The sequence below is a fragment of the Neovison vison genome, chromosome 1 (assembly GCF_020171115.1).
Source record: "Neovison vison isolate M4711 chromosome 1, ASM_NN_V1, whole genome shotgun sequence".
Classification (NCBI taxonomy): domain Eukaryota; kingdom Metazoa; phylum Chordata; class Mammalia; order Carnivora; family Mustelidae; genus Neogale; species Neogale vison.
In genome coordinates, this window is record NC_058091.1 from 116685068 (window position 1) to 116918974 (window position 233907).

The following is a 233907-nucleotide window of genomic DNA, read 5'->3' on the forward strand; positions in this document are numbered from 1 at the left end:
TCACTCAATTGACTTTGGTATTGATTGTATTAATCTCTGTGTAGCTTCTATGAAGCTTTAAAAAAGGTTTGTTTATTTATTTGAGAGAGAGAGCATGAACAGGCTGGTTTTGAATCCCGCATCTATCTTGAGGTTCATGCAAGACATCTTTAAGAAAAGAGAAATTGCTCTCACCAATCCTTTTTACCATGTCTTGACCTTTTTGTTAACCCTATGTATTAGACATTTTCATTATGATCATTTTACAAAATGCTTGTTCAGATTTGCCTACATGTTCACAACTTTTTATTTAGCCTTCAGTTATTTCTTGCATCTCAGAACTTCTTACCGGGATTATTTTCCCTTTTCCTGAATTATACCCTGTATAAATTCCTTCAGAGAGGCTCTTGGTTATGTTTATCTCAAAGTACCTTCAGTTCATATTTTTTTCTTGAAAGAGAATTTTCTAATGTGTAATTTTAGGTGGACAGCTATTTTATCTCAGCATTTTGGGCACCATTCTAGTATTTTAGAGTTTGCTGTTGCTATTGAAAAGTCTGCTCTTAGTTGGTTTGTTTCACTTTGTAGGTGATCTGCCTTTTCTCTTTAGCTCCTTTTAAAGACTTCTCTTTGTCTTTGATGTTCTGAGTTTTACATTACTGTGTTTAGATGTTCTTTAAAAAAAATATATCATGCATGGTACATTCTGCATCCAAGATCTAAGGATTCATTGTCTTTCATCTGGTCTGGAAAATTCTTAGCAATTATTTTTCCAAATATTTCTTCTCTCCAGTCCCTTCATTCTCTTCTGCAGCTTATGAGATTATATTAGAACTTCTCATCCTATTCCCCCATATTCCTTAAACTCTCTCTTTCTTAGTTTTTCCACTTCTTAGATCTCTGTGCTCCATTTTGGGTCTCTTGTTCACTCATAATGTGATTGTATTTTTACTTCTTTAAGCACTTCATACACTTAAAAATATTCTCTGCCAAGTGAAAGATGCTAGACACGGGAACATAGTGCACAAGTCCATATATAGGACATTTTGTAAAAAGCAAAAGTTCAGGTTCAAAATTCAGGACAGTTGTTGCCAAGATCTGGGTGTTGTGGAAGAAAATTGACTTCAAGAGGGCATAGGGGAATGTTGGAGGTAAAGGAAACATTTTATATCTTGACTATGGTAGTGGTTGTATGACTGTACACTTGTCAAAATTCATTGAACTGTATATGTTAAAAGGATGAATTTTACTAAGGTACTTAGTACTAAGATACTTAATTAGACCTCAATAAACCTGATATTTAAATAGTGTATAGTTAACCTCTACTTACATGCCAAATGTAAACAGTGGAAGTGGGGAAGAGGAAGACAAAAATCTATCAAAATACAAAAAATATTTATGCAATAAGGAAAGAAATATGTGTAGAGGTGACAGTTTTTACTCTGTAATGACTTATGAGGATGTAGTTGGTATGTATGACTTTCCCTGTCTATAATTTGTGCCATGTTCCCTTTGCCTTCACACAGGCACTCAGGGAGTTGGGGTTTCTTACCAAACTTTACAAGGGATCTGAGCCCTCAATAATTCTATCCTTATCGCAGTAGGGTAATCTTCAATTAATTTTTACCATTGGCAGGATGCCCGGGTGGTGCAGTCAGTTAAGTCAGACTGTTGATATCAACTCAGGTCATGATCTCAGGGTCATGAGATTGAGCCCTGTGACAGGCTCTGTGCTCATCAGGGAGTTTGGTTGAGATTCTCTCTCTCCCTCCCTCTCCCTTCCCCCCTCCCTCCCTGCTCTCTCTTTCTTTAAAATAAATGAATCTTTAAAAAGATTTTTTTTTTTAAATGTGTTTCCACTGGATGTGGTAGCATAAGACCTGCTCTGGAACAACATATCCGAGTTCTGTTAAGGCCGTCCCATGCCATCTTGAAGCTTTAGTATATTTCGCCACCTGTAGTCAAGACTATTCAGGATCACTCACACCAGTTAACACTATGACCCCATTTTTGTCTACTCTTTTGTGGCATAAAAGCCTAAAATGACCAGCAGTGGAAAGATTCTTTTTTCACCTTAAGGAAGCAGTAATCTCTTATATGCCCAAAGCCCAAGTCAGCAGACCCCCAAGTGACAAAAAAGAAAAGCAATTATTTGTTAAGTCGTTTGACCTAATCATGAAAGGCACTGTCCCCACTTTCACTTCTTGGTTTTCATACGTGTGTATTCTAATTATAGGAAAAGCTGTGCTACAGATATATTGGTTCATGATTCTAAACATATAACACATCCCACAGGCCAGCGTCCCAACCTCAGGAGGTGTTGTCCCCATTTGGAGGCTTAACTGGGTCTTCAACAGGCCACTCAGCTGTTCCGTAAAGGAAGTTGCTCATCTGGGAATGGAGGAAGCATGAGTAACTCACTCATCCAGCTTACTATATCTTCAGAAATGGCTGGAACCTGATCCTATATGTTATGCCTCTTTTAGCTAATGATAAACTGTTGCTTAGAATGGCCAACTTTGCAGCCTGGTGGCTCAGATAGCTCCCAGTGGGCAGCTTCAATATGCACACCAACACTTGAGCTCCCCAAGTGCCCTGGAGCACAGCTAGAGCAATTTCTCAAAATGAAAATAACTACTTGCCTGAGAGCATAGTTTTGCTCCATGACTCTAGGGGCTTTTGCTCAGATTCCTACTGAAGCCTGCCATAGACTCCACATGGCACTTTCATCTGCCACCCATTTACGGAACACCAGTGGACCCACTGGGTCAAAAAGTCTCAGTGAAAGAATTCTCTGCCTCTTTGCTAGGGTTTCTCAGTAGAGACATCAAGCAGGACTTGCATATATTGCCCACCTTCTTCCATCTCAGGGGCTCATCAGAATGCTTTTGACTATAAGAAAAACTCTAATTCAGACTGTCTTAAATGATAAGAAAAGCTACAGTCTTACATAAAGTGGAAATCCAGAGGTAGGGTGAGTTGTGAGTCATTACAGAGTACGATTCAGTGGGGTTCGTTAAGATCAGCACTCAGTCCTGTCATCACGGAGATTCATTCAGTTGCTGTACTTTCCATTCCTCTGTGTGGTGGCCTTGCTCAGGCTGGCTTCCTTCAAATGCACAAAGCGGCTATAGTAAGTTGTGTGTCACATCCAGACATAAAGGCCAGGGGAAGAAGAAATATTCCCTCCCTGTCCCCTCCTGTGTTTGGGGTAGGTATCTTATTTTAGGAAATAAGACACATTTTCCAAAAGTCTCTAGGAGAATTCCCTTCATATCTCATTGTCCAGAATTGATGGCGTGTCAAGTCCTAAACCAATCAGCTCATTTTTCCTTTGATGGTTAAGTGCCACTGCCATCCTGGAAACTCCCAACCCCATTAAAATTAGATATTCCATTTCATTTTCATGTTCCAGCAACATCAGTGGTTTCCAAAGAAGAGACATTAAAGCGCTTTTCAAAAATGGTGCCCTCCCTCACCAATGTCTTACACCTCTGGAGAAGAGAGTATCTTAAGGGTTCTCTGAGAGCCCATAATTGTATGTACATGGTGGTGGCGATAGTATTTACACAGGATAAACTGTTCCAGCATTCCTGTCTTCCTAAGTCTTGATGTTTCTTTTATTTTTTCTTTTAAGATTTTATCTATTTATTTATTTGTCAGAGAGAGAGAGAGAGAGAGCGTGCGCACAAGCAGGCAGAGTGGCAGGCAGAGGCAGACAGAGATGCAGGCTCCCTGCCAAGCAAGGAGCCTGATGCAGGACTTGATCCCAGGGCCCTGGGATCATGACCTGAGCAGAAGGCAGCAGCTTAACCGACTGAGCCACCCAGGCATCCTTTGAGGTTCCTTTTAATGCATTATTTCTAGAAACTTCTAGCGCCTCAGTTTGGTATGACCCATTGTTAAATGAAGGCCAGGGTGGATCAGGGTTTTGGTTAACCAGCTGAGCAAATTACTAGAACTATGCTCAGCTGCCAGCACAATGAATATAAAATCTTGAGTAAGATTTTATCACACCAATAAATTCAATCCCAATCTAAAATTACATTCCTCCTGACGTGGTGGGCAGACACAGAATCCAGTCATGCTATAAATCAGCAAAATCCCTATAATTATTTTTTGTGTGTAAGCCTCTTCTCCAAGATTTGACTTGAATTTTTCTCTCCCAGAGCATGCCCAGACTGACTAGCAATAAAGGATTGTTCTTCTCTTGCAAAGGAAGGGGGAAGATGGGTTTTCAAGCAAGGGAGAGACAGCTCCATCAGATAAGGAATCAGAAAATGTTTTAATGGGTATAAAAGCAGAAACAAATAACGTGGCTAAACCCAGGAAGGTAATTGACAGTCCCTTCCACCCAAGTCCTAGCACAAAGAGCACAGAATAATTCTCTAAAAAGAACTGAACACAAAGTCAAGAGGGACCTAGGGCAGCTAGTGTGATTTTGGCACCCTAAGTGAGGCCCTCATTAGTCTGAAATTTGAGGACTTCATTCAAAACAAGATTTAACACTTTACCCAAAGGAATGCAGGCCTCCAACATACATGGCCCTCATTGAAATGTTCTCTTTTGTATTTTTACAGTATGAACAGAAAAACCAAAGATCACCCAACATTGAAAAAGACCTATGTCATCAAAGTAGGAAACCGAGATTTAAAAAAATGGAAAAAAAAAAAACCCCTGAAAACAGAGACTATTCAAGAAATAGAATAGAAACAGTAATAGCAACAACAACAGGTGATTAGCAGTCCCAAAGATCCAGCTTTTTTACAAAAACAAGTCATAATGCTATGAAAAAAGGATCAAAGAACAGTAAAGAATCTTAAAAGTTAAAAATATGATTGCTGAATTTAGGACTATGAGGATGGTATCATATTTTTAATTGAAGTTTTATTGTGTAATTGTGTAAAGTATAAATTTTTAATTTTGACTTATGTATATGTAAACTTGCAAGTTTTGACTTATGTATATGAAACCATCATCACAATCAAGATAATGAACATATCCATTACCTCCAAAAGTTAGGTCAGACCATTTTATATTTCCTTTCTCTTATTTCCCTATCTCCCCTCCCAGGAAACCTATGATACATAAATGAATTTGATACAGTATGTACTCATTTATGACAGGTTTATTTCATTTAATGCAATTATTTTAAGATTTATCTGTCCTGTGGCATGTGTCAATACTTCATTTCTTTTGATTACTGAATAGTATACCTTTATACAGATATGCTATAGTTTGTTTGCCATTCGCTGTGGATGGACATTGGATTGTTTTAATTTTTTAAACATTACAAATAAAGCTGTTACGAACATTTAGAACAAGTTGCTGTTGTTGTTTAGATGAGAGAGAGTGAGAGTGAGCAAGCAGGGGTAAGGGGTAGGGGCAAAGGGATAGGGAGAGAGAGAATCCGAAGCAGACTTCATGCCCAGCACAGAGCCCCATGTGGGGCTTGATCTCATGATGCTGAGATCATGACCTGAGCCAAAATCAAGAGTCAGATACTTAAGCAACTGACCCATCCAGGCACCCTGAGTACAAGTTTTATGGGCATATATTTCCTTTCTCTTGGAAATTCCTAAGAGTGGCTTGGCCAGATCATAGAGCAGATTTATGTTTAACTTTTTTAAGAAACCGTCAAGTAGTTTGCAAAGTGGTTTTCACATCCTACCACCACTGTATTAGAGTTCCAGTGATTCTCCATCTTTCCCAAGTCGCTTAAAAAAAATAAGGGGCGCCTGGGTGGCTCAGTGGGTTAAAGCCTCTGCCTTCGGCTCAGGTCATGATCCCAGGGTCCTGGGATGGAGCCCTGCATTGGGCTCTCTACTCGGTGGGGAGTCTGCTTCCCTTCCTCTTTCTCTGCCTGCCTCTCTGCCTACTGTGATCTCTGTCTGTAGAATAAATAAACAAATCTTTAAAAAAAAATACAGCTTTATTGAGATGTAACTTATATACCATAAATTTCACCCATTTAAAGTATACAATTCAATGACTTTTTAGAATATTCACATAATTGTGAAACCATTGCCACTATCTAATTTTTAGAATATTTTCAGCACGCTCCTAAAATCCTCATATCCATCAGCAGTCACTCCCCACTCTCCACATGCACCCCCATGTTAGGCAGCTTCTAATCTACTTTCTGTCTCTGGATCTGTCTATTCTGGACATTTCATGGGAATTGAATTATATAAGGTGTTTAATGACTGACTTTTTAACTTAGCATAATGTTCTTAAGGCTTATCCACATTGTAGCATGTATCAATACTTCATTCCTCTTTTTAAAAAATTTAAATTGTGAAATAATTATAGATTCACAGGAATTTGCAGAGATGGTACAGAGAGACAGGTCTCTTGTATTCTCCACCCAGTTACTCCCAATGGCTACCTGTTACCTAACTACAGTACAATATCAAAACCAAGGTATACATTGGTATACAATGTGTGCACAATCTTATTATATGTGTAGATTCATATAACTACCAATACACTCAAGATACAGAACTATTTCATCACCACGAAGATCTTCCTTTTCCCTCCTCCTATCATCCCTAACCAGTGGCAACCACTAATCCATTTCCCATCTCTTTAATTTTGTCTCTTCAAGAATGCTATGTAAATGGAATCACACAATATGTGACCCCTTAAGATCATCATAATAAATTTCCCCTAATGTTAAAAAAAAGAAGTATAACTAGACAGTGAAACCAAAATCTTATAGGTAATATCTATTATAAAATCCAAGGACAAACCCCCAAATAACAGGGATTGGGAGCAAAACGATAGCACCAAATCTGCACAATATCAGCATATGAGTGAGAGGAAGCAGAGGGAATAATGGTGTGTCTGGAGAACTTTAGAAAAGGAGAACCCCAAAATAGTCCAAGGAAGTATTACTGGAAAGTGAAATCGGGGACTCTGAGAACAGCAGCAGAAATCAGTAGTTTTGGGGCGCCTGGGTGGCTCAGTGGGTTAAGCCGCTGTCTTCGGCTCAGGTCATGATCTCAGGGTCCTGGGATCGAGCCCTGCATTGGGCTCTCTGCTCAGCAGGGAGCCTGCTTCCTCCTCTCTCTCTGCCTGCCTCTCTGCCTACTTGTGATCTCTGTCTGTCAAATAAATAAATAAAATTAAAAAAAAAAAAAAAGAAATCAGTAGTTTTGCTCACTCTAGTAGCTTGTCAGTGCAAGGCCATCCCCAAGAAGGTCTGAGGAGACTGGAGAATTGTAGCACTAACCAATCATGAGATTGACCACCCATGACCACCAAACTGAGAAGAAACTGGAGAGTGGAATCACAGTTGAGCAGAACAGGGACAATATAAGAATCAAAGGAAACATAATGACAAAACAAAATTCAGTGGGTTGCAGGGAAGAGGAGAGATAAGAGCCAGGAGATCCCAGAAAGTAAGCTGCCATTTATGTGAACGCTACACAAAAACAGAAAAGACAATTCTGTATGGTTAGAAAAGCCCTTTTGGCTACACCTCCTCTTAAAAGTTCAGTGAAATTAGTTTCATATAAAAATGAGCTACACGCGTGGCGCCTGAGTGGCTCAGTGGGTTAAGCCGCTGCCTTCGGCTCAGGTCATGATCTCAGGGTCCTGGGATCGAGTCCCACATCAGGCTCTCTGCTCAGCAGGGAGCCTGCTTCCCCCTCTCTCTCTGCCTGCCTCTCTGCCTGCTTGTGATCTCTCTCTGTCAAATAAATAAATAAAATTAAATTAAATTTGTAAAAAATGAGCTACACACTGAAAAGAAATTAAAAAAAAAAAAAAGCTACAGAAAGAACAAGGCAAGGATGCCTCTTTTCCATACTTCTATTCAACATAGTGTTGGAAGTTCTAGCCAGAGAAATTAGGCAAGAAAAAGAAATAAAGGCATCCAAATTGAAAAAGAATAAAGTGATCTCTGTTTACAGACAATTGATCTAATATGTAGAAAACCTTAAAGACTGCGCATGCACACACACACCCACATGCACGCAAACACTGTTGGAACTAATAAATTTAGCAAGGTAAGAGGATAAAAGGCAGCACACAAAATCAGTAGTGTCTCTATACATTAACAGTGAACAATCTGAAAAAGAAATTACAAAGACAATTTCATTTACAATAACATCAAAACAATAAAATGCTTAGGAATTAACTTAACCAAGAAGACAAAAGACATTGAAAACCACAAAACATTGTTGAAAGAAATTAAAGAGGACATAAATAAATGGAAATACATCCTATGTTCATGGATTAGAAGACTGAATATTGTTAAAAATGTCAATACTACCCAAAACAATCTATAGATTCAGGCAATTTATATAAAAATCCCAATGATGGTTTCTTCAAAAATAGAAAGACTCTCCTTCAAAATTCATATGGAATCTTGAGGTATCCTATTAGCCAAAACAATCTTGAAAACAAAAGCAAAATAAAACCAGAAGACTCACAATTCTTCTTCTTCTTCTTTTTTAAGATTGTTTTTATTTATTTGTCAGGGAGAGAGAGAAAGAGTGCACAAGCAGGGGCAGGAGCAGGCAGAGCAGGAAGACAGGCAGAGGGAGAAGCAAGCTCCCCACTGAGCAAGGAGCCCAAAACGTGACTCAATCCCAGGACCCCGGGATCATGACCTGAGCTGAAGGCAGATGCTTAACTGACTGAGCCACCGAGGCATCGCAGGACTCATACTTCTTGGTTTTGAAACTTACCACGAAACCACAGTTATCGAAACAGGATGGTACAGGTATAAAGACATATATAGAGAGACTGAAGGAGTAAGAATGGAGAGCCCAGAAATAAACCTTCACATATATAGCCAAATGATTTTTGACAAGGATGCATTCAATGAAGGATAGGGCAGTCTTTTCAACAAATGGCACTGGGATAACTGGATATCCACATGTAAAAGGATGAAGTTGGACCCTTACCATTTACAAAATTACCTCAATAAGGTTCAGACACCTAAATGTAAGACCTAAAGCGATGAAACTCTTAGAAGATAATATAGGATAAGAACTTCACAACCTGGGATTTGGCAATTTTCTCAGGACACTAAAGGTAACAAAAAATATACAAATTGGACTTCATGAAAATTAAAAAAATTTTGTGGATCAAAGACACTGTCAACAGAAAGCTGACAAAGTATTTGCAAATTATATATCTGATAAGATATTAATATCCAGAATATCTAGAAAACTCCTAAAAACAACAACAAAAACAACCCAATTCAAAAATGGGGAAAGGACTTGAATGGATATTTCTCCAAAGAAAATATACAAATAGCCAATATGCACATGAAAAGATGCTCACCATCACTAGCCATTAGGAAAATGCAAATCAAAACAACAGTGAGATACTATTTCACACCCATTACCTTAGCCACTATCGAAAAAACAGAAAGCAGCAAGTGTTGGCAAGGATAGGGAGAAATTGGAACTCTTGGGTACTGTTAGTGGGAATGTAATGGTACAGCTGGTGTGAAAAAATAGTGTGGCAGTTCCTCAAATAATTAAAAATTGAATTACCACATAATGCAGCAAACATTTTTCTTTTTCCACTTCTTATAAACCCCAAATAATTCAGAGCAGGGTCTCAATGAGATATCTGCACCCTCATATTCATAGCAGCATTATTTACAATAGCTAAAATGTGGAAACAACCCACGTGTCCATCAACTAATGAAAGGATAAGCAAAATATTGTATATACCTACTATTTAGCCTCAGAAAGGAAGGAAATTCTGTCACAAACTACCACATGGATAAACTTTGGAACACTATGCTATGTGAAACAAGCCAGTCATAAAAAGACAAACACTGTATGGTTCCACTTATATGAAGTGTTCAGAGTAACCAAAATCACAGAGTCAGAAAGTTGCCAGGGGCTGGGGAGAAGAGAGATGGGAAGTTATTGTTTAATGAGTACAGTCTTACCAGATGTAAAGTGTTAGGGATATAGATGGCAGTAACAGTTGCCCAGTATTATGAATGTATTTAATACCAGTGAACTCTTCACCTAAAAATGATTAAAATGATAAATTTTACGTTACATGTATTTTACTACCATTAACAAAAAAAAAATTAAAAAGAAACCTGAGAAATCTCAAGGAGCAAGATGGTGGAGGAGTGGGAGACCTAATATCGTCGGATCCCAGGAATTCAGCTAGATACTAACCAAACCCTTCTGAACAACTACAAACTCAACAGGAAAACTTTTTAAATTTTCATTGTTATGTCCTATCCCTTCTTTGTATTTAACCTCATTTTTTATATACATATAGGGTTTTTTTTTCTTTAAAATTTTAGGATATAGTTTCTTCTAACACATCAAAATATACCCTAAATCTAGCATGTGGCTTTGTTTTAGCCTCCAGCCTGATCACATTCTTTCCTCTTTTTTTTTCTTTTTCAACCAACTTCTTATCAATTCTTTTTTTAGAATCTTTTTAAATTTTTATCTTTACAGTCATATTCCATCCCTTCATCATCTTTACCCTTATTTATGTGTGTGTGTGTGTGTATATATATATATTTTTTCTTTCTTTAAAATTTTGGGAGACAGTTTCTTCTAACAGACCAAAATACACCCAAAATCAAGTATGTGGCTGTGTTCTATTCACCAGCCATGTACATATAATTTTTTCTCCTTTCTTCTCCCCCCTGGGTTAAGGTCTCTTCCGATTTGGTTAGTGTATATATTTCTGGGGTCACTGCTACCCTTTTAGTATTTTTTTTCTCTCATTCATCTATTCTTTTAAAAAAAATAAGCATTTATTTTTTAATAAATTTTATTTTTAAAAAAACATATAATGTATTATTAGCCCCAGGGGTACAGGTCTGTGAATTGCCAGGTTTACACAGTTCACAGCACTCAGCACAGCACCCCCCCACAATGTCCATAATTTCACCACCCTCTCCCAACCCCCCAACCCCCAGCAACCCTCAGTTTGTTCTGTGAGATTAAGAGTCTCTTGTGGTTTGTCTCCCTCCCAATCCCATCTTGTTTCATTTATTCTTTTTTTAACACCCCAAGCCCCCCACGTTGCATCTGCACTCCCTCATATCAGGGAGATCATATGAAAGTTGTCTTTCTTCGATTGACTTATTTTGCTAAGCATAACACCCTCTAGTTCCATCCACATCGTCACAAATGGCAAGATTTCATTTCTTTTGATGGCTGCATAGTATTCCAGTGTATATATATACCACATCTTTTTTTTTTTTTTTTATACATTCCACTTTTAATGCCCAGAAAGAAAAGAAGTCATGGCCAGAATGCATTGCCACCCATTAGAACACGATTCATGACTTAAAATGGAACACTATAAAGGTTGGTGAAACAATTTCTGGTCCTCAGTATAATGAATTTTGGTTTTCCAACCTTCTAAGGAGTTTGACGTGAACATGGTAAATTGGGATCTTTTTTTTTTTAATTTTTTTTTAATTTTTTATTTTTTTATAAACATATATTTTTATCCCCAGGGGTACAGGTCTGTGAATCGCCAGGTTTACACACTTCACAGCACTCACCAAAGCACATACCCTCCCCAATGTCCATAACCCCACCCCGCTTCTTCCAACCCCCCTCCCCCCAGCAACCCTCAGTTTGTTTTGTGAGATTAAGAGTCACTTATGGTTTGTCTCCCTCCCAATCCCATCTTGTTTCATTTATTCTTTTCCTACCCACTTAAGCCCCCATGTTGCATCACCACTTCGTCATATCAGGGAGATCATATGATAGTTGTCTTTCTCCACTTGACTTATTTCGCTGAGCATGATACGTTCTAGTTCCATCCATGTTGTCGCAAATGGCAAGATTTCATTTCTTTTGATGGCTGCATAGTATTCCATTGTGTATATATACCACATCTTCTTTATGCATTCATCTGTTGCTGGACATCTAGGTTCTTTCCATAGTTTGGCTATTGTGGACATTGCTGCTATAAACATTCAGGTGCACGTGCCCCTTCGGATCACTACGTTTGTATCTTTAGGGTAAATACCCAGTAGTGCAATTGCTGGGTCATAGGGCAGTTCTATTTTCAACATTTTGAGGAACCTCCATGCTGTTTTCCAGAGTGGTTGCACCAGCTTGCATTCCCACCAACAGTGTAGGAGGGTTCCCCTTTCTCCGCATCCTCACCAGCATCTGTCATTTCCTGACCTGTTGATTTTAGCCATTCTGACTGGTGTGAGGTGATATCTCATTGTGGTTTTGATTTGTATTTCCCTGATGCCGAGTGATATGGAGCACTTTTTCATGTGTCTGTTGGCCATCTGGATATCTTCTTTGCAGAAATGTCTGTTCATGTCCTCTGCCCATTTCTTGATTGGATTATTTGTTCTTTGGGTGTTGAGTTTGCTAAGTTCTTTATAGATTTTGGATACTAGTCCTTTATCTGATATGTCGTTTGCAAATATCTTCTCCCATTCTGTCAGTTGTCTTTTGATTTTGTTAACTGTTTCCTTTGCTGTGCAAAAGTTTTTGATCTTGATGAAATCCCAATAGTTCATTTTTGCCCTTGCTTCCCTTGCCTTTGGCGATGTTCCTAGGAAGATGTTGCTGCGGTTGAGGTCGAAGAGGTTGCTGCCTGTGTTCTCCTCAAGGATTTTGATGGATTCCTTTCTCACATTGAGGTCCTTCATCCATTTTTGAGTCTATTTTCGTGTGTGGTGTAAGGAAATGGTCCAATTTCATTTTTCTGCATGTGGCTGTCCAATTTTCCCAACACCATTTATTGAAGAGGCTGTCTTTTTCCATTGGACATTCTTTCCTGCTTTGTCAAAGATTAGTTGACCATAGAGTTGAGGGTCTATTTCTGGGCTCTCTATTCTGTTCCACTGATCTATGTGTCTGTTTTTGTGCCAATACCATGCTGTCTTGATGATGACAGCTTTGTAATAGAGCTTGAAGTCCGGAATTGTGATGCCACCAACTTTGGCTTTCTTTTTCAAGATTCCTTTGGCTATTCGAGGTCTTTTCTGGTTCCATATAAAGTTTAGGATTATTTGTTCCATTTCTTTGAAAAAGATGGATGGTATTTTGATAGGAATTGCATTAAATGTGTAGATTGCTTTAGGCAGCATAGACATTTTCACAATATTTATTCTTCCAATCCAGGAGCATGGAACATTTTTCCATTTCTTTGTGTCTTCCTCAATTTCTTTCATGAGTACTTTATAGTTTTCTGAGTATAGAGTCTTAGCCTCTTTGGTTAGGTTTATTCCTAGGTATCTTATGGTTTGGGGTGCAATTGTAAATGGGATTGACTCCTTAATTTCTCTTTCTTCTGTCTTGTTGTTGGTGTAGAGAAATGCAACTGATTTCTGTGCATTGATTTTATATCCTGACACTTTACTGAATTCCTGTACAAGTTCTAGCAGTTTTGGAGTGGAGTCTTTTGGGTTTTCCACATATAGTATCATATCATCTGGGAAGAGTGATAGTTTGACTTCTTCTTTGCCAATTTGGATGCTTTTAATTTCCTTTTGTTGTCTGATTGCTGAGGCTAGGACTTCTAGTACTATGTTGAATAGCAGTGGTGATAATGGACATCCCTGCCGTGTTCCTGACCTTAGCGGAAAAGCTTTCAGTTTTTCTCCATTGAGAATGATATTTGCGGTGGGTTTTTCATAGATGGCTTTGATGATATTGAGGTATGTGCCCTCTATCCCTACACTTTGAAGGGTTTTGATCAGGAAGGGATGCTGTACTTTGTCAAATGCTTTTTCAGCATCTATTGAGAATATCATCTGGTTCTTGTTCTTTCTTTTATTGATGTGTTGTATCACATTGACTGATTTGGGGATGTTGAACCAACCTTGCAGCCCTGGAATAAATCCCACTTGGTCGTGGTGTACTGTTGAATCCTATTGGCTAGTATTTTGGTGAGAATTTTTGCATCTGTGTTCATCAAGGATATTGGTCTATAGCTCTCTTTTTTGATGGGATTCTTGTCTGGTTTTGGGATCAAAGTGATGTTGGCCTCATAAAATGAGTTTGGAAGTTTTCCTTCCATTTCTATTTTTTGGAACAGTTTCAGGAGAATAGGAATTAGTTCTTCTTTAAATGTTTGGTAGAATTCCCCCGGGAAGCCTCTGGCCCTGGGCTTTTGTTTGTTTGGAGATTTTTAATGACTGTTTCAATCTCCTCATTGGTTATGGGTCTGTTCAGGCTTTCTATTTCTTCCTGGTTCAGTTGTGGTAGTTTATATGTTTCTAGGAATGCATCCATTTCTTCCAGATTGTCAAATTTGTTGGCATAGAGTTGCTCATAGTATGTTCTTATAATAGTTTGTATTTCTTTGGTGTTAGTTGTGATCTCTCCTCTTTCATTCATGATTTTATTTATTTGGGTCCTTTCTCTTTTCTTTTTGATAAGTCTGGCCAGGGGTTTATCAATTTTATTAATTCTTTCAAAGAACCAGCTCCTAGTTTCGTTGACTTGTTCTATTGTTTTTTTTGGTTTCTATTTCATTGATTTCTGCTCTGATCTTTATGATTTCTCTTCTCCTGCTGGGCTTAGGGCTTCTTTCTTGTTCTTTCTCCAGCTCCTTTAGGTGTAGGCTTAGGTTGTGTACCTGAGACCTTTCTTGTTTCTTGAGAAAGGCTTGTATCACTATATATTTTCCTCTCAGGACTGCCTTTGTTGTGTCCCACAGATTTTGAACCGTTGTGTTTTCATTATCATTTGTTTCCATTATTTTTTTCAATTCTTCTTTAATTTCCCGGTTGACCCATTCATTCTTTAGAAGGATGCTGTTTAGTCTCCATGTATTTGGGTTCTTTCCAAACTTCCTCTTGTGGTTGAGTTCTAGCTTCAGAGCATTGTGCTCTGAAAATATGCAGGGAATGATCCCAATCTTTTGATACCGGTTGAGTCCTGATTTAGGACCCAGGATGTGATCTATTCTGGAGAATGTTCCATGTGCACTAGAGAAGAATGTATATTCTGTTGCTTTGGGATGAAATGTTCTGAATATATCTGTGATGTCCATCTGGTCCAGTGTGTCGTTTAAGGCCTTTATTTCCTTGTTGATCTTTTGCTTGGATGATCTGTCCATTTCAGTGAGGGGAGTGTTAAAGTCCCCTACTATTATTGTATTATTGTTGATGTGTTTCTTTGATTTTGTTATTAATTGGTTTATATAGTTGGCTGCTCCCACGTTGGGGGCATAGATATTTAAAATTGTTAGATCTTCTTGTTGGACAGACCCTTTGAGTATGATATAGTGTCCTTCCTCATCTCTTATTATAGTCTTTGGCTTAAAATCTAATTGATCTGATATAAGGATTGCCACTCCTGCTTTCTTCTGATGTCCATTAGCATGGTAAATTCTTTTCCACCCCCTCACTTTAAATCTGGAGGTGTCTTTGGGCTTAAAATGAGTTTCTTGGAGGCAACATACAGATGGGTTTTGTTTTTTTATCCATTCGGATACCCTGTGTCTTTTGATTGGGGCATTTAGCCCATTAACATTCAGGGTAACTATTGAGAGATATGAATTTAGTGCCATTGTATTGCCTGTAAGGTGACTGTTACTGTATATTGTTTCTGTTCCCTTCTGATCTACCACTTGTAGGCTCTCTCTTTGCTTAGAGGACCCCTTTCAATATTTCCTGTAGAGCTGGTTTGGTGTTTGCAAATTCTTTCAGGTTTTGTTTGTCCTGGACGCTTTTAATCACTCCTTCTATTTTCAATGATAGCCTAGATGGATATAGTATTCTTGGCTGCATGTTTTTCTCGTTTAGTGCTCTGAAAATATCATGCCAGCTCTTTCTGGCCTGCCAGGTCTCTGTGGATAAGTCAGCTGCCAATCTAATATTTTTACCATTGTATGTTACAGACTTCTTTTCCCGGGCTGCTTTCAGGATTTTCTCTTTGTCACTAAGACTTTTAAATTTTACTATTAGGTGATGTGGTGTGGGCCTATTCTTATTGATTTTGAGGGGCGTTCTCTGAACCTCCTGAATTTTGATGCTCTTTCCCTTTGCCATATTGGGGAAATTCTCCCCAATAATTCTCTCCAGTATACCTTCTGCTCCCCTCTCTCTTTCTTCTTCTTCTGGAATCCCAATTATTCTAATGTTGTTTCGTCTTATGGTGTCACTTATCTCTCGAATTCTCCCCTCGTGGTCCAATAGCTGTTTGTCCTTCTTTTGCTCAGCTTCTTTATTCTCTGTCATTTGGTCTTCTATATCGCTAATTCTTTCTTCTGCCTCATTTATCCTAGCAGTGAGAGCCTCCATTTTTTATTGCACCTCATTAATAGCTTTTTTGATTTCAACTTGGTTAGATTTTAGTTCTTTTATTTCTCCAGAAAGGGCTTTTATATCTCCCGAGAGGGTTTCTCTAATATCTTCCATGCCTTTTTCAAGCCCGGCTAGAACCTTGAGAATTGTCATTCTAAAATCTAGATCTGACATATTTCCAATGTCTGTATTGATTAGGTCCCTAGCCTTCAGTACTGCCTCTTGTTCTTTTTTTTGTGGTGAATTTTTCCGCCTTGTCATTTTGTCCAGATAAGAGTATATGAAGGAGCAAGTAAAATACTAAAAGGGTGGCAACAACCCCAAGAAAATATGCTTTAACCAAATCAGAAGAGATCCCAAATCTTGAGGGGGGAGAAAGGGGATAAAAAGAGGTTCAAAAAAAAAAAAAAAAGAAAGAAAGAAAAAGAAAAGAAATTAAAAAAAGAAAATGAATAAAGAAAATTATGAAAAAGAAAATATATATATATATTAGATAAACTAGTTTAAAAAAGTTAAAAATGAAAAGGGTAAAAGTTAAAAAAAATTTTTTTAATTTAAAAAAAAATTTAAAAATTAAAAAATTTAGCAAAAGAAGAGAAAAAAAAATGAAAAAGAAAAAAATTACTTTAACTGCAAGACTAAAAAATCACAGGGAGAAAGCCATGAGTTCCGTGCTTTGCTTTCTCCTCCTCTGGAATTCTGCTGCTCTCCTTGGTATTGAAACCGCACTCCTTGGTAGGTGAACTTGGTCTTGGCTGCATTTCTTGTTGATCTTCTGGGGGAGGGGCCTGGTGTAGTGATTCTCAAGTGTCTTTGCCCCAGGCGGAATTGCACCGCCCTTACCAGGGGCCGGGCTGAGTAATCAGGAGTTTTTGTTCCCTGAGCGCTTTCTGTAGAGTTCCAGAGGACAGGAATACAAATGGCGGCCTCCTGGTCTACGGCCTGGAGGATCCGAGAGCCCGGGGCCCCACTCCTCGGTGCGCCCTCAGAGAACAGCACCCAGTAACTCCCGTCTGCCTGACCTCCAGCCGAGCTCCGAGCTCACCGAGCTTGCGACTGGTTCAAGGTAACCCCGAACTGCGAGCTTACCGTCGGCTCTGTCTCTGCAGTTGGCTTTCTCACTCCAATACCTGCAAGCTCTGCCACACTCAGACACCCCCAATCCTCCTGTGACCCTGCAGGACCTGAGGCCACGCCGACCCCGCATGGGCTTCGCCCCGGTTTAGCCTCTGGAGCGATGTCCCTCAGCGGAACAGACTTTTAAAAGTCCTGATTTTGTGCTCCGTTGCTCTGCTGTTTGCTGGGAGCTGGCCCGTCCCCCTGCGGTCTATCTTCCTGTGGCTTTGGATTCACTTCTCCACTGGTCCTACCTTTCAGAAAGTGGTCAATTTTCTGTTTCTAGAATTGTTGCTCTTCTTTTCTTTGATCTCCTGTTGGATTGGTAGGTGTTTGGAATGGTTTGATAAGCTATATAGCTGATCTCCTGCTACCTGATGTCATCTCAGCCTGCTACTTCTCTGCCATCTTGACTCTATCCCCACCTAATTCATCTATTCTTATCTGGATAAAATGACAAGGTGGAAAAACTCACCTCAAGAAAAAAAGAATAAGAAGCAGTATTGATAACTAGGGACCTAATCAATATCGACATTAGTAAGATGTCAGAACTAGAGTTCAGAATAACAATTATCAAGACGCTAGCTGAGCTAAAAAAAAAAAAAAAAAAAAAGAATGGAATATACTAGAGAATCCCTTTCTGGAGAAATAAAATCCCTTTCTGGGGAAATAAAAGCTAAACTAAAATCTAACCAAGTTGAGATCAAAAAAGCTATTAATGTCTTCCAGTCCCGTCCATGTTGCTACAAAAGTTGGATATTCATCCTTTCTGATGGAGGCATAATACTCCATAGTGTATATGGACCACATCTTCCTTATCCATTCATCCGTTGAAGGGCATCTTGGTTCTTTCCATAGTTTGGCGACTGTGGCCATTGCTGCTATAAACATTGGGGTACAGATGGCCCTTCTTTTCACGACATCTGTATCTTTGGGGTAAATACCCAGGAGTGCAATTGCAGGGTCGTAGGGAAGCTCTATTTTTAATTTCTTGAGGAATCTCCACACTGTTCTCCAAAGAGGCTGCACCAACTTGCATTCCCACCAACAGTGTAAGAGGGTTCCCCTTTCTCCACATCCTCTCCAACACATGTTGTTTCCTGTTTTGTTAATTTTGGCCAATTTGTGGAGCATAACCAATAGCATGGAGGACAAGGGGCGTTAGAGAGGAGTAGGGAATTTGGGTAAATTGAAAGGGGAGGTGAACCATGAGAGACTATGGACTCTGAAAAACAGTCTGAGGGGTTTGAAGTGGCGGGGGGGTGGGAGGTTGGGGTACCAGGTGGTGGGTATTATAGAGGGCACAGCTTGCATGGAGCACTGGGTGTGGTGAAAAAATAATGAATACTGTTTTTCTGAAAATAAATAAATTGGGGGGAAAAAAAGCTATTAATGAGGTTCAATAAAAAATGGAGGCTCTTACTGTTAGGATAAATGAGACAGAAGAGAGAATTAGTGATATAAAAGAGCAAGTGATGGAGAATAAAGAAGCTGAGAAAAAGAGAGGTAAACAACTACTGGACCACAAGGGGAGAATTCGAGAGGTAAGTAATACCATAAGACAAAACAGTATTAGAATAATTGGGATCCCAGAAGAAGAAAGGAGGGGGCAGAAGGTATATTGGAACAAATTATAGCAGACAATTTCCCTAATCTGGTGAAGGAAACAAGCATCAAAATCCAGGAGGCACAGAGAAGCCCCCTCAAAATCAATAAAAATAGGTCCACACCCCGTCATCTAATAGTAAACCTTACAACCCTCAGTGACAGAGAAAATCCTGAAAGCAGCTTGGGAAAAGAGGTCTTTTGTCCCAACTGTAGAAATATTAGATTTCTATAATTGTAGAACAATTATAGAAATTGTAGACTTGTAGAAATATTAGATTGACAACAGACCTATCCACAGATACCTGGCAGGCCAGAAAAGACCAACACAATATATTCAGAGACTATAACAAGAAAAATATGCAACCAAGAATACTATATTCAGCTAAGCTGTCATTGAACATAGAAGGAGAGATTAAGAAAAAAAAAAGAGAGAGAGAAAGAAAGAAAGAAAGCGAAAGCAAGAAAGAAAAGAAATGAAACTTCCAGGACAAACAAAAACTAAAAGAATTTGCAAACACCAAACCAGCCCTACAGAAAATATTGAAAGAAGTCCTCTAAGCGAAGAGAGAGCCTAAAAGTAACAGACCAGAAAAGAACAGAAACAATATACAGTAACAGTCACCTTACAGGCAATACAATGGCACTAAATTCATATATTTCAATACTTACCCTGAATATAAATGTGCTAAATGCCCCAATCTGGTACCCAATGACACAGGGTATCAGAATGGATTAAAAAAAAAAAGAAGAAGACCCATGAATATGCTGTCTGCAAGAAACTCATTTAAGACCCAAAGGCACCTCCAGATTTAAAGTGAGGGGCGTGGAAGACAATTTACCATGCTAATGGGCATCAAAAGAAAGCTGGGGTGGCAATCCTTAGATCAATTAGATTTTAAGCCAAAGACTATAATAAGAGGTGAGGAAGGACACTATATCATACTTAAAGGGTCGCTCCAACAAAATCTAACAATTTTAAATATCTATGCCCCTAACAAGGGAGCAGCAAACTATATAAACCAATTAATAATTGGTTAATAAATTATAATTTAATAATAATATAACCAATTAATAACCAATTAATAAATTCAAAGAAGCACATTGACAATAACAATGATAGTAGGGAACTTTAATACTCCCTTTACTGAAATGGACAGATCATCTAAGCAGAAGATCAACAAGGAAATAAAGGCTTTAAATGACACACTGGGCCAGATGGACATCACAGATATATTCAGAACATTCCATCCCAAAACAACAGAATAAATTTTCTTCTCTAGTGCATATGGAACATTCTCCAGAATAGATCACATCCTGGGTCACAAATCAGGTCTCAACCAGTACCAAAAGATTGGGATTATTCTCTGCATATTTTCAGACCACAATGCTTTGAAACTAGAACTCAAACATAAGAGGAAAATTGGAAAGAACTCAAATACATGGAGACTAAACAGCATCCTACTAAAGAATGAATGGGTCAACCAGGAAATTAAAGGAGAATTTAAAAACTTCATGGAAACAAATGAAAATGAAAACACAACTATTCAAAATCTTTGGGACACAGCAAAGGCAGTCCTGAGAGGAAAGTATATGGCAATACAAGACTTTCTCAAGAAATGTCTCAAGTATACAATCTAACCCTGCACCTAAAGGAGCTGGAGAAAGAACAGTAAAGAAAGCCTAAACCCAGCAGGAGAAGAGAAATAATAAAGATCAGAGCAGAAATCAATGAAAATAGAAACCAAAAGAACAATAGAACAAATCAACAAAACTAGGAGAAGGTTCTTTGAAAGAATGAATAAGATTGATAAACTCCTGGCCAGGCTTAACAAAAAGAAAAGAGAGTGAAAGAGGAGAGATCACAACCAACACCAAAGAAATACAAACTATTATAAGAACATAATATGAACAACTAATTTGCCAGCAAATTTGACAATCTGGAAGAAGTGGATGCATTCCTAGAGACATATAAACTGCCAAAACTGAAACAGGAAGAAATTTATCATTGTTTGTAAATAGTATAATTAGTCAACTGGAAAACCAAAGGGTAACAATTCAAAAACTAAGTAATAGGAGACTTTAGTGAGGTGACTGGATACTCAAGAATCAGTAGATTAATGAAAGAAGACTTTTATTTACAATTGTAATAAAAAAGAGAACATTTCTTTTTAAAAAAGATTTTATTTCTTTATTTGAGAGAAAGAGACAGAAAGAGAGAGAGCATGAGTGGGAAGGAGAGGGAGAATCAGGGAGTCTGACATGGGGCTCAATCCCAGGACCCTGAGATCATGGCAGGAACTGAAGGCAAATGCATAACTGACTGAACCACCCAGGCACCCCTAAAAAGATAAAATTTCTAAAAATAAGTTTAACTAGAAATGTGCAGTTTACTGGGTGACACAAAAGATTGGAACAAATGGAAAGGATGCCTATCATGTCTTTTGCATTTGATTTTTTTCAAAAATAATAATACACGATATTTTGGTGAGGATTCAAAGTTAAAGGCACTGGGCAAAGCATACTGAGGTGTGATTTGATATCCACTTTCCTACCTTTGGATTAGCAGTGTGTGTCAGTCAGTGAACTATACATTTTGTGGAACAAAGGGGAGAGTAAGAATATATAATAGTAATGGGGAGGGTTACATTGGGAAATCTTCACAATAAAATGGTAGGTAAAGGGACGCCTGGGTGGCTCAGTGGGTTAAAGCCTCTGCCTTCAGCTTAGGTCATGATCCCGGGGTCCTGGGATCGAGCCCCGTGCCAGGCGCTGTGCTCCATGGGGAGCCTGCTTCCTTCTCTCTCTGCCAGTCTCTCTGCCTACTTGTGATCTCTGTCTGTCAAATAAATAAATAAAATCTTTTAAAAAATAAATAAAATAAAATAAAATGGTAGGTAAGGAGTGCATCCCTCCCCGCCAAAGAATCCCCTACTACAACTAATAAATCAATCTGAAAAACTCTGTCGATTCAAGAGATGACCTTTTATTGATATTGTAATTGCTTAATAACATTTGACATTTAAAACCACTCATTGTACTCTCCAACACTTGTTAAGAGTTGAGACACCACGAGATCTGAGGGTTTCAGCCTCAGCTTTCAGTCACACTCAGAGGGCCCAATATGCTCATGCAGGTGGAAGATTACTAGCTTTAGGACAAGATACAGGGCAGAGAAGATGGCACCATGCACAGCCATGCCTTCGCAGACACTTGCGACAGCAGAGGGAGATCCCAGTGGCTCTAGGTGCTGCATGGCCTGTGTTTGAGTCATGAGGAATGGCACAAATTGTAGACATATGGGTCATATTAGATCAGGGAAGCCCTGGTGTCTAGGCTCCTTCAGCCAATACAGCCTTCTGGTCACCTGGGACCTGGAGGGAGTGTCTGCAGTTCCCATTCCTTAGGGCAGTGCTGCGGCTGTCTTCAATTACCAGTGAAATACGAACCAACAACCAGAGATTGTTTGTCCCTGGGGTGTCCTTAGATGAGCAGTCAGTACATAGCAAGTCCAGCAAAACTGTCATTTCTCTCTACTGGGTAATCACTTTGCTTGCAAATGTGAAAAGTTCCACTCAAGGTCAAACTCGCCCCTCGGCTGGAGGAAAACATTCACAGTCCAGTGGCGCACCCTTTCCTTCCAGAAAATTCTCAACAGATTCTGAGTTCTTTCCCCTTTGGACTCTCAGGTGTCGTGAGTGGCACAATATATACCGCCAATGCTTCTTAAGACTTGAACAAATGGTTGAGGGAAATGCCAGTCCATAACAGAGATGAGACATATTGACCAGACACCTGAGCAACCAATCATGAAGTGAAATGAAAACAAGGAACAAAATGAAACAAAAATTAAGGTGTGATTATGTGGCTGATGGCCAGTTGTGAGACCTGGTTTCTCCCATCCTGCCCACATGGGGCTGTGAGTGGTTTGCATTTAACTTTTACTCACGTTGATAATTCCCTTAGTTAATACTGAAGATTTGGGTTCCTTGTTATCCTCATTACTCTTTTCAGGACTAACATCAAACATATTTAGACCCTTTTTCTCTTAGAAGGTTTAGAATAGGCACCTTCTCCACCTGGAGTAACCTCCTTCTAAGCAGTAACCATCTCACTACCTACCCAGGTGTTCTCCTGAGGTACGTTTTTGTCCTATGTGTTTTTCTTATTAGCATACCTCCTCCGAATTTGATGTTTATAGCCTAGGCCTACAGCATGAACTCTGATTTGGATTTAATTGTTTTCCAAAATGATTATATTGACATCCTAATCCCTGATACCTGTGACTGTGACCTTAGGTGGAAAAAGATCTTCGTAGATGTAATTAGTAAGATGAGGTTATACTGGAATGCATGGGTCACATTAGATCTGGGAAGCCCTGATGTCTAGGGTCCCTCAGCCTGTGTAGCCTTCTGGTCACCTGGTAGGCCCTAAATCTGATGACTGATTTCCTTACAAGGAGGGGTTTTGGAGACACACCGAGGGAAGATGGTCATGTGAGGACCATCACTGGCAGACACCAGTGATGTGGCTATAAACCAAGGAATGACATGGATGGCCAGCAACCTGGGAAGGTTCCTAGAAGGCCGGGAAGGATTGTTCTTCCCCCAGAGTCTTCAGAGGGAGCATGACCCTGCTAACATCTTGATTTCAAACTTCTGGCCTCCAGAACTGTGAGAAAGCAAATTTCAATTGTTTAAACTCACCCAGTTTGTGGAAATTTGTCACAACAGCCTTGGGAAACTAACACAAACCCTTTGTCTCAGTTTATTTAAATGAAACATATAAGGCAGACATCCTGGGAATGGCTGCATGGGTTATGTAGGTAAGAAACATGCTTAATCAGAACTGGCAGTCATTTATAAAATCACTTGCCTGATAAGCCCCTCAAACACATGTCTTCTTTATACTGTTTCTGAATAAAATAAAGGTATGATTTTTAGAAACCTGAGGGACTCAAATAATTCAGTCACAAAAGTAAAAGGCAAATAAGAAGAAATGAGGGCTACCTGGGTGGTTTAGTCAGTTAAGCATCTGCCTTTAGTTCAGGTCATGATCCCAGGGTCCTGGATTCAAGCCCCATGTCGGGCTCCTGGTTTAGGAGAGAGCCTGCTTCTCCCTCTCCTTCTGCCTCCCCCGCCCCAAACACACACCTCATGCTTGCTCTCAATCTCTCTCTAGGGCTTTCTCTCAAATAAATAAATACAATCTTAAAAAATAAATAAAATATTTTTAAAAATAACAAGAAACAATTTTATTTTTCTTTTCTAAGAGATATTGCCAATGTAAATTCTATACCTGAAAGATTTTCTTATAGTTTTCTTGCTAAAGCTGCAATGAAAATCAATAAAGAAGGCTGTTAATTAACAAGTGAGCACTGCATATAAATTTAGATCAAACAGGCTAGAATAACAAAGTTTGGGAAGTGTTTGCTCTTTTATCTCCTAAGGTTGGTTCTGGAAACGAGCAAATGCTACCTTCTTATCATTTGCTTGCCTTTTTTTTTTTTTTTTTTTTTTTTTTTACCTTGATGGCAAAGTTTTGAGGACTAAAGAGCGAAGTGTTTGCTGTCCAAAAGTGGAAGGACACAGATTTGAGACCAGAGACACTGGAAAACTGAAAAAATAGTGAGCCTTTATTGACTTGGGAAAGAAAACAGGTACCTGAAAATGAGGGATTCATCAATGGGACTGCTAAAACAGGACCAACTAGAAAGAAGTTCTCACTGACTTCTGAGTCAAAGACAGAAGAGGATTATACTGTGAAGAATGAAAACGCAGACATTTCAGATCAGGTAAGTATATAATATGAGAGAAAATCTAAGTGGTTTGACGATGAGGTGAGTTTGTTTTTTGTTTTTGTTTTTAAGATTTTATTTATTTATTTATTTATTTATTTGAGAGAGAGAAAGAGAGTGAACAAGATGGAGAGGGAGAGAGAATATGAAGCAGACTCCACACTGAGCACAGAGTCCAATGCAGGGCTCGATCCCACAACCATGAGATCACGACCAGAGCTGAAACCAAGAGTCAGATGCTCAACCCACTGAGCCCTAGCAATGAGTTTTTAATAGAGCAATACAACACTGTAAGCATGATCCATGAAAGAAAGAATAAGTAAGTTGGGCTTCATAAAAATTAAAAACTTGTGCTCTGCAAGAGATACTATTAGGAGAATGAAAGAGCAAATCACAGAATAGGAGAAAATGTTTGCAAAACATATATCGGATAAAGGACATGCCTCTATAATATACAAAGAGCTCTTAAAACTCATAGAATAAGAAAACAACCCAATTTTTTAAATGGACAAAAATCTGGGGGCGCCTGGGTGGCTCAGGAGTTAAGCATCTGCCTTCAGCTCAGGTCATGATCCCAGGGTCCTGAGATCAAGCCCCACATTGGGCTCCCTGCTCAGCGGGAAGCCTGCTTCTCCCTCTCCCACTCCCCAACCCCACTTGTGTTCCCTCTCTTGCTGTCTCTCTCTCAGATAAATAAATAAAATCTAAATAAATAGACAAAAACCTGAACAGACACCTCACCAAAAAACAATATCCAATGGAAATAAGCATATGAAAACACAATCAACATAATGAGTCATTAGAGAATTGCAAGTTAAAACAATGAGATACCACTACACAACTATTGGATTGGGAAAAATCCAAAATACTGACAACTTCAAGTGCTGGTGAGGATGTGGAGCAACAGGACCTCCCATTCATTGCTGGTGGGAATGCAAAACAATGCAACCACTTTGGGAAACAGTTTAGTGGCTTCTTTTGAGCTTACCCTACAATCCAACAATTGTGCTTCTAAGTATTTACAGATCTGAGTTAAAAACTTATGCCCACACAAAAACTCACACAGATTTACAGCAGTTTGATTCATAATTGCCCCAAGCAGGAAGTAACTGAGTTGTCCCTCAGTAGGTAAACAGATAAATACACTGTGTTGCATCCAGACAAAGGATTGTATTCAGTGTCAAAAAGAAATGAACTATCCAGCCACAAGAAGACATGGAGGAAGTTTAAATACATATTGCTACATGAAAAAACTAGTGGAGAAAAGGCTACCTACTATGTGAGTCCAAGTATACAATATTCTGGAAAAGGCAAGACCATAGAAAGAGGAAAAAGATCAGTGGTTGCCAGGGGTACAGCAGGGGGGAGGAGGGATGAGTAGATGGAGCACAGAGGGCAGTGTGACTCTTCTGTGTGATACTGCAATGGGAGATACGTGGCATTAGGCATTTATCAAAATACGTGAAACTGAACAATGCAAAGAGTGAACCCTAATATAAACTATGGACTTTGGTTAATAAGAGTATATTCAATATTGGCTCATTGAAGGTAGCAAATGTACTACAAGATGTTAATAATAGGGGAGGGGCGCCTGAATGGCTTACTCAGTTGAGCAACCAACTCTTGATTTCGGTGTCAGTAGTGATCTCAGGGTTGTGAGATCGAGCCTCATGTAGAACTCTGTGATCAGCGGGGAGTCTGCTGGTGACTCTCTCTCTCCATCTCCCTCTGCCCCTCCCCCCACTCACACATTCTAAATCAATAAATAAATGAATAAATGAAATCTTTAAAACATATTAATAGGGGAACATTTGTAGGGAGGGAGAGAGTATATGGAAGCCACTGTACATTCAGCTCAACCATTCTGTATACCTAAAACTGCTCTAAAATACAAAGTCTATTTTAGAGAATCATTAGCAGCCATTTCATGTCCTTTGACACAATGCAATTGAATTAGAAAGTTATGACAAAAGGACACATTTTAAATCTCAGAGGCTGAGAATGCAAAAACTTAGTATAATTAATCTACTGGTCCAAAAAGAGATCATAATGAAGATTTGAAAAAAATGTCTAATACTAAATAATAATTAAGATATTACATATTGGGCACCTGGGTGTCTCAGTTGGTTAAGCATCTGACTTCAGCTCAGGTCATGATCCCAGGGTTGTGGGATGGAACCCCACAACCAGCTCTCTGCTCAGTGGAGAGCCTACCTCTCCCCTTTCCCCCTTCTCTCACTTTCTTCTCCTCCCTTCTCCTCCCCTCCCCTCCACTCATATTCTCTCTCTGGCTCTCTCTATCAAATAAATAAATCTTTTTTTTAAAAAACTAGAATTTAAAAAAAAGATATCACATATCAAATCTTCTGGGAGGCAGCTGAGAAGTAAATTCATGGCCTTAAATGTATATTTTAGGAAAGGAAAAGAAATTGAAAATTAATGAGCTGACCATCCAATTTAAGAAGTTAGAAAAAGGAACAGTAAAATAAACCTAAAAGAAAAATGAAAGCCAAGAACAGAAATGAATTAAAAAAAAATACAAAATAACTATACAGTAGATCAACAAAACCAAAAGTTGATTTTACAAAAAAAAAAAAAAGACTAATAAAGTAAAAGAGCTCTAGTAAAATCGAGAGAGACAGACAGAGAATGCCCACAGCACTATTAAGAAAGAAAAGAGAGACATAACACAAATCCTAAAATCCTTAGAGACTACTATGACAATCTTTATACTGATACATTAAAACCTTAGATTATATATAACATATATAACTTGTAAAATACATAGTATAATTTCCTATAGAATTGCAATTTACCAAAACTAATTGACAAACACTATCCGTTTGTTGTCTCTTCAAACAACCATATTTACACACACAAACACACACACAGAACTCCAATTTAATTAAGTAGCAGGTGAAGATTCCTTGATCACAAGAAAGATAGTCCCAAGGCTGGCTGCTGACCCAAATGAAAAGACAAATTCTCCCAGCTTGTCCCTGTTTGGATCCAGCACCTAGAGGTGCTGTAGTCAACTTGGGAACATGAAGTGACAAGCCAGCCACTGAAGATAAGGGAGTGAGGACGCTGAAGGAGCCTGTGTCCTTGAGTAACTACTCCAGCCTTGAAATATACCTCCTCTTCACTATGGGTCTGTGAGGCAGGAGGATGAGAAGACTTGTTACTTAGGCCACTATGACATTTTTGGTCACTTCCTGCCAAAAGTATCCTAATACTCTGATACAACAGGAAACAGAAAATTTGAATAGACCTACAACCAAGAAAATCAAATCAGTTATTAAATAGCTATACACACACACCCAGTAGTCACAGATGGGTTAATAAATCATTTCTTTCAAGCATTTAAAGAATATAACATTTTATTCTAATACAAATATAGAAACTCTTCCAGAGAAGAGAGAGAGAAAGCATGCCCGAGAGAGAGAACTCCCAAAGTCATTTTATAGATTAAAATAAACTTACTATTAATCCAATAAAGCTAGTGGAAGAGAGGATAATGGCACACCAGACTCACCGATAAGTGTAGTACCTGTGCGGGTGTGTGTGTGTGTGTGTGTGTGTGTGTTATGACCAAGAAAGGTTTACCAAGGGAACCTAACCTTGGAAAATCTGTTAATACGGATAGCATATTAACAAACTTGAAGGGAAAAAAAAAACGCATGAAAGCTTTCACCAAAAAAGCAAAAATCAATACAGTTTAACACTCTTATATAATTTTTTTCAAAAACTGGTAAATTAGGAAAAGCTAACTCCCTTAACCTGATAAAGTCTATGTACCAAAAATCGGTAAACCTTCATACTTAATCACAACATTAAGTGTTTTTGAAGCGCTTCCTTGAAAACAAAGCAAAGTTACACACTATCTCCACTTCCGCTTGGCGTAGTATTAGGCTGTTGGAACTGAAGTGCAGGGAGAGGAAACCAGGGGAAGTAACAGTCCTAGGAGAAGTGAGAGAAGAGCAGTCTGAGTTTTGCTTTGTCTTCACAATTGCCAGGACTTTTGCCAATCACAAGATGACTGGAGGCCATTGCTCAGTTGGTATAATTTTTTTTTTTTAATTCAAGTTCATTCCTTCTTTCATCTTCAATACTCTTTTAAGTCTATCTGGTAAATTTTTCACTTTAGATATTATGCTTTTTAATTCTAGAATTGCCATTTGATTCCTTTCTAGTTTCTCATTCTCTGTTGAATTTGCCCATCTGTTCATTCACTACAGTTGTGTTTTTTTAACCCACTTCGAAGTCTTCACCTACTAATTAAATAATCTGAGTTATTCCAGAACTGATTTCTATGAACTGCCCTTCTTCTGGCTATGGATCACATTTGCCTGCCTGTTTGCAAGTTTAGTGGATTTTTTAAAAAAAATTTTAATACTGGGCTTTGTAGATGAGATATTGTAGAAAATAGAGATTCTGGTATCTTCCTCTAAAGAGTGTTTATTTTTAGTAGACACTTAACTTGGCAGGCATAAAATTCCAAATGCTGTGTTCTGAGATGGACAGCACCGAAACTTCTGCCTTGTTCTATCAGCCTCCAGTTGTTTTTTTCCCTAATTGTTTCCTGCTGGGTTTCTTGGCAGGATCCCTGCACAGGTCCAAGTCAGAAATCAGCCAAGGGTTTAGTAAAAATTTATATAAACCTTGAAAAAGCCTCTCTCAGGGGCACCTGGCTAGCTCAGTCTGTACAGCATGTGATTCTTGATCTTGGGGTCATGAGTTCAAGCCCAACGTTGAACCTCCAGCTTCCTTAAGTAAATAAATAAGCAAATAAATAAATACCAAGTTTCTGTGAACCCTCCCTTTCTTGGATTTCTCTTCTTTCCCATTCTCTAACTTGTCAAACCAGTAAGACCAGCAGATTTATACTTGAATACTGGCCATCACATGCTACATATTCTGCATAGTGCCTTCAGGCAAAATTTTTATAATCACAAATCTTACCCACTGCCCCTCCCTTCTGCCAATGGTTGACTCTCCTCCACTTGCTGCCTGTTTTTGTTCTCTCTAGTTTCTTCAAATTGTGTGTGTGTGTGTGTGTGTGCGTGTGTGTGCGTGTGTGTGTGTGTTAAGATTTTATTTATTTATTTGACAGAGAGAGAGAGAGCACCCATGAGTAGGGGTGGGGGGGGGCAAAGGGAGAAGGAGAAGCAGACTCCCCACTGAGCAGGGTGCCAGCTATGGGGCTCAACCCCAAAACCCTGGGACCACTACCTGAGCCAAAGGCAGCCACTTAACTGACTGAGCCACCCAGGTGCCCCAAATTGTGTGTTTGTAAAAATTTTGTCCAGAGTTCATAATTTTTAAATATAATACAGGCTACTCAATCACTACTAGAGAAAAGAAAACCTCCAATTTTTGTTTTAAAACACTCAAGTGAAGATGTTGATTTGTCTGAAATTCAAAGGAAAGACCAAAGCCAGCAATAGCCCTATGATATTCATTGACATAGTGATGCTGGTTAAAGCCATGAGAAGAGACCAACTAACAGGTGAACATAAACAGGAAAGGATCTAAGAAGGGGCGCCTGGGTGGCTCAGTCAGTTATGCATCTGCCGTCAGCTCAGTTCATGATCCCAGGGCCCCCGCGCTCTCTGTTCAGCGAGGAGCCGGCTTCTCCCTTTCCCTCAGCCTGCTGCTCCCCCGGCTTGTGCTCTCTCTCTCTCTCTCTCTCTCTGTCAAATAAGTAAATAATAATAATAAAAATTTTTAAGAAAGAAAGAAAGATCCAAGAATAGAAAGAGAGAGGTTTTTATTAAGTTAATGTAATCCTCTTGAAATGAACAGTAATTACAGATACCACTTACTGAACCCGCTGTGGGGGCATTCCACCCATCTCACTGAATTTATCCAGCAGGATTGCAAGATGGACACCTGAGGCCCACAGCAAGTGGCTTGCCCATGGTCACAAGGAAAGTGAATGAAAAGAGGAACTTTAGGAAGAGATGGGAAGAGAGGAACTAGTGAAGGAGACTACTGAGACGGAACACAGTTTACAGGTAGAGGAAACCTTAGGGAGATTTTTCAACTCTCAGATACTCAGTTTCCATGTCTGTAAAATGGGAATAATAATTACCTTGTCATTAGTGTCAAGATTAGAAATAATGTATTTATGGTACCGAAAACAGTGCACCTAGAAAACTTGCGGTAGAAGGAGTGCTATGATGCCTATGAATGTTATTGATTGTATTGAGCCCAATTTTGTCACACAAATAGAATGCAGGTTCCCCCCCAAAATCCTTATGAGGCGTTGGTGGACATAGGGCTGGAAAAGACGAAGAGGTGCCTTGAGGGAAAAGATGGATGAGAGAGGAAAGGCCTTCAGGATGTCCATCCAAGGTGGATTTTGTGGGTGACCGGTATCCAAATGGAAGAAGTGAAAAATGTTTCTCACACCCCCATGCAATTGTTTCTGCAACTGAGGAGAGGGAAGTCCTGGCTGTGGGCAGTATCCCCAGATCCTTTCAAAGATCTGGGCTCCATCCCCATGAAAGGAAGAAAACCTACAAATCAAGTCAAAGATAAAGCTTTTATTATTTATGATTAATTATTTTTATTTTATTACTTTATTTATTATGTGAAGTATAAAAATAAACCAATGAGACCATGCTAATGTAGATAAATGGCTGAAGACGTCTCACATACAGAACTCCAAATCATTTTGTTAGATACCGTCTCCTCAAGGAAGTGGAGCATAACTTCCCCTCCTTAACTGTGGGCTGTATTTAGTGACTTGCTTCCAAAAAGAATAGGAAAAGGGGGTAAATGTCATGTTACAGTGGAGAAATCTGGCAAACACAACCACAGCTAGGCAATCAAGTTTGACTTCAACAGTGATAAATCATGCTGGTGGTATATATGTTGATTTCATGTAGTAAGAACAGCATTTTAGCCCTGTGGCCTTCATCCCCAAGACACATTATCCCATTAGAAGAACATCAGGCAAACCCCAACTGAGAGACATTTACAAACCCCCAATATTCTTCCAAGTCACTGAAAACAAGAAAAGTTTGAGAAACTGCTGCAGCCAAGAGGAGCCTCAGGAGATGCATGGACATCCTGGCTTGGGCTCCAGAACAGCAAAGAACATTAGGTAAAAACTAAGGAAACCTGAATAAAGTACAGACTTCAGTTAAGAATAATATACCAGTATTAGGGGTGCCTGGCTGGCTCAACTGGAACAGCATGCGACACTTGATCATGGGGTTGTAAGTTCGAGCCCCATGTTGGGTGTAGAGCTTACTTAAAAAGTAAAAATTCTTCAAAAGAAAAAAAAGGATAAGATATCAATATTGGTTGATGAGATGTAACAAAGGTACCATACTAATGTAAGATAATAGGAAAAGTGGGTTCCAGGTATATGGGGATTCTCTATATTCTCTGTGCAGCTTTTTTGAAAATCTGAAACTATTCTGTCATTAAAAGTTTATTTTTTAATTATGTATATACATATTTGTATAGGTAAAATACATGTATAGACAGATACAACACAGACAGACACAGACACAGACATAGACACACACACACACATTTATATATATATATATAAATATATATATATATATATATTTTTTTTTTTTTTCCCCTCCCCAGCTACAGCTTGATACTGGACACAGAGAATGTTTTTTGGAATCCTTTTATTCCTGAATCTGAAGGAGATGGCTGAAGTCTTAGTTTCACTGTCAAAAAGCACAGGAAACAGTGGGGAACAAGCATGGACAAAGGCACATGGATTACCTGGACAAGCAGAGGAGGGTCCAATTAGTGGGAACAAAGGAAAGGTGTCAGAGAGAGGCAGAGAGATCCATAATTCATGCCACCTACTTTAATTTTTTTTAATTTTTAATTTTTTATTTATTTTTAGCATAACAGTATTATTTTTGCACCACACCCAGTGCTCCATTTAATATGTGCCCTCTCTTATACCCACCACCTGGTACCCCAACCTCCCACCCCCCCACCACTTCAAACCCCTCAGATTGTTTTTCAGAGTCCACAGTCTCTCATGGTTCACCTCCCCTTCCAATTTCCCCAACTCCCTTCTCCTCTCTAACTCCCCATGTCCTCCATGCTATTTGTTATGCTCCACAAATAAGTGAAACCATATGATAATTGACTCTCTCTGCTTATTTCACTCAGCATAATCTCCTCCAGCCCCGTCCATGTTGCTACAAAAGTTGGGTATTCTGATGGAGGCATAATACTCCATAGTGTATATGGACCACATCTTCCTTATCCATTCGTCCGTTGAAGGGCATCTTGGTTCTTTCCACAGTTTGGCGACCCTGGCCATTGCTGCTATAAACACTGGGGTACAGATGGCCCTTCTTTGCACTACATCTGTATCTTTGGGGTAAATACCCAGTAGTGAGATTTTATTTATTTAATTGGCAGAGAGAGAGACAAAGCAAGAGAAGGAACACAAGCAGGGGGAATAAGAGAGAGAGAGGCTTTCCGCTGAGAAGGGAGCCCGATGCGGGACTCGATCCCAGGACCCTAGTATCATGACCTGAGCTGAAGGCAGCCGCTTAACCAACTGGACCACCCAGGTGTCCCCATCCCATGTACTTTTTAAAAACTCATGCCTAGCCTGAACATATTAGAAGAAGTAGTGGAATAGTGGGCAGCACTCACTTTAAAAATGCTGGAAGGAAGGGAGGGAGAGGAGAAAAGTCGAGAAAAAGGAGAGAGGGAGAAAGAGCGAGAGAGAGAAAGAATTTCCTTTTTAAAAATAACTCTCACTTAAAAAAAAAATAACTCTCACTTAAAACAACTTTCTGGAATGTTAGCAGTATTTCACAACGCAGACCTCTCAGTTTGGCAGCTTGATTGATTTCCTGATTTCCAGGAAAACTGAGCTGTCATCTGGTTCCTACTGGGCTGTGTAGCCTCATGAATATGCAGTTCTTACCAAATGTGAAATGGTTGCTGAAGAAGAGAAATTTAATGCTTTCTGACGTATTGCTCCAAGCCCTCCACTGTCTTCAAAGATGAAGAAAATCAGTGGGAAAACTTTCCTCCTTTCCACAGAAAGAAGAGAGTGAAGGATTCCTCAAGATCCATTTCTTGGGGAATGTTTACATGCACTGAAGGTTCTGGATCCTTCCATTGGGTGAGGAGTCAAATGGGCACAGTGCAGCTCCATGGTTTTGTGAGATACCTACGCAACCTACCTACCGACATACCTACTGCGGCTTGTGGTTCCTTGTATCCCCAAGAGTACTGCCATCATCATCACACAATTTTGAGGACCTCCTGGTACAACCATGACCATAGTGGAAAAGACTAACATTTATGGTGCTCCCTGTATGCACTTACCCAACTTGGCCAGGCTATGTGCTCAGTTGTTTGTTTAAACACTAGTCTAGATGATGCTATGAAGAATTTATATTTTTTTAAATTAAATTTTTATTTATTTGTTTTTTAAGTAGTCTCTCTACCCAGTGTGGAGCTCCAACTCACAGCCCCGAGATCAAGAGTCCCATGCTCTCTCCTGACTGAGCCATCCAGGTGCCCCTGCTTTGAAGACTTTTATTTTTTTTTTAAGATTTTATTTATTTATTTGAGAGAGACAGAAAAAGAGAGGGAGAACATAGAGGGAGAGGGAGAAGGAGAAGAAGATTCCCAGCTGAGCAGGGAGTCTGATGTGGGGCTCAATCCCAGGACCCTGAGATCATACCTGAGCTGAAGGCAGAGGCTTAACCAACCGAGCCACCCAGGCACCTCAAAGAATTTTTAGATGTGAATAACATTTACAATCAGTCATCTTTAAGTAAAGCAGATTAGCCTCCCTGGTGTGGGTGAGCCTCATCTAATCAGTTGACGGTCTTCAGAGCAAAGACTGAAGTTTCCCAGAGAAAAAGGAATTCTGCCTCAAGACTGATCTTGCCAGCCTGCCCTACAGATTTCAAACTTGCCAACCACCTCCCCATCAAGTGAGCCATTTCCTGAAATGCTGTTCTCTTTCTTTTAACCCTGGGGCTTTTTGTATGCAAAGCTCCTCTTTTCACCTCCACAGCCAGGAACCACTAGGACCCAGACCCTTGAGTACCTACTGAGGGAGGATTTAATGTGAAGGAGAGTATGTGAGCCCAGAAAAGTGCTGCTTAGGAGAAAGGGAAGATGCCAGGAAGGTGGGGTCAGCAAGGAAGAAGGAGGATGTGGTAGAAAAAAATACTAAAAATAATAGTTAATGTTCAGTGATGGGTCAGCACTGTTACAAATGCTTTCCTTATATTAACTTCATTTAACAGGTGAGGAAACTGAGGCCCAAGGTCACATGGCTGGTTCGTGGCAGAGCAGCAGGCAGTGTGCCTCCAGAGCCCAAGGCTTAACTCGTGTGGCATGCAGGGAAAGGGCAGCATTAGAAACAGGTCCTGCTCTTCTTCTGAGGACAAAAAGGAGAGGCTGGATGAAGCTGGAGCTTCTATTCTATTGGGCTGGAGGAAATTTCAATTGCAGCCTTCAATGGGCTCTTCCTTAGAACTACACAAAACTTCTGGGATCTTATGGATCCCACAACACAAAGAAAATGCCTCTGATAACCTGTACCTAAAACCACAGAGATGCTGCATTGGTTAAAAACGTGTGACTTACACATAGGAGAATCTTTGAGTGATGGTGCCTTCAGCTATTTTACATAAGAAGAATCCTGGAGGCGGGCAGTCCCTGGAGGGGTTTCACAGCTTTCTGATGTCTCCAAGAAATCGAGATCTTGTTATCCCTATATTTTATCATCCTCAGTGAATGGACTTTTTATCCTTGGACTTGTTTCCTCATTGTCACAGAATGGCTGCCAGAGCTCCAGAGCTCACAAAACTATCTTTAGGGCAGAGAGCAGGAACAGACTACATGGATCTCCTTCCCAGGATTTCCCTAGGTCCTCTTAGTCAGAACTGGGTCCTAAACCAGTAAGTAGCAAAGAGAACATCAGCTCACTTGGCATAGAACAATCATGGGTCGCCATCTGGGGCTGGAGGAGAGGCCCACTTTCCTGTGCAAGTTGCAACCTGAACAAAATATGGGTTCTTTAAGGAAGAAAGGTGTGCAGCTGAAGGGTAGAAAACCAACTGTGTCTGTCACAGAAGCCCTCTGTCCTAGTCCACCAGGCTCTTTCACGTCTGTGGTTCTCATGCCACATGACATACTTGGAACACAGGAATTTCCAGCAAGATTAGGAGCCCTGTGTCTGGGGTCAAGGCTCCCTGAGCGCATTCAGCAGCCTTCTCTTGATTTTAGCCAGGGTGTTGACAGGGAGCTGGTCACAGTCTCAAAAGACTATGGGGACTAACAGGCCTTTGCCTCTTTCTGTCCAGGAGAAGCCATACCACTTCTCAGATGTACTTCCCTCCCAACATTTTCTTTTCCCAGAATCATAGCAAAATATTCCCAAAGATGAGACCTTTGGGGAAAAAAAGATAAAAACAATTTTTTTTTTTTTCTGGTAGCTTCTTCTCTTGGCCAGTTAACACAAACCTTTCTCTAGGCCTGGCTCTCTTTATGCCTGCGGTGGCTGGGGGGACAGAACCGGCCCTGCGGATCTCAAAACATCCTCATGCCATGGCTGGAGCTGGTAGGAGATGTGGTGGTAAGTAGGAGGCCTGGGCCCAATCTCTACTCTGGGTCTCAATGTCTTCGTCAATAAAATGGTTTAGAGGAAATGCTGGGGAATGGGAATGGGAGAAGTACAAGCAGTTCACAAACAAAATAGGCCTCAGCCAAACCCTTAGCAAATGCCCCAGTCAGACCCATTCCTACCTGGCCAGTGACGGGGGGAGACACAGGAAATGGGGGGCTAATATGTGTTGTAGGCTTCCAGGTGCAGATATGATGTGTTTCCAACCTGCCTCTGTGATTATACAAGACGGAAGACAGGGTGCGAGGGAGGGTTGTGGATGGTGGCAGGGTGGAGGGGGTCAGTTAAGAAATAACAGAGGTGGGGCGCCTGGGTGGCTCAGTGGGTTAAGCCTCTGCCTTCGGCTCAGGTCATGATCTCAGGGTCCTGGGATCGAGCCCCGCATCGGGCTCTCTGCTCGGCAGGGAGCCTGCTTCCCCCACCCCCTCTGTCTGCCTTTCTGCCTACTTGTGATCTCTCTCTGTGTCAAATAAGTAAAGTCTTTAAAAAAAAAAAAAAAAGAAAGAAAAGAAATAACAGAGGGCTGGGCACCTGGGTGGCTCAGTGGGTTAAAGCCTTTAGCTCAGGTCATGATCCCAGGGTCCTGGGATCGAGCCCCGCATCGGGCTCTCTGCTCATGGGGGAGCCTGCTTCCTCCTCTCTCTCTGCCTGCCTCTCTGCCTGCTTGAGATCTCTGTCTGTCTAATAAATAAATAAAAGCTTTAAAAAAAATGAAAGAAAGAAAGAAAAAGAAATAACAGAGGGTACCCACAGTCACATTTTAGTATCAAGACAAGGTCTTTTAACTGAGGTGCACCAATCACAGACCACATGTGGTAATTCAGAGTCCATGAACTTGGCTTGAAAGGTATTATCACTTTCCTTCCACTGACGTCCACGCCCTCGGTTCTGAAGACTATAGCAATGTTGGTAGGAAGCACAGAGCTTTCCATCTCCCTATATAGTTGCTGTAGTTCTCTTGAAACACCACATACGCTCATTTCTATTTCAAATTTGTAGTTTATCAGGGTCCCAGCCGGATCTTGTTATTTAATGCGTCCATAAAGAAACCCATGAATTACAACATCACACACTTAAATGTTTTCACAACTGTATTTCAACATAACCAACTTTCCTTTGTAATCCTGTGTATTTCGTTTTAGGCATACGAAAATATTGTTTTGAGGCAGGATCCGGGGCACAGAAAATGGTCATGAGTCTCCCCCACCCTCCTACCCCTTGCCCAGAGTGACCTCATGGACCCTGGCCCAGAGCAAGGGCAGAGGTTCAGTTCCTATGGGAGGAGCCAGATCACTGTCCCTTCTCCAGGAAATCTCCGGCTAGGGGAGGCAGGGGTGAGGCCTCCCCGGGGACGTCTCCTGAGAGCTTCAATCTGATGGAATGGTGTTGGGCCTCTGCTGCCCACTGTGGAAAAGGAGAAAATCATTAGCTTCCTACCTTAAGTCACAGGAGGATTCAGGGGGGATGAGGACAGAGCCCCAAGCATTCCAGCATTGGTTCTTAGGTAATTGTTTCCACTGAATTTAAGGACACAAAAGCCAAGAGTGGGGAGAAGAGGTGGGAAGATCCTTCCGTCCTCAGAAGCAAGTCTCCCACACCCTGGTGGAGAACAAAAGCCACTTCTTTGGGCCCTGGACGAAAGCTGAGACATTCCCCCTTGCAAACAAGCCTCCGGAAGATGCACCCCGGACTCTTCCCTGCCAGGATGGTTCCTCCATCTCTGCCCCCCCATGAGCTGCCACAGCTAACACGCCAGGCAAGCCCTGCCGTGGGGGACACAGCGGCCAGGCCCCAGCTGAGGCCCCCATGGTCTTAGGAGAAGAGCAGCCTTATTGTATAAGGACTCGAAGGACAGAGATTCTCTTACTCAACTGTCCCCTGTCCCTGAATTTAGCTTCCTGATCTCTGTCAGGACCTTCTAAGCTTCCCTATCTGCCACAGGGAGGATCCCACCCTTGTCCCCCATCGGGAGCGGGGGACCCAAGACTTGTCAGAGGTCCTGCAGGCCAACTCTGATAGTAACTGAGCCCAGATCCCCCAGTAAGCCTAGAGTTGGACTCACTTCCTGTGACTCTGGCCATATGCCAATAGGGGGAGGCCCAAACGCAGGAACTCCTTCCCACTGCTCAGCAACTCGCCTCCTTACAGGGAACCCTCCCAGGTTTGAGATCATTGTAAGGAAGTAACGTAAAATGTTAATTCGGGATGGGGGTTGGACTGGAGGGACATGGGGGATGGACTGAGGGATGATGAGGGAAAGACCTGGGAGTCTGAAACCCTAGAAATTTTCAGGGGAGCCCCTCGAAGAGACAGGCCAGGACTACTCACTTCTGCTTCCTGCTATGTTCTTCGCTACCCGTGATAGCATGCGTGCGGTCTGGTCAGGGCAGAGAAATGATCGACAGGACCCCGGGATGCCATACATTTATTCATGCATGCATTCATTCATTCATTCATAGATATTTGTTCCAGGCTTGCAGTGTGCAGTGGGGTTGGGAGGCAGAACCACACACAAAGTAAATGCTGTCCACAGGAGCTTGGGGCAGAGGGGGGGAAATACCCATTCTCGAGGGAGGATTGTGGAGAACTACTTCCTGGATGGCAGCCTGCGGCGAAGCCTTGAAGGATAGGGAGGATTTTCCTGGGAGGAGGGGAATGAAGGGCCTCCCAGGCAGATGCTCTGAAGGAAGCTCCAGGCCCACCTGGAGAGTACTGGGACCTGTGCAGTGGGCTGCCCTGGGCTGCACTGAGCAAAGAGGGTTTGGTGTGTGATGGCTCTCAGGAGCACATGGGGTCCTAGAGTTAGGTACATTTGGGAAGTTCTGGATTAAACAATGTTGAGCAGACCTCTTTGCTGCGGGACTTGTCGGAACCTTTAACCTATTCACGTGCAGGGTGAGCCTCATGGTGTGTTCCAGGACTGGCGTTCTGGCTATCTTCGCTGGGATAAGGAACATGGGAGGCAGTGGGATTGTATGATGTTAGAGAGGAGGCAAGGAGCTTTGAATGCCAGGGCGACAAGAATGGAATTTGTTCTTGGGACCAGTGTGGTGTCTAAGGAGGCTAAAGGATTTAACTGAGGGATCCTGGCTTGGGTCTTGGGGCAGTTTAGTAACCTTGGGGCAGTTTAGTAACCTCGGGAGGACAGGGCTATGGCAGGACATGGCCAGCCCCTCCCTCCTTGACAGCAGGGTCACTCTGTGAGAGACGAAGCAGATTCTCAGACAGGCAGTGAAGGAGCTCAGAGAGGCAGGCCAGAAGGTACAGAAGGCTGGGCCACTGTTGAATCCAAGCATGGGTTATGATCACAGTGGTCAAGGCTGCTGGCTTCAAATCCTGCCTACAACCACTTTCCAGCTGCGGGTGTGACCCCATCCTCCTGGAGCCTCAAGCTCTTTTTTTTTTTTAAATAGACATTATTATTATTTAGAGCAATTTTAGGTTTGCAGAACACCGTGTCAAAGCACAGAAAGTTCCATATACTCCCTCCCAACACAGCTCGTACCCCGTGCCTCACAGTTCCCCCATTATTCACAACATGCATCAGTGTGGGACATTTGTTACAAGAGCTGAACCAATATGGATATGTTGTTACTAAGAGCAGCAGTTTACTTGGGAGTTCTCTCTGTGGTGGAGGGGTCCACTGGTTGTCACTAACACGTGTATCACTTGTCCACCATGACAGTATCATACAGAACAGTCTCATGGGACGGCCATGGGACGGACAACAACTAAATGTCTTCCTAAATATGGTCTGATAGACATCAGAATCCCTGGGCTTGGGGGAGGGGGTCTTCATTCAGATGTTCTCCAGCCTCGGTCCCATACCCTGCCAAGTCAGAATCTCTGGTGTAGCGCCCTGGAAGCTGAATTTTAACCAGGCCCCTGGCACCCAGGGCCAGAACTACAGGTACCTGGGAGTTGGTTCTACCAAAGCTTTTCATATGCAAACAGAAAAATCCTGGCCATTGTCAGGTTAAAGCTCAGGAGAGATGCCCCATTCCTGAGGAGGCGGGAGTAGAACTGTTTTTCCATAAAGTCTGGAAAAAGCCCGTTTCTGCCTTCTGCAGCTCCCAGCCCACAAGCCCGCTATTGTTTCGTATCTTGATTGCTTATCACTCACCCAAAATAACCTGCGTGCCACGGCTCACCAGCTGCAGCGCTCTCTGCAACTCCCTGAATTTAGCAGCCAGACACGTTTGGCTCTGCGACAGAGCCCAGGACCCAGGAAAGGGGCCCCTCCCTCGTGGCCATCTGTAGGGGGTTAAATGGTGTCCTCCCAAAATCTGTTTCGGCCGGGAACCTCAGGATGTCGCCTCATTTGAAAGCAGGGTCTTTGCGGATATAATAAGTAAGATGAGGTCCTGCTGGAGGAAGGCGAGCCCTCGGTTAAATCTCTGGTGTTCCTACAAGGACAGACGGGACAGACAGAGCTCCATGGAGGGCAAGGGGCCCTGTGAGAACAGAGGCAAAGACCGGAGGGATGCGGCGACAAGGCCAGGCACACCACAGAGGCCAGCAGCCACCAGAAGCTGAAAAGAAACAAGGAAGGATTCTGCTCTAGAACCTTAAGAGGGAACATGGCCCTGCCGACACCTTGATTTCAGACTTCCAGCCTTCAGAACTGGGGGAAAATATGATTCTGTTGTTCAAGTCTAGTTCGTGGTGATTTGTCCCAGCAGCCTCAGCAAACCAATCCACCATAACCACACAGCCCCCTGCCCCTGCTTGGCCTGCCCCCCCCCAGTCCCAAGGAAGGACCCCACACGCGGGCGAGTCTCCAGATGGACGATTTAATGCGGCTGGTTGTGATCAGAGCTATTTTCTCCCAACCAACATCTCTGAATTCTGCAGCCACTGAATTCTGTAAGGTCTGTTTCTTACAGCAGGACCAGGCCCCTCTCTCCTCCACCCCAGAAGAGGATAATCCCAGAAGGGCTGGACATGTCCTAGGGACCAGCAGGCATCAGTCCTAGTGGCAGGATCCCTGGCAGGTGGTGCCACGGGTAGTCCCTGGCTCAGCCAGGGGTCCAGCTAGACAGGTCACTGCAGCTTCATGCCGCTGCGGCGCCGTGAGTCCCTCCGGGCAATGGGACTGAAGTTCACGATCTCCTTGTAGATGTGCTCTGCGAAACACACAGGCTGGCTCAAGGCGTGTTCGGGAGGCCAAGGGTGAGAGAAAGCCCCTCTCCCCCGATGAAATGCGGAGCAGAGGTCAGCTCAGAGAGCAAGCAGTGCGCACAGGAGACAGTATCTGCTCAGAGAGGGGGTGGCAGCAGGGATCCAGGAGGGCAGCGGGCCAGCTGAGGCCAGGTCTGGAGACAGAGGCGGGCAAAGAAGAGACAGACCAGAACCCCCAAGGCCCCCTGCTCTTACGCTTCCATTCATCCACCGTGAGTTTCTCATGTTCTAAGGAATCATCAAATGGCTGCGGGGCCTCTGTCTCCTCCTCAGGGTCTCGGAAGGGCTCAAAGAAGGGGTGGGCAAGGGCCTGCGAGGCCGTCAGGCGCTTGTCCACATCCAGCTCCAGAATCTTCTCCAGCAGGTCTATGGCTGCGGCGACAGAGCAGGAAGCTCACGCCCCAGGCCTGGGAGAGCCCAGCGACTGGGCCAGGCTGCAGCTGCCCCCCATCACAGCCAGGCCCCAGCACTCACCCTGGGGGCTGGCACGCGGGAAGAGCTGAGAGAAATCCTTCTTGGGGCTCTGTGGCAGGGCCTGGATGTAGGATTTGGCCTGGAAGACAGAGGAGCAGAGAGTAATCTCCCAAGGTCAGCCTCTCAGGGGTTAGGCCTTGGGGTAAAGGGTGGGGACTCCAGAGAAGCCCAGAGCTGGGCCGAAGGCTCAGGGCAAAGTCCAAAGTGGGAGGAAGGCAAGAGCACCTGCCAGGGCAAAAGGAGGGGGCCAGTGAGGCCTCCTTGCCGATGGCCTAGAGCCCCCATGACCCCCAGTTGGCCAAGTGCAGAAGCCTAGGCCAACTTAGACCATCTGCCACTCACTGCTTTGTCGTTCAGCTTCTGCACAAACTCTGCCCCCGGCACCCCGGTCACTTTTAGGATCTGGGACAGCTGGTCCAGGTCTTGACAGCAGGTTAAGGCTCGGCCTCACTCTCTGCTGGTGGATCTCAGGCTGTCCTTCCCACTGCCCTTCCATCACTCCCCACCCCCACCCCCAGGCACCCAGGGTGCTTTCAGGAGAAGGTGCAGGGCTCCGGGAGGCTTCCCATCCTCCAGAGTGGGTTAAGGGTCCTTCCCCACAGATGCTCCTGGAGGCGCCGCCTTCCAGGCTCCCATCCCAGCCAGTCAGCCGCCATCACATCGGTCTCTTGGTCACAGTCCCTGACCCTCACACTGAGTTCGGTGCTGCAGACCCACATGTTCTCAACACCCGCACGGCGCACAGGGCCACTCAGAGCACGCAGTGCCAACACGTGAAGTCTTTCCTACACGGTGGTGCAACAGCAGGTGGCTGCTTTCCAGAAATTCCCTCATCTGCATTTTAAAACTGTTCTATGGTCAGTCCATGGAGTGGCCAACCGTTGATCTCAGCCCAGGTCTTGAGTTTAGGGTTGTGGGTTCAAGCCCCATGTTGGGCTCTAAAAACCAAAGAAACAAACAAAACCATTCTACAGGGAGCATGTATCACTTTCGCATTAACCAAAGTAAAAAAAAAAAAAGAGAGAGAGAGAGAGAGATTTAATCAAGTGTCTGTTGAAGGAGTGAATCCCTGGGTGGAGTTTAGCTTTTCCAGCAAAGGATACAATCTTTCCCCTTGAATAGAGTTTTTCCCGTCAGCATCTCTGCCATGATACAGCCCACAGACCAGATGTCCACTGCAGACAGAGGAGAGGACGCGTAACCCGAACCAGCTGAGCCGGGGGTCAGTCCACCCAGAGTAGCCAGAACGGTGCTGGAGGGGCCACCAGAGAAGCCCCCCGGCCCCTCCCTGGGCAGTGGGCCACTGACCAGTCTGATTGTAGTGCATCCAGCTGAGGATCACCTCAGGGGCCCGGTACCAGCGGGTCACCACGTAGCCTGTCATCTCGGCGTCCGCATGCCGGGCCAGCCCGAAATCCAAGATCTATGGCTCAGGGGACACAGGGAGAAAGAGTTGCCGCACACAGGAGGCTCCCACCCCAACGCCAGGCTGCCCCTGCACCCACCAGCTCACCTTCAGCTCGCAATCCTCGTTCACGGCCAGGTTGCCCGGCTTCAGGTCCTAGACGGGAGGAGAGAGCGAGCGCTGGGCTGAGAGGCAGAGATGGGAGCTGGTCTCCCTTCCTCTCTCTGGGTGTCCGTCTCCTCAAGGGTAAAGTAGGGGGCTGGCCTAGGTGTCCTCTCGGGCCCAGCCAGCTCTAAGATACTCTTGATTCCCAGAGCCTAAGACCCCCAGCTCAAGGCTCGCTTTGTCTGCAGCATCCAGAAAGTTCCCCAGAACACAGCATTCTTCTGAGCAGGCCTTCCTGGGCCAAGGCCGGGTCTGCAAAATCCACATTTCAGGCTCTAGAGGACTTTCGCCTCCCCACTCCTTTCCTCCTTCCCAGCTGTGGAGAATCTCTCCGGGGTGAAGAGCCCTCTGAGGACCACCGCAGAGAAAGCACTCACCCTGTGCACGACCCCAGCTGAGTGGATATACTGTGAGAGAGAGAGAGAGAGAGAGAAGGATAAAGCCAGCGCCTGGCTTCCATCCCGGGCGCTTCAGGCTAGCTCCAAACCTCCCCGGCCCTGTCCCACTGTGCTCATCCAGCCCTGACAGCCCGGCATTCCCCAAACCTCAGGTCTCAACACCAACACCCCCCTCCCTCCCCGGCCCCTTCCCCTCCCTTTCAGCCCCCTCCTTCTCCCCACTCACACACACACCTTGAGACCCTTGAGCATTTGATACACCAGGTACTGGATCTTGTCCTCACTGAACTCCATCCCCATGATCTTCTGCAGGTCCGTCTGCATGAAGGGCATCACCAGGTAGCTGCAAAGCATGAGAGCTTCTTGCCAACCCTGGCCCCACCGCAGCCAGCCAGACCCCTCACACGGGCTTCCTGGCTTCTGGCTCTCAGCCCGGCACGGTGGACCCCCACTGGCAGAGTTCAGGATCAGCATTTTAGCGGGAGCATGCTCAGGAAAACCGAATGGAGCTGTGCTCCCTCTCTTCAAAGGCACCCTCTCCTTGCCCTCCTCTGCTGCACCCCCTGACCCCAGGAAGCCACAGCCGTGACTTAGGAGCACCTGCCAGCATTTCCTTCTGCTTCTGTCCAAATATTTTCTCCCGCAGAGGGTTATGCCCGGCTAGGAGAGCTCCATAAACCACCAGGAACATCCGCCCTTCCAAGAAGGAAGTAATCCTACAGCCTCCAGGAGGGCAGAAGAAGGAAGAAGGAGTAGCTGAGCCACAGCACCCTCTGATGGGATTGCAAAACAGGTCAAGGTCAGCAAAATATGGCTGTTGCTCAAGGTAGTAACGGCAAAGTCCAGAACAAAAGATGATGGGTTTAAAAAGGAATATTTACCACAAGAAAAAAAAAAAAGGATGTGGTGGAGGCCGTCTCTTTGAGCCTATGATTTTTTTTTTTAAAGATTTATTTGAGAGAGAGAGAGACTGAGAGCTTACACATGAGAGAGAGCACAAGCTGGGCAGAGGGGCAGAAGGAGAGGGAGAAGTAGGCTCCCCATTCAGCAGGGAGCCTGATGATTTGGGGTTCGATCCCAGGACCCTGGGATCATGACCTGAGCCGAAGGCACCCCAAGCCTGTGATTTTCTGAAGCTTTCTGCTACCTGACCATCCCCTCTTCCTCACGGGGGCCTGCTCCATGCACGGTCCCCTCCCCACTGCTGTCCTTCACCTCCGCATGGACCCAGGCTCTCTCCCCTTGGCTGACAAACTTGCTGAAGTCTTCCCATGCTTGTTTCACCACCTCTTGACTCGATTCTTCAAAGAGCCACCCCTTCTCCCTCTTTCCCTCCCCAACCAAACTTCTAGAAAGAGTGGTTCAACCTCTCGACTCTCTGCCTTATCTTCCAGTCCCCTGACAACCTGACATCTGTTCCCACCCGTTGGAAACTGCTGGACCACTCTCACCAAGGGCTGCCCAGCAGGCACTCCCACGGATCCCTTTCTTCCTGTCGGACCTCTTGCAAAGTCTGACCCTCCCTCAAGATTTCTCTGTTGATCCCTTCATCAACAGTATTGCATCGAGTTCTAGCTGAGCCCAGAGCTCCCTGAGTTTCCAGATTTATTTGCAACTGCTGATTAAACATCCTAACATTTACAGGCTCCTCAAAAGTTGTGTCCAAAACAGAGCTCATCATCTTTCTCCCAAGATCTGTTCTTCCTTCCCCTTGTATTCCAAGCAGGAGCCTGGCATCCTGACTTACAGCCCCTCTCCGGGTCACTCCCTTTCCCAACAGATATGACCCTTTGACAGCCCTGTCTCCTGATGGTTCTCAGATCCACTCTCAGCCTCCCTCACCTCCATACCTCACCCAGGTCTGGAATGCCCTTCTCCAGGCGTTCTCTGCTTCTAGAGCTGCTCCCTGTTTCCCTGCCCCCTCCTAAAGTGCACCCCCTAATCTGATCTGACTATTCACGCTATGTTCAAATCCTCTGTGGACTTAAGGCTGCCTATGGGATCAAGTCTGGACTCTTCCCTTGACCAAACCAGCCATTGGCCTTCACCAGTCAAACTGAACTTACCCATATTCCCCTAACAGTCCAGTCCCAGGCAACGTGGTCGTTCCTTTGTCCACTCAGTTCCTCCTACCCGGGATGCCTTCTGCACCCTCCACCTCAGGCAAACCTCTACTCATCCTTTGGGGCTGTTTGAGCCTTGCCTCCTCTGTGAAGCCCCAAGGCAGCATGCAGTCCCCTGCACCCGACCATACTTAGAGCACCCACCACACATCTGTGAGTCTTCCTGTAGGAACTATACCCCCACCCTGCCAGGGGCAGGGGAAACTGGTCCACTTTAAATGCCCAATGCTAAGCCCAGCAGCTGGCTTTATAGGGAAAAAAAAAAAAAAAACCTCTTCAGAATCGCTGCATCCTAACAAAGGGACCTTCAGCTGCATCTGAAATAGAGGTTGAGAAAAAAACGAGAAAAAAAAAGTCCATCCTCCCCAAAGGTTCGTACATTTTAGACCAGGCACTGGTCTAAAATTTAGACCAGGCAGTAGCAAAGCAGTGCATTGAACTAAATTTTCTGGTTCTGTGTGACCGTCAAACACCCCATCAGCCAGAAGCGGCCAAGGATTCCTGCTAGGAAGACCCCCAAAATCCAGACCCACACCTGGGCCCTCACGGAATGGTGAAGTAAGTTGGTGCAGACCCTGTGAGGACTGCCAATGAGGTTTTGGTGGTATTAAAGTGCGTGATAAGAGAAGCAGAGGAGCAGACATCTCTTGGCAGGCAAGCACCCCACAGAGCCCCTCCCACCTCTTCCTGCCAGCCCTCCCCCACCAACCCCCACCAAGAAACTCCAGAGGGAATTACACAGGGGTGAGGGGTGGACAGCCCAGCACAGGTAGCCTACTGCGCAGAAGAGCAAATCTGGACTCTCCCCCAGCTGGCTCCTGAGTGGCAAGTAAGGCCTGCAAATGCCCTGGAACCCAGCGCAGTCCGACTCACAAGTCATGGAAATTGCGCAGGGAGGAGGCTGAGGTGAAGACATCCAGGAGCCCGATGACCTGGGGAAAAGGTTGCCAGTGAGGCTGGGCAGCCACCACAGCCCTCTCCCCGTTTCACTTGGGGCCCTAGCCACACACACAACCCCCCCCCCATTTCCTGGTACATCATCTCTGGCAGGAGGCAGGTCCCCCACCTTCTCGGGAACAGTAAAAAGGGCAGAGGCAGAAGAGAAAGCCCCTTAATTGGGAGCGAGCTTGCAGGACACAGTGATTGCCCCCCAAGTCTGGGATTCAGGGCAGGCGTGCAAACTCACTCTCTACTCGAGTAGGCAACCATAAGTGGGGAAGGGAATCAGGGAGGGAACAGGGAAGGGGCCTTCCAGCCAGCAAGCTCCCTGCCCTTGACCTTGGGTCTCCCACCATATCCATCCTTGCCTGCCAAAGGGCTGGTTCAGAGACAGGCGAAATGTCGCCCTGGGGAGGCGTCTGCTGAAGAGGAATGGGGCTTAAGATTTGTGCACAATATTTCGAAATCATTATTTTACCAATCTAGGTATCCCAGAGCAAAGACTGGTTGTTAAGCCCAGCGCTGGGTGGCTAGTCTTCCCAGCTGTTGCTATCAGACGGGATATTCTAATGGTTATGCACTGAGGAATGGGGCCACGCTGCCTGGGTTCAAATTCCCAGCTGGGTCACTGACTAACCATATAACCTATTAGTCTTTATGTGCCTTGGTTTCCCCTTCTGTCCTTGGGAATAATAGTACTCGACTCCTGTGATGTTGTGAGGAGTAACACGTTCGTTTCTGCAAAGCTCTGAGGACAGCACTTGGCACAGAGAAAGTGCCCAAGTACCTAGAATTATTGTTCTTATTATTGGGGCCACCTGCGGAAGCTACATCAGCCAGGATGCTGGGCGTCCTAGCTCCAAGATAGAGAAAAAAATCACAAGTACCTCTGTGCCCACTTCTTCGTAACAGACAGGAAACAGTAAGTTTGCCCCTCCCAAAGTTCATTTTGCTCCACTACCCAAAAAACCATCCTTTGCACCCTTTCTGGGCAGGGTAGGTCCTGGCTCCTCATTTTATGAGGTGAGGAAAAGGGTGGGAGGGGCAAGAGGTGATTCCCCTTCCCCTGGCCCTGTCTTGAGCTCTCTGTACCCTCTTAGGACATCTCTCCCACACATGGGGGGGTGGGAGGGGGAAGCTAGTCAGAAGCCTTATGGGGCCCCTCCCCCGCCCACCCACCTGCTCCAGAGTGGCCCCCAGAGCCCCCGGGCCCAGCCTACGTTCTCATGCTGCATGTGCTTCAGCAGCCGCAGCTCTCGGTAGGCCCGCTTGGCAAAGATCTCGGACTGGAAGGGCCGGCTCAGCTTCTTGATGGCCACCTTCTCCCCTGACCGCTTGTCGATGGCAGAGCTGGAGGGCATGTACAGGTCGGCAGACTGTGGCTTTCTTGCCTCCGCAGCAGCCCCCAGGCCACATCTCGAGTGCTATCTCCCAGGCCACCCTGGGGGAGCCCAGGCCATCCTCACCAAAATCCCTCCTGGCCAGCGGGCTGGGCTGGGAAGAAGGGAACCCACCACCTGGGAGGTAAGGGAGCAGCTTCAAACGCTGGGGGAGGTGGAGTGGGGGGACAAGGGGGGGCAGTTCTTCACGGGGTCAGACCCAAGTTCAGGCCAACAAGAACCAGAGCCTGGCACTGTGTACCTTGGCAAGTCATACTTCCTCCTCTTTGGGCCTCAGGGTACCCGCTTGTAACAACGGGGATTTGCCTGGATGAACTCTGGGGTCCCTTGTAAGGTTCAAGTCCTGGGGAACCAGACCCAGTCCTAACTCAAGCCACAGAGACCCCACAAAGCCGGTGAGGACAGTGAAGTGGCGCCCGCGGTGGCCGCAGGTCAGCCTCTGCCACAGCCTGAGGCTTCTGGCTGCCACTCCGCTGCCCTGTCGCGGCCTCCCAGCTCCAAGCGCTCAGCTCAGAAAAGCCTCCGCCAGAGTCTTCCGAGCCGGCGGGACTCGGGGCTTTGGGGTCTTCGCTCAAGGTAGTGGGGGCGCAGCCCCGAGCGCCCCCCAGGAGACGGGGACCCTCCCCCACCCCCGAGGCGAGCCCGGGAAGAGGTGCACTGGCCGGGCCCGGGTCGTCGGGAGGCTCCATCTGCGCCCCGGTGCCCGCGCGCCCGCTGTAGGTCCCGCCCGACGCCCCGCGCGCCCCCCGGCGCCCCCCAGCGGCGCGCTGTCCCGGGGGTCTCACCACACAGCGCCATACGCCCCGCTGCCTACGTGCGTCGGGGACACGTAGGTCTTGGGCAGCTCCCAGGCAGTCTTGTTGACGTCCTGCTTGTAGAAGCCCTTTTTCCGCGTGAAGCTCATCCCGGGCCCCCAGTCTCGGCGGCCCCAGCACGGCGCCTGCGTTCGCGGCCCGCCGGGCTCCCAGCACCCGGCCCCGCGCCCGCAGGTCCGGCCCGCCCCGCCGCCCGCTCCTCCCCCGCGCGAGGGCGGGGTCCCGGGCCCGCGGCGCGTCCCACCTGCCGGCTCGCCCAGATGCGCCGAGGGCGGCCACGCCCGGACCTGCCCCGACAGCCCGGGCGGTGTGGGGCCCGGGACCGGAGTCCCAGGTGCGCTGCCCCGTAGGAGGGGGTGCTGCGGGCGTCGCCGGCGGCGGGGTAGAGCCCGGGGGCTCCCGCGGGGGTGGGGGCGTGGCGGGGGTAGGGGTGGTGAGGGTGGGAAGACAGGGCCGCCCCGGTCCTTCCGGCCCAGACTCGATGGGAAGATCTGCGTGGAGGATCGTGGTGCGGCTAATGGAGACAATACTGGAAAAATAAAACGAAACCCCACAACGTTTTGCATACGGAAAGTTTCAAAAGTACCGAAGTAGACAAAACGGCCGATGCTGCTCACCACTGAAGGTGCCGGCCCCCCGGGAAGAGGGGCTCTCTGGACCACATTGTGATAGTGAGGTTCTAGGGAATCTGCGTGACCCCAGTCCCTCGGCTTCAACCATTATAGCAACCCATTATAGCAACCCTTAGAAAAAGCCTGGATGCAACACCAGGCATCATTTAATTTCTTCCAATATTTTTTCATCGCTTAAAGATAAGGGACTACTTTTAAAACATAACCACATTTTTATATCTAAAATTACCAGAAGGGATTCTATCACACCAACTATCCAGTCCAGGCTCAGATTACCAGTTTTGCACGTTTTTTTGCTGGCTTCCTGAAGCCGCATGAGGGCAATGACAAGCCAGGGCCTTCTGCCACCTGTGTCTGGCGGCTGGTGCAGCCCAAGGGAGATTCTGTGCTCAAATTAAATCACGGAGGCCTCCCAGAAGGGGGTTGGGACAAAGAATAGCCATAAGGGGTCCATATGCCTGGTTTGACTTATCTGACCCTTCACTGGCTTGGGGAAGGGGTTGTGGAAGGGGCGGGACCACTGGCTTCACTTAATCAAAGGGAGAGAGGGTGTCTTGAAGAAGGAAAGGAACTTGCTTGTGGCCTACACCAAGGGGGGACCTCACTAGGGAGTCTGCAGGCCCCAAACCCTGGGCCTCATTCCCCCCACCCCACCCCACCCCCCAAAGTCTGGAAGACCACCACAGGGTGAGGGCGGCAGGGTGATCCCACAGTAATGCCCAACAGGCGTATCTTTCAGAGAATCTGCCTTATTTGTATCTGGCACACAGTAGGATATCAAAAGCTGTATTGAGAATGAATGGAAGAATCAGCCCATTCGAAGTGAAAAAAACCTTTCCGGAACACTGGTGCGTGCAATGGGCCAGTCATTATTATGAGGGTTTTACATATACAACTCCCTTAGTCCTGGTGAGAGGTCTCTGAGTCAGTGTTATGATTATGCCCAATTTAGGGATGAGGAACCTGAGGTACAGAGAGGTTAAGTAACTTGCTGAAGGTTACACAGTGGCTAAGGGGCAGAGCTGGGTTGAAGAAGTGAGCGGACCCTGGGTTTAGAGGCTATGTTCTCGGCTCCAAGTCTGTGCAGTGTCTCTGAGTTGAAAGGCCTTGCTTCTTAAAGGCAATGGTCTGCATTTCACACTATTCCCCCTCACTCACATCATGAGGACATGTCTACTGATCAAACTGGGTCTCCCTCTGCACATCCTACACGAGGTTATCAGGAATATTCTCCACCCTCTTCCCTGCCCCTCCCCTGCCTCTAGCCTTGAGACACTGCAGGAGGAAGAGGGAAGAGGCTATGAGCCTGGGGCAGGGGGCGGGGGAGGGGTTTCCAGGAGTTTGGGACCTTTGAGGTTGGTCGTGCCAGGGGAGGGCATCCTGATTCTGAAGCTGGGGTGGGGTTCTGGGGGCTGGAGTTCAGGCCGTGGGCGCAGGCAAGACAGAATTGTCCAGGAGACTCAGGGCTTCCTTCTGGGATGAGGATCACAGTCCCCAGGGACAAGGACAGAGTTGAGTGTGGCTGAGGTGAACCCAGAAAGGTGGGTGTACCAGGGAAATGGTCCTGCCCAAGTGGATATAATCCCGCGAGGGCACGAGCTGGCCACTCGGGCTGTGGCTCTGGATGCTTCTTAAGCAATGGTCAGGAAGTGACTCAGGCCTCAGTCCGATGACACTGCCCCCCCACCCCCACCCCCACCCCTGCTCCCTCGGGCCTCAGCTGACCCATGTTTACTCAGTAGCCAGGTGGCCTTGGCCTCGGGAGAGAAATACCTTGGAGGAGCTGAGGCTGCCTGGCTACTCACACATGGGAGAGGAAGCACAGTGGGTCACTGAGGCCCCAGGCTCTTCTTCTCTTTCAGCTCCAGTCTCCTCTGCACTTCTCCCAGATACTGGCTCAACATTGTCATGTTGGTTTCTGCCCTATCAAGGCTGAATCAAGAAGGTTAGGAAACCCACTTTGGAAGGGGACCTGAGCTGCCACCCTGACTCTGCACTCCCAGCTGTGTGGCCCTGGGCAAAGCTGCTGCCCCTCTCTATAGAGGTCTCGTGTCCCCATTGTGAAGTGAGAGTGATAGCATGACAATTATATCTGAAGAGTCCTGGGAGTATATCATCCCGAGCAAGGCTAATCTGGATTAGATGCTGTCGGGAAGTAGAGGTGATTCTATGGTTGGGGATCATAAATCTTACCTAGAAGGAGAGCCAACTGGAAAGAGGCAAGAGCTGTAATTGGTGGAGAAGCAGCCTTTCCTCAGATTAGCTACACAAGGAATGTTTGGTCATTTCTGTGGTCTGGACGGTATTCCTGTTTTGTCTGTTTTCAGGCGTGATTATGGAGCGGTCTTGTTTTTGTCTTGACCCAGCACAATCACAGATTGTCTTGTCTGTGCTCGGAGGAGTCCAGAAGGAGGGAGCTGTGCCAGGCCCGCTGTGAGCACCAGCAAGCCCTGGCTGATGGGACCAGGCAACTCCCTCATGTCAGGGCTGCTCTGTTCTGTCCAGATGGAGAGACTGAGGCCCAGAGGTGTTAAGTAATTGGCCCAAAGTCACACATGACCAAGAAGCTGGTGGATGTGGTCTTCCAGAGGCTGTGCATTCAACTACCAAGTAGACAGCCCAACACCCAGCCAGCCCCTGAGAAGAGGCTGTTGTACTGCTGTCCCCCTAGTGATACCACAGGTGGGGGGCAAGGGCATGGTTTTGGGGGGGATTACGACTCGTTTCTTACAACAGAGATAAAAGCCTCACAGGACAATGAGGCTCTGCCCATGTCCTCCATCCTGGCCACCTGGACTCCATCTTGCCTCAGGAATCCAGCCACGCCTCAAACACCACAGGCCTCTCTGTCCCAAATACAGGGCCAGCCACTCAAATCCTCACCACAACTGGCCAGGAGACCTCTACAAAATGAGAAACTGTGATGGGTCTGGGGTCCCACTGGGACGAAACAGCAAGGGAGCCCCCAAGAACTCGGGCTCCAGCTCCTAAGGGGCTTTCAAAACTCCACAAAACAATCAAAATCAAGAGGAGGTGGGGGGGAGGGAAGAGGAGGTAGGGAAATGCAGAGGGAAAGCCGCACATGTGCCTTGTTGACTTAGCTAGCCCTGGGCGAGTTAGCCTGCCTGAGCCTCAGTTTCCTCGTCTGTAAACCAGGAGTGGCAATAATACCCACCTCATGGGGCATCACGAGGACTGAGAGAGATGGCAGGAGAGGCGTGTAATTCAGTGGCTGGCACATGGGAGATGCTGTCCAGATGTTCTTCCCCTCCCCCCCAGTGTTGTCCAGCTTTGCCTCCCAGGGCCAGACCCCCCCCCACCGCTCTGCCCCAGCACCCCCCGCCCCTTGCTCCCAGTCCTGCCCCAGAAGCTGCTTCCTGGGCGGCTCCCACTCACATCCAACTCTGTTATCAAGCTTTTAAAAATTTTTTGAAGTTTTCATTTAACTTCCACTTAGTTAACATAGATTATAATATTAGTTGCAGGTGTGCAATAGTGTGATTCATCACTTCCACACACCACCTGGTACTCATCACGACACACGGGCCCTCCTGAATCCCCATCACCTCTTTCACCCATCCCCCATCCCCTCCCCTCTGGTCATCATCCGTGTGTCCTCTGTAGTCAAGAGTCTGTTTCGGGGTTTGCCCCCTCTCCCCAGTCTCTCTTTACCCCAGCCCACAGACTCATTCAGTTAATGTGAATGTGACCCACTCGGTGTTTACTGAGGGTTTACTGAGTGCCCTGGACTGACCCAGGTGCCAGGGATGTGACTGAAATGTAACAGATAAAGATGCCCCCCACTGCACCCCCGCGTGGAGCTGACATTCTAACTGTGGAGGCAGATGGAAAACCAGTGAACAAATACGTAGCCTTAGGCTGAGCCACACGAAATTGCTGCTATTTGATCATTTCAGATGATTCGAGCAAATGTCATGTCAGGCAGTGTTAAGCCTTGGGAAGAAAATCCCGCTGAGTAAGACTGTGAAGAAGGACCGGGAGAGCTCTTTTAGACAGGCTGTCAGGAAAGGTCTGTCTGGGGAAGCCCTATGTGGGCAATATCTCACTGCACAGGGCAGTGAGCCAAGCAGATCTCCAGGGCAGGAGCAGGTGTCTGCCTTCCCAACTTTTCCACTGAGTTCTGGGCCTGCCCACCACCCCCAACGCACCCCACCCCCACCTCCCTCCCCACCCCCTCCCACCCCCTCCCATCCCCGTCCCCAACCTCATCCCTCACTCCAACCAGGCTCTGCTCAGTCCCTCAAGGGACCAGCTCACCACACCTGGGGCCACGTCAGTGGTCTCAGGGTCCTGGGTCATCTTCCCCAGCACCTCTTCCCCTTCTAGGGGGCTGGGGCCGGGGCTGGGCAACAGCCTCGGGGCCTGAGTGGAACATCCATCCCAAGACCAGAGAATCTGGCTCCCTCTTCTCACAGGTGCCCCTCGACTATATGAGCTTTTCTCTCTCCGCCCTCCTGGTCTTCTCCCTGCCCTCAGTTTGAGCACCCCCTGGTGGAGGACCGAGTTGGGGACAGCTCTGCGGGAGCAACCCCTCCCAACCCCAACCTCCTTGGGACCCAGAAGGTAAACTTCGCCTACTCACATCAAACACAGTTCTCTTCCTTGCTCCCCCTCCCACTGCACCCCAACACCCACTTCTCTCTGCCCAGCCTTCGTGAGACGGGCCCCTTGACCAAGTCCAAGTCCTGTGAGGATGTGGTCTGCGGTTGGTCTGGTGAGATCTTCCTGTGATGGGGCAAACTCTGCTCCATTAGATCTGCTTTGTCCTCTGTGGCATTCACTGTAATTGTAGTTTTTCTTTAATATTTATTTATTTGACAGCGAGTGAGGGAGCACAAGTAAGGGTAGTGGGAGAGGGAGAAGCAGGCTCCCCACTGAGCAGGAAGCCCAATGCAGGGCTCCATCCCAGCACCCTGCGTTCATGACCTGAGCTGAAGGCAGATGCTTAACAATGGAGCCACCCAGGTGCCCTCATAACTGTGATGAATCGGCACTGTCCTCCATGAAATGTCTGCCTCCACCACTGGATAAATGACTCGGTGAGGGCGAAGGCAGTGTCTTGGTCACCACCAAGTGCCCAGCACTGTGCCTGGCCCACAGGAAGTGCTCAATAAATAGTGAATGAATGAATCAAAGATCTTTGTCTCTTGTTGGTTCGAGAGGCAATGCGTGGAATGAGGTTTAAAGACCCAGAAGGTGGAGTGGAGGAAGCAACAGCTGAGGAGTCATGCTTGAAGCCGGGTCCGTTGTGAGGTGTCTGGGACATGTGGTCCTTGTTGGGTTGGACATGCTCTATCCCGAATGGTGTTTGGCTTCGCACTGTTACTTCACTGCTCTCTGAACCAGAGCCTATGGGTGTCCCCCTCGTGTGGCCCTCCAGCTCCCATGTGTGGTGGTAAAGGACTTTTAATTAAGAACCAAGGGACATAGGGGGCGCCTGTGTGGCTCAGTTGGTTAAGCGACTGTCTTCGGCTCAGGTCATGATCTTGGAGTCCCAGGATTGAATCCTACATTTGGGCTCTCTGCTCAGTGGGGAGTCTGCTTCTCTCTCTCTGACCTCTCCCCACTCATGCTCTCACTTTCTCATTCTCTCTCTCTCAACTAAATAAAAATAAATAAATAAATAAATAAATAAAAGAACCAGGGCACACAACCCAAATTTGGGGACCTCTTCTTCCTTCACCAAGAATTTGCCAAACTTCCTTCACCAAACTTCCATGGTAAAGCAAGGCCCTCCCTGCCTTCCCTGCTCCCACTGACACTGCAGATAAGCCAGACCCTCTACCCTTTGGAATTGCCCTTCCTTCCTGATCTTGAAAGTTCAGCTCCAAACCCACCTCTTCAAGGAAGTGTTCCAGAGTGATCTCCAGACCCACTTACCTCTGTACCCCAGTATCTACCCTCCCGACCCCACAACCCTGGCTGTTCCCCCACCGCACACACACACAGGCTTTGTGACAACTGCAGAGTCATTGGGGAGCAGATGGAGAGTAACGAGGACAGGGAGGAAGAGCTGGGTTTGAATCTCCGGCCGACACTCACAGGCGGTGTGACCTTGAGTAGGTGAACACGTGTCTCTGAGCTTCCTCATCAGTAAGGTGGGAGAATGACGCCCACACAGCCAGGGTGAGCAGCTGGATTTAATGAGACCCTGGAGGCATGGGTGCTCCCTCACATCCTTCAGGATTGCTCACCTGTCATCTCCTCTGAGTGTCCTCCCTGACCCGATCGCCAGCCACGCCCCACCTGCTTCTCCTGGCCTCATTTTCCTTTAAAACCTTATATATCTCTCAGTGCATCTGTTGATCAGCTCTCTGCCTGCCCCCACTAGATCATCTGGTCTGCAGGAAGAGTGGCTTCGACTTTGTTCATTGCTGAATCCCAAGTACCTAGAACAGTGCCCCCCACCCCCTACAGTGACTGGCCAGGAGTGGGGGCTCTCAGCAGAAGCCACTGTTATTACCGTGCCTCTCTGTCCTCTTAGTTTGCAGCTGATAGGTTGGCTAGCTCACCTTCCGTCCTAGGGCCATCCCAGCTCAACGACCTGCCAAAGCTTGGGACAAGGTCAGTGTCCCGCCTGGAGTCCTGCGTGCCCTGCCCTGGGCTGAGGAGGCTGTGCACCCCGGAGGGCATCTCAACAAGCTGCCTTTCCAGGCCAGAGGCCACTGGGGCTGCCCGTTCTGCCCTTCTGATGTAAAGCTCCAAGGCCAGGACACATGAATCATTCCCGGAGCCCTACAACCCTTGTCAGGGCCAAAGGAAGCCAGATGAGACTAGCAGGACTGCCTGCCATGGCAGAAGTTTGGGCTCTGATCCCAACTCTGCTTCACATTTCCTGTGTGACCTGAGGTAAGTCACTCTGCCTCTCTGGGTACTTCGGTTTTCTATTTTGTGTATTTAACAAACACTCATAGAGCATTAATTTGTGGCCAAAATTGTTCTAAGAGCTTTACACACATGTAACTCATTTCATCCTCTTAGGAATCCTATGAGATGAGTTCATAGTACCCTCCATTTTTCATATGACAAACCTGAGGCACAGAGAGGCAAAGTGACTTGCCCAAGGTCACACAGCTCACAAGGGTCAGAGCCACAATTCAGGCCCTGGCAGTCTCAGCTGCAGTTGGTGCTGCTAACCACTATGCTCACCTGCTCTGCACAGCGCCCCTGGGGGCCCAGGCTTTGCCTTTTAGCAATCTGAATTCCTCCTGATGGTGCCCCCATTATTTGGCCACACATTTTTCTTCCTAAACGTTCCATTTAGTTTCCCTAAACGCCTGAGTGGCTCAGTGGGTTGAGCCTCTGCCTTTGGCTCAAGTCATGATCTCAGCGTCTTGGGATCGAGCCCTGCATCACATCAGGCTCTCTGCTCAGCAGGGAGTTTGCTTCTTCCTCTCTCTCTGCCTGCCTCTCTGCCTACTTATGAACTCTGTCAAATAAATAAGTAAAATCTTAAAAAAAAAAAAAAAAAGACTCTTCCTTCCCATGCTTCTCCACATCTAATCACAGGATCCTCCTTATTTCTAGAAGGAAACAGTCAGTGGTGTCTTGGAAAACTGGCATTAGCTGGCTTGGGGGTGGGATCGGGAGTCCCAGTGCGTAGCACTTAGTGATTTCCATGGTATGAATACTTCCGCCAGGCCAAATTCAAGCTATCAACTTGATGTCATTGAACATGGAGTTGAGAAGAGCGACACAAAGTCAGCTGTCAAGAGCCACAGCACGCGGGCTCCGGGGCTGTCGGCCTAGGCAGAGACGTGACAAGAGGGATCTGTGGAATACTGGGTACAAACCAGCAGCAGGGTCTCTGGGCCCTGGGCACAGTGCTTCTCCCTGCCTCATGGGCCTTCCAGGATCTCCACTGGTTCACACTTCCGTGCTCCTGCTGGGCAGCTGGCCAGAAGCTCAGGGCAGATGTGACCACAGTCCAGCTGTGACTGCTCTTCTTGGTTAGGGTAGCCTTTCCACCTTGGTGCTCCCTGCCCCTGTGAGCTCCCTTTTGCCTCCAGGAAAAAAAGTTTAGACTTCTTAGCCGTTGGACAAGGTTTGCCCCCAACCCGGCGCTGCCTTCCTTTCTTGCTAATCAGATCCTCCAAAGTGTCGATGCCCAGATGACCTCCATTCTAACTATCTCACAAACATGCCTTACTCAGCCCTGGCACCACACCTTTGCATGAGCTGTTGCCTTTCTGGAATGCCATTCCTCTGCTTTTCCATGAATGGGGAGGACCCTTATGCCTCCAGGCCTGGCTCAGAAGCCCTTCCTGGGGCCAGCTGTGCCCGGCTGCTCCTGCCCAACTGTCCCCTTCCCCCTCTGACTTGAATTGTTGGTTAACATTCAAACGAAATGAAACTGACTTTCTTGAGGCTATGAATGTCTTATCTCTCTCTGTCCTCTGAATCGACTTAGCAATGTGTCATAAAGCCTTAACCCACGCGAACGAATTCTAGGATGAAGCACCTAGCGAGACATTAAAGACACATGGACACATGTCACTCAAGAAACTCATACCTTAGTGAAGGAGGCAGAGAGAAAGAAGAAATGACAACTGTCACCCGCAGTGGGAATGTAAATTAGTACAAGCTTTTAGGAGAGCCGTTTTAACATGTTATCACAATAGTGAAAATGTGCACCTTGTTTATCCTGAGAATTCCACAGCTATCAATGTAGTCGACATGAAACAGACAAGGGCCCTTACACTCATCACTACTGTTCCTCATCTATATCAATAAAGAGACTTTTCCAGCATCGTGAGAAGAAAGTAAAAGGGAAAAAAAAAAATGCCTGGATGGATTGTTCCAGATTTGCTGAGTGGGTGTGCATTATTCCCATATGTGATTTTTACTTGTGCTATGTATGTATCTGCAAAAATATCAAACCGGATCAGTCTGCAACTTCCTTTTTCACTCAAGATTGCTGTCGGGATCTGCCCATGTTGATTTGAGCTTGCTTGAGACTTCTCAACCTCAGCATCAGCGACACTCGGGGCCTGCTAATTATGGGGGCGGGGGGCTGTCCTGTGTATCATAGCAGCAGCTCTGGCCTCTACCCATTAGATGTTCACCCCTTGCCCCCAGTCGTGACAACCAAAAATGCCTCCAGACATTGCCACTTGTTCCTGGGACGCAGACAGAACCTGGGGGGAGGCAGAGTCTTAGATCATGTGTCCTCACTGCTGGGTAGGATTTTGTTGCAGGGACACGCTTCAGCTATTTCCTATCCACCTATTGACGGACTTTGAGGTTTGCTCCAGTTTTTCTTTTCTTTTCAAGTTTTGTTGTTTTTTGTTTTTTGTTTTTAATTTTAAGCGAGCTCTACACCCAGTGTGGGGCTCAGTCTCAGCCCTGAGATCAAGAGTTGCACATGTCACCCATGGAGCCAACCAAGCGCCCACGTGTCTCTCCATTACGAATAATTCTGAGTGAAAAGTCCCCTGTATTGATTTCCTTGAGCCCAGTGGTAAAGTTTCTCCAGAACAATTACCTACAAGTAAAACGTGATGTCATAAGGTGTTTATGACGTCTTCTAACGAATGGAAGTTTTACGGCCGCTGCATGATCCAATTCATTAGCCTTTTCCTTGAGGGTTTCTGGCTTTTGTGACATGCTTCAAAAGCCCTTCCCCTTTTAAACCTTTGTTTCGCATGGAAGTGATCCTGGCCAAAGGAGGAAGGTAACCGTCTATTTGTCTCAATGCCATTTATTGACACGGACTGAATAATCTGCATCCATTTTTATAGAAGTCCTGTATTTTTACCAATTGAGAAAATCTAAAGCTTAAAGCACCCTGTGGAGAACTATTATTTGTGGGGGGTGGAATAATGGAGGTTAGCTGGCTCCACTGAAAACGTTTTCAATAATCAACACATCTGTGTCATGGAAGAATAAGAGTAGTTAGAGAAAGTAATGTGGTCAGTGCTTTGATGCCAGCAAGCTTGGTGCTTGGTGCTTGGTTACAAACACCTGCGGGGGGGGGTGCCTGGGGCGCTCAGTGGGTGAAGAGTCTGCCTTGAGTTCGTCCTGGGATCAAGTTCCGCTCCCCTGGGGAGTCTGCTTCTCCCTCTCCCTTTGCGCTTCTCCCTGCTCATGCTCTCTCTGTCTCTCTCTCTCAAATAAATAAATAAAGTCTTAAATTTAAAAAAAAGATAAAAGAAAAAAGAAAAACAGAACACCAGCAGTGGGCACCTGAGTGTTGGCCAGGGAGAGGCTCGGTGGGGTGGGTGCGGGTGGGGCTTTTCTAGCTGGGGAGCCGATGTGGCTTTTCAGTGACAGAATAGCCTCTGGATGGGAACACACCACCACAAGCATTTGTCAGCGGCCATGATCAGAGAGTCACGGCCGTGTCATCCCTGAACAATGGAGTCGTGGAGTTGTGAGGGTGAGTTTTGGGGACAAGGGCCGAGATCACCAGCTGTGTCATCCCTGAACAATGGCCGAGGGGAAATGGCTCTTCGGGTAATGGCTGCAGGGGATGACTTGACATCTCCCAACCAGAAGCAGATGACTACACTGGCAGCCCTGCAAGGGAGGCCAGCTGATCAGGTCACGGACACCCAAGGCTAGGACTCCCGTGACAAAATCCCACTGTCTGTCAGCTGGGTGCCAGGGAGGGGGACCAAAGGCATCCCTGGCCCAGAAATGGTCCCCAGCAATGAGCACTCAGAGGTCCTGTCCTAGGGGAGCCAGGGAGATAGTACACTGTTTGCGACCATCCTCCCCGTTAAGAACATCAACTCCAAGAGGGCAGGGATCTTTTATTTTTTTCCCAGTTCCCAGTGTCTGACACACAGAGGTTACCCAACAGGTGCGTGTGGAACACCCGAATGAGGGTGCAAGACATCATAATGACTTCCATTTTCCCCTTCTTTTTCCCTGATATTTTCATTCTCAAGTGGCAGATGGATGGGGAAACAGTAGGAATTACCTGGATCACGGCCATTAGTCACCGTCACTAATCTTTTGATTCTTGTTCCAAGTCATTAAAGTGCTGGGCGTCCAACTCAAACGACATAGCAAGAGGCAGCCAAGAGAATCGGGATCCAATGGTTCTAACGCTTGTCGCTTCTTAAACCGGAAATTTCCACACAGCACCGATACTTCGGGCAGATAATTGGTCCGTATTTGATCTCTTTCTTTAGATGGCCTTTGCTTTTTAAGATCGTTGATTATAAAAACAGGAAACAGAGGACAAGATGGTGTGCGAGTGATTAAAAGAGGAGAGTCATTTACTGACTCAGCCGCCGGGGGTTGGCTGCCCACTGTGTGCCGGGTACCAGGAACACAGTCCTGAACAAGACAGTCTGTGCCCTTGAGGACATACAGTCCTGAACTGACAGGTACTGAGTGATGTACGCTAAGGGTTTACATGCCTCAGCTCAGATAATCTCCAGAACAACACTATAGGTAGATTCAGAAAGATTAAGTAATTTGCTCAAGATTGGACCCCTCCCTGAGAGCTGAAGGGGCTAGGAGTTGGACCCACTCAGACTGTTTCCAGGGCCTTTGTCCTTAACGTTTGTATGTTTCTCCTCTGGAGCAGGTGAGACAAACCCCAGGCAATGACAAAACAGTCAAGACAAAGTGCAGATGGCGTCACCATCGATCAGTGCAGACAAGAAGAGCAGCACACAGAAGGGACCTCTCTCTCATCCGAGCTTGGGGTGGGCAGGGAAGGCTTACAGAGGGAGAGACAGGGGTCCGTAGCCTGGCAAGTGAGAAGAAGGCAGGGGCTTCTGCATAGAGGAATGCCATGCATAAGACCAGAAGAGAGAAGGCTGAAGCCCACAGTGGCCTTCTACATGCAGAGCATGGCCCTAGAGAGCGAGAGGCACTGATAGGGGCAAAGGTAGCTGCTGCTGCTCCCCCTCAGCCCCACTTCCCTCCTGAGGGCTGGGGGTGCATCTCCAGTCCAGGTACGCAAAAAGGTCAGGTGTGGCGCCGTGGACATTGGTGTCCTTTTTGCTCCTCTTTGGTCCAAAACAGCCGGCAAGTCTTTGGGGGAAACTATGCACACGGAACACATTTTTCCCTTGACTTTCTTTCAAAAACCAGGAGAGGCATGTCTACTGTCAATGCTGTAAAACTCTGTGGAGCTAGGAGTCCCTCAATGTCGACTCCAGGATGCTCAGTGGATTCTAGCCTCAGGTGTTCTGTGACTCTGGATAAGAACTTTATGACTTGTAGAGCATATAGTAGGGGTTCAATAAAATAGCTACTTTTTAGTAGGGAAGGAGGGAAAGAGGGGGAAGGAGAAGGAGAATAGGAAAGCAGACCTGTCCTTCAGCGTGGAAGTCTCACTCCACAACCCCCCAAGCCAGGCCTGTCTATGTCAGCAGTTCTCTGAGAGTGAACTTGGGAAGTCTGGGAGTCATGTATGTTCGTCGCCATGACCGGGGCTTCTGATAATTCTCACACAGGAGGCGTTGTGCAGAGTGAGATTCTCAGCAAAAATTGCTTCATATAACAAAATACACCCTGCTGGACATTCATGGAAGTGGAAAACCCTATTTATAGTTATCTGAGCCTAGACTGTAGCTTGATTTTAAAGATTTTTATTTATTTATTAGAGAGAGCACACACAAGCAAGCAGAGTGACAGGCAAAGGCAGAGGGAGAAGTAGGTTCCCCACTGAGCAGGGGGACCGACGTGGGACTTGATCCAAGGACCCTCCGATCATGACCTGAGCCGAAGGCAGAGGTCAACCAACTGAGCCACCCAGGAGCCAAGAGTTGAGAGCTTTATCAGAGCTCTTTGTCAAGGGGATAAGCTATATATATTTTTTAACCTTTTGACACGCAAAATCGGTGGTGTATACAGATTTTCTTCACTGCAAAACTGAATTTAAGGTTACTTCCACACTTAACTTGAGACTTCTAAATAAAGCACATTCTCTGAACTGAACGAATCAAGAAGGTCGGGAGTATAATAGTGTCCCTCTGGCTGTGCATACTCAGACCACAGCCTCTGGCCTCAATAAGGGGAATTTCCCAGAAACTACACTGGAGTTAGGCCCTGGACTATCTCGTCCTGGGAGCCGTCCTTCCACGTGATTTCAGGTCACACGATAGGGAGAACACTCCTACACTGACTCTAATAAAACCACCTCAACACCCAAGGTCAGCTCAAGTGACAAACTAACCAGGGCCTCAAGTATCCCCAACATGCAGGGCACAGAGCGGGTTGTTATTTCATTTAACCTTTACAATCACTTGGAAACTGAAAACTATGATCCCAGTGTCACATGCCTGACGAAAGCTTGAGTCAGGATTGAACCTGGTATTTCCGGCTTCAAAACCCAGTATTCTTTCCATGGCAACCCATCACCTGCCTAAGAAAATCCTGCAGCCATACCCCAGGTTGAAATAAAGGTTCTAGCTGTGGCAATGGCCAACATGCTTCTGAACAAAGAATAACTTTATCCACTCGACACCCCCATCCTTTTTCTTTTTTTTGAGAAATGGGAGAGCCTCAATCCAGTAATCAAGCATACTTTTTTCCTGAACTGACATCTTCCTCTTCTCCAGTCTTCAAAAAGGCCTTTCCTGTATCTTTGAGTAAGAACAGGTTAGTAGGTGTTAACCTTCGATTATTACTTCAAGAAAAGAGTCTTCGTTATTCTGCAAGACTAGAGGTGTCCCAGCTTTATTATTTAAACACACACACACACGCGCACACGCACACGCACACATTTTTAAAAAAGTAAGTTCCAGGGGCGCCTGGGTGGCTCAGTGGGTTAAGCCGCTGCCTTCGGCTCAGGTCATGGTCTCAGAGTCCTGTGATCGAGTCCCGCATCGGGCTCTCTGCTCAGCAGGGAGCCTGCTTCCCTCTCTCTCTCTCTGCCTGCCTCTCCAACTACTTGTGATCTCTGTCTGTCAAATAAATAAATAAAATCTTTTAAAAAAAAATAATAAATAAATAAAAAATAAAAAAGTAAGTTCCAGGCCCAGCATAGCACTTGAAAACTCACAACCCCGAGATAATAATCCACTGCTCTACTGACCAAGCCTGTGGGACACTGCGAGAGTTGTCAGCTTTAGACGAGTGGTTCTCAACCAGGAGTGATTTTGCCTCAGGGGACCATTGGCAATATGTGGAGACGTTTTTGGCTGTGAGAGCTGGGAGAAGGGAGCATGTACACCGCAGTCATCTTGTGAGTAGAAGTCAGGGATGCTGCTTAACCACCTACAACAGACAGGTCAGCCTCCACAAGTACCAGCCCAACTCAAGATGTCAACAGTGCCAAAAGTTGAAAAATCTGGCTTCAGATCCATAAAATACACTCTTCTGTTGGGGAAGAAACTGCCAGGCGCTTCCAGCTGGGGAGGAGACTCGTGCTAGGATGGAGTGGTGGTGTTCTGCTTGTCAGAAGCCCAACAGCTGGGTGCAACTCCTTCCTAGCAAGTGTTCTTTCATCTTAGGAAGCTGGGCTCTGACCCAGGCAAAACTGAAATTGGGGAATGGTTCCCCAGGTCACACACACCACAAAAAAACCCAAAATCCTTTCTCATCAGAAAATTTTTTTTAGAAGTTTTCGGATCCCAAAACAAATTATTCAGAGTTTCATAATAAAACATAACAAATTGCACAAAGTTAGAACCTCCTATAATCCCACTACCCAGAGATGGTTGCTGAGTTTTGTGTGTGTTTCTCTAGGCTCTCCCTAGTTGTATCTTTCTATCCGTAAAAAGAGAGGACAACAGGGACAGCTGGGTGGCTCAGTTATTAATCGTCTGCCTTTGGCTCAGGTCACAACCTCAGGGTCCTGGGATTGAGCCCCTCATGGGGCTCCCTGCTCAGTGGGGAGCCTGCTTCTCCCTCTGCCTGCCGCTCCCCCTGCTTGTGCTCTCTTGCTCTGTCAAATAAATAAATAAAATCTTAAAAAGTAAAACAAAGAAAAAAAGAGAGACTTTTTTCTCTCTGCCACTTTCCTTCTAATGTATCTTATGCATGTATCCATACCTAGATATACAGTGTTTCACTGTAGGATAACCATGAAGTCCTCATTGACAGATACATGGGTTACTTCCAATATTTTGCTATTAATAAAGAACAAGACCTTGGAGTGCCTGGGTGGCAAAGTTGGTTAATCAACCAACTCTTGATTTTGCCTCAGGTCATGATCTCAGGATAGTGGAGTTGACCCCCGTGTCGGGCTCTGCGCTCAGCACTTGAGTCTGCTTGTTCCTCTCCCTCTGTCCCTCCCTCCCCTCTCTCTCTTTAATAAATAAAGTCTTTTTTTTAAAAAAAGACCCTGAATAACCTTTTACTTTTTCATTTGTGCACTTGTGATGCCTCTAAGTCTTGAGAAGTGTAAATGCTAAGTTCAAAGTATACGTATATTAAAACGTATCTGTATCATAAAATAAAAAAGATCTTCATTTGCATGTTTGTTGGCCAAGTCCTTGTAGCTATCAGATTGTACAGAAAAGCGAAAGTTGTCACACACATTCACTAATGAATGGACTACTTATAACATTAGTCCCTCCTTGCTTCATAAGTATCAGAACGTGGAGTGTCCATCTTACCCATTCTAATCTTCTGTTTGTCTCTAACTATAAGCATATGACCAATGACAGGTTAATTGCGATAATTGCAAATCTTGCAAAAAATGGTAGATTTGATAAACTTGACAAATAATGCTAGAAAACTGTTCAGATCTAAAAAAATGTGGCTCTGGCAGACTCAGACCAGACAACAATAAAAAGGGAAAGGTGATAAAGTGATCACCAATAGATACTTATAAAAAAGAACAGTGTGGTTCGGATGGCTGGGCGTCTGCCTTCGGCTCCAGTCGTGACCTCCAGGTCCTGGGATGGAGCCATGTAGGGCTCCTGGCTCAGTGGGGAGTCTGCTTCTCCCTCTCCTTCTGCCTCTCCTCCTGCTCATGCTCTGTCTGTCTCAAATGAATAAATAATATCTTTTTTTTTTTTAAAGAACAATGTGAGTATTAAAGATTGAGGCCCTTAGGAAAACTGAGAAAGACCTCAAATATTTTTGCAAAATTTTCCTTTATGATTATGCCACAAAAATTGGAATGGGAAGGATACTGCAGCCAGAGACACGGTGTCCCTTGAGAAACGCTTCATTTGTTCTTTGTTCATTACAAAAGTGTATCTGAAATTAGGAATATGCTCTTATGCTTTTGTTCAGTTTTCATGACAGTCCCAATCAGACTTCTCTCCTCCAATCCGCAGCACACACCATGCAATTCTGGTCCCCATTTTAAGTGGATTCACTTTAGGTGAGCTTTTTCTGGTGTCAATTCTCCTTAAGCTAATAAGCAGGGCCTCCACCCAGAAGCCCAGGAGGAAGGCTGTCACAGCTCTCATGCATGGTATGTGAAGCAAAATATTTCCTACAACGGTCTGATCCTTACAGGGGCTGATACATCACACATGACAACTAGGTCCCTTTTCTTTACCCTCTCATAAAGCTAATGAGGACAGAATGAAGGAAAGAGTCTGTGCTTAGTTTGCCTTGTGCCATTATTCCCAGCTGCCAGCCTGGGTCCAGAAATTACAGGACAAAACACCCAGCTGCGCACTCTTGATACCCTCACAGGCCGGGCCTCACAATCCACCCCGGGTCACTGGTTAGCATTCCTAGGCTGAGAAAGGAAGCACACCACCATGGGCCCTGAAAACAGCCAGGAGACCTTGCGGCCCTTTAATCCTATGGTACATAGTAGTTTTGAAGAATATTGTCAAGGGCCGTAAGATAAAAGTGTCATAAAACACATTTGGTTCGAAGTCTATAAACAATGTATATATATATATATATATATATATATATATATATACACATACAACCTTCTCTCAGGCAATTTTCAAATAAAAATATACTTTGTTTATAGCAGCAATGGCCACGGTCACCAAACTATGGGAAGAACCAAGATGCCCTTCAACGGACGAATGGATAAGGAAGATGTGGTCCATATACACTATGGAGTATTATGCCTCCATCAGAAAGGATGAATACCCAACTTTTGTAGCAACATGGACGGGACTGGAAGAGATTATGCTGAGTGAAATAAGTCAAGCAGAGAGAGTCAATTATCATATGGTTTCACTTCTTTGTGGAGCATAACAAATAGCATGGAGGACATGGGGAGTTAGAGAGGAGAAGGGGGTTGGGGGAAATTGGAAGGGGAGGTGAACCATGAGAGACTATGGACTCTGAAAAACAATCTGAGGGGTTTGAAGTGGCGGGGCAGGTGGGAAGTTGGGGTACCAGGTGGTGGGTATTATAGAGGGCACGGCTTGCATGGAGCACTGGGTGTGGTGAAAAAATAATGAACACTGTTTTTCTGAAAATAAATAAATTGGAAAAAAAAACTTTAAAAAAATATATATATACTTTCTACAGATAGCCTTAGAATGTCAAAGCTGAGAAGAACCCAAACAACTATCTAAATAAACTGCATCTTACACATGAGGAAATTGAAGTCCTGGGCCAGGGGTCGGCAAACTTCTTCTGTAAAGGGCCAGAGTGAATAGTGTTGATTTTGTAAACCCTGTGGTCTCTGCTGCAACTGCTCAACTTTGTGTCGCACAAAAGCAGCCACAGACAATACATAAACAAACGTATGGTTGTGTTCCGATACAACTTTATTTATAGACACTGAAATTTGAATTTTACATTATTTTTCACACACTACAAAAATACTGTCCTCTTGATTTCAGCCATTTAAAAATGTAAAAACCATTTTTAGCGGGCCATACAAAAACAGACGGTAGACTAGATCTGGCTCTTAGGCCACAGTTTGCTGACCCCTGTCCTAGGCCACTCTGACACCCAAGTGCAGTAACACTCTGCCTGCCATGTTATACCTTCTTTGCTATTTGCTCTACCCATCTACATCAAAGACTCCGATCTGCTTCACCAGAAAGTGTACCATCTGTTAAAGTGTTTTCTAAATTTTAGGAGTAAATATTAAGATCTATCAGAAACATATGCCAGGCCACAATTGAAAGAACATCAATACAATGCCATATTGTGCACTAAATTAAAAACAGTTGACATAAAAATACAATAAATTTGAGAAACTCACTAAATTTGAAAAATAGGCTTTATTTTAACCAGTGGTATTGTATGACATCCTATATGGCATAACTGATTACAGCCAAGTTCATGAATACAAATAAAATAGCAGTGTCCCTCATTCTCTCTTTTGCTTTCTGTTCAGAGAAATCAGGAGATGGGAGCACGATGCTCAGAAACCAAGGACTCAGCTCCAGCTGAGTCCAGGCTCCTGGAACATTCAGCTTCCTAATGCATATACAATCACATGTGCAAAGACCTTTATGAAAAAATATTCAGAGCAGTATTTCTGTAGGAAATCACACTAGCATTTACAACCAAACATGGCTGATAAAATTCATCTTGCTGTGGATTGTGAGGATTTGAACTGTATATAAAGGAGATGAGGCCTTTGCGTTCATTTTCCTTTAAAGAGGGGGAGAATCCCAGGCGAGACGCCATCACAGTCAGCCTGCCTCCTTCCGTCTTGCTCCAGTTGACTCGGAGGTCCTACCCTGTCCCTCTGGAGCACACGTACCACTGCGCTGTGATAGAGAAATGGAGACATCTTGTCCCAAATATGAGATTCTGTCACACAGCCGATAGTGGAAGTGGCTCTACACATTCTTATTTCACAAGAGGTTAAGATACATGGGCCCTTATGTAGCACAAGATGCCTGCAATTCAGGAAATTATGAAAAAACAACTCTTCTCCACCCCTGAGGATATTTCACCTTTATCAAGTTGAAAATATAAAATATTAGAATAATTTGCCCTTTCCCCCCATCAAAAGGAATCACATTTTCAAAGGATTCCTGCAATATACAAAATTCTGAAACAAAATTATTTCTCCCCAAACCAAGACCAAGAAGTCAACGTTAAGCTGCCAAGAAGACCCTCTTCCAAAGAAGGGTGGAAATGAAACCTCATTACTTTTTTTTTTTAATAACCATTTTTAGACAAAGATAGCAAAAGGAGTTTCTGGCCTCATGAGATTTTATTGTTCACTTTGATTTTCAGCATTTCTTAGCACTGGCTATTGGGAGTGAAGAGAACAATTGTTTTTCAAAGTCTGAGATATTCCCGGGAAAAGCCCTGATCTTTTCCATGACGGCTCCCCAAAAAGAGTTTGTCGAAAACCAGATGGCAAGAATGAAAACGCAATCGACCCATCTGTTCGATTTTTTCATAGTTTTCACATCAAAAGCACCTGGAGTATCAATTGTGTTCAACACAAAATAGTACTGGGGCTGGAGAGAGGATGATGTCACCTGCCCTTGGCATCAGCCGAGGTGACGTGGGCTCTGAACTAACCAAGAAGTCTTCACTGGCAAACCTGCCTGGCTCCAGGGCCTCCCGAAGGGAACAGACAAGCAGCTGTGCATGCTCAAATAGCAAGACGTGCAAAACACATCGTCACTCTGCTGGGAATAAAGAGGACACAGGAAGTACACTGACAGCAAGAACCGGCTTCTGCCTGCTGGGGCTAATGCGCAAGAAACCTCTGCGCTGGAGGGGAGCGGGGGGCGGCGAGCAGAGAAATGGCAGCCGCTGGAGGGGAGCGGGGGCAGAGAGAGAGAGAGAGAGAAGCACGCACACGCATGCGCACACACGCACACACGACGCCTCCGAGGGCTCCCTGGTCACTTCTGGTTCGCCAGCGGCAGTGGGACAAGCCGACTGCTTGCCAGGCTCCGCACGTGGTCGGTTGGCCGCGCTGCCTGAACTATCTATACTTTCTTCTCTCCTCTTAAGGCACAAACATATTTACAGTTTCACACATACCTGCTGAGTTCTGAGAATCACACTAAGCAAATCAATCACAGACTAGCGCACAGAAGGCAGCTGGTCCTTCTTGGCCGCGCGCCGTCGCTGAGGGCTGGCTTCCACGGAAGCCCGAAGGTGTGCGTCCCCTCTCTGGGCCACTATGGGCTGTCAGCGAGGCTACCCCCCACCTCCAGACAGGGCCATGGGAGAGGCCAAAATGGCAAAAGCATGACTGGGATCTGGGCCGTTTAGTATCTTTATTTTGCACGTAACAAACCCGAACAAGACAGCAGCCCTTGCCTGCCTGAGCTGACTCTCCCAAGGGGCAAGCAGAGGCCGCCTCGGAGCTTCTGGGACTGCCCCTGAAGCCACTGTGATCATAGTTTGCTCCTATTCTCTTACACTCCCACAAAGACAGAACACACATGCACACGCACAGGAGTACACACACATACATATACACACGCGCGTGCGCGCACACACACACCCCTTCCACCATGGAGGAAATCTTTGCAACAAGAGGCACTTGAATGATATTTGGGAGAGTTCCCATGGAAAGGCCTTCCCCTCACAGTGAAGTGGGATCAACAGAACAGAAACCAGGTTCTCAGGATTCCATCTCTTCTTGGTCAAGGGGTGGCGGCACAAAGCTGATGACTTCATCGTAGGTCAGGCCTAAAACCCAGGAAGGAAAGGTGGGATGTGAGAGTTTAGACTATTCTCTTCGCTGGTAGGTACTCTAACTTCTAGGCTCAAGATCCTTCCTTCCTGTCCGGGCTAGTGCTTTGATGCACTACTTCAAATAACCCCCTCATTGCTTATGTGTGATAGCCTAATGGAACATGTGGTCACAGAAGTTCAAGGATACACCAAAAAAAGAGCTACTTTTACTTATTTGTTACACTCAGCAGGGCCTCCTTTCTTACAGCTCTCTGGAGAAGGTGCTCAAGAATAACAGCTCTTCCACAAGCTATAGCAACAAGTAATTCTGGTTTTGGGGATCCATCTGGAGTTTTGAATGTGCATTTTATGCAAAGAATCTGAAGCTGGACATACAGGAGACATGGGTTCCATGTATGGCTGTGTCCCTAACTAGGTCTAGGGTAACAGACACGAAATAAACTATCAATTGTGAAACTATAATTCTAGAGTTCTAGCGACTGTAAAACTTTGAAAATACCTTATTCCCTACTTATCTCAGACAGATATTGAAATGCAGATTCTGACTTAAAAACCTCAAAGCTCGGGACGCCTGGGTGGCTCAGTTGGTTAAGCAGCTACCTTCGGCTCAGGTCATGATCCCAGCGTCCTGGGATCGAGTCCCACATCGGGCTCCTTGCTCGGCAGGGAGCCTGCTACTCCCTCTGCCTCTGCCTGCCTCTCTGTCTACCTGTGCTCTCTCTCTCTCCATCTATCTCTGACAAATAAATAAATAAAATCTTTAAAAAAAAAAAAAAAAAAACCTCAAAGCTCTATATGGCTGTTAAGGGGCTGGGTGCAAAATCAGACCAGACATGAGCACCTTAAAGGTCCAGACAATGTCCTCATCTACATCAGAGGAACATACCCGCTCTGCATCAGAGACACTAGTTACCAGTTTTAACAAGTTGGTTATAACCAGAAATTCTGTTTTCCCACAGCTTTCAGACAGTGGCTCACCTAAGAAAGATTTTTCAATTTAAGTCCTCACACTAGATGTTAATCCTGCTCTTATAACTTACTTTTCCATTCATCTATAAGGAGGTCCCTGCTTTCAAAGGACTGATCATAAGGGTCAGCTACTGGTTCATCATCAGGATCATGGTACTGAGCAAAGTAGGCGTGTGCAAGGGCTTGAGCTGCCGTAATTCTCTTGTCTGAGTCCAATACAAGCATCTTCTCCAGCAAGTCGACAGCTTTCAGTCCCACGGATTGGAAGGAAAAAAAGAGTTTTTAACAATTAGCAAAAAATTAGGCCTTATTAAGCAAACACGGTTTTGAATCTTCATACTGAAAAAAGAGAATACATGCATTCTCCCCCCATGTGTCTGCTCTAAGAAACGTTACTCCTTTTCTTCTTTATATGTGTGTGTGTGTGTGTATATGTTTTGTATTAAGAATACATTACTAAAGAGGAATTTTTAAAAATACCTGAGACTGTTTGAACAAGCTTTTGTGGAACATCAATGTCAAAGCATTACCATGTAGTCAAACTGTGTCAAAAGGAAAGCCTACAGGCGCCTGGGTGGCTCAGTCAGTTGGGCATCTGCCTTGGGCTTGGGTCATGGTCTGGGTCCTGGGATAGAGCGGGTGTTGGCGGCAGGCTCTCTGCTCAGCGGGGAGTCTGCTTCTCCCTCTCCCTACCCCCCCTTCCCCCTTACTCTCTTTCTCTCAAATAAATGGATAAAAATCTTGGGGAAAAAAAAGGGAAGAAAGAAAGAAAGAAAGCCTATAACCAAAGTAATTGAGAAAAGGTAAGCAGAGTGGCTTTTTAATTTTTTTTACTTTTTTGTCTCCCTGGGCTTTTTATTTACTAACATAAGGCAATGAATATTCATCAAACAGATCTCCCAACAATGAACAAATTGAGGGTTTTACATGGGTGTGTGGGCAAGGCATGGTATTTGGATAAAGGAAATATAAAATCTTCACTATGAAAAACTTCAATATACAGAACAGTACAGTGAACACTCATAGGCCCACTACCCATATCCAACAATTAACATTATTTATTTCCCTATCTATTTATCTATCTAACTCTGGTTTTTTTGCTGGGCCATTTTAAAATAAAATGATAGACATGATGCTTTACCCCTAAGTATTTCAGCATAAAGACATCTTTCTATATAATCACAAAACCATCTTATCTGACAACTAAATAATTCTCAAATATCATCTAAAATCTAGTTTATGTTAAAATTTCTCCAATTATCCCAAAGTTGCCTTTTATCCCTGGCTTCTTCAAGCCAGGATCCAATTAAGGGCCACACACTGCATCTGATTGGGCTTCCTAGGGTGAAAAGTACTGTGTGCAATAACCAATACCTTGGTGAGGAATAAGGTCAGGGTAAGGAAAAGATTCTTCTAAGATCTTGACAGCTAGAAAGACACACACTATATCAAAAGGCAATTCAAGTGCTCACTTCAACAGCACATATACAAAGGACAATTCAAGTTTTAATTCATGTTTTGAGAATAATAGTCAAACATGAAGTCAGTGACTGACAAAATACAGCTGTCGTTGTTTACATCGTTGGTGTGTTCCTGCTCTGTTAATATGCTGGGCACAAGTTCGTGGTCAGTAACACCATGTTCCGTCTGCAAGAAACTCTTTGTATGACGTCACTGTTTGGCAGTGAGCTATTAGGCATGTTTAAATTCTGAGAACGGCAGTGCTGAGCACCAGATGGCCCAAAGCCTCCATTCAACTCATTGGCAGTCTGTATTGCTAAGTGGTATCCAGTTCTTTTGAATGTTTAAATGTCATGAGTCCAGAGAAGGATGGATGTGACCTAAATAAGCTACTGAGACACATACATGCCCCCCCTGTACCCCTACCCTGAAAAAATGAGTTAACAAATCTCTTGGAGTTGGCTAACAGGAAGTCCAACAGTGAGCACTGCCAGGTCTGAAACATGAACTGGTACGATGAAAATACAGTCAGAATAGAATGACAGACAAGAAAGCTACCAGCATGCAGCATAATTTCCCAACACGCTAAAGTATTTACAACTCAAATAGAGCTTGTCACAAATCCTTGAACTAGGTAACAGAGTCCAAATAAATCCTATAGAGCCAGTGGGATCATACCAGGGCAGATGCAGACCTAAACCAACTGCCTAAAATTCTGTATATACCCCAGATGAGTCTGTGGACTCATTTTTGGATGTGAGAGTGACCCAGCTGAGATCTGGCCTATTTACAATCTCCAAGGCTGACACAGACTCACCCAGGACTGCCCACCATCTCAAAGAATGTGAGCATCTCTGCCATTTTAAGAATTACCACAGTACACTGAAATCGTTCTCAACGATCACTGTGAATGAGGTATTTAAAAAGGGAAAAACCACTGAGCTCTCACTACAACTTCTAAAGAGGGCATCGTGACTATCCACTCTCAAAGGAGAAAACTAAACCTTTTTTATTAGTTTTTGGGACCCAGCAGAGGGATGGCCCACTGAGAGAGTGGAGCACATACCAGTATAACACAATCTTCAGGGAAGTGAAAAGGTTGATTAGACCACTGTCATACCATGGCTCCCCTCCCTGTCTCATAGGAAGGCCTGGTCTGATTTTTCCATGTCTGCTGTTAAATGGCATGGTCTACTGCACAATCCTTGAATCTGGGAAGTAGGGTCTTGGCAATGCCACTTCTAGGGGCCAACCAAAGCACATGTTAGACCCCAACTTTAAGGAATAAATCAACTCCCTTTTTAGCCAAGGCTAAAGCAGCCACTACTGTCCCATCCCTCTGCCGAGGATCCCAGAAATGATGGTGGCAGGAAGGAATATGGAGCCATTCCTTAAAGTCTGTGGTGGCAAATTCACTCCACGAAGAACACAGAATGGTTAACTCCCTGGGGGAAGGGCAGAAGAAGAGGAGAAAGGAAAAATGCACGAAGATGGCAGGATCTGTGGGACTGGGAAGCTACAGGCAGCACAGGGCTCACTGCAGGGAACTCCTGGGGGTGGGTCCTCTAAACACCCATCTGTTCTTCGGTTGTTTCTGCCCTTGGCTTGGGACACCACAAAACACCAGCAGTTGTGAAGTCACAGGCTTTCCTCCGTACCTCCTTCTTCCTGTGCCCCTCAATCTTTTCTCCCAACATCCCCACCATTTGCTCTCCTGTCTTCACCATAAAATCTCATTTCCCCTATCAAATTCTAGGACCATATAAATATATAAGCATATCACATGATTAAAAAACCCAACAACACAAACACAGATAACAAATGGCATTACTTACCACCTTCCAGCACTTAATTAATGGTACCCTATTTAATCAAAAGGAAAAACTCTTCTTTAAATCCCCAATTTATGTCATTAACAATTCAATATTCATGCAGTAAGGATATGATCAACTTACCCAAGGGATTGGCACCAATAAATACATTTGCAAAGTTCATTTTCGGCATCTGGGTCAAAGACTGAATGTAGTTTCTTGCCTGCAAAAATAAAACATTTTCAAATGGCTTTGTTCAATCATGTTACTGCTCCCAGAGTCTCGGTCCTGTCAGGGAACAAGCGTTCACTGACAAGGTCTGCTAGCTTCAATGTTTATGACTGTCTTTGATATTCAATTAAAAGATTTCTCTCTTATTGCCATTCTAACTACCTTACGTATGATCAGCACTTTTGTTTATTCTGGCTATCTCTCACGGTTACATTTTAAGTGAATGAGAATGATAAGCAATTAAGTTCCCTTTAAAAAAAAAAAAAATGAGGTCAAGATATCTAAGCAGTTCCCCTTTCTGAGATAGCCTTCCTAGAAAGCTAGGGACTGGGACTCCTAAAGAGAGTCCAGGACCAGCAGGTCTGACGGCACTGACCTCAGTAGGTACTCTCAGTTTGTAAAAAGGGTATCAGTGCTAAACCTTAACAAAGTAATCTTGGTAATAAGAAAGTACACATAAGCCTAGTATATTATCCTAAAAGTCTTGAACACATTTTAAAAATACTAAAGCAACTTAGTTAAGAGCGACAAAAAATAATGGATTTTTAAGTTACATGACCTATGCAGAAATCTTTCCCTTCCCACTTAGGAGGTATGCCTTACACAAGTCTCAACCGACTTATAAGTGACCTCAACTGCAAAATATTAGTATTAGATATTAGTATTTGGCTTGCCTGTATCATACAGTTATCATGATATTCAAATAAGACAAGGCTCATGAAAAAGCTTCAAACTAAAATTTTGATACAAACAACATTTATATTACCAGAATAGTTGTTACAAGTTTGGTCCCTATGGTGGAACAGGCTTGAGTTTGAATCTTGACTTGATCACTTTGGGCAAGTTACTTATTCTCGTTAAGGCTTGAGTTCCTCTTCAATAAAATGAGATTCACAATGCCTACTCACAGGGCTGCAGTGAGGACTGGAGATGACAAACCAGTACTTCCTCAGCACAGTACTTGGTGCAGAGGGAGAACTCAACAAACGTTAGTTGCTTTCCCTGTTGCCTTTTGAAGTTTGCTCTCACTCTCTAAGGGTGTTTCAACTTCACAATTTCTGAACTCTACTCAAAGGAACTTAAGGTGTCAAATACTTTTAAGGACTGATAGCTCTACCAAGGCAAACCCAAAAACTTGACCAAAAACTAGTCTTGAGAATAATCATATAAATACAAATATAACTCATAAATGTGTACTTCAGATATTAGGTATTAAACTGTTGCTAGGACCTTCCCTATTTCAAAACATAAATTGCACTATCAGTCCATTTGAGTAGTTGAGATAGAACTTCTCTGAATCTGTCTTAACCACTTTAAAATCCTGTTTTAATACAGCTCAACAGTAAAAGAGTGTGTGTGTGTGTGCACGTGTGCGCACGCATGTGCGCTCACAAAAGCCTAGAAAAATCTCTGGCTACTAGGACAACTTCACCTTCTTAGTCCTTGTATGTGTAGCAAGAAGGGGAGGCTGCTTTGGTTGAGAATCTCTCCAATTTGAAAAGAAAGTTCTAGGAATTGAATATCCACATGTCTGTAATCCTTTCCTCCTCCAGCACATAGATAAAAGGATCAAGGGAAGATAGAAGTAAGAGAGACCTGTCTCATGCAGAGAACAGTCATCCCTCCAATAAGATAAATAAAGGTATATTTTAAATCTACCTGAATATAGCTGAAGCAGAAACAACACTGCTGGGAAGGGCCTCTGTGACGACAGCCTGACTCCCAAAAAGATTAAGGGCACCATGTTAAGAAGTGCCCCAACCATCTCTGATAATAAGACCAGTATCAGATTAATTAGGAAGAACTGATAAAGATGATGAATAGCCCTATGTAAGTTGTTTGCATTTATTCCATATTATTTGCATATTTTCTTTTGAATATAGTACTTATCAGTGTTGGATCTTTTATAGACTTGTTTTTTATCTTAAAGGAAGAATCCTCTTTGGGACTTCATTATAAAAACTTGATGACTAGGAAAGCAACCTAGCGGTCCTCAGTTCAATACCCTTCCAGCCTACAGTCATCAGATGCTAACATACCCTCACTAGGAAAACACAATAGCCTCTTGAGCACTAAATTCATAAAACCCAAATAGTTTTGTATGCGTAGCTCTTTCGTATCACTTTCTATTTACAAGCCTATAAATTATATTCTCAATCCAGAGGACGGGATGACATTTTCTCCCAAATGTCAGCATCCTGCCACAGCACAGAGGTGCTCATCCCCTTAAGCCCTCAAGGCACGTGCAAGCACTCAGTGATATTAAAAACCGTGTTGCTTATACAGTGGCAACAGAATGAGGATGTGGCCTTCTGAATTGGATATCCCTATCCAGTCTGTTTGTTCTCACCTCATGGCTTGGCATCCTGTTAATGAGATAAGCAGGGGGGGTCCCCGTCAGACGCATAATCTGCTGAAGCTGGTTAATATCTTAGATGCCTAGTCAAGGGCATTGTTAAACATACAGTGCAAAAAAATAACTTTCAACTCAAGTTCTTAAGAAGGCCACAAAAGCCACCCCAAAACGAACAAAAGAAACCCACTCCCCAGCCCCCACCCCCACCCCAGGCCTGAGCCCAAGGCTGCGTGTGAAAGCCTGCTTCTGAATGGCATGAGGGTTATTAGGCATGCAGCCCGTAACTGGCCATGCAGATAAGGAAAATTACTTTCCTTTAGTTTTAGCATCATCTTTAATGTTAAATATTTTAGGCTCCCTGGAAAGAGACTGCCCCTTGATCCAGGATGCCAGCCAGAGAACTGTTTTCAAGTACTGATGGCCAAAACCTGCTTGCTTAGGGCAGGGGGTGGTGGTAAATGGAGCTGATTCAGAAAATTTTGATTCGTCTTCAGACAAAACAAAATTTTCACTATATCCATTCAAGGAAGAGGTTACATTTTCATGGCCCGGGTTCTGGTAACTCTCCCAGGCACCACCCCTCAAATGTAAGACATGGGTGCCTGTGGGAGCTGATAAGCAAAGCCAAGTTTCAAGGACATTAGTAGTGGTACATTTATAAAACATGCCACAAACACACAGTGGTGATGAAGAAAGAGGAGACACGGGGCAAAGTCAGAAGCTAATGGCAAAGACAAAACAGGCTGCTGATGGTAGCATAACACGCCAAAGTGATTTCCTCCACAAGTCTCTAACAGGTGACCAGGCTGATTTCACTTACACAGCTGAGAGGAAGTCTGCAAAACGCTCTGCAGTGATCTGACCAGGAGGAAACTGCTATGTACAGGCACGTAAGGTAACGGTATTCCACACTTCTCTCTTCTTGCTGCCCCACCAACTTGAACGCAATTCCCCCTCCCCCAAAATGTTATATGAACTGTTGGTTTATCATAAGTTCCTATTAAAGGAACACTGATGGGATTTTTAAAAATCAATGCAATTCAATTAAAATCTTTCTATATTCCCTTTCTTCTTAAACTATTAATTCCTTCCTCCGGTTGTAGCAGCAACTTCAAGGAGCACCCTGGTCAGGCAATCACACTTCTTTGAGGCTTCCTTCAGTAATTTTTCATGTTAACTCATTCTCTTGACCTCAAATTCTCTCATGGTCAGAGGACTACAAATATACCTGGCTGGCTGGCCAGCAGGACAGAGCTAGGACCCTGAGCTCCATCCTGCCTTTCCCAGTCCTGATGCCCAAAGACAGAGGGAGCAAATTCAAAAGGTGGCATGAAGCCCTTTTAACATTCCCTCAACAAAGTTTAGATTTACCTCGAAACAAATTACATAAAAAATAGTACTTTAAATGCCAATACAACAAAAGGGGCTCACTAAGTAAACCAGCAATAGCAGAATACCAGTTGGGTTTTAAAATTTTAGAATCCAGCCACCTCTCTCCTCTCTCCTAGGAATAACATTTGGCTGGTGCATTTTTCTATTTTTGTCTCCATTAGTCAAATAGGTTATTATATCCCCTTCCTATTAGGAAGCTAGGAAAAATATATTTCTAGAGAAAAATGGGAGTCAGTGAAAGGGCTTTTGCTTGCTTAATATGATTTTGTTGTTGTTGTTGTTGTTCTCTCATTGATTACTATAGGTTCTGGGTCACTAACGGAAACAGGCCTCTCTTTAGTGGCCACAACCTATTTATCCCCTTTCTCATAGCATATCCCAATTTGTTCTCAATCAGTGCATCCATTATTGCATTTTCTTACAATGTCCTACTGTTTATTGATTGGATTTCTAGATAAATGATGGCATCTGTATGTTAACTAGCTAGAATTTAAATAGAAATTTGAAAAGAAAAAGAATGATGGCATCACTACTTTTCAGGAGTAATGAAAATAGCAATTGGCTTGCTTTTATTCCATTCCTTCACTAATGAATTTTTTTTTTTTAAATCCTTAAACAATTTTACTCACCTGGCTTTGTTATTTACACACCGTGTGTCCCACACACACCATGTGTTTTTAAGATAAACTGCTACTTGGGCAGTATTACTACCACCAAACTAATCTTGTCTACCATTTAAACCCCTTTTATCCACTTGCCATAACCATGTAGGGAAAAAAAAAAACACCAAAAAACAAAAACAAAAAACCTTTCTTATTCCTATATTCATTGTTGGAGTACATTCTATATTCTGACAGCCCATTTTATTATGCCCAACTCTAGAGCTATTTAAATGTATGATGTGCCCTTATCACATAAGAGAACGGTATCTCATTAGGTTGGGCACCTGATGTTGTTTCTTTCTTAAAAATAAATGATGGATTAATAATAGGTAAATACCATATTATCCATGCTTTTCCTCTTAGAACTTCTTGTGACTAATAGCACATATCTACAGGGCCAGTGGTTGGGTGTGGGAGAGGGGACTGAGAAGGAGCTGCTAGTGGCCATTCCCAGACAGGGAGTGAATTTACTGTCTTAGTCGCATTCGTATGATTGGTAAATAAACTGAATCTCCTCTCACCCCCACCGCCTTGCCTCCATGTCTTCTGTATTACCAGTCTTTCTCATCAGCACATGCATTTAAAACAAGAAAGTACCATCTTCTCTAAGGAGCATTCCTTATCTTCTTTGATTCACTCTACCCAGCTTCTGCATTTCATAAAGCAAAAGAAAACACTGCTTTGGGTTGACACAGTGGTAACTCCAACAATGACTTTCAAAATAGTGTGCAATCGCATGAGATTAAAGTTTAGAGATCATGTTATCAGAACATCTGAGATGCTCAGCTGTCTCTGCCAAATGACTCAGTGCATGACTCAGGCAAGTCACAGCTTTTCTGTACTTTTCCTTCTTCATCTTAAATAAATAAATGAAACAAAATAATAGAGCCAGCACAGTCTCTTATATCCCTCCAAGTGCAAATTCATAAATACACTGGACTTTGTGGTCTTTTAATGCATGGTCTTTTAATGTACCAGAAACATACCAGATGACAATATTCTTTATGTTAATAAGGGAGATGTTCTTTATGTTATAAGGGAGATCATGAACCATTCAAACTCACCTGCTCAAGCCTGCCTCAAGCTACCCAGGAGTCCTTCCAACTGGGCAAAGGGACCCCTTCAGTCAGAATGGTGAGAGGAGAATTCAGGAAGGCACAACTGGAGCTCGGCTCCACAGCTCTTTTCCCCTTTTCGTCAACTGCCTGGCAGCAGACAGAGGGGAAAAGGGAGAAAGGCTGAGCTTTCATGATTTCTCTCTTGTCTCTGGCTCCAGAAAATGACCAACAGCAGGAAATTGGAGCCAAAGTAAGCCAGAGTCACATTCCCATGGCTTCTCTCTAGATCCCTGCTTAGAGCAAGGAAGGCATTAGCTCCAAACCTTTTTCTCAGGTTATTCAACGTGTAATGACAAAGGCAGGCTGTGGGAGGAAGGATTTACTACAAGTCTACTCCAATGGATGTGAGGTATCAGGACTGGTCTGGAGATAGGGTGGAAAAATGCCCCTGCTGGGAATAGACAACTTTTACAAGATGTTGTGCACTGTCTATTCTAAAACAGTAAAAAGCAGTAACTTCTGGAAAAGGGCAGTAGCGTGGACACAATGCACACTTCATTCCTGTAGTGAAGCTAGACTAATACGTGGTAAAGTTCATGCTCTGAGAACACACGCTAACCGAAAACTAAAAAGAACTCAAGTATATGTGAAACTTCTGAGAAAGATGATGTCAGGGCTTGATAACAGAGGCATATTTTCCTTTAATCTCTTGGAATGAGTTAGAATCACAAATCATTTACTGGGATACTACTGCCCAATACAAGCTCTCATGATCTAAGTACATACTCCAATAGAGAACAAAACACACTCATGCATGGGGGCAGACGAGTGCACGTGTACATACACACACACACACACACCCCTCATCCAGGAAGTCAGCACAAAAGGGCACACATGCTTACAAACATACCCGGGGCAAAGTACAGATTGATGGAAGGCAAGTGGCAGAGGCTCCCAACAGGGCAGATAATTACAATCAAAGCATCAACTCACAGACTCTGAGGAGATTTTCTTCAAAAGATCAGCCCCTGGGGTTCCAACGAGTCTTAAAATGAGCTTCAACTGATCAATATCTAATGGTGGACTATAAAGGAAAATGTTGGGACAAAATAAAAATAAAAAACAAATGACAACAAACAAAACAAAACAAACAAAATACCCCAATAACAAAAAGTAAAAACCCCAAACCAGGCCAAAATGGTGAATTCGTCTAGATCAAGGCTTCTGCGGGACGGTCATTCCAAGTGGAACACGCTCCTCCTGTACAAAGACTCAGAACGGCGCCACACACATATCCAATATATATTCATTTTGTGGATCTGTCAACGTCACTGGTCAGTAAAGCGAAGTGACTTTAGCTGGGTACTTAGCTGCCGAAGACAGCGGGTGCAAACACAAAAGCTTCACTCAGCCCACACCGACCTCCTCACCTTCCACCAAAGCATTAGTAAGTGGCCAGTTAAGCGAAGAGCACGGGTAAGCAGAGTGCTACAGACAAGAAAAAAGCAGCAGAGCACTGGAGCGAGGGCCATCCAGGGCCACCTGTGTATACTCCCTGACGGCTTAAGCTAAGGAGCTCCTAATATGACAGGAGCCTTGACTATCCCAGAGCCTAACCGCTTGAGCGAGCCCTCTAGAAAAACTCTCTCTCTACACGGCTTCCCGGGGCAGAGAAGTGCGGTGAGCGACGGTCGCCCACCAGAGGGCGCCACTCGCCCGCCGCACGGGCACGTGTTCTGAAAGCGCCATGATGAAGCAGGACTCCAGAGGTTTCCACCTCACTAAGTGCAGTGACAAAACTCACACAACCCCCAGGCTCTGAGCAACAGGCTACAGTGTCCAAACCTTTATTCTGGTGGCCAACTCTTCCATGCACACTCACAGTGTATGTGCATGTATTAACCAGAGGCCAAAAACTTTGCATTTGTTCTTACTGCCTTTAGCCTTGCCTAAAAAGGAAGTTAAAGGGGAGGGGAAAAGTCATATAAAATAGCTTTTCATATTCCCTGTGAAAATGAGAGTAGTTTATCTCCATGTCAATACCGACATTCAGAGGAAAAGGAAGGGAGAAGGGCTGTCTTCTGATGCCCGTCACAAATCCTGTCAGCAATCCTGTCAAGCTTCTTCACCTCTCAGGTCCTTCTCAACTTCAGGTCTCAGCTTAAACTTCACTTCTTCAGACAGGCCTCCCCCAACACTCTAAATACGGAAGCCCCCTCTTCCCGGTATTCTCTACCACAACACAATGCTTTCCAACATCAAAGTGCTTCTCACAATCTAGAGTTACTTTGTTTGCTTTCTGTTACCTCTGTAGCTCCCGAGGGCAGGGGCCACCTATCTATCCCCAGCGCTTTGCTGGCCATCTGCTACATGGTGGGCACTCAAAAGACTTGAGGAGAAGGTGGAGCAGGATGGACGGGAGGATGGAAGAGAAGATTTCTGCTTATGATTACACATATAAAGGTAATATGGTGTAACTTAAAAATAATGGCCTCCGCAAACCATAGTTGCTTAAGTTACAGGAATTACTTATGCAATACCACTGGCACCTTGCCCTGTTCTCTTTTTCCCCCCAGATAAAACTGACTGAAATGGAAGAAAATTCTAGACAGGAGTCAGCAAACCCCAGCCTGCTGCCTGTTTTGAAAATAATCTTTCATTGGAACACAGCCATGCCCATTCATTCACGCGCGGCTTTCACCCTACACAGCAGAACTGTAACTGCAGTTACAACAGGAATCCGGGGTCCCCAAACCCTAAAAGATTTACTATCTGGCTCTTTTAAGAAAAGGTTTGTCCAACCACATCCTAGACACAAGTAACTTGAGCTCTATAGAAAACAAGGATAAATTAGAAACAAGTCCACTCACACAAATTATTTCTAAATTAAGAATAGTGGAGAATTTCGTCATCTGCAAATGGCAAAAATCAGTGTGTTCTGGAGGTTAAAATTTCAATATTTGAAAAAAATTTTTCAATATTTGAAATTTCAATATTTAAAATTTGACTCTTAGTTCAAAGTGCTGACAAGAAAAAAAATCTAAAGCATGCATTAAAGCAAACAGAGTGGGGAGGGCAGATGATTACTGTATGCTCTAAAATAGTCAAATTAACTATACAACAGTTGAATTTAGTACAGGATCCCCTTTGCCCATTTAAAATGATTCAATAAGTGTTAAGTCCCCTCATGCTCTTCAGGAACAAAATGAAGTGGGTAGCTATCCCACATCACAAAGCATATCATATATGAAAACCGACTTCTGACTACTGAAACCAAAAACTACTTCAACTCTCAAACAGGTAGTCTGACAATCAAAAGCAGTCTCTAGAAATAAAGCTGTTGAGATGGGTACCCTCATTCAGGAGACTCCTAGCTACTGAGATGAGAGTCAAGTTTTACTTGGCAGGGATGACCGAAGACTCTGGGCTGAGTTTCTTTATAGCCCCAACTTCACTTCAACATACATGAAGAGTGGGCCACGCCCACTACCCGCAGTGCTCATTACAGCAATGAGCTGGGGGCCCCACATCTCTCTCATGCTTCTGCCAGCAGGAGACAACCACAAGTGTGAAGAACAAAGCTGCAATTCCTCGGCCCCTCAAGGCCCTCCTGGCTTTGGCTTCAAGCTTCTTTTCTGACTCTGCCTCAGACTATTACTCCTTAATGCACTCAATGCTTCAATCCACACCAAATATTCTAGGCACTGCTCAGCTTCCAGCTTCTTAAACACCCAAGTCATAAACAGAAATACTGTCCACTCTTCCCTCCTCCCAAGCCTTTTCTTATTTATTTTTCAAAGTCCTACTCAACAAGGACTCTGCCATGAAGTCTTTCTAGATATCTTAGGTTCGAATTAATCTCTGCTTCTCTCAATAACTTATCTATACCTCTATTCTAGCATTTTTTTCACTCTGTCTTATTCTGTAACCAGAGAGTAGGCATTTGTTCCTACCTAGGAGTTCCTAGAACTCACTTTCCACTGAGTATGATCATTCTGTTTTGGGGGACAGCTGCTATTTTGTCTCTAGAACTTTCCACAGGGTAGTTTGATAAACAGTGGTTGGCCTGAAAAGACCTGCTGTAATGTGCTTTTTAACTCCGCTCCACCCCTCTGCCTTGCCCTCAAAACCTATAAGGACCATACTCTATGGAAAGTCTAACTAGAAAAAAAGATAAGAAAAGTTGTTTCATTTAATATCAGGCCTAACAAAGTTTTGAACACGCCATCTGAAGTGTTTACATCATAAAGAGTATACAAACAGAGGGCCATGAGTGTGTAAGGGCCACGGACAAAGACAGCTGCTTCAGCATGATAGCCAATACTCAGGAGATTAGTAAAGACACAATGCAAAATAGAAATCTACTCAGGAGCTAAAAGCACTTGCATGAAGGAAGTCAAAGCATGCAGACCTCGGAAGAAATCACCATAGGTTCTCCAAGAGCTGGCAAATCCACTGAAATACAGGTCAGTCTTCCAATAGTACCGGCTACTGTAAGGCCACTACCATTGGTCCAGGCAGTTAAGGCCAGAAGGCGCTTCAAGAAGCTGCATCAGCAGAGCAAAGCAAAATTCACATTATGACAATTAGTTATTTCCACAAGTCATCCTTCATAATTGGTTTAACCCCCTTTTTTCCCTAGACAGAAGAAAATTTCACTATTAGGTAAAAACGTGTTTTATTGGTCATCATCGAACTATTAGAATTTAAATCCCAGATCTCCTGGTCCTTTCTGAAACAACCACCAAGGCCTAAGCCTTTTCTTAGGCTCTCTGTCAAAAAAGTAAAAGGGAGAACGAACAGTTAGGGAAATCAACCTAAGGGGACTAGGGTGATCACAGGGAAAATGAGAGAGGACTATTCTCTTCACTTCTAGGTGTTCTAGGCAACTCTGAGAAAGCGTCAACTGGCCGGAGAGTCGAAGATGAGGACGAGGATTAGTGGCAGGACCTCCCTGCAGCGACCACTGTGTGTGAGCTGTGATTTTCAATGAGACAAGACCCATACAAAGCCAGAACATCCGTGTTTGGAGGGTGGGAGATCCTCCTGGTGACGGGATGGACTAGAAGACTCAGCCTACTTTCTTCTCTTCTTGGTTGTCAGAATAGTCACTTTCACTGTCACACACAAATTCCTAAGACACTCTACTCTAGGTACCTTAAGAAAATTCCAACCTTTCCTGGGAAAAAAAAATTTCTGTATTTTCAAATCAGGACAAGAAAAGGCAAATAATCTAGTGAAATATTTCTCTTCTTCAACATTTATTACTACACTTGCTTTTAGTGTCTAAAGTAAAACTACTTTTTTTAAATGAGAGAGAACAGGGGCGCCTGGGTGGCTCAGCTGGATGAGCACTGACTCTTGGCTTCAGCTCAGGTCATGATCTCAGGGTCTTGAGATCAAGCCCTGCGTCAGGCTCTGTGCTTGATGGGGAGTCTGCTTGAGGTTCTCTCTCTCCCTCTGGCCCTCCCCCACTAAAATAAGTAAATAAACAAAGAGAAAACAAGGATGCCTCAGTGGATCCCTTAGCTGGTGGAGCATGCAACTCTTGAACTCAGGATTGTGAGTTTGAGCCCCATACTGGGAGTAGAGCCTACTTAAAAAAAAATAAAAAGTCTTTTTTTTTTTTTTAAAGATTTTATTTATTTATTTGACAGACAGAGATCACAAGTAGGCAGAGAGGCAGGCAGAGAGAGGGAGGAAGGGAAGCAGGTTCCCTGTTGAGCCCAGAGCCCGACGTGGGGCTCAATCCCAGGACCCTGGGATCATGACCTGAGCTGAAGGCAGAGGCTTTAATCCACTGAGCCACCCAGGCACCCCCCCCAAAAATGTCATTTAAAAAAAAATGCGATAATATTTGAAACCAGTGACTACAAGTGAGGGGTCGATGTGATAGGAAGGGGTACACCAGAAGTTTTTTAGCTCTATTAGCATGTTTTATCTCATGATCTGGGAGCTATGAACACTGGTGTTCATTATATTATTCTTTGTCTTTTTATAAGTATTTCAAAATGTTTGCAAAAATCAAAAGAAGAAATGAATAAAGGAGAATTAAGGAGCAAATTTAATACACTAATGAAATTCATATGGTATAGGCAGCAGCTAATGACAAGTGGATTCCCACTGTCCTCTAGTTAATATCTTAAGAGTACCACTTCTATTAAAACAAAAGAAGGAAAAAAACACATTTTACACATTTACACATTTAGGAAATTCATGTGATCACCTAGAAAGGAAAACCACAGCAAGCAAATGCTGTGATCTCTGGAAGAGAAAACAGTATTTGGTGGGTAACAGAACTAGCTGTGAAATTCATTTTCTCTCTTCCTTTAGGCTACAGACTATTAAGTGTTAGTAAAACTATTTTCTAACTGGTCACGCTTCTCAAACTTGTCTGAAATAAGTTAGCAATAGACCTGAACAGAGATTCTGTATCCTCACTCTCTTCTAAATATGAACTTCTGCCAGCGGTGTCCACTTGCTATACCTAGTCAACGAGACTTACAAGGCAGGGCTTCGTTCTTTAAATAAATAATACTGTTTTTGAGCTAGATGGAAGAAGGGTTCTACACAGTCATGAACGAAATAAGTTTCTAACCTAATAACATAAAATGAGCTCTAAGACAAAAATTTGTATTTCTTATACCTTTATGGGAATTCAAGGATTAATAACAACTTACTAGAACAACCTACTAGAGCCAAGGATTATTAACAACCTACTAGAACAAGATTCTACTAAAAGAATCTCTCAAGGAGGACACTAATCACACACACACACAAAAAAAAATTAGAAAAAGGCAGAACAGAAACAAGACTAGTAGAGATCTAAAACTGCACTAATTCAATACCAATCACATGTGATTGATTAAATTTACATGTAATCTAAATAAAATCTAATAAATTTGAAGCTCAGATTTAAAACACTCATAAAACTATAAACACAAAGGAACTTCTCTGAGCTTCTCCGATACCTCCTCAACATGATAAAGAGCATTTATGAAAAATACACAGCTAAAATCATAGACAGTGGAGAAAGACTGAAAGCTTTCCCTTTAAAATAAGAAGAAAACAAGGATGCCAACTTCACCAGTGCTATTCAATACTCTACTGGAAGTTCCAGCCCGAAAAACTGGAAAGGGAGAAGGAAAACCATCTCTATTTGCAGAGGATACAATCCTATGTATAGAAAATACCAAAGAATCTACAAGAAACCTTCTAGAGCTAGTAAACAAATTGAGTAAAGATGCAGTGTCCAAAATCAACAAAAATTAGTTGTGTTGCTATACACCAACAATAAACAGCCTGAAAAGGAAATTAAGAAAACAATTTCACGGGAGCCTCAGTGGTTCAGTTAGTTAAGCACCTGCCTTCGGCTTGGGTCATGATCACAGAGTCCTGGATGGAGCTCTGCATCAGGCTCCCTGCTCAGAGGGAAGTCTGTTTCTCCCTCTCGTCTACCCGCTCCACCCACTTCTGCCTACTTTCTCTTTCTCTCAAATAAATGAAATCTTAAAAAAAAAACCAAACCCACAAAAATTGAAAAAGAAAAAAGAAAGCAATTTCATTTACCATCTTTTATTCTAGAAGAATAAAATAATAAAATATCTATGAATAAATTAACCATGAAGGTGAAAGATTTGTCCAATGAAAATTATAAAACATTACTGAAAGAAATTCAGAACTAATAAATGGGAAGACATCTGGTGTTCATGGATAGGAAGACTTAATATTGTTAAGATGTCAGTAATACCCAAAGTGACCTAAAAATTCAACACACTCTCTATCAAAATTCCAATAGCCTTTTCTGCAGAAATAGAAAAGTCCATCCTCAAATTCATATGGGATTACAAAAGACCCTGAAGAGCCAAAACAAAAACACTTAACAATGAGAACAAAGTTGAAGGATTCACAATTCCTGAATTCAAAACTTACCATATAAAGTTTCAGAAATCACAACAGTGAGGAACTCCTGTAAGGACAGATATATATAGATGAATAGAAGAATAGAATCAGCTTATAACAGAAGTGCCAGGCCCATTCAGTGGAAGGAAAGGAAAGTCTTCAACAAATGGTACTGAGACTACTGGATTTCCACATGCAAAAGAATAAAGCTGGAACTCTAACTTGACAGCATATATAAAAATTAACTTGAAATGGATCAAAGACCTAAATAAAGGGGATAATTCTTAGCAGAAAATATTTTTAGTTTATCTTAGTAGAAAATCATACAATTCTTAGTAGGAAACATAGCAAATATTTACAACCTTGAATTTGGTAATCTATTCTTAGATAGGACATGAGCAACAAAAGGAAAAATAAATTGAAACTTCAAAAAACCCAAAACCTTAGTATATCAAAGGGCATTAACAAGAAAATGAACAGAGAGCCCACAGAGGGGAGAAAATACTTGCAGATCATATATCTAATGAAGGTTTAATATCCAGAATATATAAAGAACTAAAAACTCAACAATAAAAAGACCATCCAATTAAAAGATGGGTAATGGGCTTGAGCAGATATTCCTCCACAGAATATACAAATGGACAATGAACACAGGAAAAGATGCTCAACATTACTGGTCCTTAGGTAAATACAAATTAAATTCACAAAGAGATACCATTTTGTACCTATGAGGATGGCTCTAATTTAAAGAAAGGGAGGAGGAGAAGGAGGGGGAGGGGAGGCAGAAAAAGAGGGAAAAAGTGTTGGTAAAGATGGTGAAGATATGGAGAAATCGCTCATACATCATCTGTGGGCAAAAATGGTGAAACTACTGTGGAAAACAGTTTGGTGGCTCCTCAAAAAACTAAATACAGGAGGATTACCACACAACCCAACAATTCCACTCCTAGGTACGTATTGCAAAGAATTGAAAGCAGAGGCTCAAACAACTGTATGCCAGTGTTCACTGCAGCACTAATCACAATTGCCAAAGGTGGGAAGAACCCAGGTGTCAATGAACAGATGTGTACATAAACAAAATGTGGCATACACATACAATGGAATAGTATTCAGCCATAAAAAGGAATGAAGTTCTGATAACATGCTACAACACGGATGAACCTTGGAAACATCATGGCTAAGGGAAATAATCAAGAAATACAAGAACAAATATTGTGTGATTCCACTTATAAGAAATATCTAGAATAAGCAAATTCAGGAAATAGAAGAGAGGAAACCAGAGGCTGTGGGAAAGAAGAATGGGGGAGTTATTGTTCAATGGGTACCAAGTTTTGGTTTGGGGGGAAGGAACGTTCTGGAAATAAGATAGTGGTGATGGCTGCACAACTTTGTGAATGTAATTAGTGCAAGTGGACTGTATATTTAAAAATGGTTAAGATGGTAAATTTTGTGTTAGCCACATTTTACCACAATAAGAAAAAGTTAAAATGGCAAATTTTATGTTAATACATTTTACTGCAGAGATATGTTTAATCAGTTCTTAAGTTTCACTAGCCACATTTTAAGTGCTCACTAGCCACATGTGGTTGGTGGCTACCAACCACCACAGTGTAGCACAAATATAAAACATTTGCAACACCACAGAAAATTCTATTAGCTAGTGCTCATCTAGAAGCTAAAGCCACTAGTTCTAAATGCAAGCTCATTAATAAATGAGGAAAACGGGGAGAAAACTGCCCTCAAACAAAGAGCATGCTCTAGAGGTTCCCTTGGCATTCAGTTGCACTTAAAAATCATAAATAAACAGTAGCTGCATGCTTTTGTGGGCAAAAGCAGCATGGTGAGGCCAGCACACTCTCCAGGGGCTTTAAGAAGAAAAGTTCTGGAAATCAGGGGAATAGGGTAACAAATAAAATAATGGAAAGAAACTGTGACCTGAGTTATAAATACCAGTTTGGGATCTATCTTCTCTGGGTCTTGACTTCCTCACGTCTATAAAAAACAGGGGGCTCAATTAGAAGTTTTCTAACATCCTTCTAGGCTCCCAAGTAGATAAGTCTCAATTCTTAACTTTCTGATCTCATTGGTATCTTTAAAAAAAAAAAAAAAAAGGGAAGAAAGACTGCCTAACTAAATAATTTTTTATTATCAGCCTAAAGGCTTGAAAGTCAAGGTCAACGGGATTAAACTCTGGTACCTGCTACCCTCCAGAATCAACTGGGACTTAAAAAATATGTCAAAGCCTGGGGGCACCTGGGTGGCTCAGTGGGTTGGGCCTCTGCCTTCAGCTCGGGTCATGATCTCAGGGTCCTGGGATCGAGCCCCACATCGGGCTCTCTGCTTGGCGGGCAGCCTGCTTCCCTCTCTCTCTCTGCCTGCCTCTCTGCCTACTTGTGATCTCTCTCTCTGTCAAATGTATGGATGAAATCTTTAAAAAAAAAAAAAAAATATGTCAAAGCCTGTGCTTTGGCCCACACACCAAATGAAGCTGAGTCTCTGGGGCAGTGCCCAGGCATTTGGAGTTTCTAAAAGCTCTCTAAAGTATTCTGATGAAAAACAGGAGTTGAGAACCACTCTGCTAGTCTATAAGCAATTGGACACTTCAGACGAGGAAAAAAAAAAAATAATAGCACTTTCCTCTTTCCTTGTCAGGCCCAGAGCTACATCCCAACAAATGGTAACTGACAAGACGGGGGTTATATATATTACAGATACAAATCCTTTGAATTTGATTTTTATGATCCAGGAAAATATCTGTTTCAAAAAGAGCCAAGCAGAAAAGAAATGGTGCATTACTAATATAAGAATTTGCATGCATTAGAAAAAAAAGCTCATGGTAAAAAATCTAAATGATAGGTTTTCTTTTCTTCTTTTTTTATTAACATATAATGTATTATTTGCTTCAGGGGTACAGGCCTGTGAATCATCAGTCTTACACAATTCACAGCACTCACCATGAAACATACCCTCCCCAATATCCATCACCCAGCCACTCTATCCCTTCCTCCCGCCCCCCTCCCCCCAGCAACCCTCGGTTTGTTTCCTGAGATTAAAAGTCTCTTATGGTTTATCTCCCTCCCTGGTCCCATCTTGTTTCATTTCTCCCTACCTTCCCCCCCATCGCCCCCCACCCTGCCTCTTAAATTCCTCATATGAGAGAGATCATACAATAATTCTTTCTCTGATTGACTTATTTCACTAAGCATAATACCCTCTAGTTCCATCCACGTCATTGTAAATGACAAGATTTCATTTCTTTTGATGGCTGCATAGTATTCCATTGTGTATATATACACCACATCTCCTTTATCCATTCATCTGTTGATGGACATCTAGGCTCTTTCCATAGTGTGGCTATTGTGGACATTGCTGCTATAAACATTGGGGTGCACGTGCCCCTTCAGATCACTACATTTGTATCTTTAGGGTAAACTCCTAGTAGTGCAGTTGCTGGGTCGTTGGGTAATACTAGGTTTTCCATCTAAAGCTCACAGAAGGAAAAGAAGTATGCATAACAAGAGAAGACTTCTTAGAAAGTTACCCTTCCTTTATTTTATTTTTTCAAGAGTGTGCGTGCGAATGCAAGAGCGGGAAGGTGGGGGACGGTGGGCAGGGGGAGAGGGAGAGAGAATCTCTAATAAGCTCCACGCCAACATAGAGCCTGATGTGGGCCTCGATCTCACAGACCTGGGATCATAACCTGAGCTGAAATCAAGACTCAGATGCTTAACCGACTGAGCCACCCAGGTCAGGTGTGCATGAAAGTCAGCATTTCTAAAAGAGCCAAGGCATCAGGGGGCAGGCAGCTGTCTGTAGATTAAACCACAGGGCACAACTGCTTTGAAACCTTTCTATCAGTAGCCTGCCAAGGGGATCCATCCTTCACTACCTGTCATGAAATATAAATAAAACAAACAAACAAAAATTAACCTTTAATGATTCATAGGTAGACAACAGAGTGGGAAGGTAAAGGGAAAAACTATTTCCCAAAAGTCACTAATGAAGATGATGGCTAACATTTCCTGGCAGGCTCTAAGAACCTTCCAGACACTATCTCACTGGATTCTCACAGCCACCTTGCAAGGTATATACATTTAACATTTTATGGTTAAGGAAACCAGGAGACAGAGGTTAGAAAATGTGCTCACAGTCATGCAGCTAGGGGCAAAAGAGGCAGGATATACACCCAGGAAGTCTCATTCCTGAGTATGTGCTCTCAACTAGTACACCCTGCTGTCTCTCTTGCTTTCCACCACTCTGGTTATCTATGTAGGCAGAAGAGTCTGCAGCCGACTGAAGACAGACAGAGACAGAGATAATAAAGGAGACGAGGGGAGAGGGCAATAGAGCAATGCATCACAGTAGTAAGCTTGGAAAGACAGGCTAACGGATGAGACTCTGAGATACGTACCTGAGGAAAGGAGGAATTACAAAATTTCCCTAATTCTCTTAGCCTGGACTGTAACATATATACCACAATTCTAAGACCAAGACACAAGGTGAATGAAGCAAAGGACAAAGGAAAAACACTATGTATTTAAAAAACTAAGACTCTGGGAATGAGAAGCAGTAAGTATAGGGAGACAGAGCTCTGTATCAAAGCAGAAATATTCAGAGGGATATAAACAGCTTTGCCTGAGGGGGCAGAAGTTTTTCAGTTCCTTAGGAAAGTACATTTCCTCTAGCAGAAGATAGTTAGAACTCATGGATAGGTAACATGAACATCACAGTCACCACAGAGGTATACCGTAAGCAAGTAAACTGATGTCCTGGTTTATAAACTCAGTGAGTTTGCTAAGGTCTCTACTCTTTCAGGTCTCTAAGCATGAGAGATCACATTCACAGCTTAACTGCAGCATCTTTAAAGCTCTACCTAACCCATTCCTGGGCTACTCAGATGAATTTTACAAAAATCTTCAAGCCTCATTCTAGACACATCAATCAACATTCTTTCTCACCTGAATGCTTTCCCCAATAAAAGTAATAAGAGTTCCAACAAACCACACTTTGCTGGTATTATTTCTAAACCATGAAATGGACACGCAGCATGTAGGAAAGGACCTAAAATAAAAGGGCCATGAAAAACTATAAACTAGATAATAGTCTGGAAGTAAATTAAGGTTAGGCTACACTCTAGACTAAAAACAAAATTGTGCTGGGAAAAAAAAAAAAAGGGCACACGGATAAGGTTGGACAACCTTATCACTTCTTGTTTTTATTATTTGTTGTTAAACAACAAACATAAAGAGAGTCAGCAGGTACATCATCATAGGGACCAAATAATAATCTTTTTAACATGTAAGCCAAACATAAAAGCTAAAGATATCCCTGATTTCTAAATGGGTACCTTGTGCTCATTAAGTGTTGTACAAGCAGACTAAACCAGTCATTGAGATCTGGAGCTTCTCAGGAATACGCTCAGGTTGCAGAACTGCTTTTAAATTAATACAATAAGCGACTCACTGCAAAAAGATGACATGTGAGAAATGTAAAGAGTTCCCCAGCTTATGAGGAATTTTTCCAACGCGCACAAGTAAATTGAAGCCTCTTTCTTGACAAGGCGAAATACTCAGCCAGAGGGCAGATCTCATAACACATATCTGAACTATTTAAACAAGTAACTGAGAGCCTTCCCTAGAGATAGGTAAAAGCAATATACTCCCATGGACACTGGAATACAGATAAGAAACAAGAATCCAAAACTTTTAAAAGGATACGGTCTGTACCAGGAAACAATGTTCTTCCAGTCAACAGCTCGGCCATTATGCATCCCACTGACCAAATATCAACTGGCAAAAGTAAAGAGAAAAGGGTATACGACGTCACTATTATCATACTTGACCACAAAGAGAACTGTAACTAGAGGCAAAATGCTGAAATTAGTATATAATACATTCAAGGTTCAACAGTCATACTCTTCTTTACAGCAGTAAGCTTATTAACCCCACTAAAGAGCTACATAGGTGGGACGTCAAAACATACTTAAGGCAAGAGAAACTGTTCACAAAGGGGGCAGAGATTCTTACTGGCAGAAATGGCAGATTCTCCAAAATAGTGTTGAGAGGTTAAAATTATGACCCCACTGTCTTCAGGTAGAAGTAGTCACAGAATATGTTGGAAATCTAAATAAATAAAAACCCAGCTGCTAAATCACAAAGTTTAAAAGCTGTGCATAAAAACCCCACTTTCTCTATCTAAGCAACTGAAATATTTTCTGTTGACTTTAAAAGGACCACTGAGGGGGGAGCAAAAGATGTTTTCTCCCACTCCCATCATCTCCACTTCAGAGAATCCCAGATACACCCAACCAACATGGTGCTAAATAAGGTCCTAAGTAACTAACAAAAGCCAATACCTGTCTGGTTGTAATGCATCCAGTTCAGCATGATCTCAGGAGCCCTGTACCACCTGGTGGCCACATAGCCTGTCATTTCATCATCTGTATGTCGGGCCAGTCCAAAATCCAAGATCTAAGGGAGAGAAGAAAAATCAGACACTGGAACAGTCAAGCTCCTAAGACTCACAAAGCAGGAGGGGAGAACGCTCTAGTGTCTTGGAAAAGGAAGAACAAGATAGCACTTTCATAAACACACTTCCTAGTCCATGCTTAAAACACATGATAAATACAGCAAGAACTTTAAAAAATAAAAAAGCTAAGCAAAAAATGCTACTCCTAGGGATTTACCCAAGAGCAATGGAAGCATATATCCAACCCAAAGGCTTGAGCATGAATATTCATAGCAGCTGTGCACAGCCCCAAACTAGAATTGAAGCAGATGTCTAACAGGTGTACGGATAAGCAAATTGTGGCAAATTTATAAAATGAATACTACTCAGCAATAAAAAGGAATGAACTACTGATACAACACAGAGAGACTTAAAAAATATTATACTAAGCCTAAGTTAGACACACACATACAAATTCTGTATGATTCCACTTATATGAAATTCCAGAAAAAATGTATCTATTCTATAGTGTCAGCAAGCAGATCAGTGGTTGTCTGAAGCCAGGGTTAGGGGTAGTGGAGGCCTGGGCGGGGGAGGGTGCTGGCTAGGAAGGAGCACAAGGCAACTATCTGAAGTGACAAACTGTTCTTTATTTTAATTGTGTTGGTGGTTAAATGGATATCAAAATTTTGTCAAACATACACTTAAAATGATGCATTTTATTATACTTAATTACGTTTAAAAAGTAAAGATAAGAAAAAAAAAATTCCAGAGCTGCTTGCTCTCTACAGACTACCTATCTCCTATCTGAATTATTTTGATGAGTGGCTTTTGCCCTTTTTCTCTCAGGAAACTGATCTAGTAATTATCTCTCCAGGACTGCTTACTTGATATTCAGACTCTAATTTTCCTTTATTATAACTAACATATTAAATATCCAGCAACTTTATTTTAGAATGAAAACAAGACATCGGATGCCATCTTCAATATCCTATAAACTAAAACTTACTAAGTCTGTGGTTCAAACTTCAAAATCTGATATTCCTAAGGAATGAATTTTCGGATAAAAAGTCATGGTTTTATAAACCCATCTGTTCCATTAGTCTGCCTGGTTCGTCAAACATATAATTATATGCTGAAACAAACAATTACCAGTGTCTCTTCATCTCACCTTCAGCTCACAGTCTTCGTTCACAGCTAGATTACTAGGTTTTAGGTCCTAGGAAGCAAGTACAGAGAGGACATGATCAACTTTATGATATATGGTAGGTTTTTTTCCTACAGGTAATGATGAAGATCCAAACATAAATGTAAGACTACCCAGCTATCAATGATCTCCATCTATAATCACTGGCTAATCCTAATTAGCCTTAAGTAACTAAAAACAATACATTTTCTTTCTTTAATCGGTTTAAACCTAGAGCAAAGTTACAATCAATCAATACTTCCATGGCCAAATTAAGTTTGGATTAGGATCTTGGCTGAATGCCAGTCGTCTCCACTTCAGTATCCCCTCCTCCCCAAATAATTTAATCAAAATCACAATACATTACCCTGTGAATTATGTCCGCTGAATGTATATACTGTGAAAGAGGAAAAAGTCGGTTAATCAAAAAATTATCTCCAACCCCTTACAGTCATATGACATAGTTGAGGTATATTTTCATGAACCAGTAAGAACTGCTAGTATTAAATAATGGGATTAGAAATGTTAAAATAATCCAGGGATTGGGAAATACAAAAGAAACAAGATTGACCATACGTTGGTAACTGTGGTCATTGAGTAAATACAGGGATTCATTACACTAGGATTGTACTTGTGATTTTGTGAGTGTTTGAAATTTTCCATAGGAAAGTTTCTTTTTCTTCCTTTTCTTAAGCCTTGGAATGAAGAAGGGAAGACTATACCTTGAGACCTCGGAGAATCTGGTAGATGAGGAACTGAACATGGTCATCTGTAAGCTTCTGACATTTCACAATGTTGTTCAGATCTGCACCCATGAGATGGGTCACCAGATATCTAGAAATTAATGGAGAGTTACACAATAATCCAGAACCCCTATGAAAGCTCTTATTGTCATAAGACTTCTAAAAGTTTTTAAGAAAAGGCCACTCCTATATGGCAACCTACTGAATAGAAGATATTTGGAAATGACATATCTGATATAGGATTAGTATCTAAAATATATAAACTGAGGGGCCACCTGGGTGGCTCAGTCATTAAGCGTCTGCTTTTAGCTCAGGTTATGACCCCAGGTCTTGGGATCGATGCCTGAATCGGGCTCCCTGCTCATCGGGGAGCCTGCTTCTTGTGTTCCATCTCTCACTGTGTCTCTCTCTGTCAAATAAATAAATAAAATCTTTTAAAAAATAAAATAAAATACATAAACTGATACAACTCAATACCCAAAAAATAAATAATCCAATTAAGAAATGGGCAGAAGATATGAACAAGACATTTCTCCAAAGAAGACATACAGTGGCCAACAGACACATGAAAAGATGCTTAACATTACTCATCATCAGAAAAATGCAAAATCAAAACTATAATTTTTGTATTGTCAGAATGGCTATAGTTAAAAACACAAGTGGGCGCCTGGGTATCTCAATCAGTTGAACATCTGCCTTGGGCTCAGGTCGTGATCCTGGAGTCCTGGGATTGAGACCTGCAATGGCTCCTTGCTCAGCAGGGAGTCTGCATGTTCTCTCTCTCAAATAAATAAATAAATAAATATCTTTTAAAAAATAAAATAAAAACACAAGAAACAACCAATGTTGGCAAGGATGTGGAGAAAAAGGAACCCTCTTGCACCGCTGGCAGGAATGCAAAATGGGCAGCAGCTGCGGAAAATGGTATGGAGGTTCCTCAAAAAATTAGAAATAGAACTGCTCTACAACCCAGTAATCACACTATCGGGTATTTATCACCAAAGTACAACACTTATTCAAAGGGATACATACATGCACCCTTATATTTACTGCAGCACTATTTACAATAGCCAAACTATGAAAGCAGCCCAAGTGTCCACTGATAGGTGAATGAAGATGTTATATATATATGTAAAAAATATATAATATATATATAATGAAATATTACTCAGCCATAAAAAAGAATAAAATCTTGCCATTTGAACAACATGGAGAGAGCTAGAGAGTCTAATGCTAAGTGAAATAAGTCAAAGACAAATACCATATGATCTCACTCATATGTAGAACATAAGAAAGAAAACAAATGAACAAAGAGGGGAAAATAAAGAAAGACAGATGAACCAAGAAACAGACTTAACAACAGAGAACAAACTGAACTACACAAATCAGACAAGAGGTGAGTGGAGTGATGGGTGAAACAGGTGACGGGGATTAAAGAGTACAGTTATCATGATGAATAAAATAAGATAGCCACCTACTAAGTACCACAGTGAGAGCTAAAATCATAACTACTCATGGTGGGGGGCTCATTTTTAACACCCCTATTCTAACTTTACCACTTACCATCTGTTTTCCTAAAAACTTCTATACTCCCTCCTACTTGATGTTAGTTGAAGAGAAAAGAAAAAAGCAAAGATGAAAATTAGAATGATGTATGTTATTATCAGTATCAGGTTTTTTTTTAAGTATTATTACTTGAGACCTATACAGTGCTACTAAATGCACTGCCATGATAAAGTACCTTGGATTTTGAAATCTATCATTATATTATCACCTCTTTATAAACCAAGTTGTAGATTCTAAAGTAGTATCTTTAAATTTTCAAATTATAATTCTCCTTTTTCAGGATTCACTGGCAAAAGGATACTGTTCACTGACAATATTCCTGCATTTACTTTAAAGGACGGAGGAACATTATCTATAAGCAAGATGGGGCATTCCAGAACCTCTCTTCACAGGGGTGGTGCTCCTTATTAATCCTACGTGGTCAGATTAGGGAACAATTATATTCAAGTCCAACAGGTTCACCACAGATATTCTAGATGCAATACCTTACCCACTCATTACTGTATTACACAGGTATGGGAACATAAAAACCAGATCAGTACTAAAATGGCTGAAATTTTTAAAAAGCAGGTTAGGTTTCATCTGTTGTGTAAGAATCACTACTCATTCCTGAGGCTGAATCATAATGTATACCAGTCGAGCTATGAAAAAATGCTGATTTCATTTCATTTCTATTTTGATTTTTTATAAATTTGGAGGGAAAGAAACCAGGCTAGTCAATTTAAATCTACTATTAATGTGTTCTGTAAATAAAAATGTGTATGACCTCTACACACACACACACACACACACACACACTCTGTAGTATTACTTTCTCTCCTCAGAGAGGAACTGAATTTTTTTTTTCTGTTTCATAATTTCCCTGTTGGGATGATAGGGTCAGTTCCCAATTTCACAAAGATCAACAGAACTTAGCCTAGATGTGAAATTAAGATTTTAGCATTTCATATTTTTAAAGTTTGTACAATTATACTACCTTGAGGAAAGGGCAGACTCTAAACTTAACTTAAAGAAAAAACTAGACTTTCTGAAATGTTTCATAAAGGCAATTCTCTTGCAAGAAATGTTCCACGCTGAACAAACCGTAACTAGATGTGGTCAGTGCTTATTCTGTGCAGAGCTCTTTTCCTGATGCCTGTGTCTCATGGTCTCTTCCTAACAACTCTGTAAGGTTAAGTCCCATTAGCTTTCCCATTTCATTGACGAGGAAAGAGAGACTGAACAAGGATATGTAACCTGCTCAAGGTTAAGAGTGGTAATGTCAAGGATTGAATTGAAAACATTCTGCTCTCAGGACCATGCATGATCTTAATCACAGCACATACTGCCTCCAAATTCTTCCAGGCGACTTCAAGTTTAAATCAAGAGAATGATCTTTTCTAAAAAAGTTTTGTAAGTATCACAATAATCTGGGAAGTGGTATCTCCAGATAATTTCCATAGTAATTCTCAGTACTTACTATCAAAGTTAACCTTTTTTTTTTTTTAAGATTTTATTTATTTATTTGACAGAGAGAGATCACAAGCAGGCAGAGAGGCAGGCAGGGAAACGGGCTCCCTGCTGAGCAGAGCGCCCAATGTGGGGCTCGATCCCAGGACCCTGAGATCATGACCTGAGCTGAAGGCAGAGGCTTAACCCACTGAGCCACCCAGGTGCCCCTCAAAGTTAATCTTTAACGAAAGAAGAAAGGAAGAAAGCTGGCAAAAACCTAGCAATATTCCATTGATCACAGTCACTGAAGTTTTTAACCCCAACTGATTCATAAATCTGACAAATATGAGAATGTTGCCAATAACTGGCTAATATTTTACTATCAGGACTTCTCCCAGAAGATCTAGTGTATGGTCACCATATCCATAATATCAATTATGACAAATTGCAAGGCTCAAGCTGAGGAAGAGAGAATACAATTTCTATTTTATAAGTGTACTTTACAAATGATCACATTTTAGGACTTCACATAGTAAAGGATTATTTTCTCAACTTCAAAAAATAATTTTAGAGAGAAAAGGAAAATATTCTAGATGACTCCACTTACAATCTATCTTAATTTGTCTAGAAATAAAACCTAAAAATATTAGTATGTTTGTGCAAAGATGTGAAGCAGTATTACCAATGTAACCACAGTAATTTCTAGTATAACCACTGTGTTTAAATGGTTACCAGCAGGAGTGCCTGGATGGCTCAGTACGTTGAGCGGATGCCTTCAGCTCAGGTCATGACCCCAGGGTCCTGGGATCAAGCTGTGTCGACCTGTGTCAGGCTTCCTGCTCAGAGGGGAGCCTTTTCTCTTTCCCCCCACCCACCCTCCAACTCATGGTCTCTTGCTATCTCTCCCTCTCTCTCTCAAATAAATAAATAAATAAAATCTTTAAAAAAAAAAAACTTGTTACCAGTGACTTAAATCCTACACAGCCAGAAGACCACTGAATGCACAGCCCGAGAAAAAAGAGCATGCTTTTAATTACAATATTCCATCACTGGTCCCATCAGAGATCACATCCATTCTATCACTAAAATTTCCAGACAGAGGGTGAAACTGTCAAAACATTATTTAAGTATATAAGATTAGTCAGTCTAAACAGCAATAACTATCAAGCATTGCTGCCAGGCTACCATTAAGTAAACTAAAAAGCATGATTCATGGCAGAAGTGTCTTGCAGGAACTAACCTAAACACTATATGTTGTTTCCATGAATCCCAAAGACCAATCCATAACCACCAACTGTCAAATTCTAACTCATTATATATAGGAAGGTTTCCAAAAACAAATCTTCCAACAGTGGACAAAAGCAAGCATCACACAAAGTTACTGAATGTTTATGGAAGTGGTATGAAATTTTAGATAGTGTACAAGGGAGTGAGAGGAAAATGTAGATTAGCACATTTTAAATAAGTCAATTCCAAAAGGAGCATTCACTGATAACCTCATAATTTCTACAGCATTTGTCTCTGGAAAGCAAATTTAACTACAGTTTAGTGAAGGCGGAACTACTATTGTCAGTGTTTAGAACACCTCAAATAAATGAATGGAGGTTTGATTTAAGAACAGCTGGAATGCAGGGCACCTGGGTGGCTCAGTGGGTTAAGCCGCTGCCTTCGGCTCAGATCATGATCTCAGGGTCCTGGGATCGAGTCCCGCATCGGGCTCTCTGCTCAGCAGGGAGCCTGCTTCCTCCTCTCTCTCTCTGCCTACTTGTAATCGCTCTCTGTCAAATAAATGAATAAAATCTTAAAAAAAATTAAAAAAGAACAGCTGGAATGCTATCTAGTTCTCCCACCTTTTTTGCCCCCTCGTTTATTTTTAAGCTAGAAAGGAAAATCAAATGTAGAACAATTATGACGGACTTTTTAAAGGAATAGGTACCACAGATTTGGGGCCCAAGTCTAGTAAGGGTTCTAAAATACTGAGTTTCTTCAACCCTAGTTGGACAAAGAAATATATTGAAAGTTTTCTTCCAGAAAAGAAACATTTGACATTAAACACACACACACACACACACACAACACATTTATTTTGGGGTAAGATAGAGATTTTCCCCAAATAACAGGATGAGTTACAGCTACCCTATTTCAATAATTTATAATTCAGCCAGCCACAAAGAATGAGGACTACATAACCACTTTTCTCTTTAAATGGGAACCTGGGGCACAAGTGGTATGGAATGGAAAAAATATGATAAATTTTAAAAATTCAAATGACAAGTTCCTTTTGGCTGGAGAGTGAGATGAGGAATACCACACAAACTCAGGTTGTGTAATCTGTAAAGACAGTGATAAAGTGACTACTTCACAGATGAAGACAGACAGTGTGCTCTTGGACTTACAAGGGACCCCCGTGTGTAAGAGGGAAAGGGAAACAACATATTTTACAATAATATGCAATTGCATTTACAACTAAAGAAAGGCTTTCAAAATGAATACTCGAGCAGTTTTCCATGGTAACTTTACTGAGTCTACGTTTCAGCTCTGTGTACTCAACACCCTTTGTCTACAGCGCAAATGCACACAGCAACTGCCAGCCATGCCCACGCATTCCTGATGTCCCAGATGAGGGCTTTTAATCAGTCTTTGCCTCTGAGCTCCAGCAGCCCCCAGCCTGACTGTGGTTAACCATATCCAAGAGGCTCTGGAAGAGGTCTGCTGGGCAGCAGGACTGCTGCTGCTACTCAGAGGCCTCTTGTTGGGCTGGAGACCAGGAGCCAAAATAATGTCTAGAAGCAAAAATCCACTGGTGCATCAGCCAAGCAGGACACTCAGCCCATCAGCGTCGTCCTTCTCCCACTGAACTGTTCTGAGGGCTTCTCCTGCAGCTGCAGGTCACTAACGCAGACGGATACTGTAGGACAATATGACCGGCTTATGATGGCAAAGAATGTCAGGATGAAAATATCTGGCATTATGGAGTCCTTAGCCAAGGAGGCCTCTGGATTCTGGGCCAATGTGAGCTGTGAGCACAGAGGCTGTAGCCAGTGGAGAGAAATGGCTCCCACTTTTCCCTTCCCTAGTTCTCCCATCTTTAAAAATGAATTAAGTAGGGGCGCCTGGGTGACACAGTCAGTTAAGCCTTGGACTCTTGGTTTTGGCTTAGGTTGTGAGATGGGAGTCCCAGGTCAGGCTTCACACTCCGAAGAGAAGGGGGTCTGCTTGAGATTCTCTCTCTCTCTCTCTCCTCCTTCCCTCTGCCCCTCCCCTCTCTCTCACATAAATAAATAAATATTTAAATAAAAATGAATTAAGTAGGACTTTATTAGTCTAAAGGCTGAAAATATAGTTACGTGGCCTGATACAAATCTCATCTTTCACTTTTCTTGTGAAGATGGTCTCCTTTACTTTTTAAATTTTTTTAGATTTTATTTCTTTATTTGGGAGAGAGACAGTGAGAGAGAGCATGAGAGGGGAGAATTCTGATCAGAGGGAGAAGCAGACTCCCCGTGGAGCTGGAAGCCCGATGCGGGACTCAATCCCGGTACTCCGGGATCATGACCTGACCCAAAGGCAGTTGCTTAACCAACTGAGCCACCCAGGCACCTGAAGATGGTCTCCTTTAAATTTAATCAAACTTGGTGCGCCTGGGTGGCTCAGTGGGTTAAGCCTCTGCCTTTGGCTCAGGTCATGACCCTAGGGTCCTGGGATCGAGCCCCGCATCAGACGCTCTGCTCCGCAAGCAGCCTGCTTCCTCCTCTGTCTCTCTGCCTACTTGTGATCTCTTTGTGTGTCAAATAAATAAATAATCTTTAAAAAAAATTAATCAAACTTAAGAAGCACAAATCACCATTTCTTAAAGTCATTCGTAAGTAAAATCTACTCTACGAGCAAAAAGGCAGAACTCCATAATAAATGGTTTTTAGTACTTTAAACAGCACCCCATTCTGGAACTTCTTTTATTAAGCACTTATTGGACAACAAGAAGTCAAGAGTCCTCCCCTACCACCCTTCTTTTTAAAGCATTATATAACCAGGGAAAAAACCTATATAGAAAAAAAAAAAAGTCTCTTCTGTATCTGTAAACTGGCATGTTTACTACTGTCAGCCTTATTTGATAAAGCAATTACCAAAAGGCAAAAAACATTTTCATATTTAAACAAAGTATTTAAAATAATCACAGGGATTGACAATTTGTAACCATAAGCCTCCTAAAGACCTCAGATGATCCTTGGGACTTGCTACAGTCTATCTGCAAAACAGCAGCAGAGTAATTCTTTAAAAATAAAAATCAGATCATGTCACTTCTCTCCTCAAAAGGCTTCCCTTTTCATTTAGAATAAAGATAAAAATCCCAGGGCCCTGGGTGGCTCAGTGGGTTAAGAAACCTCTGCCTTTGGCCCAAGTCATGGTCTCAGGGTCCTGGGATCAAGCCTCGCATCGGGCTCTCTGTCCAGCAAGGAGCCTGCTTCCCCCTCTCCCTCTGCCTGCCTCTCTGCCTACTTGTGATCTCTCTATATATATTAAATAAGTACATAACAAATTTTTTTAAAAAGATAAAAATCCCTTCAATGGCCAATAAAGCCTTACATAATCCAGTACCCTGTCCCCAATTATCTCTCTGACCTCATGATCTACTCTTCTTTGCTATTCTCATTCAGCTCCACTACTGGCCTCTGTACTCCAGGCACACAGGCCCCTTGCTGAAATTCCAATTCAGCATGGAGTTTTTCACCTCAGGACTTTTGCATTGGCTGTTCCTTCTGCTTGGAGTGCTCTTCCCCCAAATATCCATGGGTCTAATTCTTCTACTCCTTCAAATGTTTGCTCCAAAATTCACCTTCTCAATGAGGTCTATCCTTGGCCGCCATTTAAAACTGCATCTCAATCCCTACCCTCACGCTCCTATCCCCTTTCCCTACTCTACCTTTTCTTTTTGTCTACAGCATTACTGTCTGCTGATACACTATCTAATTTTTGTACGCTCATTGTTAATTGTTATCTATCTGTAAAATGTTCAAAGAAGACAAAATTTTTTTTGTTCCCTGTACTAGAATGGTGTCTGGTAGATAGCAAGCACTCAGTTACTACTGAATAGAACAAATGACCCAGGACAACACGTACAGAATTACTAGTCAGACCAAGACATATAGAATTACTAGTGAGACCAAGCAAGACACATCTTACTGAAATACGTATGCCAAAGATCTTAGCTGGTCAGCAGACCAGAAGCTTCTAATATAAGGAGTAAAAGCACCATTTAGCAGCCAAGTAGATAGCTTAACCAGCTTATTTCACAACAAACTATTCTCTTCACTGGAAGCAAAGATTACTGAGAGGTGCCCTCTACATTACCCACATCAACCAAACTAGACCCCTGAGATTCCATATGGTAGAATACTGAGTCTAGTTATATCCCGTATATCCTATGACAGGATAAAAACAAAAACAAAAACAAAAAAAAAGCTAGTCAAAAGAGAATGCACTGAGCAGATTACAAGAAAACCAGATCACCAACCAGTTACAAACAAGACAGCATAAGGTTATTTCTTCAGTCTCTCCACCGGCAAATATTAACTGTCGAGCACTGAGGATCCAATGATGAAAAGGATGAGAGGAAGGCAAATATAAATATAAAATCATAATAGAGCATGATTAGAACTATAAAAGGGAACATCAAGGGGCTAGAGAACACACAGGAGAAGGCCCCAACCCAGTCTTAGGAAGGAGTTAATGAGGAAAAGATTTACTGAAGGACTGAAACTCTAAATTAGACCCTGAATCTTCTCCACCTTTTGAAATCAGTTCATCTGAGAAAAAGGGGCATCTTATTGACATGTCAGACAAAAACTCAATGGTACTTTCTTAAAGGATATGTAATTTAGTCAGTTTTCAAATGTAAGTCACTGAAGGCATCTACAAGGAACTTCCACCTCCTCATCTTTCTCCCAGACTGATTCTCTTACATTACCTATCTTGGACACTCAGCCTGTTTTCAAAGAATGAAAGCTTGTCTGTAGGCCCAAACAATGAGGTTTGGTATTTCTTTCACAGTGATTGAGGAAAGTATTATTTCCAAGTAACGCTTATTTGCTAAATTGGGAAAACAATTCTTCTCTGCCACAAAAGTCAATCAATCAGAATTTACTTACACAGCTTTTCCAAATACAAAAGAAAAACCAATGGTTATTTATCTAACATTCTCCATTCAATGCAAATCTCTTTTTCTGTACACTTTACATGGTTTCTTCATTTCTTTGACTGACTGGAAAAAATTGCAACCTCTATGCCCCATCCACATTTATCTGTTTCTTCAGATACAGTTCTTACCTTCTTCCTCCACTAAGTTTCTCTCACATTGTGATATCATTTAATACCACATTACAAACTTGACTTGGTCATTTAGCTGTTTTAGGCAAACATTTATGTTTCACCTTATTAATAACAGGAAACACATGCAACTGGAAGGACTTTAGTTTTGACATCTTACACAGAACTGATCACAGTCTTTACCCAGTAAGAAGGATTTGCAGACCTTCAAATAATAATCATAGCCATGGATCAAGACAAACGTGATCAGAAATAGACTTAGAGCCGAAAGACTTGAGATGTGTGCAGTTCTGTAGGTTATTACAGAGTTCTGTTCATCTCTCTCAAGTGCAGTTTCCTCATCTGGAATCTCTAAGTACTGAAGATTCAACAAGGAAGGAAACAAACTCCCTACTCTATTAGAGCATGTAAACCAGAGAGAGGAAAGACACAGTAACAAACATAGGATGGTAAAATCTGCTAAGAACCAAGTGACATAAGAATAGACACTGACAGTGGAGCAAGACGCAGCTATGGTGGTGAGGGGGAAAGGGCTCCTGGCGAAAAGACCTTTGAGGAGGGTCCTGAAAGAAACAAGGGAGCCAGTTGTGTAGAGATGCGGGTAGAGTGTCCAGGCCCACGTTAGAAACCAGGGCAAAGGTCCTACTGAGAATGTGGATGTCCATACTCAAAGGAGAACAAAGCGGCCAGAGGGGCTGGAATGTAGAGAGTGAATGGAAAGACTACAGATGGGGTCAGAGACTGCACAGGAACAAATCATGTAGGATCTTCTGGAACTGCCCACACTGTCTTTTGTTTGATTATTTATAATTTTCTTCTCCCAGGCGCCTGGGTGACTCAGTCGGTTAGGTGTCTGGCTTCAGCTCAGATCATGATCCCAGGGGCCTGGGATGAAGTCCCGCATGGGGCTCCCTGCTCAGAGGGAAGCCTGCTTCTCCCTCTACCTGCTGCTCCCCCTGCTTGTACTGTCTCTCTCTCTGACTCTCTCAAATAAATAAGTAAAAAATCTTTAAAATAAATAAATATTAAAAATGAAATAAAAAAATAAAATTTTCTTCTCTCCCATTAGGCATCTCAACTCTATCATCAGGGATCATGTTTATTTTATTTACTGTTACATTCCCCAGAGACTAGTCCTGTGCCTAGTATATGTTGGGTATTCAAATACTGGATGAAATCAGGTTAAATATAAATCTAGAAACTCCCTTTACCTCTTCGGTATGCCCAACAGCTTTTACACTGACATAAAAGGCTACCCTTATTGGTTAAACATTCGTTTTTATCAAACGTAACTCTAAACTAGGTGATAATCTGCTCAGTGGTTTTCACTCAAACCATGGCTGCTGACCGACCCTGTTGTAAGGTCTTCTGCTAGATCATAGAAGAGTCTATATCCCCACTACCATTTCCTTCTTTAAGAACTAAGGAGAGGTAAGGAACTCAGGTATGAGAAACCTGCAATGTAAAGTTGTAAAAAAAAGGGAGAAAGTGGTAAACAGTAGGGACAAACTGCCTTCCACCTACCATGACAATTCAGTTTTCCTGAAATTTGAGGAAATAGCTCCCCCTAAGTCCAAAAACTCTCCAATGCCTCCTAAGCTTGGTTAGAGAACCTCTATAACCAAGAAGAGATGATATGGTTGCATGAAGATGCAGCTAGCTTACTCAAGGGGTTAGGTTCTGAGACTGGCTATTTAAAATTCTCGGACTTCTATTGGGAGCTAAATACTTGCAGCATGCATATGCACATATATGCCACCTCATGCTAAATGCTGCCATTAAGAAGCCAACAGAAATGCCCAAATGATTTCCAATCATTTAAAAGGTCTAGCTATATCTCTACAAAATTTTGCCATCTGTGCAACCACCTCATACGGCAGTCAAGTACTCGATATACTCATCTTTCAGTTTCACACTTTCCAAACACTGTTAGATTCAGTACCTGCCCATTATTCCTAATGAATAAAACTCACCACCTACCGTTCCCTTCTCAAAAGTACAGTCTTACAAGTGAAGTATGCAAAATGCCTATTAACCAAGAAGTTAAAAATTCAGTAAAAATTAGAATTATATGATAAATGAAAAGTGCTAAGTGAAACATAAAGGCACAAATACACATGACACATAATTCAGTTACTGTAAACATGAAAAGTAACTAGATATGTTATTAATTAGCATGAAAAGTTCATGTTCAAAACTAGTGCCTGCTCTAAAACTGTAGAACCACCACTCCAGCCTTTGGTGTGTTTGATTTGGCCAGAACAGTGGTTTTTTTGTTTGTCTGCTTGTTTTGTTTTAATGTCAGTTTGAGTGCTTTTAGGAAGTACAAGTACTCTATTTTACCAAAGATCCTACCACTTCCATTTATGTTATTTGTCTGACTCATTTATGTTATTTGTCTGACCCTAAAGGTATTTAAATCTGCAAACCTTGCAATTATAGGTAAAGACGTTTGGCCTCTTAAGCGAATTCTGAAATGATTTTAATTTTTCTGAAATTACCACTGTCCTGGACAAGCACGAATTTTTTTCAGTGATACACACATCATAGAAAAATAAACAATGAAATATTTTCCTAAGGTAACCTTGGGTTTCCATTCTATTTCCAGAGATTCTCTAGTATTAGAACACTTCAGGGGTGCCTGGGTGGCTTGGTGGGTTGAGCATCACACTCCTCATTTTGGCTCAAGTTATGATTTTGGGACAGTAGGCTCGAGCCCCCATCAGGCTCCAGGCTCTGCACTCAGTGCAGAATCTGTTTGAGATTCTCTCTCCCTCTGTCCCTTCCCCTGCTCATGTGCTCTGTATCTCTCTCTCTAAAAGAAAGAAATAAAGTCTTAAGAAAACAGAACAAAACACTTCAGAAGTCCACCACCCCAATTTTCATTATTTGCCTCTAGGTTTAATTAGAAAACCACTAGGGCCCAGAAAAGCACAGTGACTTGTCCAGGTCATACAACCAAGTAACTCGGTTACAAAATGTTCTCGAGTTTACTCCCTTCTCCTAGTAAGATTTTGATTTCATCAAGGGGAAAGATTAGTGTTTCCCATTATTTGGAGACTTCTTCTAACACTCCACTCAGCAAGCATTCAATAAGTAGTACTGAGATTTGCTCCCAAGAGATGAACTCAGTTCTTGTTTATAAATAATCAGATCTCAACTTACACAATGTTTTATGTTAATTATAGCTCAATAAAGCTGGAAATAAATAAACAAATGGCCAGAACCCAGTGACAGTCAAGTAGAGAGAACAGATTCCTACTCAACAGTATTTGTTGAATGAATGAAGAAATTTATCCTTCAAACGGATAAAGGAGCCAAAGGCATAACAATGGATAAAACTTCACCTTTCAAATAGACACCAGCCTTAAATAAGATCTTTTCACATGGAAAAAAAAAAAAAAAACAGGTTCATAATGCAGTTCCATAATGCCTTCTTAAGCCAAAATACAGCATTTTCCCAGGTCAGTAAATCACCAAACCATGTGTTAAATAATAAACCCATCTTCGTGATGCCTAAAATTTTAGGGTATAGCTCAGACTTGATTCAAATGCTTTCCAGAGTAATTCACAAACACATTATTTCAGCATTTCTCCCACAGGTAGGCAGAATATCAAAACCCACCACTCTTAGGGCAGTGAAAATACACTGTATAATATTAAATGTTAATGTATCACTATGTGCTTGTCCAAATCCATAGATTTATAGCACCACAAGTGAAGCCTAAGGTAAACTATGGACTTTGGGTGAGCATGATGTGTCACTGTAAGTTCCTCCTTGGTAAGAAAAAAAGAAAAAGGGTACCATTCTGGTGAGTGATGTTGACAATGGGAGAAGTTATGCACGTGTGGGGTAGGGGCATAATTGGGAAATCTCTGTACCTCCCTCTAAATTTTGTTATAAAGTTAAAGATGCTCTAGGGGCGCCTGGGTGGCTCAGATGGTTAAGCGTCTGCCTTCGGCTCAGGTCATGATCCCAGAGTCCTGGGATCGAGCCCCGCATTGGGCTCCCTGCTCCTCGGGAAGCCTGCTTCTCCCTCTCACACTCCCCCTGCTTGTGTTCCTGCTCTAGATATCTCTCTCTCTCTCTCTCTGTCAAATAAATAAATAAAATATTAAAAAAAAAAAAAGTTAAAGATGCTCTAAAAATACTGTCTTTAAAAAAATAAAAATGAATTTTAAAGGAAAAGAAAAAACCCCACAACATTCTGCAATATTCTTTTCCAAGTATAGCTTACAGCACGGCTCAACAATTTGAAACACACGTGCCCTTGCCTGGGTAGCATCCAATATTCTTTGGAAGCCTCCACATTCCAGTGCCAAGCAGGGCTGCAGGTTTTTAGTTATGGCCTATTTTTCCCCTTTGTTTTTCCCTATGTTTCCCTTTGTTTCTTTTTTTCTTTTTTTAAGAGTTTATTTATTTATTTGAGAGAATAAGAGCGAGCATGAGCAGAGGTGAGGGGCAAAAGGAGAAGCCCTCCCAGCTGAGCATGGAGCCTGAACACGGGGCTCAATTCCAGCACGCTGGGGATCACAACCTGAGCCCAAGGCAGACACTTAACCAACTGAGCCAGCCAGGTGCCCGCCCTTTGCTTGTTTCTTAAACTTCCATTAGCAGGATAAAGGTAAATGTGGGTGGAAATTCTCGCACCTGGACCACATTCTTCACTTTCATCTTCTATTCTTAGTCATATCATCTTCCAACTAAGCTCACATGGTGGGGAAAAATTTGCTACTTTTCCTGCTTCTTTTACATTTCATGTTCTACATTTTTCATTTTTTTCTTTGACCCCTTCATTAGACAGAACACATAAGCTCAAACATAGCCCCCTGCTTATTCTTTGGGAAAGGAGCAAACAGTGCTTGCACTCAGCCTAGGATAAATAAAAGTGGAGAAACTGAACACAGGATAAGGGTGGGGAGAAAGTGGTTAAGCTCAGCACTGGGGAGTCGAGGTTAAGAAAGAAGCAGCCATGATCTGCAGTTCTGTGTTGATTTTCACAACAGTCATCTCCTTCCAGGTAAGAATGCCAAAAATTACAAGAGGACAAAATGTATAACTCTGAATTTAAGGTGTTCCTTTTCTCTATGGTGGAGTATATCTGTGAAGTGGGAATGTAAGGGAGATGGGCTAATTCAGCTACTGGGGAAGCTCCTACATATACAGGAACACCTGCCAGAATTGATCTCGTACTCACGCATGTGCAATCTGGACATGTGAGGGCATTAATGCCCTCCTGGAGCAAACCCTTGCCAACAGGCCAGGAGCCAGGAGATAAATGCTCCCTATCTGAAGTGTATTCAAATTGCTCCCTAGAAGATCCTGGTAGTTTTCAGCCCAGTTGCCCACAATGGTGACCTACTAAACAAATATTCTCCCAGCAGCCTTCTCTCCTGTTTCATTTTCCCAAACCTCCACTACCGATTCCTGATAACCTCAGGCTAGCACTGGGAGAACAAGCACTGGGCAGCAGCTTTCTCAATACATGAGGCCTACTGCCTGTCTTAGGACAGAAATTTAATACTTCAACCAAGCAGGCAGGTCTAGTACCATTTATTTCCACATGCAAGTGGGACAAAAGGGAGAGAAGAATTTATATGGAACCTGGGCCTGGTTATATTGCTTGATGTGAATGCAATGAAGTAAAGTATAAAGGTGTCCCTTGAAAACTGGGACAGGCCATTTGAGAACAAAAATCATAATCAAAACTCCCTATGCTCCTTTCCATGGAAGTCCTGCAAGGACTCACCACTAGATCATCACAATTTGCCTGGAATGATGAAAATGCTAATAGACAGCTGAGCCTTGAGCAATGCAGCAGTTGGGGGCTGACCCTCCCACAAGGACTTAGACCATACATGATACACATTTCTATATCCATCCCCTTCCCCTAGGGGAGTTGGATGGTAGGAATAAAGAATCTTTTGAAGTCTGTATATCGCTAAATGGTGCAGGAAGAGAAGTGGTCTGCTAATCGTTATCATCCAGCTGAGGAAGGCAAAGGCAGAAGATTCACTCACACATCATTGAATTCCTCCAGAGACCTTGCAGGTGTAAAAACATCCAACAGACCGATCACCTATAAGAAAATAGAAAAATCAAGCAGTAAATAAATATAGAACCATAATATCCATTAGGTCTTAACCATTTTAATAGGAACTGATTTCAAATCCCACTACCTTAGTTCAATGACATCACATCATCATACACTTAACTACAACTTATTTTTTTAACCAAATTATGCTTTTGATCTTTTCTTATTAGCATGACTCCAAAAACACCGTTTCTTTAGAATTTGCTCACATATAGCCATTAGTTTATCAGGAAACAAAAAGTTTTAGGGCTCTTGAATTATACACACACTGATAGTCTAATGATGAACAAGCAGGAAAAAAGTCACACTTCAACTGCTATTACCACAGTATCATTTTTCTTTTTTTTTTTTTTTAAGATTTTTTAAATTTACTTGACAGACAGAGATTACAAGCAGGTGGAGAGGAAGGCAGAGAGAGAAGAGGAAGCAGGCTTCCCACTGAGCAGAGAACCCAATGCAAGGCTCAATCCCAGGACCCTGAGATCATGACCTGAACCGAAGGCAGAGGCTTTAACCCACTGAGCCACCCAGGTGCCCCTCATTTTTTTTTTAAACATATTATTATTCCATGAAAATTTTCCATATGTAGTCTTCAAGACTGACATTTTTTGAGTCCCAAAATATTCTCTTAGTATATTCTTGGTATTATTCTTATAATATTCTTAATACTCAGACACTTTTCTTAGTCATCATCAAGTATTTAGATCAGACTATTTAAAAATGAAAAAAAGAAAAGGCCATCTTTACACAAGGATGAAGCAAAAACTACTTAATACTCAGTAATCCATGGTTTTTGAGCAGTTTTTCTGGTCATGGACTCACACATACTAATCTGTATAATCTACCACCATTCCCAAACCATCCCCAGTTACTTCAAACCAGAATTAAGAATATCTGGAAACAAAACAAACAAAAGCTAAATGGCCTTCAAGAACAGACCCACAACTGGGCCACATTAGCATGCTGCTCTAACCTAGCAAGTTAAACGAACAGTCCTGAAAGTAAAATATACCTATGCTGCAAACATTACCATAAAAAAAAACCTCTTAATTAGTATGTTACTCCACTCATCTAACTACCAGACTTTTAAAAGCAATTACAATTATACAGCCTGCACCCAAAAGGGAAACGAGCCCCAAAAAAGGCCTTGGAAGTCAAGGAGAATAGTTTTTCAAGACTTTACATCTTATTCCAAAGGAAAGGTACAGTTATCTGTACAATCATTACCCAGACAACTGTATACAAGAAAATCAAAATTACTTATAATTGCTCTACCTATTATAACTATCATTAACATTTTGAGGTATTTCCTTTGATGTTTCTGATGTATGTAAATTAAAGTTGAGGTTATACTCTGCAAAGGTTTATATACTGCCTTGTCCTTTACTATATGATGATTATATCTTCAAATATTTTTCATGCTCTACCATTTGTATATATCATAATTTAACCAATTTCCTATCTTTGGACATTTAAGGACCACTGCAAGTGTGTATGCACACATATGTGCATATGTGTATGTATATGTGTGTGTAATATATATTTTTGCATATCTTGTATTTCCTTCCAGAAAATAAGTTTCAAGAAATAGAATTATAGCATCAAAGGACACCAATATATTTAAGGATCAGCATACAGTCTCACCAACAGTGTATCCCTGACCTTATGACGGCTCTGAATGGTGCTTTAAATTAAGTCAAATCATTTTCTCTTACCTTCCCCATCTAAACCATAATTGTTTTCCCTGAGTTTGATAGACTGCTGGCTTAAGACCCCATCATCACTAGCCATCAGGGAGATTCAAATTAAAACCACATTGAGATACCACCTTACACCAGTTAGAATGGCCAAAATTAGCAAGACAGGATACAGCATGTGTTGGAGAGGATGTGGAGAAAGGGGAACTCTCTTACACTGTTGGTGGGAATGCAAGCTGGTGCAGCCACTTGGAGAACAGTGTGGAGATGCCTCAAGAAATTAAAAATAGAGGGACGCCTGGGTGGCGCAGTTGGTTGGACGACTGCCTCCGGCTCAGGGCGTGATCCTGGAGTCCCGGGATCGAGTCCCACATCAGGCTCCCAGCTCCATGGGAAGTCTGCTTCGCTCTCTGACCTTCTCCTCGCTCATGCTCTCTCTCACTGTCTATCTCTCTCAAATAAATAAATAAAATCTTTAAAAAAAAAAAAAAAAAAAAAAAAAGAAATTAAAAATAGAGTTTCCCTATTACTTTTTGCAGACCCTGCAACTGCACTACTGGGTATTTACCCCAAAGATACAGATGTAGTGAAAAGAAGGGCCATCTGTACCCCAATGTTTATAGCAGCAATGGCCATGGTCGCCAAACTGTGGAAAGAACCAAGATGTCCTTCAATGGGCAAATGGATAAGGAAGATGTGGTCCATATACACTATGGAGTATTATGCCCCCATCAGAAAGGATGAATACCCAACTTTTGTAGCAACCATGGATGGGACTGGAAGAGATTATGCTGAGTGAAATAAATCAAGCAGAGAGAGTCAATTATCATATGGTTTCACTTATTTGTGGAGCATAACAAATAGCATGGAGGACATGGGGAGATGGAGAGGAGAAGGGAGTTGCGGGAAACTGGAAGGAGGTGAACCATGAGAGACTATGGCCTCTGAAAAACAACCAGAGGGTTTTGAAGGGGGGGGTGGTGGGATGTTGGGGGAGCCATGTGGTGGGTATTAAGGAGGGCACATATTGCATGGAGCACTGGGTGTGGTGCAAAAATAATGAATACTGTTACACTGAAAAGAAATTAAAAAAAAAAAAAAAAAAGACCTCTGATCTTCTGATTACTCTCCCAACCTCACTTGTACTTTAGGTAACTAAGATCAGAAGCCAATTTTATTCAACTGTTCCAATATTTTCTAAACATTGATTCCTGTTATGTGAGATTCCTCATCTCCCCAGTGCAATAGGAAAAGTTTAAAACAATTCACATTGTTTTACATTATTTCAGTGGTGATTGTGAAAATCCTCAGATTAAAGTAAATCACCAGAGATCAATTTACACAGGATTTTTCATGCAAGAGGTACCTCAAAGACAAAATAAAGTAAAACTTAAAAATAAGTCCAAATCATTTTCAAATAATAGCTCCAACTTTAATTTGAAAACATAAGCATTTTGGAATCCAACAGCTTTAAGTCAGAACTCCACAGTCAGTTTGTGATTTCCTGGATCCATGAATTTATGTCTTCTTCAATCCAATAATCCCGGCTCTTGGAATGGTGCCTGGCACACAGTACTTCAATTAGTATTTGTTAAATAAATGAAAAACGGGTATCTTCTCCTCATATAGAGGGGGGTGCTCATTTTTACTGCATTGTGGGGAAGATGAAGTCAACAATGTAACTGAAGGGGCCTAGTCCAAAGGCCTGACCCTCTGTTGATTACCAAAGTAAGTGGTGATCACAGTCCTTAAGTTTAATAAAGAATTACAAAATACAATCACAGAAACAATTTGAAGCAGCTACTTCCAGTACAAAATTTGAGACACAAAACTAAGCTAAATTATTCAAATGACTAAGAAGCATGACTGTCAGAAGCACAATAGACTAATCTGGAAAACATAATAGAGCAAGCACGTTAGTAAACAGCCTATCAAATTTAATTTCCTAAAAAGGACCTATTTTATGAGATTAAAACTACCCATATTACATCAAAGTATTTTTAATTTTTTGTGGGCTTTTACTAATATCTCTTCTCCATTAATAAGTTTCCCAGCAGTAGAATAGGTCTGGGAACTTTTAGGAATATTCCATAAACTATTCATTTCTATTTTCTAAATGGAAATTTCCTTTTAAATCAAGTTAATTTTAGCCTATTTCTTTATTCCTTTTGCCATTATATGTTTTCAGACACCCAAAAGTAACCCAGGAATCAATTATTCAGAAAAGACATTTATAATAGAAATAATCAGCAAATGTCTCTGATGACTGTCCTACAATGGTCCAAAAGCTGACAGACAAGTTAACACACATTTTTATTAACTTGGCACATACTCAAGAAAAAAACCCATCTTAATTCAGTCACCAAAGACAATATCTAATGTATTTAACACAAGTGCACCAAGACAATGACTTGGCCTATCATGGCAGTGTTACATCTAAGGATCCCAAATAAAATTTATTAAAGGATTCCTTGGATATTTTTAAATCTCAAAACGCACAGATTTCCAGGCCCTTAACACCAGGCAGTCTTTGTAGTACCTATTCAGAAACCAAAAAAATGCAACTGGCAGGATGGTTCCCTTTCATTTTTCCTTAGAGCAGGTGTTAATGAGATCAAGGTCACAAGTCCAGTCAGGAATGCACCAGCTAACTCTGTTCAGAGAGTAACTCTTACAGGCACAGAGGACATAGCCCTAGCTCCCACTACTCATCTGATAAGCATGTATCTGTCATTCGTTATCACTAATAAAAGAAATAAGATGAACCACTGATTCTGAGTCAGGCATTTCTGTGTAAAAGATCACCTGTGCACTTGACATCTAGAAATTATATTTGTTACCAATACTTAGTATTGTCCAGAGTCTTAAGCTGCTGCTGTTTCCGGAGGCCTAGTGGCTCGTTAAAAATTGTACAGGGGCCCAAAAGAGTCATTCATTCATTCACTCATTCATTCATTTAAAAGATTTTATTTTTAAGCAATCTCTACCCCCAACGTTGGGGCTCAAACTTACAACCCTGAGATCAAGAGTCCCATGATCTACTGACTGGGCCAACCAGGTATGACCCAAAAGGGTTTTTTGTTTGTTTGTTTGTTTTGTTTTGTTTTGTTTTACAATTTTATTTATTTATTTGAGAGAAAGAGAGAGAGAGCACATGTGCACAAGTCGGGGGAGGGACAGGGAGAAGCAGGCTCCCCGCTCAGTAGGGAGCCTGATGTGGGGCTTGATCCCAGGACCCTGGAATCATGACCTCAGCTGAAGACAAATGGTTAACAGACTGGAACCTCCTAGGCAACCCCAAAAGAGTCATTTTTTAAAAAGAAAGAGGAAGAGAAAGAGGAAGATGAAGGAGAGGAACTCCTCTTAAAATCCTCAATTATTTAAGAGGAACTCCTCTTAAAATCCTCAAATTTATTTGGAAGTTTTGGCTCTTCCCTGCGTAAAACTACTTTTACAACTTGAGCTTCTAACAAGTGTTTGTGGAATAGGCTGACATTCAGGAATTTTCCTATATTGAGTCAAAGTCTGTTAGCCCCTAACAGAATAGAGAACTATAAAACATTCAGCCATATGCCTTTTTTGTTCAAAACCAAATCACCAATATTTAAGTACAGATGACCCTCTCCATTGATACTGCTAAAATCTAAACATGTTAACATGAAATGCCCAACTGCTATTAAGTAAACTGCTTATGAAACAACTTACATAAATTAAAATCCTGTGTTCCTATAATATCAACCCTCCCTCTCCTTTTTAAGATTTATCCATTCATTTTAGAGAGAGAGAGAAAGAATGCAACAGGGAAGACCAGAGAAAGAGACAGTCCTAAGCAGACTCCCGCTGAGCACCAACCCCAACACAGGGCTGGGGCCCATGACCCCAAGATAACAACCTGAGCGGAAACTCAAAGTCAGACACTCAACGGACTATGCACCCCCAGGCATCCCATCAGGATTCTTGTAGCACTTCCTAAATTAGAACAATCGTATCCCATCACTGTGGCCTCTTCATTTCTAGAAATGTAACCAGCCTAATACTGTCTAAGACACATTTTGAAGTCTCTCATTACAGACAATTAGCATAATAAACTAAATAAGCTAGAAAAACTAAGGCATGGATTCAGATAACCCAAAATAATCTTTGCCCTAAACACTGGCTTAAATGGTCTACGAAGAGAAGCAAAACAATGAAGTGTAGTGCTGGTAATCTAAACCAGATGTTCATAAATGAGCACTGGCAACATCAGTGGGATCCCAAGGCCTCCTCAAGTGCTTTGGGGTTCCATAAATGTTTCGTTTGTGTTCTATTTTCAAAGTTTTCTTTATTTAAAAAGATATGATAATGTCTTTGTCACATTTATTAATGTGTAATGAAAAACAGCATACACACTCAACTGTGTTAAAAACTAAATGTAAATTAGTTAGGCTGCCAGGCTACCTTGATTATATGCAGACCTTGGAATAAAGCATCTCCTGGTAGCTTTTTCCATATATCTCAACTTCTTGTAAACATGTCACTGATTAGGAAGGCTGCAGCACTGCATGAACTTTTAAAAACACAGCTTTGCACATGGATGCTCACAAAATCTATACCTAGGAATAGAAGCTGGATAAATTCTGGGGAAAACAGAATTTTCTCAATAGTATGCAATTAAAATAAACCATGAAAATAAATAAGCTATAGCTGTGACTGTAAGAGCATTGGTAATCCAACTCCAAATTCAAGTCTCAATGCTCCCAATTTAGAAAAAATTTGTATCCTGTGAAACAAGTATATATTAATAAAGTATCACAGATCTGTAATTTTAAAAAAATTTTTGAAGTTCAATTATTAAAACAAAAAAGGTCTGAACAGCCAAATAATAAATTTATACATTTTGAATTTTTTTCTACACAGTAACGATCAATACGGTCAAATCTCTATGGCCATTGTTTCCACAATGCTACAAATTTTACAGTTTCTTTCATATGGCAATCACATACATTTAACTTGATTTTAAAATTTAGGAAAATAAGTATCCTCAATAATTATTTTCCATTTTCAGCTAATAGTCCAGTCGCAACCTTTTATTTACTGTATTAGGATTTTGAAGCACTCCTTTGCAGGACAGCATTGCTCTCAAATTTCCAAATTGACAGGAAAGAAAAAGTTATGTTTAACTTAAACGGTGTGTTTGTCACATTTATTAAAATACCTGAATCTGGAAAAGCTGTCTTGAAAAAGATTAAAAAGGAAAATTATAATATTAAATTACCCGTAAATTAATAGTCACCTTTGATAAGATATTCAGTGAACGTAAGGCATGCTGCCTCAAACTTCCCATGAAATAACCCATAATACAAAATAGCCTCAGCCTCCCATATTCAGACACTACAGCCTTAAGTAAACCCGGTAAAGAATGCAAAATTTGTTTGTAATATTTTCTCTTAAATATCTTTTTATTTAAAAAAAAAGTCAGTTAATGCTTTCCCTCTGAAACTGTCCAAGTAACACTTGAACTCTAGGAAGATGTACCCATTGTCTCCCAAGGCTTTGGGGAGCTACCAGGTCTAACACAGCGACCACACACACTCTGGTACCAGGAGGATGGTCCAAAGTCTGATGTATTCTCATGTATGCCCATCTGTAGTAATTAAAACACAATTTTTTCCAGTCCATTCAAGAACAGCATTTACGGGACGCCTGGGTGGCTCAGTTGGTTGGATGACTGCCTTCGGCTCAGGGCGTGATCCTGGAGTCCCGGGATCGAGTCCCACATCAGGCTCCCAGCTCCATGGGGGGTCTGCTTCACTCTCTGACCTTCTCCCCTCTCATGCTCTCTCTCACTGTCTCTCTCTCTCTCAAATAAATAAATAAAATCTTAAAAAAAAAAAAAAAGATCTACATATTCTAAAAAAAAAAAACAGCATTTACTCCTTGCATGAGTAACTTACATTTTCATGTTTCATATGTTTAAGTAACCGCAGTTCTCTGTAGGTTCTTTTGGCATGAATAATGGACTGAAATGGTCTGGAGAGCTTCTTCACTGCCACACGTAACCCGGTTTTTGTGTCAAAAGCAGCACTAAGAAAAAAAAAAAAAAACACATAAAGATTTCATTATTGAATGTGTTTCCAAATACTTCAAAATTAGTACTTATAAGGAAGGCTATTTCATTTCCAAATTAAGTGGGTCTATAACAAAATACAAAGTATAAACATAAAAACTAAAACGAGCTATAATCCCACTATCCAAAGTAACCTTCTTTTATTTTTGGTGCTTCCTTCTCATTTTTTTTTTTTTTCTATACATCTAAATCAGGGATCAGAAAATTTTTTCCTGAAGGGCCAGAGAAAAAATAGTTCAGACTTTGTATCTTTTTATTTTTAAATCTCAAAACGCACAGATTTAGGATCTTTGTCACAACTACTCAACTCTGTGGTTATAGCCAGACAATAAATTTGAAAATGGATGTAGCTGTGTCCCAATTAGCACAAAAACAAGCAGCCTCTTGATCTACAGGAGCCAAAAGACTGATCTACAAAGAGCTGGATTCTGTCCTCTGTGCCTTAGGCCTCACTGGCACCTTGCCACCAAATGCTGCCTGATCAGAGTGGAGGGCTTGGAATGATTTCAGGACAATGAGTTGGCAGAAAAATTTCTTGAGCACCTACAAAGTATCTGCCACTCTTTAGAAGCTGAGATATAAGAAGGACAAGTCAACAAATCCCTGCCCTCAAGGGATGGGGGAGAGGGGATCAGCAGAATAATCCAGTAATTTCAAATAGTGATGAAGGCTATGACTAAATAAAACAGAATAATGGGACAAATGACAGAAAGCCAGTGGAGTTTTGCTAGTTTAACTACGATGTCTGAGCAAGTAGGTTCAAGCTGAGATAATTGAATGATGAGAAAGTAGCAACCATGTAAAGGCATATGGAAAAAGAGCTACAGAGAAGAAAAAAGTTGTATTATTTTTTATTTACTTATTTTTTTTAAGATTTTATTTATTTATTTGACAGAGAGAGACACACAGTGAGAGAGGGAACACAAGCAGGGGGCGTGGGAGAGGGAGAAGCAGGCTTCCTTCTGAGCAGGGAGCCTGATGCAGGGCTTGATCCCAGGACCCCGGGATCAAGACCTGAGCGGAAGACAGATGCTTAATGACTGAGCCACCCAGGTGCCCGGAAAAAAGTAGTATTATTAACACTTATTGAGTCTTTATTGCATACCAGTAACTGTTCCAGGCCCTTAACGTTAATTTTTGTTAAAACTAAAATTAAAATAAATTTTAATCCCTAACACTGCTATGAAGTAACTGCTATTACCATTCTGTCACTCAGAAATGAGGAAACTGAAGCACAGAGGTGCTAAATTACTTGCCCATGATCACAAAGTTAGAAAGTGGCAGGAGGGAATCTGAATCCACAGCTCATGCTACTAACCACTTGCCATGTTGCCTCTCAGAAGAGCAAGTGCAAACAAAGGAAAGAAGACACAGAGGTAGACAAAATATGGCATGCTGGAGGGCATAAAGATGGCCTGTGTAGGTGGAGCAAGGGGAGAGGAGAAAAGATTGAGGTCAGAGGTATCGGCAGAGACTAGGTCATGTAGGACAACTATAGCAAGAAACTTGATGTGTATTTTAATTATTTTTAGAGACGGGGCTAATCCGATCATGCCTCATCCTCCTGTTTCTCTCAGTCTCTAATAGGAATCCAAGACCTCCGGATCATCTATTGGGACCAAACTTTTTCCCATGTGACTCTGTACTTGTTCCAGAAGCTCCCCCCACTTCCCTCCCAAATCCCTAGACTAAGTCCTTGCCCTTCAATTCCCAATTTGTTACCAACTCCTATAAATCTTCAACCCCCTTTTTGAGCTCCCCTCCATCTCTTTATTTTTTTTTCCCTCCATCTCTTTAATTGAAACTAGGCTCTACCTTGAAGACACTACTCTTACAGCCCTGCCCTTGGAGGGGATTCTCTCATATCCCATGTACCTCACGGCTAGCAGGTGGGGCAGATGTCCTCCTCACCAACCATTCCTACTTCCAGACTCTGATTCTCCATTTGCTTTACAAAAGCCCCCGCTTGCAGCAATTGCTACCTCTCTGTTGCTGTAATCCATTGACCCGGAATTTTCCATTATTCACTGAAAAGTTAGTTCCTATCTCAAAGTCTCTCTCCACTCCCAACTTCTGTCATCATTCTTGGCAACTTCAACATCCAGGTGGAGGACACATCCAACATCCTGGCCTCTCAGTTTCCTGGCCTCTCCAGGAAACTCCACCTCATCCAGCCTCCTCCATGGTCACGCCCTGGACCTCTATCACCACCAAAAGCTGCCCTGCCTACACTGTTTTGAATGCCAGCACTCATTTTCCATCACAAACCTTCTATGCCTTTTAGTTTACTTCTTGTTTACTTATATCCTGACTACAGTGATTTGTGGACCTAATCATCGTTGGCTGATTCTATCCTTCAAGCCCTCTCCCATCTTCATTTCCCTTCTTGCCTGGCTTAGACTACATGCTCCCTTTTGCGCTGTCTTTCTCTCTGTCTTCTACACTAACCTGGATAAAGTCTAACTTTGGGTGATCTTAACTATTTAATTCTCCTTGTCTGAATCCAAGAACCAGTTGTGGTTGAAAAATAATAATAATAATAATAATGTACAATCATCAGACTGGTTTCATTCTTAATTTCTGACCTTAAGATCAAATAAGGCTCTCAAAACTGCCACTTTTTTCTAGAAAGTGCACTTTCTTACTCAAAGTCATCATTTTACACTGTCTCTCTCCTCAAACCTCCAATTCACCCTCTTCCTTCAAAAGTTGCCCTGGCCTTCATCAAAAAACAGAAACCAGCAAAAGGAAGCTCCATCTGCCTACAGGTAAATCTATAAACCCATCTATACTTGAACCTATCTTCTCTTCTTCCTCTCTTGCTATAACAAAGTACACATGCCCTTTCTTATGAAAATCCAAAACCTCAATACATGCTCTGGAGGCACCTCCGTCATCTCCTCAAGGACCTCACACCTTCATTCCCTTCCTCTCTCTCCCTTCTGAGTTTCTCCCTATCTTCTGGGTCATTCTCATCACATAAATATGAGTTATTGCCTATCCTCAAAAAACAAAAAATTTTCCTTGAATGCTCTCATAGTTAGAATTCCCCATTGGTTCTCAACAGTGCGGTTCCTAGACCAGCAGCATTTGTATCACCTGGGATTTATAAGAAATGCAAATTCTCAGGTCCATCTCCCAGACCCACTGAATTGGACAACGAAGTGGGTCCAGTAATCTGTATTTTATCAAGCCCACCATATAACTCTAACAAACGGTGACGTCTAAGAACCACTAATCTATGCTGCTGCTCTTCCACGGACCAGCAGCATCAGTATTACGGGGGAGCTCTTTAGAAATGCAGAATCTCCAGAGACCTGTGCCCCTGGGGCTAATAATATAAGTTTATAAAAAAAATAAAACTAAAATAAACTATATGATAAAAGGAAAAAAAAGAAATGCAGAATCTCAGGCCTTAAAGTAGAATCTACATTTTGACAAGACCTCCAAGTAATTCATATGTATCTTAAGGTTTGACTCATTTCCTCAGCTCCCATTCTTTCCTCAATCCATTACACTGAATCTACTCTTTTCAGGTCATTAATGACCTGTTACCAAATTCAATGGCCATGTTCCTGGATCACCAGTTGATCCAGGATCCAGTTGATCCATTTCCCCTTTCCCGAAACACTCTCCATTCTGGAGTCCATATCAGTACATTCTTTTTTTTTTTTTAAAATTAACATATAATTTATTTATTTCAGGGGTACAGGTCTATGATTCATCAGTCTTACCAGTACTCACCATAGCACATACCCTCCCCCATGTCCATAACCCAGCCACCCTATCCCTCACCCCTACCCCAGCAGCCCTCAGTTTATTTCCCGAGATTAAGACTCTCTTATGGTTTATCTCCTTCCCCAGTCCTATCATTTCATTTTGCCCTCCCTTCCCCCTACAAATCCCCACCCTGCTTCTCAAATTCCTCATATCAGAGAGATCAAATGATAATTGTCTTTCCCTGATTGACTTAATTTGCTTAGCATAATACCCTCTAGTTCCATCCACATCATTGCAAATTACAAGATTTCGGGGTTTTGATGGCTGCATAGTATTCGTGTGTGTGTGTGTGTGTGTGTGTGTGTATCACATCTTCCTTATCCATTCATCTGTTGATGGGACATCTAGGCTCTTTCCATAGTTTGGCTATTGTGGACATTGCTGCTATAAACATTCGGTGCACGTGCCCCTTTGGATCACTACATTTGTATATTTAGGGTAAATACCCAATAGTGCGATTGCTGGGCCGTAGGGTAGCTGTATTCTCAACTTTTTGAAGAACTTCCATACTGTATTCCAGAATGGCTTCACCAGCTTGCGTTCTCACCAACCGTGTAGGAGGGTTCCCCTTTCTCTGCATCCTCACCAACACCTGTCATTTCCTGACTTGTTAATTTCTACTGTTTTTCTGTGACCTCTATGGTAGCTCCCTCTCTGACTCCACTGCCTGTGGTCCCTCTACTTGGAACTCTCTGTTAGTTCCTCAGGGCATGACACTGGACCCTATTCTCTCTCCCACATTCTAGACGATCTCATCTATACCCAAGACTTTAAATTAAATGCCGTCTTATAAACTTGCAAATCTGTGTCTCTCACTGAAATCTCCCTTTTTGAGTCTGACTGCTTACCTAACATCTCTGCATGAAAACCACATAAGCACCTTTAAACTTAACAAATTCAAAACACCTGGAACTATTCTCCTCCCTGTTTTCTATGTCTCAATAAATGGCCTTCCATCCAATTGCTCGAGCTAAACATTTGATTATCCTTGATTTCCTCCAGCCTCCTGGGCCCCATCCAAATCTATCAGCAAGTGTTGTCATTTCCTTCTCCAAAATACATCTCTAATTCAACTTCTCTTCATTTCACTGCTACCATACTAGTCCAAATCATCCTCATCACCTGCCTTCTTATACTAGTCTCCCTGTTTTGTTCCCTTCCTACACACTCTCCATAAGCATCCAATTCGATCTTTTAAAAATATAAATTAGAGGACAACACCCACTTCTTCAAATCCTTCAAGGAATTTCCTTGGCATATACAATAAAATGCAAATTTCCTATCATAAGCCTACAAGGTTCAGGTGATCTGACCACCAATGACCACTCCATCCTGCTCCTGTGCTATTCCTTCCTTCCCCTCAGCCACTATGTTTTGAACATGCTGGCTCCTTTCAGTTTCTTAAATTCTTCAATGGGCTGTTTCTGGCTCCTGAGCTGCTCTTCTCTCCCATGTCCACTCCACCCCACAGCAGAATACTTATCCTTCAAGCTCTGGCTTAAATTGCCATCCCCCTTTGAGATCATCAACAGGTCTCAGTCATTCTGTCACAACACACTCCTCATTTCCTTTCTTACCCTACATAGAGGGGGAGTTCACCTCTCTCCCCCTCCTTTTTCTACAAACCCATAAAATAATTCCTTCTTCCCTCTTGGAAGTACCAGGTAAATATATACTTTTCTCTACACCCCTCAATGGCTCAAGTGAGACAGAAAATGGCCATTGCCATGTGACCCATGCTCCTCAACTCTTCACCTCAGTTTGCCTGCCTACCTGCATGTTCCCTCTCCTCCACTGGTAAACCCTTTGGGACATCCTGGAGCAACAATTGTTATCAGGTTTCTAGCTGAACTGCCCAAGACCGAATGTGCAAGTTCAATTCAGTGGGGAAGAAATAAGCAGCCCATCTGAACCGCCTGTCCAAGCCATTCTCCATGCCAGCTTTACAGTAATAAAGTACATATTTTTATCTCTGACTCCTGTATCTATTTAGAGAAAGGCAGGCTAAGATTAATCAGTACCCTACCCCAGTGGTCACAATTTATTACTAGATCTTTATTTACCACCCAGCAGAGTGGTTAAATAAAGGCTGGGGCTTTGGTATTACACTATCTGGTTTTAATTTCAGTTCTGCCACTGAGTCGTGCATAATCTTGAGAAACTTAATTAAATTCTCTCAGCCTCACATATAAAATGAGGGTAAGGTATATATTAATAAGGAAATGGTTGTTAAGATTAAATGGGGTAACTTTTGCAGTCGTTTTAGCAAAAGGGCCTAGCTCATAGTCAAGCTTAAATACTGGATGTTAATAATGTCTGCCTTTCCCACTCATCATAAGCACCTTGAGGGCAGTTAGTGTCTTCTGCTTTATTCACCATTGTATCACATAGGACTCAGCATCATGATGCCTGGCACATATATATTCTCAAAAAAAGGCTTTACAAAGGTTTAAGAGCATTCTGTGATGCAGTTATCTGAAACATGTAAGAAAAAACTTCGACTTTATTAGGTGGCCCTCAATTTTTATAAATTCAATAGCATCCAGGGGTGTCCATCTGGCTCAGTCAGTGGAGCATGCAACTTTTGATCTTGGGGTTATAAGTTCGAGCCCAGACTGGGTGCAGAGATTATTTAAAAATAAAATAAAATAAATAAATCCAATAGCATCCAACAAGGAATTCATGTTAATGTTAGAAACCTATAATCACTGAGTGCTTACTATTATAAGGCACCATTTTTAGATCTTTACATGAATGAGCATCTGTATCACAACTTTATAAAAAGACATTATTATGATTTCCATTTTACAGATGAGAAGACAGAGGCACAAAGAGTAATGGTGCCTACAGTATAGAAAGAACATCGCAGAGCTGAGATTCAGATTCAAGTGGTGTGTTTTCAAGCATCAACTCTTTTTAATTTTTTTTTAATAAACATGTATTATTAGCCCCAGGGGTACAGCTCTGTGAATCGCCAGGTTTACACACTTCACAGCACTCAACACAGCACCCCCCGCCAATGTCCATAACCCCACCACCCTCTCCCGACCCCCCTCCGCCTAGCAACCCTGTTTGTTCTGCGAGATTAAGAGTCTCTTATGGTTTGTCTCCCTCCCGATCCCATCTCGTTTCATTTATTCTTTTCCTACCCCCCAAACCCCCCACGTTGCACCTGCACTTCCTCATATCAGGGAGATCATATGATAGTTGTTTTTCTCTGATTGACTTATTTCACTAAGCATAACACCCTCTAGTTCCATCCACATCGTTGCAAATGGCAAGATTTCATCTCTTTTGATGACTACATAGTATTCCATTGTATATATACACCACATCTTCTTTATCCATTCATCTGTTGATGGACATCTAGGTTCTTTCCATAGTTTGGCTGTTGTGGACATTGCTGCTATAAACATTCGGGTGCACGCGCCCCTTCAGATCACTACATTTGTATCTTTAGGGTATATGTGCTGCCGAAGCGAGCACTGTATCTTTAGGGTAAATACCCAGTAGTGCAATTGCTGGCTCATAGGGTAGCTCTATTTTCAACTTTTTGAGGAACCTCCATGCTGTTTTCCAGAGTGGTTGCACTAACTTGCATTCCCAACAACTGTGTAGGAGGGTTCCCTTTCTCCGCATCCTTGCCAGCATCTGTCATTTCCTGACTTGTTAATTTTAGCCATTCTGACTGGTGTGAAGTGGTATCTCATTGTGGTTTTGATTTGTATTTCCCTGATGCTGAGTGATATGGAGCGTTTTTTCACGTGTCTGTTGGCCATTTGGATGTCGTCTTTGCAGAAATGTCTGTCCATGTCCTCTGCCCATTTCTTGATTGGATTATTTGTTCTTTGGGTGTTGAGTTTGCTAAGTTCTTTATAGATTTTGGACACTAGCCCTTTATCTGATATGTTGTTTGCAAATATCTTCTCCCATTCTGTCAGTTGTCTTTTGGTTTTGTTAACTGTTTCCTTCGATGTTCAAGCATCAACTCTTAATGGATACTACTGAATGGATCCTCAATGGATCTCTGACTAGAACTCTTAATGGATAATCAAGCTCAATTTTGCAAAAAGTCTGGTCCATTTTAAACATATTCTAATTGTATAAACCCTGCTTTTCTAAAATTTTCCTGCCATAATTAATTGCATTTCATATGGGAAAAGCACAGGATAGTATTAATGAAAAGTATTTCATAAGAAATAACCTTTGCAAAAAAAAAAAAAAAAAAGAAGAAGAAGAAGAAGAAAGAAAGAAAGAAAAGAAATAACCTTTGCTCTCTTTGTATTACTTAATTTAGGGGAAGTATTTCAATCCCTAAAACTCTACTACTACCTATGAATCTAGAATACTGGAGGAGGCAAAGATGTGGAATTTTACAGATAATGAAGTATCACTTCCTGATTATTTGCTGAAATATCTCCTTCATGAAAGTTTTGTGAGTACAAAAGAAACATTAAAACATTGTACCTGATGTCACAGAACCTACCATCTAACTGGAATGATGAAAACAAACATGAGAGCAAACAATGCCCAATAAAATAGTGCAACTATAAACACTTGACTACTTTTTTAAATCTTAGATTCAAAAATATATAAATTGGGTTTTTAAGTTTACATATAAAAATATAAAATTTGGATTCACAATATATGTGTTTATTGCAGCTTGTTCAAAAGAAGGAAACCAGAAGTGACTTTAATGTCCAATAGGGGAGAATCTAGATTATGGTATTTTCTCCCATATATATTGCAGCCATTAGCAAGAATCTCCATATAGTACTAACATGTACATGTTCTATTATTAATGGGAAAGAGAACAAGTTTCAGAAGTAAAGAATGATCCTATCTGTGGGGGGAAAAATGTATACTCATACATGTATATATAAATATATACAGAGAAGAAATGTTTAATATATTCAGAATTTTAACTTTTTTGCTTACTTTATATTTCCTGATTTTTTTTAAAATGAGCTTGTATCTTTTAATATTAGGTATTAGTAAAATTAGAACCTAAGTCATCTGTATTGTTGTTACCATAAAAGAAAAAATAGTTACTCTCTAACTTTAATAAAAACACTATTAACATATTTCCTTTAGGGGCGCCTGGGTGACTCAGTTGTTGGGTGCCTGCCTTCAGCTCGGACATGGTCCTAGGATCCTGGGATCGAGCCCATACTGCTCTGCGGGAAGCCTGCTTCTCCCTCTCCAACTCTCCCTGCTTGCGTTCCCTCTCTGGTTGTCTCTCTCTGTGTCAAATAAATAAAATATTAAAAAAAATTGTATTTCCTTCAAATGATACTTACATAGCTATACTCTTGGTACATAAATTTGGGCTCTATCCCAAAGACATAAGCATTTTCCATTTTACTTAACATTTATAGTAATTTCATTAAATATCTGCACCACAATCTACTCAACTATTCTCTTTATTGATGGGCATTATAGCCATTCCATTCACTCATACATACAAATATGATAAATACTATTACAATGGATATCTTAATTCATACTGCTTCTACAATAATTGCATGATTTCCTTAAAACAGATGATTTTTAATTCAAAGGATATACATTCTCACTTTTTTAAATATTTTGCTTACAAAAGAGAGTAAGCAGGAATTTTTCAGAGAAACTGCTTTCTGCTTATCAATGATTCCTATAACAAAGTTGCTGAGGCAAAGAATATAATATCCATCCTCAACCCCACCTCTTTAAGAATTTACTGCTCTGATCTAGCCTCTTTTAATATCACAATTAAAGCAGTATTTAAAAAGAGAAATTTCACCCCAAATCAAACACTGATTACCAAAAGCAAAAATTACTGATAATTTTTTAAATTACCTGATAAAACCAATTAAATCAAAGGAGAAGAAATTCAAATTTACTGAATATCTGTGTCATACATCATTTGGGAAATATTTAACTTAATCCTTCTAACTTTTTATGATAGTTATATTGGCTTTCCAAAATAAGAAACTAATGGTCAAAGACATGAACAACTCATCCAAGGGCATATAACTCCTAGACAGTGGGATTCAAACCCAGATTGCTCTAATATCAATGTGTACTCTTTTTCCAGAATGCCAAGTTGCCCAGGATAAGGGCAATTCGCTTTGCCTTTATTATAATGATTCACTTACTAGTATTACCAGTTGGGCCTCTTAATCACATTTTTTAAAATTATAGCTACAAATAAAATCTTGTTTTTCATGAACAACATCATAAAATGGGATTATCTTTACAATGATCAGGTTTCCCAACTAAAATTAAGGATACATCGTTTAATAAGGTTTTCCTCCAATTACAAATTCACATGAAGTCTCCCACATTATAAAGTTAACTCACATTTTATAAAATCGCTGATATGGTAAAGAAAAAATTAAAGGAAAAAATATAAAATTAATTAAAAGCAGTAATTATAAATGTAGGATGTCATACTCACTCATCTACTGCTGTGAATCCAGTGCCTAGGACACAATATTCAATAAAACTGAATGTTTTGTTACCCATTCAAATTTGCCTCCTCTCTCCCCACGAAAAACTGGATTAGATTCTTTTCTTAAAATATTTTATTTATTTATTTGACAGAGGGAGAGAGAGCATAAGCAGGAGGAGCGGCAGAGGGGTGGGAAAAGCAGGCTGTCCATTGAGCAGGGAGCCCAAAGCAGAGCTAGATCCCAGGACCCTGGGATCATGACCTGTGCTGAAGGCAGACTCTTATCCAACTGAGCCACCCAGGTGCTTCTGGCTTATTAGATTCTTAACATATCCTAATATATTCTGTTTAACTTCCAAATTTATTTATCCCACTTAATTCCACAATAGATTTAAGGCAGTATGGAACTATACATACGTAACTTGAAATAACAGTGATTATGGGAAAATAAGAAATTCTGTATAGATGAAGTTAACATACTAATGATTATTATGAGGTCTTTTCTAAAGACCCTTTAGAGTGGGTTTTTTAAGTGGGCTCTGAGCCCACTAAAGCCATCACGCAAGAAAACACAACCAGTTAAGACATGAGTCACAGGGAACATATAATAAAAACAAACTAGGTACTCAGGAGAACTGAAGAGAGGCATAATTATTCCTGTAATAAAACCAGAGAAGAGTTCCTCCTGTGTATGTTTATGAAGGAGACACTGTATAATGTGGTAAAAATGTCCTAATCAACATTCTTAGACCAATATAATAGTGGGTTTCAGATGGTTCTTTTCTTAGAGTATCTTTATCAGTGGAGACTGTTTCATAAAGCCAAAATACCGTTCATTATTAGCAAAGGTGGGGAAGAGAGTACATAATAGCATGCATGCTGCTGTTCTCCAGCGGACTTAACCTAAGAGAAAATCTTAAGTGTGTTGAGAGAAAAAGGTAAGCTCCATGCTCCTCAGATAATCCTCTAAAGATGATTTCCATCAACTGAGTTTTTGATAGGTACAGAGACTCAGAGCCTCTGTGTTTCTCCTCCATGACTGGCACCTGGCTTGCAGATTTTCTATGCAGCAAGGCAGAGGCAGATCAATATGCTCCAACAGGGGCGCCTGGGTGGCTCAGTGGGTTAAGCCGCTGCCTTCGGCTCGGGTCATGATCTCGGGGTCCTGGGATCGAGTCCCGCTCTCTGCTCGGCGGGGAGCCTGCTTCCCTCTCTCTCTCTCTGCCTGCCTCTCCATCTACTTGTGATTTCTCTCTGTCAAATAAATAAATAAAATCTTAAAATATATATATATATATATGCTCCAACAGGTGAGTTGCTAGATAGAGTAAGAGAGACAACCTCTTAAGAAAAGCGAAGTGCTGCCTACCCAGGACAAATGCTCACATTAACAGAGCATGGGAGGACAAATGACCGTGCCAGGTTTTTCCTCAAAAAACAATTTTGGTTTTCCCCAACAGAATGAAGAATGAGCCATCACCTGACAAATCTCTAGGTAATTTATGAGGATCAGAAGCGGTTTTACAATTTTTTTCAATGGTCATAGATGACTTCTCTAATCCCTGCATGTTAATGAGAAAAAAAAAATGAACCCTCAATAATGTTTAAAATGACAAACCACAATTTTGTTTATTTTTGGAAGTTATGGGAAAAATTTAAATATATTAAAATTTTTGAAATTATGGGAAAAATTAAATGTATTAAAATTTGTAGTTACACTGAACTAACAAACTCCCATTAATGCATCAAATTAAATGCATCAAATTAAAGTATCTAAGGTGAAGGAAATAATGCAAAAACATGACATCTCTTCTCCACATTGTACAATTTGAGGCTTTCTTCCAATAGAACCAGGCTAACTGCTAATAGCCTGCAAAACAGCCTTCTAAATAAGTAATTTACACTACTAACTTGGAACTTCCTCTTTACCTATAACATCTGGTACAAATTTCAATAAATATCATACTAGAAAGATTTTTCGGCACACATCTCCCTCTACTATGGAAACTTTTTTTCTTCCACCTAAATTCAGACAAATGTGCAAGTATCACCATAGTTTTCTTTATTTTTACAGTCTATCCCTCCATTTTGAAAATAATGTCCAAAATAAGGCAAATTTATGCAAAAACCAGAACTCGAGTTTTGATTTAGGAACCTCAAAAAATATCCTTCAGAGCAGCAAGGGACTTAAAACGGATTCTAAAAACTCACCACATTTGAAACATTGTTAGCTTTCTTTTAATATTTTCACTAACTCTCAAATACCTTGTTTTAATATTTATATAACACCTTTTTAAAGGATCACAAAATGATTTGACTATTTGCAACTATATATAGTATTTTTAAGTGGAATTTAGTTTCCACTTATGGGACAAACATCAAATGTCATTAATACAACTGTGTTACAAGTGTGTACAATGTAACCAATCCCCAACTTTTCAGGTTTTAAATATTATTCTCAAAGAGGCTCAAAACACAAATGACATATTAAACACTCTAACAATAGATTAATACACTGAATGGAAAAGAGTTATTTAATTGACCATATACTTTGCCTTACACTTGATAGTTCAAGAACTTTTATGCAAATTGAGTATTTTCATGAAAATCTCATTCAGACAGGAAAAGTGTATTTGTGACAGAATTTATTTGGGACACTAGCTATGTGGCTGGAATTCAAAAGCATAGAAACACATATACTGGGCACCTGCCATTCTTGATCAGTCTAATTCCTGCTGCAAAACTTCTAAACTACTTGAGCAAAAATGTTTTTCACAATTGCTTTAATTTTTACTAGCCTGATGAAAACTAAAATGCAACCAATGCAGAAATTCACTTAGACATGCAATCTAAAAATTCAAACTGATTTGTGATTAAAATGTGAAATGCAATTAATCTTCATTTGCTGTAATGCCATTTGAAAACAGAATGATTTTGAAACATATTTCTTCACTGAAGCTTTAAAAGCCACAGTGGTGTCGGTTAACAATATTTCTTTGATTGCAAATGCAGTCAATACATCTGTATCAAGAGCAATAGTTATCTCATATTGATTACAAAAATATTACATATGGATTATCTTATTACATGTGAAATTACTTTCCCAAGCCTCATTAGAATATTATCACCATGGATTTACCTTCACTACTTTTGTGTTTGAAAATTTCAGTAACTGGGGTGCCTGGGTGGTTCAGTGGGTTAAGCCTCTGCCTTCAGCCCAGGTCATGATGCCAGGGCCCTGGGATCAAGCCCCACATCGAGCCTGCTTCTCCCTCTCTATCTGCCTGCCTCTCTGCCTGCTTCTGCCTACTTGTGATTTCTTCTCTGTCAAATAAATTAAAAATCTTAAAAAAAAAAAAAAGAAGAAAGAAAAGAAAATTTCAGTAACAAATGTTTTTGAAATTATCATTAACTAGTTTTTAACTCCTTTCAAGCAAATATGAAATAAACGAATCCTATATTATATTTTAACTATTTACGATTACCATCAGTCAACTTTGCTTGCTGCTCCAATTAAAAGGCTTTTACAATAATTGTGTTCCTAGGCTTCATATCCAGAAAAAAAGCCCCCTACAAACATATCCTATAAACATGACTACAGATGCATATAACGGGTATTACTATGTCTTCACAATCTTTGGTTTGCATAGTCTGTGACTCCCCGTCTTATACGACATACACATATATTTTACAGTAACACTTAGTGTATTACTAAATAATAAATTACCCCCAAGTTTGGTGGCTTCAACAAGATTTATTATCTCACAGTTTCTGTGAGTCAGGAATTGGGGAGCCAGAGAGTTGAGTGGTTCTGGCTCAGAGTCTCTCAGGAGGACGCAGTCCAGATACTGGCCTTCACTACAGTCATTGGAAAGCCCAACTGAGGCTGGAAGATACGCTTCTAGGATGGCTGCCTCACACAGCTTTGGCAGGCCCCAGTTCTTCATAATGTGGGCTTCTCTGTAAGGCTGCTTCTGAGTCTTCTCAACAGAGCTGTCCCTAAGGCAGTGGTTCTCAACAGAGGGCAGTTTCCCCCCAAGGGGTACCTGACAATGTCTGAGTCATTTTTGGCTGCTACACCTGGAGTGTGTGGAGTGGGCACTGGCATCTAGTGGGTAAAGGCCAGGGTTACTGCTAAAAATCCTTCACAACAAATAATTATCTGGTCCAAAATGTCAATAGTGCTGAGGTTGAAAAACTGCTCTAGAGCAAATGATTTCAGAGAAACATTCAGAGAAAGAGCAAGATAGGGGCCATATATCTTTTATGACCTACCCTCAGAATCTCATTCCATGTTTACGACCACATTCCATATATTAGAGAAGCAAGTACCACCTTCACTGAAGGTGAGGATTATTAGCTCCACCTCTTTAAAGGAGATGTATCTAATAATTTATGGTCATATTTTTAAAACTTTGCAACATGCTTTTGTTGTTATTGTTTTAAACAAAATACTAAAAATTTCAAGACATTTCACTTACTTTTGGGAATGCTATTTAAGAAGGTTTTTACTGCTCTGGAAAAATCACTGGAATTCCATTTAACAAAGCTACTTTTGCTTCCTAGTGAATGGTCTCTGCAGTACTTTGATGACCTAATCTCAAAAAATTCTATTAAGCATAAACATATGCAGTCTGATACAGAGAAAAATAAACTAGTAGTCAAAAGACTTGAGTTCCAGTTTTGGTTCTGGCACTTCCTAGCAGTGTTCGGGGGCAAAGCTTCCATAAGCCTGTTTCCAAATAAATAAAATGGGTGTGTCACCAGCTCTGCTTATCTCACAATGCTGTTTTGAGGCTTAAGTAAGATAATTATGTGACAGTACTTGATGAACTGTAAAAGACAGGTAGTTTTAAGTGTTCTAGATTGAAATAACATGCTATTATAAAATAGTTTCATGACAGCTTCCAGCATGGGGTTTACCACACAGTAGATTCTCAATATATATATTTAGATCTATTACTCTCAAATTTGAAGTTGAGTAAACCTCTGAAATGACAGTAAAATAGGAAAAGTAAAATATAATTGAGGGACCAAATCCTTGATCATTTGTTTTTATCCTATGGATAATGAACATGTAGTTTCTACAAGTTAAAATGTACAATTAAATTATTCAGCAATTATTGGGCAGGATCTAAGACTACAATCAGCAACATAATGTAGCCAATACTTTATAAATAGTGAATTTTTAAAAATCCCTTTATTATTTGTTTCCAAATCCAAACTCTGAGGAAAAGCAGAAGCTATAGGTAATCTGCATATCCTCTAGCCCAGGGCCTGGAACATAATTCAAAATTAATAAGTATACACCAAAGCAGATAGTTCTTGATCTCAAGGAACAGTGACGTCTCACTGGAGACTCAGAATAAACAGACACTCACATAAACAAATTACTGAAGACTTTAAAAAGCAATACATTTGCTTCCTCTAATCCATTCTATATACTCCAGTCGGATCAGTTTAAAACACTTTTCCTCAATACTTTAAAAACTCAAGAAATTTTAACAGCTTTCCATGGCCTAGGAAAATGCAGTGCCTTAGCCCTACTCCATGGGTACTTCTTCATTTCTGGGTGTAGGATCCAAGCATCTGTATTTTAAAACTTCACACTGATTCTGAAGAACAACCAAGTAAGAACCACAACTGGGTTCAAGCTACCTGAGATATTCAGGCCAGTTGATCTCATAACTAATTCTCTTAGTTGTGTTTTCTCCTGCTCTCTAAAATATGTTCCCTTTCCTCTTCAAATATTATCCACCTTTCAAAATAACCTTCAAATCCCTTTTCTTCCATGAAACCATTCTAACTACTATAGCCCACAATGTCCCACAACTCTACATACATCAATACCTTTTTATATATACAGTTCACTTCGATTTTATGTCTATTTTTTTGTTTATTTGTTTTAATAGGCTCCATGGCAGGGCTTGAATTCATGACCCTGAGATCAAGATCTGAGCTGAGATTGAGAGCCGGCTGCTTAATCAAATGAGCCACCCAGGTGCCCCTTTTGTCTATTTCTTTTAACACTGATAGGCATTTAACACTGATGGATGACCAACAGATTTTCTTCACTACGTTAAATCTAAAGCACAGGCAAATACATATACACACACCATTTCAAATTTTCAAAATCATGTTGCCTTAACAGAGTTACAGAAAGTTACAGAAATCTTCAGGTAATTGGCTTGTTCCCTCATTGTAATTTTCATGACCACTGTCATTCATCAGTGTTAATGAAAGCTTTCTTCAAATATCACAACTTCACAACTCTAAGCCTGAATCATACAAGTTTAGAACATCAATCTATTCCCAGGGTAATTAGTGCTACATCTGAGATCATCCTCAAACAATGTTAAGAAAAATAACCAAGGAAAAGCATGAAACATTACATCTCAATAGACCTTAAAACCAAAGGGTTAGATATTCCTAAGATAAGGTTTAGAAATACAAATTTGGACACACAATGCATGAACAAAGCCCCTGCTGAGACTGTATCATATGATGAACTGTGCCTGGGTGGCACAGTTGGTTAAGCGTCTGACTCTTCGTTTTGGCTCAGGTAATGATCTCAGGGTCCAGGGATCAAGCCCTGAATTAGGCTCTGTGTCAGCATGGAGTCTGCTTGAGACACTCCCTCTTTCTCTCTGCCCCTCCCGCTCATGCTGTATCTGTCTGTCTGTCCCTCTCTCTTTTTAGGGTTTAATAAAACCTTTAAAAAAAAGAAGAAGAAAAAGAATACGCACAGAAAGTATTGTTTTTTTCTATCTTTCTGCTAGTGGAAGGTTCAAGTTATCCTATCGAGGTTTTCCTCAGAGCCAATCGACCCAAATACATAGAGTTATAAAAGTAGTTCTCGACAAGGGTGATTTTGTCCCCAGGGGACATATGGCAATGTCTAGAGACATTTTTGGTTGTCACAGCTGAAGGTTGCTCTTTTTTTTTTAAAGATTGGAGGTTGCTCTTGACATCTAGCAAGTAGGGTACAAGCATACTGCTAAATATCCTATAATCCACAAGATAGTCAGCCACCCCAAACAATTATCCCACCAAAATGTCAGTAAGTTGAGTAACCCTAGGTTATATTATATTTGGAACTTGATAAATGTTCATAATACTGTTTTCTTAATTTGCCATTTTCCCCTTTTGCTCCCTTTAGCATTGATACCATTTAACTTACTGAGATTGCTAATTTCAAAGCAGATCATTCAAAGCATAAGGCACATAACATCTAGTACACATAACATTTTGTTCCTAAACTAGGAACAAAAAAATGAAGCAAGATAAACTTAAAATGTCAAATGAGAAAATTATTAGAAGTTTATCAATATAAGATGCCAACATCAATATTTCACTTCAGTTTAATACTAAAATCATTAAGAAGCTGAAGAAGATAACTAAGATTTTCCCAGCATTTGGTTGCCTGGAGAAGAAAACATAAATAGAAACTTATTATGCAAAAGTCTAAGTTCGAGAAGGCTCAAGCTAGATAAAACCCTATATGGATTTGACAGAAGGGGGTGGAGAAATACCTTTTGGGGATATTAAGAATAATGCAATTATTTCTATAAGTAAAGTTACATCTACTACAAGGATGATGAAATACAAGAAAGAATTCAATATGCAATTGCGTAAATCAGACTCTTCAAGCTGAGTGTCACAGGACAGACTAAGAGCACAATTAAGGGCACTTAATTTGTAGGTGAAGAAGACTATCTCAGCAGAGACACCACCCCAAGTGGAATTATAGGGCTGGGTTAAGGCTCTAAAGGACCCTTACCCTGTCAGTCCCCTGTTTCCCCTAACACATAGCCTCCGTGAACCCTGGGCAGATCAAAAGAAGAAGTTCTGACCTGTTGTGGGCACATGCTGATGTCATCACTTTCTAGATCTGAATCATCAGATGGGAGGGCTTCTCTGACACAGATTTCCAACATATATCCTTGCACAGGGTTTCCCTAGATATAAAGTAACCAGTGTCACTAGTCAAGGGAGACAAAAGAATCTAAAAGAAAATTTCAAAGGAAGCCAATAGAAACATAAAGGTGGATGTGAAATGGCAACTTAAGTGAAAGAATGCAGAAAAGAAAGCTACAAAGAGATTACTTACAAAGTAATCTCTGAGGAAACAAAGTAACATGTCCCTAGACTGATACTTTTGAAAGCAGTCACCCTTTCTGCCTTTTCATTTTTATAAACATAACATCTAGTGCAGTGCTTAATACAGGCAATACTGAATTAATGAATTTAAGAAAACAAAGGGGACAACTGGTATGCTTTTTGCCTTTTTTTTTTTTTTTGGACATAGTTGTATTGTGTGATGCCTCCACGTGGGACCATAAGCTTGGAAAAGCAAACTTGTGGGTAGATTGACAGTAAGACACACATACATACCTCCTTCATGTCACAGGCATAGTGATAATACCACCAAGGCCTAGAGCTTTTGAGGAAAACAAGGAAATCTATAACAACATCATTCAAAGTAACAGGAGCCAACGTGTTCAGGGTCTAAAGTTACTCAGACAGCAGCTAGACAAAATAAACATTTGTTCTATTACCTTTTTGTTATGTTACCATGGGAATCTGTGTTTAGGAACACTTATTTTCCCCAACTAGATGATAGAGCAGTAAAAGGGGGAGAGCTTTCATGAAAGAGGAGAGAAACCTGTGTATCTATAAAGGCAGGTAAGACAATAAACCCTATAAGATTTTATAGGGTCACGTATGTGTAGAATTATTTAATCATAACTTATTCAAGTTAACAGAGAAGCCCTTGGGGCCTCACAGCCAAAACATTAGTAACAGGTAACAATAATCAGACCTCTACTAAAATGACTATAATGGGGTAAGGTGGAGGAATGTAAAGCAGATATAGGGTCAAATAAAACACAAAATAAATGAGATCTTAAATGCTGAAGGAAGGTAAAAATGTCTTTCAAAATATGACCCAATTGTAAGAAAAAACCTAGAAGCCCAAAGAAGTTAGAAAACATTCAACCTGCCAGCAGGCTAATCTTCTTTTGTCAGCAGAAGTCTAGAGCTAATCTCTTCGCTCCCTTCCTTTTGGCAACAGAAACCTGAAAAAGTGAAGTAAGCCCATGTTATTTAAAGAGCTGAACTGGAATACCCTGAATTTCTAAGGCCCAACAGAAGTACCAGCTCTAGTATTCTGAGCCTTCTGGAATGAGAGCTGTGCACATGGGTTGGGGCTGTGCACCAATTCATCAGACTCCCCCATTCTACCCTAAACTATAATTAGCACCTCCAATGGGTAGGGAATAGAACTGAAAAAATAAGAGACCCCAGAGAAGAGTTATCTGTTAAAACATAAATTAGATCATGTGTCTCTCCTCTGGTCATAACCCTCCATGGCCTCCCCTATCGCCCAGAATAAAAGGAACAGTTCTTAGGAAAGCAAGGCCCTTCATGATTCCTGCACATTTGCAGCCCCTCCACCCTCTTCTACTACTATTTGGCCCCTGGATCATTCATTGCTGGCCAGACTGGTCTCCTAGCTATCCTAGAAAAAGAGGCCTTTGCCTTGAGGCCTTTGCACCTCCTGATCCCTTAGCCTGGAATGTTCTTCCCTCCCGACCCAAGTCCAAACCGTGCTCTACATCACCTCCTGCAGGTCTTTGTTCAGCTGTCACTTCATCACTGCGGCCTACCCTGACTAAAAGGGCCCACTTAAAAGGACAACACAGCCATCCCGGTATTCCCTCTCCTTTCCTTTCTTCATTTTCCCCATAGCAACAATCGCCTGACATACTATAAATTTTATTTATTACCTATTTCCACTTTCATCCCCCTTAGAATATAGGTTCTTATGGGCAGAAATTTTCATCTGTTCTTACTCATCTCCAAGACCTGAAGAATGATTCATACATAGTAGGTGCTCCAAGTATCCATACAACACACAGTCCTGTCCTAAAGGACATTAGCATGAATCCCTCTTTCTCTCCATTTGCTTTAACAATTCTTACAATACTCCAAAGTTCAGATAGTGGTACTGAAATAACAATTTGTTCAAAACCAAAACTTAGGGGTCATCCTAGGCTGCTCTTTTCTGTATTCTTTCTCCCCTGACCTTCAGCCTAGGAGTCATGTCAAAAATCCAAGACCTATTTGTCAAAACTGCAGAATTTACAGACCACCATTTTCCTCTTTGCTATAATAAACTCTTAACAGGCTGAAATGCTGGAAACTGGTTCGTTTTATAAATTTTTAACACACAAGCACTTAATTTATGGAAACCCTGTGCACACCCTGTTTGCAAAGACAAACTTCTAATACTGAAAGCTTTATTTACATAAAAATTAAAAAAAAAAAACCAACCTCAAGTTTAAAGAGATTTTTTTGTTTGTTTTTGTTTTTGGGTTTTTTGTCCTGAAGAAATACATGCATGACTTCCAAGTACATGGTGACCGTGATACAAAAATCCCTAGGTTCCCTAAGCCAGGAAACCCACTTTACAATGAGGTTTTTACTGAGCATTATAGTAAGGATATCTCTTGTACAGGAACTAATCAATAACAAATTTCACAGTAAAGAGCAAAAATCTAATGTATTTTCAAAGGCCTGGAGAGGCAATTTTTTTCTATTAATATTCTCTACTTACATAACACAAACATGTACAGATAGTACCAACTTTACAACACTTCTTTACACTGAAGAATTTCAAACCAACATAATTAATAAATTCAGAAATTAAATATTTGCACTGCCTAATAATTACTGGGGGAAAAATGTGATCTGGGCAATGAGTTCATTTTTTGGTCTAACAATTCTGAGGAAGAGGTATACTTTAACAAGTTAAGTCACTACCCCTCAGATTAGCTAGGCAATGACGCTGGTGGGATTGGTTCTGTACAGTCATAGCTCTATTGCAAGTGACCCAGCTACCTCTTTCTTCACAAAAAGAGGGATAAATGCAAACAGCACAAAAGAAGGTACTATCACACAAACTCAACAGCCTGTATATAGAGAAAAGACAACTTCTAAAGTGTTGAAACCCCAGAACCAAATCCAAAGTACCACTGACAAGTAAGCCATTCCTTCTAGAAATGAGTACAGTTCTTCTTCTACATAACTGGGTTAATAACAGAGAATCAGTAAAGATTGAATGATGATGCTTTCAATGAAAATACTTTATAGTGTAAAATCCCATAAAAATGCCAATTTATACTAAAATGAGAATGATCTAGTCCGGTGAATTCTTCCACCTTTGAATTCAAAGCTTCAGGGGTTCAACACCATCTGCACAATTGCCCAAGCAAGTTCATGATAGAGTCAACAGACAAATCATCCCTAAAGCTGAGTTAGAGGGAAATTTAAAAAGAGTAGTCTTCAGTATCAAGAAATTAAACTGGCAGAACTGAAAAGCCAGAGGTTCGGAATACCCTTATTTTAAAATGGGAGCCAGTAGAAAAGTATCAGTAAGAAAATGGGATTCGATAAATAAAATACGACTTCATAACAAATCTGAGGGTTTTTTTTTTTAAGATTTTATTTATTTATTTGACAGAGAGAGTGAGCACAGGCAGATAGAGTGACAGGCAGAGGCAGAGGGAGAAGCAGGCTCCCCGCCGAGCAAGGAGTCCAACACGGGACTCGATCCCAGGAAGCTGGGATCATGACCTGAGCCACCCAGGCGTCCCCTGAGGGTTTTTTTTTTTAAGATTTTATTTATTTACTTGACAGAGAGAGAGAACACAAGTACACAGAGAGGCAGGCAGAGAGAGAGGGGGAAGCAGGCTCCCTGCTGAGCAGAGAGTCTGATGTGGGGCTCCATCTCAGGACCCTGAGATCATGACCTGAGCAGAAGGCAGAGGCTTTAACCCACTAAGCCACCCAGGTGCCCCAAATCTGAGTTCTTTTTAAAGAATCTTTTATATCGGGGGTGCCTGAGTGGCTCAGGCTTTAAGTGTCTGCCTTCGGCTCAGGTCATGATTTCAGGGTCCTGGGATTGAGCCCTACATAGGGCTCTCTGCTTGGCAGGAAGCCTGCTTCTCCCTCTCCCACTTCCCCTTCTTGTGTTCCTGCACTCACTATCTCTCTGTCAAATAAATAAATAAAATCTTTTTAAAAATCTTTATATATCAATAATATAAATATTTGTTATTAGATTTAAATATTTATTTGTTAGTACTGGTGACATGCAGCCAATCACCTTACTTTTGGTTACAAAGAAAAGCAAATGGGAAGAAATATCAGTACGGGCCTACTATCACCACTAGAAAAATAAAGGGCAAGCCCCTCTTATTGATCAGGAGTCAAGAAAGTCATCTTTACATAGTCAACAGTGATGTTTTTTCATTTATCTGTGCCCTGGCTCATCCCAAAAGAAAAAAAAAAAAAAGATTTAAAACTGTAAATGGCTATTAGCACTAAAACTTAGCTTTATTTATATTACATTTACGTATATACAGTCTTATTACACAAAGCATTTAGGAAGCTGGATTTGATTTCTTAGTAAATTTTGCCATCCTCTTACTAAAAATCGTGTATATGCTTTATATACTGATGATAAATATAAACTACACAGCAAAATGCCCAGAACATAGTAAGCAATCCATAAAATATAGTTATTATTCGCATTAGGCTATAAGCTTGAGGAGGGAATGGACTCTCTCACTCTGTCTTGCTCAGCGCTCTAGCTCAGGAAACCTAGCCCGTTATCTAGTCCATAGCCGTACTCAATACTGTAGAATAAACAAATGACTATGACTTAAGAGTAATTCTCAACTCTCACCTCTTTTATGGAGACCAGGGCCCCACCTCCTCTAATCAACAGCAAGGGTCTGGAAAAACCATACCCAGAGGAAAGGCATTTAAGTTCCTGTTTGTATTTCCTCAAATTCACCACAAAGAGTACCCCCCCTTCTGTCCCAAAACCAAAAAATCAATGCTTTGCAACAAAGTATTCTTAAACAATACTTTTGCTTCATTTCCCCTCACAGATGATGCACAAAGTTCCTTAAAACTGCAAGACTTATTTAGTTCCCTTTACCCCCTTAAAAAGGAAAAGCATATTTATAAAACCTTATCAATTTCTAGTCTGATTCCTCCATCTTGGATTCATAGTTGGTTATCATACAGGATGCTATTTGCTTTTCTACCGTATACTTAGAACAAATTAAAATAATGAAAATAGGCTTAATATTTAAAAACTTAAGTTATACATCAAAGCATATCACACTTTGGAACAATCAAATTAGGAAACTGACACCTATTTCAGTGAGGTTGCATTCCTTAAAATGCTTTCAGAGATTCTTTTTTGGAACAGACTTCAGATCCAGTTCTACAAGTCACACAAGAAATTCGGTCATTACTTTATAGTTACAACTCCTATTTGACCTAAAACAGTATGACCAATCTGAATGCCTAATCTTTTTCACCAGACTTGAGTACAAGTTCTCTAAACTATTTGAATTCAGTTTGATTGCATTATTTCCTAAAATCAAATCTGTTCTCAAAGGATGATGGTAGTGAAAAATAACAGAGGCTCCAGAATGGATACTATAAGAAATTTAAAAGCGGGGGGGGGGGGGGAACGACACAAAAAAACAGTTTTCTGCAATACCCAAAAAACTAATTGAAAGAACAACCTCAAATGAATGAGATACCACTTAATTGTAAATCTGAATTCCAGTATTTCCAACCCAAAGTCAGTTACATTTGTTTACAGTCAACTGTCACATAATAACAGACGTATTTTCCTCCATCATTATACCATAGGTTACAATGTAAATCCCTTAACAGAATTACTACTAAAAAAAAGACACATAAGAAACTGAACAGTGGTTGTCTCTGAGGAAAGGAATGGCATGGTTGGAGAACAAGAAGGAAAGGATACCTTTCATTAAATATCCTTTTATGCCTTTTGAATTTTATACAATGTGAACACATGACCTATTTTTAAAAATCTGTTTGGCAAAATTACTTCCAAGTATCAGATACTGCTGGCTTCTGTAAGCCAGAAAAGTACAGTACTAAAGAAATGTAAAGGTCATTTTAATGACACTTCACTGAAAATCTGAATCTTCAATTCCAGTGTAGAGTTATTCATACCAACAGCAGGAAAACCTTACAAGCATTTCAAGTTCACTAAACTCCCCAGAGTTGAGTTATTCTGCTGTATCATTTCATTAAAGTTTAAACATCATTGGAAACAAAAACCTGGTACTACCAAAATTAATGTCAACTGGAGAATGAAAAATAAAGGTAAAAAAGTAAGCTATCAAAAAAGCAATGATCTAAATAAATCTTTGAAAATTTGCAAATCAATCACACACACATATATACACATCTATAGTAAAATGTCGCAAATTCCCTTAAAATCTAAAATGCCGTATTATTAAAAAAATGGAGATGTCAAGCAAGGAGCCATCAGCAACATTAACTCACACAGCTTGAACTAGAAGATGCAACATGATCTGTTTCCTGACACAATTGCATAATCTCAATTACCCAGAAGATTCTACCAAACAGGAAATTCATGATGTGACTTCAAGAAACACAGGAATTATAAAGATTAACACATCCAAAAGTCTGGAATTTGTTCCAAAACAAAAAAATAATTTTATAAAGCCCTTTTCAAATGATGCATGCACATGAATACATGAATTAGTCTCAAATCAGCAGCTCTCAAGTTACAGTAAATCTAAAATCGAGTGTGTAATACCTAAATTAGTGAAATATTTCAGATCCAGAAATTTTATGGTATCAATTTAATTTAAAACACCCAGTATGATTTAAAGATGAGACGTGTCTCTTCCTTCCTTTGCTATAGACTACTCCTTCCTTTGCTATAGATCTTTACAAAAAACATCGTGTACCTCAGGCTACAAATGCAGATAAGTTCCCTGCAAACTCTCTCACGGACTTTAAAAAAAAAAAAAATATTCACAAGATGTACTGCAATTTAAAAATATTTACAATACATCCCAGCATTGTTAGTAACTTCTTGCTCTTGAGCGCGTCCAACGGATCTGAATCTCGCTTGCTCCAAAGGGGAAAATTGTTTTGCCAAACAATACTTAAATGAGCAGTGGTATGTGACTAATCAGTGAGGCCGCCAGCTTCTCAAGCTGCAGTGTTCTTGCAGGCACTACCACCCACCCCCACTCTGCAAAAAGGAAATACGCTTTCAACCGAATCGGAAACACACCACTCAAGCTGGCACTGTGCTGGCCGAGATAAAGTCGGTATTTTAGGTTCTACGGGTCGCTGCTAATCCAAGTGCGAATTCAAAACGAATGCTTCTCAAAAGGAGATTTCGAAAGAGGTTTGCAAAAAAAAAAAAAAAAAAACCCGGACAGAACGCCCTTCGTCGTCGTCAGTTTTGTTCGGACAACCGCATCTCCCGGTCGAGTTTTGCCCTTCTGCTTCTCCCTGCAGCTTCCCGGGCTTGTCTGCTTTGAGGGCGGGCTTTGGCGCCCAAAGTAGACGCACCTCCCGAGAGGATCTTCCTGCTGGATGCTGGCAGGGAGACCCCCGAAGAGGCGCCCCCGCCCCCGTGCCTGCCCCCGAAGCAGCAATCCCCACAAGAAGGGCTTGCGCAAGGTGCGAGCCGGGGCCGAGCTCCAGCACCACAACCCACCATGGACCTGCATCCTGCACACAGCTGACCGCCTACCTGGGGGTGCAGAGTGAGGGGTGCAAGGGGTACAGGGAGTGCAGGACAGGGGTCCAAGAGGCAGCGGTGCTCTCCCCCAAGGAAAATTCCTGCCGCTTGGTGCATCGCTGAGCTATGGGGGCAGGCCTGGCTCTGGGGTATTAAGGGCGACTCAGCCCACCGCAGACCCAAGCCCGGTGACACTCACCACACGGAGCCATAGGCACCAGAGCCCACCGGGGAGAGATTCTGGTAACGCTCGGGCACCTCCCAGATTGTCTTGTTCAGCTCCTGCCGGTAGAACGTGGGCCTCTCCTGAGACATCTTCCAGCGGCGGCCGCGGGGCTAGGAGGTGGCCCTGAGGGGCCCCGCCTGCGCCCGCTCCCGCTCCCAGGCCCTCGTCGCCCGCCCGGCCGGGCGGGGACCTGGAGCTGGCAGTCGGCGCAGGTGCGGCAGACGCGACCCCGCCGACTCCCGCGCGCGCGGCCCCTGTCAGCCGCAGCTGCTGGACGCGCCTCAGCGACCGGAGCGAGCCCGGCTAAGGGCAAGGGCACGCTCCGGAGCCCAAGGCTGCGCCCACCACGCTCTCCCTGCACCCTCTCCCAGACCAGGCCGACTCCCGGCTGCACCGCGGGACTACCGCTCCAGCTGCAGCGCCCGCTGAGGTTCCAGTGGTCGCCGTTCCAAAGCCAGCGAACAGGAGCCTCTTGCCGTACTCTCGCGAGATCAGCTCCCGGGACTCTCCACGAGCCGAGATTTTACCCAATATGGAACCTGCCCACGGGAGGGGGTTGACGACGGGAGAGGATGGGAGGAGCACTTCTCGCGAGAAAAGAGCAACAGCTGGACACCGGAGGCAAGAACTCTCCCGGACTTAAGGGCGCGAAGGCGGACCCGGGAAGGAAGGGATAAGCTGGCAATGTATGCCGCGTGCGCCCCACCGTGGTCGGCGGAGTAAGTGCCTGACTCTGTTGTGGAAAGCGACAGTGACTAATAGGGTGTCGGGAAAAGAGCCAAAAGATCTTTGAACTGCCTGTAGTCACCAGCAGCCGAGCATCTGCTAAGCAGAACACCCAATTTCCAAGAAATATTTACATTAAAAAAAGGAGATTCTGGCCAGAAAGCCGTTGTATTCCATCTGCTCAAGGACATACGGCTTAATCTTCGGAATTGTGACGAACTCTATCCCAAAAGCAAATATTAGTTCTGCATTAAGGCTGAGGTTTTCCATCCAAACTCTCCTAGCGGTTCTTAAACTTTTATGTGCAGAAGAATCACTTTAGATGTTTAAAAATGCAAGTCTCAGGACCCACAGGGAGTCTAAGTGGATAGGTCCGTGACAGGCTCCAAGAATGCGCATTTTTACAAAATGCCCCAGGTAGTTCTGATTAAGGAAAGTCTCCGGTATCTCCCTTTGAAAGGGGTTTTGAAACATTACTCAGAGGGTTTGAAACTGATTTCTGCTCTGAAGCTTCCAGTGAAGACGATTTTAAGCATTTGATTCATGCCTTTCAGATTAAGAAGCAGCCGGGTGGCTCAGTGGGTTAAAGCCTCTGCCTTTGGCTCAGGTCATGATCCCAGAGTCCTGGGATCGAGCCCTACATCGGGCTCCCTGCTCGACAGGGAGCCTGCTCCCCCCACCTTCTCTCTGCCTGCCTCTCTGCCTACTTGTGATCTCTATCTGTCAAATAAAATCTTAAAAAAAAAAAAAAAAAAAAAGGAGAGCAAGGCAGAGAGTGGTCTTTTGGCAGTGTCACATCAGGCAAGTCGATTGACCTTTCTTAGACCTTCGTTCTAGTTCTGGGAAAAATAATTCCTGCAAAAATAATTCCTGCCTTACATTCCCACTTAATAGGGTCATTTATAAAGCTGAACAAAATAAGTGTGATTGGGCAAGATATTATAACCCCATACCTACCCCCACTTTTAAGCTTGTCACAATCTCTCTTAGAAATAACTGGGTTAAGGGCGCCTGGGTGGCTCAGTTGGTTGGACGACTTGCCTTCAGCTCAGGTCATGATCCTGGAGTACCGGGATCGAGTCCGGCATTGGGCTCCCAGCTCCATGGGGAGTCTGCTTCTCCCTCTGACCTTCTCCTCGCTCATGCTCTCACTTTCTCTCTCTCAAATATATTTTAAAAATCTTAGAAAAAAAAAGAAAGAAAGAACTGGGTTCAAGCCAGGACACTTTTCAGCACTTACCATGATTATTCTCTTTGGTGTTACGCATCCCTTGGAGTGCTCTGATTTTGCCTATCTTGTCCCAGCATCTTGCACAGTGCCTGGAACACAACTGGTACACCATAAATATTTATTGGACTAATTATGAATAATGACCATGATCTCAGTTTAGGAGGTAGTGCAGGATCCTCAGTTCTCCTTGAGGAAAAACAAAAACCAGAATCATGGATGATTCATGGAAAGCTTTTCTTTGGGGGATTCAGTGTGGCTTAGCCTGGATTCTCTTGCCTATGAAGACACCCGGCTTGAAAATGTTCCAAAATGCGGGTTAGAGAGCTTTCCAAGAAGTAATGAAGGTTGAAGGAGGAAGTAAGAGCAAGAAATATAACTGTGATATAGCAGGTAGGAGTGGGGGATCAAGGTAATGAGTGCATTGATAGAAGGGAGGAAACTCGGCAGCAGGAATCCTAAGGAATTCATAAAATTCTCCAAAAAATTGGGATAGTGAGGTGAGTGACTGAAAGGGCAAAGATGAAGTAAGCAGTACATTCAGTCACTCATTCAACAATTATGTACTGAATACCTACTGGGTGCCAGGCACTTCTAATTCAAGTCGATTCAAAAACAGAGGCAGTTGCTGCTTACATGAGATTTACAATTTATTGACCTATTATTATATGCACATTGTTTATGCACTAATACAGCAGTTAGAAATAAAAATCCCTGCCTTATGGGGGTGACAATCTACAAAAAGTAAGGACTAAGTAAAGTGAACACGTTAGACACTAATACAGTAATCGAGCAGGTGTAAAACCGCTCTGGGCCAAGCAGGACTACAGGGCATAGTTAGAGACAGTGACAGGAGCTGAATCAACTTCAGAAGGTTAAAGGGCGGGGCTCTAGAGGGGAGCGCAGCAAGAGACCTGGGCAGAAGAGCGTCCTTCAGTGGGAGGAGTCAAGCTTGTGGGCAGAGAGCTAAGGTTGGAAACCCGAATGACCTTCTAGCCTCCAGTTTCCTCCTTCGTCTTCTGACCTGACGACGTCGTAGGGTGACTTAAGTGAATGACTGTAAGTGAAGTGCAGGGCACAAGGCCTGGTATCTAGAAGCCCCCCAGACAAGAGCAGTCAAACCCCAAAGCAAGTGGAGGCCTGGATGGCACAGGTGAAGGGGCTTCCCCAGCCCAGGTACCCCCTCCCAACCCTCTTCTCCCGGCTCCCTACTGCAACTGCCCATTCTCCGGTACCACGCCCGCCAGAACGCCCGCGAGCTCGGCCGCAACGGCTCGGGAACGGCCGGCGTCCGCGTCTACAGCGCCGCCAGCCGGGTCCGAGCAGCGTCCGACCCCAGCGCCAGCACTCGCGCCACGCTCCGGGAACCAGGTGGATCCGCGGCCCGGAGCTACAAGGGGCCGAGGGCCGCAGGTTTGAGCAGGATGCGGGCGTCCGGGTGCGGGGCACCAGGTCCTCGTTACCCTTCTAAGTCCCCGGGCGGGGGCTGCGTCCGTCACTAGCCGGGTCAGGCCCCGTCGCGGGCGTTCAGTCAATATTTGCGAAATGAATGAATGACGGTGGTCCTCGAGAGCTTATCTCTCGGAGGCATCATTTCTACTTGTGAAAGGCAAGGACTAGAGGCAATGCGGATGATTTGCAACCGAATCCTTGCAGACTCTTGCGTCTGTCTGCAGCCGGAGGCCTCTCCCTACCACCTCACCGTCTGTGCCCAGGAGCGCCTTCTGCTTTCAGACCTCACTGCTCTGTTCATTTATTCCTTCGGACTGAGCCCCCACTCCCATCTGCTATGGCCCCTTTCCTTTAACTCTTGTTAATGAATCAGTGTCCCCGTTTGAAGCCTTATCCAACATCCGCACCCCGACCATGAGTTTCTCTCCAACACACCCCACTGGTAATAGTCTCATCAAGTCGCATTTAAGGTAGTTGTTCATGTGTCCGGTGGTCAGTTCCTTGAGGGCTGTCGGCTTATGATTGATCCCCAGCCACCGGACAGTGTGCCTGGAGGATATTAAAAACGATGCACCTCACTCGTGCCTTTGCTGTATTCCAAATACATTCCCTATAAAAATGAGGTAGTAATGGGCAAAGGGCTGTTGTGTTTGATGGAACTACAAATGCTTATTTGAAATTTCGGAAGTGAATTTTACCTTAGCATGATTATAGAGGGTATAGGAAAGATGACGCTATGGGGCAAAAGATACTTGCAACTAAAGTAAGGTTCAGGATTTCATATCTATCAGGCCAATAGTCAGAAAATTGGGTTGCATTTAAATTTTTTTATGCTTGGCTTTTTAAAATACTTTCAACACATCATGTAAATGAATCAATGTTAGACAGGAGTAGTATGGGGGATGCAGGGACTAGGTCAAAAGTCCCTGTTTTTAACAGTGCTCCCAAAGTTAGCACAGAAAGACTGACCAAGGAAAGATAATTGACTGCTTTTACAATGGTCCCTCACACTTGACTGTGTATCCGAATCACCTGGAGCTTTTTCTTAAACCAGCTGCTGGCCCATCCTCAGAGTTCTGATAATTTAATTAAGTCTTGCTAGGTAGGGCCTGAGAATTTGCAATTCTAACATGTCCCCAGATGATGCCGATGCTATTAGTGTGGGCCCTCAGCGTGGACTACATAGATTAAAATAATTTGTTAATTACTAGGGAAGCATGATGCCCGGAATGACATTTGTAGAATAAGAAAATGAAATCTTAAAAACTCTGGACCTGTGGTCATCCCACCTAAATATTTTGTTTGATGTCAGGAAGCATCAGGGAATTGTTTTTCTCTTCCTTTTCCTTTTCCTTTTGTAAGAGAGAGTGCACAAGCAAGGGGTAGGTAGGGGCAGAGAGAGAATCTCTCCATGCCCAGCACACGGCAAACCAAGAGTTGGGAGACTTAACTGATTGTGTCAGCCAGGATCCCCCTGAAATTGTTTCTTAAGTGGACACTTTAACCTTCAAGATTATGGGTAGAGCTCAGCATGTTGTTGATCACACTGTGGACAGAGGCCCATCACACTGATGCCTTCAGGAGTCAGTAACAGAGATTCTTCCCCCACCTTGCACTGTGTCTCAGCCGACAGGTACATTATTCCATCAGTGTGGTTTGGTAACTTTTTTCTGAAGTGTGCAACCTGCTCCACATCAAACTACATCTGCTTCTTGTAAATAGGAGCTTCTTGTCATCATACTTTGTCACAAGTGTCCTGCTAGGACATGTAAATGAAGCACTAGGGTTTCTAGGAAATCCACAAAGATATAATGAAGCTGGACAAACTCCAGAGATGACACACTCCAGACAACAACGCAAAAACCAATAAGGAAATCGTGCATTTTACCTCACTACCTTTCACCAGTCATGTGACAAACCCTGAAAGAAAGCTTTCCTGCAGCCCCTGCTAGCTATCCCTCACTGTGGTCCCTCCCCCGAGTTATGACTTGATTCCTTTTGCCCTAAACTACAGTAATACTCATCATCTCCACTTGGACTTCTTGCCTCAGTCTCTCCTGTCCAATAGAACTTTCTGTGATGATGCAAACATTTCATACTTGCACTGTTCAGTAGGGTAGCCTCTGCCACATATGGTTGTTGAGCACTTACAGCTAATGCAACTGAGGGACTGATTTTTTCATTTTGGTTTATTTTAATTACATTTAAATAGCCACAGGTAGCCAGTGGCTAGCATATTGAACAGTATACCTCTAGGCCATACCACTGACAGCACTCATCCTCCCAAAAAACCTCCTTGTGCCTATGACTAGTCCTGCTCAAGCACTTTTTTCTTTCCATCATGGTAAGTATAGCCTTTGATCCCCATCCCCTCTTTCAGCCATTCCCCCCACCCCTCCTCTAGTAACCATCCTCTTATTCTCTATAGTTAAGAGTTTCCTTAATTGTCTGTCTGTCTGTCTGTCTCCCTTCCTTTGCTCATTTGTTTTGTAAAATTCCGCCTAAGAGAGAGATCATATGGTGTTTGTCTTTCTCTGACTTACTTCCCTTACCATCATACTCTCTAGCTCCATCTATATTGTTGCAAATGGCAAGATTTCATTCTTTTTATGGCTGAATAATATTCCATTGTATAATATATACCACATCTTCTTTACCCATTCATCTAGCAGTGGGCACTTGGGCTGCTTCCACAGTTTGGCTATTGTAAATAATGCTGCAGTAAACATAGGGGTACATGTATCCCTTTGGATTAGTGTTGTATTTTGGGGATAAATACCCGATAGTGCAATTACTAGATTGTAGAATAGTTCTATTTTTCATTTTCTGAGAAACATCCATATTGTTTCCACAGCAGCTATACCAGTTTGCATGCCCACCAACAGTGCAAGAAGGTTCCTTTTTATCCACATTCTTCCCAATACTTGTTTCTTGTGTTTTTAACTGTAGCCACTCTGACAGGTGTAAGGTGACAGGTGTAAGGTTTGGTTTGCATTTCCCTGATGATGGGTGATGTGGAGCATCTTTTCGTGTGTCTGTTGGTCATCTAGATGTTTTCTTTAGAGAGATGTCTGTTAGAGTTTTCTGCTTATTTTTAATTGGATTAGTTATCAATAATAACTAATAATAATAATAAGTAACTAATAATTAATATTAGTTATTATTAGTTCTTAGCTTTAATTGGGTATTGAGTTGTATCTGTTCTTTATAGATTTTGGACACTAACCCTTTATTAGATATGTCATTGGCAAATGCCTTCTCCCATTCTGTAAGTTGTCTTTTAGTTTTGTTGATTGTTTCCTTCACTGTCCAGAAATTTTTTATTTTTATTTTTTAAAGATTTTATTAATTTATTTGACAGACAGAGATCACAAGTAGGCAGAGAGACAGGCAGAGAGAGAAGGGAAGCAGCTCCCTGCTGAGCAGAGAGCCCGATGTGGGGCTCGATTCCAGGACCCCGGGATCATGACCTGAGCCGAAGGCAGAGGCTTTAACCCAGTGAGCCACCCAGTCGCCCCCAGAAATTTTTTATTTTGATGGAGTTCAAATAATTTATTTTTTCTTGTATTTGCATTGCCTTAGGAGACATATCTAGAAAAAATGTTGCTATGGCCAATGTCAGAGAAATTACTGCCTGTGCTCTCTTCAAGGATTTTTATGGTTTTAAGTTTCACACTTAGGTCTTTATTGCATTTTGAGTTTATTTTTATGTATGGTGTAAGAAAGGGATCCAATTTCATTCTTTTGCATGTTGCTGTCCAGTTTTCCCAACACCATTTGTTGAAAAGACTGTCTTTTCCACACTGTGTATTCATTCCTCCTTTGTCAAAGATTGATTGACCATATAATTGTGGGTTTATTTCTGGGCTTTCTATTCTATTCCATTTATCTATGTGTCTACTTTTATGCCAGTACCATATTGTTTTAATTACTGTTGCTTTGTAATATAACTTGAAGTTTGGAATTGTGATACCCCCAGTTTTGTTTTTCATTTTTAAGATTGCTGTGGCTATGTGGGGTCTTTTGTGGTTCCATAGAAATTTAAGAATTGTTTGTCCTAATTCTGTGCAAAATGCTGTTTTAAACACTTTAAACAGCTAAAAAGTCCAAGTTCAGCCCAGATATTCAAGACCCTCCAGGAATAGACCTCAACTGACTTTTTGGGGCTTGACACTGACTTCATGCAGATATATATATAGATAGATATCTATCTATATATATATATTTTAAGATTTGTTTCATATATTTTGGAGAGACCGTGTCTGTGAGCAGGGGAAGGGGCAGAGGGGGAGGGGCAGAGGGCATAGAAGAGAAACTCAAGCAGACTTTCTGCTGAGCGCAGAACCAAAGACAGGGCTCCATCTCACAACTCTGAGGTCATAACCTAAGCTGAAATCAAGAGTCAGACACTCAACCCACTGAGCCACCCAGGATCTCCTTTACTCAGATTATTAAATTACTTGCTTTATATTATCTTTGTAATTTTATCTTGTTCTCTTCCTTCAATACCTTATTCTCTTCTCTACCCACAGTTTAGACAGAACAGAGTTCATCTCTCCCCAAAGAGGCCTTTCTCATCCCCCTAGGTTGGAATTGTTAATCCCACTCTGTAGGAGATCACCTGGTATTAGGATGTGGCATGATTTTAGAATCAGAAAGACAGGGTTCAGGTTCTGGCTCAGGCATTTAAGCCTTTTGTGACTCTGAGAAACCACTAACCTCATCAGTAAAATGGGTATCATCATCATGAGGAAAAGAGGACCTCTCTTGAGATGATGTGTGAGAAGAACCTGGCATATGGCAGAGCAGCAATAAATGTAAATATCTCCTGTCTTTCCCACCTCTCAACTCTTGAACACTATATTTTGGAATTTTTAGTCTGCTGAACTATAGTCTTTGTCCTTTTTAATCCCCGTAACACCTAGCATTCAACAAATGTTAATGGAACACTAAATTAATTGAACACAGATGAAATAGCACGTGAATTCTGAAGCAGAAACAAATGAAGGCCAAGAGTACATATGGTAGAAATTTATAAAATTCTGAAAATAAAAGCAGATAGACTAATCAAAACTTAGTCTGGTAGATGGGAGCTGCCTCTTGAAATATAAATGATGTAGATTTGAAGACAACAGAATGATACCCTACTTTCTGTAAGTGAACTAGTGGGATGCAATACCTCCAAAGAGCATGACAACAGAAAATATAAATACTTTCACTTGGAAAGAGAGTTAGAGAAATTCTTGGGGGATAAAGTATAATTTGTGATAGGATAGCATGAGGGTATTTCGTGGCTTCTATAACAAGGCTCTTGGTACAGAGGTCACACACTGATGGTCCACAGGCTAAATCTGGCCTGCAGATAGATTTGTTAGATATGCTCTGTGTTTAAAAAAAAAAAAAAGCATAAAGTAATTGACAACATTTCAAAGTTAGAAGACTTCAGATAAAAATCTGCACTTGCCACTCATCTTGAGAAAGATCAGACCTGGCCTGGCTGGGCCCCACTTGCCCCATGCAAGGAGCTGTTGCTGCCTTCATCAGTCTCCCACTGTTCCCTCTGTGCCTCAATGTCTATATGTTGCCTGCTTTATGCCAAACCTGCCTTGGTACCACTTTCAGAAAGAAAATGCTAGATTTGAAACGCTGGATCCAACCCAGGATGGCAGTTTTTATAATCTCAGTATAATTGGCAGGTTAATTAGGTTCTCTCAGTTGCCAGGAACAGCTCTCTTCCAGCAATGGAAGCTTATTTTAAGATTACACAGGAAAAGTAAGGATGACTGGATGAATAGTCCTATGGATGGGGGAAGAAAAGGAAAAATATTACCTGTTTTAATATACAGTTCTGTTTTTTCTGTGGAAAACACATATTACTAATTCTCTTGAGTGATACATTGTAAAATACCTCTTCCGTCCTCTTCTATATTCCCCAATCACATGCCCACTTTATTGAATTTGTGATCTTTAGTTAATAGGTGTTATACAACACACAAGTGCTTTGAGGTAGAAATACAATCTATGTCTACAGCCCAGTTAGTTAATTTCTCAAAATGTAAAAAGTAATTGACTTGGTTTTATCACCCATAAAATGAGCATAATAGCAGTATTAGGATTGTCATGGAATTTATGTGAAATAACTCATGAAAAAAATCAAGTGCAATGCTTGGTATATAGCAAGGGTTCTATAAATATTGCTGCTGCTGATGATGATACATGATCATTCTGAAGGAAAACAAAGCTACTGGTACATTAAACTTGTTTTCAGCCTCACTTATAAAAGAATTACTTGGGTAATGTTGTGTGTTTACCCAGGTATCTTATATATCTATTGATAGATACATAGATATATATGCTTTTCCACATTTATGTGGAAGCAATTTAGTTTATGCTTTTTTTTATTTTTCAAAAACATGATGAGGGACACCTGGGTGGCTCATTCAGTTAACCATCTGACTCTCGATTTCTGTTCAGGTCATGAAATCAGGGTCATGAGATCAAGCCCAGCATCAGGCTCATGATCAGTGAGGAGTCAGCTTGAGATTCCTTCTCCTCCTCCCTCTGTCCCTCCCCCTGCCCACACTCTCTCGCATGATCTCTCTCTAAAATAAATAAATAAATAAATAAATAAATAAATACAATCTTTAAAAAATAGACAAGAATGATTATACTTTCTCCCAGAAATAGACCTGTAGCTATCCTCAGTAACTGCTACTTCTCATTTTCTTAAAAGAGCAGAAAAGGGGGCACCTGGGTGGCTCAGTGGGTTAAGCCGCTGCCTTTGGCTCGGGTCGTGGTCCCAGGGTCCTGGGATCGAGCCTCACATTGGGCTGTCTGCTCTGCAGGGAGCCTGCTTCCTCTTCTCTCTCTCTCTGCCTGCCTCTCTGTCTACCTGTAATCTCTGTCAAATAAATAAAATCTTAAAAAAAAAAAAGAGCAGAATGATACAGATTTTTTTTAAAGATTTTATTTATTTGATAGAGAGAGATCACAAGTAGATGGAGAGGCAGGCAGAGAGAGAGAGATGGAAGCAGGCTCCCTGCTGAGCAGAGAGCCCGATTCGGGACTCGATCCCAGGACCCTGAGATCATGACCTGAGCCGAAGGCAGCGGCTTAACTCACTGAGCCACCCAGGCGCCCCAGTGATACAGATTTTTAAAACTTAATGTGACCCAGGGCACCTGGGTGGCTCAGTCAGTTAAGCATCTGCCTTTGACTCAGGTCATGATCCCGGGGTCCTGGAATCAAACTCCATATCTGGGTTCCTTGCTCAGCGGGGAGACTGCTTCTCCTTTTCCCTCTCCCTCTGCCACTCCTGCTGCTTGTGTTCTCTCTCTCTAGCTCTCTCTCTCGAATAAAAAAAAAAAATCTTTAAAATTCAATGGTCTTAGAGACCACGTGTTCCAACCATGTTATTTTATGCATGAAACCAAAGGGAAACTGACCCTCAGTTTCTGAGACACTTGCTCCTAATCACATAGCTAGTTAGAAAAACAGCCTGGGCTGGAACCCGAATCTCTTGATAGCCTATGCAATGTTTTTTCTGCTACATCATGGTGCCACTAGCTGGTACTTTCCGGCAATATTCTGGCACCTGGGGATATAGCTGTGAACAAAGTCCTACCTCTTGGGCTTATATTTTAGTAAGGGAAACAGACAATGGACAAATATTGAATCAGGTCCTGACAAGCGCTATGAAGAAAAGGAAGGGATAAAGGGAAGAAGATACTATATTGACCACTTCACCTTCAGTGTTTGTGGTAAAAATTGATGGTTCTACTGACTTTTACCTCATAATCATTTCCTCCACAACATAGCAATGTAATTGAACATAAAGAGAACTAGGTTTCCTAGCAAGACATTTGGGTTCTAGTCCTGACTCTAATTATTAAACAACCAAGGCTGTTGAAACTTTTAGGTCTCCCTGTTTGGAAAATGAGACTAATACACACCTTGCATTTTCTATAGGTGGCTTTGAGTATAAAATTATACAAGAGAAAGTTTTTATTAAGACAGCATGTGTTGGGACGGCTCAGTCAGTTAGGTGTCTGCCTTTGGCTCAGGTCATGATCCCAGGGTCATGGGGTGGAGTCCTGCATCCAGCTCCTTGCTTAGCAGGAAGTCTGCTTCTCCCTCTGCCTCTACTGATCCCCCTGTTTGTGCTCTCTCTCTCTCTCTCTCTCTGATAAATCAATCAATCAATCTTTAAAAAATAAAAGACAGCAAGTGTTATGCAAATACCAGATATCATTATATGGAAATTTTATTTCCGTAAGAATGTGCCAAGAATCTAGATTTTTTAAAAACTGTTTTTTTGTTTGATCTCTTCCCATTCAACCAGGAATGTTGCAACCAGAGAGGAACCCCCAGGGTTTTGGCTATAAATACAGGGAAAATTCTTTCACATATGACGTCAAGCGAGATGTGTACAATGAGGAGACCTTTCAACAGGAACACAGAAGGAAGAGTATTTCCTCTGGAAACTTGGACATCGACATCACCACGTTCAGACACCACGTCCAGTGCCGGTGGGTGTGGGGGGTCATTCAGCTGCCTCCAAGCTAGCAGCACCAAAACCCTACTTTACTCCTACAGTGCCTACTTCTGTCTTCCTCCTCTGAATTCCTATCTTCAGGACCCTTGGGCTGCTGTGTGATTTTTCTTCAGTTGGTTTGCTTATGGTTTGTCCTATAGCACCCTCTTGATTAAAAATTTCTTGGATATCCCTGACAGCATCTATGAATGATATTTAATAAATACATCATTTGATTAGCCGCTATTACCAGTCTCCTAAAAACAGCCACAGAAGCAGCGATGGTCAACTAAGTAGTGGTAGCAGAATGAGATCCTTCTAACCTCATATCCCACGAACCCTAGGCAGTACTTGCACAACTGTACAATGTAGAACTCACTGCCTCTGATAGTCACTGGGACTATGTGGGTCCTCCAGTTCAGGGGCCCTTAGCCTGTTTTTGTGCTATCAACCTTGCAGCAGGCTGGTAAAGCTAATAGACATCTTTGCAGGATAATTTTTTTTTTTTTACTTAAAAAAAATTGTGGTAAAATACATATAACAGAAAACCAGCCATTTTAACCAGTCTTAAATGTACAAATCAGCAACATTAATGACATTTCACGATGTTCTGCAACCACTGTTTTCAAAACTTTTTCATCACCCCAAACAGAAACTTTGTACCTGTTAAGCAATAATTCCCCATTGTCCCCTCCTCCTCACCCCTGGTAACCTCTCCTCTCCGTTCTGTCCCTATGCCTCTTCTAGACAATTTATTTAAGTATAATCATGCAATTTTTGTCTTTCTCCTCTGGTTGATTTCACTTAGCATGATGTTTTCACACTTCAACTATGTTGTAGCGTGGATCAGTACTTCATTTCATTTTATGGCTGATGATATCCCATTGTACGTAAATATCGTATTTTGCATATCCATTCATCTGCTGGTGCACCCTTGGGTTGTTTTCACTTTTTGGCTATTGCGAATAATGCTGCCATGAATATTGGCATAGGAGTATCTGTTGGAGAACCTGTCTTCAACTCTGTCAGGTATATAACTGAAAGTAGAATTGTTGGATATTATGGTGACTCTATGTTTAATTTTTTGAAGAACCACCAGACTTTTTCATACAAGCTATACCACTATACGTTCTCACTAGCAATGTACCAGTGTTTTTGCTCTTCAACTTGTGTTCCCCCCCCCTTTTTTTTTAATTATAGCCATCCTATCAGGCATGAAGTGATATCTCTTTGTGGGGTTTGGTTTGGTTTGGATTTTTTTGCATTTCCCTAAGAACTAAATATGTTGAGATCTCTTCATGTGCTTACTGGTTGTTTTTATATCTTCTTTAAAGAAATGTCTCTTTACCTCTTTTAAAATTAGGTTGTCTTTTTATTGTTGAGTTGTAGTAGTTCTGTACATATCCTGGATACTAAACCCTTATCAGATATATGGTTTGCAAATACCTTCTTCCATTCTGTGGACTGTCTTTTCTGTGGGTTGATGGTGTCTTTGGGTGCACCAGTTTATAATTTTCATGAGATCCGGTCCATCCATTTTTTTTGTTTTGTTGCCTATGATTTTGGTGACATCTTTAAGAAACTATTGGGAAATCCAATATTATGAAGATTTTCTTCTATAAGTTTTATAGTGTTTAGCTCTTAAATTAAGATTCTTGATCCGTTTTGAGTTAATTTTGTATATAGTATAAAGTTAGGGTCTGACTTCATTCTTTCAATATGGAGATCCCATTTTCCCAGAACCATTCATTGAAGAGAAAGCTCTTGGGATACCTGGGTGGCTTACTTAGGTCATGATCCCAGCTTCCTGGGATCGAGTCCCGCATCGGGGTCCCTGGTCCACAGGGAACTTTCTTCTCTCTCTCCCTCTGCCTGCCTCTTTGCCTGCTTGTGCACTCACTCGTGCTCTCTCTCTCTCTCACACTGTCAAATAAATAAATAAAATCTTTAAAAAAGAAGAAGAAGAGACAGCTCTTTCCCCATTGAATGGTCTTGGCCAGAATATTTTTTTAAAGCATAAAATACATAGGACTATAAAGTAAACCAGCTAGGTTGAAATATAGTTATCAAAATATTTTAAAGTATCACAATAATGTTATTTAATAATATAGATCTAATAACTATCATAATTTCAAGGTAGTGATGAACATAAATGATATCTTAAGATCTCTGCAGCAATGTGAATGTAATATGAAAATATTGCAGTTTTTATTGGTGACAAAGGTCCTGCTGATACTACAGTGGCTTGTTGTCAATATTCATAATTGAGGAGGTAATGAAAATAAAGGTATAATTTTTTCTAAGTTCACATACCTACAAATTCTATCTATAGACCCTTGGGGGGGCATCCACCAACCTCAGGTGTGGGACCCTTTGTAACCTACATCATTATAACAACCCTAAGTATTCAAGCTATCTTCACTCACACTTGGGATTTATCAGTCTTTCTTATCCCTTGACTTATTACTACGGTTGGCCTGTGTTGGGTGACAAGGGAGGAAGGCCTCCACACAGCCCTATTGTAGACCTTCCTTCTCTGAGGCATTCTCCCTTGTCCATATCCTGCCTTTTGTAAGTTGTGGTCTTGGAGACCCTCCCCAGTTCTACATCACTATTCTCATTTTCTCTACTCCAGATGGGTCAGAGGTCATGTGTCAAAGAGGGGATTTAGGGGCACATTGACTTTGTCTCTACAAAAGGAGAATCTTTTCCTGACTTTTACTCCATCACAAAAAGGTACTACCGAAAAATTTCAGCCTAATTCCCCCCAACCTGCCCTATCCTTAGACGCTTAAATCTGATCAGTTCTGGGGCGCCTGGGTGGCTCAGTGGGTTAAGCCACTGCCTTCGGCTCAGGTCATGATCTCAGGGTCCTGGGACTGAGTCCCGCATTAGGCTCTCTGCTCAGCAGGGAGCCTGCTTCCTCCTCTCTCTCTCTCTGCCTGCCTCTCTGCCTACTTGTCAAATAAATTTTTTAAAAAATCTGATCAGTTCTGCATCCCAGCTCCTTATTTCCGAAACATACAATTGTATCTATCCACTTTTGGATTTTTAACATGAAAGGTTGCACAACTCTGTGGTTAAGAGCAAGGCTCAGAAGCCAGATTGCCTGGTTATGAATCCCAGTTCTGCCGCTTCCCAACTGTGTGACCTTAGGTAAGCTATCTAACCCACTTTGCCTCAGTTTCCTTATCTGTAAAAATGGGGATGATATTAGCATCTACTTGACTGTGAAGATTCAAAGATAAGGCACCTAGCAAATAAAAAACATGATTTTAGGTGGGGTTTTTTTAGTTTAAAAAAGTCTCTGAACTCTCCATCTTCTTTTTTTTTTTTTTTAAGATTTATTTATTTATTTGAGAGAGAGAAAAAGAAAGCAACTTGGGGGAGAGTCAGAGGAGAGAATCTTCACACAGACTCTGCTCTGAGTGTGGAGTATGACACCAGACTCGATCTCATGACCTATGAGATCATGATCTGAGCTGAAACCAAGAGTCAGACACTCAACCAACTAAGCCACCCAGGTGCCACAGCCACCTTTCTTTCTTTTCTACAGAAAACCTCATCTCTTTCCTCATCTTCTCCCTTTCCATTAGCAACTACAAATATTTCCTTTCTTGTCAAAATGTCCCCAGTCCTTTCAAGCATTATTCTTTTTTTTTTTAATTTATTTGACAGACAGAGATCACAAGTAGGCAGAGAGGCAGGCAGAGAGAGAGGAGGAAGCAGGTTCCCCGCTGAGCAGAGAGCCCGATGTGGGGCTCGATCCCAGGACCCTGGGATCATGACCTGAGCTGAAGGCAGAGACTTTAACCCACTGAGCCACCCAGGCACCCCTCCCCGGTCCTTTCACATAGACTCTTACATTCCTCACTTTTAAGATGTCCTGAGAAAAATCCAGATTTGTGTCAAAATGCTTATACTGAGGCCCCCTGCCCCCAAACCGCCCCCCCGCCACACACACACACACACACACACACACACACACACACTGGCTTTAATTCCTATCCCTCTAGCTCCTTTCTTGATTTTCTTTCAGGTCTAGAGTCCCATCATTCCATGTCCACTGTATTATTATTTGATGACTCTGCCTAGGGTGGCTTGTCTTCTGCCCAGTGGTACATGGGAGAGACGGGATCAGATGAAGGAAAAAATTGTCCCCATGACATGCTCTGCTCTCCCCTTTGGGGGCCATAATTGGAGAAAGCACCCTAGGTATCCTTGCCTAACATCCAAGGACTCTCATAAAAACAGCAATGTGATGTTCCTTCCAAGCCAATGATTTTTTCCTGGCTCCCAAACAGAATTTAATAGCTATCAGTAGGAAATATGGTGATAATAGAGTGGAGAGAACACTGAAGAAAGAATCAGAAGTCCTGGTTTGTAGCCCCAGCTATGTCCACACTACTGAGACCTTGGAAAAATCACTTACACTTATTTGGACTCAATTACCTTAGGGGGAGTAATTCTCATAGTTGTGAGTCAAAACATGTGAAATTCTTTATGAGCACACATTTTAGCTTTGCATACACAAAAGTTCTATTTGTTACTGTAGTCAAATTCCAGTTATCCAACTATAGCTCATACATAAAAAATCTTCATACTTTTGGCTTTCAGCCCATACTAAGATGTAACTAGCAAAAAGCAATTTAAAACCATATTAGTTTTACTGGTTGATTGATTAACCAATTGACTAACAATGATTCTGCTGTTTTAGATTTAGATTTAGAGGTTAATATAGGTTTTCTCAATCTCAGCATCAGTAACATTTTGGACCAGAAAATCATTTCTGGGAGCACCTGAGTGGCTCAGTGGGTTAAGCCTCTGCACTTCGGCTCAGGTCATGATCTCAGGGTCCTGGGATCAAGCCCTGCATCGAGTTCTCTGCTCAGTGGGGAGCCTGTTTCCCTCTCTCTCTTTGCCTGCCTCTCTGACTACTTGTGATCTCTGACTGTCAAAAAAAAATAAATAAAATCTTTTTTTTAATAAGGTGTTTTATTTTGTTTTGTTTTCAAGATTTTATTTATTTATTTGACAGAGAGAAATCACAAGTAGATGGAGAGGCAGGCAGAGAGAGAGAGAGAGAGAGGGAAGCAGGCTCCCTGCTGAGCAGAGAGCCCAATGCGAGACTCGATCCCAGGACCCTGAGATCATGACCTGAGCCGAAGGCAGCAGCTTAACCCACTGAGCCACCCAGGTGCCCCAAAATAAATAAAATCTTAAAAAAAAAAAAAAGAAAAGAAAATTGTTTCTGATGTGGGGGCTGTCCTATGCACTAGAAGATGTGTAGCAAAGTCCTTGCCCTCTACCCACCAGATACCAATAGCACCCTCTCCCTCAGTTGTGACAACCAAAAATGTCTCCAGACTTTGCCAAATGTCTCTTGGATAACAAAATTCATTCTGATTGATGTCCACTAGGTTAAAGGATAATAAAGCTTTATTTTTATTGCCTTTCCTTTACATGGCCAGCTCCTACCTTTTCTATAAATTTTTACATACTACAGACCAAAGCGGCATAGAGTTAATATTCAGTAAAGAAAATTGGTATATGGGAATGATGCGGACATCTTAATGGCCCCTGCCTCCCACCAGTATCACATCTCAAAACACTGTCCTTATCAAGAGAAAACAGTAAGAGTCCATTTTCCTACTGGAAAATTTGTGGGTTTCATTCTTTCCAAACATCCTGTTTCATTTGCTAGATGATAACATTCTTTCCAAACATCCTGTTTCGTATGCTAGATGATAAGGCATATATATATATATATATATATATATATATATATATATGGCATTTGGTTCTCAATCAGAGGTGATTTTTGTCCCCCACAGAACACTTGGCAATGTTTAGAGACACTTTGGGGTGTCACAACTGGGGGAGGGGGTGCTATTGGCATCTGGTAGGTAAAGGCCAGGGATGTTGCTAGTCATCCAGGACGCAGGACACATCCACCACAACAAAGAATTATCTAGTCCACTGTGTCAGAATGTCAATAGAGCTGACAAGAAATGCTGCTATATGGGAATAGTTATGCACTGGGCCTTTTCTTGGCTATGTGGGCTTTTTCTTTGGAAAATCTTATCAAGTCTCTGTTCTTCTTTCTCACAGCTGCTCATGGCACAAGTTCCTAAGATGCATAATAACGATCTTTCCTTTCCTGGAGTGGGTGTGTTTGTATCGGTTCAAGGATTGGCTTCTTGGAGACTTACTTGCTGGTATAACTGTTGGCCTCGTGCAAGTTCCCCAAGGTAAGGAAGATTCGAAGCCTCTTCACACACAACCTCAGACCTGGTCTGCTCACCCAGAGTAAACAATCAGTAAACAATTACCTGTGTTAGATGAATGGAAAGAAGTAGGTGAATTCCATTCACATTACTACCATCTGTTCCCTTACCTGCCAGATTTCTAACTTCCAGGGTGGGTTCCAAAACATTAAGTTAGGTTTGGGGCACTTGGGTGGTTAAGCGTCTGACTCTTGGTTTCAGCTCCAGTCATGACCTCAGGGCTGTGGGACGGAGCCTTCTGTCTGGCATCACACTCAGCAGGGAATCAGCTTGAGATTCTCTCACTCTCCCTCTGCCCTTACCCCCACTCCCAGCACATATGTACACTCTCTCAAATAAAATAAATCTTTAAGAAAAAAGATAAACTCAGTTAGTTTTGATAGAATACTTTCAAGAGTATTTGCAATGCTCATTCAATGTTGTTTTGGGTTTTTTTGTTTTGTTTTGTTTTTGCTTAATTAGTCATTTCATACTCACACAACTACAATAGACCTCACTTGGCATTGGTTTTCCTTAGGAAGGTAAAGCATAGGAAACACAGCATGCTAGCATCTCTTCAGTAAGTTACATACAAAGCAGTCCAGGCACCACTCTTTGGTCTTCCGAGTGGCAGTTCAGATAGAAGACAGCAAGATCACATAGACAGAGGTGCAGGAGTTATCATGGGCTTCAGAAGCCTCAGTTCCTGAATAGGAACCAACATCTCTCATAATTCTCATAACTTGCTTCCAGGGTTCCACAAACACCATGGCCAGTTACAAGAGTTATTGCACTCAGAAGCTCAAAGCTAATGATTCCCACTGTATATTTATCCTTCATTCACAGATCAGCTTGGTCCAGATAGAGCAGACTAAGCAGGCTCATTTTTACCATAACCAGTATTGGCTGGTAACACAGCTGACATCCCACCATTACTGGGTTTCCGAAGCAACAACTAGAAAGTTAACCCAATATCAAATTTATTTTCAGAGAGAGAGAAAAGATTTTATTAATCCTTTACTCACAGTAGTTTGCAACTACTACATAGTATTTAAATTAATACTACATAGTATTTATGTATTTATTTATTTACTTTAAGATTTTATTTATTTGACAGACAGAGATCACAAGTAGGCAAAGAGGCAGGCAGAGAGAGAGAAGCAGGCTCCCCACTGAGCAGAAACCTTGATGCAGGGCTCGATCCCAGGACCCTGAGATCATGACCTGAGCCGAAGGCAGAGGCTTTAACCCCTTGAGCTACCCAGGCTCCCCTACTACATAGTAATTAAATGCTATTCCTTTCTTCTCCTGGGGCCCATCAGAAAGGTTTGAAACCTGTGATTGTACGGCTTGTATGAAGCATGAGAGAGGCCAAGCAAAGGGGCGAGAGGTAGCTAACAACCAACTCCGGGACAAGGCTGTTAGTTGGAGAAAGGGGATCCCCCCCCCTTTTTTTAAAGATTTTATTTATTTATTTGAGAGAGAGAGAGTGCATCAGAGGGGAGAGGGTCAGAGGGAGAAGCAGACTTCTTGCTGAACAGGGCGCCCAATGTGGGACTCGATCCTGGGACTCCAGGATAATGACCTGAGCCAAAGGCAGTTGCTTAACCAACTGAGCCACCCAGGTGTCCCAGGGATCCCTTTTTAAATAGTCAATTAACTATCCTGCAGGAAAATTGACTTTTCTTCCCCCTTTTGATGTTCAATTCTATAAATTTAAACACATGCATGGATTTATATAACCACCAACACAACAAAGATACAGAACATTTCTATCAGCCCTGAAACACTCTTATGCCATTCCTTTTAGTCCCATCCACCCCTGGCAAAAACTGATCTGTTCTCTATCACCACAGTTACGCCTTTTTGAGAATATCATCTAAATGGACTCAGGGAGTATGTAACTCTTTTTTTTTTTTTTTTAAAGATTTTATTTATTTGTCAGAGAGAGAGAGGGAGAGAGAGCAAGCACAGGCAGACAGAATGGCAGGCAGAGGCAGAGGGAGAAGCAGGCTTCCTGCCAAGCAAGGAGCCCGATGTCGGACTCGATCCCAGGACACTGGGATCATGACCTGAGCTGAAGGCAGCTGCTTAACCAACTGAGCCACCCAGGCGTCCAGGAGTATGTAACTCTTGAAGCCTGGTTTCTTCAATTCAGCACATTGTCTTTGAAATTAATGGAAATTGTGATGCGCATCAATAGCTTGTTCCTTTTCATTCCTGAGTAATTGTCTATTGCATGGACATACCACAGCTAGTTTACCCATTCACTTGTTGGGAGACATTTCATGGCTAGTTTTTGGTTGTCAAAAATAAAGTTGTTATGAACATTCATGTACAGGTTTTCCAGAAAACATAGCTTTCATTTCTCTAAGGTAAATACCCTGGAGTGATATCATTGGTCATATGGTAACTATGTGTATAACATCCTAAGAAACTGCCAAATTGTTTTCCAGAGGGGCTGTACCTACCATTGTTTATCCCTACCAGCAATGTACAAGAGTTTTAGTTCCTCCATACCCTTCACTTGATGATGTCTGTATTTTTTAAATTAAACTTCCTATTTTTAGATAATAACAGATTCACAAGGGATGCCGGGTGGTGCATTTGGTTGAGTGTCTGTTTGTTTGTTTTGGCTTAGGTCATGATCTCGGGGTTGTGAGATTGAGCCCCATGTGGGCTCCATGCTTGGTGTGGAGTCTACCTGAGATTCTCTCTCTTCCTCTCTGCCTGTCTTCTCTTCTTCCCACTTGTGCTCAATCTCTCTCTCTCTCAAATAAATAAATCTTTTTAAAAATTATAGATTCACATACATTTGTAAGAGACTACAGAGACATTCCTTGTATCCTTTTCCTACTTTCCCCAGTGGTAACATCTTACAAAACTACAGTTCAGTTTCACAACCAGGATATTAACATTGATATAGTCAAGATACAGAACATTTCTACCACAAGGATCCCTCCTGTTGCCCTTTTATAGTTAGCCCCACTTGACCCTTGCCCCCATCCCCTCCTTAACCCTGGCAACCACTAATCTTCTTCATGTTTAGAATGTTATCCTTTCAAGAAAGTTATATGAAGAGCCATACAGTTGAAATTCTTTGAGATTGCCTTTGTTTCACTCTTCTTAATTCCCTACAGATTCATCTAGGTTTTTGTATGTATCAGTAGTTTTTTCCTTTTTGTTACTAAGTAAAACTCCATGTGGATGTGGATGTGCCATAGTTTATTTCAACATTCATCCTTAAAGTGTATCTGGATTGTTTCTGAGTTTTGGCTATTATAAACATAGCTGTTTTAAACATTTGTGCACAGGTTAATGAACATAGTCTTCATTTCTGTGGAATAAGTAATCAGGAGCACAATTGTTGCATCTTTATATTTTTAAGAAACTGCCAGCTTTTTTCTAGAATGGTTGTATCATTTTATATTCCCACCAGCATGAGTGGTCTATGAGTGATCTAGTTGCTCTGTATCCTCACTAGCATTTGGTGTTGTCACAACTATTTTGGGGGAGGGTCCATTCTAATAGGGGTGTCTGAGACCTCATTGTGGTTTGTTTGCATTTCCCTAATGCCTTGTGATGTTTAAGATTTTTCCCATACTACTTCTCCACTTGTGAGTGTGTATATGTATATATATACATATATATACTTTTTTAAAAAAGATATATTTATTTATTTGACAGAGACACAGTGAGAGAGGGAACATAAGCACAAGGAGTGGGAGAGGGAGAAGCAGTCTTCCCACTGAGCAGGGAGTCTGATGCGGGACTCTATCCTAGGACCCTGGGATCATGACCTGAGCCCAAGGCAGACTTAATGACTGAGCCCTCCTGGGGCCCCTCCCACCTTTATATTTAAATGAGCTGGCTCTTCCTGTCTTTTGCTCATGTTCTAAGTCAGATTATTTGCATTTTCACTATTGAGTTTCAAGAGTTATTTATATATTCTAGATATTAGGCCTTTGTCTTTTATGTTTTGTAAATTTTTTCTCCCAATCTATAGCCTTTTTGTCCTTCCAACAGAGTATTTACAGGGCAAAATTCTTATTTGATGAAAGCTAGTTTTTATTATCTTTTATTGTAACCATTCTAAGAGGTATATAGTGATGTCTCCTTATAGGTTTAATTTGTATTTCCCTAATGGCTAACGAGGTTGAACATCTTTTCATGTTAATTTTTGCTATCCTCATATCCTTTTTTAAAAGATTTGTATTTATTTATTATTTTAGAGAAAGAGAGAGAACATGAGCTGGAAGGGAACAGGGGGAAGGAGAGAGAATCTCAAGCAGACTCCACACTGGGCATAGAGCCCCACATGGGGTCAATCTCACAACCCTGAAATCACAATCTGGGACAAAACCAAGAGTCAGACACTCAACCAACTGCACCATCCAGGCACCCCTATCCTCATATCCTCTTTAGTGAAGTGCCTGTTCAACTCTTTTGCCCATTTTTTTAGTTGGAAAAAAAACCTTTTGTTTTCTGTTAATTTTTGAGACTTCTTTATATATTCTGGATATAAATCCTTTGTCAATATGTAGTGTGGAAATACTTTCTCTCAGTCTGTAGCTTATCTTTTCATTCTCTGATCATGTGTTTAACAGAACAAAAGGCTTTAGTTTTGATGAAGTCCAACTTATCCATTTTTTTCCTTTTGTGGATTGTGCTTTTCCTATCATATATAAGAACCTTTTACCTAACCCCCAGGTCACAAAGATTTTCTTTTATGTTTTCTCTTAAAAGTCTTATACCTTTATGTTTTATGTTTAGATCTATGATCTATTTTGAGTTAATCTTTACATAAAGTGTGAAATTTAGGTCAAGGTTTATTTTTTGTTACATATTCAACATCATTTTTAAAGAAGGCTATTGCTCATTGAATTGTTTTTGCACTTTTGTCAAAGATCAAACAACCATATTTTTGTGGGTCTATTTCTGGACTCTATTCTGTTCTATTGATCTACTTGTCTTTCCCTTTACCTATATCATGTTTTGATTATTGTATCTTTATAATGAGGCTAAAAATTGGGTAGTGTGATCCCTCTAATTTTGTTGTTTTCCAAAATTCTTTTAGCTAAAAATTTATATAAATTTTAGCATCAGGTTCTTTATATCTACCAAAAAATCCTTTTTAAAAAGATTTTATTTATTTATTAACAGAGAGAGAGAGATCACAAGAAGCCAGGCAGAGAGAAAGGGGGAAGCAGGCTCCCTGCTGAGCTGAGAGCCCGATGCAGGGTCCAGGACTCTGAGCTGATGACCTGGGCTGAAGGCTGAGGCTTAACCCACTGAGCCACCCAGGTGCCCCCCCCCAAAAAAAAATCCTATTGTGATATTGATGGCTGTTGCATTGAGCCCACAGATCACTTTGGGGATAACTGATACCTTTATTATGTTGAGTTTCCAATCCATGATCATAGTATATCTCTCCATTTATTTTGGTCTTCTTTGATTTCCTTCATTAGCATTTGTAGTTTTCAGCATACAGATCTTACACATGTTTTGTTAGAATTATATCTAAGCATTTCATTTGGAGGAGTTATTGTTTGTAGTAATTAAAAACAGTTTTGTTTTCCAGTTGTTTTTATTGTTTACATATAGAAATACAATTGATTTTTGTGTTAATCTTGTATCCTTCAACTCATTTACTAACTCTAATAATCTTTTTTCCTTGGGGTTTACTACATTGATAATTATTTCACCTATAAATAAGGACAGTTGTATTTCTTTATAATCTGAATGGCCTTTATGACTTTTTCTTGCTTATTGTGCTAGCTAAGATTTCCAGTACTATGCTGAAAAAGAGTGGCTCTCTGAGAATAGACATTTTTGCCATGTTCCTGATCTTAGGAGGGAAAGCATTCAATCTTTCACCATTAAGTATGATATTAACTGTAGGATTTTTGTAGATGCCCTTTATTAGGTGAAGGAAATTTCCATCTATTCTAGCTTGCTGAGAATTTTTATCTTGAATGGATGGTATATTTTCTCAAATGCTTTTTCTGCATTATTGATATGAGCATGTGATTTTTCTCTTTAGATTATTAATATGATAGATTACATTAATTGATTTTTAAATATTGAACCAGCCTTGCATCCCCAATATAAAGGAGTACCTTGTAAAATTTCCATGTGGCAGCTATAAACCAAAATGTTCCATTTGTATGGGTACATTCACTTCCAGAAAAGTAACAGAAAGTCTCTAGAGGGCTACAATGGAAGACCTGAACTCTTGAGCCTGCTGCTTTAACTGCGAGTCCTCTACTGACTCCCACTTATCAAAGGTCCTGCATTTATGGTGAAAATTGAGGCCATCCCATTGTTAAAGTACCAAATTATCAGTGTACTTTCATACCAAAGGGAGAATAGATATATAAATTTACCTAGCATCCAGCATAGTATCTAACACATAGTGGGTACACAAGATCTTTCATGAATAATAATAATTACATAACTACATGAATGGATGAATCTGAGCAACTCTTGCTAATTAAGAGATTGTGTATTATTTTAAGTAGTGTGAATAATGAAATAATTTGTTGTATAAATAATTCAAAAGTTGTATTTATACTTAAATAGGTAGTATCTGACAACTTAATAATTTCCTTCAAATGAAACAAAAATACTACATGGCGAAGAACTTATTTAAGAAGTTCTAGATGTTGGTGCACCTGGGTGGCTTAGTGGGTTAAAGCCTCTGCCTTCAGCTCAGGTCATGATCCCAGGGTCCTGGGATTGAGCCCCACATCAGGCTCTCTGCTCAGTGGGGAGGCTTCTCTCTCTTTCTCTGCCTGCCTCTCTGCCTACTTGTGATCTCTGTCTGTCAAATAAAAAATAAAATCTTTTTTAAAAAATTTAAAAATTAAAAATAATAAAAAGTTCTAGATCTTCCTTACAGTACAATTCCAATTTATAAACATAAAAGAAGGTAGAAAATAACCATTAGGGAAACACCACACTAGTAATTTTCATGGATAAAATCCACTAACAGGTGTTAAAATTAGTGGATGAAAGTTTGTGTAGTTTTGAAGATTCTTTCTCAAGATAATTGCTAACTACTTCTCTACTCTACAGTAGAGAACTTGAGAGAAACAACCTGAACCAAATGATCAATGCTATGTCATCACCAGTAGTAAGACATACAGAGATTTTATGATCCTATGATATGACACACTAAGAAGGACACAACGTCTGTAGCATTCTCGCCAAGAACGTGTAAACTTGTACTATCATGCAGAAACTAAAGACCACCCCAGAATGAGGGGCATTTGGCAAAATAATTGATCTGTTAGTATTCTTTCAAAGTATCAAAATCAAGTAAAGACTGAGGAACTATTACAGATTGCAGGGCTAAGGAGAAATAACAACTAAAATGAATGTGGGATTCTGGATAGAGTCCCTAACAGAAAATGGAAATTAGTGGAACAACTAATGAGAGTTAAATAAAGTCTTTAGTTAATTTATAATGTTAATTTCCTGATTCTGATAATTATACAATGACTATATAAAATACTAACATTACAAGCTAAGAAAGGATTAGTGGAAACTATTATTTTTGAAACTTTTCTGTAAGTCTAAAATTAAATTTAACAATTTTTTAAGGTAGTGGGAAGTTTGGAAACTTGGTTTCCCTTTATTTCTCCACAGCCTAAGCTTAACCAAGATTAGACCACTTGGTTCTCAGGGTCCCACCAAGTAATTCTCTCACTTCCCTGTATTGGTAAGTTATTGGAAATCCTACATTTCAGCGTGCCTGGCTGCTCAGTTAGTTGGGCAGCCAACTCCTGATTTCAGCTCCGGTCATGATCTTGGGGTCCTGGGATTGAACCCTGCATCTGGGTCTGCTCTCAGCAGGGAGTCTGCTTGAGTATTCTCTCTTCCTCACCCTCTGCCCCTCCTCCTGATTACTCTCTCTCTAAAATAAATGAATAAGTCTTAAAAAAAGAAAGAAAGAAAGAAAGAAACCGACATTTCAAAAGACTTTCTCTTTGTGCTCTATGTTGCTTATCAAGAGTAAATAAGGGATGGGACACCTGACTGGCTCAGTTGGTGGACTGTGCAACTCTTAACCTCAGAGTCATGAGTTTAAGCCCCACATTGAGTATAGAGCTTACTTAAAACATAAATCAATATGATATATATATATTTTTTTAAAGAATAAGTAGGTGCTATTCAACATTATACTTGAATTCATAGGCAGCAAATTAAAGCCAGAAAAAGAAATATGAGTATAAAGATTGTAAAGGAAGAAATAAAACTTCATTAGTTATAGATGATGATTTTTCTAATGAAGAAAATAATCTACAAATAATTAATAGAACTAATAAGACTGTATCTAGTTTGCTGGATACAAGATCAGTATATAAAAATCAAGTATATTCTTATGTACCTGCGGGGAACAGATAGTGAAATTTTTTTTAAAAAAAAGATAACATTTACCAAAAGCATAAAAAATATGGAATAAGCTGTAATGAAACTAAGATATGTAAGTCCTCTTTAGAGAAATTATAGTTTACTGAGTAATATTAATTAACTAACTTAGTTGAAATTAATGGAGAAATAGCATGTCCCGGAGTTAGAAGACTCAATATTTAAAGATCTCAGTTCTCTCAAAATAAGTTTCATAGATTCATTACAATGTTAATGTAGATCCCAACAGCATTTTTTAAAAGATTTTATTTATTTATTTTATAGACAAAGATCAGAAGTAGGCAGAGAGGCAGGCAGAGAGAGAGGGGGAAGCAGGCTCCAAGCTGAGCAGAGAACCTGATGCGGGGCTTGATCCCAGGACCCTGAGATCATGAGCTGAGCCGAAGGCAGAGGCTTTAACCCATTGAGCCACCCAGGCGCCCCCCCAACAGCATTTTTTTAATGGAACATTATAAGCAGATTCTAAAATGTATGTGTAAATGCAAAAAGCCAAGAATGGCCATGTTCTTTTGAAAGAATAGCATGGGAAGACCTGCTCCTCCAATTATCAAGATTTAATATAAAGTTATAATATTTAAGATAATATCCACCAAAAGTAGACAGAATAAATAAACATTCTTATATGTGTATATTGGAATACGTGCAAGGAACATGAACAATCTCAGGCACTCACCACAACATGGCATGGTTCTATACACATGATATTGAGCAAAAGAAGCAGAAATTAAAATTACATACATTGTAACTCCATTAATATAAAATCCAAACTCAGGAACCTGGGTGGCTCAGTCATTAAGCATCTGCCTTCGGTTCAAGTCATGATCCCAGGGTCCTGGGATCGAGCCCTGCTTCGGGGTCCCTGCTCAGCAGGAAGCCTGCTTCTCCCTCTCCTACTTTCCCTGCTTGTGTTCCCTCTCTTGTTATAGCTCTCTCTGTCAAATGAATAAATTCCTTAAAATATATATATATAAAATTCAAACTGAAAATTCATACTGAACTAAACTCTATTGTTTAGAAATATGTATACTACTGGTAAAGCTATAAAGAAAAGCAAATAAATTTTTATCACCAAGTCAAAATAATGAATACCTTTGTGGGAACAGGTGGAATTATAACAAAGACCTGGATGGTGGTAACAAAGGTGTTTGTTTTATAAGTATTCATTCAGCTCAACATCTATTTTTTTTTAAGATTTATTTATTTGAGAGAAAGAGAGAGAGTGCATGTGAGAGAGCTCATGAGTTAAGGGAGGAGCAGAGGGAAAGAATCCCAAGCAGACTCCTCCGGAGCACAGAACACAACCCAGGGCTTGATCCCACACCCTGAGATCGTGACCTGAGCCGAAACCAAGTGTTAGTTGCTCAACAGACTGAGCCACCCAGGCACCCCATCAACATTTATTTTAATGCACTTTCTATATGTATACTATATTTCACAATAAAAATAGGAATTTTTGACTTAAATTATCAAAACTATTACTAAACTAATTCCTACAAAATAGCAAGACAGTGTGGTATTACAGTAACAATCAGACCAATGGAACAGAAAAGAGTCATACAAATATATGTTGCTTACTTTATATCATACGTTTCACTATAGAAACAAACTTCTTAATGAATGATATGAAACAATTGGATACTTCCATGAAAAAATAATTTTTAGGAGCACCTGTGTGGCTCAGTCAGTTAAGTGTATGACTCTTGATCTCAGCTCAGCTCTTGATCTCAGGGTCATGAATTCAAGCCCCACATTGGGCTCCATGCTGTGCGGGAACCTACTAAAAACAATAAAAACAGCACCAAAAACCCACGATTTTTAGATGTCTTCCCTATGCCATACATAAAAATCTATTCCTGGTAGATTAAAGACCTAAATGTGAAAGGTAAAACAATCAAGGACTTTTAGAATTATGTAGAAGAATATTTTCATGATCTTGAAGTAGAAAATGATTTCTCAAAGACGACATAAGAAGCACTAGCCTGCTTAAAAGGAAAAGACTAATAAATTGAATTAAGTAAAAGTCTTGTTCATTCAAAGACACATAAAGATTGAACGACAAACCACAGAATTGGAGAGGTATTTGTAATACATGTACCCAACAAAGGATTTAAATCTGTAATATATATTCTCCTACAAATCTGTAAGGAAACAACTCAATGAGACTGATCAACATTACTGACAATCAGTGAAGTGAAAAGTGAGTTTCAAATAAGTTACACACTAACTCATTCACACTAAAATTTAAAACCTGACAGTATCATGTGCTAACACAGATGCAGATGATGGGAACTGTCATACAATGCTGGTGGGAGTATAAGTTGTATAACCATTTGGAAAACAGGTTGGCATGTTCTGGCAAAATGCCCCAGCAATTATGCTTCAGAATATAGAATCCCAAGGAACTTGTACTTTGATGCACCAAGAGGATATACAAGAATATTCATGGCAATGTTGTTCACAGTGGCCCCAAACTAGAAACAAAGACAGGAGACTGTGCAAGCCTGGAGACAAAGAAAATAGGGAGATCATGGCCTTGGATCCTGATGGTTTTTTTAGTTCCGGTTCCAGTCTCTGATGAGGCCTAACTGTCCTTTGTACACTTTTAGTACATTTCCTGTTTTGCTTAAGCTAATTTGAGCAATTTTTCTGTGTGTGTGGGAGGGGGTTGAGGGAGGTGGTTTGGTTTTTTGTTTTTGCAATCATTAGAACCTTGCTTAGGAAAAAAAAAAATGTGGAAGGAGAAACTATAAATTACAACGATCTAAGAGACCTATCAACCAATGTGAGAACTTCATTTGAATCTGATAAAGATTGTCAGAGATAATACAACATATAATAGTAAATATTTTTTTTAAATATCACCCCAAATCTTTGGCTGAAGGTTTCTCATGTGGTTGTAGTCAAGCTATCTCAAGTCATCTCAAGGCTCCACAGAGGCTGGAGATCAGTCTGCAGGCTCTCTCGTGTGTCTGCTGACAGGCTTGGGTTTCTCACCTTGTGGGCCTCCATCTCCAAGAGCACTTGAGTGCCTTCCTAATAGGGCAGCTGGCAGGATCAGCTACATGCAGAACCCCTAGTCCAAAAAATATTCAGAATTTCAAGATGGTCAGAGTAGAGCATGAAGCCAAATGTGGTGTCTTCTAAGTCCTGTTTAATTGTATAGGTCACACATTCTTGAAGCCAACTGTGGCAGCTGGTGGCCTAGATGAAAGAGACAGTGAGTCAAAGAGCAACCAAGATAGAAGCGACAGTCTTCTTGCAATCTACTCTCAAAAGTGACAGCCTATCATTTTTGTTGTAGTCTGTTTATGAGATGCAAGTTACTAGGTCCATCCCACACTTAAGGGGTGAGGATCAAACAGAGGCAGGAAAACTAATTAGCCATTACAGATCATCTTAGGGGTTCTCTACCACAACAATCATTTATGAAATAAGCAGGGAAATTTGACCATTGACTGGATATTTGATAGAGAACCATTATTAATTTCTTAGATATAATGATGGTGTTGTAGTGAAATTAAAAGAGGGTATTCTAGGGCACCTGAGTGGCTCAGCTGGTTAAACATCTGCCTTCGGCTCAGGTCATGATCCTAGAGTCCTGGGATCAAGTCCTGCACTGGACTCCCTACTCGATGGGGAATCTGCTTCTCCCTCTCCTTCTCCCCTCCCTCTGCCTCTGCCCCTGTTCATGCTCTCTCTCTCAAATAAATAAAATAGTTAAAAATAAATAAATAAGTGAAATAAAAGAGGGTCTTCTTTTGGGGCACCTGGTTGGCTCAGTCAGTAGAGCACAAGACTCTTGATATCAAGGTCGTGAGTTTGAGCCCCACATTGGGTGTAGAGATTGGTTTAAAAAAAAAAAATAAGAGGGTTGGGGTGCCTGGGTGGCTCAGTCTTAAGTGTCTGCCTTTGGCTCAGGTCCTGATCGTAGGGTCCTGGGATCGAGCCCCGCATCCCGCTCCCTGCTCAGCGGGGAGCCTGCTTCTTCTTCTCCCACTCCCCCTGTTTGTGTTTCCTCTCTCACTGTGTCTTTCTCTGTCAAATAAATAAATAAAATCTTTAAAAAAAATAAGAGGGTCTTCTTTTAAAGATATGTACTAATATATCACCAGATGAAATAATTTCCTGTCTTGGATTTGCTTAATAATAATATGAAGTGGGAGAGGAGTGAGGGAATAGATGAGACAATATTGGCCATGAGTCGACCACTGTTGGAGCAGGTGATGGGTATAATGGGAGCCCATTATACTCTGTTTTTGTACATGTTTGAACTTCTACACCCACCCCTCCCCCCACCCACACAGCCTTTCTTGTCTAAGACACTAGATTTGCTCACTGAACTCATAACTGAATTCAAGTGAGCACTTGGTATGATGTAAATTGAAGACAGACCACCCAGAGGTGCCTGGGCGGCTCAATCCGGTTGGTTGTTAGGCTCTTGATTTTGCTCAGGTTGTGACCTCAGGATCACGAGATTGAGCCATGCATGGAGCTCCATGCTGGGAAGGAGACTGCTCAAGGTTCTCTCTCTCCCTCAGCCTGTCCCACCCCAATCTCCCCTGCCCCTGCCCAGGTACGCGTGTGCTCGCGCTCTCTCTCTCTCTCTCTTTCAAAAAAAAAAGAAGAAGAAGAAGATACACCCTTAGGGCAGGAACTGTGGGTTTGTTACATCAAAGGATGAAAGGATGACACCATGCACGTTAATCCATTTGCTTCAAAATTTCCAAATCCTCATGGTGTTCTTGGGGAAGAAAGTAAGTATTGAAGGAGTTGTTGAAGAAAGAGACCTAAGTGATTGTCATAGGAAAGAGGGACTGCACATACCAATATGGAATCAAGCCAGTTACATATGATTCTTCTCTTGTTCTCCAGCTTTATTTCCAGTCCTGGAGGATGCCTGGGCCTTCTGCTATTAGACAAGGTGTGAAATGGGGCTGCTTCTCAGCTGCTGGAATCAGAGGTCTTATTCTTGCGACATCTGTTTTCCATGATTAGCATGAAGACCTTGAAAGGAGAGGTGTTTAAGCCTGTGATTTAGAGCTGAGGTATAAAAGCATGTGGTAAAGTAGGAGGAGAAGCTAGATATCAAAGGAGGTAATAAAAGGCACAAATGATGGGCTGCAGGTTAAGAGATCTTATTACCACACTCAGCAGCTAGACACGTAGATCATTTTTATTTTCAATATTCTTTACAGTTTTTGTTAAAGGTGACTTTGAAAAGCCAGCCTAACTTTTCTTACTTGAATTATCTTTTCAGCCCTGACATTTAGCTTGCTGACGAGGCAACTGATTCCTCCTCTCAATGTCTGTTATGCGGCTTTCTGTTCTTCAGTAATTTACATCATTTTGGGATCATGTCATCAAATGTCCATTGGTGAGTTCAGCACTAGAGCTACAGGGGGTGGATGGAATTTCTGCCTCAATCATTTCCTTATTGCTATGTTTAAGGTAGGATAAAAGGAGGCAGAAGATGGACATTCTATCCATAGGGTGAGTGTTCAGATTTCAGAGATTGTGCCATTATTAATGTCACTGCCAGAGTCGGCTAGCTCTTTCCCAAAGGAATTAGACAGCAGGGGTACTTATCCTGGTGAAATTAACACACATTGAAATCTGACTGCCCTCAACCCAGAAGATCCAGAGGCAAGTTTGCCAATATTCCTAGAGTAGATCCATCTTTCAGCTGGACCTATAATAACCCAAGTCCATGGGCCTACATTTCAATAACTATATTAGCTTATTAATTTACAATGAGAAAAGGCTGTCATATAATCAAAGCACTCAAATCCATAGGACAAGCACTTACCTTCCCTGAGTCAGAAGTGCATCTACTAATTTATAATTAGAAATAACAAACTAGTTGAAAGTCATACAAGCAGCACATTTTCTTCACTTAGGTAAACCGTCATAGCAATCAAACCACAAAATGTGCAATAATCTTGGAAGGGCATTGTCAACATCTACTTAGTAAAGTGCCTTTTTCTTGGCTTCCCCACTGAACAACTGACCACCCAACCAGTACTGATCATTTTGACGGACACACTTTTTCTCCAGATACATTTGTATATTCAGTCTGATTACCACCCCATTATTCTAGATGCAGAGTGCTATCCTGCCTTTTTAAAGGACAGTATCACATGTCTTTACTAAAATCCATTATGTGTTGATTTTACATTGGGAGACTGAGAGGACAATTTATTCCTATATTTCCAAGTTCCTGGGGCATAGCACAGTCATTTCCAGATACTGATAATAAGGCTACAGGAGTTTTGTTTCTGTTAGGTAATTTAAAGGTAAGATTTGCCTTTACTCCCATATGTGACTATGTGGATTGGAGGACTGAATGAAATCATGTTTGAAACAGGTTTATCTCATTGTCATTTTGCAACTAATAAATCCTTCACAAGTGATAGTGCTATTTTTCTTATTATTATTGATTAGCTTTGTTTTCTGATCTGCCTACCTACCGTTTCAATTTCATTCACCATCTCTAAGAGCAGGTACAGTGACTGAGCCTGGTATGCATTTCCAGCCAATTTCCCTTTGAATCCCACTCCTTGTGCCCATATTGCAAAGAGGTTAATACCTTTACCACCAAGATCTAAATTCTGGAAGATGCTCATGGCATGTGGAACCAGAGTTCTTTTCTTTGCTCCTTCTCACTTTTCCAATGGCCACTTTCAAATAAGAGAAGTTCTTCAGATCAAAAACAAAACATTAGACCATGCCTTGATTTTTCAAATATGTCAGGTTACCTGGATTTAAAACTGTACTTTCTGCCCCAACATCTTCTTTCATAGGTTCCTTCTTCCTTATGAGTGCTCTGATGATCGATGTGCTGAGGTTGTACCCATTCAACAATGGCAACCTGATTCTGGGAACTTTCATCAAGGATGACTTTTCCAAGCCCTCCTTCCTTGCGGACTATAACAGATCCTTGAGTGTGGTGGCATCCACAACTTTTCTGACTGGGATTATTCAGGTAGGATCAGAGTCTCCGAACCCCTGAAGAAGAAATAAATAAATAAAGGAGCTACAAAGGGACCCCTTCCTTTTGTTGCTCCTGTTATTTGTCATGATATATCTGGAACTTTAGTTGCTTATTTTTTTAAAAACTTACAGGATGTGTGGATAGGCTCTCCTTAGTGACAAAACTTCTCCCTTCCTCAGAAACAATCCACCATTGATTTAGGATGAGACACTGAACATTCTCATTTGTCTAAAGAAGGATCCTAGGGACTATGGTCTAGAGTTCTATTCATGATTTCATGTTTTTTAAAAATGTCTTTATATTCTTTCAACAAGACTAACACTCATAAGCTCGTGTACTATACTTTGGGTTAAGTAAGCATGAGAGCAAGATCTGGAATCCTTTTTTTTTTTTAATTTCAGGAGCACAGCTAAAGGACAATAATATCAATGACATATTAAAATATCAAAACTTATTTTTGGTGTGTCTTTGATTTTCTCTCAGAGACTAACATCTAAAGCTTCACCCATTGAACAGAAGTCACATATGCTAGCCTTATTTCTCTTTCTTTGCAACCAATCTACTCTCTAGCTAATTTTTGCTGATCTCTCCTGGAACCATCTTTTATTAGATAAGGTTTTACTGAAAGCCTACAAAGTCAGGGCACCTGGATGGCTCAGTGGGTTAAAGCCTCTGCTTTCGGTTCAGGTTATGATCCCAGGGTCCTGGGATCAAGTCCTGCATCGGGCTCTCTGCTCAGCAGGGAGCCTGCTTCCTCCTCTCTCTCTGCCTGCCTCTCTGCCTACTTGTAATCTCTGTCTGTCAAATAAATAAATAAAATCTTTTAAAAAAAGAAAGAAAGAAAGCCTACAAAGTCTAGCCCAGATACCAGCTATATGACTTACTTAAATTACCTTACATTTATGGGCATTGGTTTCCTTGTGTATAAAGTAGGAATAATAACATTTATTTCACAGGGTTCTTATGAAGGCTAAGTGAGAAAATACATGTAAAGCACTCAGCACAGAGCCTGTCACATAGTAAGCATCAGTATGTGATAACTACTGGTACAGAAATATGAATTTGGGTACTTTGACAGAGACCAAAAATAAAAAAGAAGATGAAATTCCTATGGCTAAAAAAATCAATCTTGTAGGAGAAGATAAAATAACAGAATATAAATCAGCAATCTATGAATTCTCTACATGACCCTGGGCATGTTCTCTTGCCTTCTTTGAGCCTCAGTTTTTTTCATCTTATAAAGGAAAAGATATCCCATTTCCAGAAAGATGAAATAGATCTACTTTTCCCTATGCCTCCTGCTAAGTACAACTAAAAACCTTGGAACGTTATATATAACACAAACATAAGACTCTGAATAGTGGAGAGAAGGCAAACTGGCTCAGAACCTCAGGATCCAAGGAATAACACAATGGTGAGTTTCCAGGGTTTTCCTTTTGCCTCTTATATTTCAAACTTGGTGCTAAGGAAGCCAGAAACCCAAATGCTAATACCTGTGCACACACACATACACCTACACACACACACACCAAGCCCTAACAGAAATCTGTTCTTTATAGCCACAGCACCAAAAAAGGCTAGCAAAGCTGAAAACTTTTACATATAACTACTATACTCCAGACAAACACCAAGGAAAAACAAAGCAAAACTGTGATATCAACTCCCTCATGCCAACAAAGGCCAACTGAAGAGTCCAGACTTTCACCCTTACCTACCCATAATGAAGTGCACACCCACAACCCCAACTGGGCTGTTGTCAGCAAAGGCCAAATAGGGAGTCAAGACTTTAATTCCCACTGTGCAATAATGAGACCCTCTTCCTACTCCTCACTGGGGTAGTATCAGAGACGGCCTTCAGAAGAGGACAATCCCTTCTGTTGTAGTGTCAGTGGACGCCAAATGGGAAGAAGTAAGGTATTCCCATCTCTTCCAACCAGGATAATATCAGCAGAGGGCTAGTGGGAGCCAGAACTCCTACCCTGGCCCAGCAATAATGAAGAGTCCTTACTGCCACAGCTGCTAGTGGAAGCTTAGGGGAAAAGCTGGACTTCTACATCTACAGGCAGTAACAAGATGGCACGTTCCCCCTCCCCTGCCATCACTTTGTCAAAATAAGTAAGGTAAAACACAGATTTAAATAAGATCAGCATCTCATAGCATAGTTGCCCACCATTGAACTGAAAATTACTTGTCATGTCAAGAACCAGAAAAATCTCAACTTGAGTGAAAAAAGACAATAAAAAGATGCCAGCACTGAGATGACAGAGATGTTAGGATTATCTGGCAAAGATTTTAAAGCAGCCATCCTAAACATGCTTCAGCAAGCAATAATGAACATGATTTTGAAGCAAGTGAGAAAATAGAAAGTCTCAGCAAATAAACAGAAAATATGAAGAAACAAATGGAAATTTTAGAAGAGTAGAGGAGGCAGGAAAGAATGAATGAATTCAAAGAAAAAACAATAGAAATTGCCCAATAGGAACAACAGAGAGAAAAACGGACTGGAAAAAATAATGAACAGAGACTCAGGGACAAGTAGGACGATAACAACACATCTAATATTTATATTATGAGATTCCCAGAAAGAGAGGAGAAAAAAGATAGGGGCTGAATTACTTGAATTACAGCTGAAAACTCCCCAAATTTGGCAAAAAATGTAAGCTTCCAGAGTCAAGTTGAGAAAATTTCAAACAAGATAAATCCATAGAAATCCACCCTAAGACAAATTATAGCCAGGGGCGCCTGGGCGGCTCAGTGGGTTAAGCCACTGCCTTCAGCTCAGGTCATGATCTCAGGGTCCTGGGATCGAGTCCCGCATCGGGCTTTCTGCTCAGCGGGGAGCCTGCTTCCCTCTCTCTCTCTGCCTGCCTCTCTGCCTGCTTGTGATCTGTCAAATGAATAAATAAAATCTTAAAAAAAAAAAAAAAAAGACAAATTATAGCCAATCTCTTAAAAACTAAAGACAATGAAAAAAACTCTCAAAAGCAGTAAGAGAAACACTTTGCCTATGGGGTGGGGCGCGGGGTGAGCAACTCAAACGGCAGCAGATTTCTTCTTTTTTTTTTTTTTTAAGATTTTATTTATTTATTTGAGAGAGAAGGAGTGAGAAAGAACATGAGAGAGGGGAAGGTCAGAGGGAGAAGCAGACTCCCCAAGGAGCTGGGAGCCCGATGCGGGACTCGATCCTGGAAGTCCAGGATCATGACCCGAGCCAAAGGCAGTTGCTCAACCAACTGAGCCACCCAGGTGCCTGGCAGCAGATTTCTTATCAGAAACCATAGAGTCCAGAAGGAAGTTACACAATATTTTCTGTTTGCTAAAAGCAAAGAAATGTCAATCCAAAATCATATACCCAATGAAAATATCCTTTAAGAATCACAGGGAAATCAAGACATTCTCAGAGGAAAGAAAACTTAAGAGAATTTGCTAGGAGCAGACCTACCCTAAAAGAATGATGAATGAAGTTCTCTAAACAGGAAATGATAAAAGAATCTTGAAACATCAAGAAGGAAGAAAAAATAATGGAAAGAGTAAAAATATGGATAAATACGATAGATTTTCCTCCTCCTCTTGTGCCTCCTAAATTATATTTGATGGTTGAAATGAAATTATAACACTCAAAATGTATGTAGAGGAAGTATTTAAAACAATTACCATAAACCCCTAAACAACATGAGCTTGAACTGCAAAGCCCCACTTATATGCAGATTTTTAAAAAATAAATACTGTACAGTATTGTAAATGTATTTTCTCTTCCTTATGATTTTCTTGATAATACTTTATTTTCTATATCCTATATTACTGTAATAATATAGTATGTAACACATATACCAAATGTTAATCATCTGTTTATGTCATTGGTAAGGCTTCCACTCAATAGTAGGAGAATAGGAGTTAAGTTTTGAGGGGCTCTAAAGTTATACATTGGAGGGGGATGCTGGGTGGCTCAGTTGGTTAGGCATCTGCCTTCGGCTCAAGTCATGACCCCAGGGTCCTGGGATCAAACCCTGCATCGAGCTTTCTTCTCAGCCCAGGAGACTGCTTCTCTCTCTCCCTTTGCCCCTCCCTCTGCTCATATTTTCCCTCTCTCAAATAAATAAAGTCTTAAAATAGAAAAAAGTTATACATGGATTTCAACTGTGTGTGTTTGGGGAGGGGGTGTTGCCCCTAACTTCTGTGGTATTCAAGGGTCAACCATAATTCTACAAGATGCTATCAGTGGGGGAAACTGAGTAAAGAGTACACCAGATTTCTCTGTAATGTTTCTCCCAACTCCATATTGATTTACAGTTATCTAAAATAAATGTTTAAATTTTGAAAAGAAGTCTGTACTAGAAAATGTCTAACATTCATTGTTATGTGTTAGTCACTGTTCAAAATACTTCACATGTATCCCTCTCATTTGATCCTTACAACTCCTTGTATGAGGGTAGGTATTACTATGATCTTTTTTTTTTTAATTTTAAGGTTCTATTTATTGATTTATTTATTTGAGAATGAGAGAGAGAGAGAGAGCATGAGCGGGAGAGGGTCAGAGAGAGAAGCAGACTCCCTGCTGAGCAGGGAGCCTGACAAGGGACTTGATTCCAGGGCTCCAGGATCATGACCTGAGCCAAAGGTAGTCATCCAACAACTGAGCCACCCAGGTGCCCACTATGATCCTTGTTTTAAGGGGAAAAAAGTTATAGTGAGGTTAAGTGAATTGACCAAGGTCACACAGCCAGTAAGATCCCAAACTGGGAATTGGGCTCAAGGTTGTCTATCTCCAGAATCTGTGCTTTACATAATTTTAAAGTGCAAATTAATATTAATATTAATAAAAGTGAAGTGTTCGGTGTCAAAAGAATGTAAAGCACAGGAATAACCTTTAGTTGGTTGAAGTTGTCTGTGAAGGAAACAACCATGTTTTGAGACTTCTCTTCATTCACTGAACATTTAGTACTTGTTTTCTACAAGAATGTGCAATAGGTTTCATGTCATAGGCCAACTCTGACTGATTGACATTCGCTGCTTAGAGAATTAGGTCAACACAAATTCTGATACCACAGCCCAGCTGAGCAAGAAAGAGCTTTATGGTTATAGGTATTTGCCACTTACAAGGTGGAAGAGATGGCATGAAAAGTAAATGGTAACGTATTTGCCTCTGTCACTACTCTCAGATTTGAGCTAAGTGTTTTACATGTTTTCTACAATGTGATTCATACAAAACACTGCATGGTGGAGTATTACTCACTTTTTATAGATGAAGAAACAGGCTCAGAGAGTTTACTTAACTTGTCCAAGCTCACACAGCCTGTGAGAGGCAGAGCCAGGATTGAAGCCAAGTTTTTCATCCCTAGGATGCTCTTCTCACCATATCTCCTGGAGAAGAGGCATTTTATTGAGCTCTTGAAAGAAATGATGGACAGGGATTGACAGATATGGGCACAAAAGAGGGATTCATGGATAAACACAGAAATAGATACAGATCAGCCAATCACACAAAAGACAGGAAGCTGACTGGCCCCATTAGAGTAGCAGAGCATATTGGGCAATAATGATCAAAGAATATAGAGACATAGTGCTCAACTGACTGAAAGCTTGAAAACAAAAACCTTTTAAACCTCCAAGATTTACTCTTCCAAGTTTGTTTTCTGAGAGCTTCTAGTGAAGGAGAGGTGAAGTGCTAACTATAGTAGGTTTCAAGACTTATCTTTCCCCATCTTCTTCATTAAGCTGTGCAAGTTTTCTTAACCTCCTTTCTTAAGGGGAAATGGGGCTCGCCCTCTATCCAACAATTTTCAAGTTGCTTTTTATTATAAAAGATGGAAGGCACCTGGCGGGCTCAGTCAGTAGAGCATGTGACTCTTGCCCTCAGGGTTGTGAGTTCAATCCCCACATTGGATGTGGAGCCTACTTGGAAAAAAAATAAGATGAACACGTATATTGCAAGAGTCTCAAATAATAAAAAAAGTGCATAAATCTTAAAATATTGCCCCAACCTTTTTAAAATTTAATTTATTTACTTGAGAGCGAGAGAGAGCGAAAGAGAGCCTGAGCTGGAGGAAAAGCAGATGGAGAGAGAGAGCAAATGGAGAGGGAGAGGCAGGGAACCGGACAAACAATGGGCTTGATCCCAGGGCCCTGGGATCACCACTTGAGCCTAAGGCAGACACTTAACTGACTGAGCCACCCAGGTGCCCCAATATTGCCCCAACTTTTAATCCCATTCCCCAAGAGTAACTTTTTTAATAGTTTGGGGCTACCCTTTTAGATCCTTTATATATTTAAATATATATATATAATACACATATATAACATATGCACGTGTACATATAAAATACTAAAATGTAACCTACATTTAATGTATAATTTTTGGCATATGTAATTATATATAAATATAGAATTATTATATGTAATTATATATAAATATATAATCAGATAAATTATATAAGTTTAATTATATAATATATAATTACATTTATTTATTCAAAATATAAATATACAAATTATATATTAAGTGTAATATGGTATTTTACATGTACATATGCATATATAATATATAAATTATATTTATTATATATACTGGATTTATAGAAACTGAATTTATGTCTTATATATACATATTATCTATTATGTATGTAATCCTGAAGACATAAATTCAGTTTAATCATTCTTAGTAAAGATAAAGGTCAAAGGCCGAGGAGTCTGAGCTGGAACCCGGGGGGTTTTTTTAACTTGTCTTTCTTTTCCCTTTGTGAAAAGCCACATTCCTCACAGGAATATTAACATCTCCTGAAAAGGGCTATCAAAACGTCTAACAAAAGGGCCCTTAAAAAGGCAAAAGCTTGTTCTAATCACCACTTGGTCACTGTTAACCTCACATTAATAAGGTCAATAGATGCTAGGGCACGAACTTAAGCGTAAGTGCTTCCGAAGCAGGAAGGAAGTGTGATCTCGCAGCACAGCTCCTGAATCAACACCAAGGACGGACCTTGTCATTTGCAGTTGCTGAGAAAAAGAGAGGGCAGAGTTAACCCCAGGGGCCTCATTGAACTTTTTCGTTGGCAACTTCGTGGAGAGCGCCTAATTGATGCCTTTGTTGGTTTGGTGACATTCTGTCTCACTCCAGTTTTCTTTTCCACCCGAACCTCCTGCAGCTTTCAATGGGCTTGTTAGGTTTTGGCTTCGTTGCCAAGTACCTTCCGGAGGCTGCAATCAGCGCTTACCTGGCTGCCACGGCACTACACATTATTCTGTCCCAGCTGACTTGCATCTTCGGGATTATGATTAGTTTTCACGCTGGTCCCATCTCCTTCTTCTATGTGAGTAATTTCTACCCTCGTCCAGATATACAGATGCCCCTCCCCTTGACTCAAGTGGAGAGATTGCTGCATAGGCGGCTTAGTCAACAAGGTCTTAGAAATAATTTCATCTCTTCTAGATTTACAGTCGTAATTAAATACTGATGCCGGTGGTATCGTGTTCTCAGTTGCATTAACCATTTTGCCCAGCCCTTTTAAGCAAACATGATTTACATTAAAAATTGGTTTTTAAAATACTGTAATCTAGCATAACTCTTCCCACTACATGCCTCATAGCAGACCTGTATCCTGAAACATCTAAAGAATATAAGATGCTACGTTGTCCCTTGATGCAAGAACGGCATAGGAGGCATGCTAAAGAACATCCATCAGTGGTCTAGAAAAATTAGTAAAAAGAGTAGCCTGAAAAACAGAACTCCTGGGTCCCTTCCATTACCCTGAAACATTAAAGTGTATTCTCTCCTTACTGGGCATTATTATCTTGTAGTGTCTCCTTTTCAAATAAAAAAATATCTGTATCTATATCTATATCTATATCTATATCTATCTCCATCTTTCCATTTGCCTCCACTGTGCTAGTAATACTTATAAAGACATTTGTGCCCAGAAACACTGCTTAGGGATTTCTTTTTCAACTAAGCTAGAGTGTCATTTTCTAGATAGAGGCAATTATCATGCCCCTTACTAAGCCTTTATAATTTTGTTTTCTTTCAGAACATAGTTAACTACTGTGTAACTCTCCCAAAAGCTAATTCTACCAGCATCCTACTATTTCTAACTGCTGTTGTTGTGCTGAGAATCAACAAATGTATCAGAATTTCTTTCAATCAGTACCCACTGGAGTTTCCTATGGAAATTTTTCTGGTAGGTTTTGATGCCCCAAATTCATGGTTTAGACCATTTGAAAATGCCCGCTTTCTTAAAAAAAATAAAAAATAAAAAGCAAGCGACCTAGGAAGGAAGAAGATTAGAGGAGACTATTAAAATAATAATTTCTTAAAAACATATGTTGAGGTACGCCTGGGTGACTCAGTAGGTTAAGCCTCTGCTTTTGGCTCAGGTCATGATCTCAGGGTCCTGGAATCGAACCCCACATCGGGCTCTCTGCTCCTCAGGGAGCCTGCTTCCTCCTCCCTCTCTGCCTGCCTTTCTGCCTACTTGTGATCTCTCTCTGTCAAATAAATAAATAAAATCTTTTCAAAAATAAATAAATAGGGTGCCTGGCTGGCTCAGTGGGCTCTTTGCTCAGCAGGGAGGCTGCTTCCCTCTCTCTCTCTCTCTCTCTCTCTGCCTGCCTCTCTGCCTACTTGTGATCTCTATCTGTCAAATAAATAAATAAACTCTATTAATAAATAAATAAAATAAAGACATATGTTGAATTGTGACAAAGTAGAATACATTTAATTTAAAATACTAGTTTATATTTGTAAAACATGCTTATTTTTAAAGTACTTTTCTCTATTGCCTCTTTCATAGTATTTTAGAAATAGGATTTTTTTCCCCTTATGGAAATAACCCAGGCTCATTCTAGATTTTTTTTTTTTTTTTTTTTTTTTTTTTTTTTTGGAGAGGGAAAGAGAACAGGCAGGGGCAGGGGCAGAGGGAGAGGGATAAGCAGACTCCCTGCTGAGTAGGGAGCCCAGTACAGTGCTGGATCCCAGGACCCTGGGTTCATGACCTATGCCAAAGACAGACACTTAACTGAGCCACCCAGGTACCCCTCATTCTAGCAACTTGGAAAAAAATGGAAGAGTAGAAATTTCCACACCTTCCAAAGTCAATTACAATAGATAATTTTGGATTTTCAGTTATTCAGTTTTCTTCCTTCAAATATGTATGACAGGTCTATGCTCAGTGTTGGTGAATTTCTGTCTTCGACGTAGAATGTTGTTCCTATTTTATTTTATTTTTTAAAATTTTATCTTTAAGTAATCTCCATCCCTAATGTGGGGTTTGAACTCGCAACCCGGAGATCAAGAGTCACATGCTCTACTGCCTGAGCCAGGCTGCAGTCCCTGTTTCTATTTTAATAATGTTGCCATCATACTGTTTTCAGCCTCCTTTCATTCTCACTATACTACAGTAGAGAAATTGAGGGAGGTGAGATGTTAAATAGATTGCCTAATCCTTGTCATTAGTAAGTGGCAGAGCTGGGGCTCACCACTAGCTAATGATAACATTTCTTCTTTCTTTAAAAAAAAAAAAATCTGGTAAAAGTTATCTTTTGCAGTTATGATTAACATTTTTACAATGAAAAAGACATTTTCATAAATAAAGATCAGTCTTTTAAAGTTAGCATTTCTCATATTAGGATTGCTGAATGCTTGGGGATCCACAAGAATTAATTTCCCCTTAAGAAGTGTTCTGTTGCAGAGATGCTTGAAGTTCAATAGATGTCCATGTTTTGCCTTAAATTTCCCAGCTGCCTTGTATTTAAGCAGGGCCAGTGACTTTGGAGCCAAAGCATAGGAGAAAGCATGTGAGTCCCCATGTTCTTTCTCTTCCTGCTGTGGTAATCATAGGGCTGCCTGTTGAAATAACAGGGTCCCCAAGTGGAATTTGCCTGGATCCCTGAGGCACTGTTTGCAAAGAAGTAGCCCTGAAAAGACACTTGCCCACAATAGACTGTGTGGGCAAAAAATAACCCTAAGTTCTCGTGATTTGTATGTTGCCACCTAATTCTATACTAAAGAATCCATGTCTATACCCAGCATGATTAAAACAGTATGCGAATTGCTTTGGAATTTGAGACCAAGCTTTGTCTTATAACTGTTGTCTACTTCTCGTAGAGCTGTATATTCTTTCTTCATTGGAGTAGCTGAAAAGCTATTAGTTTGTAAAGGCCAGAAACTGAAAGACTACTTTTATCAAAGACTTCCCAAATCACTATACAGAAATATAGTGCCGGGGAGAGTGGAGCCAACCTCTCCTTTTCATGGAACCCAGCTCAGCTCAGATGCCTTAGGAAGCTGAGGCTTTGGAGTCACCAGCAGATGGCGTCTGTGAGGCAGATATTGGCACTCCCGCTAATTTCAGCTTTCCTTGAAGTGTAATTGACATATAAAGTGTACATAATGGTGATTTCATATGCAGATACATTGTGAAAAGATTCGCCCATCTAGTTAATTAACATTTCCATCACCTCACGTATCTGTCTTGCGTGTGTGTGTGTGTGAGAGAGAGAACATTTAAGTTCTACTCTTAGCAAATTTCAATTATACAATGCAATGTTATCAGTTATAAGTCACCGTGCGTTACCTTCGACCCTCAGACCTTATTCATCTTAAACGTGAATGTTTTTGTATATATTTTTTTAAAATATTTTTAATTTATTTATTTGACAGACAGAGATCACAAGTAGGCAGAGAGGCAGGCAGAGAGAGAGAGGAGGAAGCAGGCTCCCTGCCAAGCAGGGAGCCCGACGCGGGACTCGATCCCAGGACCCTGAGATCACGACCCGAGCCGAAGGCAGCGGCCCAACCCACTGAGCCACCCAGACGCCCCCCATCTCCTGGCAACCCTTTTCTACTCTCTGTTTCTATGAGTCTGTTTTTGTTTTTGCTCTTAGATTCCACACTTACGTGATACCAGACAGTATTTGTCTTCCTCTGTATGGCTCTTGTCACTTAGCATATTGCCCTCGAGGTCCATCCACGTTGGGCAAATCAGCCCTCTTTTAAGAGACATGCTGAGTGAAATAAGTCAAGCAGAGAGAGTCAATTATCATATGGTTTCACTTATTTGTGGAGCATAACAAATAGCATGGAGGACAAGGGGTGTTAGAGAGGAGTAGGGAATTTGGGTAAATTGGAAGGGGAGGTGAAACATGAGAGACTATGGACTCTGAAAAACAGTCTGAGGGGTTTGAAGTGGGGGGGGGGGGAGGCTGGGGTACCAGGTGGTGGGTATTAGAGAGGCCACGGCTTGCATGGAGCACTGGGTGTGGTGAAAAAATAATGAATAATGTTTTTCTGAAAATAAATAAATTGGAAAAAAAAAAAAGAGAGAGACATCAGCAGGGGCACCTGGGTGGCTCAGTGGATTAAGCCGCTGCCTTCGGCTCAGGTCATGATCTCCGTGTGTTGGGATTGAGCCCCGCATCGGCTCTCTGCTCAGCCGGGAGCCTGCTTCCCCTTCTCTCTCTGCCTAACTCTCTGCCTGCTTGTGATCTCTCTCTGTCAAATAAATAAATAAAATCTTAAAAAAAAAAGAGAGAGAGAGACATCAGCAGCAGGGATTGTAGTGATATTCCTTCAAGCAGCCTCGAAAGCAATGAACGTTAACCAGAGTTACTAGGAAAGGCAAGAAGGAAGAGTATGGAGGATTCTCTGAGTTCACTATGGCTGACAGATTGGTTTGGGAGCCACAGTTAAGACATTCCTTTTGGAGAGCGCTATAAATAATTACGATGCACCATGGAGTGAAGTGGGGGAAGAAACAGATCCAGCAAGAAAAGTCTGTGGAGACTTGAGAATTGTTGCAGTTTAGGCAGTACACTTTTTTGTGACCTAATTTATGCTCAAAGGTTATCAAAGCCTGCAATAATTACTTATACACATATCAATCAAGTCAAGTGATCAGGATCACTGTCCACCAAGTAGTAAGGATTAGAGATGTTGTTAGAACTGAGAAAAGACTTGCATGTTTCCCCTGGCAGTGAGGCAAATGGGAGCGGGAGGATGAGAGTTGCTATGCCCTAAAGGTGTAAAAAGCTTCTCACAGCACCCACCAAGACACTTACTGTTTAGACATGCTGGAGGAAACTGCCCACACACACCAATCTGTCCTTAACACATAGTGTCAAATAGAAAGGGAAAGTTTCAAGGCAGTATCTGGGATCCAGGTAGAATATACTGACAAATAATTCAGGAATCCTATAGCTCTAGGAAATTATACATATTATATGTTCATCACTTATATGTGTATATGAGTGTGTTTGTGCCTATGTTTATTTAATTTGTATAACACACACCAAACAGGCATCAAAAATAGTTGTCTTTGGGTGATTTACTTCTGCTTTTTAATTTTCCTATTTTTCTCTATGCTCCTTTATGAGCAAGCATTACCTTTATATTGGAAATAAAAAGAGTTCCTTGGCCAGTTTTCACACTTTTTGTCCTTTAACCATATAAAGAAGAAAACTTCTCTGAGTTAAGCTATGATCCAGATTTTTCTTTACCTTCTGACCTGTAAGGTTCCCAGGGGTCTTCATCAGATCACAGCATCACAGATAAACCAATTGCTATTCTGCTCAGTGTCTAAACTCTCAGCAGAGGCTGGGAAAAGATTTATTCCCATTGTCATGTCAGAGACCAAGGCTGAAGTGGCTTTTCATTCTGTCTACAAGGCTAAAAAGAGCTAAGGGAGGGGACAACTGGGTGGCTCAGTCAGTTAAGCTTCCCACTCTTGGTTTCTGCTCAGGTCACCATCTTGTGGGATCAAGCCTCCCCCACCCCACATCAGGTTCTGTGCTCAGTGGGGAATCTGCTTGAGAGTCTCTCCCCCCTCTGCCCCTTCCCCCCTCATGCTCTCCTTGCTCTCTAAAATGAATAAATAAATCTTGAAAATAAACAAACAAACAAATAAATAAAGAGAGCTTAGGGAGCTAAGAGTCAGAGAGGGTTTCCACCTTTCTTCCGCTGAACTGGCCCCGCCTCTCTTTCTCACTTTCATGCATGGGGACCGCCACATATATTTCATTCCTCGCCAAGACTAAATGCACCTCTATTCCTGGAAGCAATTCATAATTTTGAGATGATCATATGCATTTTTATTTCAACCCCTACAGATTCTTGGCTTCACTGCATTGGCCAACAAGATAAGCATGGCCACTGAAACCAGCAGGACGCTCATTGATATGATTCCTTATAGGTCAGTAACTCCACTTCTCACGATTACTTTTCCCTTTCTGTTACCTTCGCTTAGCCTCTGACCACACTGTCTGACTGGTATTCTCTACTAGCAGCCTGGCCACGGACAAATATGGGTATTGAGCTCCAATGCATTTTAGAATACAGAGGTTCACAAGGGAAGATGGGCTAGGACAACCCTTTGTTTCTCCAGTCAGCCTCTTTCTCTCTTCCCCTAGTTGAGCCAGTCCCTTTACACAAGTAAACTGTTGGAGGCGTCAGATACCAGAGAGACACACAGTTTTTTCCCAGTACATCTCGGGTCTTTAAAACGTCCATACCTATCTGACTAACTCTCAAGGATGGACCAAGAGATGCATCTGCTTTCCTGGCCTCTGTCCTGGAGCTAAGTGCTCAGGAGATGAATGTCCCTCTGTTTCCACCCACTTCGACCTTAGTGTCCTTAAGAAGCATTATTTCATTACTCTGAGTAGAAAGCTATCTTCAAATAGTCTGCCCTATGGAGTTCTTAAGGACTTGGGATGAATTTACGTTATAATTCCTACCAGTGACTATGGGTCAGTCTAGCTCCTATTAGGAAATATTAGTTCATCAGATGAATCACTTTAGCTAAGAAAGGCAATACACTGCAGTTTCTTGACTCACAGGCAGGCTTTTGAAGAGCGTTGTTTATTTCCTAAGGCTGCTCAGTGGGGAATACTGCAAAGAGACAGTGATACCGGCAAACTCCAGGAGAACACAACATAGACTACTTTGATGAAAATGGATTGGATTAGTCTCATGTCCTATCAGTTCTCCATGAAATCCAATGATTACTAAATCATTTGCAATTCTGTTCAGTTAAAAAAAAAAATGTGAGCAGACCACCTAGGTGCCAAGGAATGCGACGGTATATAAGACTGCGTCTTTGCTCTCAGAAAAAAATAACAAGAACAACAATGAGATTGATAATAATTATTTTATTTCATTTGCACCTCTCAGTAATACTCCTTTTTATGGCTGAAGAAACTAAGGTTTACCAATTTAAATTATTTCTCTGCCATCACACAGTTGGTTGGGGCACAGCTACTTTTGAGCCTATTTTCTATTTAATTCCAAAATCTCTGATTAGAATCACTCTATTGATGACTTTAAAACCATATGGTCAACTTTTGCTTGTTTCATCACAAGATTGAGGGTATAGATAGATAGGTAAGCATTTCAAAAATCTAATTTTAGGTATTGCTTTCTTTTTTTGGTAGGTATTGCTTTGAACTTCCCTTTTTATTATATGTTTATCTGAGGTTGCTAAAGATTAGAAAATTTGAACAATTTAAGTTAGTTTTTTCTGTGACCATGTGTCCTTGTAACCTAAACTGCTAACAAAGAATTAAATGTTAGAGAACACCAGAAAGGAAAAAGAGTAGTTTGTGTTAGCATACTGAATATTTAAGGTTTACTGACAGAGATTTGGGCAATAAATTCCATTTACTGTATACCTCCTTGGGATAGCCACGTTTTTCTTTAATTTCTTAAAAGTACAAAAAGGGGAAATTTAACAAAAGGTTAAATATCTGCCTTTGAGCCTTCAGTTACATTTCTATCTAGCTCAATACCTAGAAAACACCTAGGAGCTTGTAAGTTATAAGTATATTTTAAATAGGGAATGAAGACATAGATGGTGAAGGAAAAGATATTTAAAAATAGGAATTAGATTCCTTTACATAATAATCTACAGGAGGATGCTTCTTATTCTAAAGAAAATAAAATTGAAAATGCAGAAACTAATAACATTTCATTAGATAAAGGATTAAATATAAATACATCACAAAATATATTTTAAAATTATTTTCCCAAGTGATATTTAACACATTGTTCATTTTACTGAATTTGGGTTTTACATAAAATTTTGGAAGTCAGTTATGGAGTCCTGTATCTGTGTCTTGATGAAAGATAAAAATAATCAGAAGAATTAACATTTCAAATAGCAAACTTCATCTAAAACATTTCAATGTTTTGTTTTGTTTTGTTTTTACTTAGAAAATAAACCTAGAGATAGAGAAACCAAAACATACATGTGCTTCCAAATTCAGTTTGAGAGATTATTTTATGGATCCATGGAAAAACAATACTGCCCCTCAAATCATGAAAATTTCTTTTCCTTTTTTAGTCTGTTAATATCATGATTGATTTTTGAATGTTAAACCAACATTGCATTCTCAGATAAACCTCACTTAGTAATGGTATATGATTACCTTTTGTAGATTGACTTGCTAAAATGATGGTAAGAATTTTTGCATTTATGTATATTGGCCTGAGAGTTTCTTTTCTTGTAATATCTGTATCTGGCTTTAGTATCAGAGTATTGTAGACATTATAAAATGCTTTGGATGTATTCTCTTGTCTTTAATTTCTGGAAGAGTTTCTATAGAACTGGCATTATTTCTTCATGGTAGAATTCATCAGTGAAGATATTTAGCCCTGAAGTTTTCATTGTGGAAAGGTTCTTAACTACAAATTCAATTTTTAATGGTCTATTATTTAAGTACAATTACTATTAAGTTACATAAACTTTCTCTATACGTCAGGTTATCCAGAATTCTTCAGAGTACTCAATTTTGGTGATTCAAAGAATTTGCCCATTTAAAGTGTCAAATATATTGACAAAAATTTATTTATAATATTTTCTTACTATCTTGTTTCAATAACAGCTTTACTAATGTATAATTCACATACCATAAAATTCACCATTTTAAATTTATACACTTTTGTTAATTTTAGTATATTCTCAAAGTTGTACAACCATCATTGCTATCTAATTTTAAAATATTTTATCACCCCCAAAAAGAAGCCCTGTCCCGTTTGTTCCCCTCCACAGCCCTGGGCTAATTTCTTTTATTTTTATTTTAATTTTTTATTTAATCTAATTTCTTTTATTTTAATTTTAATTTTTTAATTTAAGTAAACTCCACACCGCACATGGGACTTGAACTCACAACCCCAAGATCAAGAGTCACATGTTCTACTGACTGAGACAGCCAGGCACCCCTTAATCTAATTTCTACTTCTAGGAATTTGCTTATTCTGCAATGGAATCATAAAATGTGTGGTGTTTTGACTCTAGCTTCTTTCACTCAGCATAATATTTTCAAGATTCATCCATATTGTACCATGGATAATTCCCATTTATGGCTGAATAATATTCCATTATATTGATATACCACCTTTTGTTAATCTGTTCATCAGCTGATAGACATTTCATTTATTTCCAACTTTTGGTTATTATAAATAGGGCTATGAACATTGATCATAGGGCTATGAACATTTTTCTTTTGAGCACCTGTTTTCATTCCTTTTGAGTTTATATGTAAGAGTAGATTTTTGTTGGGTCATATGGTAATTCTATGTTGAACTTGTTAAGGAGCTGCCAAACTATTTTCTACAGCAGCAGCACCATTTTACTTTCCCACCAGTAATGCACAAAGTTCCAATTTCTTCCTATGCTCACCAACATTTGCTATTTTTAATTATTATTATTGTTATTATCCTTTTATTAAGTATGAGGTGGTACATCATTCTGGCTTTGCTCTGCATTTCTCTAAGGGCTAATGATGTTGAGCATTTTTTCATGTGCCTACTGGTCATTTGTATATCTTTTTAAAGAAATATCTATTTGATTCCTTAGACTATTTTTAATTGGGTTATTTGTCTTTTTGTTGTTGAGTTGTAGGAATTTAGGATACTAGACCCTTCTCAGATATACAGTTTGCAAGAATTTTCTCCTTTTCTGTGGGCTGTCATTTCACTTCGTCAACAGATCCTTGAAAGCACAAAGATTTTTAATTTTGATGAAGTCCAGTTCATTTTTTCCTTTGTTGTTTGAGCTTTTGGTATTACAAAGTCTTGAAATGTAATCCAAGGTCATGAAGATTTACCTATATGTTTTCTTCTAAGAAACTTATAGTTTCAGGTCTACATTTAGGCCTTTAATCCATTTCATTGGATTGTTCATTGTTGTATATGTTGTAAGATAGGGCTCTGACTTCATTCTTTTGCATGTGAATATCCAATTGTCTGCATACTATTTGGTGATGAGACTGTTCTTTCCCAATTTAGTGGTCTTGGCACTCTTGGTGAAAATCAATTGACCATGAATGTTTGAGTTTATTTCTGAACTCTCAATTCTTTTCTGTTGATCTGTATACCAATCTTAATTACTACAGTTTCACAGTAAGTTTTGAAATGAAATACCCTGAGCCCTCCACCTTTATTCTTCTTTATTTTAGAATCAGCTTTTCCACTTCTGCAAAAGAGTCATTGAAATTTTGATAGGTATTGCCTTGAATCTATATGTCACTTTGAGGTTTTTACCAGCAAAACATATAAAATATGTTTAAATCAGTGAATATAAAAATTCTAAAAGAGGTGGGTAGCTCAGTCGTTTGGGCATCTGCCTTCAGTTCATGTCCTGATTCCTGGAGTCAAGTCCCATGTTGGGTTTCCTGTTCAACAAGGGGTCTCCTTTTCTCTTTCTCCCTCTGCCCCTCTCCACTGCTTTCTCTCTCTCTCTCCCTCTCTCTCTCAGATAAATGAATAAAATCTTTTTTTTTTTGAGAGCAAACCCATTTTTTTCACCCTCCCAAAATGCTGTAGAACCAACTTTTCTTAGTTTGTAAATTGTTAAATAAAAGGAACAAAGTAAGCATTTATCATGCTCTTCCTATAAGAACTGCTCTTTGGGAGATCCAAGTCATTGATATTCAGATACTTCACTTTATACAAGTATTACAGCCATTTAAGGGAGAAGGAATTATAGAATTAGGATATCACCATTAAAATATACTAGTGTAACATCTGTTAACATCATAAAAAGACACAATAATGAGCTATCAGAAAAAGAAATTAAGAAAACAATCCCACTTATAATTGCATGAAAAGGAATAAAATACATAAGAATAAATTTAATGAATGAGGTGGAAGACATGTATACTGAAAACTATAAGACATTGATGAAAGAAATTGAAGAAGACACAAATAAATAGAACAATATTCCATCCTCATGGATTGGAAGAACTAATATTGTTAAAATGTTCATACTATCCAAAGCAATCTACAATGCAATTCGGTCAAAGTTCCAATGGTATTTTGCACAGAAATAGAACAATCTTTATTTTAAAGATTTGTTTATATGTTCTAGAGAGAAAACACAAGCACAAGCAGGTGGAGGGACAGAGGGAAAGAACTCCAAGCAGACTTCCCACAGAGGGCAGGGCTCAATTCCAGGACCCCTAGATTATAACCTGAGCAGACGGCAGAGGCTTAACCAACTGAGCCAACCAGGTGCTTCTAATTATAGGTTTTTTTTTTAAATTTTATTTATTTATTTGACAGAGATCACAAGTAGGCAGAGAGGCAGGCAGAGAGAGAGGGAAGCAGGCTCCCTGCTGAGCAGAGAACCTGATGCGGGGCTCCATCCCAGGACCCTGGGACCATGACCTGAGCCGAAAACAGAGGCTTTAACCCACTGAGCCTCTCTAATTATAGTTTTTTTAAAAAGACATTTTATGCCTTCTGACAGAATTACACACTACCACCTATGAAATATTTTTGCCTCCCAAAATTAGCCCATATCTGACCAAACCCGAAAGGCTAACTACCAATTTATAAGAAATACAAAAGAGGAATATGTTAAATGATAATTCAGAGATGCAATCAGCAAAATCTTTTGGGGAAAGGACCAGTGTCCAGGTTTCTTTAACAACAACAGCAACAGCAGCTTTTGTTGCAGGGAGGAAAAACAAAAATATGGAGCAAGAACCTTCCTAAGAAGTTGCAATCTCAAAGGAGATTTAAGAGACATAACAACCAATTGTAACATATGGATCTTATTTGGGTTCTAATTGAAACAAATGTTAAATATATATTTATAAGACATTTGGGAAAGTTTGAACATTAATTGTATATTTGATTATATTGATAAGTTGGTATTAATCTTTCTGTGTATATCTTTCAAATAGGTACACTAAAATGTTTACAATTAAAACTATAGAATGCCTGGTATTTGCTTCAAAATAATCTTGGAATAGGCAGTAGGTAGGAGTACAAATGAAATTATTTGCAATTTACCATCCATGCCTTCCCCTAGAGGTTACAAGGCTGATTATAAATTGTTAAGGGTTGAAAGTGAGTGATGGGTACACAAGCGCTCACTATACCATCCTTTCTTCTTTTGCAAATATTGGGAAATTCTCCACATTAAAAATAAATTACCAAATATTTATATGTGTTACTCAATGATACATGCCCATGAAGGGAACCAAAAACAGTCTCCGACTCCTAAGAAGTCAGCCTAAAATTGACCACATAGACCCTGTCTTAGATACTCTGGATAGAAGAGTGAAATTCCTAAACCCATTCACAAACAGATAAGCATCTATTCCTATAAGAAGCAAGATAATCTTTAATTCTCTGATCAGCAATCTGATAGTAATACTGACAAAGAAGAAAGTTTATTGTCTTAAGGAGAGTTTCCTGGTTAACAATATGGTGGGAGATATAGCTGGGAAGAAGTTCTACTTGTGGTAATATGAGACTGGCAATATTTTATATGATGTGAGCTTAGAAGAAATTATATACATATTGACTTAATAGAATTAGATGACAGTGACTACCAGCAAGATGGACAAGTCTCAACAATCTGGTGACCTCAAATCAATAGGAGTTGAAAGAGGATTTTGGGAGATGTTGGAATAAAAAGCACCAGGAATCTCTCTCCCCACCTTGACAAAAATTGCACTAGCAGAATCTGTCTGATATAACTATTCTGGAACTCTATAGCCTATTGAAGCCTTGTAACCTCTAGGGGAAGCCATGGGTGGTAAATTGCAAATAATTTCAGGAAATTTCAGCTCTTAGCACAGTGACAGCTACCATCCCCCACATCTAGCCTTATGGCAGGCAGTGGAATACCTGAAGCAACTTGCACACAACTTGAGGGAGGAAGCATGGGCAAAGAAGACACTGTCCTCCAAATATTGAGGATCTTTCCTCCGATTGCTGATTGCTGCTTCTGACCACAGAGGTGCAAACAAAAAGGTGAACAGCCATTGTTGTTGCACCTCGGCTCCCATTTGTTGCAAGTCCCTCCCCCTCTCGTAAAAGTGACTTCCAAGGGATTTAAAGGGGTAGTGCCCCTTTTTTTTCTTCATTTTTCTCTTTTTTTCCCTTTTGGAAGTCATACATTAAAGATTAGGAGATTTTTTAAAAAACTGTATATATAAGAAAAATTAGAACATAACTATACATGCCCAGAGAAAGGTACAGGCTCAGAAAAACCCTGAGAAAACCTTAAGTTTATACATCAAGCTTATCCTCAGCATAAAAACAGCCTAAAACAATAACAACAACAGAACAATGACAAATAACAGCAAACTCTGGGAATAAGGAGAATCTGATTTCCAGATTATCACATTATTAGATTCAAATACACAATATTCCACAAAAATCTGAAGGCAGATAAAGGAAGTATGGTTTGTTCAAAACAAAAAAGGAACAAGAACAACAGCTGTCCTGAAAAAGGCCTGACGGCAGATCTATGAGCATAAGACTTTAAACACTTGTCTTAAAAATACTTAAAGAACTAAAGGAAAATGTGGAGAAAGTCATGAAAACAATGTATGAACAAAATGGAAATATCAATAAAGACACAGAAAACTTAAAAAGAAACCAAAAAGAAGTTATGGGGCTAAGAAGTACAATAACAGAAAGGAAAATTCACTAGAGGGATTCAAAAACAGATTTGAGCAGTCAGAAGAAGGACTTGGTGAACTTGAAGATAATGGAAATTATTGAGTCTGAGGAACAGAAGGAAAAAAGATCAGAGAAAAATGAACAGAGTTGTAAAGACCTATGGGACACCATCAAGTAAAACAACATACACTTCATGGGAGTCTCAGAAGGAGATGAGAAAAAGAAAGAGATAGGGAACAATATTTGAAGAAAAAAAAATGGCTGAAAACTTCCCAAATTTGATGGAAGACATGAATGTAAATGTCTAAATCTAACAAATTCCTAGTTAGAGAAACTCCAAGACACCTGTATCTAGATTCATAATCAAACTTCAAAAGACAAAGAGAGGGGTGCCTGGGTGGCTCAGTGGGTTAAGCCTCTGCCTTCGGCTCAGGTCATGATCTCAGGGTCCTGGACTCGAGCCCCACATCAGGCTCTCTGCTCAGTGGGGAGCCTGCTTCCCCCCACCTCTCTGCCTGCCTCTCTGTATACTTGTGATCTCTGTCTGTCAAACAAAATCTTAAAAAAAAAAAAAAGCAAAGAGAATTTTGAAAGCAAAAAGAGAAGTGACTCATCATACATACACAAGGGCTTATCAATAAAGTAATGAACAGATTTTTCATCAGAAACTTTGGAGGTGAGAATGCAGTGGGCCAACATATTCAAAGTGCTAAAAGAAAAAGAAAACTGTCAACCAAGAATCCTATATCCTGCAAAATTTTCCCTCAAAAGTGAAGGAGAAATTAAAGAATTCTCAGATAAACAAAAGCTGAAGGAGTTTATTACCACTTGAACTGCCATGCAAGATATGCTCAAGGGAGTTTTGCAGGGTGAAATGAAAGGACACAAGACAGTAGCTTAAAGCTGTATAAAGAAATAAGGATCTTAATAAAGGTAAATATTGGGAAATTATAAAAACTAATGTTTTTAACAATGGTTTGTAATTCCACTTTTTATTTTTTACATATTTTTAAGAGACCAATACATTTAAAATAATTACTAATTTGAGGGCACCTGGGTGGCTCAGTCAGTTAAGCATCTGCCTTCAGCAGGACCTTGAGGTCACTATGTTGAGTGGACTAAGCCAGTCACAAAAAGACAAACACTGTATGACTCCACTTTTATGGGGTGTTGAGAATAGTCCAAATCATCAAGACAGAAAGGAGAAAGGTGGTTGCCAGTGTTAGGGTCCGTGATCAAAGGAACGAGACTGATACAAAGCGAAGGTCAAGCAAAACTATTTCGCGCCAAGCATCAGGAATCAAACTACCAGTCAGAGCTACCTCTTACGAAAAGGCGGTGACGATGAACCCAACAAGGTCACTTCCAAGAAGGCCACTCTGGACGAGGCCGCTCTAGATGACGTTGCTGCTCCACAGATGAGGCCGCTCCATGATTGGAGCCGTTCCCAAGAAGAGGCCACTCCCAAGACAAGGCCACTGCTCAATAAAGTTTCTCCCCGGACAAGGCCGCTCCCAAGAAGAGGCTGTTCTGGACAAGACCATTTCCTGGATGAGGCCACTCCCAATGACGAAGAAGCAACAATGACAAGGAGGACAACCCAGATGACACAGACTCTGCTCCCCACGATGCTACTCTGACCAGGCTTCCACCCGGAGGAAGCCACCACTGCGGACAAGGCCACTTGTGGTTCGGGGTGGCGAGGCATTTTGCAGGGAGGCTGCTGGTGTCTAGGGGCCGTTGGCATCTCAGGGCTGCTTACGCCTCCAGACTGCTGGCATCTAGGGGCTGCAGGTGTCAGGACCGACTGCTGGCCTCTAGGGTCTGTAGGCATCAGGACCGCAGGCGTCGAGGGACCGCTGACAACTGGACCCCAGATGTCTCAGGACCGCAGGCGTCGAGGGACCGCTGACAACCGGACCGCAGATGTGTCAGGACCGCAGGCGTCGAGGGACCGCTGACAACTGGACCGCAGATGTCTCAGGACCACAGGCGTCGAGGGACCGCTGGCAACTGGACCGCAGATGTCTCAGGACCGCAGGCGTCGAGGGACCGCTGACAACTGGACCGCAGACGACTGGACTGCTGGGCCCCGGGAGGCTGGAAGCTGCAGGCGGCGGCGCTCGGGGCCGGAGGCTGGAAGCTGCAGGCGGCGGCGCTCGGGGCCTGCAGGCGGCGGCGCTCGGGGCCGCCGCTGGAGGCTGCAGGCGGCGGCGCTCGGGGCCACCGCCGGAGGCTGGAAGCTGCAGGCGGCGGCTCGGGGCTGCCGGAGGCTGGAGGCTGGACCGCCAAACGCGGTTATAGCTCTTACAAGAGCTGTTACAGCTCTTCTATACACCGTTGACTCCCCTGCTCTTCTGCGACTTCCACCGCTCTCCGCTCCACTTCACCGCTCTCCGCCGACTTCACCGCTCTCCGCCGACTTCACCGCTCTCCGCCGACTCCATCCCTCCTGTAGCAGCCGCTGCTCTCCTGCAGCAGCCCCCGGCCCTCCTGCAGGAGCCCCCGGCCCTCCTGCAGGAGCCCCGGGCCCTCCTGCAGGAGCCCCGGGCCCTCCTGCAGGAGCCCCGGCTCTCCTGCAGCAGCCCCGGCTCTCCTGCAGCAGCCCAGGCTCTCCTGCAGCAGCCCCCCTTGGCAGCCTGGCAGAGCAACCTTTATGGGGGTGGTTGAGCCCCGCCCCTACACAGGTGGCCAATTGAATTTCAACCTTCCCAGTGGATATACATACGGCCTACTGATTGGATGACTCCACTCAGTCTGCCCCACCCTTACAGCCAGGGCTGAGGGAGGGAGGGGGTAAATGGAGAGTTACTGGTTAACGGGATTAATACAGTTTCAGTTTTACAAGGTGAGTGTCGGGTGTGGATGATGGAGATGGTCACACGTTATGAATGTATTTACCGCCATTGGTACACTTAAACATGGGTAAGATGGTAGATTTCATGTTATGCATATTTACCAAGTCAAAAAAATTGGAGGAGAAAACTGCAGAATGAAAGATGTGGTTAGAATTGGAAGTAATTGGTACAAAGGACAGTGATTTAAGTTATACCCTGAAAGATTTGAGCATGAGTAGAATAGAATTCATTGAGCTTTTTAGCTGTAACCTGTCACAGACGTGGTATCTAAATGTTGTTTATCCACTGGTATGGTCTCCCAACAGCATGGATGAGCCATTTTCCATCAATCTTTGTTGCTTCCCTGTCCTGTTTGTTGCTGTTGCTATGTGGCAAAAATGTTGACCTGGAAGATAGCAGAGCATGTTCTCACAATGGCTTTTATAACCTGGCTGGGTTTGCTTGGGGGTTTTGGTAGGCTGCTGCCTCAGTTGTTATTCTTATCTCTTATTGTTATTTTTTTTAAAGGGTTAGGCCAGTTGCCCCACATGATAAGTCTGGAGTGGGGGAGGGACCAATAAGTTGTTCCTACTATCTAGGAATGATTCCACCATTTTATTCCAGCTTCATGTTTCCTGTGACACCCGATTTGAAGTTTCTTCCTGAACTTATTTTAGAAGCCTTCTCCTTAGCTTTAGTGAGCTCCTCTCTCCTGATATTTCTGGGCAAGAAGATTGCCAGTTACCATAACTACTACGTGAATTCCAACCAGGTGAGATGACAAGCCTTTCTCTTATATCCTCTGACCTTATGTCTTTGTTCTCCAATCTGAGTCTCCTGCTAATATGAAGGCTGCATTCTTTGTAACCAGAGAGTCAGTGAGACTTTAATTTGAATTATAATTACCCAAGGATTTTTGAGGAGTGTGGCATACTTAACTTTGAAGTCACTTAAATTAACACGAGTGTTATTCCTCCAGAACAGCTATGGTGTAGGGAGGCAAGAAGATAACATATGGCATCGTGTTGTTAAGCTAGCAGAATTCCTCTCTTAATTTTGTCTTTCTTTCCAAAGTCCTGAGGAGTGAAGCACATACTAAGGCACAATAAGAAATGCTAGGGAATATCAAAACCAGGCTTCTAACATAATTACACTACTCTCCCAAAAACAGTCCTTCTTTGTTTGTTTGTTTAATTTCCCCACTATTCTAAGTTTGGCTCTTTTCCTAGAACTCCAAAGAGAGATGTGAAAGCAAGAGGTATCCCACTTTGATTTTGAGGTAGTATAAAAGGGAGGTAGGAAAAATAGTACTATGTTTCCCTCTGCCATTCTATGTCCCAGTAATCATGTGAAAGGGAATAATAAGACAAAAAATTCATTTCTCACTTTGAAAAAGTGCTTTTCTCCTGATGGCTAGCTAAAATGAAGATTCAAGTTAGTCCAGGAATCAGATTTTCCATCCTTTTGTTTTTTCTAAGAATATTTCAGTGTTGTCTAAAATAATGGAAACAATCTTATCGTCAAACATAAGAAATAGACAGTATACCTTGAGTTCAAACTCAACGCTGCCTTCTTCCACAAACAGTGGGCCAAATGTGTTTGCCATTTCTTTACAGGATTTAATAGCCATTGGCCTTTGCAATGTCATCAGCTCATTTTTCAGATCTTGTGTGTTTACTGGTGCTATAATCAGGACGATTATCCAAGATAAGACTGGAGGAAGACAGCAGGTATGTTGGAATAGAATTTAATATGAACATATTTATACTACTCATATGTATATTCATAGAGGAGTATTTTATTCATTTAATTTTGTTGCTGCTTTATTTTAAGATTTTATTTATTTGTTTGAGAGAGAGAACATGGGCAGGGTGGAGGGGCAGAGAGAAAGGGAGAAGTAGACTTCCTACCGAGAAGGAAGATCAAGGGGGGCTCAATCCCAGGACCTCGAGATCAAGACCTGAGCCAAAGGCAGACACTTAACCAACTGAGCCAACCAGGTGCCCCATACTGCTGCTTTGGTGTTATGTTTGTTAGGGAAGGTCTCTTGGAGCAACTTAGATTTCATGCTTGCCTAAATTTTTGCTCAGACTTTTGTCTTAAAAATCATTGCCAATGTCGAATTTGTAAGTCATTTTCTGTAGAAATATTATTCTATATGAGAGGTTTCTATGTATTAGTCCATAAAGACCCATTTTTTCATGTAACATCCCCCAAAGAATAATATTTCAGGTAAACTAACCATCACCTCTTAACATTGTTTCCCATGGAAAGATATATGCCCAGTCCTCATCTGGGAAAGCAAATAATACACCTCTCCCCATACTAGCTGCAGAACTAGAAACTTTCCTAGTTTCCCCAAGGCGCCTGGCAAGAGGCTTTCATAATACAGAATAAGGTCTTTGTCTAGATGAGCCTCGAGAATTTATGACTGGTCTGCCTTGGAATATAAGCAAATCATCTGGGTCAGATTCTCTTCAGGTATGCTGAATTAGTAAACTAAATGTGTGGGTCAGAGGGGAGAACGAAGGGGAGAATGATGGTAGAGAAGACTTTAAAGGCCAGCTCTTTGTCTAACTGCAGGCATGAGATTTTGTAAGTCCAACGTTCATAAGTTCTGAACTGACTAGATAGAAATTCTAGCTCTACCGCATGGGAGGTGTCCCAGCTCAGCTCTGCAGCACGATGAAATGTCAGAGAACTATCAGAATCGAAACTGGAGTAAGCCCAGAGAATAGGTCAGGGTTCAGAGGGCAGAGAAATGGTGACAGAGGTCAACAATGAGCTTAGGTCTCAGACACGTGGTAGAAACTTAAGTGTCAAAGAATGGACACTACGCTTTAATGGGGGACGATAAAGTGTCCCCATCCCTGGGTACATATAGGTGAAATATAAGTTCAAAGGCAATAAAAGTTAGCAAGGTCGAGAGCTTGAGTCTAGAGTAAGACCATGTCATGTCACTTCACGTTCTGCCAGACACTCTGGCCTGTAAGGTGTAGCTCTTTTCCACCACCATTGGGCAGAAAGAAGGAAGGCGGGCTCTGTAAAAAAGAAGGATGTTCTCTGCACATGTGTACAAACATTCAAGTCAAAAGAGGGGATTTCATGATAAGAAGAGGAAGAGGCCATCCCAGACATTAGTCTCCACTAACTTTTAACAACATGCCTTGTATATTCAGTAGGTAAGTGTAAGATACATGTGGGGAGAAACAACGCACACAGTTGGAAAAACTAAATCGCAGGGCAAGTAACATTAAGTGTGGAATAAGTCATATAAATATGTTGAGTGAAATAAGTCAAGCAGAGAAAGTCAATTATCATATGGTTTCACTTACTTGTGGAACATAAGGAATAGAATGGAGGACATTAGGAAAAGGAAGGGAAAAGTGAAGGGGGGGATATCGGAGAAATCCGAGAAACAAACTGAGGGTTTTCGGGGGAGGATGGATGAGCCCAGTGATGGGTATTAAGGAGGGCATGTATTGCATGGAGCCCTGGGTGTTATACACAAACAGTGAATCATGGAACACTTCATCAAAAACTAATAATGCACTGTATGGTGCATAACATAATAAAAAAGAATTTAAAAAAGAATAAAATAAAATAAAAAGTGCCATAAATCTATAAATACAAGAAAGAGAGGGATGGAAGAAGTGGACTTCTGTAGATTATTGAAAGAAGGTTAGGATTGGGGTGCCTGGGTGGCTCAGTCAGTTAAGAAGCTGTCTTCAGCTCTGGTCATGATCCCGGGGTCTTGGGACTGAGCCCCGTGTTGGGCTCCGTGCTCAATGAGGAGTCGGCTTGAGATTCTCTCCCTCTCCGTTTGTCCCTCCCCCTACTTGGTCTCTCTCTCTCTCTCTTTCTCTCTCTCAAATAAATAAATAAAATCTTAAAAAAGAAAGGAAGGAAGGAAGAGAGAGAGAAAAAGAAAAAGAAAGGAAGGTAGGTTAGGATATGTATAGCTAGGAGGAAAGAAAGGCTTCCGTTCAGCTTGAGTTGCATTTAGCCTGTCGGAAAAAGGACCCAATTCAGAGGCAGCCTGGGGCTCTCATCTATTTTCTGCTGCTGCTGCTGCTGCTGCTGCTGCTGCATTGTTCTCCTGTCCCTACCAATGACTCTCCCTGTGGCATAGTGATGCTTCACAGACGGGCATTCTCCTAGGGATGCTGGTCAACCCTTCCCTGAGACCCTAATTTGCCCAGGAAATTGCTGGTTTGACCAGAGAATGTTAGTTGGCCCCTGGCTGTGGAGGCACTGGGGGTCCCCAGCCTCCACTCTGAGTTTCTGATCTGGACAAGCAAAGGCCTCAGAGATTCATTCAGCTGTCTTCATCCCACCGCAGTGGGGTGTTCTCTCTATCCTTCCTCTCTCGGGATTTTTGAGTCACTTTGCCTGGGAACACCTTCATTTCTTCCAAGTTCCTCAGAATTCTGGGAGGAAACGCTAGGGGGCAGGCTCTGTACCTCTCAGACCTGACCTGCCACCAAAGGCCACTTTTTTTTTTTTTTTTTTTTAATCTAATTTTCACTTTAACTTCCCTTGTCTAGAACCCACTTATCTTCCCTGGTTACAGCAAAACATATTGGCTCATCCAGCCAAGGCTTGGATTTCAGTGTTGGCAGTCCAGGGCAGAGGGAATATGAAGAGCCCCAGACCTGTGGTCAGTTGGACTGTCCCCCAATCCATCGTCCGGCTCCCCTCATTCTAAGATCCTAACCACTGGATTTCCATGTTCTCTGTGACTGGGCTCCTTTCCTTGTTCCCTGCTTTCCAAGGACTGGTCTTCTAGCCATGTCCCAAGGCTCTCAGAACTGCTTTAAAAAAATTATTATTATTAAAGAAAGAAAAGAAAGAGACATAAAAGAAAGAAACCTGTTGTATTCTTCTTACAGGAAGCAAATAGGCCAGCTGGAGGGAGCCTAGATCTTGGAATCAGATAGATTGGAACCTGACTCAGTGGTTCCTACATGGGTGACCTTGGGCAAGTTACTTTTGCTTTTTGAGGATGCAGTCCTCATCTGTAAAATTGGGCTAGAGATAACTTTTCAGTTAGGAGAATTAAATTAGATGGTAATAGTGCTTATCATAGCCCCTGTCACTTAGGAGATTCAAAAATTGTAGCTTCTACCCCAAGTTCCCAGGGCCTGGGCCAGTACTTGGCAATGTGCTCGTCGACTTCATGGAACCCACTGTGTATAGAGTAGTTGGTGTCTGGTGTCTGAGGGTCTGCATGTTGATAGTGGCTGTGGCTTGTGGGAACTCACTGTGCCTTGAATTCCCAAAGAGAAGGCAGAGTCAGCAGAGTCAGTTTTTGTTCAAGAAAACCTGGGAAAGACATGGAAAATGGGAGCAGAATAGCAAAATATGCATGAGATGTAAAGTTCTACATGCTTGCTGTCTTTAGACCCTGTTCAGACACTGAGTCTGAGATTCAGAGAGCCATCAAGCATCCTCCTAAGGCACGATGCCACCAAGGATGGCCCTCTGATCCCAAAGTCTGCTCCTTTGTGTGTGCAGCCCAGGGAGACACAATTATTGGCAGGCCTCCCACCCCTCTCTCAGCAGCAAATTTTGTGGGGATTCAGTGTCAGATTTATACTCATTTAAATCTAGGTTTTATGCAGCTTTTTTTTTTTTTTAAGCATCTGCCTATCTTTGTTTCCTTCAATCAGAAGAACTTGGAGAAAAGAAGTGGGAGGTAGGTCAAGCCTACCCAGGAATGCCAAAAAAACAAAACACCGAGGCAAAAACAAAAACAAAAACAAACCAAACAGCAAGAAAAAAGAAGTGGTAGGAAGGAAAAGTGCTGATGTGCTTTCCTGTGCTGATCAAAGTAGTTTTTCTGCAGTGCCAACGAAGACCACCCGATGCGAGACCCTTACTACACTAGATCCGGCAACAGGCTGATGTGTACATTGGTTGGAGAAGCTCATGTTCTCAGTTACCTGTTTCAGTACCACAGGGTATAACGTGTGTGTCCGTAGAACTTGAGTTTCAGTTGTAGTGGTCTGTTTTCCTCAGTCTCCTTTCAATCCTACCATTGTGGAAAGAAGGAAGCAGGAAATTGATTTCCTTGCTTTTACTTTTAGTGATGCATTTATAAGCAAATAGCAGTGAGCAGAGAGAGGGAATCCAGTAAGAAGGTTTTTCCTTCTTTCTTTCTTTCTTTCCACTCCTAAGAAACAAAGAGAAAAATTCGAGCATCACTGCTGATGTGTCACTTAATGGGTTAGCTTTGAGGGACTCCCTCAGATCTTGCTTGTTTGGGCCATAGTTCTGATCAGTGGTTTGTTTTATCTTCCCCCACACAGATCCCCCAACACAGTGGGAGATTATAATGTTTTGTATCCATTTTGTTCTTAGAGGCTTAAATGATGGAGATTGAGCCATGGAGGTCATACTGAGTCCAAGACTGTTCAGAGAGCAATGAGACTCTAGAGGAAACTGTGGCTCAGTTTGCTCTCTGTAGTTGCCAATCGGAACCCCTGCTTACCGAGCAACACTGAGCCCAGAGTCACGCAGCTAGCATAGGACCCAGAGCTGCTCTCTGCTGCCCTGACTCACATTTGTAACTTTTTTTTTATGGTAATGAAGCAGAGAAAAACTGAGGAACATCAGAAATGATTACCATTGCATTTTTAAGATGGAGCATTTCTAACGCTGCTTGATGGGAAGCTACCCAAGCTCCAAGCAGGAGAGTGAGGAGGGAGGTATTTACTGATATGGGAGAATGGAGGGGTTGGGATTTTAGGGTGGACGGTAATGGGTCTACTAGGGCTTTTCTAGAATGTTCCAGGAGGAGTTAAATTTGGGAGGGAATGAAAACCCGACCTTAGAAGACTCCAGATTTCACAGCACAAAGCTAGGGCAATAAAGATTCAAATAGCCAAGACAATTTAGCACTTTTCAGAAAGCATTCATGCATTCATTTGACAAGTATTTCTTGAGTACCTAGTGTATGCTTAGTGCTTTAACAAGACCTGAAAATGTCAGCTCAACAAAAAATGCTGGATAGTTACACTCAACTCCTTTAAAGAAAAAAACAGCACGCTTCTCACCAAGCAGAAGGCCTCAGTTGCAGACAGGGACCAATACATTCCTGATGGTCTCTCTCCAACTGGCTCTGTCTCCTCAGTTTGCATCTCTGGTAGGCGCAGGTGTGATGCTGCTCCTGATGGTGAAGGTGGGACACTTTTTCCATGAAATGCCAAATGTAAGTAGAACTGATAAATAACCAAGTGGGGAAAGATCAGATCTCCAGATTGTGTCTTGGCGGGGCATTCACCTTGTCCCCAGGGGTGGCCCTGTCCTAGCTCACATCCCTTCCCTTTAAAATAATAGCATCCGCCTCACAAGATTGGGAGTTAAATCAAGTAATATTTGTAATATAGAGAGAACGGCGTTGAGCTAATCGTAAGTGCACAAGAGGTATTAGGTATTATTGTCACTCTTCTCATTCTCATTAATCTTCTTTTTCTTGCTTAAGCTATAAAGTAAGTTTTATAAGTAAGGATTTAGTTAAAGATGACCAAAATAGACTTCAGATGCCAGAACGCCCCTCACCGACTCAGGCTTGGAAACTCATTGTGTATTCATGCCATCTGTTTTCCTAAGCCGTTTCCAGAAGGCCTTGTTCTGCATTCATATGAACTCAATCCCCCTATTATTGCCGTTCTGCCTTGTGATAAGTTTACACTAGACAGCAGGTTCTGCAGTCAAATGCTCTACCACTGTAGACAGCAGGTTCTGAAAGTTGGGGTTTAACCCTGTTCAGCTGGGACGCCTCTATATACTTGCCATTTCTTCCCTTTGTGAGAGACTGATCACCCTGCATTTAGAAATGCCAGGGGCATTAATGATTGGCTGTCATTAATTTGTTCTCAGTTAAAATACAGATCAGTGCTTGGTAACCACAATTTCCTTGTAAATTTCCTTAATGTTCCCTTTCGACATGTTTAGATAGTATTAAGGGAGGTGAGAAGAAGTTTCATGACTGGGGGGAGCTGCTTGCTTACAAGCTGGAGTGGTTGCAAATATTATCCCTATGCTTTTGAACACCTCCATCCCACCTGGTAAATATCAGGTTTCAGGAGAGCGGGACTACCTCAAGGCTCCTGCTGCCTTCTGCTCTTGTGATTCAGAGATCTTGGAACTCAGCCCCAGAATCTATATGCATGGAAGGTGGGATTAGCTTGTATTTATCACACAAGCTGTCCTCTGATTCCCAGCAGAAGTCATCTCCAGAATGTAGCTTCTATAGCAAGGTGCATTAACTCTTAGTCTATTTTAGGAGAGCCGCTCACTAATGCACTTTGAATAGGGATTTTCTTCTCTCTCTCTCTCTTTTCTGTATAGCTAGAAGAATCAGAATTCTTTAAAACTGCAAACAAATAAAAATCTGTTAGAATTCACCAAGGGCCCTCCTTTATTATACATACATTAGAAACAGAACATGCCTTGCTTTTGGCTCACATTATTTTTATAGCATCTGGTTAGGATGTTTCTGGTTGAGAAGATGTGAACACCAACTGATCAGTAGAATATCTAAACCGCTGTAATAATGGGGCTCTCTGAGCATTAAACTATGAATAAGCCCTTCCTTGGGGATAGATTATGGATAGCTTATTATAAAATATTTATTGGCGTAGTTGGTGGAGCATCCTGGCTAGGATCTCAACCAGTTAGCAAGGGGACCAACACAATATTTTTAAAAATATGATACACAATAGTATGTTCAATATTCCAATTTTATGTGAAAAAATATATAGCACATACCAAAATGTTAACCATGGTTATCTCTTGGATGATGGAAACTATATGTAAGTCTACTTCTTTTTTTATACATGAGTATGTTTTACCTTAATATTCAGAATGGCAACATTTTAAAAAATATTTTTAAAATATTTTTTAAAAGATTTTTTAATTTTAAAAAATTAAACATCTTTTCATTTATTTAAATAAACTATTTGTTTATTTATTTGACAGACAGAGATCACAAGTAGGCAGAGAGGCAGGCAAAGAGAGAGAGATGGGGAAGCAGGCTCCCTGTCAAGCAGAGAGCCTGATGTGGGACTTGATCCCAGGAGCCTGGGATCACAACCTGAGCCGAAGGCAGAGGCTTTAACCTACTGAGTCACCCAGGTGCCCCACATTTAGAGATTCTTGACTGGAAAGAAGTTGAAGATGGAAAAGAAGTGATTTCTGCTTATTTCATCTTTGCCTATGCCTCCTCTGCTGACTTATTGAGTCCACTGGTCACTGAGTAACCTCAGAAAACCAGAGCGAGCTTAGACCCAGCCATTCCTTGTGTTAGGATCAGTTCTAATTCCCAAGCAGAGCATATAGAGGAGATGGCTAGGAAATGGCTAAGAAATGGTAAGCTAGCGCAGGGACTGATGAAAACAAGAAAATGTTTCTTAAAGTACGTTAGATTCTGCCTTGAAGCCCTGAGGATTTTTAACATTTCTGAGCAGCATGGCTGACTTTTTTGTGGGTTTTGGGTTTGTGTGTGTGTGTGTGTGTGTGTGTGTGTGTGTGTGTGTGAAGAACTGGGAATTCTACCTCTGAAGGGAAAATGAATCAGGGTTTCCCTTTTCCCCATAGGCTATCCTGGCTGGTATTATTCTGAGCAACATCCTACCCTACCTTGAATCCGTCTACAACCTACCCAGTCTATGGAGGCAGAATCAATATGACTGTGTGAGTATAGATACACTGGCTGAAATAGGGAAGAACAGAGGGGTAGGTTGGAAAGAGGGAACAAGAACAAGCAAAAGAGATCAAGGTGAAGGACACTAGCAATTCTTTGATAACTAATACTCTATCTTAAAAAAGGCGGGGGAGTCAAGGTTATTGGTGCATGGAAATACTGAGACTTTATTCCAAAATGACACAAAATTAATAAAAATAAATTAAGTGGCTAGAGTTAGATACGAATCTAGTAAAAAGGATTTGTCATCCATGACACAGTTGAATGATTTTTAATACGGTCAGTGTGAACACATTCCAGGATAGGAGGCACAAATCTTACTAAGAGAAGGCAGTGTCTTGCCAGGCAGACTAAACGTTGGAGCACCTTCCCTCCTTCTAAAGCATACTACTGAGGACATAAAGGGAAAACAGCAAAAAATAAAGATGGCGAATATAATATCATGAGAGGAGAAAGACCCAATAGAGGCAAAGAGATATGAAAGGGGATAGTTTTGGGATCCATGTCTCAGAGGATCTAAGAGAGGATGTGGTCTAGCACACAGATACCACCTCTTGTCCTTGGAGGAGGGATAGAACTTCCAATGGAAGTGAAGAGAATGAGGGAAAGTTAAGCATGGATACTAACAAGTGGCAAGTGAAGGGGGAAGGAAATATTTAAGGGAGTTTGAGCCTATCCACTCTGTGAAGATGAGTCAGGTTGCCTGCTGAGAGTGATGGAGAAGGTGTTAGGGTAAGAGCTTGACATGTTTTTAAAGGCTCACCATAACCATGGTAGGTCTTAAAATAGCAACTACTGTTCATTTGGTGAGTATTCTGGGTTGCTTTGGGACCAGGATTTCTAATCTTAACAGAGCCTATAAAGTAGATATTGTTATCCCTATTTTTCACGTGAGGTTTCAAGAGAGAATTGAAGAGCGAAATGACCAAGGATGCCTACAAGAATCGCTAGACAGCCTTGGAACCCAGCCTTTGTGATGGTGTCAGTCCATAAGGCTGTGGAATTTGTGCTCTTAAGTTCTAGGTGTTGGGAGGGGGTGGAGGAAGGGGGCTTGAGAGATAGAGCTGGTGGTTTTCTCAGTTCTGCTTATTGTCATGGTCTTCCTCTTTTCCTTCTTCCCCTCTTCCATAAGGTTATTTGGTTGGTGACATTTACATCTGCCATTTTCCTGGGACTGGATGTTGGGCTACTTGTTTCAGTAGGTTTTGCCTTCTTCATCGTCACTGTTCAGTCACACAGGTACTTTGTCTCAGGTACCAGGAGGTTGGCCATGGTAAGGTAAGGCAACTTTGACCTAAAAGCAAATACATTTCCTTTCAGAACTAAGATCCTCCTCCTGGGTCAGATCCCTAACACCAACATATATAGAAACTTCAATGACTATCGGGAGGTAAGACTCCAAATCAATCCCACTCCTTTGCCCGAAGGATGGACTAGACCAGGCCTGCTGCTTAGTTTTTCTACAAAATCCCTTTGCTGTCATTGGCTGCTCTAGAGATACTCATCTCCCAAGGCGGGGAGAGGGAGGCAAAAAGGCAGAGGCAGGTGACATAAGCAGGTAGATCCTTAGAGTACAGTAGCCAGCTAAGGGTCACGTCCTCTAGCGAGAGGGAGGCCAAGAAAAAGAAAGGAGCAAAGGGAGGGGGAAGAAGAAAGCAGGAAGAGCAGGGGGTGAAAATGGGAGGAAAGAACTTGCTAATTCTGGCCTCCCATAAAGAAGAATACAGATTCTCCAGGGGGTTCTAGAGATTTTTTTTTTTTTTTTTTGTCTTCCTCCATAAAAGAGCAGAGAAATTGCCCTCCATTTGACATTTGTCTCGCAGGTCGCAAACATTCCTGGAGTGAAAATCTTCCAGTGCTGTAACTCCATCACTTTTGTCAACATTAATGACCTAAAGCACAAACTGCTGAAAGAGGTGATGGCCGCCTCCCCTGCCGCCTCTCCCCACCACCCCCAGGGGCCCCTCTCTTTGCCCACTCACCATCTGACCTCAACGTCTCTTACTTCTCTCAGGTTGAAATGGTAAGGGTGCCGCTTAAAGAAGAAGAAGTGTTCCGTCTGTTTAATAGAAGTGAAGAAGGCTCACAGGAAGAAAAGATTTGTCATTGTTTCTGCAACTGTGACGAAGTGGAGCCATCACCCAGGGTTAGAAGCCCCTCTTCCTTTCTGCACAACATCCCCCACGTTTTATAAAGACATGCACTAGTCCTTTAAAAAGAAGAACTAAGAAAGAAAATTGAAACCCCCTCAGGGATTTCGGCTCTGAGATGGGCTCTGGGGTAATGGGAAGTCAAAGATTTCTACTCAGAAATGAAGACACAGGTCCCCTTTTGAGATTTAGATCTTGACCTAAGTAGGAAGGAGGAGATGGCTGAGTCTCCGCTCAATGGCCTGTGAGTAATCTGAGCACAGGGAGTGCACTCTGCGTACTGAAATTGATAGTAAGACCTTAATTGTACCTGTTTCCCTGACTTTCACCTGCCTGGCTTTAGATTTCTGAAAACAAGTGACTTAGAAGTTGTTTTCTGAGAGGTGCCTGCATGGCTCAGTTGGTTAAGCATCTGATTCTTGCCTTTGGCTCAGGTCATGATCTTGGGGTTGTGGGATCGAGCCCTGAGTCAGACTCTTGTACTGGGCATGGTGCCTACAGGGGATTCTCTTTTTCCTTCTCCCTCTGCTCCTCATCCCCCCTCTTAAAAAAAAAAAAAAAAAAAGATTGTTTCTAATTCCCACTAGGGCAGCAGTCGCGATGGCTGGTGTTCCCAAGGATGTGCCAAAGTCTCCTGATGTCTGCCTGCCTGTGACCAAGGAGATGATGATGGGGTGTGGAGGGCAGATAAGCATAGATGGAAATTTTACACCATCTGAAGGATATTTTAGCTGATGAATTACAAAGTGTTCATTTTTTCCAACTCGGACGTGGTCTAAATTAATCCCCTTCGTCTAATATTTATTCCCTTTCCTCACAGCTCATTTGTAGCTTTGGGACCTTTCACCCAGTCTATACCAATACTCTGGAAGGGCAGTTCTGTGTACACACACACGTGTGTACACACATACACACACACACACAACTTTACTCCCCTCAACAAAAACAACCCGTCCCCCTCCTCATGTAGGCACTTGCAAACGCTAAGCACCCATTCTCATTCCCTTGTACCCTAATGGAGCATAGGTTCTGCTCAACTCCCTGAAAACACCAACTTCCCTTCCCAAGAAGAGAGAATTACCACTTTATCTAATTTTTGTTTCCACACTGCACTGAGCATCATAGCGGGTGTTTATAAGACATCAGCAAATAAATTTTAGAGTAGAATAGGATTGCCTAGTATTTCTTGAGCTTCTACTCTGCACCCAGAACCGTGACACTTTGAAAAAGAAAAACAAATTTGAAGGGTCTCTGTCCTCAGGGAGTTCTTTTTTCTTTTTCTTTTTTATTGTGGTAAAACCCATCACATAAAATTTACCATCTTAACGATTTTGAAGTGTAGAGTTCAATAGTTTTAAATATATTCACCTTGTTCTGCAACCATCCCTACCTTCCATCAACTGATTTTTTTAAATATATTTTACTTATTTATGTATTTGACAAAGAGATAGAGAGAGCATAAGCAGAGGGAGGGGCAGAGGCAGAGGGAGAAGCAGCCTCCCCACTGAGCAGGGAGCCCGATGCAGGACTTGATCCCTGGACTCCAGGTTCATGACCTGAGCTGAAGGCAGACACCAAACCAACTGAGCCACCCAGGCACCCTTATCTGCAGATTTTGTTTCATCTTGCAGAACTGCAACTCTGTCCCCATTATACAAGAGCTCCCCATTTCCTCCTCCTCCCAGCCCCTGGCTACCCCTATTCTACTGTCTGTCTCTATGAATTTGACTATTGCAGATCCCTCATTAAGTGGAATCATACAAGATTTGTCTTTCTGTCACTGGCTTACTTCACTCAGAGTAATGTTGTCAAGGTTCATCCAGGTTGTTCTTTTTTAGAAATTTTTTTTTTCATGAAAATTTTGAACATAAACAAAAGTAGAGACAAGTATAACAAGCCTCAATATACCCACCATCCTCTTCAAGATTTATCAACTCCTAGTCAATTTTGTTTCATCTCTATTCCCACCCATGTTTAGCCCCTCAAAATCACAGAATTATTTTGGAGCAATTCATGGAATTTTATTTTATTTTAGCGATCTTACTTTTAAGTTATTTCTACACCCAGTGTGGGGCTTGAACTCACAACCTTGAGATCAAGAGTTACATGTTCTACTAACTGAGCCAGTCAGGGGCCCAACACATGAAATTTTAAGTCAGGCTAGATAGATGACTCTCTATTAATGTGACAAACAAGGCTTTTACTGTATATTATCCATCCTAGGATATATGTTCTTTTCACTTCTCTGAAATTTGGATTCATTGCGTAATTGATTTGCAGTGACTAGTTTTTCTTTTCTTGACATATAAAGTAGTGGTGCATCTTAAAATCGATGAAGTAGGGGCGCCTGGGTGGCTCAGTGGGTTAAGCCGCTGCCTTCGGCTCAGGTCATGATCTCAGGGTCCTGGGATCGAGTCCCGCATCGGGCTCTCTGCTCAGCAGGGATCCTGCTTCCTTCTCTCTCTGTCTGCCTGGCTCTCTGCCTACTTGTGATCTCTCTCTGTCAAATAAATAAATAAAATCTTTAAAAAAAAATAAAAAATAAAAAAAAAATTGATGAAGTAGAGGGCTCTAGGGTGGCTCCATTGGTTATGCATCTGCCTTTGGCTTGGGTCATGATCCCAGAGTCCTAGGATTGAGCCCCAGTGTTCCAGAATTGACTCCTGTGTTGGGCTCCCTGCTCAGTGGGGAGTCTGCTTCTCTGCCCCCACCCCGGCTCATGATTTTTTTTTTTCTCTCTCTCTCTTTTTCTCTAGTGTGTGCGCGCACACACGCATGTGCTTTCTCTCTCTCAAATAAATAAAATGTTTAAGGAAAAATTGCTAAAGTAAGACAGTCAACCATTCCATACAGTATACTGTCATGTTCAGAATTGTGTTTTTCGATTTTAACAACTCTAAGACATCAGGTATAGAGAGAGATCGGCATGATTTCAAAAAGTCAGGCAAACGTCCTGGTAGCAATGGACTTGAGCTAGGCAGGAGAGAGAAATTTGAATTTAGGTCAGGTGGGGAAAAAGAGGACTCCCAGCCTGTGGATAAGGTTGGACAAGGACACTGGGTTGGAAATACATATGGGGTCCTCCGAGTCATAGGCCTGGGAAATTCAGGCAGGCAACGGTGCGAGCGGATCTTGAAAGTCCTTAAGGGACAAGAGTATGTAGAGTGGATGAAGGAGAGTGAGGGGAGGCTCTCAGAGGTGTCCTTTCACCTGGAGGTGAAAGGTTCCCCTGCATCTCCCCACGACTGAGCCCGTCTTCTGCTGTTCCCCCCAAAAGCCTGGCCTCAGTAACTCTCAACTCTTGAGAAACACCCATCTCCATTGAACTATAATTTATTAGCCATCCACATCACTTTTTTTTTTTGCTATACAACACATACTATTTTGTGCAGTTTTTTCCTAGAAGAAATATCACCCCAACTATACCACTCTAGCAAATTAACTCTTAAAAAATTTTTCCATGTACCTTATAGTTCTTGTCTACCTGTGTTGTCGTTTATCCTTTGAATGGGCGCATGCCCTCTCCCCAGGCAGAACCTGGTGCCTGTGACTGCATTCCACACCTTGCATACTATTGTATTCCCGGTGCTTGGTACTGTCCTTAAGCTATGGCAGGCACTCCGAGCCTATTAGGATGAAAGGAGCAGAAGTTAAAGACAGCCCCGCTCAAGTAACCTCTATCTTCTTAAGGAAGTCTGGGGAAAGATGGAGGCATTGAGAAAGGGACCAATAGAAGAAACACCTCAGACAATATGTTAGGAGGTGCTGGAGACAAATTAGAACCCAGGGAGGAGGGGAAGGAATAAAGCAAAAATGATCTTAAGTCTGGCTCACAGGACAATAAAATCGTCACTGGTGCACTGAAGGAAACTGGGAGGGAAATGATGATGGTGCATGTAGTTTTAGGTGTGAGCTCAAAGGGACAATGAGGTATCCAAGTGAAATCCAAGCTCCTGGTCCACAGGGAGCTTTCCTGCGAGAGAGGACAGTGAGTCCGTAGACAGAATGGCATAGAGGTCGCCCTTCTCTGAGCCTCCTCGTGGTCCTCCCCTAATTCTGTTGTCTCAGGTGTTCTACACGGAACGATTTGAAAGTAAACAGGACCAAGACTCTTCCTCCATTAACCTGATCCGCTGCTCGCGTTTTGACAGCATGAACATGAGCCAATCCATGTCTGACGAACAAGTGCCTTACGTCCAATCTTCCACCTCCTACAGAAACACCGGACAAAACTATGAGGACATGGACCAAGCCCAGCTTTCTAATAACCCCTCTAGAAACAGCTCAATGCCACTGCCTGGCATTGCTGAAAAGCAGGGGAGGAACAGATCATTCCTCCCCTTCTCAGATAGCTCTCTCCTAACCAGTATCCACACCATTATCCTGGATTTCTCCATGGTCCATTTCGTGGATCCACAGGCTTCGGTTTCATTAAGACAGGTAAGTACTGAGGAGGCTTTCAACAAGAGCCAGGATCCCCTCCTACCTGTGCCTGCCCGCATCCTGACTGAACACCATCAGTCACTAGTCGGCTGCTATGTGTCTCTGGGACCACTAGAAACTTGGCCACTAAAGACAATTTAAGGTAAACCAGAGTAAGGGTTGCCTGGGTGGCTCAGTAGGTTAAGTGTTGGCCTTTGGCTCAGGTCATGATCCCAGGGTCCCGGGATTGAGCCCCGCATCAGACTCCCTGCTCAGCGGAGAGCCTACTTCTCCCTCTCCCTCTCTCTCTCCCTGCCACTCTCTCTGCTTATGTTATCGCTCTTTCTGACAAATAACATGTTTAAAAAAAAAAAAAAGGCGGGGGGGGGGTGTTGGTCAATCAGATTAAAAAGAAAATGAGGGACGCCTGGGTGGCGCAGTTGGTTGGACGACTGCCTTCGGCTCAGGGCGTGATCCTGGAGTCCCGGGATCGAGTCCCACATCGGGCTCCCAGCTCCATGGGGAGTCTGCTTTGCTCTCTGACCTTCTCCTCGCTCATGCTCTCTCTCACACTCTCTCTCTCAAATAAATAAATAAAATCTTAAAAAAAAAAAAAAAGAAAATGAACCACTCAATTGAACTAGGATTGGTTCTCTAAGCATGGCATATTCTTTCTCAAAACTTAAAAGTGGGTAATTTTAATACCACTGAGGTGGCCATCTGTGCTACACACCCAGTCCCTCTTAGGATATCCTAGGAGTTCACTGCAGACCTTTTCAAGAACAGGTCTGAATGCTACAGAAAAAAAAAACACACTGAGAATCTTCTGCAATATTGCAGCTCTGCAGTGGACATTGTCAAAGATGCTCAGATGTGAGGATGTGGTAAGAGGACATGACAAGCCTGGGGCTGCCTGATCCAGGACCTACAGGATCTCCCCAGTTCGTTCCACCTTGCCTGCATCTTTGGGTAAAGAGGGCAGGGACGACTTTTCTTTCAGAAACTGTGTCCCTGAGTCCTGGCTTCTCTCCTCCTCTCTGGTTTCTCTGACAGTTGTGGTTCCTTTCCTTATGCAATGTTTAGACCCATAACTAGCCATATCAGCTTTATTGCTAATGTCTTATAAGTACAATATCTGCTTTTTGGCCACCTTATGTCCATTGCAGCCCTGTCTCATTCTTGCTCCCGTTGGTGATGGCTCGTGTGCAAACCCAAACACTCATTTCCCGGGTCTGACTGTGCCCACTTTTTTTTTCCCTTGAGATCTACCCCTTCAGTTGACTTTCCTTCTTTTATCCTCTGATCCTATAAAATCTTCTTATTCCTAAAGAACTCTGATTCTCTCTTACGGGATTCCAGTTCCTCTTGGGTCTTGAGGCAACAGGAAACTTCTGGGAGCAGAAAGAACTCTGGTTGGCTGTCCGTGGTTGTGTCCTCTATCCTGGCTTTGCTACCGTTCTCCATCCATCTGACCCAAGGTAGTTTAGTAAATTACACTGGGTCTTCACTTCCTCATCTATAAAATAAGAGGCTCAGAAGAAGTTAATGTTAAGGGCTCCCCCATCCAAGACATTCTTGTCTCCACCCAATTTTCAGATTCATTTATACTCAGTGTCTTACCTTTGGGGCTTTTCCGTCTTCGGTTGCACTGCAGGGCTGTGCAGAGGAGTTCTGAATACGAGGTTCAGGATTCCTGAATTCCATTCTCTACTATGTCACTTAACCATCTCTTGGCACGTTTTTGGTTTTTTCCTCCTCTGCTCAGCGAATTCCAGGAAGAAGGGGTCCCATGCATACACTAAACAATAATACCAAGACCTGGCTGTTCCTGAGGGCTGTCTGATATGTTCCCATCACACCCGTGCCTGTGTCTGTCTGAGCACTGTCCTCAGGAGCACCATCTCTTGGTGTTAACTGTTTCCCACCTGAGCTCATGGGTGACATTCCCTCTCAGTCCCCGCCCCACATGAGAACGTGTGGTTCTCTTCTGTATTTCTAACACTTTAGACATTTCCTGGCATATGGAAGTCCACTGATCAAATGTTTAGAAAGCTGAACTGGAAAGAAGAGGTAAAAATACTCCAGACAAGTGAATGACCAAAGGGGTATTAAAACTTAGCTAATCCGAAGGCCCTTTTCTCGTGAGCGTGAAGATCACTAACGCTGCTTTCCTCTCCCTCTCTCCCCACAGATGTGCAATGCTTTCCAAAACGCAAATATTTTGGTACTCATTTCAGGATGTCACTGTGAGTATCCACTCTGTGAGAGGGCTGTTTGCACCCTGGGCGCGCTCCTCCCCAGGTGTCTGACCCTGTGTGTTCGGGTTTGGTTTGTAGCTTCTGTGGTCAGGGCATTTGAGAAGAATGATTTCTTTGACGCTGGCATCACGAAGGCTCAGCTGTTCCTCACTCTCCATGACGCTGTGCTGTTTGCCCTGTCAAGGAAGTTTCCAGAGTCATCTGAGTTAAGCGTGGACGAATCTGAGACTGTGATACAGGAAACCTACTCAGAAACAGACAAGGTTGGATGATGTGAGGCGTCGCGGTGGGGGGTGAGCAGTGGGAGACACCCAATTAAGTCGAGATGAACAATGGCCAGGAAAGGTTTTTGAGTATGGCTGTGCCAGACTTTGGGACATTGAAGGGCTCCCTTAACGGTTGGTAAATAACACTGGAACTGAGTCCCAAGTTCCCCCCACTGCTGTGGCATCTGGGCTCCGTTCAAGACCCTTTCCCAACTGAAGAGAGTGTTACCCAACCCAGCAAAGGTCTCAAGGATCCCTTTATAGCAAGCTTGGTTAGTGCCAGGGCCATTCCAGTTACTGAATATTTTAAATATTTAAATATTTTTATTTTTATTTAAAGATTTAAATGAAATATTTTAAATATCTCCCCTAGCGATAGCTTTAGAATCCATCCCTACACCACCCTTGGGATGAATAATAGAATTGATGAACTAGCAGAGGTAAAGACCTGCCAGTCTAATACTTTGGCTCTCATTTACATTGGTAGTAACTTAAGATTTACTCAACTTGACAAACACAAAGGAGAATGATCTATAAGCCAGAATTTTTAGCCATTTATTAATACTAAGAAAAGACCTGGGCCTATTTCAGTATTTTTATTTATTTTTATTTATTTATTTTTTAAAGATTTCATTTATTTATTTATTTGACAGAGAGAGATACAGCGAGAGAGGGAACACAAGCAGGGGGAGTGGGAGAGGGAGAAGCAGGCTTCCTGCCAAGCAGGGAGCCCAATGCAGGATTCAATCCCAGGACCCTGGGATCATGACCTGAGCTGAAGGAAGACACTTAATGACTGAACCACCCAGAAGTCGCTTTTTTTTTTTTTTAAGATTTTATTTATTTATTTGACAGATCACAAGTAGGCAGAGAGGCAGGCAGAGAGAGGAAGGGAAGCAGGCTCCCTGCTGAGCAGAGAACCCGATGCGGGGCTCGATCCCAGGACCCTGGGATCATGACCTGAGCCGAAAGCAGAGGCTTTAACCCACTGAGCCACCCAGGTGCCCCAGAAGTCGCTTTTTTGAACACCTTATGAAGTAAAAGAGATCCAAGCTTGTAAAACATGGCCTTTTTTTCTCTCTTTCTTTTTAAGTAAGCTCTGCCCGATGTGGGGCTTGAATTCATGACCCAGATATCAAGAGTCACATCCTCTACAGTCAGCCAGCTGCCCCACTTTCTTTTTAAAGTAATGTATTTCCCTTAATTATTGAGAAATCTCACAGGTTATGTGCCTCTGCTTATCCTGAACAACTTTTTCCTCAATGGACATATTTTTTCTGTTCTGCTTTACACCCCACTCCCATCTATAAAATCATAGAGTCACAAAACCTTTCAGTTGGAAGAAACCTCGGAGTTTCTTAGGTTCATCCCCATCTGGAGCACTAATTCTCTTAACATTTCTGACAAGAGGTTGTCCTGCTTATGCGTGGAGATCTCCTGTGGCTCTCAAACTTTAGTATGCATCAGAATCACCAAAATACGCTGTTAAAACAGACTGCAGGGCCCCTGTGCTCCACATCCTCTGAATTTCTGATTCATTGGGTCTGGGTAGAGCTTGAGAGTTTCCACTTCTAACAAGTACTGATACTACTGGTACAGAAACCACCCTTTGAGAACTACTGCCTTAGAGATTCAATGTCCATCTTTCACTATCAAAGTCCAGTGTGCATGGTAATCTTTGGGTTTGTGCCAGACATTGTATTTAGAAAGTGTTTGTAAAAATAATTTGAGGCCCAGGATGATATTTTTCTTCTGGAAAGAATTTGTTTTGCCAAGTACCTGGAGGCCCTAGCAATCCAGGATAACTGATCTGATTTTAGGACTTGAGGTGTTCTAGGTCTCCCAGATGACCCGCAGCCCAACCTGTCTGTGGGAAGGCATGGCACAGCCCCTCCTTCAGCAGACCCTGGAAAGCAACTTTGGCAACTCTTAAGCCCTTAAAGTTGTCAAAAGTACTGCTCCATATATATGTGTCACTTCAAGATCATCAAAAACCTTCTACAAAACTGTCCCAAATGCCAGACTCACCTCTGTAGATTTTCACCTTTTCCAAATCTTGGCCTGGTAGTTCTTCATGATGTTTGTTAGCTTTGTAGTTTCTTCAAGCAGAAGTTTTAAAATATTTTATCCAGCTCTTGTGGCTGTCCTCAGTAGGAGGTCTGAATTATGTAGTCTGCCTTTACTATAAGTGGAATTTTCCTTATTTTATAATTATGATATACTTGGCAGATTTGCCTTACATATTACATTGTCTTTCCTATATTAACCTTATTTTCCATTTGCCTTTTATTTAGGACATCATCTCACTTAGGAAGTAAATTAATCATTTTTATTTTCTTCTAGATTTTTATGTTTTAAGTGTTTATATGTTATACTCTTTAATCTAGTTAGAATGCATTTCAGTGTGGTGTTAAAGAGTAATCTTTTCTTTTTTCTGTAAAGCTAACCATTCTGAGCTAACTCATCCATTGGATAAGCTGTCGTTCCTCCACTGATTAGAAATGCTATTTTTATAAAATATTCTTATGAAAACTAAAGTCTATTTCCAGCTTAGTGTTTTCATTGTTGAGTATAGCTTCAATACAGCTTTGTAATACATTTAGCATTTGCTTAAGAAGTCATGTGTCACCAGTGCTCTATTTCAAAATCTGCTAAGTCATTCTCACCAATTTAGTCTTCCAGACTTTTAAATCTTTTATCAGCACCCTATCCTCCCCCCAAAGAGAATCCCATTAGAATTCTCATTAGAATTGCGTTAAAAATATGAAATAATTTGACAGTTGATACCATTACAGTATTTGTTCTTCCTATCTAGGAACATGGACTGTCTTCACATTTATTCAGTCTTTTTAAATGTTGCATTCAGAGTAAGGTTTTGAGATTTTCTTTATGCAGACAAATTCTAAGTACTTTATACCTTGTTTTATATTTTTACTGATTTTTAAAATGAACATTCTTTTTCAATATATTTTCTACCAGGCAAATGCTAGCCTATAGGAAACTATTCACTTGTAAAAATTATTTGGCCACTTTTGTGTATCCTTTTATTAGACCTAAGAGGTCTCATTGTTAATTCTCTTGAGTTTTCTAGATAAAAAATATTTTCTACAAATAATATAAATACCTTATTTTCCAATTGTCAAAATTCTTATTTCAGTATCATATATTATGGCAATAGCTAGATCTCCCAGAACAACGTAAGTAATAATGAGCTGTCTTGTCTTACTCCTGAATTTTATGAGAAAAACTTCTTATGTATCTCTATTAAGGATAGTGGTAACAGTTGGCTTAAGATAGACATTATATTTACTCTGTTTTTAAAAAGCGTTTTTCTAGTCTACTAACATCCTTATCAGGACTTATATTAAGACTTGGTATTGAATATGCCAAATTTTTTTCTGGCATCTAAACTAGGGAACTTAAGAGGGGAGCAAATTCTGCTTTGAATGTATTAAATTCAAGATGCCTGTTAAATGTTCAAGTGGAGATGTTAGAATGGAAATGGGTATATGAACGAGCAGATCAGAGGAAGGGTTATAACCAAAAAGTCATTGGCACATATATAATAATAAAAATTATGGGCCTAAATGAAATTGCCTAATGGAAGGAGCATAGGTGCAGAAGAAAAGGTCCCAGGATCAAGCCCTGCGGCTTGCCAACATTTAGAAGTCCAAAAGAAGTAGAGGAGACAACAAATAGACCAGAAAGAAGCAGCCAGGAAGTAAAGAGAAAAAGCAAAAGATGTCATATGGTGCAAGAGAAAAAATTGTTTCAGTTGAGGTGAAAGTTGTTAATTCTATGGAATGCTTCTGCAAACTGATTCACCAAGCCTGGGGGGCATCTGCTATGGGCCAGCTCAGTGCCTGGTATTGGGGTTATCAAAAACCAGGAACTGCCTTACCTCAAGGAGCTTAGAGTCTAATAGGGGAAACAGATTTGTAAATAAATAAGGCAATACATTATTGGCACGGTGATAGAGGTGTGTGTGAGGTATAGTTAGAACACAAAGGAAGCTCTGATCCTGGTTGGTCATCTTTGATCTGAATTTGGAACAGTGAATAAGTGTATGTGGACAAGGTGGAGAAGGACAAGGCAGAACAGGGAGCAGCATGAGCAAAGGTAAGCAGAAGTCAGACATCTTTGCTTATCTTTAAGGCTAGAGAAAAGGGTGGAGACTATAAATGTGGGTAAGCTAAAGCAGATGGCAAGAGGCAAGGTCACAAAGGGCCTTACATGCCCTACCAAAATTACACTGGGGGTTGGAAAGACAAGTAAAATCAAGAAGACAAGACATTTCAGATTGCTGCCAAGACCACTGCTGCTTTAATGATTGACCATGAAATCCAGGCTAGCTAGGAAAGCCAAAGAAATCAGAAGTTAGCCTAAAGAATAGGGAGTATACAAGGAACTGGAAGGTGCAAAGTTGGAAAGCAGACGTGAGTCAGAAATATTTTCTACTTTGCCAGGAACTCATGATTTCATGTATCGTAAGTCCTATTGTATTCTGAAATTCCTTGACTGTTCAAAAGTTAAATTTAATTGGAAATTTTAACCCATCCAATTGTGTGTATTTTAGAATGGAGTGTCAGGCCATCTTCCAGAGGTCTCCAAAAACATAAATTCAGACTACAGCATGTTTCAGGAACCAATAACAGAGGAGGAGTCGGAGCTAGACATGGAGATGGAGCCCCAGCTGGAGTCAGAACAAGAGCCTGGACTGGACCTAGAGCTAGACCTGGATCGTGAGATGGAGGCTGAGCTAGAGCCCGAACCAGAGGTAGAGCCTGAATTGGAGCTCGATCCTGAATCTAAGTCCAAACCCAGACCAAGGGCTCACACTTACCCTCGGCAGCAGTACTGGCCTCTCTATCAGTCTATGCCTCCCAGGTCCCCAACTCAGGATCAGCCTAGGACACAGTCATTGGAGAGGAGGAATCTACCTAAGAATTCATATTCACCCAAGGGCAATAAAACCGCAGATCCTTAGGAAATGAACTGGGAATAAGGAGTCAGATTCCCTGGGCAATTCCTCCTAACCCAAATGGGTTCACTTGGTCAGAAGACCTAGACTAGTTACAAACTAACAATACTTGTTTTGGGACTCCTCCATCTGCTGGCCTCTTGCTTGCTCAGCACTGGGATCTCACTCCCAGATCACAATACTAAACACCAAGAATTATCTCCGAATTTCCTATCTAGGCTTACCTCATTTCACCTTCAGCAGATATTCTAGTGAAAGATTTCCTTCTTTGCATACCCCACACCTCTGGGGTATATTGTCCAACCATCTCTAACTTCCTCCTTTCATCTGTTTACCCTTCTCTAAAGAGATGAGGCTCAAATAAAATATATAACTCTGGTTACATTTGGATACTTCCTGCATCTTTTCCCTTCTCTGCATTCTGTATCCCTAAGGAAATGTTGGGTGGGAGAAATTCCAGAAGTGGGTGGACGTGGTGAAGAAGAGATGAGCAAGAAAAGGAGAAACTGGGTAGCACTTGCAATTTATATGCAAGGTATCCTCACTGCACTGATGGTGGATGTCAGACTGTGAGTTTTGTAATACAAGGAATTGTTAGGCTGAGAACAATTTTGCCATCACTCCAAGGTCACAATGTTATCCTACCATTTCAGAAGACCAATCAGCTGTACCAACTGATGGGGATGTTAGCTTTACAGAGCTGTCTTTGGTATCAGATTCACATTCACCACTGCTGCTTTCTTAAAAGTTTTTAAGATACAAGCAATCTAAAATCTGATTCTTGGAGGACCAAACTTAAAATATATGACATACACAGACCTCTTAGGAATTAGAAAAGTCTATCATTACCAGGTCCAAATCCATGCAAAAACACTCCTACTCCCTTTTTAAAAATATCTAGTATTAAGCTGTAAGCAGAAGAGAAATAATGGACCCCTGGGCAAAGGTATCCTGAATTTTATTTTCCACTCAATAAACAAAATTCTTCTTGCCTGGGTACTTAATTTCTCTCATCTCTTAGGTGAAAGAAATTCTTGTTAAAATATAGGTGTCTCTTATCACAGAGATGACATGTTGAATCACTCATTCTACATTCACTAAGCAATGGCTCCATGTACACCCTAAACTGTGGGGTAGATAGAACAATATTAACCCTACTTTACATGCATAAACTGAGACTCAGATAAGTTTTGTAACTAGCTTGAGGTCATAGACCATTGTACCCTAAAAGAGGTGGGAGGCCACATCACAAGCTTCATTTGTTCCTGTTTACTCAATACATTTATTGAACTCCTACTGTATGTCAGGTACTGTCCCAGGTGTTGAAGATACAAGGTGAGCAGAACAGACGACAAAAATAATTATAAATTGTGATAAGTACCTTGAAGATAAAATACAGGAAAGTCTGAGGGCATACATCAGGAAGGCCTGAAACTATCTTGGCTGTCAAGGAAGTCCTCCCCATGACAAAGACCTGTGACCTGGCACCTGAAGGATGAGTAGGAATTTGGTCTAAACTAAGTTCCAAAGACTGCTAGAATGGCAGAGCCTAAGGGGGGACCAAGAGTGGTGACAATGGGTAAACACAAAAGCCAGATCCCCTGGAACACAGCCAGTGGTACTTGCTATGGCCCCAAGGACTTAACTAGAAAACAGGGTCAAACTCAGAATGAATTATCAAGGTGGCAGGGACAGGCATAGAAATTTGTCAAAACCAAGAAAATAGTTCACACTTAAAACAGGAGACTAGAAAGTACATGGAGAACCCAATTTCTGTGGGCTGCCACCCTCTCACACCAGCTGCCTTGTATTGCCACATTCCCTTCAGAGGAAGGTCTTTAAACATGGAATCAGTGGCTTCTGACACTTGGGTAGTAAGTGGTAGAGTTTAGACTCTGGTCCTTTTTGCTGCAACTGCAACATAGCCAAATCTTGCCTTTGAGGCATGACCTTGGAAGGACCCAACTTGATGCTTGTATTACAGTCTGTCTTTAACATCCACCTTTCCCAAAGTAGTAAGACTGTAAATAGTGAAAGGGTCCGTAGACAAAAGGACGAGACGAGATACAAAGCGAAGGTCAAGCAAAGCTTTATCTCGCGCCAAGCATAGAGAATCAAACTGACCGGCCAGGGCCGGCTCTTGCAAAGAGGCGACCCCTCCCAGATTCACAGACTAACTTTTATAGAGTAAAGGCCATGTGGTTGAGCCTGGCCACACACAGGTGGCCAATGGAATTACAATTCACCCCATGATAGTCATTTAATTCAGCCTATGACCTTGGCTGGAATCGGCACCTTTGTCTGGCGCCTGATAGGTGGGGCTCACACTCCTTGCCGGGTAATACGTGCGCTTTCCTTTGATTGGACGTTTCCACCTGGCCTGGCTCAACCTTGACAGGTAGGGAGGTGATACATGCACTTTCACTGACTGGACGTTTCCACCTGGCCAGACATGTCCTTGTATGTGGGCTCCGCTATCAGGAGCTGGTCAGTCATATTTCACCAGTTCTGTTTCTAAGCGCTTTTCTCTTGGGGGAAGGGGCAGGTTCACTCTAAATTTATTGCATAAACAACAAAATGGCTCGCTCTGGCTAAGTAGGCCTTTACAATAGTACAACATTAAAGAAAATGTAAACTGAGTAACAATTCAAAGGCTGAGTCTTCTTCCAAAATGCAAATCAATTGAAATTCTAAGCCAGTTCAAACCATATAAAATACTACAGTTTGGGTTGCTTAGCTCACTTTTCACACCATGGTCAAGGCTGAGAAACCAGTACAGACTGGATCTAAAAGTGTAAGTGTCTTAGCACAAAGTTTTCTCCACTACTGAAAAAAAAAATACCTCGAAGCAGCTGATGATCTACAGTAAATGGGAGTTGGGGTGTGATTTTTAAATGTGAAGAACTAAGTGGCATCACTAGACCTGCAGAAAAGTAGGTCTGGAAAAGAAACTGGTCGAAATAGGTAACCTTAGGCAGCTGTGTCTAAATATGTTAAATACCACAAAGCCCAATGAATTGAAACATGCCGCCTCACCCGTATCTGATTTAGATGATAGATAAGACTTGGGACTTAGACCTTTGAATTGATGACATGTGAGAAGGACAGGAATTTTGGAGGGCAGAAGTAGAATGTTAGGTTCTGAATGTATCCCCCAAAATTGTATGTTTAAATCTTAACCCCCAAGGTGGTTGTATTAGAGGGTGGGGCCATTGGGGGGCGATTAGATCACCCTTATAATTATTAATGGGATTAGTACCCTTTTTAAAAGAGGCCTCAGAGAGGTCCCTCCTACTTTCCGCCACCACCACCTGTTCCGCAGCAAGAAAAGGGCCATCTATGAATCAGGAAGTGGGTTCTCACCAGACACCAAATATGCCAGCACTCTGACCTTGGACTTCCCAGCCTCCAGAACTGGGAGAAATAAATTTCTGTTATTTATAAGCTGGCAGTTTATGGTATCTTCTTATAGCTGCCCAAATAGACAGGATACCATGGCATGAGGATAATAGAATGAATAAAGTATGGTTTTTGCCCTCAATGAGCTCCCAAACTACAAACAGCCATTGTGAAAGGGAGTGTCACGGACTCCTAAATGAAAGGGTGATAATGAGAGGTAACGTACTACGGAAATAGAAATGACAGGAGAGGTTAGAAAGAATGCAATTCAGGAAAAACTACTGAGAAGAAATGACATTTGAGCTAGACATAGAGAATATGTAGGAATTGTCAACTATACTTAGATTGAAAAGTTTTTTTGAGAGGCACCTGGGTGGCTAAGTTGACTGGCCATCTGACTCTTGGTTCTAGCGCAGGTCATGATCTCATGGATCGTGGGATTGAGCCCCGAGAGGGGTTCCACACTCACCATGGAGTCTGCTTGTCCCTCTCTCTCTGCCTCTCCACGTCCTCAAATAAAAAAATGTCTTTTAACAATACTTTTTTTTTGAAAAAAGAATACAGGGGTGCCTGGGTGGCTCGGTGGATTAAGCCTCTGCCTTCAGCTCAGGTCGTGATCTCAGGGTCCTGGGATCGAGCCCCGCATCAGGCTCTCTGCTCAGCAGGGAACCTGCTTCCCCTTCTCTCTCTGCCTGTGATCTCTCTCGCTGTGTCAAATAAATAAATAAGAAAAAAGAATGCACGGGAATTATGTGATAAAAGAGGAAGTACACAGTACAACCTACGAAATGATCTTGCCAAAAAAAAATTAAACCTGAATATTATTAATACTGCAGATCTAGTTGCCAGATTTTAGGAAATACAGGGGGCAGAGGAACATGTTAAATGATATTAAGCAGAGTCAATCAGTGGGATCCAAAAGCTCAGCAGGACAAATAAGCCACTTTCTTCAACAAATAAATTGAAAAAAACAAAGAAGGATGGGAAAATCTATAAATTCAGGATCTTGAGGATGGAATGTGTGGACTTTGTTAGAATCTTTACTTGAACTAATTGGAAAAGAACATGAGAAAACTTCTGCTTCAGAGTAAAATGTAGGAGGAAGTGACGGCATCCCTCCCTATCAAGAAAAAAATGAACAAATTATGAAATATTTCAAAAGATATTGGAAAACTGTAGAAGCCAGGAAGAGTAAAAGAACTCAAAGTTAAGAGAGAAAAAACTCCTTCTCAGGTAAGTTGAGATTTTTTTTCTTAAGGGTTATTTGCAGAACCTGGAGTCTTTCCTTAGGTAGAGGGCTCTGCCAGGAAAAAACAAAACTAATGAAGCTTTTGATGGCCACTTAAGTGGTTTTGTCAAGCTGACTGATTTCCTCTTTGACGCATTGGCTGAGTGCCAGGGCCACTCAGGAGGCTAGGGATTGGCCTGCAAAGGCAAAAGAAATCTACCAAGTCTCAAAGTACCTTTGTCTACAAAACAGTCAGTAGAGGAAGGGGCCTTCAATAAGCATACAAAAAATCTTGCCCTCAAGATATTTGAAGCCAGAGGTGCACTGAGTCGAACTAAAGCCATAACACAGCACAATTTCCAATACATTTAGGATGATCAGTCCCTCATTTTTTTGCCTAATAAGAAGTGTGCATCCTATGTGGGAAGGAAGAACATTGACTTCAGTCTCTTTTTTGCATGGCCTCGAGCATACAATTTTTAAAAACCACAAGGCATTTGAAGAGGTAGGAAAAGTGTCTGACAATTAAGGGGGAAAAAAGGGGGGGGGACCTGGGTGGCTCAGTCATTAACTGTGGACCTCCAATTCAGGTCATGACCCCAGGGTCCTGGGATCGAGCCCCATGTTGGGCTCCCTGTTCAGCGGTAAGCCTGCTTCTCCTATTTCCCCTGCTTGTGTTCCCTCTCTCTCTGTGACTCTCTCTGTCAAAAAAATAAATAAAAATCTAAAAGGAAAGAAAAATAGGGGCACCTGGGTGGCTCAGTGGGTTAAGCCTCTGCTTTTGGCTCGGGTCATGATCCCAGGGTCCTGGGATCAGGCCCCGCATTGGGCTCTCTGCTCAGCGGGGAGCTTGCTTCTTCCCCTTTCTCTCTTTGCCTTCCTCTCTTCCTACTTGTGATCTCTGTATGTCGAATAAGTAAATAAAATCTTTAAAAGAAAAAAAAATAAAGAAAAAGAAAGGAGGGAAAAAAACACAGGGTTGCTTAGGTAGCTCAGTCAGTCAAGCATCTGACTCTTAATCTCAGCTCAGGTCTTAATCTTAGGGTTGTGAGTTCAAGTCCCACATTGGGTTCCATGCTGGGCATGGAGCATACCTAAAAAAAAAAAAAAAAAAAAAAGGAAAGAAAGAAAAAGTATATAATAGAAGCAGTCCCACAGATGATCCAGATGTCATAGTTAGTGGTGAAGAACTTCAAAATAACTATTGTAAACACATATATAAGAAGCAGAGTAAAAGATGGACAAAATGAATGAAAGAAAAATGAGTACTTTTGAAAGAGAATTATAATTGATAGAAAAAGAATTAAATGGACATTCTAGGACTGGAAAATGAACCCTCATTGGACATGTTTAGCAACAAACTGGACACAGCACAAGATGAACTATATCACTCAAAAGACAGTCAACACAATATATTCAAGATGAAATACATAGAGAAAAACATGGAAAAAAACAGAAAAGAGCATTGAAGAAGACATGTAACACATAGTCTAATGACCTAATATATGTGTTATAGTAGTCCAAAAAAGAAGAGAATATGGGGGAAGTAGTATTTGAAGATGTAATGACTGAGAATTTGCCCAAACATGAAAGATAGCAACTCAAAGATTCAAGAAAACCAGCAAACCCTAAGCAAAGTAGAAAGAAAACCAAGCACAGGCATATCATAGTCAAATTGCTAAAAACCAAAGATGAACATAAAATCTTAAAAGCAGTCAGAGAAAAAAGACACATGCTTGCAGAAGTACAACAATAACACTTTAATAGAACCTATGGAAAAACAGACCAAAGGGTGACATCTTTCAAATTCTGAAAGAAACAAAAAATGTGCAGACCTAAAATTCTGTACCCAGTGAAAATATCCTCTAAAAATAAAGATGAAGTAAAGATTTTATCAGACAAATAAGTTGAGAGAATTCATTACCTTCAGATTCACTCTACAAGAAATATTTAACTTCTTTAAAAAAAAAAAAAGATTTTATTTATTTATTTGACAGAGAGACACACAGTGAGAAAGGGAACACAAGCAGGAGGAGTGAGAGAGGGAGAAGCAGGCTTCCCTCAGGGCACAGAGCCCGATGTGGGGCTCAATCCCAGGACCCTGGGATCATAACCTGAGCTGAAAGCAGAAATTTAAAGACTGAGTCCCCCAGGCACCCCAAGAAATATTAAACTTGTTGAAGCTGGAACAACTTGCTGGCTCAGTTGGTAGAGTATGC

The 233907-nt window shown here is 41.7% G+C and overlaps 3 protein-coding genes across 6 annotated transcripts; 1 reads left to right on the top strand and 2 right to left on the bottom strand.

The window, feature by feature from the left end:
- Positions 1-41161: 41161 nt before the first annotated feature.
- Positions 41162-49440, bottom strand: MAPK13 (mitogen-activated protein kinase 13). 2 transcript variants are annotated; one of them, XM_044254806.1, is made up of 12 exons: positions 49258-49440; positions 48293-48422; positions 47007-47065; positions 44245-44353; positions 43990-44019; positions 43556-43603; positions 43351-43465; positions 43146-43217; positions 42385-42464; positions 42043-42121; positions 41764-41940; positions 41162-41513 (listed from the first exon to the last, which is right to left on the bottom strand). In XM_044254806.1, the coding sequence occupies exons 1-12, from the start codon at positions 49374-49376 to the stop codon at positions 41431-41433; spliced, it is 1101 nt and encodes a 366-aa protein (XP_044110741.1). In that variant the 5' UTR covers positions 49377-49440; the 3' UTR covers positions 41162-41430. The 2 variants fall into 2 exon arrangements, with proteins under 2 accessions (XP_044110741.1, XP_044110743.1); XM_044254808.1 differs by lacking the exon at positions 49258-49440 and adding an exon at positions 48714-48815.
- An 18088-nt stretch (positions 49441-67528) lies between these two features.
- MAPK14 (mitogen-activated protein kinase 14) lies at positions 67529-146265 on the bottom strand. Of its 3 annotated transcripts, none has more exons than XM_044254815.1 (12): positions 145881-146265; positions 119671-119800; positions 111967-112025; positions 96604-96715; positions 96249-96278; positions 95867-95914; positions 94604-94718; positions 93966-94037; positions 77229-77308; positions 74792-74870; positions 71447-71620; positions 67529-70400 (listed from the first exon to the last, which is right to left on the bottom strand). In XM_044254815.1, exons 1-12 carry the CDS (start codon positions 145994-145996, stop codon positions 70333-70335), a joined length of 1083 nt encoding a protein of 360 aa, XP_044110750.1. In that variant the 5' UTR covers positions 145997-146265; the 3' UTR covers positions 67529-70332. The 3 variants fall into 3 exon arrangements, with proteins under 3 accessions (XP_044110750.1, XP_044110747.1, XP_044110752.1); XM_044254812.1 differs by lacking the exon at positions 77229-77308 and adding an exon at positions 81340-81419 and having other exon boundaries at positions 145881-146263; XM_044254817.1 differs by lacking the exons at positions 77229-77308; positions 145881-146265 and adding exons at positions 81340-81419; positions 137910-137952.
- Positions 146266-148173: 1908 nt separating this feature from the next.
- On the top strand, positions 148174-227067 carry SLC26A8 (solute carrier family 26 member 8). Its single transcript, XM_044244457.1, has 20 exons — positions 148174-148179; positions 148957-149274; positions 157655-157841; positions 177803-177919; positions 179346-179527; positions 186676-186840; positions 187555-187704; positions 192629-192711; positions 203900-204047; positions 204892-205005; positions 210411-210488; positions 212879-212974; positions 214117-214223; positions 214305-214374; positions 214808-214900; positions 214999-215130; positions 219203-219574; positions 221748-221802; positions 221893-222077; positions 226657-227067. The coding sequence occupies exons 1-20, from the start codon at positions 148174-148176 to the stop codon at positions 227065-227067; spliced, it is 3069 nt and encodes a 1022-aa protein (XP_044100392.1).
- Positions 227068-233907: the final 6840 nt, after the last annotated feature.

Excerpts from the sequence above, each read along its gene's own strand:
- MAPK13 (XM_044254806.1), bottom strand. The coding sequence starts at position 49,376 with ATGAGCTTCACGCGGAAAAAGGGCTTCTACAAGCAGGACGTCAACAAG. Across the intron at positions 48,423-49,257 it reads GGGGCGTATGGCGCTGTGTG|CTCTGCCATCGACAAGCGGT; the intron begins GTGAGACCCCCG and ends CATGCCCTCCAG. Across the intron at positions 44,020-44,244 it reads AAATGCTCAAGGGTCTCAAG|TATATCCACTCAGCTGGGGT; the intron begins GTGTGTGTGTGA and ends TCTCTCTCACAG.
- MAPK14 (XM_044254815.1), bottom strand. The coding sequence starts at position 145,996 with ATGTCTCAGGAGAGGCCCACGTTCTACCGGCAGGAGCTGAACAAGACA. Across the intron at positions 94,719-95,866 it reads ACGAAGACTGTGAGCTGAAG|ATCTTGGATTTTGGACTGGC; the intron begins GTGAGATGAAGA and ends TCTCTCCCTTAG. Across the intron at positions 70,401-71,446 it reads CCTTATAGATGAATGGAAAA|GCCTGACCTACGATGAAGTC; the intron begins GTAAGTTATAAG and ends CCTGGGTTTTAG.
- SLC26A8 (XM_044244457.1), top strand. Across the intron at positions 186,841-187,554 it reads GTCCCATCTCCTTCTTCTAT|AACATAGTTAACTACTGTGT; the intron begins GTGAGTAATTTC and ends GTTTTCTTTCAG. Across the intron at positions 222,078-226,656 it reads CCTACTCAGAAACAGACAAG|AATGGAGTGTCAGGCCATCT; the intron begins GTTGGATGATGT and ends TGTGTATTTTAG.